Raw genomic sequence first — 267,500 nt, forward strand, 5'->3', positions numbered from 1 at the left:
AGTGCAATGAACCACCAACTAATCCAGCATATGTTTTACGCAGCAGATGGCCTTCCAGCTGCAAACCATCACTGGGAACACCCATACACTCATTGACACACATAAACTGGACAATTTTTGCTTATCCCATTCACCTGTACCACATGTCTTTGGACTTGTGGGGGAAACTGGAGCACTCAGAGTAAACCGACGCGAACGCAGGGAGAACATGCAAACTCCGTACAGAAACAACTATCCCAGTCAAGGCTCGAACTAGCTACCTTCTTGCTGTGAGGCGACAGCACTAACCACTGCGCCATCTCAATACCTTAATGATTATTATTCTGTCCAAATACATTTGGACCCTTAACTAGTGGGAGGCACACATGTTCAAAAGTAATGTGAACTCCTTGCAGAATTTGTAAAAATGTGAAAAAAAAAAAGTTAAATTTTAATATTGTAAAATGCACTTAATTTGGTCCTCATTAAACATGGTACACCGTACAGTAAGTATCTTCCGTTTTTTCTGAAGGGCAGTACTAAATGGTGAGGTTTAAAAGATTGTAGCTGTATTATTTGCGTATTATTTGTGTCCCCTTTAAAATTTGCTCTTGAACAAATGTTGCATGTTGTCCGCGTAATGTTAAACTAAATTTATGGTCCTTTAACAACACAAACACAAATAACTGTGTGACTTTTGCGTAGGCCAGGTGACTTGTAAATGCAAAAAAAAAAAAAAAAAAAAAAAAAAAAAAAAAAAAAGAGAAAAATAGGTTTTGCAAATATTCAGTTTTCAAATTGGAAGAAATTTTGAAGGATGTTAGAAACCTGTAACCACTGACTGTCTTATTTGTTTTTTCTGCTATAGATGTTAATGGTTACAAAAATTCAAACAGTCTTATTCAAACATATCTTCTTTTGTGTTCAGCAGAAGAAAGAAAGTCAAACTGAAAAGTCAGGGGTAAGTAAATGATGACAGAATTTGTCTTTAAGTAAACTATTCTTTTAACTAGATATGTACTGGAAATGCAGCTACTGGTTAAATTCTACCGGATACCTGTGAGATTTTTTACAGTATGTGAGATTCGTTAATGACCAATTTAGAAACAAACTCGACATGATCACAAACATCCTCATATAGAAGACAAAAAGACATTGCAATTAATTGTGACAATGTTTGTCATGATTCAGTGCTGATAAGACCTATAATGACAACCATTCAATTACGTTCCTAACGGCTTATACTGACTTAAAATAATTGTCTATTAGTTAAAAGTATTTACTAACATACTATTAGTAATACATTTATTCTATCTTTGTTAATGTTAGTTAACGTTATTTAAATAACATTTGTTATTTAAAGGTTTGTTCATGCTAACTCACAGTGCATTAATTAATGTAAACAAGCACAACTTTGGATTTTAACAATGCATTAATGTTAAAAAATGCAGAAAAAAAATGAACCATGTTTAATAAGTGCTTTACAAGATTATTCATACTTAATGTTAGTGAATACATTAACTGACATTAACTAATGAACCATTATTATAAAGCACTAACAACATAAGTCACAAACTGTCCATTCCCCCTCCTATCACATGTACAGAAACAGTGTCTCTTTATCATTATTAATCAGATCTGAGAGTAACACAGTCACATGAATTAATTGATTTGGAGATTATCTAGACAGAAAGGCCAATGACGCATAAAGAAAAGAGGCGGTTTGCATAACCATTTCAAATCGATTGAAGCCAAAAAAAAATAAAAAAATAAAAAAATACACAGTTCTTGTCATTATATTTTGTTTTAAAATATGGACCACCATGGTGGTTTGGGGGCCATATACAGCATGCATACAGTAATTAGTATATAGCTATGTTTCTCAATCCTGTTCCTCATGACCCACCACACTGCACATTCTGTATAGATACCCGTCTATCAGATTCAGAACATACATGAAGCTCTTCTAATGAGCTGGTTATAAAAAAAACACCGGTTTTAAATTAGAAAGACTTGCACAATATGCTGATCGGTGGGCTGCGAGTACTGAGATGGAGCAATGCTCCAGCTAAAGGACAGATTTTCTATAAGTATGTGTAATAGTGATGCGCGAATGACGGTTTCTATCCGCGGGTGCTTTGCAGAATGGGAAGATGAGACGCCCAAAATAATGGATAAAGTGCAAGAGTAGCCTACTGTTCAAAGTTTCAGTTAGAGTCATCATCAGAGGAAAATCTGCTATCTTTCTAGGAGAAACAAGATCGCTTAATTCCACGACTACAGTGCCTTACGAGGAGAATTTTGTTCATTCCTAGAACACTCGTTCAGAGCAGCTGGCCATGTTTTGGAGGCGAGGCGGAATCGCCCGAATCTAGGCACAGTAGATGCTATTCTGTTTTTGCAAAGTGCAAAAAAAAAAGGGCCAGGTAAACATAACAAAGCTGCTGTTAAGGCTGACGTGGCACTCTCTGTAAAAGTTAAAATGTCTTATTTTTACTTTCTATTTGAAAATTAAGAAAATGTTGTCTAAAAGACAAACTTTCGTTTTTAGAAAAAAAAAATTTGTTTTTGTCTGAAAACGTATTATTTTACTATCAGAGATGCGCAGATTTTAGCTCACTTAATCTGCTGTTAATATCCATGGTGACCCATCATCATGCCTAAAACAAAGAATTCAATTATTAAATAGTAAAAATCGGCTGGGGGTTGGGTGCGAATATATAAAATGTATATCAGATAAAAGTAAATGTGTGGGTGGATGGTGGATGTATGATTAGTGTGAAGCCGTGGATTTGGGTGTCATTTCGGCTGATCTGTGCATTTATAAAGTGTAAATATCTACACAGATCCATTGCAATACAGTACATCAAGTACATATTATAATAGTTTTGTAATGATGTTACATTTTCATGTGTCTAAACGTGGAGCTGAAGAAAACCTCTGGCTATGCATGGCTAGACCATGCTAAACTTGCATGATAAACAATTCAAGAGTTTTGTAGATAGTTGCCAGCACATTCAGCAGTGTATATAGTGTTTGGTGCACTGCTAAGCATTTCTAGGGTTGCAATCGATGACTTACCTAAGTGATAAGTACCAACTGCCTCAACTTTTTAAGCTCCAAAGCATCAACACTGATTTTCTATATAGATCAAATGACTTTTGTTGACACAAGTGACAACAGAGACTCTTGGTGACAGGTTGTAGGAATGTCCAGAGGCACAGAAAATTAAAATGTCCAACTTTGTGAATAAGAGCAAATTTAAAGACTGTGTAATAGTGCTCGCATATCATTCATTTCATGTACATGTCAGAGAGGAAAAAAAAAAGAGCTGAGAATCTGCAGTGTGAACTCTCAAGTCTGTGAAAGGTGGTGAACCCAACAGTAAAGATGCACTCTGGAGGAACAACAAAGTATAAAAAAAAGTTGAAATAAACAAAAATCTACTGGAGTAGCAGGAAACTTCAAAAGGTCAATCCTCAGTTAACAAAAACCAAAGAAGTCCAAAGAAGTCCAAAGTTCAGAAAGTAAGACCTCCACAGCAGTATTACCACAAAATAGAACAAAACAAAGTATATATCCTAAAGGCATGCAAAAAAAATAATAATAATAAAAAAAAAAACTCATTGCTTGAGAAGACTTACAGGAGGCATTTACAGGACAAGCATGTTTGAAGAACTGAAAACAAATAAAAAAGGTTTTTGAAAATGATATTTTTTTCCTGTGTAAACAACAAAAACACAGCTGTGACATCATATGTGTGTATATTATCAGTTTAGCATTTCATAAAATAACTCAATTTTAATTTTAACAATTTTATTTTAATTTGTCTGTAAACGGATACACTGATCTAATGAATAAACATAAGAAATGGTCAACAGTTGAGTTTATATTTAAAACCATTCAAGATCTATAATATTATTAAATAATCTAATCAGATCATTAATCTAATAGTAATTTTATTTTGCATTGTTTACTGATAGATCATTTACCTGGCTTATGATTTAACTAGGGACGTCCCGATACAACATTTTAACTTCCGATACGATACCGATATTGCAGCCTTCAGTTCGAACCGTTACCGATATAAATCCGATATCAGCACAAGTTATGAAAACTTTACTTTTATCTATTTTGTTGAGTCGAATGTATGAAAGGCTAGATCAAACTGAGAACAAAAGTCAGCAACAGTAAGTATGGAAAAAAACAACCAGTTTATTAACTATTGGTTGCATAAATGTGAACCTTTTACACAAGAATATATAAAAACAATTAAAGAATTAATATTAAGACTCTAAAAATATATCTTAATTGAATAAACAAAAATACATGGTAACACTTTATAATAACTACACACTATAAATCATTTATTAAGCATTAGCAAATAGTGAATTCATTATCTGTTAAGCATTAACTCCACAGTAATAAGCGTTAATAAGCAGTTTATAACTGCAGCTACAAATGCAGTATTCTTGATTTACAAACATATTTAAAATGTGCTTTATAATTATACTTTCATACTTTGTTAATCGTTTATTTTTCATTACTAAATTAAGTATCACATTATTTACAAACCAGTTGTATTTAAGAGTAGTTGAGGGTTTTTAGGATCATTCAGAATGAGTTAGAACATGATAAATAAACTATTGAAATCAGCGTTTATATGTCTTATTATTCATGCATATAATAATGGTTACTTTGTATGTTAATAAATGCTTTATTAACTCAACTTCATGCAGTTTTGTGACCTGATCTAAAATGAGGACTATTCATGCTTTATAACTCCATTACAAATGACAAACAAAGGCTCAGTTAAATTCTAAACCGGAAAAATGACATTATTCATTTCTCTTCATTTAAAGATACACAAATGAAACTGTACTTCAAATGAAAAATAAATCTTTGTAACCTGATCTAAAATAAAATCACTGTAGAGTTTAAACAGTGCATCTTATTATATTATTAAATTATTATATTGTTGTTGTTGTTGTTTTATCCAGTTTTATGTCGTATTTTGACACTCCTGTTATTCAGCAATGTTTAAACTTTACAGTAATTTTATTTTTTTAGAAAAGATTGCAAAGATTATTGTTTACTTGAATCTGAGCCTTTAATTGTCATTTATAAGGGATTTATAAAGCATAAATAGTCCATATAAACGCTGAGGAGGGTGGGTCAACTGATCAGTCAGTCAGTCTACAGTGGCCTCTGGTGGATTTACCTGAGAAGAGCAGGCACTTTTGAGATAAATTTTAAATCTGAAAAAGTGTACACAGCGGTGGATTTGCAAAAACAGATCCACCGCAAAATATATACCTCCTGGGTTTTATTTGGCGCTCTCCAGATATGTATTGGGGTACATTTTCAGGATGAGCCTGGGTTGCATTTATTTTAGTTTTCAGACATTCAAATACACATAACTACAAGCAAAACATAATATTTAAGTTTAATAAAATACACACTGATGTCTGTGGAGACGGTACTATTAATAGTTTTTAATATAACTGGGTGATGTGCTTTATTCATGCAAGATACAGACTGATTTGTTACTAGAATATTTTCTCTAATCCTCTCCCAGACAAACAGTTACTTACTTTCATGCACTTCAAAAGAAAATTATGAATAAACATACAATCATTATTAATTTGTTTAAAAGACAAAATTTGTTCTAACACATATCAGAATATCAGATATTTTACAATATAATTACAACATTTGACAATATTTACAGAAAAGGGCAAAAAGAAACAAAAAACAATATATACATAGATCACTGGGGCTGATGCATCATGTGATAAACTGGAAGCTTTGCCATGAGAACTTTAGAACAAATTGCATTCTAACGGTCAAAATAAAAAAAACATATTTATAAAAAAAGAGAGAGAGAGAGAGACAGAGAGGGCACTGAGCTACATATCATAACAGAGATCATTAATATTATACACCACCATTCCAAATATGGTCAATTAGGGACTTCTATAGTCTTAACTATTGTGTAGATATCAGAGAACAATTTAACAAATTGAATCAATGCTGTGTATGTCACTTTTAGGATAATTGGGGATGCTAATGAAGACTAGAACTATGGGCTATGGCCTGTAATCAGCAAATCATCAACTTAAAATCCTATTAACCAAGTATCAGCTGTGTAACATGAATCTCAGAGGTCCAGCATAATCAAGATCGCAACATTTCCACATGCTCACACTGAATTTAATGGAAAAAAAGTTAACGGAAAAGCACATCTGTGTGCAATGTGTACGATAAATCACCTTTCTCTCTATCAGAGCCACTGACGATGGCTCTCACAGGCCAGTTGCTGGCATCTGCTCTTACATATTAAATGCCCAGGAGTTTAATTAGCATAGGAGCCACCTGGATCTCTCTATGGAGTGAACATCTGAAACAAAAACAAATTCAGGTAGAAAAAACAACCTGTTACTGCCTGCTGCTTTATCACGCCGAGAAAAAAAAAAAAAAAAAAAAAAAACTCGAGAGGGATGGAGAGAGAGATTGAGGTGCACATCTGCTGGAGTTTAATAATACCTTTGTTTTACAGGTCTGTTTGTATGAATGTACACGGCTATAGCATTCTGCACACACTTCATCCTCCTACACACCATGCAAATTAATGGTTTGGATAACAGCAGGGTCTGTTTAGGTAGAGATGTATGAGTGAGTTTGTGCGCAGGAAAGAAGAGTGTCAATGTGTGTGTTCACCCCTGGGCTGTGTGTACTGTCAGCATGCACTTTTAAAAACAACACAGATTTAATTAAACGGAGGAGGAAAAGAATTGGGTCTTGAAACGATTGGCCAGATCTCACAGCCAGATTACTAGTGGCAATGAAAGAATGAATGAATGAATGAATGAATGAATGAATGAATGAATTGGCTCTTGAAACGATTGGCCGAACTACTAGTTGCCCTGAATGAATGAATGAATGAATGAATGTATGAATGAATGAATGAATGGGCTCTTGAAACGATTGGCCAAATTACTAGTGGCCCTGAATGAATGAAAATAAAGAGCTGGGTCTCAAAACATTTGGCCATTTGTAATTAGTAATTGTCTTAAATATTATGAATGGAAATTATATTGGTTATAAATGGAAATTATATTTGTCCTTTGGGTTTGTACTAATAATGTTTTGCCTTCTATTTGTGGCATGCTATAACTAGGGCCAGATGGAATCTGCGGACATTTTTTTCCATTTCTGCGCATAAATTTGTTAAAAATCTGCGGATTTATGCAAAATGGTTATGGTAGTATCACAACTAAAACCTTAATATAAGAAATAAAAAGTAATCATTTTTTAAACTTGTATTAAATGTTTATAATGCAAAGGTAACACTTTATAATAACTACACACTATGAATCATTTATAAGGCATTAGCATCTAGTGAATTCATTATATATTAAGCATTACCTCTACATTAATAAACGTTAGTAAGTGGTTTATAACTGCAGCTACAAATGCTGTATTCTTGACTTAAGCAGATATATAATGTGCTTAATAATTGTATTTTCATACTTAATGATTAATTTTTGATTACTAAATTAATCACATTATTTACAAACCATTTGTATTTGAGTAGTTTTTAGGATAATTCAGAATGAGTTAGTAAAAGATTAATAAACTGTTACAATCAACATTTATATATCTTATTATTCAGACATATACTAATAGTTAACTAATTTGTTAGTAAATGCTTTATTAACTCAATTTCATGCAGTTTTGTGACCTAATCTAAAGTGAGGACTATTCATGCCTTACAAATGACATTTAAAGTCTCAGTATCAAATTTACAATAATCTTTGCAATTTTCTAAAAAGTAAAATTACTGTCAAGTTTAAACATTGCCAAATAACAGGAGTGTCAAAATACGACATAAAACTGGATAAAACAACAACAATATAATAATTTAACAACAAGATGCAATGTGTAAACTCTACAGTGATTTTAGAGAAGGTTGCAGATTTATTTTTCATTTAAATAATGTTTAGAATGTAACTGAGCCTTTGCCATTAATAAGGGATTTATAAAAGCATAAATAGTCCCCACTTTAGATGAGGTGACAAAACTGAAAAGTTGAGTTAAAAGCATTTATTAACATACATAGTAACCATTAATATATGCCTGAATAATAAGACATATAAACGTTGATTTCAATAGTTTATTATTAATAATTTACTAACTCATTCGGAATGATCCCAAAAACCCTCAACTACTCTTGAATACAAATGGCTTGTAAAAAATGCAATGCTTCCTTAAAAAAAAATAAATTAAATCATTAACAAAGTATAAAAGTACAATTATTAAGCACATTTTAAATATGTTTGTAAGTCATAAAAACAAAATTTGTAGCTGCAATTATAACCTTCTTAATGATATTTATTAATGTAGAGCTAATGCTTAACAGGTTATGAATTCACTATTTGCTAATGCTTAGTAAATGATTTATAGTGTGTAGTTATTATAAAGTGTTACCAATATATCTTCTAAAAGACAGAAAATATTACTTTACAAACTGTATTGTAAATCATAAATATTTGCATATTAGTCAATTTCACTGAAATTTGTTTAAAAACTGAATAAATATTAAATTTTACACACGTTTACAAGTAAATAAACAGAATCAATGATGGGTTAAAAATCTGCGGAATTCTGTGTGCGCAGAATCCATGTGAACCTAGTTATAACTAATAAATCCTAATGAAATATGACCCAATACACATTAGAAACTATTAAAATGTACTGGCTTTAATGAGCAAAATTAGATCATTTGTAATGGTGTTAATGGTATTTGTAGCGGAAACCATTAAAATCTATTGAAATGGTTCCTATTGTTTTTTTTTTTTCAATAAACAGCTGAGAGAATATATTCTTCCCAATGAGTAAACGATGAAGCAAACAAATAACATGGACTTAAAGTTAGTGTGTAATATCAGAAAGAAATGAAATAGTTCACAGCCTGTAGTTAGGAAAATGCCATACTGATATACTTCTCTCTCTTTCTGACAGCGCACAAATTGGATAGGTGTTATAGCACATGTGTGTGAAAACACCTTTCTCTGTCTGTCTCTCCCTTTGCTGATAAGTGTTTGGTGTGCGAATTCACTTGTAGTAAGGTGGTATATTCACTGAATCAACAGGAAAAGTGCACTTGTTGAGTGCAAGATGTGTCAAATTTAACCATGCAAGTAATGAGACCATTGGAGAATATGCAGTGGCCACTAAAGCAAAAAAGTACAAAATGTACTTGAATGTGCTTTAGGTTAGGGGTTTGACTGATACCGTGTCTGGGGACCCTCTGAGATCTCAAGGGGGCTCAAGGTAATATGATATGGAAAAGAAGATACACTTCTGGGGTTGTTTTAATAGTTCATTCAAATTCCAAACTGAACGTTCTGTCATTATTTACTCATTTCAAACCTGCTTGACATTATTTCTTCCATTGGAAAATGGAAGCCATTGACAACTATAACAGTTTGTTTTTACTATGGATGTCAGTGTTTACTTTTTTTTAAAAACTTTCTTTTGTGATCGAACGAAAGTATTAAACCTCTTGACAGTTACTACTAGTAAACAATGAGTAAATAAAGATTTTGGGGTGAACTATGTATTTAGGTTACGTAACAAAAATAGTAACATCTTTTCTCCAAAACTCATTGATGCAAGTGAAAATTATTACTGAAATCATAAAATTACATAGTATCCGTGATGTCACCCATAGGTTTCTGAAGAACACAAAAGAAGCTACAAGTAGGCGTGGCCAAAGGTCGCCATTTTGTTTGCGCGTCATTGCACTGACCTGGGGATACCAAACAAGTAAAAAATGGCAGAGCGTGAGTAGAGCTACTAGATGCCTGTTAGATTTTGCTTAGAGAGGATTTTCTTTGCGAAAATGCCTAATATGTCATTCTCTGCGACTTGTTTGTTTTCTGACCACATGTGCTTAGTTACACACTATATCAAAAGTGTTTAGACTTTTAAAAACACTGTTGTAATACATTGAGCCACTAAGCACTGTTCTTATGATGTTTTTCTACAGGAGGAAAATGAAAATCACTTCCAAATACTTATACAATACAATACAAATACAATAGTCTGTGTTGGTATATGCAAGGCTATTGATGAAATTCAAAAACTGCATGAAAACACTTCAGATGACTGTTCTAGAGCCTACGACTAATTAATCTGTCATATTCTGGAGTGCTTCACAGGTCTAAAGAAACATTTAAATGATAAATGATCTTAAATTAAACAAATACATGTATAGATATGGTATACAAGTATATAATTTCACTCACTTGGGAAACAGAGGCCATGTGAACAGTTCGTGACCACAATTAAGTGCACACAGCATGCCATATCATCTAAAAATTGTAAGAAATATTTTTAAAAAGGAACTGACGCTGTAAAGCCACATAAATCAAAACAAAAATATGAAGTACATGCCGAGTTCAGCTGCTAATCAGCCGGAATCAGTTGAGGTGACAAGATGGTGAACAGCAAGACCTAGCTGCCACTCAAGTAGGCACGTCTTTTATTATGCACTTGATATAACTTAATCTAAACAAAATGGATGAGTTATAAAAAAAAAAAAGTCACCCCCCTCACAGTTCTCATAATATTAGCTATATGATCCAAAATCGTTCTTTGTACCAGGCTGTAAACACCTTTTTTTCTGCTGTAAAGTTGGCCATTTTAACAGTGGGGTCAATAGAAATCTGCTCTATTATGGAGCCAGGACTAGTGGAATTTCAATGAATTGCAGTTTCAGTTACTTCTGTATTTGCTTCACAAGCGGGAGGGTGCCACTTGGTAAATGTGTGTAGCGCTCGTTCCTCTCAATAATAAAATAAACAGCAGTTAAGAATGCATTGGATTATAGTGGAGTGGAGTATTGTCAAATACTATAGCAGTATTGTCAAATGATTACGATGCTAATTACACTAAGTACAGCTTGATTATAAAGCATGTTCAAGACTATAAAGAATTGGGTATGCCAGCCTATAGTCCTTTTCTTAGCATGGCACATTGACATTACTGAACAGTATCGCATTTCTCATTGCTGCTGGTTTCTGAATACAACAAAGCAAAATTAGTTTTATCAATACATTAACAAAAAAAGTAACTTTATCTTTTAACTTTAAAATAGATGTTTCTAAAGAAAAAACAATCATGTGGTGTAATGTTTTGGGTGACACGGGCAAAGGAAGCAGTTTTAAGTGCACTGAAAAAATTTATAAGAAAGATTAAAAAAAGTCAACTCAATTTAAAATTAATATTTTTGTCGTTTAATTTAGGAAACATGTTGTATTTACTGTATATTATAATCCTAATATTTTGCATCATTTCTATAAATGAATTTTTAAAAAAAATTATACAGTTGCATTTATATGTTTCATTAAGAAACCTATTCTAGCTAATTAGACCTACAGGTAGAAGAGATCATTTAAAATTACTAATATTTTAACTTTAATATTAAATACTACATTATTAGGTATACACATATGTTATTACTTGTATATACACATAATAAAAATGGTTACAATTACAACAATGAATGCATATAAATTTTAATTTGAGGAAAATTGACATCATACAACTGCTTAAGTAACTGTGAAACTTCAATAAAATCGTCACATTCATATATTTTGATAGTGGCGCAAGTGGCCAAATAGTTTTATGGTTCACTGTGCGTCATGTACCATACATAAACGATGGTAAACAGGTCAATAAGTTAATACTTCTAGTGCACATACCTCAGTCAATGTTTTGGTGAGTGGGCTGCAGTCTGAGCAGCTGAGGCTGTCAGTAATTCCAGCTCCTGAGGGGGTTGTTATGTTAAAGTTTATAGGACCATGCAGCGCTATATTCCCTGCCTGAGACACCACCACAGAGACGGAGGCAGAGATGGAGAGACGGGGGACCAAACCACAGAGCTCATATGCCATTCCAGAGCAATCACACACACACACCGGCGTCTTTACTTTGCATACTAAAACTAATACTACAGCCACCACCTGCAAACACACACACACACACACACACACACACACACACACACACACACACACACACACACACACACACACACACATAGTTAAGGGGCTAAACCAAGGGCTTTAATAGTCTGTGATTGATAAAACATGTCTCGCAGCAGCTTACTCATTGAATGAACCGGAGAGGGAAGGTAATGATACCTCTCAATACCCACTGGAGCTGGCTAAGCCACCCTCTGGGTAACGCTAATGTTTTCCTCTTGTGTTCCCATGGCCTTGCTGAAGCTGTGGAATGTTAAAAATAAGGCCGTTAAAAAGTAGAGAAAGTGCAGGGAGAGGGATGACTTTGTGTTTGTGTTAATGTGTGCTGTGAGAAACAATGTAAAGTAGATATAAAAACCTTTTGTAGCTAGTTTTATCTAGTTATATGCACACACACACACACACACACACACACACACACACACACACACACACACACACACACACACACACACACACACACACACACACACACACACACAGCATACTTGTATATGTGTTGTATGAGTACTCTCCATAGGCATACTGTATTTTAATACTCTAAAAAAGGCTAATTTTATGGTCTTACCCTGGGCATCACGGTGGCGCAGTGGGTAGCATGATCGCCTAACAGCAAGAAGGTCACTGGTTCGAGCCCCGGCTAGGTCAACTGGCATTTCGGTGTGGAGTTTGCATGTTCTCCTTGTGTTCCCCGCATTCGCGTGGCTTTCCTCTGGTTTCCTTCACAGCTCAAATACATGCGCTATAGGTGAATTGGGTAAGCTAAATTAGGCGTAGTGTATGTGTGTGAATGCAAGACTGTATAGGTGTTTTCCAGCATTGGGTTGCGATTGGAAGGGCATCCGCTGTGCAAAACATGTGCTGGATAAGTTGGCGGTTCATTCTGCTGTGGCGACCCCTGATTAATAACGGGACTAAGTCGAAAAAAAAAATAATAAATGAATTTAGGTTGTGATGTCAGGTGACCAAAATTCAAAGTCTAGCCAGAGTCTAATGACAAGGTTATTTTGACGTCCAATAGTGACACCAGTTGATATTAATATTTAGTTGACTTTGGGTGGTGTTGGAAGGTGATAAAAATCCAGCATCTTAAACCAACATCTTATTGACATCAAATACTGATATTTATTCTTCCGGCATGGCAAACAAAATCCAATGTCTGATAGACATGATAGTGGTAACGTCCACAAAACGTCAAGCAATTAGATGTTGATATTTGGTTGATTTTAGGTTGCATTGGAAAGTGACAGAATCCAACTGTCATGATCACCAGCGATCAACTCCTGACAGATCACTTGTGAACTACATGTCTTGTTTAGGAACTACAACTCCCATTAGTCCATGTCACACACACCAGTTGCTGATCACGGCTAATTAGACACACAGCAGAGACTTGTGATCACTGATCAATTAGATTTTTTATGCACCCCACATACACCAGTTTAGCATGTAACACTTGGATGTTGATGTACATTTGGATTTCTCTGTTTTGCCTGTTTGCTTTTGACCTTGGCTTTGCTTATTGTTTGATCCTGTTTGCTGCCTATTTATACCTTTTTTTGACCATGGTTTTGGATTGCCCTTTTTGTACCAGCCACTTATGTTTGTCCCTGTTTGCCTTAAATAAAATATTATTTTATCTACACTTGGATCCTCATCTCCTTGCTTTGATCCTCGCATGCAACTCCAACATCTGTCCAACTTTGGACACTGGTGTTGGGTTTTGAGGTTAACCTGATTTTTTTTCCATCCAAAATGCAACAGTCAACAATGTTGGGGTACAACGTCAATCCGATGTTGTGTTGACGTCCTGTGCAGTTCTGGGGTCTGTTCTTCATACCTTGCTTAAATGATCTAAGATGATTTGGAAGATCCTGGATCTTTTAATCTTGATAACTGATCTCTGGCTAATTTGATTCTTCAAACAAGTTCGCGAATCAGATTAAAATATCTGGATGAACTGACCTGAGATCGCTGCGTGCGTTGTGAAGGACTGATCTATCGACCCTCGAAATCATGATCAGCAATGCAACAATTGACTGACGGTACCAGGTTGACCAGGTTTAAGCAACCAGAACTGTTGCTATGACAACAACTCAGTTTTAAAGATCAGTTTTAAAGAACGATATGATCCTGGATCCTTAATAACCAAATAACCAATAACCAAATCCAGCTAAAGCTGCGATCACACTGGACTTTTCCTCCCATAGACTTCCATTCACACGCACGCAAATGCGTCAGACCGGAAACGTGGGGTCATGCGTCAAGTTTCGCAGGTTGCTGCGATGCAAAGTTCAAGCTTGGTGAACGCTTACCTGCGAAATCGCATCACTTGACTGTGTGAGACCAATCGAGGATAAAAACATGACCACTTTGGACAGAAACTTAAAACATGGAGCAATCGCTAGATTTTTAAAATGTCTGAAAAGCTTGTTTAATCCCGCCCATTTTCTCAGCGCCGCATGACAGAATATCGCATGCTCAAACTCTAATGTGATCACAGCTTAACTGAGTAATCCACATGCGAAGAATGGACGCCTGGGGTGTGTTTCCCAAAACCATTGTTACCCACTAAGGTTGCCAGTTGTCATTACTAGCATAGTTTGTTGATTTGCCGTTTCCCAAATCCATTGCTTTAATGAGCATTTGCAAACTGCGTTGCAAATTTGAGAACTCGCAACTACATGTCTGGAGCTGTAGTTAGAAACATAGTTCCTGGCTATGTTCTATTCCCACTACCCCCCCCCCCCCATATACCCTATTCATTTAGAACATTCTAACATTCATAGTTGGAATGATTAACAATAAAAAAGCATTAAGGTCATGTCTCTTAGGTGTAATTTGCTTTCAAAGTATTTTTACAGTTCAGTTATAGTTTTTACCAAATCTAATTTGATTTTATTTTAAATGAGTGTTTGTGTAAAACAATATAGTTTGCATAAATAAATTATGGGGTTCTTCTCTAAAGTAGTTACTCAACCCAGTTAAGAGCATCATTATGGGCATTTTACGCCATAACTAACTTGAATCTGCGACAGAGAAACCACGGGTTTTGGGAAACACTCGTCATTACATAGTACTTTTCGTAAACAATGCATCGTACTATGATAGTTCAGCTGCGAGTTCTGTTGTTGTTTAGGAAACGCACCCCTGATTGAGTAGCTCTATGGACATCTGGTTGGGTATCTTTTAACAACTGTTTTATGAACACCTACACATCTCCCAGCTACGTGGTCACAACAAAATATAGTTTGTGTCCTTGAATGTATCAGATGGAAAAAAAATGGGAAGAAATGATTCAATGACTCGCCCAGTCATGTAGTTAAATGAATCATTTGATTGACTCTCAGAAAGACTAGTCACCACATGAGACATTTTAGGATGGAAGGTGAATGAAAAGGAAACTCTAGGTTTTTCTGTTTTAGAGTACATTTGCTGAGAAATTTTAACTGTTTTAAAAGACAAGCCTTTTACTTCCATTCTTTGTTTTAGTGACTTACTGTAGGTTGAATTTCGGCTCAAAATTCGGTTCTGATGTTTAAACAGTACAACAATACAGGTTTAGGAAATCTCATTTAATCCTTAGAGCTAATAAAGTGCATAAATAGATCCAGCTTTCATGTTTTATACTGAGACAATTTGCTAGATATGCACATCACCATTAACTCATCCTGATGAACCCGTGTTTAAATGTTTCATGTTGTCTTTGACGTGAATTAGGAGTTCATGAATAGTTAAAAAGGAGTTTATGATGATGTGCTCCTCCACGTAAAATCATGATATAATTATACCTTAACATATCATGAGTTCATGATGATAAAATAAGCATAAACTAATGTGGTAATTAATAAAATATTTAACAAATAATCCTGTACTAACCAATAATTAAGGTAGCCGTTATTCACACATGAACTCATGTGACTTGTAGTTAACGTTAGTTGACGATTAGCTCATGCATTAACTCATCATTAGTTCATAAAAAAGTAATGTTTCCATATTAACATATCATTATTAGTGTACTGCTATTGTAAAGTGTTACTACTAAGTCTTCCCGTTTTGACTCCAACTCAAGCAAAATCTGCTTGCTTCTTGCTAGGTTAAAATGCACATCACACTGCTTCTTCACTGCTTTAGAGGATCTTTTTTCTGTCTGCATCATCTGTCAAAATGATACAAAAGTTTGCATTGCAAATAATAATTTCAGTGTTGCTTCTATTTAGGAAATAATTGGCAATCTTTCTTTTGCAGAGTCAAAATATCAGTCTCCTTCCTTCTAGTCATTTTACGTTCGCTTCGCTATATGCTAGAAAAACTGTCTACCCTGTCTTTGATGTCCAATCCAACTATCTCAAGGTAACACTAACAAAATAAAACATCCTATTATTGATGCTGCAATTATAACTGATCCAGCAGCCCTTTTCTCTGCCTTTTATTCACACAATCACATATTTACACTCACACAAACGTTATCATTTCCCCCCGCGGGACGTGGATTTGATTATCTTCTGAATAGATAATAAGCGCCGAAGATGATTTATAATGTCATTATCGACGAAGGCATTTTTACAGCATCAATATAATCATATTTCATAAAGTCCATTCCTCCACGACAATGAACGTCCAACTTTTCACCAACAATATAAAACGATCAAAACATCCAGAATAATTATTTTCAAAACAATCACCATGCGGAAAGCGAGAGAGAAAGCCTTTTTGCAGAAATGTAATTTGATTTTGCTGGAGGCAGATGAGTCAGAGGCTTTCGGAGCGCAGCAGGAAAAAAGACTGACTGCGAACAGCCTGCAAAAGACATCTCTAATTTTCCGACAGTCATATGACTGGCCATTTTTAACCTGCCTTCACCCTCTCCCGCATTCCCTCATTTGCATACAGGGAAATGATAACCTGGAGATGTTAGACTACAGAAACAACAATATGACGGGTGGTGTTAATTTCTGCCTGGCTATGAAACAGAATTGCGGCATGAAGGGAAATGTGAGAAGTATGAAGGCCGTCTGATCTCAGCAGCAGTTTGCGTACTGTTGCCAAATACCTCAACGGCGGCAGACGGCGCATCGAGACGAGGCTAACAACACTTTCATCAACCCAAACATGCCACTTATGCTGGTTAAACAACCTTAATGGAAAATAGCAAGAGTCTTTCTCCACGTGCCTAGTTGAAGTGGGTATTTGGTGGGCACTTCTTATTGACAATCTCCCTAAAAGGGGAGGGGAGGCAGTAGAAGAAAAAGAAATGACAGGTTGTTGCTTTGGTTTGTTCAACATGACAGTAAATCTGTTGTTAGGCTGGTATTTACATGAGCTGAAGCTAAACAGGTCTTCTGGGTAGAACAGAAACAGCTGCTCTCGTGTGGTGATAAACAAGTACGCATGCTCACCAAATGAACTCAAAGACACTCATTTAAAAGATTCTGGAACATGATAAAGGCAAAAGGTTTTGAAAGCAGGTGTGGAAACTCTTCACAGAAATATTATGCTGTCTGTGGCAAAGACCCATCACATTTTTAAGTCCAAATGAATTCAATGTGGGGAAAGACAATGAGATAGAGTTAGATTTATGTCCTTTTTAAACCCCATGAAAAAGAAATATAATAATAATACAAAAGAATCATTGTAAAATTTAACTAGATATCAGGTAACTGTAGTTTTGGGGAGTCTAGTGTGTTTTATCTATAATGTCTGGCTAAGATTATTTGGTAATGTGATGTACTTACATCTTAAAGCTCCAAAACTGCTCACAAACACATAGGGCCCTATCATACAGTCGGCGCAATAAGGTGCAAGTCAAGCATGACGTAATGTGTTGCTATTTTCAGACCAGCACAACTAATTTTCATGTTTTGCGCCACTTTATTTAAATAGCAAATCTACTAGCACCACATTTAAACTTGTGTGCGCCTAAAAAGGGGTGTGTTAGGGCGTTTATCGTTGGCACGTTGCCATTTTGAGTAACTGAAATAGATTGCGTCTAAAGTCTAGCACAGAGTGTGTTAGTTACTATGCACATTCCGCTGAGGCGACCCCAGATTAATAAAGAGACTAAGCCGAAAAGAAAATGAATGAATAAAACTAAATTTAGAAATAGTTTTGAAACAAATATTTGCACTTAAACAAAATTAATTATGTAGGCTAATGGATGTCTTCAGTGGAGTGCGTACAACACAGTTTCCTTATCCATAGAGTAAAAGAGTAAAAGTAAAGAGAAAGTAAAGAGGCCAAATGGACCATGTGCCATGATGCAAAAGATATTTTTCTGTCATTAAAATAGCAAAAGTGGATTTGGACACTTTAGACTTTGCGCTTTGATCTTTAAAATAGAACACATAAGGGGCACCTTGATCATATAATTTTTTACATTTAGGATTTTAAATCAGGATGATAATGACTATACTAATACTTGCACCAAAGAGACAGCTAAAAAAAAGTTGCTGTACATGTTTATTAGACAGCAGATATGAAGAAGTCACAGAATTTGGCCACGCACACCTGTTTGTATTTAACAGAAAAAAAAGCCTGTTGAGCAAGGTGAATTGGACAAGCTCTGGATTGCAGAGCAAGTTTCAGCTTCTCAAAATAAAATAAATACAGTATAACTTGTTATTGCCTACCTCGGAAAAACGAACTCAGGAAACCCTAAGAACACAGAATACTGTATGTCCTGTGAGAAATGAGATCTTTCCTAGTTCATCCTAATGGTCACGTGACCACGCATTTTTTTAACAGAAAATTATTTAAACATTACAGCATTTATTCAACATTTTTTGTTTTTCCCGTTTTTACAATATTTACCATGCCTAAAGACCTTACAAATATACGTTGCACAATACAAATAAATCAGATTTAAATATGAATTTTATCAAATAAACAACTTTATTGCATTTATGCCTTTAAGATTTTCATGGTAATGTTTCGTCACTTAAACTTTCACAGTTTCATTTAGGGAAACTCCCAATAGTATCTGGATGCAGCCTTTATGATGCTAGCTAAGATTGCATCACTCAGCGATGCAATGTCAGACACAATGCACTCAATGGAGTGAGTGACGTCACTGTGAGAGATAGAGTTAGGGGAGCGCATTAAAAAGCATTGGATGCAGCACAGATTGCACTGCACCAGGTCTGCTTCCAGACCCTTCTCGAAACTCCTAAGATAAAGTTATATCTCTGAACTTTAACTATAAATCTTTATTAAATTAAGTACTTCCCATCTCCTTTATTTGGGTGCAATGACTTCTGGGACTTCTCAAACTAATTTTATGCTCAAGTCTGCATCGATGTGTCCTCGATATCAAGAACTTTCACGCATCCTCTGTTCTTGTGGTTTTTGAGTTTTGGCAGTTGATGATGACGTTACACAGCACGAGGATGCAGGACCGCTGAAGAATGCATAGTGAGAAACAGCAAGTTAGTAAGAGTTGGATGAGCTGGTTCAGGTGTGTCTTATTATGGTTGGAGCTAAACTATGCAGAACAGCGGCCCTCCAGGACTGAGTTTGGGCATCCCTAATATAAACTTTCTCTATTAACACTGAGATTAAAAGTGCGACACATGCAGCAAACAAGCAATCGCACAAGAGTATTAGCAATTCACTTTTCTGATGAATATTAGAGATATCATTATCAGAAATATAACACAGATGAACACTGATTGAGCAAAAGTTTAATAAGGAAACTAAAAGAAAACACTGCAAATGCAGGTTCACAAACAGCTCCATATAGTCATTTTAAACGTTTACAAAAAAAAAAAAAGTAAATGTAAGCATTTAAATGTCAGTTTTATCTTAAAATGGAAGTTTTTAAATGTATAATAAAGGATATTCTATTGTAAGATTTCATTCTGTCAGCCCAATGATGGAATCCAATGAATGGTCAAAGGTTAATAACGTGCAAGCCTTTTAGCGCTTCTGAACAGAATTAGGTTGTGTTAAATTATTCATATTTGTTTTCAAATCTGAATTCAATCCGACTCCAATTTTAAGTGACAATCAAATTTAGACTGTATTTATAATTAGGAATGGGTAACATTTTTCGTTCATGAGTCAATTTAGTGTTTTGATTCATATCTGATCCCATACTTTTTAGTTATACATTCATTAGAGACCCAAAAACCCTACATGTGTACTTGTTTCTCATGAACAGGATCTTGAGAGGATGCAGGATTAACTAATACCCAATTCAAGTTCACACTTAGCTGATGATTGTTGATAAGCTAGTTTGGCATGCTGTCCCGGGAGAGAGCCCCGAGCTCATGAGAGCCTCGAGCCCGGGGCTCCCTCCCGTTGCAGGGCGAGAGGGGAGTTTGAACTCGGGTAGATCTCGAGAACCCCCCTCCCTCCTGCTGCGTGAGGGTTGCTAAGGTGATGCGTTGCTGATAGAATTGAATCGAATTTGGTCCTAATTTGGTTTAGTCAATTTACTTAAGTGTCATGTTTTTGGGAGTGTGGGAGGAAACCGGAGGACCCGGGGAAAACCCACGCAAGCATGGGGAGAACATGAACTCCACGCGAAAATGCTGACCGTTTGGGTAGATGCCCGAACTGGAGGCATTTTGCTGTGAGGCCGCAGTGCTAGCCACTGGGCCGCCGTGCTGCCCTGTAGACAAAGGAGGAGGCGAAGGGGTGGAAGGGGGGATTCTTCAAGACGAAGATGATTAAAGGTAAGGTGTTTGGTTATTTATACTTGGTTAGGAGTAGTCTGATTGGTGGTTTATACATTAGCTTGACTCGGGGCCAGCCGTGTCAATCATAAGCACGTGATCCTCTCGAAATTAGTTTATGAATAAACTTCACTTAGTCCGGTTGCATCCTGCTCACTCTTTCTAAAAGTTTAGTTAATTTTGTCATTTCCATTTAACTTGCTAAAGCAGCAATAACCAGAATACAGTCTCTGAGCTGAACTTCAGACTGCTCCATACTGTCTCATGCAATTCGTTTGGATATCATGAACACAGATCAAGGTAGCACCAACCTCCACATAATCTACTGGATATAAACAATTTCAGGAGAGTTCAAAACGCATCAAAACTTAACACTTTATTTTCCAGATCAAAGTGTATCATGCCAATTACAGAATGAAACTATAAAAGCCAATTCAGAAATAAATGCACAACATCAATTACTCAAAGATAAATCAAAGTAAAATGGGAGTCCAAAGTATACATAAGGTTGAGCTTGAGAGCTCTTCACTACAGGCCGGTCTGGATGCAGACTTGCGACCCTGAAACATTTCACCCTTCTTTTTAAATACCCTATAAGAGCAATGAATGATTAAAGTTACCCAGTGACTTAAGATTTACTCATCTTTTGGAATTTAATCAAAATTTATAAAAGATAGTGAACAAAACCCAGTCACACCTGAGTATTTATCAATTCCAGAGGGGAAAGAAAGTTCAGGAAAGAGGGCAAGAATGTGTCAAAGTCTATCCAGGGCCTTTTCCTTCAGATTCCAAAGTTTTTGTTGTTTATTACATGGCACATTCAAAAATCAAATTAGAAAATCCATCCTTACACTATAAATCAGTGGTTCTCAAACTTTTCAACAAGTACCACCTCAGAAAAAAAATTCTCTCTCCAAATCCCACCAGAATGAAAAGTATTAAGGCCCAATGTGTTTTTTTGCATGCACTTTTTATTTCTCTTTGCTATTTGGGCTTATTAGAATAAAAACCCAAGTATCAACGAAAAACGATGTCCATATATGTGGACTCTTGGTCCGAATTTACATAACACTTTTTAGAAATTTTTAACATGTTTTTACTTTTGATAGTCAAAACAACCCCCACAAAACTCACCCCCACCCCCATTTTGGATGGTTAAATATAGTGTTTGGGACATTTCATATGCTGCAAAACAGTTGGAGGATAGCACTGTATGTCTGTAACACAATATAAAACATTCCAAGTATTTTAAATAGCCACTTAATAGCTAAAATGTGCTGTCCACGTATGTGGCCACTAAGGTTAAAATACAGTAGGGTAGCAGGCCTAATTAAGCAGTTAAAGATCTGCATAGTTCAAAAACGAGGCAGATTAATTCCTATTGTTTTGAATATTTATTGTTATCAGCTACTGTAAACATACATAGTTTGAACATTTACACTGCCCTGTGCTTACAGATAAAAAAATGAAATTAAGATAAATTAAAATCTGCTTCTAAAAGTTAATCAAAAAGAGCACCTATTCATGAAAACCTGGAATGTTCCTTGGAGCTCATAAATATAGGTTCCCCACTACATGTCATCATATTTGTATATAAATATTTTTGATTTTTTTTTTTAAAACAGATGTTGCATGTATATATGACTTATTTGTATATCTTTGAAATCTAGACATTAACTTGTATTTTAAATATATGATTTAGATTTACATATTTAAATTAGCAATTAGATCTGCTTACTGCATGTTAGAGTAGGCTATGCGTGTCAGAAAAGTAAGCGATTAAACTATACCCTTCAACTTTGGGATTTAAAAAGACGAGATACGCCCCACAACATTCGTTACAAATATGGGGAGGAGATTGGCTTCAACTGATAGAATACATAAACATTAGAAAATTCAAAATAAAATAAAATAAAAGGTTTAGCCTATTAAAATCATTTTACTGATCACAACGGTGGTATTGTATGCGTCAAAGTGTTAAAAGTGTGTTCATTACTTTTTACTTTAATTATTCAGCAATTCCTTCACGTACCATTAGTGGTACATGTACCACAGTTTGAGAACCACTGCCATAAATAATTACAATTTATGTAACAAATAAATTATTAGCAACAAAAGACAATACTTTAAGTAAAATAACAAGTATGGGGACTGGGAGTGGCTTTATTGCATTAGATTTATGAATCTCTTAATTACTCAGCTGATTAGTTCAGTTTGGATGTAATCTTTGGAGGCGAGTTTGGCTGCGTCCGAAACCACATACTTATCATACTTCCGCATACTTAACCGCATATTCCTAATCATCAAGAGGCGACACTCAATAGAACGTTCAATTGCAACAGCAGCACTCAGCAACAGCCCCGAATACGAGAGGGTGCTTGCTGCAGAGCCATTTGAGGAGAGCTGAGCTCCAGCGAGGGGGAGCATGAGCTGTCGCTCCTCCTCCTGTAAGCTGTTTTAATGCGTACACCAACCCCACCCCTAACCCTACCCCCAGTGACATCACTCGTAGAAGAAGTGCAAAAAAGGTGGAGCTCAAGCTTAAGCTCCCCCTCGCTGGAGCTCAGCTCTCCTCAAATGGCTCTGCAGCGAGCACCACTTGCCGAATACCACCATTTTGGAGTGAAAGCGGTCGGCCGTCCATTGGATCTTATTGCTGTTGCGATGGTAAGCAGCTGCTTTGTTTTTTTATTTATTTATTTAAAGAGCACATTAAAGCTGAGATACAACCTAAGACGACAATACAACACTTACGATCACAATCATCAGCACTTTTAATAGTTTATTTTAAAGACTTAAAATATGCTTCTGTTCTATTTGAGTTTTCATTTCAAAATGGCCGCCGGGCCATCTAGTGGCTGTTTCTCCAAATCGCAAAAGACTGTCACCTCTTGGTGATTCTATACTCTTTGTCCCATGCACGCTGTGCTATCCTATGAAGCCCCACGAGAGAATTCATGAGTGGGAGTGAAGCGACACAACTGACGCAGGTAGGTAACGTGATAACAAAATGGCTGATGTAGTAGGTCCGAATTCAATGCATACTGCTCAAATTCATACTGTATATAACATACTTTTCTAACAGCCATGTAGTACGTTTAAATTCAAATGCAGTACTCACAGAGTTGTAGGCGGTTTCTGACGCAGCCCCTGAGCATGCAAAATCCTGTCATACGGTGCTGAAAACAAGATGGAATACGGGGCAGGAGTAAACAAGATGATAAGATTTTAAAAAGCTAGCGATTAGTTCATATTTTACATTTTTCACCAAGCTTGAACTTTGTAATGCAGCGAACTGCAAAACTGTTGTTGCTAGAACAAATGTGGCTGTAAGTTAACAAAAATTGTTCATATTATTTATTAAATTTCTCATTAATTTTATTTTATTAACATCTACCTTCACCCCAGCCCTAAACCTATTTGTGACAGTAATGTAAAAACAGATATGGATCTGGAGTTCTCTTTTTTAGTATAGCTGATTAACAACGATAATTATTTATAATGTGTATTAACTGTCCCATTAACTGGATTTTTATTAACTTCTACCTCTATTCAAACCCTAAACCAAATCGTCACAGTAACATAAAAACAGTAGTTATTGAGTATTATTTATGTTATTTATTAAATTACCCACTAAATTGTATTTTTTTAACATCTACCCCTACCCTAACCCTAAACCCATCTGTCACAGTACTGTAAAACTACGAGTTATTTTTTATACAGTGTCATAAAAGTGCCAACCGTGCATTCTATCTTGACTTTACCCTGCAAAACTTGTCGCACTTGCATTTCTGTCTCATTTGTGTGCGCATGAATGGAAGTCTATTGGACTGAAAGTGCAGCGTGACGACAGTTTTACCCAAACATAAAAAATAAAAAACCCTGCTCCTAGCAGGTTAGCCATTTAGCCCAATTTACCATGTGGACAAAAACCCACCTATCTTCTTGAGCTTGACGACATAATTACTAAGCACAAACTTACCTGGGTGAAAGTCTAATCCACCCTCTGGGGAGAAATCGCCTCAGTATTAGAACATATTGAGTTGTGTGTAGAAAGCTGCTAGCACATCATCTAGCAAATGACCTGTATATTATGTGAGTCTTAATACAATCTTAATATCTTAACATCTAACCACAAATTTCAAAGTGTGTTGTGTGTGCATGTTTGCATATTGAGAAAAGAAAATCTGTGAAAACGCTCCTTACAGCATGCTGAATCCAGAATGTTTAAGCATTTTATATTTTAAAACTCCTGTGAGCTCAGCTGTGTTGAATGTAAAAGAGGGGAAGTGATGCTTATCTAACATTTCTGACCATTTGCTTGTGTTGAGGTTTCCAGTGCTGATCCTGATGACCTTCTGCATATTTTATCTGACTCACTCAGGAGCTCAAGAAGCTCTATCTTAACGAGCTGCTGATCTGAATCAGGTGTGTTAAATAAGGGAGACGTGCAGAATGTGGCTAAAAGGATTGAAAAGCACTGTGCCAACATATGACAGGATTCTCGAGTGATCCCATTTCATTAGACGTTTATCCTCTCACATATGTGATGGAAAAAAAGTTTAGTACCTCGCTGGAAAAAGGAATATTTGCAGCATACAGGGCTATAAACATGAAAGCTGACATCACAAGTGACAGATTTAGCATTATATTTGAATCAACTGAACAGCATCATGAGAAAAAAGAGCTGCTCACCAGGAGCATATCATTTCAGCAGTATAATTCACACTATTAAAATGATCAGTGTCTGTTTGTTTTAAATGATGGTTTCGTTTTAGAAAATTTTGAGAATTTTCAACTTAATCTTGCTGCAATTCATAATTTTTTTATTTAGTGGCTAATTAGTAGTAGTATGTACAATCTCATTTGATTATGAATTTGCCCAAATTAGTCACTTGACAGGGCGACGCAGTGGTGCAGTAGGTAGTGCTGTCGACTCACAGCAAGAAGGTCGCTGGTTCGAGCCTAGGCTGGGTCAGTTGGCGTTTCTGTGTGGAGTTTGCATGTTCTCCCTGCTTTCGCGTGGGATTCCTCTGGGTGCTACGGTTGTATGAGTTTGTGTGGATGTTTCCTAGAGATGGGTTGTGGCTGGAAGGGCATGCACTGCGTAAAAACATGCTGGATAAGTTGGCGGTTATTCCTCTGTGGTGATTAATAAAGGGACTAAGCCAAAAAGAAAATGAATGAATGAATTGTCACTTGACAATAAATAAAATAGTTATGGTTTCTTGTGAGATTGAGTTGAAATTTTACAAGCATTGCCAACTAGTTAGTTAGGATTTTAGATTATCACTCCATTATTCCAACATTTACAAAGAAAAAGCAAACTGTTATTACTTATGTTGTCATACACTCCCTGGCCACTTTATTAGGTACATCTGTCAAACTGCAAATTTCTAATTAGCCAATCACATGGCAGACACTCAATGCATTTAGGAATGTAGACATGGTCAAGACAATCTGCTGCAGTTCAAACAGAGCATTAGAATGGGGAAGAAGGCTGATTTTAGTGATCTCTAATGTTTAGAGAGAATGGCCCGAAAAAGAAAAAAAAACATCCAGTGAGCGGCATTTCTGTTGGCGCAAATGCCTTGTTGATGCCAGAAGTCAGAGGAGAATGGCCAGACTGGTTCCAGCTGATAGAAAAACAACAGTAACTCAAATAATCACCCATTATAACCAAGGTATGCAGTAGAGCATCTCTGAAAGCTCAACATGTCGTACCTTGAGACGGAGACGTACAGCAGCAGAAGACCACACTGCATGCTACTCCTGTCAGCTAAGAACAAAAAACTGAGGCTTCAATTTGCACAGGCTCATCAAAATTGGACAATGGAAGAAAATGTTGCCTGGTCTAATGAGTCTCGATTTCTGCTGTGACATTCGGTGGTAGGGTCAGCATTTGGCATCAACAACATGAAAGCATGGATCCATCCTGTCTAGTAGGCTATCAGTGTTTCAGGTTGGTGGTGGTAGTGTAATGATGTGGGAGATATTTTCTTGGCACAATTTTGGCCCATTAGTACCAACTGAGCATTGTGTCAACGCCACAGCCTACCTGAGTATTGTTGCAGACCATGCCCATCTCTTTATGACCACAGTGTACCAATCTTCTGATGGCTACTTCCAGCAGAATAATACCTGTTATAAGGCATGTCACAAATGCATGTCATAAAGCGTGAATCAAATCAGACTGGTTTGTTGAACATGACATGAAGTTCACTGCAATCAAATGGCCTCCACTGTCACCAGAGCTTAATCCAATAAAGCATCTTTGGGATGTGGTGGGACGGGAAATTCACATCAGTTTATGTGCAGCTAACAAATTGGCAGCAACTGCATAATGCTATCATGTCAACATGAAAGACAATCTGAGGAACATTTCCAGTACCTTATTGAATTTATGCTATATGACCACCCATTGTGACTTACACAGCAGCAAAAAACAAACAAACGAACAAACAAACAGTAAAGGTAAAGCGGTATAACAGTCAATAACTGTGGTGCCCTCCATCTAGCAACACCTGATTCCTGAATATTTGTACCCACCTAAATTACCATGAGTGCAGTTCTGACACATTTCCACCGGCATGTTGGGACACAGCAAGCGTTTTCAGTTCATTCATATGGAACTTGAGTGTAAATGGCTATGCGGTGCAGTATGGGATTGAAATCAGCACAGAAAGAGCATTGAGAGTAGCCCGAGAGCATCCGAAATGTTGGGCATTTCTCAACTTCATGCAAATGTCAAGAAAAAAAATGCCGATGTTCACATATGTTTGCGCGACTGGATTATTGAGCTGAAATCACTTACAAGTAGGCTACTATGAGCAAGTATTCCTTCACACTTTCAGTTTACACAAACATTTTGAACCACGTCTGCCTGTGTGTTTATGCATTGATCATTCCTTGTGATAAACATGTAAACATGCTGTCTTCCACATGATTCAAACAAGCATGCTCGGCTATAAATTTGACATGCCCCAAAGCGGTGGCGTTGTAGCGTTGCCAGCAGCACTGAGTACAGATTTGACACAGTAGTGGAAACAAATAGTTACAGTAGCACCTATGAAAATAATGAAAATAAAATAACAGGGGTGACTGAATGGTTCCTACACCACAGCCCCTTGTTGTACAGTAATGGTATACAGACATGACAAAGAAACGATATAAACAGTCATGAGCACTTATACATAGTACACATTAACCCAATGAGGACATTTTGGTGAGTACTTATGCTAAACTGGTTCATGCAGTAAGGATAGAATAATCAGAGGCCGTTCCATGATATTACTCTTCATCAGGAGATGCACAGAGCGCACAATCTTTCTTATAATGAAATGCCTCCAATACTTGTGTTAGTGGCCATGAGTAATTTGATGCCATGGGATCCGTAATGATCACAATAACCTGGCTGGAGATTTTCCAGCCATTAATTCCATTTCTCCTTCTCTTGTAGTAGTGGCAGGAATTCACAGGTCCAGCACTTCCAAAAGAGGTCAAATATATTGAAGTTGGCTCCATCTCCTTCTGATGTACAAGTCATGTTAGTCAAATAGTCCTTGTGGTAGAGATGACCTTTCTTTCCTTAGATCAACTCCAAATTAGAAAAAGTTGGGACAGTTGCACAATGCAAATAAAAAAATGAAAGTAGTAATTTCCAAATTTATGTTGACTTTTTCATCAGGCGGCACTGCATGAACAATGGTCATTCATCTATAAGCGATATTGTCTTATGGACTTAGTACTCCTTTTGCAAACATTTGTCAAGTACCACAATAAATATTAACATCCACAAATGTCAGTTAACACTGTACTGTGCCAAAAGGAAGCCCTATGTTAACAGTGTCCAGAAGCAATGTCAACTTCTCTATGCTCGGAGGCATCTGGGATGGACTATCACACAGTGGAAACATGTACTGTGGTCAGATGAATCAGTATTTTAGGGTTTTTTGGGGGGGAAAAATGGATGCTGTGTGCTCCAGACCAAAGAAGAAAAGTATCATCCAGACTGTTACGAGCAACAAGTCCAAAAGCCAGGGTTGTTCATGGTATAATCTTGTGTCAGAGGTAACTTACACTTCTGTGATGGCACCATTTAATGCTGAAAAGTACATAGAGATTTTGCCTTCTTTTCCATGGATGCCCATGCATATTTCATCAAAGTCCCGGCGGAGAAAAATGATAAAGGTATTTGACTGGCCTGCCTGGAGTGCCGACCTGTCTCCAATAGAGAATGAGTTGCACATTTTGAAGCGCAAAATGTGACAACAAAGACCCTGTGCTGTTGTCTACCTTAAGACTCGTTTGCAGGAAGAATGGGACAGAAGTAAACCGGAAACACTCCATTACAGTTGCTAATAGGGGCAAAAATTACTAAGATTGACTCACTATTAAAAGAGAAGCAGAAAGAAAAGGTATAGCATGCTATTTTTTGGCATCTGTTTCCATGGTGAATCATACTCTGAGTTGACAACATACTAACAAGAGCTGTTTTGGAAACAACATATACTTCAAATAAGCAGGGTTTATGGTTTATGAACCCGAAATTAAGAATTAATGTGAGAATAAGTTAAAGTTGCTTTCTAGAATAAACCCCAGGCCTCTTGTCACTGCTGTCTCAGGCCAATTCCAGCTGGCTGCCACTGGGAAGATGTTCAAATCTAACTGAAATGATTCTGACAGCTCTCTACAATATCCCCGTCTGCCTGCAGTGAAGCATTAATTCCTATCAGCAGCTTCTGAGCATCACACTTTACTTTTGGCAATGCAATGACTGTACTTGTTATGAAAGCTATTATGAGAGCTAAAATGTTTACATAAGACTTGTTGAAAGCATATTGATCTTGAACATTACATGTTGCTTCGAAAATGTAAAAACTTGGAACAAGAACAAATTAACAAGTGTTGCAGTTACAGCAGCATTTTCAGAATATAAGGAAAATCATTTGATTCATCCATTCATTCATTCATTTGATTCATCCATTCATTCATTCATTCTTTCATTCATTCATTCATTCATTCATTCATTCATTCATTCATTCATTCATTCATTCATTCATTCATTCATTCATTCATCTTTTGACTTAGTCCCATTATTAATTAGGGGTTGCCACAGCAGAATGAATTGCCAACATATCCAGCCTATGTTTTACTCTGTTTTAAGAAAAATCATTTGGGGAAAATGTAAAAACACATATACACATTGGCAGTACCAGGCTTGCACCCTCTTTTGTCTTCCAAACTGCCTTAATTCTTTAAGGAAAAGATTCAGCAAGGTGCAACATTTCTCTAACCCTATTTATTGAGACTGAGGCCATGTCCAAACTAATACGTTTTCATTTAATTCACGAGAGGCCACTGTGCACATCTTTTCGCATCTCAAATGTCTCTCGCGAGTCACGACAGCGGCGTGTCGTGTTCTTGTGTGAACCCACCAGAGGCCGCTGTCAACTGACTAAATGACTGAATGATTGACTGGGCGACTGGCCAATCGACCGACCCACCCTCCTCCTTCCCTAAACCCAACCAATTTTACAGAATAAACCGCCCACCCGCTTACTTCCCTAGACCCAACCAACAGTTTACAAAAGCCATCCAGAAAAAGAAAAGCCCTCGTCTGATTTTTACCACTTTTTCTGGAACCGCTTTTCCCCGGACTCGAACCCGGTCATTGTCGTGGTCATCTCCTCACTGCGCCAAGTCCGCCGACGTACGCGACCAGCTAACTGGATCAATAGCGTTTGCTTAAAAAATGAAATGCAGACATACGTACCTCCGGCTACATAATTCGCAGTCTCCAGAATGAGCCTGTGTTGGATAAATGTCAATTTGCACATACTCTAGATTGCTTTTCTTCAAAGGACGCTCTTAATTTGGCATGTCTTCTAGTCTGTATTCTCATTCTATTTTGCAAATCTATACTCCTGTGTTACATGACACAACAACTCATGAATATATTTTTGTAACGTTTTAAAGTAAGAAAGTAAAGTAAATAAATGCAAGGCGGAAATGACCCAGGTCGCTGTGTCCTACATCTTAACACATGCGCACTACAGGAATGAAAGCATTTACAATCGTTTCAATGTGGATGACCAAATTTTTTCAATTGACACAGAGAATTTTAAGATGAAATTTATGCAGATTAATGAAGACATAGTTACATAATGATTCAACAAATTTACCTGTGGTTTTTAAGAGGCTAGGAAGACTTTGATTAGCTGGTTCAGGTGTGTGTGAATAAGGTAAGCTAAACTCCAATGGGTTTCCAAAAGCACAGTTGACGACATCTGGTCTACTCAACTGGCATCTGGTGACTGTGGAAGCCATTTGAATATACAATAATCAACATTTGCAGTGGATCAAAGTGTAAAATTGAAAAAACTTTCATTCAGTATCATATTTGTTCCTTTCTGACAGGATCGGATTACAAAGTGCTTCTATGGTCACGAGCAGGTTATTAATATGAGCTCAAGTAGTTATTTCAAATATAGACAAGATTGCGAGTTCTCTGGACAAAGTGAAACTGCTCGCACTTTTAGACAGGCTCGTAAAACAACAACAGAGCACAGCAGATTTAGTTTTTTTTGGATTTGTGGCTGTTCTTCAAGACGACGACAAGGTTAGTTTGAGCTAGGGTCGACCATGGCTGGTTATTATATGTATATAATATTAAAGTGTAATGTCTCAGCTGTGTATTTAAAACATGGCGGTTCCTTTGTTTTCATTCTGGCTTGGTGCTTGAGCAAATGACGTATCTCTGTAAATCAATAGCGCTCAGCTGTGCACCTAGCTTTGCCTTTTGGTACCCTTGGTACTGCAAAGGGTGCCAAAAAAGTACCGCTCAGTGGAAACGGGCCATTATAGTCAAATCAACTTACATCATTTAAACTGACTAAAAATATAAAGTTAAACTTTGTAAAAAAAAAAAAACACAATAATATTAGTTGAAATAACATGTTTTACAGTGTGCTGAAATTTTGTTAGAAAAACATCCAATTTATACGTAAACAAATACCCCCAAAGCTATTAGTGTACAAAATTATAAAATAAAATAACGACAGCTTCAAAACAAATAAACATAAAAAGTTGCTGTCTGATATATGTCACACCCTCGGCTCGTTCCTGCAGCTCCAATCGCCGCTCTCCCTCACCATCCACCCCTCACCACACTCGTAAACATACCTGATTACTGATTACCTCCACCTGCAATCACCATGCACTACCTCCTTCATAAACTCAACGTCTGCAATCGATGTCAGATACTTCTCAGCGAAATTCTCTCATCCTCTCGTACTCTTCTGTGGATGTCCTTCTTCTCCTGTGGAAACAAACACAACTGCTTAAGGGAAGTGACTAAGCTTTGATGGTGTATTACTGAAGATCTGAAACTTACCATATGAACTGTGTGTGAGATGACTCTTCATCTGCTACACCGCCTACCTACCTATCTCTCAGCATTTGTTGCATTGCAATAACAATATGTCTAATATGAGTAGAGTTCCAGCATTTCAACAAGTGGACACTGACCAGTGACATGAAAGATTCTAGCATGTGACATTTTGCAATTTGTTCGATTTAGAAATACTTCCTTAAAAAAAGACCACATTGAAAACAAATACCATAGTAACTATATTATAACTGTATATGTACTATAGTGGTTTTGGACCACAGCTAGTATAGTAAAGCACTTGATTTAATCTTTTGTGGTAATTCTATACTTTCCTTGGTAATACAACTACAGTATAGTCATATATATTTCTGTAGTTTTCTACAACCATAAAGTATTATACTGCAACACACCAGATTACTGTAGTAAAAGCTAATGCATACTGCAGATAATCAGTTAACTATAGTTAATATCACAGCATTTATTAATAAAGCATTGTCAATATTATAATTTATACAGTAAAATACACGTTACTATAGTACTATAATACACAGTAACACTTTATAATAACTACACACTATGAATCATTTACTAAGCATAAGCATCTAATGAATGTATTATTTGTTAAGCATTAACTCTACATTAATTAACGTTAGTGAGCAGTTTATAACTGCTTTATTCTTGACTTATTAGCGCCTATATAATGTGCTTAATAATTGTATTTTCATACTTTAATGATTTAAAGTATGAAGTTAATGATTTATTTTTTTATTACTAAATTAAGTATTGCATTATTTACAAACCAGTTGTATTTAAGAGTAGTTTAGGGTTTTTAGGATAATTCAGAATGAGTTAGTAAATGATTAATAAACTATTGAAATCAACATTTACATATCTAATTATTCAGACATATACTAATAGTTAACTAATATGTTAATAAATGCTTTATTAACTCAATTTCACACAGGTTTGTGACCTAATCTAAAGTGAGGACTATTTATGCTTAAAAAATCCATTTTAAATGACAGTTAAAGGCTCAGAATCAAATGAACAATAATCCTTGCAATCTTATTTAAAAAAAGTGAAATTAATGTAAAGTTTAAACATTGCTGAATAACAGGAGTGTCAAATTCGACATAAAACTGGATAAAACAACAACAACATGATAATTTAACAATATAATAAGATGCAATGTTTAAACTCTACAGTGATTTTATTTTAGATAAGGTTGCAAAAAATTATTTTTCCTTTGAAGTACAGTTTAATTTGTGTATCTTTAAATGAAGAGGAATGAATAATGTCTTTTTTACTGTTTAGAATTTAACTAAGCCTTAATTTGTCATTTATAAAGGATTTATAAAGCATAAATAGTCCTCACTTTAGATTAGGTCACAAAACTAGATGAAGTTGAGCTAATAAAGCATTTATTAACATACATAGAAAACATTAATATATGCTTGAATAATAAGACATATAAACGTTGATTTCAATAGTTTATTAATCATTTACTAACTCATTCTGAATGATCCTAAAAACCCTCAACTACTCTTAAATACAAATGGTTTGTAAGTAATGCAATACTTAAGTAATGAAAAAAAATCGTTAACAAAGTATGAAAATACAATTATTAAGCATATTTAAAATATGTTTGTAAGTCAAGAATAGAACATTTGTAGCAGCAGTTATAAACTGCTTACTAACATTTAATAATGTTGAGTTAATGCTTAACAGATAATGAATTCACTATTTGCTAATGCTTAATAAATTATTTATAGTGTGTAGTTATTATAAAGTGTTACCTAATACACTATAGTATTTTTTTTTTCATGTGGTACCAAACCGATGCAAAAAAGAAATATTTTTTTTTCCCTATTTCAGAACAAAGAAAACTATTTTCAGGTGCAAAAGCATCTCTTAAATTACAGTACGTACTTGCTTCCATATGATTAGTTTTTTACATTAACTAGCAGCTGAAAAGTTGTACCTAGTAAAGTGGCTAGTAAGCAAATCTGCAGAAAGAATGCTACATTTTCAGCACATCCCATTTTTTATAAATACTAAATATTGCCTGCAATCCTCAGGGCTACTAATAATGTTAGATCATTTATAGAACACCTTTTCTATCCTTTGCACTTTTTTTTTTTTTTTTTTGAAGAATTCAATTTTTAATATATTTCATTGATCTTCCCTGGATTGTTTAAACAGAGAGCTCAGTGTGAGCTTTAATCAAAGTTTTGGCCCATGAAATCTTGGGATTCAATAAGATCATCACAAGAAGCAGAGAAAAATAATACCACCCAGAAACACTGGCGCTTGAAGTTCAGATCAAGGCCTTCGAAACCAAACCCAAACATCACAAATTATCAGGGAAACCACAAGACTGAGTCAGCAAACACTTCAGGTCTGATTACTGACAAATTCCCCCAGCTTCGTTCTGTGCTCCTCACACGTCCTTGATGGATGGCGAATTGCGTTTCTGGAACGTGGCATTGCTGTTAATGAGGAAGGATAGCAGACGTCCGCATGACAGCGCATTCCTGAACGAGCCACATAACTGACGCTTCATGATATTATTTGGTCGGGGGGCTGTCAGGATCCAGAACAAAATAATTATGCACTTGGATCATTAGTCAAGTCAACATCAAAGCGGGAACAAACAAATGTGCCCTTGTATCGGTGGGGATTCGAGCTTAGACAGGAACGGAGGCCCCTCTGGTGCAGTGATGCACAGCAAGCCATGTAGTTGACAAATAGGTTGTAAATAATGTTCTTTTTTGTGAAAACACAATTTTTGACGAAAAATATATATAATTTATGTAGTTTAAAGGTGTTTGAGAAATATTCACGTCTGTTATTAGACTACAGAGCCCTGATGACATGCAGACAAAATAATGAGCACAAACTTAGAATAGTTTTCTTTAAGCTACATATTATGACTTTAATTAAAAATTCATTTTAGAATCTATTTGATTTGAATAACATGCCTGCATGTGTTGAACCTAGGATCTAGGAGGAGCAATGCGGTTTTCGCCCAGGCCATGGTAAACTGGAGCAGCTCTATACCCTCACCAGGATGCTCTAGGGTTTATGGGAGTATGTCCAACCAGTCCACATGTGTTTTGTGTACTTGGGGAAAGGCATTTGACTGTTTCCCTCATGGCATTATGTGGAGGGTGCTGTGGGAGTATGGGATGGAGGCCATGGAGCTCCACTGGAAAAAGGTGGTTTGCCATCTCCAGGTTGGAGAAAAGTCCTTTCCACAGGTGAAGGAGTTCAAGTATCTTGGGGTTTTGTTCACGAGTGAGGAAAAGAAGGAACGTGAGATTGGCAGGCAAGGTAGAGTAGAGTAGAAGTAGAGCCACTGCTCCTCCACATTGAGAGAAGTCAGCTGTGGTGGCTCGGTCATTTGTTTCAGATGGCTCCTGGACTCCTACCTAGGGCATGTCCCACCACGTAGAGGCCTTGGGGAAGACCCTGGACATGCTGGAGATACTATGTCTTTCGGCTGGCCTGGGAACGCCTTGGAATCCCCCTGGAGAAGCTGGGAAAACTGTCTGGGGAGAGGGAAGTCTGGAGTTCTCTCCTAATGCTGTCTTCACACCAGACGCGGAACGCACGGATAAATTGCGCTATTGCGTATAAATAGAGCGTAAAGTTTTGAGTTTATTCGCTTCATTTGCACGTCAAAATCCTTTTCATTCGTGCGTCAAATCTGCTTCATTCGCACATCAAATTCACTTCAGAACAGATGCGGATTCACGTCATGGGCAGGGCTACTTTCTGCCCAGTGACTGTAGCTTTGTTGCGTTGCTAAATGGCTGACATGGATTTTATTGAGAAAATAACTGTTTATGTGCTTTATAAAGGCTTTAAAAACAGCATTGATTTATTTGGAGAAGTGAGTCCACTAGATCCTTTCAGAGGTGCACCCAGCTCTGTGAGCTAATAACCTCCTCCAGATACTTAACCTGGATGATAGAAGCTGTGCTTCTGACTGAGCCAAGCCCAGTATGATGAACTGTTGTTGGTGTGTGCAGGAGGATTTTCCCCCGGGACACCAACAACAGGCACTACGTCATAATCACACCCCCACAAGAGCAAGCTACTGATTGGTTAAAGTGGCGTGAATGTCTGCTGAAGTTTAGATTTTCAAACTCGAGCGTCTCTGTCGAAATGTGTTAAGCGAGTCAATGCTTAATTTGTGTGTATTGTGCCATTCGCAACCATTGAATTATGTTCAGAGCTCCGTATTTTTTATTAGATCAACCATCAGTTCAACTATAGTATAAGTTAACACACACAGGTGTCTAAATAAAATACACAGTTGATCATTTAGGCTTATTAACATATTAGTAAAAACTGTACTGAAACAAAAAAGCAGAAGAAAGAATTCAGCTTTGAAACAGAAGCTTATTTTATCAGCGCGCTTTAATTTTAGACAGTTATTTAGTAACAAAAAAATAAGGGTTAGCCTATAAGAGAGTGTTTATGTCGGAGCGGGATCTGAGCAGTATTGGTTTACTGGTGCCCCCTGCTGGTCTTTCTTGTGTCAGACAATTTTGTGCTGTGCCACGATGTATCGCAGCTCTGTGTGTGGTCACATTCATTCACTTGCGCATTTTCAGTAGCCACATCTGTAAAGGTCACTAACCCTAATTTTTTTTAGCTTTTTTATTTTTTATTTTTTTACTATTCTGTACAATAATTAAATTCTTTGCTGTGACAGTAAAAAATAAGAAAAATAACTCTTAACAATATATAAACAGCATGACAGTGGTTTATCTTCATTGTTGGACACATATCTTCATATAGTGCTATTTATTTCATATGGAATTATAATTTTTATTTTTTCGTGACTGGTTGGATATTTTGAATAAATTAGCCAAATTTTATAATGGTTCCAAAAATAATGTGAAAAATTCAAAGTCAAAAACTTAACAGGTGCACGTTATGATCTACGCAGGGGGGGGGGGGGGGGTTTATGTAATTAGCACAACACTTCCCAAAAAGCATAATTTGAATGGCATCTATGTTTATGTTAGTCTATTTTCATTAACCCAAGGGTTCTATAATCTTTGACCAGGCCGTATCCTGAACAAACTGATGAGTGGAGAGCATGAGACTGATTCCTGAAAGATGCCAGTGACAGATGAGGCTCTGCATTGATCCCATGGGCCAGCCTGAAAACCTGCCAGTGACCAACTCACATCTGCAGCTTCTCCAAGATGGATGTCCAGCACTCTTCAGCCTTTGGCGCCCAGACTGCAGCTCCACACAAAAGGTTTGACCAGAGGAAAAATAGTTGTGCCAACTGAGTCTGGTTTCGCTCTAGATTTTTTTCCTTCACTTTCGTCAATTGATGAAGTTTGTTCTATGCCACTGTCTTTCTTGAATTAGAGACTTATAGAGCTATGGATAAATGTATTTGCTCTTCAGTGTTTGGACCTTCTGCTTTTCATATTGAATTGAATATGGAGTAAGACAAGAGGATATGGGTTTCAGTGACAAAATGTATCACATTGATTAGATTAGATTCAACTTTATTGTCATTACACAATGCAATAAAGTACAATGCAACGAAATGCAGTTTAGGTCTAACCAGCAGCACAATAGCAGCAAGTGCAGGATACAGGTAAAAGTTATAAAGAGCAGTTATAGAAAAACTATGGCGATATTTACAGATGAATGTACTATGAACATTATATACAGGTTGTATTAGCTTTAAACAGAGATACAATACAATACATGAATATATGTACACGTTGCTATTAATAATCAGAAGTGTGCAGATAGATAAACATGATTAGAACTGTATATGAACAGTGGGTGTGTACATAATTACAAATGTCCATGTGCACTGGGTATGTGCAGTTCAAATAAGTGAATCATTGCTATGTTTTTGGAAAAATATGGATAAAAAAATGATTGCCATTTACTAAAATAGCCACCTGTACAATCAGGCCTATACCTGAGGTATTTATTAACACTCATGATTTTCTGTTTAATTTAGAAGAGTTGTAATTTTATGGACTATGTTTGAGATGGTCAGTTTTTAGATTTAGCTCAAAAATGTAATAAAACTTTAATAAAAAAAAAGAAGTCCATCGAAGATAAAGTAATGTTTAACCATTTACTGCATTTTAAATTATCATATCATTGCTAAATATATTAATTTTTGTCATGTGTGACATTGAATAAACACCACATCAACAACCCAGCCACACTAAAATAAGAGATTTTGAATGTGTACATAGCTGAATATCCCATTAATGTGCTGTGATGTTGTTTCTCGTCTTCTGCGTTGATTATTTGCTGTGTTTACGTTTGAAGTGAAAGACGAGATCGCAGTGATGGAGGGTCTCTGTCCATGTATGGAGGTAATGCGTTGGATTGGATTGTGTGTGTGGTCTGGTCGTGAAGGGCTGTCTATAAACTGACAGTGTTTCAGAGACGGTGGCTCTCGTCTGTCTTGCCACAGCACAGCTGCAGAGCGAGGTCAGGCGCTGAATTAAGGCTGCAAACAGATTTTCGATGGATTGTCTGAGATGAGCTGGACTTAAATGGGACTGAAATGGACTTGATGTGAAATTTGGCCCAGCGGTGTTGGGAGTTTTTCTTTCAGGATCGATGTGCAGTGGAATGTAGTCATGTTGGAGAAAAGACTGTGTAGATACATGACATATTAACAAACAGACAGACAGACAGACAGACAAACAAAGAGATAGATAGATAGATAGATAGATAGATAGATAGATAGATAGATAGATAGATAGATAGATAGATAGATAGATAGATAGATAGATAGATAGATAGATAGATAGATAGATAGATAGATAGATAGATAGTTGGAGAAAAGACTGTGTAGATACAAGATATATTAACAAACAGACAGACAGACAGACAAACAAAGAGATAGATAGATAGATAGATAGATAGATAGATAGATAGATAGATAGATAGATAGATAGATAGATAGATAGATAGATAGATAGATAGATAGATAGATAGATAGATAGATAGATAGATAGATAGATGAACGAAAGGACAGATAGACATACAAACAGACAGACAGACAGACAGACAGACAGACAGACAGACAGACAGACAGACAGACAGACAGACAGACAGACAGACAGACAGACAGATAGATAGATAGATAGATAGATAGATAGATAGATAGATAGATAGATAGATAGATAGATAGATAGATAGATAGATAGATAGATAGATAGATAGATAGATAAACGAATGGACAGATAGACAAACAGACAGACAGACAGATAGATAGATAGACACACAGACAGACAGACAGACAGATGATAGATAGATAGATAGATAGATAGATAGATAGATAGATAGATAGATAGATAGATAGATAGATAGATAGATAGATAGATAGATAGATAGATAGATAGATAGATAGATAGATAGATAGATAGATAAACGAAATGACAGACAGACAGACAGACAGACAGACAGACAGACAGACAGACTGACAGATAGATAGATAGCTAGATAGATAGATAGATAGATAGATAGATAGATAGATAGATAGATAGATAGATAGATAGATAGATAGATAGATAGATAGATAGATAGATAGATAGATAGATAGATAGATAGATAGATAGATAGATAGATAGAAAAACAGACAAAAAGAAATAGACAGATAATTTAGCAGAAAGACAAATAAATAAGTTGACAGCAGTCATAAATATTGTTAATCATACTTTATTAAATAATAATAATAACAATAAAAAAGACCTTTTTTTCTTCTGTACAAAGTCTACAAACAACAATATCTGAATGTTCTGACCAGTGCCGGGATCTCCATGTCTTTTGGTGTTGGCCTCCTGTCCCAGACAGACGAGGTAATACTATCACAGCTCTGCAGCAAAGCCCAAACAGGCCAGAGCTCCAAGGCACTTGGAAAAGAGTCAACAGAGTCCAATGAAAAACCGAGCTGAAAACACACAATCTCTCTCCCTCTTTATCGCTGTCTCCCCCAGCAGCTGAACCGTCCGTGTCTCCGTCTGCTAAGACAAGCCCCTCGTCCCGCGCCTGGCTCACCCACAAGTCAACAGGACTCCCAGCGTGGCTCAGGGGAGCGAGAGGCCGGTCTGAGGTACAATAAAGGAATTTTACACACACTGTGTGTCTCTCTCTTCACCTCCAGGTAAAGCATTGTGTGAAGTTCTCACCATTCTCCCAGGCTTGCACCCAAAACCTCATCTTGTTAGTCTTCGTTTTCAGCAGCCCAAAATAAACCACGGAGTAAACAGACAGGTGAAATGTAAGCAAGCAAGCAAGCAAGCGTAAGGCCTGACTCTTCCGAGGCCCCGGTGGCTTTAAAACCCAAGGACTGGTGTTTCAGAATGGCTCTCCTCCAAAACAGTTTGCTTAAGGCTCGATTGTTTGTACATGAAAGTGGCTTGGGGATTTTCCAGCTCCTTCACCGGAGTCTTTTGTTGCTTCAAGAACAGGCTGAAGAGACGAGAAGGAGAGAAACCGAAGATGCTCTCGCTCTCTTTTTCCACTCTCACAATACTCTTTAGCTCAGTGGCTCTGAATCCATAGCAATCCATAGGTTGCGATAAATTAGTCTGAAATTGTCAGCACAGAGTCTGTGCTTAAAATCAAACCGTCAAAAGAACAGAGAAGAAAATAATAAGCGTCACAAAAGACAGTCCTAATACTTCCGTCTAAAAGGATTTGTTTTGAAAGTAATACAGCGTTTTTTTTTTGTCCTCGTCGTCTAATGGTCACAACAAAAACATTATGCTACGAACAGACTTGAACTTAAGTACAAAACATTTATAAACGCTTGTGGATAGTGGCAGAAAAACGGAATGGGATGGAAACTTAAGACACAAGTCTAAAACTAAAAAGGAGGCCGGGATTTCACAAGAGATCTGTCTTCTAGTCCTAGTGCCTCTTCCTCTTTCTTCTAACTTCCATTAAGCATTATTAGATTGTATTTTTCTTTACAAATCTAGAGCAATATACATTTCTTTAGAGTTCTTTTCTTCTTGAAAGGGTTTGGGGGAACGTCACTGGGTTGATATGTGTTGATCAGCGCTCAGCCGTCACCTCTTCAACAGCCCTGGTCAGTCAGAAATCAGCCCTATTGTAGCGTGATGTGAGGTCCATTCACAGTTTTGGATCAGGCCGGCACTAGTTGGCGAGCGGGCAGAGTGTTTTTTCTCAGGCCTCGGAGCAGCAGCGTTGTTGGTTGATCTTCACCTTGTGCTTGATGCCATCGTACAGTTCAAAGTTGTAGTTCTCTAGTGTGGTGGTGCTGCGGGATGACAGGCCGTTGTAGGAGCAGGTGCAGTAGAGCAGGAGTCCTGCACACACTGCACCCAGCAGGACACCCAGTGAACTCATGACGATGATGGTGACCAGGATGGGGTCCAGCGTGTAGAGCCAGGCATTGTCCTTCTCTGAAATACGAGTCACCGGAGGGTCTCGTGAGGGGTTTGGTGTGGTCCAGGCAGGGAATGGATACTCTAGAGGCAAGACATAGAAAAAGATTTAGATTGTGCTGAAATAAAAGTGTTTGTTTTGAACGTACAACAGGGAAAATAAGTATTGAACACGTCATGTTTTTTTTTTCCTGGCAATAATATTTCTAAAGGAGCTGTTGACATTGAACCAGACAAATACAATACAGACATCAAAATAAACTATTAAACAAATTAAATCTTAAACATTAGTTATGTGTAAGAACAATGGAATTACAGGAGAAAGTCCTGAACTACTGACACATTTTCAATACTTTATTAAAAAGTCTTTTTTGGTGATGGCAGACTAAAGACATCTCTCATGTGGAGAATAAAGTCGCATGATTTGCTCAGGTGTGAGTTTTACACAGACTTCAACAGAGTGTAAGAATCTTGATGGTTCTGTGGGTCTTGTCTATTAAATTTGATCTTATTCATTCATTCATTTTCTTGTCGGCTTAGTCCCTTAATCTGGGGTCACCACAGCGGAATGAACCGCCAACTTATCCAGCAAGTTTTTTACGCAGTGGATGCCCTTCCAGCCGCAACCCATCTCTTGGAAACATCCACACACACACTCATACACTATGGACAATTTAGCCTACCCAATTCACCTGTACCGCATGTCTTTGGACTGTGGGGGAAACCGGAGCACCCGGAGGAAACCCACGCGAAGGCAGGGAGATTATGCAAACTCCACACAGAAACACCAACTGAGCCGAGGTTCGAACCAACGACCCAGCGACCTTCTTGCTGTGAGGCAACAGCACTACCTACTGCGACACTGCCTCACCTAAATCTGATCTTTAAGTTGTATTCTCAATTGGACTGAACTCAGGTGATTGGCTGGAAATGTAAATTTCTGATACATATGTGACCTGTATGTGTCTGGCATGTATGTGGCGTATGTTTCTGGCATATATGTGATATGCTTCTGACATAAATGTAAAATGTTTGTTTCTGACATTTATATAACATGTATGTTTCTGGCAAAGGGTTACACTTTATTTTGATGGTCTGTTTGTAGAGTTTAAGTTACATTGCATCTACATGCCTATTAATTCTCTTTAGACTATTATTAGACTGTTACGTTGGGACAGGTATAAGTTGAAGTACTTGCAAAATTTATTGTAGTCAGTTAAATGCCTGTTGAAGGTTTGTTAAATGTCACTATCAACAGATATTAAGCAGACAGTCTACAAATACTCAAATGGACTATCAAAATAAAGTGTTACCAATGTATGTTTCTGGCATATACAGTATGTGGCATGTATGTTTTTGGTATATATGTGGCATGTATGTTTCTGGAATATCTAAAATGCATGTTTCTGGCATATATGTGACATATGTTTCTGGTATATATGTAAAATGTATGTTTCTGGTATATTTGTGAAATGCATGTTTCTGGCGTATACATATGTGAAATGCATGTTTCTGGTATATATGTGAAATGCGTGTTTCTGGCATATATTTGACGTGTGTTTCTGGTACATATGTGACATGTATGTTTTTGGTTTATATGTGACATGTATGTTTTGACAAATATGTGAAATGCAGCCTTCTGGCATATTTGTGACATGAATGTTTTTGGTATATATGTGAAATGTAGGTTTCTGGTATATATGTGACATGCATGTTTCTGGCATCTATGTAAAATGTATATTTCTGGCACATTTGTGACATGTATGTTTCTGGTATATATCTTACATTTATGTTTCTGGTATATATGTGACATGTATGTTTTTGTTTTATGTGAAATGCATGTTTTTGACATATATGTGACATGCATGTTTTTGGCATATATGTGACATGCATGTTTCTGGCATATACAGTATGTGACATGCATGTTTCTAGCATATATGGAAAATGTTGGGTTTCTGGCACATATGTGACATGTATGTTTCTGGCGTATATGTGACATATGTTTCTGGTTTATTTGTGAAATGCATGTTTCTGGCAAATATGTGGCATGTATGTTTCTGGTATATATGTGAAATGCATGTTTCTGGCAAATATGTGTCATGCATGTTTCTGGCAAATATGTGGCATGTATGTTTCTGGTATATATGTGATATGTATGTTTCTGGTATATATGTGACATGTATGTTTCTGGTATATATATGACATGTATGTTTTTGGCATATATGGAACATGTAGGTTTCTGGCATATATGCGAAATGCATGTTTCAGACATATATGTGAAAAATGTTTCTGGCATATATATGACGTAATTTTCTGGCACCTATGTGAAATTAATGTTTGTGGGATACATGTGATAGGTATTTTTCATGTGTGTGCCATGTACAGTCATCAACATGTAAAGTGAATCAAAAATGTTTTTCAAAATTATCCTAGGACCAGAATGGGTGTTTTTCAAAAGTTTTAAGACAACTTTGATGAAAGGTAATGACCATTTCATACACACACACACACACACACACACACACACACACACACACACAAACATACATACACTTTGTAATCTGATCAACAATAACACCATATTCTTTATACTGTACATTGTGTATTAATTTTAATTTGAGTACTGCATTAGACTAAATGGAAATGTTAATTCTATTTACACATTGTTCTTTTGTTAATTTGATTGTCCTTATTTGTCCTTATCTTTTTGGATAAAAGCATCTGCTTAATGATTAAATGTAAACAAAAAAAAAATCACTAGCTTTTATCTCCTTAATCAATTTAATAGATTTTGGTAAAAAAAAAAAATCACAAGTTAATTGACAATAAACTTGATTTTGCTTGGACCACAGCACATAGTTTTATGTTAACAATTTAGATATTTACTTAAACAAAAAAAAAAATCAAATAAATAGTGTGCCAAGCTAGATTTATTTTAAAAGTCTTTCCTAAAATCAGGTCTTAATATCGTCAGAATTGTGTGTTTGCAATGCAGCGGCCACTCATTTTCACCCGCATTTGTGTTTTTGTGCTTTTAGTCTAAAACTCTATCTTTGTTTATTATCAAAACACCCCAGTTTGCATTTGAAGGCTAATGAATAGATTTACCTTGACCAATGCGATCTCTCCCTTTGAATAAACGATTATTCCCAAGGTCTTCAGGTCTTCGCTCTGTTGGAAGACAAACACAACCCAAATGAACCACTCAATGCCCAAGATAAGTTCAGGGTGAATTAAAACAAGCTTTTTTTGTTGGTATATTCCAAGAAAACATGTACACTATTTTAGCATGAGTCAGTAACAGCAGTGTGAGTGCAAAGTGGCCAACATAACAAACACTGCACACCCATGATCACGCAGACTTGTGTGTTTTAGCTATGAAGTCTGTTTTACATCATTAAACACCAATAAAAAGGAGCACAAACCACTTTAGCTGCAGTTTGTAGAAAAATATCACTTTATTGTAACATTCCATACAACATTTCCAAGACCACAAATTTCAACAGGCTAAAATATACCTCATACTGTGTGTATTTAAACAGGCTGAAAATGCTGCGTCGAAAAGAGAAAAGGAAACAGCTTATACAGATGGCAGGGTCACAGCCCTACATTCACAAAGGACCAAAAGAAAAGTGCACATAACCATAAACCTATCAGAACGTGTGTCAAACTGATGCAAATTAAGCATGATGAACATTAAAAATGTATGATTAAATACTTCAATAGACCAAACTGATTTAATCAGCTTTAAATTCTGTAAATAAAACATTTGACCTGTTTTTTTAAAGATAAAAACATATAATGTATACAACCTGGAGTAATTTTTGCACAATAATAATAATAAAAAAATCAGTTTCTCCAGACATTATGCTTTAGACGTCTACCGCCTTGTCTTGTCTGGGTCTCTGAGGAGTGAGAGCATATGCTGTTTTGTGCAGGTACTATCAAAGACAGACTCTTGGCATCACATAGGGCCCTTCTGAGTGCTTTTGCTCATTAATATCTTTCGAGAGACAGCAAGAATGCTTGCGACAGACTTAATAAAATGTAATCTGGTCCATTACCTAATTAGAAATATGAAGCGGTTCAAAGGAAACCTCAAGAAAGCAGCCACAGTAGATTAAAAACATTTCATAGGATCACATGTAATTTTAAGTAACTCATATTTCACTAAGAATTAAATTAATACATAGACTAAGAAAACTAAATAGAGAGTCATGATTGTTAAAAGCTTGATAAAAATTCACACATTTATTATACAGGCATACAAACATCCAGGATTTGAAACATTTATGTCAAATGTAAAGCCCAATGTATACTTCACTTTTTACATGTACGCATGAATTGTGTCTTCAGATTAGTATGCGTATAATTTAGTAACTGTGCACTTTTTAAATCGCACATGCGCATTTAATTTTTAATTTTTTTTGTAGTAATCCTGCTTCAAATTGGAAGGTAGTCAAAGAAAAACAACAATCTACCAGTCAGGGTCAGGTGTACATTAAGACAAATATAAATGGCTATGATGATGAATGACTGTGCAAATAATTAAAAAACTGCAGATCATACCTGTGAGCCCTACATTGCTCCAGCCTGATCTCACGAGGTAACATAACTATTTTACGTTCGTTAGATTAGTAGCTAATTTGTATGAATTCGGAATTTGTACAAATTCAGTAGTATGAAAATGTAAATTTTTATAAAAAATGGCATGGCAACAAACCCCGCCTCTAAACCTAACTGTCATTAAGGGATAAGCAAATCGTACTAAATTGTATGAATGAGATCGTATGAAATATCCACTTAATGATGATGTTATGTTTTGCCGTGAGATTGTATTGATTGCTCCAGGTAACATAGGGGTAATCCTACACCCATTATTAAGATACTTCTACTAAGTTCAGGCTCAAAATTTAATTCTATTTGATTAAAGTTAAAGAATAATTAATTTTTCATTTTAATTTTTGGTTTAATTAACATTAAATATTGTCACGTTAAGCCCCAATGCACAGATTTAAATCAAATCAGAAGTCGCACGAGGAGGAGCATCCTTTCATAACTATGAAGCGTTTTCGGAAGTCCAGCCTGATCTGAAAAAAAAATTTCTAAAGGCGGCGTGTCCCCAAACGTAAATCATACTAAAAAGTATGAAAAAGATTGTTTAAATTAATTTGAATTAACCACTAAATAAAAATAATAACAATACAAACTGTTTTAAAATTGCATTAGCCAGTCATATACCATTACACAAATTGACTGATTCATGGGCAGGGGGACGGAATGGGAAAGAAGGGAATTTGCCCATTTTTATGATCAAGTGTTCTCAAGCCAAAATAAAAATCAAGATAAAATAAAATGAAAGCATAATTCTTTCGAACAGCTCTTGTCATTATTTCAGTTTTGAGATCAAGGGGGCTCCCTGGTGGTTTGGCAGTACTACAGTATGGTTTTAGGGAGAATCGGTTTTGTGTTGCTGCCATCTTTCATGAGATGATAGTGGGATAGAATGTTAAAATACGAGGAATCCTGGGAAAAGAGTTGACAGGTATGCTGTAGGTCAGGAGAGATACTGAAACTTGGGTCAAATGCCTAGATACGCACATGAGGGAAATGAAGTATACTTTAAAAGTTTTTGCATTGGATGTTTGTGTATGCATCAAAAAATGAAGAATACTTTGGGCTAAAGGAATCAAATAGCTGCTGAAGACGAGACAAGACTTGACAATTTTTGACACTAGCATTGATACACGTTCAATTGGGGGGCATAGAAACTCAAAAAATGTGTTGCATATTGCAACTAAAACAAGCGAGTTTTTACAATCTGGGAGTGCTACTGGGATCACTGAAGAAGACTTGAAACTGAAGTGACGTCTCGCATGAAAAGCCGCCGTGTGTCCCAGAACACATTCTACTGTATAAAGGATTAGCCGGGAAAAGAGGAGACAATGCTCCGTTATGAGCCTGCCGGGTCAGGTGGTCTCTCTGGCTGTCTGTGGGGATCTTTCATGTGCTTTTGTGTTTTAAACAAACCCCTTCAGACCCTGGATTTTGCAGAGAAGTTCTAAATTTAGAGCAGGCCTTTTCTTTGATCTCGCCTTCCATCTCCCCACACATTCTTTAGCGAGGAGCAGATAAACGGGCAAGAAAGGGCCAGGCCGTCCGTGATGGGGGATTATTTTCACCTATTGCCAGATGGAGGACATAACAAGATATCAGGATTTACTTTCTCCTTTCATCCCAGTTGCTTTAGATGAAGCCAAAATCTGACGCGCCCGCCTGACAGATGCTTTCAGTAATGGATGAAGCCTCAGACTCTTTATGTGTAAAGAAGAAAATGTTTTGTTGGGGGAATTTCCATCCTGAGCTCTGATGGTGCTTATTTTATGTGTTTGTTTGGCAAAGAGGAGAACACTGAACACTATGTACTTGGACATGACATCTAAGATCATAGCATTTTTTTGAGGTATACAACTAAGTTTCACGTAGCACATGAAGCAAATTCTTAAACTGGGATTTCGAAGTGCATTTTAAAACATTCACCTACATATATAGGATGTTTTGATACACAAAAACAAATCTGCAGCAAGATTGTCATATGCAAATAATGCTATTAAAACAAAACGCTATTGTTCTTTTTATCTACAAAAATAAAAAATAAATAAATAAAACCCTTGACTGATAAAAGGGCAAAAAAGCCTCCTAAATTGCAGATAAGAGATTGAATAGATTTAGTAAGACATCAGCAGGTGTATTGAGTGACACTATAGAGGGTGGACTTGGAGATGGGCTCATGCTAATGTGCCAACTCACTCCCTGAAGCAAAATCAGCTAGCAAAGCACTCCTGCACCGTCTGACATTTGGCAGATTTACAAAGCTTTTCTCTTCTGCTCTTTTACAAGACTATGTGTAATCGAAATCTCAGGGGGAACAACACACAAATACACACACCGCTTTAGTATTGGCTATAAAAATAAAGTCAGTGCATCAGTTCGCTGCATTTGCACTTCGGTTTATCTCAGCTGAGCATGAATACGAAAGGATTAAATAATAAATGAGAACAGTGATCGGCTTGAACTAGCCCAATGCCACTGAAACGTCTTAAGGCCAATGTTGTGTCAGTCAGTCGGCCAATCAGAGAAGTAGGCTGGCTAAGGCAGGGTCATGTGACCTTTGCATATAGGCAGAAAACATACTATATCTCTTTAAACGTACTGTAAGTGCCAAAGCCCCAGTGACTTTCAGAAAAAGAAGAGTTTATATATAGACACATATTGACAGATTCTGGGAAAAGGAAAACAGCCTTCAAAATGCTTTTAAGAAGCTTCATTCAATAGTCAAAGAAGACCAAACAGATTACTGGAACAGACCGAATCCATTGCTCTACTGTACCGAGCTACAAAAGAAAGATAAAAGGACCAGTCCTCATAATGTAAGCACTTTGTAGAGGGTACCAGGAGTTTAACAATTCAGTACATTAACATGGCACTAACCCTTCCCCACATATCCTGACATATCTCCAGCAAGTACTTTTGTCCCAGAGTGTTCATACTTTTGTCTTTTTTAAGCTTCTTGTCAAACTCCTCAAGTGTTCTTGTGTGCACATGAGATGCGGCGCACGTGCAAAGAAAAGTTTCCTGGTTGTTACGTTGCCTCCCTTCTGCCACTGTTTGCAAGCTCTCTTTGGAGTCTGCCAATGCTGCAGAGTTCTCTTGACTGTACAATAGGATTGGTCATGAACAGGAGATTAGAGCTTTTCACAGTTAGGTTCCCATCCACACACAGAGAAAGAGAGAGAGAAAGAGAGAGAAAAGGAGGTCCCTGCAAATCAGGATTTTGGCTGGATGTCCATTCGGCACAGCAGATCTCCTCCTTCCGAGCTCTGGAGCTCCACAACAGAGTCACAGAAAACTTGTCAACACTGGTGCTTATATGTGTTCATGTCTTCTTCGTATCATTCTTAACTTTGAGGGGCACCACACTGGTGTCCTCGAGGGATGAAGGGATTCATCCATGTCTTCTCAGCACTGGGAACAGGGCTCTTGCTTCTCTAACCTAATCGTGAGCATCGGCTCTACCCCAGACCCGGCGAGACCGCCGGTGCCACCGCTGCCTGTATACTGTCCCGTGTATGTGCTCTGGTAGGACACAGAGTGCTGGCTCTTCTTGGCCGCCAGGTGGTAGCGATGGCAACACAACACCATGACCAACGTGATGCAGCCCAGGAGGAAAATGGCTCCACCTCCGGCTATTACGTAATACCAGTAAGTGGGCATGGGCTGCAGGGACACTGTCGTGTCAACAGTGGGGTTGCTCCAGCTAGTTGAGGCTCCCCCTGGTGGAGAGACACAGAAGAGTTGGCTTGGGGTAGAGAGGCATGCAGACTGCATAGCTTCAAGCCATCTTGGATTGTACGTGAATGATTTTGCTCTGATTTGGTGCTGCATACAAACAAAACAAACACAGACACGCAAATGCACATGCACGTCGCCTGTCCGCGGCCCCTTAGCAAGGACACAGATCGAGTTTTACCCTACTAAATCATATTAGGAGTGCAAACATTTGTGTTTTATGGGGTGTGAACAGATGACACATCTCAGATACAGTTCTTCCCTTGAGATGTGCTGATTCTCTGTGGAATCTGTGCTACTTATATATGCAACCTTACTGTGTAAGAAGACATAGGCTGATGTCAGCACCTTTTCTCTTTTATAACATAGTATATTGGTGAGAGTGTGTGCAGAGGTTTTTCTTTCTAGGGGGAAAGTTTTGTGTTCTTTCAGGAATGGATCTGTGCCAACTTCATCTGCCTCAAGCCAAAGTCTTCCATGAACCCAACCCAGCGGTGCATGAAAACTGCTCACCCATCACATGTACACACACACACACATACACATAAACATTCACCAATCACTCTTTCTATTCCCTTCATTTCAAGTTAATCTCGTCTATGCAAAAGCACGCATGTAATCTAGGAATTCTAACTCTTTGGGAAACTGCTATGGGAAAATGAATATTACTTGCACTGGGAATCATTTCCTCTTCAATTAAAAGAAAGGGAGTTAGTTACTAAAGGAATATGTTATCAGTGTGCTTGTGCGCTCCACAATCATTTAAAATGGAGGATTATTCCACTGCAGCTGAATCTCATTGACCGCAATCATACAGCTGTTGGGGAATAAACATATAATATTCATAGCAGCTCAGCAGCTCACACACACCACCAGTGCAATGCTCACAACTTGACAAAAATAATATATTATTATTATTATTATCCCTGGAAAATATTATCAATATGAATATGCCCCAATAATAATAATGATCATAATTATTTAATATTATTTAATGAAAATAATACCAATATTTAGATGTATGTATGTTGAAACCATGACTAAGATCTAAGAACTAAGAATCTTACATAGAATAGGTTATATGCCAACGGAATCTACAGGCCACATTTGATGATGTTTAGCATGACCCAACACTATAACACACAACATGATGTGGGCTACAGATGCATGCTGGGATACAGCCCATGCTTCAAATATATAAATATGTATATATATATATGGCAAAACTGATGGTGGGGACAATAACTGTAATGATGGAAATGGTTTGACATCAAAGCACCAACGTCACTGAACATACAACTGCACACACAAAATCTGGCACAGAATCGGATTCTTTTAAACTTTTGATTTGTGGAATTGGAAACAGACTGTACAGAATCCCAGTGTGCTGCTGGTGTAAAGCTTAAACAAAATACAATGATTATCAAAAGCCCTTCAGGTGATGCAAGCTGCTAGGCAACAAGCAGGAAGCACAAACATTGGCACAGGAAATGACAATATGCCAGAAACTCACCAGTCATTTCAGGAGGGAATGCAGCAAAGGGTTCTGAAACAAGAGAGAGGGGGGGAAGAAAAGATTAAAAAATAAACTGGCACCAATAAAATCTGTTCACATGAATAACATTGCAGATGGAATCCTGACACGCGTGGCTGTGTGTGATTAATATCATACAAATAAATCACTCAGAAGCTCTAAATCCTTTACAAAATTAATTTTTATGCGCTGTAAGTGATATTAACTGCTTCAATAACTTCCAAAATCTTACTCAGGACACATTTTTGACGGTTATCTTTCAGACAGGCAAATCCCTCCATGATATTCATTAAAATCAACTTCAACAACATATAGAAAATTATAACTCCCAGAAAACCTTTAACTCATTACAGAGACATTTTTGAAATGTCTCAACCGAGACACACAGGTTAAGAAGAAAAAAAAAAAAACGAGACAGAAAGAGTGAAGGGGGAAGGATAATGGGATTGGGCTGTGTGTCATTTGGCAAACTGCGCTGCACACACACTCCAGAATGCCAGAAAAACAGAATGCCAGTTCAGAATGTTTGGAACGCAGTCACTTTAAAAGGAAACTCTGCAGAGAGACAGGGGACAGATTTGGCAGCGATTCAGGCACTGGCGCATACACGCCGAACAGCTTTAATTAATAAGAGCAGTCCCAAAGCTCGGGCCCGTGGTGGAAGTGTGTACGTGAGCGACTCAATGTAAGCACGTATGAGAACTCGCATTGATATCTTGATTTAAAACTAATCTTACTTTGCAGATCAGTGTTTAAATATAATAAGTCATACATCCTCAGAGGACAAGCAATGTTTTGCTCTGTAAATAACCTTCGTAATATTGTAAGTGACTGGCCGTGTGGTGCTTTTTTTACATTAATGTCTGTTCTTTGTTTGTGAAAAGCTACACTGTTGAGAGCGCGGCTGCCTGGTTATTCCCTGGCATGGCTCTGGAAAGCTCTGTTTACAAATAAGAGAGGAGAAGGAAAAGAAACTAATGAAACATAGATTGGGATCAGAGCCCACAGGGTGACTGTGGCCTAGTTTTCGGCTTTTGTGTGAGGCGAGTACTTGAAAAACACTTTCCATGTGATTAATTTTTCTTAGGCTTGAGTAGGGTGGGCATGGAAATCCACTGTAATATAGTCAGAATGAATCGATTGGTTTCGTACAACACATTTGATAAAATAAAAACCAATATTCCTAAAAATGTAAATAATAAAACCTAATTGCGTATTTAATATTAGTAGACTTTTGGCCAGCGGAGAAATTAAAATGGTCGTGCCCAACTGAGTCTGGTTCTCTCAAGGTTTTTTTTCTTCACTCCCATCAGGTGAAGTTTTTTTTCCCTCTCCGCTGTCGCCACTGCCTCGCATGGTTCAGGATTGGTAGAGCTACGCATCGATGAATTTGCTCTTCAGTATTTGAACTCTCAGTAATGATTAAATCACACTGAACTGAGCTAAACTGAACTGAACTTAAACACTAAAACCTGAACCACACTGTTCCAGCTACTATGACCATTTATGTGAAGCTGCTTTGACACAATCTACATTGTAAAAGCGCTATACAAATAAAGCTGAATTGAATTGAATTAGTAACTTGATGAGATTCCCGTTTTATTTACAAGTTTTATTTGCATTTGGTGCCTGGCATGTGTTCACTTGGTCCCCAGTGCCAAATTTGGTGGGTAACGGCTGAAAGAGAGAAACAGAGAGAGTTCCAGTTGTTGATACTTACGTGTGCACTGCTCAAGATCAATGCTGGAGCTCATATGGATGTTGTCAATCCGGATGTGTCCTCGACTGCCACGCTCAAAAAATCCTTCGATCACAACCTTCAATTTAAAAACAAACAAAAAAAGGAAATTAAACTTGTATTCTTCTCAAGTCAATCTTTAGCATGGTATAAACTCTCATAGCTTATTAATGTGAATGTACCTGATATTCTTTAGGGGACTGAGGCAGGATGGTGCGACCTTCCCTCCACATGGACCCCTGGTCTCCTTTCAGTGTCCAAAGCAGAGTTTCCTCTTGGTCGTCGTCCCGCAGCAGCACACGAAGACTTTCCTGACCTGCACCCCGAAGCTGGTAGTAGAAGAGCAGACAGACGAGACGCCGTTCGGGTCCCACCGATGGGCTCAATAAACGTGCCCGCTGAGGCTCTGACATGGGACTCGCTTCCACATACAGGAAATTCCCAAAATCTGCAGCAAAAATGAAACAAGTCACAAAGTTAAACATCTTTAGTTCATCAGAGATTCATAACTCAAACCTGAATACACCTAAACAAGTTGACAAAAGTCTTTAGACTAACTAGAAATTACCCTATGTGTTGGAGTTGTTTGGAGATAAACTCTACAGGACATTGTCCCTCCAAGGTGGCACTTACACTAATGCTTTTTTTTTTTTTTTTTTTAAACGCATATGTTCACACCTGTTGTCCACATTATTCTGTCATCTTTGACCCACAAGAATGACCCTGTTTAAAACTGCTCCACAATTTGGTTGTCTAAAGGCCAGCTCATACTGTGAGAATTTTTATAATCCTGAACGATTGTCACATGTCAGACTGCACAAACATAGTTCTTATGTCACACTGTATGATCTCAACCGTCATAATGTCAGATTAAAGATGGACCAAACCAGGAAGAAAACTCTCCTGGAGATTGACTTCATCCATCCACGACACTTTCACTATCTCGCGTTTTGAAATAATTCCTCACACCAAACGTAAACAATCTGTAGCGGCAATTTTGCACACGGTGTGTCTCAATAATAAAACCAGGAAGGAAAAATGTTTTAACATTTCCCCACGTTCATTTCAATTGTCCATGATAAGCATCATAAAATTCAGAGCTCCTATTGGTTCTTGGACATCACAGCTATTGTCACACTGCAGGAAAGTGTCTGAAATTTCAGGAATCTTTTAGGACTTCCCAAATTTGTCTCAGATGACAAAATCGCGGCCAAAATCTCACACTGTGAGCAAAGCTTAAGACAAATTTGGGAAATCCTAAAAGATTCCTGTCATCCTAGGCTAAAATCTGTGGTCTTTGATCATTGATGTAACATGTTCATCAAAAGCCTCCTAATAGTTATTGTGGTCAAATCTTTCCTAAGGGGAGGTTCTGGCAGTGTTAAAAGATTTCAGACACTTCCCTGCAATGTGACTTCAGCTATGACAAGCACTGAACCAATAGGAGTGTCGAATTTGATAACACAATCAGCACAACTTCAAACCACCACAGAAAGAATTTGTTTAATGACCTGCTCCACAATCTGGTTGTCTAAGACACATTTGGGAAATCCCAAAATATTCCTGTCATACTAGGTTAAAATCTGTGGTCTTTGATCGTTGGTTTGACATGTTCACTGATAGCCTCTTAATAGTTTTTGCAATCAAATCTTCCCTCTTATGAAGTTCTGGTAGTGTTAGAAGATTTCAGACACTTCCCATGCACTTTGGCTATGACGAGTGTTAAACCAATAGAAGTGCAGAATTTGATAACACAATCAGCGCAACTTCAAACCACCAAGGAGATATGCCAGGTTTTTTTATATTAAAAATGAATGCTAATGATCGTTTACATTAGTATTATTTCACAACCTGGGTCACAGATGGATGGCATCAAACAATGGATGAGTTTTTATGCATGTTCCTGCACGTCTTGATTGTCATTCAGTCAAACATTATGACAACTGAGATCTCATAGTCGGGCATGGGAATCTTATTCATGTAGTCTGACAAGCTACAATCATAAAGGATTACTAGTGGGAGCTGGGTTTTAGTTTGGAAACGCTGGTATTCTGTTTCAGCACAAACCGACTAAAATGGAAATTTTTGAAAATGGAGGTGCAGCTATCTACAATTGATCTGTGAATTGTTCTCTGATTCATCATGCCCCTCACATTGTACTGTTGGTGAGCGGTAGACTGCAAGTATGCATGATGGCAAAATATGCGCATACCCATTGGGTGTGAATGGTCATATTTTATGCATATTTACTTTAAATATATAATGTTGACACAGTGGCTCAGTAGTTAGCACACAAAGCGTCACAGCAAAAAGGTCGCTGGTTTGAGTCCCTGCTAGATCAGTTGCGATTTCTGAGTGGAGTTTGCATGTTCTCCCCAATGTTCTAGTGGGTTTCCTCCAGGTGCTCTGGTTTCCTCCACAGCCCAAAAACATGCAGTATAGGTGAACTGAATAAACTAAATTGGCCTTAATGTATGTATGTAAATGCTAGAGTGTTTCCCAGAACTGGTTTACAGCTGGAAAGGCATCAGCTGTGTAAAACATATGCTGGATAGGTTGGCTAAGCCAAAGGAAAAATAATGAATGAATGTATAATGTTGATGAAGATTGTTTATCTGCAATGCAATAAAAACGTGTCTGAAAATGCAATAGTTTAAGAGCAGGATTAAATACCCTTTCCCCAAATTAAAACCCTTAAAACTGAGGAGCATCCAACCCTTTTCCTTGCGAACTTAGCTCCAACGACAGTTAAACTAACCTGAACCAGCTAACCAAGTCTTCAGATTCACTTCCAGACAACTTCTAGACAAGTGTGATACAGAAACATGCCCTACTTAGTGAAATCACTGTAAAACAAATCTGAGTTCTCCATTCTGTTTGCCGTTATATTGCATTACTCATTCTGGTAATGCTATGTCTGCTAAGTAATAAATAATTGATGTTTTTTTTTTTTTTTTTTTTTTTTTTAAGTGGAAGTAGAAAAAAGCTCAGACAAAAAAAGCACATCCCCACTGTTTTCAAAGGAAAGAGTCTTCACAACACAATCTGTGTCACATCCCACATGCCATGGACGTCTCAGTGAAATGGAAGAAAAATGATGGAGAGGTAAGGAAGAGCGGAAAATGGCGATCAGCGAGGAGGCTGGGAAACACACTTTGAGTGATCTGACTGGACAGCATGGCACCAGAAATTATCATCATTACCCATGCTGCCTCAGCTATAATATGAATGCTCTCACCTCCTTCAGATGTATGGAGAAATGACATAACCATTTCATTCCATTTGCTCTACTTTGACACATTTTCTAATCCCAACTTCAGCTTTGAAATCAGAGATCAGATAGCTGGTCTTCTTGTATGAGACACCCAAATAGATTATGCATTTAATGAATGCAAAAAAAAACATTTTCTGTTTGATCCTGGGTATATGTATTTTAAAATTAATTACCCTTTTCACGGGGAAAGTTCACCGTAGCTCTGAGAATGTTTAGCTTACTGTAGGCTGAAGCGCTAGTAAGGTAACCAGAGCGCAGGGAAATTACTTCTGGGATTATTGTTATTGAGTGGAATCTTCTAGAGTTAATTAAGCATACTGTGGATTAACCCCTTCTGATCCCCTTTTTTCCATTTCCCAGTTAAAACACGGAGGTATGAAAACTCTGGAATGCTCAATTCTGTTCCAGGGGCCATGGGATCTACACGGCTTACTGTGATGTTGAGATTGTTTTATGGGAGTGAACTGTGCTATAAAGTGAATGAGTTGAGCAGCTCCTGTCCAGGGACGCCGGGAAGCCAGAAACACACTTTACGCAACAAAACCAAAACATGACTGTAGAAGCCTTTTTAAACTTCACAATTGCCAACTTTATCTCACAATGGTGACTTTCTGCTTTTCTTATTTGTGAATTCCTTCCTTTTCTGAGGCAGGAATGGCCTACCACACAAAACATTTACTGTGATATGATGAAATGTTTGTTTTGATTTATAGATTATTAAAAAAACAGTTAACTGGGAAGGTAGCTTTTTGGCCACATGTTATGTTACATCATCTACCAGCTTGGGCTTATGCCAAATTTAGACTGCATGATTTTAGCCCCGATTTTGACTTGCCAACAGGTTTTGAGAAATCGCCAACAAATGTCTAAAATCACAGGCAAATCTGTGCTCGTTCACATGACTAACAATCATACAGTGTGAACTATCAAAGACACAATCTGAGAGAATCACAGATGAGTCGCTGACACCCGTGAGATATTGGGTATGCTAAATATCTGGACCTGTTGGCGAATGTGTTCTGATTGAAAATAATATCGGCGATCACCTATAGCCAATGAGAGAGCGGCATCTACTAGAATGGGTATCTGCAGACCAGCAGGAGGATGGAGGAGAAGTTAAAAGCGCTTTTTTTTTTGGTCCATTTGGACCCAAGAAATGGAGGAAAAACTAGATTGGCAGCAGCACCTGTGTCTGTTTGATGTGTCATTTGAGCAATATCACAACTGGGTTAAAAAAGAAAAAAGCTGAGGAGAAATGGCTGATTTCCTTCAAACCCAGGTGAGCAAAATAAAATATATTTTCTACCTCACTAAAGGCTTCTTTCTCATTATGTAGTTAATAACAAAATATATACTACATTATCTTGTGTATATACCTCTTCCATGTCATTTCTCGCATGTTTGGTTGTGAGATGTAGTTTGCGTACTGAGACAAAGTTGTCGGCGAACCTTCTATTGTAAAGTCATGCAGTGTGAAACTCCCTCTCGCCAATCTTGCAGTGTAAACACAGCAGCGACGAAATGCTACCCCAGCCCAGATAGTCATGTAGTGTGAAAATATCTGTGACATGACTATTTTGAAAATCGAGTAGTCTGAATTCTGCATTAGTAGTCAATTCTTGCCACTAGACCTGAGACTACTGTACTAAATATTTTTGGAAGGAAAAACACAAGGAATGTCATGTGAACATTGTATTCAAACATATTCTCAATCCTCCTAAATATGTAAAATCAAGGTTGCGTACTAAGACGTTTTTGCATTGGGGATCTACATGTTTTGCTTGGAGAAGAATTGTGAAATGACACCCCTGGTGTTAAAGAGAGAGAGGTAAAAGTCTCAGGTTTGGTTCGGGAATGGTTAAAACAGGAGAGGATTCTTTCCTCTTGACTCCTGGAACTCTCTTAAAACCTGACATATGGAAAAGAGCACAAAATTGTTTTAACAGCCTCAAAGGGCAGAGTGCTCTCAAGAACACTGTGAAGCAGCATGTGTGTGTGTGTGTTGGTTTTGGTGGTCTATGAAGACAAAGATTTGCATGAATGACAGGGTATGACCTAGGTATGATAATGCGCAGGTGGTTTATGAAGACATGCAAGTGTCCTTGCAATTCAAATTCAAAACTTTTAAAAATCTTCCATAACATGGTCTTTTGGATTTCAAATCTAGGATTTATGGGAAAGGGGTAAGGTGAGGCTGTATCATAAGTGTATTTTTTACAGTGTAAAATACATTATGCCTATGGTAAGTCCTCATAAAAGATAAAATTTAATATTATTGTGTCTGTGTTGTGCGCAAAATCATTTTGTTTTTTTTTCATGCAGGGTTAATAAAGGTCACCGAAGCTCAGGGATATGAGGAGATGTACAAACTCCCAGAGGAAGAGTGAGGACAGGCTGAGAGAGTGACAGATATTATTCCCAGATTTCAACTATCACATTAATTACACATCAGTAATGAGATGGATGGATGGAAAATGAGAGGTGACCGTGTGTGTGAGGGTCTGGACTGGTAAAGCTGACAAGGACAAAGGAAGGTCTAAAAAGTCTTTTGTTTGGTGCGATCAAGGGAAGTCACACAGTTTATTTTCTCAACAGAGGTCTTCTCAGAGTTCCCTATATTCCCAATGCAAACCCAAATGAATCATTTTGTTTATACTTGCAGAGATCCGTGCAAACATTTGTTAGTTTGTTTTAGGTTATGCGATATCTTTTATTAAGATGGACTTACTATCAGGTCCGTGTGTCAGGTCCAAACTCGGACTGGAGGAACTATACATAGACCACTTCAGATCAGACATGGGGTCGTGGGTCCATCCACACATACTCTGCTCAAAGTCACACAGACCACCCAGAGACGAAAGAGTAGTGGGAGCTGAGGAGAAAACGAGAGAGAAACAGATTATACTAATTTTCCATGACCGCAGACCCTGGTGTAGGTTCTCCCATGTTACTGTCTCATGACATCTATATCCAAATCTATTCAATTGGATTGCTTTTATACAGTAACTGAAAAAAAAAATAGTCACAAAACCACTACTCTACCATATGCCCGCTGAGCTATCATGTGAATATCAGGGGCTTTCATACACAAGGAACATTTTCATTGTTTTTAGAACTACTAGTGGAAGTACAAACTATTGGGAAGTTTGCATTTGCAGGAACTCAGATTCCTAGTGCAGAGTGTAATACAAGCAATAGGCACTAAAATGCTGATTTTAGAAAATAAATGGCACACAAAATACACAGTTTTTTAAGTGTTACAAGATAAACACATAGAACAAGGTAATGTTAGGAGCATTTAGCTGTTGCGTTTGCAACGTTTTCTTTTCTTTTTTTTTTTGGAAAATATATTTTCTGAAAAATATATTTTTTTCTGAGAAAGCCTTATTAATATTTAGGTTTATTTTTAGCCCTCTTATTCGAGATTTCAATTGCACAACTTATATTACACAATACACAACATAAAGACATCACATAGTTTCCATCCTCCATTCTGTAGTTCAGTTGTTAATTTAGTTTAATGAATTCCGAGCAAGCATTTTTTTGTTTTTAAAATATGTACATATATGTTTGTTTATATGTTAGTAAAATTATTAAAATTCAGCTGCTAGACAACATTATTTAAAATAAATTTACATTTTATTTACTTAATCAAATAATACAAGAAATAAATATAGAACAAGAACAAAAATAAGGTCAAAAAACAACAATAAAAAAAGACAAACATTTTGCTATACATTTCTTTTTTGACCTATAGGCAAGGCATCATGCATGGCAGTTGCCAAAGTGAGATATGAGCTATATAGGAGACATATCATGTATGAACATAAAAGGCTTTTGTTTGGGCTATTCTTAGATGTCTATTAGATTTTTAGTGTCAGCCCAGGTTTAGCCTTGTTTCAGCCAAGCTGTCTATATTTAGATGTCTATTAGACTTCTATTAAACACAAAATTGTTTGCTGGATTGCTTGATGTCACTCATTGCCAGCTTATGTTACTTCAGAGTTCCAGCTGGAGCTGGGGATGCAACCAGGAAATTATTCTTGGGGGAAATTAGTTTTCAAGGAACCAGAACATGGTGGCTAGTTGCTTTGACTGATTTCCTATTATTACCTAATGCCCCTGTAATGGGATGTGTTGTGAGAAAGCGCACCAAAATAAATTATTCATTATTTGCTGCGCTGTAGCAAAAACACATGCATTATAATTTAATTACTGTAGTAGTTTACAGGGATGGGTCGTTTCATACATGTATTTCGAATATGTACTGAATTTCAAAAAGGAAATAGTATTTTGTCAATTGCATTTGATAGGGTTGAGGAATATGGCATCATATTTTCTAGCAAAATACCTGTGTCTGGTATTTTTTAAAATACTTTGCAAGAAGTTTAAATCAACTCATCATCTCAAAAACATAGCAAGAACCAGATGCTTTGTTTCCAGTGAAGACTTAGAGAAACTTGTTCATGCTTTTATCAGCAGCAGGGTGAATTACTGTAATGGACTCCTCACTGGCGTTCCCAAAAAGACAGTCAGACAGTTGCAGCTCATCCAGAACGCTGCAGCCAGAATTCTGACCAGAACCAGAAAATCAGAGCACATCACACCAGTCCTCAGGTCTCTACACTGGCTCCCAGTTACATTCAGAATAGATTTTAAAGTATTATTACTTGTCTATAATTCACTAAATGGCCTAGGACCTAAATACATTTCAGATATGCTCACTGAATACAAACCCAACAGATCACTCAGATCATTAGGATCATATAAACTAGAAGTTCCAAGAGTTCAGTCAAAGCAGGGTGAATAAGCTTTTAGCCACTATGCCCCTCGCTGCTGGAATAAGCTTCCAGAAATGATCAGATGTGCTCCAACAATAGGCATGTTCAAATCAAGACTGAAAACACATCTGTTTAGCTGTGCCTTTACTGAATGAGCACTGTGCTGCGTCCGACAGATTGTACTATTATGTTTTTCTCTTCTTCTTTATTCTTTTATATCACATTTTACCCGTTTTTATGTTTTTTTTTACTCATTTTTATTATTTGTTTTTATTTTACTTGTTTCTTTTATTCTTGTTTATGTAAAGCACTTTGAATTGCCACTGTGTATGAAATGTGCTATATAAATAAACTTGCCTTGCCTTGCCTAAATGATGACATCATAGAACATTCCGCATCTGGTTGGTGCTTTTACAGTAGTTTTCTGAACAGAAAATTTATCAGTACTAAATATGGTGATCAGCGGTAGTGTAATAGTGAACAAATTAATCAAAGATTTTTCATGTTCCCTTATTTAAAAGCATTTTTTTATTTATTTAACAAAATACAGTACACAAAAATACAGTATTTTACTTTGATACATGACATGTGGCTGCTGTATATTGTAGTTTATTATAATAAAATATAAATTGATGTTATTTTTTATTTTATTTTAAAAGACATTTCAATTTTTTTTGCCCAATCATTTTCATGAGTACCCATCCATAAGCTGCGTGACATTGGCTTGTTCATTTAATAGCACTAGTGCTAAAATAGTAATACAGAGCTTGACAGAAAAGGAGAGAAGGGTCTTAAATAGAAACACATGCATGAGAGCACATATTAATACCAGGTAGAAATGCTAATTCCTGTCATCTGACCACTTGTGATTACTGAAAACATCTTCCAGTTTTACTGCATATGACAGTTTAACATCTAAGTGCATGCTTATAGTATACAGAATGTGCACAGATTCTCATGTCACTGTAGCAGACAGTTTACCGTCTGCTTGTATATCACTGTATGCACACATACTGCTGCCAGTGCTGTGCTAACATGCAGACACTGACAGACTCCAGCACAGTCTCATCTACATGATGCTCTGTGCCTCAGCATTTAGTGGGCCTCCGTCAGCCATCCATCGAAAAGGCATGCTGCTATGCTAGTTAGCATAATGTTAGCGTTCATGCTGCGAGCCTCTACTCATCAACACATAAGTGTGCACAAATGGAGGGGCGGCAATCTGTTATTAGAGCTCTGGGAAAACCAAGGCTGCAATTACGCAGCGGAGTACTGTAAATACAAGTGGATGTATGATCTACTGAAATGCCTGCTTATATAAACACTAATGAACGAGACGTGCTCTACTAGATGTTCCTATTTAGTCTTTATATACGCATTGATCTGATTGGATATATTGATTTCCACTCTATGAGATCTGAGCTTGCTCATTACAGCAGTATATTCTGCCAGTAAAAGTGGTCTGTTTGATTACCTGGCGTTCTGTGTGCTGTGCTTGTCTCCTCCTGAGCTGGGATAGTTGGCGTTGCAGTGTCAGGAATGGTGGTAGATTCTGAAAGACAAAATAAGTAGAAAATGCAACATTTTAGAAACAAATATGTTAAATAAATAGCCCTACCTCACGAGTAAAGGTAATTGTTTTACTTTTGGATAACTATTTTACTTTAAAACAACTATTGTCAAAGTCTAGATCATATAAATTCATACGATTTCATTCATAATTTATTTTTAAAAGGAAACACAATCAACCCTATCACTTATTGGGAGATGAGCAAATCGTACTAAAATGTACAAATAAAATCATACACATATTTGTCACAACTTATATATTTAGGCCTGTAGCCAGCCTGGTGAAAGGGTTTTTTTTTTTTTTTTAATTATGAACCTTTTTTGTAGTTTAATTATGAAGTTTTAAATAATTTTTAAGCACTATTTTTTGCAGCATTAGCTTGTCAGATAGTCATCAAGCACACTTTTTGATGTACCAAAAACATTTTCTAAAGATTTATAAGAAAAAAAAAATATATATATGATAATAATACTTATTATTCAAATACAAATGTATTACGTCACATATAATCGGGGAAAAAAATGCTGTTCAAATTTTTAATGAAAAACTAGCCTATTTTCATTTATTAGGCAAACACAAACTGATGACCACATTCAACTTTCCTCAGTCACACTGAAGCAACAGCCAAAAGAGGACTTCGATGGTTATTTTTACAATTTATTATGACATAGCAGTCATAATAGGACAAATGAGCTTGTGTATGGAACAAACTCTGGACTTTTATCAGTAAAGGGTAGGTCTTTCGAACCACCCAAACCCCTCTGACTACGGGCCTTATTTTGTATATATGTTACTGGCAATGTGTAAAATCTGGCATTCTATAGAATGTCAAGGAAATGTGTAGAATGCCTAAAATCGAACGTCAAGTGTGAAATGATTGTAACTTTATACATTGCCTAGGCATTCTATAAAATGCAGAGTTGTCGTGCGGCAGAGTATGTAACTGGCCTACTCCCAAGTGGCGCTTGGGTCATTGTTTTTGATTATATCATTTATATTTATAATTATATTATTTTGATTATATCGAAGGACGTGAGTGTTTTGTTTTTAAAAGATGTCTAATGGATGTCTAATAGACGTCTAAACATAGTTGTCTTGGCGAAAACAAAGCAAAATTTGTATTGTCACTTAAAATCTAAAAGAAGTATAGGCCAAAACATGACTAGTCATCACACATATAAGCTACACACAACACATATAAAGTCTATTAGATTTTTACTGACAGCTCAATTTTAGCCTTGTTTTAGCCAAGCTGTCTTCATGTAGATGTCTATTAGACCTCTATCAAACACACAATTGTTTGCTGGGGAATGTTACTGTAAGACAGCATATTGCTGATATGAGGTTCCACTACCACATCACAGACGATATAGTACCAAATACTTTCTCAGTTCTGCTGTCATTGTTTTGTTCTGTAAGAACATCATATGCTTTATTTTGTAATCTTTTGACTTTAAAATAGTTAATGATCAATAAAGGCTTTTGTTGTGCTCTTCTGATACGTTGCCTAAATGATACTTGCCATTCAATATAGTGCCTAGGAATTGTATAGAATGCGTACAATGAAAACAATTATTCCAAGACGACTACTTGGATTTCAAAATCTTTTTAAGATAAGTGGTTGTAAACAAATTATTTTGGATGAGTTTAAACAAACGAATAAATTTTGGATGAATTTAAAAAAAATTAAGTTAAACATTACTAAACTTAATTTGTTTGTTTAAATTCAACCCGTATAAATTGTTTGCGACAATTTTGCAGACATATTTTTTTTTCAGTGTAGGAAAAGTATGCAAAATCTTTACAAAAATGTGATATTTCATATTTTGCCTAAAACCATTAGGCATTCTATACATTTCCTAGGCATTCTACACAATACCAGGATTTCACACATTGCTGGTAACATATAGACCAATTCACTTTTACAGGACAAATTAAATTGAATTGAATAAAGAACAAATTCCAGGATCCAATCACATTTCCATAATTGATCAATGCTTCACTGTCCATCCCATATGCTATACCTATTGTTTTCTATATATGATTTTTGTACCACTTCTGAAGGGTTAGCAAGCGATCCAAACTTACGCACACATTGTATTTAAAAAAAAAAAACTCCTCAAATATGAAATGACAGAATAATCACACATGATCGCACACAGGCATGCATGCACACCAGCATCTGCCCCCCCCCCCCCCCCTCCCCAAAAAAAAAAAAAAAACTGGCCACAACCCCCAGACACACGCAAACCAGACTGAGGCAATTAAAAATGTGCACATGCACACGCTGCATTTACAATAGGGGAAATATTACAAAACCACAACTAGAAAAAAAGGAAAAGAAACTGCAAGCATCTGAGAACGATTTAGTGTGAACTGCTCTAATTGAGAGTGAGAGTATATAGTGTAAATGATAGATTCATCATTACACCTCAGACAACTGCATTTACTGTAACAGTTAATGCTACGATGCCATTAAATGTTAAACCGCTGATGCCACAGCTATTTTCCATGAGTCATGAGACTTCCAAAGTAGTGAAACTCTCTTTAGCTTTACATCTGTGTGTTTCCTCCCCATTTCTCGTCTATAAAGTGATGTCACAAACTCCGATAATAATAACAAAAAACAATAAATAACAAAACTTTCAGTGTGGACGATTTCTGCAGTGCTCTTTCGTGGTTTCTGCGGTGATAATTTGTTATGACAGAAAATGTTAAATCAGCCACTGCATCTCTCTTCGTTCCCTGCGGGGGTTCGAGCGAATGAAGATTTAGAGACAACGAGGCGTAAATGAGTAATGATTGTCAGCTCTTAAAGTCATTAATGTCATTACTCTTAACAATTCCCTGCTTAATTGGCAAATACGTGAGTGGCGTAACACTAATCATGTAGACACTTTAGCACAACATGAAAAGGAGAGGCCTACTGTAATATTAATATGTTATTAATTTCTATAAGCGGGTGCGTACATGAAAGGGATGCACCAGCTGGCTGCCTCTGACATTAAACTCAATTAATTTTCTGCCCTTTACAAATGCAATTAACCTCCCAGCAAGTTCTGGATATCTGAAAGCTCTTTCTCTTGTACTGTAGCACACCTTTCTCTCTTTAGCTTCACGTACATTGACACACTCCTGTCTCAACCGATGTACAGAACTGCTGATCAGTTCTGGGTCAGTAGGGTTTACTTTTATGTTTGGGAATAAGTCTCTTATGCACACCATTGCTGCATTTATTAAATTACAAAGATAGAAAAACAATACTGTAAAATTGGGATTTTTATTTAATATTTTACAGTAAAGTTATGTTCTATTTGAATGTATTTTTAAAATGTAATTTATTCCTGTGATTCAATGTTGAAAAAACAAACAAGCAAGCTGCAATGTAAAGTGTTTAAACCCTTAAGGGCTAGTTCTTAATATCTCACCCTCATATTAAACCCCTGAAAACTTTATCTTCAAAACACAAAAATGCACACTATTGTCTGATCCAAAGCATATAGGCCAACAAAGCCATTCTTACAGTTCTTTTGGAACACACAAGTAGATAGAGCTTTCTATGATTACAGTTGAACCACTGAAGTGACATTAAATGTTTTTTTGGACTTTCTGAACTTTAAACGTCTTGAGAGCAATGCTGTCTATGTAGGATTAGAGAGCTCTCTGATTGTCTCCGTCAGATCTAAAATATCTTAACTTGTGTTCGGAAGATGAACAAAGGTCTTAAGGGATTGGAACCGCATGAGGATGGGTAATTGATAACAAAATTGAAGATTTTAGGTGAACTAATTCTTTAAAATGAATTATACTACCTGACAAGAGTCTTGTTGCCTATCCAAGTTTTAGGAACAACACATAAACAACATGACTTAACTTCTATTTGATCATTTGATATCAGAAGTTTCTTATATGAAAAGCAAAGACCTCTAGATTACATTTATTTTGCCAAAATAAAATATGATTATGCCTTGATTTTTAATTATTACATTAGGACAGTAAGGTCTGACTTTGCTTAGATAAAAAGTCTTGTCATTTAACAGAAATCATTAACAGTATAGAACATTAAGTCATGGTGCAGTGTAGTCAAAAAACTTATTAATAAAGCCATCTGGTATGGCAAAGCAGACGTATTTGCAGGACTCCCAGAGTTCATCAAAATTCTTTGGATTCATTTTCAATGCCTCATCCATCTTACCCCAGACTTATTCAATAATGTTCATGTCTGGTGACTGGGCTGACCAATCCTGGAGCACTTTGACCTTCTTTGCTTTCAGGAAGCTTGATGTGGAGGCTGAAGTATGAGAAGGAGTGCGATCCTGCTGAAGAATTTGCCCTTTCCTGTGGTTTGTAATGTAAAGGGCAGCACAAATGTCTTAATTCCGCAGTCTATTGATGTTAACATCCACTTTGCAGATCTCTCCCACACCCCCATACTGAATGTAACCCCAAACTATTATTTTTCCTTCACCAAACTTGACTGATTTCTGTGATAATCTTGAGTCTGTGTAAGTTCCATTAGGTCTTCTGCAGTATTTGTGATGATTGGGATGCAGTTCAACAGATGGTTCATCTGAAAAATCTACCTTCTGTCATTTTTCTAAATGATCAACTAAAAGTCAAGTTATTATTTGTTGCTTTTACAACTAGAATCGACATAAACTTTTGTCAAGTAGTGCATGTTTATGTGTGTTTTACCAGGACTGATGGCGGTAAAGAAATCAATGTAAGTGAAAGTACATATTAAAATATGTTTAGATACTAAAACATTTTTTTTTAAACTGATGCAACAATTACTAACAGTAAGTTTGACACCTAGCATTCCTCTTCAAGTGATTTTATAATCACCACATATGAAATAAGTTCCTGACTTCTGATACCTGAAGCCCCATCTATAGATCCGAGCAAGACACGGCAATAGATTTCCAATATGCTCCAAAGCCCTACTGACGGAGCCAATTGATCTGTATCCCAGAACTCTCTGGGCGTCGCCTGAGATTTCCTCCACAGCCTGATAACACATTAAGGCCATGAAATGTTTCCAAGTCTCTAAAACAGAGCAGATATTTACAAGCAAACACCCGTTTTTGGGGTTATTCCTCATCACCCTGAAGGATTACTTTGTTTTTAACCTTTATATTCAGTGCACAAAGAAAAGTTAGTCATGCCTCATGGGCTCCGCAGAGCTCTGGCAATCTCTGACTCAGCATTTTTGTAGCAAGACGGAAAAAATGTTCAATTATGTAGAAAGCCTTGGAGTAAATCTGTGCCCCTGGCATGCGGACGGGCTGTTCTGCAGCGCCTGACTGAGATCTTGAGCTTATAAGGAAAAAAAAACGAAGACTGATGTGTGTTTGTTCGACTGTGTGGAGCAACAAACAGAAAACAGGAGTCCAATCGGATCAGCAGGAGTGAAACTGGTCATCAAAAGCTGATGTGAGTGAATGAAAAACAAAGTACACATCCACATTAAACCTAAATTGCAAACATGAAACACACAAACGCTGATGCTTATTCATAGGCAACCTAATTAAACATTTCCAACTTGAAAGACAAGACTTTTGGCCTCCAGAATCCAATAACAAAGGTTTTTTCCAACTAATTAAAGCTTTTGTCTCTGTGTCTTTTGAACACAGAAAGTAACAGAAGGTTTATCGTGTTATCTGTGAGCTAGTAAATTCCCCAAATACAAGTGCTCAGACACACACTTAGTTCAGAAGGGCCTGTTTGCTTGGCCCCTGATAAGGACTTTCCTCTCGAGCTCAGTTACGCCAACAAATCATCTCCAGGTGATAGATATCAAATATACTTCACATGCCTAGAAATACTGAGTGCTGTCCTCAGAGAACTCTGCTTCAAAACAACAGCAGCAATTTCCAAAACTAATCTCTTCAGCCGGCTAGGAGAGTGAATATTTATCACAAACCTTTCAGATGTAAGTATATACAGTTAAAAAATGGAGTTGTAAAGTTATGCACTGCACTTCAAGGGTTGTCAGTTCACAAAATAAAAGCAACTTCAGCCAAAATTAAATCTATAAATCATTTAAAGCGACTTGGATTGAACAGCTTAAGTCGTACAGATATATTGTTTGACTTTATGTGTCTAGTGTGAATAGAAAGGAATCCATCTTATTAATTTAAATAAAACAATCCTCATTTGTGCTCCAAAGAACACATTTCATATGGGTTTAGAACAAGTAAATGATTTTTAGGTAAATGGCTTTTGGGTGAACTATGATTTTGACACTGGCTAAAATGTTATAGTTGGTTGTTCAGCACCAGATAACCAAGCCAGACATTCTAAATGCCTGTCTCGTTAAATATTCATAGACAGTTGTGATGCACATTAAACAATGATGGGAAGCTATTAATTGGAGTGGTTAAGTGACCACCATATCAAGTTTGAGAAGATGTACAGTTGAAGTCAGAATTATTAGCCCCCTTTTGATTTTATTTTATTTTTTTAAATATTTCCTAAATGATTTTTAACAGAGCAAGGAAATTTTCACAGTATGTCTGATAATATTTTTTTTCTTCCGGAGAAAGTCTTATTTGTTTTATTTCAGCTAGAATAAAAGCAGTTATTAATTTTTTTAAAAACATTTTTGGGACAAAATTATTAGCCCCTTTAAGCTATTTTTTTTTTCGATAATCTACAGAACAAACCATCGTTATACAATAACTTGCCTAGTTACCCAAACCTGCCTAGTTCACCTTAAATTAAATTAATTAAATATCACTTTAAGCTGTATAGAAGTGTCTTGAAAAATATCAAGTAAAATAGTATTTACTGTCATCATGTCAAAGATAAAATAAATCAGTTATTAGAAATAAGTTTTTAAAACTATTATGCTTAGAAATGTGCTAAAACAATCTTCTCTCCATTAAACAGAAATTGGTGAAAAAAATAAACAGCACGCTAATAATTCAGGGGGGCTAATAATTCTGACTTCAACTGTATGTGATATGAAAGATTTTTGAGAAATGAAAACTATTACTAGTCAATTTAATTTGAATATTTTAAGAAACAATCCTTAGGAATTTTGTTTAGGGAAATTACTTTATCTCTTAAGTTATTCTTTGTTATTACAGTGACCATCAAGCTGGGTTTCCATCATCCTAAGTTTATGCTCATTTCAAAGTATTGCATGATCAACAAGTGACAGAAATGGCAAATTAATTAAAAATTCTAATTAAAAATGTTGATTCACAAAGCAAAAGTATGCTCGCTTAAGATGGCTTCGGCCTTTTGAGAAAATGGGTAAATGGTAATAATAGGAGATGAAAATGTATTTGTCTAATCTGCTTGGTAATTTATGACGTATTTGTGACGTATGAAATACTGTTTCCGGATCCAAGCCGCTACTGATTTGAATTGAGAAAATATTTGTTTGACCACTTTTTATTTTATTTTACTTTTTATTCACTTTTTTTATTATCACTCATTTTAGTGAATTTTATATAAAATCATAATGTAATCATAATCAGTCTCTGGGCTTGCTTCATCACAAATACCAAACTTTTAACAATTTATAAAAAAAAAAAAAAAAAAAAAAAAAAAATTATATATATATATATATATATATATATATATATATATATATATATATATATATATATATATATATATATATATATATATATGTGATTTGCAATCATTATTTTCAAAAATATTACATCGCTTTGTAAACATTTATAATTACCATTTAATGTCTCCCCATATAGTTTGATATAGCTCTTGGACCAGGAAGCCACTTCACATAACGTAACTCTGACATAGTGAACGTTCCACCAATTTGGCTCTATTATACTTGCCTTGATTACTTAGGGTACTAGGTAATCAGTACTACAGTAATCCATATGATTTAGAATTGTAAACATTGTTTTCTATGAGGTTATGCACACCGGTACCACAATTCGGCGTCTGTTGGCTTTGCTTAGCAATGTATAGAAAACAATGTAAAGATGTATCATGGTGCGGGTGTGTCACCTGCTTAAAGAGGCCATTCACACAAAACAGGGTTTCTATTCCAATGCACATGCTTGAGGGATGTGCATGACCATTACAATCATGTCTTTTGAAGCCCCTCATCAATGCTAGTTGCAATGCATTGGACCAACTAGAAAAATAAAGTTCGTAGACTAACTTTATGGTGACTTGAGTAAAAGCTTTTAAAAAGTTTGAAACAGGTGGCATACAGTAGATAGATAACTACATATATGTTAGCAGGTTTGTTTAGTATGGATTAGTATGCTTTTAGTATGGATTGGTATGTTGTTAGTATGTTTCTAGTATGGATTGGTACATTGCTAGTATGGATTGCTATGTTGTTAGTATGTCCAATGTAAAGGCAATGACAGTTGCTAGGGTGCCGTAAGGGGTTGCTAAAGTGTGGCTAGTAAGTTGAAAGGTCATCAGTGATTTTCATATTGGTAATCTGAGTTAAATTAACCCAACCTTTAGTCTGTATGACAGTCTAGCGTAAAAGTTATGAGGTCATAAAGTTTGGTCCAATATTAGTTCAATGGAACTTTTCCAAATTTTTTGAGTCAGTTTTCTGAATACCATAAGTCGGATCAGTTGGAAAAGATGTAGCAACACGAGTCCGACCAGTTTGAAGGTCTGGAGTAAATTTGGTGTAGCTTGAACGGTTTAGAAGGAGTTGCATGTAGAAATTAGTCTCAGAAGAAGACGGAATAAACATATTACGAATTTTTCAAGCCACTATAATTAGAAGATCTCAGAGACAGGGCAAGCAATGCAAGCTTCTGTTTACAGTAGCAAGTTGGCATAAGAAATGTTTTTAAACTTTAACATGGCAGAGAAAGGGCTTTTTAAAACCATCCCTAAACATAACATCTCACATTTAAAGATGCAAAGATGTGTCCAGTGTAAATAGCCCCTAACAACTTAATGGGAATGCAACTATAGGTAGCTATAGTAGAAAAGCCTAATGTTTTGACCAAATTTTTCTTGTTAAAATTTCCAGTACTGTACTTTAGAAGGACAAAAGCACTGTAATCATATATATTTAAGCAGGGAAGACGTACTGTATGGAAAAAGAGGAGGGGAGGATTGCAGATCAACCTAAATATTTACACTGGGAGGATATGAAGAATGACATGTGGGCTTTGTGGGTAAATGCCTGTGTGCAAACATGGCTTGTGTAGTGGGAATACACTAAATAGAAACATGTGCTCGATATCTTCAAAGAGCCAATTCGGCTAGAAGAGAGGAGCTGTTGTCCTGCAGCTCACATTGGGTTCATCCCGATAGAGAGATAGCAGTGAACGATGGTGAGAGAGACTCGCACTTGGCGCGAGTGTGAGGTTGAGCCAGAGAGCAGAGAAAAGTGATTACGCTCTCCTTGTCAAAAGATGTGAAGAAGAGGAAACAATTTTCCATCCCGTCTCCAGCTGCCTACGCAATAGAGGATCGCTGTGTCCTAAAACAACACCCACTGTTCCCCCATCCACACATCTGAGAGTCATCAGTGAACATCACTCTCTCTGTCAAGTCTGTGACATTACTGTTCACCCAGCTATGGTGTGTTTATGTTAGTACCAAGAGTGGGTAACAGGTACCAGAACTGAGACTTAAATAATGTCATTATTTATATCACACTAGTTTCCTTTTTTCTGGTGAACACAAGGAAAAGATTTTGGTTAATGTCATTATACAGGCACTTGAAAGATAGATTGTATTTTTTCATACTATGAGAGACAGTGTGTACCATTAAGTTGTCTTATATCTTCAACAAAAGGGACACATTTCCATTTTATGGAATAGGTTGAGAGTCAGTAAATGACCACAGAACTTTTATTTTGACTGAGCTATTCCTTTAGGTCATAGGTCTCAAACTGGATTCCTGGAGGGCTGCAGCTCTGTAAAGTTTAGCTCCAACACTAATCAAATACAGCTGATCCAAATAATCAAGGTGTTCAGGACTGCTAGAGACTATTAAACAGGTGTGAGTTGGAGAGGTTTGGAGCTCAACTATGCAGAGCTGTGGCCCTCTAGGAATTAAGTTTGAGACCATTGCTTTAAGTGCATGAGTTTAACTTAACAATCATCTGGGCCCAAGCCAAATTGATATTCAAGTAGTAGCCATAAAAGTACAGCTCGTGTATACATGAATAGGGAAAGCTTGTCAAAATTACAAACCTTTGTTTGAGTCTCCGATACAATCAACAACATTATAATAATTAAACATTTCTTAAGTCAAATTAATGCTGTAACAGCTATTTTTGAAGTTTTGGAGGCTCGACAATGATTACCACCTATTTGTTTTTTTTAATTATTTTTTTTATTAATGAATTGTCCTTCTAGAAAATGGAATACTATAGTAAAATGGTAGTGTTGCTTTAGATCAGACCTGGGCATTTTACGGCCCCCGCACCACATGCGGCTCGCTGGACTTCTTTGATCGGCCTAAGTAAAGTATTTATTTAATTTAAATTCAATCGCAAACAGGGCCTTGCAGTAGGTAGGTCCGATATTGCATTACTTTCACATGAGACATCTTTTGAGTGCTCAGTTTCGTTATTTCAAATGGAGACGTGCGGGATCGGCGTGCAAATAGGAAGGCATGCACATGCCATGTCATGCTCACGTTTTCCAGATGGAGTGAGTTGAAAAAATTAAAACATTTCAGAGTGCCATGAGGAAACCACAAATCATGTGATAGGAACCAACCAGGCAGCTTCACACTTTGCATGGAATCACACAGTAATAAATGTAGACTAATTACCTCAGATTAATGCCTTAAATGCAGATACAGATCCACTCTCGGTGATGATCATTACATCACATATCCACCTCACATTCAACCTGACTTTAGTGCAATTGTTTAGGCTAGAATTCTCTTACTGAACATAAAAAAGAATAAATGAATGAATAAATGATCAATTTATAAAAAAAATAAATAAGGTGAAGCAATTAGACAAACAGTGGCATTTATATGAAGGTGATATTGTGATGCTGATCTTACAAATACTTTAGTTTTTATGAATGTTTATTGAATAGTTTCACAGAATTTTTTCTTTGAAAACAAATGAACTGTATTGGCCCTCTAAAACTCCCAGAGTATAATGTGGCCCACCCGCAAATAACTGCCCACCCCTGCTTTGAATGATACTGCATTTGTATTGGTATGTATCCCATGATGGCTTTCCAACAATATATTTAAATTAGTTTATTAATGGTGATATTTAAATTAAATAAATAAAGCTCCGGTAAATGTAAACTTCTTTCAAAAATCCTTTATTTATAAAAATCTTACATATATCTTATAGCATATTCTTAATTTTGTACCTATTAAACTTCCTCTTTTTAGGTCATTTTAAAAATGTTTTCATACTCATTCTAAACAAGAGATGCCCAAACTAGAGCCCCCGGATCAAAGTTGGCTCATGGTAACCTTTGATTTGGCCCGCCATCCTATGTGAGAAGAGAAGGAGAATGAAGGGAATCCATTCAAGATTGACAATTTAAATTCAAAAGTTTTATTGTTAAAAACTAACTGAAACTAAATGTTTCAATTAAATGGTGTACATGAATCAGATTTTGTTTAAATGTACATACTGTCACCTGACAAAGCAGAGACTTTGGTGAGCAAATCAAGTCAAAGGCAGATTCAGCTAGACTAGTGTATTCAGCATTGAATGTGTTATAAATGTGATTGTTTATGTTTTTATTGCAATAAGTTATCATTTAAGACGTTACACTGCACTAGTTAATACCATTTAAGGTAATGTTTTTTATTTATTGTTTAAAATAATATTAAATAAATTGAGAAATTACCCATAGCAACTTTAATTAAATATAGTTTGGTATATTTACATTTGGCCCACGTCTCTAACATTTGGTTTTTGGTCCTGCATACGAAAAAGGTCTTGTAACCTTGTTCAAATAATCGCTTACTGATTCTTATAATTCTTAGTTAAGCAAGTTGATTTTCAGCTTACAGTACCAATCATATGTAAATCACCGCACTCTACCAGATAAATTTGGTGCTGTGATCAAATTTCTTCAGTACCAAAAAGGTCTGCACTCAATAATTTATTAAATAAATCACAGAAGAAAAGAAAAAAAAAACGAGTGTTTCGGTTGTGTGCCTTCATCAGTGTCACGTTATAGTACTTCCAGTTTTCACAAACCGTCCCGTCCATGTGCCTAAACTGTCTGTAATAAAAACTGAAGTCCTCCTAAATCCCAGAATCTTCACTCGGACCAAGTCTCAAGGGCTGCACTCTCTGTTAAAGGTGTTTCCATTCGCTCCTTCATTTCTGAGCACCCAGCAGAGGTCACTGTCCTCACTCTTTCCACCTCTCGCTCCTCACCCAGGAACCTCTGGCTTGATGAGAGTCCAGCAATGAATAATAGACAAGGGTGTCTGATTGAAATATCTAAAGTCCCTCTGTGTCTTTCACGCTCCTGCTCACACAAGGCCTGTCTGCCACGCCTCTGTTTATTTATTCATCAATTCATTATTCCTTTCCTCGTATCCCTCACTCCACATTTCCTTCCTTCAGGAGAATGATGGGATTTGGGGACACAATCGTAGCTTAGCCACAGCAGAGAATAACTTCAGGAATGCATGACCTTGGTATGTGTGTTTGTACTGTATATAGGAGCAGTATAGAATGCATAATGGTATGTAATTATAGTATGACATACGTAATTGTACAGTCATTACCATCAAATAAACACTGTCAGGGTGATCAAAACCATGACACTGAGTACACGACTCTACATTATCCTGTTTATTTCAATGCAAATAGATGGGTATGGAATATTGATTTGAGTCTAAATTACTTTAGTATGTCATTAAGTCACTTTAATTCTTATAGAGCTTTAAACAATGCAAATTGTGTTGCTTTTTTCAAAGAAGATAATTTGAAATCAGATATTAAAGCCGTAGTTCACCCAAAAAGCTAATTTGCTCGTGATTTACTCGCCCTCAAGTGGTTCCAAACCTAAAAAGACCCACAAAAGCACATATTTAGGAGAAGGCTAAAAATCTGTAACCATTGATGACTTTCATAGTAGGAAAAAACAAATACTATGGAAGACAGTGGTTACAGGTTTTCAGCATCTTTTTTTGTGTTCAACTGAAAAAAGAAACACAAAGGTTTGCAACAAGTAAAGGATGAGAGCGTGTTGCGAGGGAAAAGACGGCTTGCATTCATCATCATCAGGTCTCCTTTTTCATCGCAGATGAGTCAGTGTACTGTTCTACTAACTGAAACTACTAACTGACCAACTGTTCTACTAAATGATATTGGTTTAATACGAATCAGAAGAGTTATCTGGTATGTTAGTACTTAATGAAGACGCAAACCGTCACACAACAATTCTGTTCAATTTAATAAACTGGTTCGAACGATTCACTTAGAAGATCCAGTCAAAACCAAATGACTCATTCATGAATCGCCTGTCATATGATGTAGTGATATCACTACAGACAGAAACAAAAACAATAGCAGGCCAGACGGAGACTTTTGACAACTGCAAGAAATACAACATCAAAAAAAAAAAAAACTTTACTGGCATACACCCGCAGGCCCCCGTCATCAGCTATGATTGACATCAGTTCACGTTCTCCAAGTAAAACAATTAATTTGACCAATCTAAAAAAACGGTTCTTGCTTCTATTGTTGAGGAGGTGCAGCCACTGTCTAACGTTACTGTAGAAGCGACTACATTTCATAATATAGTACGATTTTTTTCTCTTTTGGGAAACGACTTATACATTTTTTAAGGCCACGTGAAGTAATTTATTTAATGTATAAAGCTCGACGATTTATTTTGATTTAAGGATTATCATCTTACTGTTCATTTTGTTATAAAACATTTTTAATAGAGGTTTAAAAGGTTTAAAAAGGTTTATAAAGGTTTAAAAGTTTTTGCCTTACTTTTTTGTACTCTTAGACTTTATTGCAGTCTTTATGTCAATGGACAGGGAATTTACTTAACTAATAACACAAAACATTCAAAAGTAGCAAACACATTACTTCAAACACTGTAATTAATCTGTATATACAGCATATATAGCTCTACATTCAGAAAGTTAAAAAAAATATAATTTTATCCTACATTTTTTTAAGTAAAAAAAAAAAAAAAGTGTAGGTGGTTGTTAAATGCAGAGCTTCTCTATAAAAACAGTGAAAAAACACTCGCAGGTTCTGAACCTAGCCAGGTAAGGAAAAGTAACGCAAAAATAACTCAAGTTTAAAATAACACATTACTATCTATAATAAAATTTTTTTAAAGCAATTAGTTACTTTTCTGGGAGAGTATTGCTTAATATTGAATAACTTTAACAACACTGCTGGCCAATATGATCCTTCTTCCTAAAATTTTGCAATGGTAGTAAGAAGCACTCTTTCCAGTGTAAATGTTGTGCTTGTACAGTAAGATATGAAACAGAGACATAAGTCAATAATACAGCTAGGAGGTCACCATATAAAAACACTAAAATATTAAGCATTTAAGAGTATAATTTAAGAGTATAACTTCTAATATTCTCTCCGTCTATGAAATGCAATATGTGCATGCGTGTATATGAACGAAGAGGTGGCAGATGTGTGTGATTGGTGTAAACATCTCAGTGCAGTGGAGTGAGACTGATGTAGCTCAGTGAATATTTAACATATCTCTGTCTCCTGACGATTCCCCACGGCCCCTCAAAATCCGAACAACAGCAGCCCGGGCCCCTGCATCACTCACCCTCGCGCCACAGCTGCAAACGCCCGCAATTTACAAAAGTACTGTTGGCTTTAGAGCAGTGAATTAGGACAATCTCTCTCATAGCGTAGGTCTGTATGTTTTTTGTTGTCAGACGGCTTCTTTGAGGATCGGCGCTGGTTGTGATCACCGCGGATGTGAACAACAGATGGTAGGAAACGAATCAGCCATGGTTTTGTGCATATTGACGGAAACAAAGAAGTACAAAAGAAAAACAAAAGTGACATGTAAGTATATGTAACCTTGCTGTAGCTGGGGGTGGATTTTACTTTTTAATTATAACTGATGAGTTTGACTGCAAAAACTGGATGGATGAGCCACATTAAAGTTGCCGCCAAGAGCCAATGAACACGAGCATCTGTGCAACTGCACATCATTTAGATTATATATTAATATGAAGTTGCTACAAGCAATTTAAAAAGGCTACAGGCTAAGCTAATTAACTTTGTTACTGAGTGGATGAATTGTGAATACTGTGATTACTTTTTAAAAATTTTAACAGATTTCTGAGTGTTGAGCATCAGTAAAGACATCAGTAGCATCTGTTGGCTTTAAAAGTGGGGAAAACTGGATAATTTTGAGCGTTTGTCAGCTAATTTCATCTTCCGGGTTTAAAATAATTTTTGGGGTGGAATCAAAATTAGTGACAGCGCAAATCTGCTAGTGAAGTGATGAAGTGTCTGTTTGTCTTTATTTATAGCAGAGTTTTCTTATTCTATGAGAAGACTCTGCTTCTTAATTATGCATGAGAGCACGTGCTTTCCGGAAGCAAGACAGACATGCCAAGCTGTAAGACCCAACGACTGGATGAGACCCCACATGGCACAGGTCATATGTGTTTGTTTCCATGATTCACAGGGTTTGTTGCATTTTTTTCACAGTGCTTCTATCAGGGCTGATACAGCAAAGCTGTTGGTTTGCAGCCAGCATTTTTGTTGAGAGAGCTGTATGAGGACTGGAAAATGGCAAGCAATCAGAATGAAGAAGTTCACCGCTTGAGAGGAGTTCAGAGAAAACAGACCTGTGAACTTTGGTTTCGACCACAGTTGTTCCCAAGGGTTTGATTATTGCGGTCGCCGGATTTTCAATTATTTACAATGTTTTCTTACAAGAACATACATTAAATAAGTAACTGGCCAAATACTTATGTGCATTAATGTTAAATATATTTATCTTTAAAAAAGCGGGAATCTACAAAACAGTACTGCTGCTTCGAGATATTTCAAATAAATGGACACACTGGATAATTAAATGGAGCAAAGACACACCACATGCAACTTTATCTTACTTTGTTAAATGAATTTGATAAGAAGTGCTCAACATTTTCATGCTAGAAAACATGTTTTATGAAGGAATGTAACTGATATGCTGCAACAGAACCTTTAAATACGAGATCAATGTAACGAATTTTGACGCTTTCGCCGCCGGAGCTGAAGGCAGACAGCGTTGTCGCCACGGCGGCCAGAGTGACCTTGCACATTCTCACTGCTTTCGGTGTGAATGCACAGTTAGAAAGTTTTTTCAGTTCATTTCCTTGATTCATTTCACAGACTTTAAGAATTTATAAATAAAAGCATAAACATTAAAAAACAGCTGAACAGTAGAAATCTAGGTGTCATTTTAATTCTAACTCATTCATTCATTCATTTTCTATCAGCTTAGTCCCTTATTTATCAGAGGCCGTCACAGCGGAATGAACAGATAATTATTCTGGCATATGTTTTACGCAGTGGATGCTCTTCCTGCCACACCCCAGTACAGGGAAACACCCATGCACTCATTCAAACACACTCATACACTACTACAGTATATGCCAATTTAGTCAATCCAATTCACCTATAGCGCATGTCTTTGGACTGTGGGGCAAACCAGAGCACCCAGAGGAAAACCACGCCAACACAGTGAGAACATGCAAACTCCACACAGAAATGCCAACTGGCCTAGCTGGGACTCGATCTAGCAATCTTCTTGCTGTGAGGGGACAATGCTAACCATTGAGCCACCGTGCTGTCTTAATTCTTTGTTGTATATGGGTGGAATTAGGAAATCCACTAACAGTCAATAGTCAATCGTCTAATAACATTGTAAAGAATGTATTGAAGCTATGTTTAGTTACTCTCATGAAATAGCCACAATAAAAACTTTCGTTATTTTGAATTAAAAAACTAAAACGTGCTAATTTTTCTGTTTTCATTATTAAATCGAAGCAATGCATGAACTTAAAGCTCACACGCACCTCAAACCCATAGGTCTGTATGCTTTTTTGCTGTCAACCGGCTCCTTTGAGGGCTGGTAGTAATCACCGTGGATGTGCATAACAGATGGTAGGAAACGAAACAGCCATGATGCTGTGTGTACAACGCAAGTAACAAAGAAAGTAAGAAAGAAAAATACACACAATTCAAAGTCGCATGGAAGTATACATAACACACGAGCGTGTTTGAGTGTCTGAGGATCTGTACGTGATTAGATTTACTGTGGAGATTAAATGCTGGGGCTGTAGTTTGTGGGGTAGATTGAGCCCCCCGTGTCTCCAACATCTGGTGCGCAGTTGTGCACTGCAGAGCCTCGCCGCACTGTCATCGCATTCCCTCACGCAAACATAACCGTGCGTACACAAACACAATCGACCGTCAGTCCGTTTTTCCACACTCATTAACTCACTGGCTTTGATCCTTCCCAAATGTCTTTCATCCGCTTTGATTATCGTCTCTTTCACTCTCGTTCATTTCTGGCCCACAGGCTCCGTAAACGTGTGCCAGTATCGCACCGAGCACCGCCGATGACACATGAAGCTTTCATCCCGGATTTCATCTTCCGCCTGCAAAAGTGCCACAGACTAACCCTGAGCCAGCACCAGCTCTCCGTCTGACTTTTCATCATGCCTTCTTTCTCCTGCAGTGTTGCCATGCTAATAAACCTGGGCACTGAGCCCCGAGGCTTCCCCTGGCCTCCACCCACATTCTCCTTTCTAGCAACTCTTTTAATGCTCGCTCGCCCCTGGCGCTCCTGCAGACACAGAGCCATGAAGACAGCCCGTCGATTACTGCCCCTCGGCCTGCCGCTTTATAGAGCCCAGGCCAGGTCCAGAGGGAGCAGCCATGTGTCCTTTCGGCTGATCATCATGCTGTGACAGGTAAAAGATTCAGGAGCAGAAGATATGAAGGGCATCGAGGACAGAGAGCAGAGATGCAAGTGACACGGCGACTGCTTTAGCCAGGGGGTGGTGTGTTTATTTTTTAATTAAAACAGATAATTCTGGCGCTAAAATCTGGATGGGTGTGCCAAGTTAAGTTTGCTGCCAACAGCCAATGGATTCACATATTGGTGTGATCGTACATCATTTGCATTATATATTGCTACAGGCAATGTAAACAGCCTTTGGCTAGGTTAATGAACTTTATTACTCAGCAAATTAATTGTTTATCATGATTATTATGAATCTGATGTGTCATGTGAAACGGCATACTGTTAAAAATCTAAGAATAGAGAAAAAAAAGCAAATCCATAGAATCGAAGTCCAATAAAGCTAATGTAATACTCTAAAAAATAAATAAATAAAATAAAGTAAAATAAAATAAAATTAAAAGTAAATAAAATAAAATAAATCAAAATAAAAAATAAATAAAAAATACAATACAATAAAATAATAAAAATACTAAAAATAAAAAATGTAATTAAAATAAAGTTCAATTTAAACAAAACAAAACAAAACAAAACAAAACAAAACAAAACAAAACAAAACAAAACAAAACAAAACAAAACAAAACAAAACAAAAATAAAATGGGTCTTACCTGGCAAGTCACAAGCCAGTATCTCCATTCTCATCCCAATGCCAGCGGGCGACCACCTCTCCGGATACACCCTGATAAACTGGGCCACAATCTCATCAAATCGACGGATCTCTGGGGTGTCGTAGTGTGTGTTACCCTCAAAAATCTGGAGGAACAAAATCGCAAAAACACTTTAGCACAGCTGTGTGATTGAAAGAGCAAAGCTACTGGATATGCTCTATATTTCCGAGTCTCTGACGCATCTCTGCAGCTCAGGTTTTAATTAACACAACTGTGGATGATTTCACTGGAATGTTATCAAAGCTCGCAGCATAATTGAATTCTGCTCTCAGAGTGGGAGATTGGGAATCTAGAAGTGAAATGCTGAGTCGCTGAGACGAGCAGGAAAGAATGAAATGAGTCTGTTAATAATCTGATTCTGGCAAACTGTTCATTACTGTAGCCTTTTCAACGACCCGAGATATTTAAATTTGCACGATTAACTAATTAACCTAATTCAACTCCAGTTACTTTATTTTTAGTTCAGTCCTGCTCAGCTAAAAAAGGCTTTATATATCGCGCTGAAGGTCATCAATGTTCTTTTACTGGTTTAAGGAGGTCTGTTCATGGCCTGTTTGTAGCTGTTGCTATTTTTGATTAAATCAAGAGTTATTGAGAAAGACACATTCTCTGAATGGGTGTATGTATGGACTTTTTTCTCGTCTTTTAATAAGTATTTTTAATTGTAGTATTTACAATTAGTATTGTAAAGTAAGTCCACGCAATTTACATCTAAGCAAACAATGAGATATTGAGAGCAGCAGTTATTGTTTCTGTTCACCAAAAGAATCATGAATTTGGGGTCGAATCAGGACTGGCAAAATAAAAATGTTTGGCTTACAAACCAACAGTAGTGTAAAGTAACAAATTACAAAAACTCAAACTACTGTAATGAAGTAGTTTATCAGAGAAATTGTGATTTATTAATTTATTATTCATGATTTTTTAAATGTGCACTTTTACTTTTTTAGTGCTGTATCAGTACTTTTACTCCACTACTTTCATTCAGCCTGCAGTCACTACTTTACTACCTGTCTATGGGGATTAGAATAATCAGTCCTGTGACTCCTGTTCAATCAAATCCCACATAGAAGATAAATCACATCATAAGAAACTACCCCAAGACATGGGTGATTTATAATTGCAACAAACTGTTTGGAAGCATTAAAAGTGTCCAAGATGTTCAAAATCTTTACACGCAATGACCCAGAGACTGTTTAGATGAATGTCACTGATGAGAAGATGATGGATGTTTACTGTATGATGACCAAAATGTCCTTAAACACCCAGCAGGTACAAGAAGTAAACATCATTTCAGATTTGGCAAACATGGCGTCAGATTTGGCCCCAGGTAGCAGCAGATTTTGGCGCAAATTTGGCATGAAGCTGGCACAGCAGGAATTCATCCGGCTCTGGCATACAGGATGTGGGCCAAACATGGCCCAGATTTGACAGAGGTTGCACCATATTTAAGGTGGCAAACAATACTTGGGCCAGACGACAAATGTATTATTTGGCCCAAATGTAAAAAAAAATATTTGTGGGCCATGTAAGTTTGGCCTGTCTTGACCCACATTTAATATATATATATATATATATATATATATATATATATATATATATATATATATATATATATATATATATATATATATATATATATATATATTTTTTTTTTTTTTTTTTTTTTGAGTAAAGAAATATTTAGAAGTACAAAGTCATTTCCATCTCCCTGTTTGCATCTTCTGATGCCTTCATTTTAATCCAGGAAACAATCACTATTTATAAATCTGTTGTATCCTGTATGTTGCAAAATAACCGAATTTTACCTGCATTACATATAATTGATTAACAAATTATATTATTATTAACCATTACAAACCATTACCATTATTAACGTGCCTAAATCGCAATGCTTCATGAGTTTATCAATTTCATCGCAGTCGTTGCAAACCAAATAATGACAATGACCAAACATGTTCCATAGCTGGCCCAGTTCAGGCCGAGTTATGGGTTATTAACTTGGCTGAGACTAGGCCCATATATGACTTGGTCCAGTCATGTACCGTAATTCACTGCAGCATATGGGCTTTTACTCGCATTACATTTTTGGCAAGTAATTGTACTTTAACTTAAGTAGGATTTTTCAGTACTCTTTTTACCTCTGCAAACCAGTTTCAAAATCAATTTCATACATCAAAGTTAAAATCCCACCTGGTTAGCGTAAGTCAACAGCTTACAACAATTCCGTTTATTGTAAGAATAAGGTTAGTAATGTAAGAGCAGATCATCTTGTAGTAGCTCGAGTCCGATCAAATACAAGAGCATCTACACTGCAAAAAATGTGATCTAAAACATTTTTTTTATTATCTTTAAAGTGGTCAATCAATCAATCAATCAATCAATCAATCAATCAACCAATCAATCAATCAACCAATCAATCAATCAATCAGACAAAAAAAACTTATGATTTTTCTTTAAAGCATTGGTCTTCACCTTTGGGAGATTAGTTTTAGGGTCGATGATGTAGCTCAAGTCTTTTCCATTCAAGCTATGGGCCAGTTTATACTTTCGCACGAAGGCACGATTTTCTGCGCTGGTACTACCATCCACTCCTCGGGCTCCTTGTGTGATGATACCCCGTACTGTTTTGGGGACTCCCAGATCTACCTGCAGCCATTCTTCTCCAGCCACGGGCTGTGTGGGACTGGGGAACCACCCTGAGCGACTGGCCACCAGCCGTGCGGCACCTGTGGCCCCATGGATGTCCCTCATGGAGGAGGCAGAGATCTGGGAATCCGGAAGAAGGCCAGAGAGCATTCCCTGCATCTCGGAGCATGGAGCGTCTGGATGAGGGATAGACAAGCAGATGAGTTATGGTGAAGCAAAGAGGAATTGACATTTTAAGGCTGAAGAGATCAATGTTTCATGTTGTTATGTCATGAGAGAGGCCTTAGGAGTAAATAATAAATAAATACAGCATGTGTGGGTGCAGTTTTTTTTTTTTCATGTATACATCCCCCCTGGAGTGGGTGTTTGTGTGTAGGATTTATTACAGGAAGAATTTCGTGTTCTAGTTTCGCTAGGTTCACCTCAACAGAGTTAAAAGCAAACCCACTCAGCCCAAAACAGCCATTCTCTGGCTCAACCGGCACAAACACAAAAGCTACCAGAAATAAATGATTGATTTTGGCCTATGGCTTAAACACAGAACAAAAAAAGAGGAAAACAGGCTGGGGCATCTGGTTCAAGCCCATCCTAACAATCTCAGCTGAATTACACCCAGAGGTACACCCGCCCACACTCCGACAGAAAGAGCAGTAAAACACGGATCGAGGCTAACGGCACCGACGTGATAGATGGTTTCACGGGCATCTTTATGGGCTCTGCACTGTCGTATATCCCGCGGGCTGAGCATCACTCTTTCGCAGGAAAGACAGGAAGGGCAGCAACACGCCTCACTGAAAGCAGCTTGTTCTGGGCTGGATGCCCAAGGGACAACAGCCCCCGCGGGACTAGAGTAGGTCTAATATGGGGGCCGGTGGCGTGTCCGTGCGTTGTTTGTGTCAGTGCTGAAAAAGACCTCGTCTCTAAAAGCACATTTGTCCTGCTCAGTGTCGACGAAAATAGGAGCGAATCACTGTTTAATAGCGTAATGATGGAGTGTGATGTCTCTGATAACATCAGTGCAAAAGCAGCTCACCTCCTTCATCTGCTGCAGGACATGCTAACAGAATTAGGTGACTGCTATCTCCCCATCTCCATAAATAGCCAAACTCAATCAGGACCCTAAAGAGCTCTGATAAATACACATCTAAGCTCACTTGACAGGGACACAGTAGGCGTCTGGAACGGTATCTGTCACATGCAGCATTTGATAGCCTGCTGGGCTCTAAAGTTCATATGAGATGGAGGAAACTTCTAGATTATATATACTTGGTTTGTGTACTAAGGATGCTCTAATCAGGATTTTTGCAGCCAATACCAAGTAGCGACTCCTTGTCATGGTAATCGACCAATACCAAATACAGATTCTGATCTTTCAAGCTATATAATGCATAAGGCACATTTTCCGTCTAAGTTGACTTAAGTAAAGTTTTTCCTTACCTAAGTATATAAATGAAGAATACTACATATAATCCCTTTAACATGTCTCTTTTAACCATTTAGCGTGGACATGTCATGGTCAGAAGGAGCTTTAGAGAAAATAATAGATATAACAGATTTAAAAATACTCTATTCTTACTTCACTGCTCTATTTATTTAACCTAACCAAAGTAATGCTTAGAACATCACTGTGCCTCTTTCCATCTGTTCTCTTGCTCATTTACTCTTGTCGCCATGATTTGCAGGGTATTTTATCTAATTTCCGGGCATCACTGTGCCGCTATGTCCTAGACGAGCGGAGCTTCCAGGACATGTTGGACACTAGACAGCAGCTCCAAACACTGGTGAGAGAGCATCATTCACGTGAGCTCCGCCAATAAACTGTATAAACAGAGATCGCACCACATCTGTATATATTTTATTTAGCTGTTATGACGCATGCGCATCGATTGCTCAAACTCCGAAACATCATTTACCTCCTTACATGTTGTAGGGCTGCTGATGTATAATATACGGGTGTGGACATGCGACTTCCTCAGCTTGTAAACTCATAAACACACCAGCAATCAGTTTATGAGACCTGTCATATTGGCGAGTACCGATCGAGTCATGAAATGTGATTATCAGTCGATACCGATCTTCGACTAATCGATTGGAGCATTCCTAGTGTGTACCTTGTGTTTCCTACATTGGGCGGATTAAATGTCCCACGTATAGCAATACCTGTAAGTGTTGACCTGGTAGGGTTGTAGGGCTTCTGGTGTATAATATACGAGTGTGGATGTGCGTCTTCCTCTGCTTTTAAACTCATAAACAAACCAGCCATTGTTTCATGACATCGGCTAGATTGGGAGTACCAATTAAGTCTTGAAATGTGTTTTTCGTCTGATACCGATCTTCAGCCGATTGATCGAAGCATCCCTAGTAGTGTGTACCTTGTGTTTTTCCCATTGTAGGGACCAAATGTCCCCACCTGTATAGCAATACCAGTGAGTGTTGACCTTGTGGGGACATTTTGGTGTAAATGAGTAAAAAAAAAAAATTTAAAAATGCTGTCAGTGTTGGGTTTTGGGGTGGAATTGGGATAGAATATACAGTTTGTACTTTAAGTAAATCACTAAGTCTCTGAAGGAAGTCTAGGATGTCCCCATAAAAAGCTGTACAAGTATGTGTCTGTTAGTGTGTTTGCAGGATTTCTTGCAGCCTGAGCAAAGCCGCCAATCATAGACATTTCTGCTTATTTCATAAAAGCAATGGCCAATCAGAAGTAATCAGTTCAAAATAGTCAGCCTCCAAGTTCAAGTTCTGGACAGTCAGGATTCCTTGCAAGTCACATTTTAGCAAGCAATGTGTGGACATAATGTAAATATTACATTCTTTCTGCAGTGCAGAGAGCTTTATTGATTAATGGAACTTTGTATATTGTGATGGACTGAACTATCTTTGTATGAAAGTCTGCTATTGTCTCATTTTACATTTAGTACATCCTTAATGTGAAACACTACATAGTAGTGTTCCCTTAAGGAGTGATGAAACATGGATTGTTTGCAGATTTAAAGAAAGTTTTGTGGTGTGAGGTTTACTGACCCGTGATTTGACAGCCGTAAAGTTCGAAGCGTAAAGCGATTCCATTCTTCCATGACTGAGGTCGGATGCGGACAAACCGAGCCAAGACGGGTTGGGGGATCCGGTTCAGGACCACCTCTGAGGGGTCTGCGTTCGCATGGAAAACCTAAGGACACACATAGAGGGAGGAAGAAAGAGAGAGAGATTTACAGCTATTCAGGAGGTGGTTAGGCTGAGGCCACTCATTCAAAAACAAACTAACCTCACAAACAAGCACAAATCCTCGCAGAGTGAGAGCTTATTTACCGGGGTCAAGTGAGATTGTGACTTTAATTGCAACAAAAATACACACACCACTGAATACACACAGAGACGCCAATGTTCACATCATAAATTCAAACATGAAACGCTGCTTCCTCCAGAATGAGTTAAAGACCACAGACATGAATGAGGGGGTTTTGAAGAATCACTCCATAAGCTTGAACGTTGTCACATAAAGACATAAAACAAGATGCAACCAAATGTTTTTGGGTGTTGTCAATGTTTACATCAATATGTCAGATGGATCACTGGTATTTCAGCAGGCAGTTCCCAGGGTGTTTTAGAAACATGTGCTTTAGCTTTTGCATCTTGGGGTGGCGAGGATGGACAAGATGACAAGCTCTGATAGCAATATCCATCTCTCCTCGTTCCTTGGAGACTCAAGCCTCTGTCATGGTCTTTGTCTCCAGAGAGAGGAAGTGGGAAAGGGGAGAAGGACCAGAAAAGGGCGAGTTCTGCTCCACTGCACACACAGAAACAAAGCCTGGACCCTAAGGACCTGACCCGTCTCCAGATCCAATGACATCCGGGCCAGCTGGTCTGGGTCAGGTCTGTGTACGGCTGGCTTGTGCGGATAGTGAATGAAGAGATTAAAGACGGGTTAGAAAAACTAAAAGCACAGCCTTCTGAAATTTGGTAAATCACCCTAATATATCATGAAATAAAAGCTTGAAACTGTGAACTGAGGACCTGCGATCATTAATCATTGCACATACGGTTGTTTAAAAGCAGTGGAGGCCTCGGGCAATTGTACAAATGTTTCACTTATTTCATCATAACTTAGAGACTACTACAAATCTACCTGTCATTTTTTTGTAATATGTAACGAACATAAGTGCCATTTTTTTTTTAACTATTAAAATATTAAAACTAAGAAATATTTGGACCCCCTTTATATTCAGTGGCCTTAAATATTAAGTTTATACATCAGGAAATGAATGTTCATAATGTACTGTATTGCAAAAAACGTCTGGTGCCTCTGAGGTGACTATGTGCCTTCTGTTTACGTCATGTATTTCTTTAGTTCAGTTTTCCCGCCAGTAGTTCCAACTGTGTCACACCCCTGTTTGTAATCTGTTTAATCATGTCTTGTGCATTTGTACCCCTGAGTTCAGTTTATTCCTTTGTCTGGTATTGTATACCGTATATTGTATGTCCGGTATTTGTCACCACTCCCTGTTGTGAGTGTTGCAGTAAATACGTATTACTGATAATTCCTTGCATTATAAATCCGTACATTTGTGAGTGAGCCTACCCGTGACACTAATTAACTAACTAAATATAAAATATTACATTAACATTAGGGATGCACTGTATTTTTGATAATGGCGGGCAAAGCGAGGCTTCACAAAACACTGAAACAGCTGAAGGAAACATGTCGAAGCTTCGAAAAGTTTCAAAACCCATCTCCACAGTGACACCTAGTAGTCATTTTTATGCACTGCTCTGGAAGCTTCAGCAAAGAAACTGTTGAGGTAAACAAATTAAGGAACTAAATCCCTTGTTGTAGAGTTGAGGTTTCAAGTGAGTTAGTGAAGCGGTGAGAGTTCCTGACTAGCATGGAGAGGTAATGGGTTTGAATCCAGGGTGAAGTTTTGTTTTAACATTGGTCTGACATCCGGATGAACAACTAAATATGTCTTTTGATCATAAAAGTAACATTATTAAATACATCGTCATAATTTCAGAAAATTCGGATTTCGAACTGGGGCCAATTACAGCACATGAAGTCTGCCCACTAAGCTACATGAGATTTTTTTCGACCCAGGTCTCAAAATGCTTCTGAAATAACTGATGCTTTGAATCGCTTAAGTCACGTGACTTGGTGCTTCAAAACACCCTAGTCACGTGACTTCATGCTTTGGTGCAGTGTTTCGAAACACTTGCGCTTCAGAATCTCGACACTGTGTCAAAACATTAATTTCATGCGAGTCATTACTAATTTTAACCGCCGAATATTATTGGCCAATAAAAAAGAAACACGCTGGTTTTAACCTCGCTCTAGCTATAAACATATGCTATAAACAAAGAATGAAGTGGCTTTCACACATGAAGTGAAAAGTACTGTGCTACGAAAGCAATGCAAAAGCCGGATTGTTGCTGCATCGACCAAAAAGCAAAAGAGTTAAATTTACAGAATTAAGTCTTAAGTCTTACAGAATTACATTATATAAAAAAATAATAAAGGGATAAGTCGAAAAGAAAATGAATGATTGAATATTAAAATAATAAATAATCAGAATAAAGTAATTTCGATTTTGGTTTTCGGCCCAGAATTTCTATTTCGATGCATCCCTAATTAACAATACAATGAAACTAATAAAAGTGAACAGAAGCCAAAAACATTTTTCGATTTCAAGCTGATAATTACATGCAATCGGAGCAGTGCAAAAAAGGTGTGGCAAAAACACAAGACAAGCCTTGAGAAAAAGTGTGTGTGAGGAGAGCAAGATGCTTCAGAAGAAAAAGGGAGTGTGTGGAGCTGTTGTCAGTAGGAAGATGCAGACATGCAGCACAGAAAATCTGCTTTTGTTTAATGACCTCATGATGGAGTGTGTAACCTTGCCCTTCACTGCCTGTGAAGTTTTTCATCACAGTGCAGTGTGTGAGAGCCAAGGAGAGTCCATGTGTGTGTGTATGAGACGACTAGGGGCAAGCAGTGTGTAATATATCATTTCTTTAGTGTGTGGGAGAGTCCTATTTCTCACGATTCACTGACACAACCTGACACACACCCAGCACTTCCGAAAAGGTAAATAAAAAAAACTCAGCTACATTAGGAAGTCTGTGAAATATTCCAAAGCTATACATGTGGCAGTGTTATTTTAGTATTATCTATATTCTATTACAGCATTTATGAAGATTTAAATGAAGGTTTAATTAATTTTCCTTATAATAAAGTGATGCAGTTATGTCAGAATGCAGAATAATTACAGTATTTGATGTGGGTTCCCTCAAGATTTTCTTATGATGTTTTTCTAATGGAGATTTCCAATTAATCAGTGAAATAAGGTCTGTGTCTGTCAACGATACTTCAGTGTTTTGTCATACAACTTAAATGTAGTGTTAAGTTTACTCTCAAGTTATTATTACCACAGACATTTGAAAACCCCATTGGTAAATCTTGAGGGAACCCATGGTGATGTCATGTAGTTTTAGTGAGTTTTTATTTTAATTTGTTTTCTTAAAAAACACCTTTGATGAAAGACAGTTTGGACAGAACTGTGAGTAGGTATAGTGTGTCCACAAACATATTGGGGTAATCTAAAGACAACAAGTCTCTTTTTTTAAAATGTACTGATGTTAAAATAGGATCCAAATCCTTCCCATTTTGAGGCTGACCACAACGTGACAGAGGAGTGCGATTTCCCCTCTCAGCGATTGGATTGGCAGCCGCATATTAACATGTCTCCATAGAAACGCGTATAATCATATCAACAAGACAGGATGTGCACTAAGCAACTGCTATTTAAAGATCTGTTTAGCTCTCTGTGATTATCAATTATAAGCAAATGCAATCAAAAATGAGTTTTACAAGTTTAAAAAGTTGTTAAAACAGTGCATGTTTGTAATAAATTACAGCGATTTTACAGTTTTTACTTTATCACCACAGCCGCATGTCAGTACAATTCTAAAAGAAGACACTTCAACCCCAATGTGTGGACATTAATTCAGGTTTATTTTGTACATTAACATAACGATATCCATTCAGCAGTGGATATTAACGTGTATCCTGTCACATTTGCCGTGCAAAAACAGTGCAAAGTTAAATTCTCTGACTTTGCGTGGACTTTGTAACAACATTGTGTGTGACTCATCGTTGCAGAAAGGCTTAACTCTACAACAAATACATCAAATAATCATTGGGAAAGTTCTTACTGTTGTATTTCTCACAAACGTTATGTAAGATCTGCTTCCTTTATGTCTGTCACTGTGCTGTTTATCTGACGCAGCCAGAGATTGAGGCATGTGGGAAGGGTGGGCGGGGAGAACTAGCATTAAAGCAACAGGTAACCAAAACAGCTACATTGTGTTCATTGCAGAAAATTCCAATACTCTGAAAAGTATCAAATAATCTGCTGGGTGTTTTGAGCTGAAACTTTACAGACACATTCTGGAGACATGAAAGACTCATCTTAAATCTTGAAAAAGGTAAAACAGGTAGCCTTAAACACATGTATATAATTCTAATTAACATTTATTTTCGGATTTCTTTTTTAACAGTGTTAGTACTTTATCTTAAACTTACGATATGATGTTTTTATGTCTGTTTTTCATATGATTTTAAAATATTTTTAGTTTTATCAAAAATCAATTGATATTAACACTGATGGATGCATGGATGCATGGTTTATTGAGCAAAGTTGTTCAATTATATGATTATTTAATTAATTATATAAATTAATTTGATTGTAGGGCAACGCAGTACAGGTGAATTGGGTAAGCTAAATAGTCCATAGTATATGATTGTGCATGGATGTTTACCAGAGATGGTTGGAGCTGAAAGGGCATGCGCTACGTTGAATATGTGCTGGATAAGTTGGTGGTTCATTCCACTGTGGCGACCCCGGATTAATAAAGGGACTAAGCCGAAAAGAAAACGAATGAATGAGTTTGATTGTCATGCAATAATGTGCATCTTTTGAACAGCTTCTATGAAACAATAAATATTGTAAAAAGTGCTATACAAACAAACTTGAGTTGAATTAAATAATAATTTCTAATCAATCTTACTATTTTTTTCTGGAAGATGTTAGGCAAAAAAAAAAAAGATTTGCATCGAAGGAACAACTTTAGCCACAGTCTTAGCTATCATTTAGAGCTCAGTAAACACAAACACTGCTGAAACCACAGAATACATTAGCGACCGCTTAGCAACCTCTCAGTCAGTTTTTATCTACCGTTGTCCATGGACTGGGCGGCTCCCTTCCCTGGCCAGTGATTGGCTGACAAATTTAATCCAAACCAGCAGAAAACTAGGGGCTGCGAGTCCCTCATAACAGACGAACAGATGTTTCTCGCATGGGATTTGGGACAGAAGGCCCACTGCTCATTACAGATAAACTTCCAAAAAACACAAAGAGAAGAGTATTAACCATGAAGATGCCAAAATGATCAAAAAGCCCAGAAAAAAGCTAAAAAAGCGTAACAGGATTGAGCAGTCCAATTACTGAGAGGGCGTTAGGGAGCTGGCTGAGATGAAGCTGAAGAATGGTGATTTCCCTCTGGTCCTCTAAGGGAAAGTGAGAGGAATGACAAAAATGACAAAGTCCCAGACTCTGACAGCAGCAGAGATAGGCAGAGATCAAAACGGATTGTGTTAGAAACATCAAACTACACATTTATTGTCCCCCCCACTCCAAAACACACACGCACCTGCTAATGTTTTCTTTGCATCCCTGAGCTACATTGGCCCCTGACTGGTGGTGTTGTGTTGACAGACACACAGGTGCCGGTAATGACAGACTCTCCCACACACCGAAACAGGAGAACTGCTGTCAAGCCTGCTGTCATAGGTCGTCTACTGATACAAGGCCACCCTCACTCCCGTTCCCTCTTTTTTGTGTGTGTGTTTTTTTCTATAATCTCACTCTCTCTCTCACTATGCAGTCTAGGCGTAATCTTTGATTGATGCACTCTCAGCGTGTGCAAGTGCATGCCTGTAGCCAGAGACATAACAAATGGACACTGCCGTCATCGGAAGGTTTATGCTAAATTACGATCATGAATCATGCATTTGCGTGTGTTACTTATATCATGTTCCCTTTCAGCATGGCTGCTAGTGTTTCCTAGCGTGCAGCCTGTGAGGGGATCAGGTATGTGGCATCTGTCAAGGGTGGCAATGATTTTTATACTTAGATGGGAGTCTTGGTGTATCTTTTGTTTGATACATGCACTTTTTTTGCTTTGCAGAGAGGTACACACAGAAAAGCTGAAAGGAAAGCATAATTAAATTATGCAAATATTCATAAACAATATTACACACACTTAGAGGATTGCAGGAAATGTAGAAACTGCAAGAGTAGAACCAGTGCTTCACAAAACACTTAACAAAACTCTTATGCTCATTGGCAGTCAATCAGCAAGTAGTGTTTTTCTTTTTGCTCATTTGAGAAGCAAAAATTTGTCAACAAAACACATATCATCCTCCTTTGCCAACAATAGAAAAAGAGTTAGCACTTGCACCCACTCCAAAAATGACTTTTGCTGCTTTTTTCAAACTACTTATTTAAAATGAGCTGAAAAAAACACAATTTGTATGGTGTTTTTGGGACAACTTAAAAGTTTTATGTTCAGTACACTTATATTCAATTTAATTCATCTTTATATCTTTACTCAAAAAACGACTTTTGCTGCTTGTTCAAACTACTTACTTAAAAGTTAATGTCTTATGTTCAATCCATTTAAATTTGTAAAAATGCTCAAGTTATCTTAATCGAATTGTGCTGGTACAATATGAAGGAATTGTGTGGAATCCAGCATTTTACACTGAATGATGGGTTCCACACAATCGGTTGGTGTTGGGGCAACATGAATGAATCAGGTTAACTTATTTGCTTATTTAATCAAACTTCAGTTGGTTGAATGTAAAACAATTAAATTGTCCCAAAAAAAAAAAAAAAAACCTCAAGAATTGGGTTGTTTCAGCTTATTTTAAATAAGTAGTTTGACCAAACAGCAAGAGTAATTTTTTAGAGTGTAAAGCGCTTTTACAATGTAGATTGTGTCAAAGCAGCTTAACATAGACATTCTAGTGAATTGAAACTGTCGGTCCAGTTTTCAGAGTTCAATTTTCATTGCTGAAAGTCAAAACACTGAAGAACAAATCCATCAAACTAGATCAACAAGTCCTAAACCAAGCAAGCCAGTGGTGACAGTGGTGAGGAACAAAACTTCACCATTTGATGAAAGTGAAGGAAAAAACCATGAGAGAAACCAGACTCGGAGAGAAACCACTCTCCACTCCTCCATGACCACTACAACATCTTCTCAGGATATGGCCTGGTCTAGGATTATGGATACCTCTAGAAGTTCTTTATGGTTGGCATCATCTCTTTACAGGTCACAATCTCTTAAACTTGTAAAAATAAGTTTAAGATAGCTTAATCGTTTTGCGTTGAGACAACATGAACAAATTGTGTGGAATCCAGCATTTTTTACATTTTGTTTACAATCTATTTGTGTTGGAACAACATAAATTAAGTTAAACATTAAATTAAGTTGTCTTAAAAAACTCAAGAATTGTGTTGTTTTAGCTCAATTTAAATAAGTAGTTTGAACAAACAGCAAACATTTTTTTTGAGCGCAGTTCAGCTAAAGAACAAAAAAAAAAATAATAAAAAATCTGAAAACAAAGACAAAACATGGGCATTTTGTAAACGCAATTAAAAACTCACTGCCAATGTCATTTACATTAAACTCAAGACAATGACTCATCATCCCAACAACATCCAAAACTATTACTATAAAAGCAATGCCCTAAAATGCCAATGCAACTAAATGTGCTTTTATTAGTTAAAATATAGTAAAATAAATATAGTATACTATAAAATCAACAGCTTTGGAACTGCACTTAACTGAAAAGATTTTTTAAAAAACAGAAAACCCCACATCCCATGCAAAATCAAGCACGGCTGTACAGCACAGAATAAACTAAAGACAATGTGTTACGCTTGTGGATTGAAGCATGCAGATGGTTTTGAAACCGATCAAAGAAAGATAATAGGCCAAGTGTGTTGAACTCTTAGCTTCTATAACATCAGTAGAAAGAGAGACTATTCTTTCGTCTTTTCATTCTGTGTGAAAGTAAGCACTCATTTCACTTCTTCCTATTTCGCTCTCTCGTCTGTCTTGTGCTCAGACGCTGTACCCACATGTGAAAAATGACTGACATGAGAACAGTGTTTCAAACCTGATGCCAGTTGTTATATGCCAGTGTACTGACAAGATGTCAGCGGGACATGACAGATTTTCTAATGTAATACAAAAGAACAAACTGATCCACATCTTGGGACTTTACTCAATATTTTACTCGCTATTAATGAAACATTAAAGCTGACTTTTGCCTCAATATTATACTAAATTGTTGCTTATTAATGGTTAGTTAGCTAGTCGTTGGGTTTAGGTATTGGGTCGGAAAACAGATCATGCAGAATATTTAGCAAGTACAAGTAAACAGCCATTATTTTGATATAGGCAGGTAAGCCCCTAGTAGTTCAGAGTGAGGTTTAATACTTAAACTAAAGTGTTCACCTATGTTCCATTTTTGTTATCAAATATATGATGAGTTTAAACCTCTAAATGCCTTCTGAAATTTTCTTCTAAAATAAGCATTTTTCCCAGGCTCCTGTATGTGTTCAGTAATATCAAGTTTATTGCAAAGAAGAGTGAAATCTCAGCATAAACAAAGAAGATTGAGAAAAAAATTTCATTTTCGATGGAAATTTCAGACGGAACTTACAGGTTTTTGCATCTGAACTGTTCATACATACACACACACACACACATACGTACATATACATACATATATATATATATATATATATATATATATATCTCAAAGTTGGGTTGGGAGCTGGGTCTATTCTACGCAAGCTATGATGACTTTCACCTTGATATTTTAGCGCGGATGTATACCTGACCGGTGAGCAGTCTAACAAAAAAATGCTCTTCTGAATCAAATCAGCAGGATGCCAGACTTTTACTGCAGCTCGGCATTTTTAGTTTAACTCATGGACATTTCATTCATGCCACCGTGACAAACTGGGGTATTAGACGCAAATAAGGAGTAAGGACTGCTGAGAGTGTTATGGAACTGAATAACGCACTTCAAATGAAAAGAAAAAAAACTTTACGTTTTGCGATGTTGTCTCTTTATATTCGCTGAATACTCCCTTAAAAACGAAGTAGAAATAGAATGAAAATGTTACTACACTCTCAGAAATAAAGGTACGAGAGCTGTCACTGGGGTGGTACCTTTTCAAAAGGTACACATTTGTACTTGAAGGGTCCATATTGATACCTCAGAAGTATATATTATTACCTACAAATTTTAAGAGGAACACTTTTGGACAAATTTAGTACAAATTTGTACCTTTTAAAAAGGTAACACCCCATTGAATTACTCAACAATTAAATGTCTTCTAAAATATGGACCATGGCGCATCATACACTATAAAAGACACAAAACAAAGACTATGAAACATGGTTATTGAGGATACTAATGACGAATGGCTATTTTAAAAGCTTAAAGAATTACTTAAATGATCATACAACGTATTTTAATTTCCATTTTCACACAACTGCTGGCTATTATTCAATCTCTGTTACAAAACAATGGCAATGGAATTAAAAATCATAAAAAAACATTAAAAAAAATGTGTACAGAAAAAAAAAATAAATAAATGCTTTCATATGTCTATTTTCTGTATACGCATATGCACGAAGATCTAATCTGTGACAGAGTAAACAGCCGCAGTGCTGCTGGTCTGTCTAGACACACACACACAGAGACAGATCAATGGGGCGGATGTAGATTAACTGTTATATGAATTATTTAAAAAATTAGTCTGACATTTCAGGAGTAGTTACATTTTAGGGACTCCTTAGAAATCCATCAGTGTATGAAAATGCATACGTGTGTGAATATTGATTGCATTATTCATTACTAGTTGTGGGGGCTCGCCCGGGATCGTAAAATCTACGATATTTAAATTTCTTAGGATCATGGCATGGCTAGTTCTCATTGTTTCGTTTTATGCTTAAAGTAATTTAGTGCATTGCACTAGAGACAGTAAACAGTAAAATTGGGTCCTCAGTAATGGCCAACAAGGCAGGTTACTAGTGAGGGAGATTCCCCCTAAAAATGAACGTGAATTATGCAAACGTCTGGCACAAGGGTGGTCTACTAAAATAATAAAAACCCTCCAAATTGAACCCTTGGGGTGCGAGGACACACACACACTCCTGCAAGATGCTGTCACTTTCAATGTAATATAGAACGAGAAAAGCTTGTCGTTGCATAAAAGTGGACACAGTGCATTAGAACTTGGACAGGGTTACAAAAAGTCACATGGCGGCACCAGGGATCACAGTCGATGAAAGAGGTGCTGCATTCCCCGCTCTGTCCATCCTTATGCCTGCCTGTCTTTTTGTCTTTCGGCCCTTCCATCTCTCACTGCTTTGAATTGGCTAGCTGCCATGCTTTTTTTCCCTCAGACTGATGGGGCCGCTGGGAAATGTGGTCAGCGTTCACAGCTCTGTTTGAGTCATTACTCTCTCTCTCTGCCCTTCCTCTGCTCTCTCCCACACCTCCACGGCCCAGATGAAGATGTTGACAGAGCAGCCGGGCTCCAATTGGCGGCAGGCCAGTGCAGGCTCAGCCTCAGAGGAGGAGGAAACACAGAGAGAGATAGAGCAGAATAGTCCTGTGACAAATTATTTTATAAGTACATATATTCCTTGTAGGCTTTCGATTAATATGAGGTCAAAGAAACCGCATGTAGAATAATTATACACATATTATAAAGTTCAAAAGGCCTGTAGATAAAGTACAACTTGATGTGTCAGGTTTTCCTGATTCATGGTTCGTGTCTAGTATCCTGGCTACTCTTGGTTGTATGCATGGCTGTCAAAGATGGATGTGGTACTCTGTGGAACACAGTGGCCAAATTTGGTGTGTTTGTGCCATTTGGTGTGTTTGTGTCATGAGTTTTAAACACTGGTGACAAATATTAAGCATGAATTAAAAATTTCAAGGGTGTGAGTCTGCAGGTTGTGAAATTGAAAGAAAAGCTCATTCGGTTTAGAATATTATCTTGTGGATTACAATGTCTGGCTAAATCCTGTTCAGATAGAGGGAAAACTGCAGAATGTTGATTTGGTTGCTGCTTTCCTCTTAATTCCCAGTCTGCATGTGAGATTGAGTTGGAGAGATTGGAATGTGGAGGCCCTCCCTCTTCGATTTACCTTCCTACTGTGATACAGGGGGGGGGGAACACTGGAAATTTCTGTTGAAACACTTTCTCCTCTGTGGTTTCATGCACACAAACAACTGTAAGCACTGTGTAGGATGATCAATAGAGTGCTATATGAAGGAGTCCAGAAAAGCTGGAAATAGGTATCTTTAATGTCCGGTATGAAGAGTCAGTGTTTTTTTTAATGGCATTTTTTTCCATCTGTAATAATGTTTGGTTCAAGCTCAAAAACCTTTCATGTTTTATTTGATGACAAAACACGTCGATAACTCCCCACTCAAAAAGCTTTTACTTGACTTAAAAGTGGTTGGTAACAAGTGGCTAAATGGGACTATGGACAAGCATCACGCCAAACACAAAAGCTCTACTTAGCTTACAATTATAGGCAATATATATTTTAGAACAAGTACTAGAAAAATGTTCTTAAACTTTACAAATAAGTGATTTTATATACAATATTCTAGAATGTAGTTTCATTTGTTTACAGCCTAATGGCCTGTTTCCACTGAGTGGTACGGTACGGTAAGGTACGGTATGGTTCGGGTCGGTACAAGTCACCTTTATGAGGCTTGCGTTTCCACTGCCAAAAGGGTATCAATGGTAATCTTTTGGTGGGTGTGGTGTCCGACGGAAAGTTCCAATCGATGTCATTCTTGCTCGAGGAAATGTCACAGTAAAGCTGTTCGGGTCGTTCACATATCATATGAGAAGCACTTCTCACAAAACAGATGCTTTATACACACCGATACTTGTGTATAAATGTTCATCACTAACCTTTCTATGAACATGATTTGATTATAACTGCAGAACAGTGATATAACCTACTGTAATGTCTGCAGTTATATAAAATAAATAAATAAATGCAACATGTATGAACACACACAGACCCTTACAGTCTCTGATATGTTATAAAAATTACAGAAAAACTACACACAGCATACAGTTAGTCCTTATTTGAGTTAAAAAACAACATGCAACAAATAGCCCAGTCAGTGCAAACCTCTCATCTGTATCTTTAATCTTCAACAGCACATGTAACCTCTTGTTAGAAATTAATCCCGCCATTCCGAGTTCATAATAGTCCAAAAGGGGATGATATTAGTTAAACATGGCAGTTTGTTCATGTTTGCTGTAAAAATCATCTGCTCTTTTGATTTTTCCGACTTTGTTTTTTTGTGCGTCACTTTAGCGCTTGTCCATTTCTCAAAGGATCAGATGTCAGAACCACTTCAATGATCATCCGCACGTTATTATCATCAGCTCAATTTGGTTATTTTAAATATAGATGCGCACACGAGCTCTCTCTCGAGAGAAAGTGAAACCTCTCAAGCTTCAGACGGCCTTGTAAACAATTGCGGGGCACAAGGTAGATTCTGCTTTTCTTCTTGGCTTCGTGACTGTTCATAAACACGACGACAATGTTTGTTTGAGCTCGGGTCGACATTGGCTTGTTATTATATGTATATATTATTACGGTGTAATGTCTCGGCTGTGTTTTTAAAAATGGCGCTATATTTGTTTTCATTCCCCTGGCTTGTTGCATGAGCGAATGACGTATCTCTGTATACCAATAGTGTTCAGCTGGGTGTCTTGCTCTGTCTTTTAGTACCCTTTCGAAAGGGTCCCAAAAAAGTGGTACGGTACAGTTCACTTTTTGCTACTTTTTGACAATAAAAACGGCATAAAAATGTACTGAACCATATCATACCGTACCACTCAGTAAAAGCAGGCCATAACTTACGCTTTTTAATTGTGACAATTATCTGTGAATATGATCTTAAAGAGTAAAACATTATCTTCTGCAATAATCGAAGTATGGCTTGCTTGGTTTGGGACTTGTGAGGCTTTCAGCAGTGACATTTACATAAGACTGAACTAAAAAAAAATTAACTTTAACTGTAAAAACTGGAATAAAGCAGGTTCAATTTACTTGATTAAAGCTGTTTCGACACAATCTACATCATAAAAAGTGCTATAGACATAAAGATGAATTGAATTGAATAAGCCGAATGCTAATGAAAAAGCCATTTTTTATTTAAACGTGCATAATTTAGCACTCCTTCTATTTTGGTGACAACATCAACACAGAAATGAAACACAAGTCAAGCTAGAATCTGTATGTACTCTGTAAGTGTAAGACCAGACCATATATTTTATGACCCTCAGAGGTGTAAATGTTTCCTCCAAAAGCACCATTTGTCACAGTGAATGAAAACCACATTTACACGACAGGTAAGCTTGTATTTTTGTTTGAATACATGTGACACGGTCTCCTCGATTCACTGAACACCTTCCACTGTCACGCACGATGGCTTGGCTTCATGCAGCCGACTCGACTCAAAGAGCTTCTATTCTCGAGTCGATGACATCACGAAAGGTTAAACCCTCAGCGGTACACTCCTGAAGAACAGAGGGCTCCTCTTGGGATCTGGCAGCAGTCTTCCATTATCCACGCGCTCCATGTGAAGTCAAGGAATGCGCAGAGATGGACGAATATGTCAGGCTGCCGTTTTGAAGTCTGAGCTGATGTCATCTCCCATGACAGTGCACTCTGTTGCTCTGCTTTGGAAGTTTACATGTTAACACATAAACCATATGCTCTCTTTCTCTATAAAAAACTCCTTGATGGTACTGTTAAACAAGCAAGGAATTTACTAGACTTTTATAATGATCTCAGTCAATGACCTTGCTGCTTTAAATGGTCATGTTGACCTTAGGAGCAGGTGTGGGACATTGCATGAGGGACCAACTCACCAGTGGGAATGGGATTGAGACCTTCTGACCTCTTTGCAATCTAAAACAATATGTTGGTGGAAAAGCATAGCTTGTTCTGCCATTACATTGATGGCTTTATCAGATATGGTTTCAGGAGGAAGAGTGCGGAAACCACACGGTTGTGGGATTGACTGTATATGCATGTGTTTCTATCATTGGTGTGTACTTTTCTATGCTTCCAATGAAAGAGAAGGGAATCTGGAGTTCTGTTCCAAAACACACAGTGCTTTAAAGTCTCCCAATACAAATGGCTCTTCCAAAAGGTATAAATATACTGTTTTTGGATATATCCTAGAAATTCTAAAAGGCACTAAATAATAATTCCCTACATTTAAATAGCACTTTTTTTGGACACTCAAAGTGCTCGTGGGGGAATTACAGTGTAGGAATCTCCTCATCCACCAACAGTGTGCAGCATCCACCTGGATGATGCAACGACAGCCATATTGCAACAGATTGCACACCACACATGTTGATTGGTGGAGAGAAGTTAGAGTGATGCAACCAATAATGATATGGGGATGGTCAGGAGGTCTTGATAGACAGAGGCCAGTAGGCAAATTTGCCCAACCTGCCGGGGTTAAATCCCTACTCTTTTCAAAGGACATCCTGGGATTTTTAACGATCACAGAGAGTCAGGACCCCAGTTTAACATCTCATCTGAAAGACGGCGCTCACTAAGCAGTGTAGAGTCCCATTTACTATACTGGGGCGTTAGGACCTACACAGACCGTGGGTTGAGTATCCACTGCTAGTCTCACTAACATCACTTCCAGCAGCAACCTAGACATGTTTTCTCCTATCCAGGTACTGACAGGGCACAGCCCTGCTTAGCTTCAGTGGGTGACCATGTGAGAGTTGCAGAGAGCTAGCTGCTGGCATATGTGCACTCTAAATAAATGCTGGGTTGTTGTAAGCCAACATTGTATGGGGTTAAACAAATTTAATTTACATTTAATTGAAAAAAAACAAAACAAAAACCTAGCATCAATTTTGTCTTTATTTGATTCAACGATGGGATGCAGCAACCTAGAGTGTGTGTTCTTCACAGAGGTGGCAATCCCAGAATGTAACACAGTAAAAACACTATGGCAAATAAGTCAAGATGTAGAATGCAAACAATACTGGTATATTTTTTATACCAGAAAAAAGTATATTTTTTTCCCCAGAGTTGGGTAGTTGCATTACTCAGCTGTAGTGTTAGTGACTGGGTCAATTTCTGACATTGAAACTATACCACCAACCTGTTTTCACTAAGTAGGACATGTTCCTGTATTAATATCCATGTTGATCCTGGAACAACATCCCAATCAGCATTAAGGGATATGTTTACCGTTAATGTCTATTATTGCCCTCTGATTTTTGGAATAATTTACAGTTATGGTTGGGTTTAGGGGTAGGAAATAGGTAAGGATTATAATTTCGAACAAAAATTATAAACCAGGGTCGCATCATAATTGGCTAAATTATGACGTGCGAAACTATACACTCCACACAACCTATTCAAACAAAACAACCCAGTCATAGGTTTATCTATACTTGAGTCAAAATTGGGTTGTTTTTAACCTAGCATTTACCACAGAAACTACCAGAATTACATAACTATTAGAATAGACATAACAGTCATTCTGACCATCCATATTTGACTGTACTGAATTGAGTTTTTGTCATGTTATATTTACATGGGAAGCTTCTATTGAGATTTTAGAATTTAACTCTGAATTTTTTGGTCTAATTTTAGAGGTTTAATGCATATAAATAAGATCACTTTTGTAATATAATTGTTTTTGAATGTTTGAATGACACATCTGAAGTAAAGTTATGTTTTTGCTCTCAGAGAGTTGTATGCTAGGCAACAGATGAATGCATATTCAAAGGCACTGAAAAAGTAGTGAATGCTGAAACATATGCAATCAGTTATCTGAACTATCTGAAGTAATCTGAACTATTTTGTGTTTTGTCATTTTAATAAAAATACAATGTTAGAAAAAAAATACAAGTCAAGAGTTCACACTTGGCTGATGATTGAATATAAGCTTGTTTGGCATGCTGTACCTGGCTCAAAGGATTCTCGAGCTCAGGTAGATCTCGAGAACTTCCCGGCTTATTTTGTGACTAATGATGAATTGCTTTATGAGGAGAAAATACTGTTGGCTAGGAACTTGACTATGTTGCCAATTTGGTTTAGTCAATTTACTTATGACTCCTGTTTTTGGACAGTGGGAGAAAATCGGTGAACCTGGGGGAACTCCGAACAGAAATGTCAGCTGGCCTACTAAGGATAAGAACCAGTTATGTTCTTGCCGTGAGGCAACAGTGCTGACCACTGGGCTAATGTGCCACCTAATCTTGGAAAAAGTGGGAAGGGGGATTCTTCAAGACGGAGATGACTGTGGTTTAAAGACTGAAGTCACTTAGGGATCATCTGATTGGAGAATCATGCATTAGCTAATGTGGGTCCAGCCATGGTGAATCATAAACAAGTGATCCTCTTGAAATTAGTTTATAAATAAACTTCACTTTGGAAAAGACAGGCTACTATACAGATGTTTCATTTTAACAAAGTTACAAAATCTAAAAATGATCAAAATTACTCTCTCTGAAGTTCTAGTGTTAAAAGAAGATATTTAATGTGCTATTTTTGCATTATAAAGTATATAAAGTTACATCTTAGTTATGATGCTTCCTTATACTGTAGCTGCCTACACACAGGGCACACAGTAAAGTTCTGGATAAGAGCTCTGTGTATGTGTGTGAGATCTTATCAGGTCTGATTTAGCAGCAGCTGAATGAGTGTGCAGAAGGTAATCTAGTCTTGAACTGAAAGAACCGCCACAGCGACTGAGGCAGTTTGAGAAATTAAGCCCAGCTCTGCTGATATCACACTTACACCACACACACACACACACACACACACACACACACACACACACACACACACACACACACACACACACACACACACACACACACACACACAATGAGACTATCAGCCACAAGCCCACAGTGATCTCTTCAGTAGCTCTTCCTGTTTGTCCGTAAACACAAAATCCCCCAGAGACAGAAACACACCTCTAGCACCATCATTTGAAAGCGATGGAAGCTTGATGTTGAGCAATCAACCCAACACATCGCCACACAGCTCCTAAAAATAATAACCTGCTGACTCACAGCCTGTTTCTACATGACGCTCACATTCAAAGTTGTTTACAGTACTGCACATTTACATATTCATTGCACCGCAGACACCCTATTTCCTGTAAATCTACATAACAATGATTGGTGTTATTAAAAAAGGCCATGTCCGAATGCATTTGGTCTGCAGGCATGTTGGTAGATAGCTGCCAATATAAAAATACATTTCTTCCAGGCACATGCATAAATAGTACATTATTTAATAGCACCATTTCTAAATGGACACTGCTCGGTCATGCCTCCCATAGGGCACAAATCTTCCATTCCAGCACAGCGAGACTTCTTAACAAAGCTTAGTCCAACTGAAACCAAAGCCGTAAAAACATGAGCACATTAAGGCCTCAGAGATTTTCAGGAAGATTAAAGCCTGAGGCTTTTCCAGTAGGGGGTCCGGAACGAAAGACCCCAATGCCAGCTGATGGTGCCCAGAGTGGTTTCATTCTCAGTGGCTACTGATGATATTTTACAGCTTCTTCCAAAATCATTGCGCTAACATCAGAGCCTTCACATGTTCCCCTGTTAAGCAATCAACTGCATACAGGATTTCCAGGGGATTTGTTAATAACTGAAGATTAGAAGCATGTTCAGCAAGGGGCGATTAGATTTACACAGACCTTCTCACTCATTTCAGCTCTCTTCTTTTTCTGACCTCCCTTCACTTTGCTTTTGCTCAAGCCTTTAAATCTGTCTGTTCACTCAGATTGTGAGTAATAGAGTCCTGTCTAGCTCGTCCCATCAGTCTGGAGAATGAAGTCACTGCAGAAAAGAGCGTTTATAAAACCCAAGTAAACAACTGAGAGTGAACAAAACACATGCAGGCCAAACTAAACTCATTCACGTGGCTCCTGATGATACTTTGAGGTCTAATGAAGTTCCAATGCAGGGGTGTACAACTCAGTCCTGGAGGGTCAGTATCCTGCATATTTTAGCTCCAACCCCAATTATACCTGAACCAGCTAATCAAGCTTTTTCTAGGTATACTAGAAACTTCCAGGAAGGTGTTTTAAGGAAGTTAAAGCTAATCTATACAGGACACCATCTTTTTCTAGCAAAGACCCATGTTTCGTCTTCACAAGATCTTAATGTATTGTTAGGAGCCACAGGTATTCATTTTGTTTTTCTTGGGAATGTTTTTTGGTTCTCAAAGTGCCAGTAGATGCTTAGGTTTTATGAATGACCAAGGACCATCGTTTCAGTAAGAAATCTTCAAGTTACACTGAAGAAAAATATCGTCATCTACAGCAGTGTTTCTCAACCACGTTCCTGGAGGATCACTAGCACTGCATGTTTTTGATTTCTCCTTTGTCTGTCACACCCATTACAGGTCTTTCAGTCCCTGCTAATGAGCTGATGATCTAAATCAGTTATGTTTGGTTAGGGAGATACAGAAAATGTGCAGAGCTGGTGGTCCTCCAGGAACGTGGGTAAGAAACACTGATCTACAAAATGGTCTGAAGGACAGTAATTGTAATTGACATAAATGTAATAAAGATAGTTCACCCCCCCCCCCCCCCACCCCCAAAAAATTAAAATCTGCTATCATTTACACATCCTCCACTTGTTCCAATCCTGTTTGAGTTTCTGTGTTCTGTTGAACACAAAAGAAGATATTCTGAAACAGTATTTTTGTTATTACTATAGAAGTCAATGGCTGCTTTTTTACAACATTCCCCTGAATATTTTGTTTCGTCTTTAATAGAAGAAAGAAATTCATAAAAATTTAGAATGACTTGAGTGTGAGTAAACAGTAAGAAAACTCTTATTTTTTGGGTGAACTACCCCTTTAAATTCCATATGACGTTTGTAGGCAAACCAAGATTTCAACTGCACCACGGTAAATAACTACTGGATATAATGCTGGTAAAAATAAAATAGCAATATACCTTGCAAAAAATAACAATAAACCTTGTCTTTATTCATTTTCAGAGTTTCACACTAAGAGAGAAAACACCCGTTATCATACCTTGTGGTTCTTGCCGAATCTGTATATCATCCAGTCCTCTCCATTAGTGCTGACCTCCAGCTTAAAGGTGGTGACGAAGTAGGACTTGTGAGTCTCTTTGGAGACTGCACCCTGTGTAGCGATGCCTGTCAGAACCTTCAGGAAGTGCAGGTCCACCTGAGCAATAAAAAAAAAGAAATGCCAGTGTGTTATTAAATCTCTTGTGATAAGGGGTTTTGTTCTAATTACTGTAACAGGACATTTTGTTCTCGTCTTGATCCCTGGGTTTTTAAGCAGGTTCAGCTGTGTAGCCTCAGTGTGACACATCCACAATATTGCAGCACATGAGGGAAAGTGAATTATTAAATAATAAAAGGATTTAAAAAAACTAAATTAGTCAAGATTTCTATAGTGAGATATATTTTGTTATTTTCAATAAAACTATTGTTTTTTTAAGTGTTTTAGATTCAATTGTATTTTAATATTTAAATGCTATAAAAATTAAATTAGTGTGTTAACTGATATCATTTTAATTAATTTATGTAATTTAATAACCATTCATACATAAGATTAATACACACATTTTATAAAAAATAACTCAAGAGGTCTGTGACCACTACACAGTAGTGTGTGTATGTAAATGAGTGTATGGATGTTTGCCAGTGATGGGTTGCAGCTGGAAGGGCATCCGCTGCGTAAAACATATGCTGAATAAGTTCATTCTGCTGTGGTGACCCCAGATTAATAAAGGGACTAAGCCGAAAAGAAAATTAATGAATGAATCAATGTTTGTCAATTAGTTTGAAATAATATTCAACTTGTAGTAACCCAAAGAAACTGCATTGATAATATTTCCACACAAATAGAGTTCTGGATTTCAAAGCTTCTCTCTTTTCCACCAGAGTGTTGACTAATCCTGGTAAATACACTTGATTTTAGCAGTGTTTATTGACTTAAAAAGGTTTTTTTCTCGCTTAACAAAAATACACTAGAATTTGAAGAGGACTTTGAAAGGCAAGTGATGACAATTGCCATCATTGGTTTTCAGTCTAATTTGGAATTGAACAAGACGGAAACCATCATGGTTGAGGGCATGAAAATCCTAAATGGAATGGATATTTCAAGGTGCTATGCTCTGCTAATGGGCATAATATATGCTCTGAATCTAAGCTACCTCAAGGAACTTAAATATACTTGTAAAGTTTTATTGAACTTGTGCAAAAGTATTGCGTCTCAAGACAATTATTTTCTAAAGTCTCTACTTATTTGAGAGTAGATTTTGCCCTTTATGTTGTACTTTATGTTTTGTAGTTTTAAGTCCAGACACTGATCTTTTTGGTTATTTTTCATACTGTTTATACGGAACAGTACAAATTTATGTTTTGTAAAACACTGAAAAACTGTGGTTTAAAATACATAAAAAAATACTGAAAAAAAAACATGTTGTTGTTGAATGTATTTCAACTAAAATGCCTCTAATTGAAAAGGAAAAGGTCATTTGGCTAACATAATAAAGTTTGTTGTCTGAACTTCATTTTGTTAGATTTTGTTGTAACTTAAATATATTGATGCAAACTGGTTGCGTTAATTCTTTTTGTTTGGTCTAAACAACATTTTTTAGAGTGCATACTGCAAATGCTTGAGAGATATTATAATGGTTAGTTAATTGTTACTAATTAATGTACTATTAACAAATTTAAGCTTACTATAAAGTGTTACGCAAAGTAACATAATTGGTAAAACTGAAATTAAAAAGTTTAACTATTAAATAATTTCTAAATCAAGTATTTTGTAAAACAAAAATTATTAATATTTACTGACAGATTTATAAAAACGGAAACAAATGTATTAACCAACAGACTTTATTGTACTTTATTTATTTAAGTTTTAACATTTTTTTTTTTACCTTTTTCAGTTAACACAATGTTTTCATTTAGTTTTTGTTTCCTAAAGTGAGATGTTGAGAGAGTGATAGGATGGAGATAATGGAGCAAGTAGAGGGCGAGATGAGAGCAGAAGAGCTGAAAGATGGATGGGGCTGTGGGAATATGAGGCGTCCCCCTCCTCCCTGCAGATCACGGGGCAGCAGTGAAGGTGTTATCAGAGCCTTAAGATCAATCACCTGAGCTCTGATCAATACTAACCACCTTCATTCAGCTCTCTCTCTCCACACAGATTATCACCCTCGCTCCTCACCCCCCCCCAACCCCCCCCCTCCCCCCCCCCACCATGAAGATGAGGATGAGTGCAGAGAGAGACCAGCATCTCAGCCCACCGCCTACATTGCAGAGACATCTTTAAAGGGATAGTTCACCCAAAAATTAAAATTGTGTCATAATTTGCTCACGTTTTGCTTGTTCCAAACCTGTGTGAGTTTCTGTTCTGTTGAACACAAAATAAGTTATTTTAAAGAAGGCTGTAAACCGGTATTAATTGATTTCCATAGTGACTGTTTTCCTACATTGGAAGTCAATAGTTACAGGTTTCTAAAATTCCTCAAAATATCTTCTTAGTGTTAAGTGAATAAAGAAAGTCATGAAGGGTTGGAACTACTTCAGGGAGAGTAATTAGTAGGTAAATTTACATTTTTGGGTGAACTATTGCTTTAATGCAAGACACTGAGAGTGAACGGTAAAAATAAATAAATAATAATAATATCAACATATTTTCCCAGTTGATTAAATATATTAAAACATATTTTTGTGTTACTTGTTTTCTAAAATGTTATGTTTATATAGGCCTTATTTAATACATAAGCACTTATATGAATATACAGTATTTATTTGTTTCATTTATTTTTTAATAGAAGAGTCAACTTTTTGATGGAGAGGTTTTGTGATACATTCTTTTTTCACTTTTTATAGAATAAAATCCCACAAACTATATAATCAGGCAAATTAGGTATGAGCATTAGTCCGATTTCACTATTAACAGTGCTTTAATTATTTGTAAAGGCTTCTCAACACCGTGTTTCAGCCGAGGTTCAGTAGCCTATGACTGCATTTGTTCTCTTTAGAAGGGAAATACTTAGCTTATATGTAGCTTAGATTTACATGACACAAATCCTACTTTTTAATACATAATATTATTTATTTATTTATTGTTGTGATATTTATTTTCAGTGTAAAATTATTACTTATGCTTAAATAAGTCCAAAAATAAATGGATTATTGTTTGTTTTTTTTGTAATGGTTTTGTGGTGTATTATTGGGTTACGGAGTAGCAGTAAATAACACTGGAGTTTTCATGTGATTTTCTGAACTAGTAGTGTTTTGAAAATAATCATAATAATCATGATAAACGTGAAACCGTGATTATTCCTCAGACTATAATCGCACAATTAAAATCTATAATCGTTGCATCCCTAATGAACACATACTGATACCTTCAGAATATCAACATGAATAGAATGGTGAAGATTGGTGTATGTACAGTGCTCAGCATAATTGAGTGCACCCCATTTAGAAAATGAATATTTGTACCCATTTCTCAGTGAATATAGGCAATGTATTTTGGTGCATTTAAACAAAACAGATTTATTAAACAGACATATTTATTAAAGTAATATTTAGTCAGAAAAAATATTTAGAAATGGAAAGATAATACAATTAAATTCAATCAAAATATAAAAGAAAAATTATAACCTACATTAATCATAACTAAATTTTTACAATTTGTTTAGCTTCTCTTGATTTTTTCTCATTTTAAATTTGTATTTAATATTTTCTATAACATATAAATTAGTACTAGTTATCGTAAGTTATTTTGTTAGATAAGCTCCAGATTCGGCTTCAGTACTGACTAACCTAATGTACATGCACACATATAATATTGTATAGCTTCCTATTAAAAATATGAATTTAAAAGATAGATCTCTGAGGGGTGTGCTGTAAGTACTGCTGAAGTGGAGATTTATGACTCAATGCATGTGAAAACGGCTTTTAAAATATGTACTACATTATCAGTTTATGTCTGCAAATTTCAAAAGTACGACAAAAGAAACACTTTGTGGCGGACTTAGGTGGATGTTTTCTTTACATTGGACAGAAAAAAAAGAAAAGCCCAATAGGCCAAAACCTCATAACTGACTGCTGCATTAAAAAAATAATAAAATTTAGCCTGCAGTGTCTCGCCTTAATCAGGCATTCAGCTCCCGTCCTAAAGGAGGGCTGTTACCCATGATCCTCGGCTCTCCCTGCTCAGCGGGATGTCATCCGAACATGAGCGGGAAAACTGCAGCGTTTGTTATCTGTCAGAGAGACAGGTGTGGCTTTCACACACTGATACGAGCACACGCACACACACTAGTACCTTCTGCAAAGCTGCTTAGGGCCACAGAGAAACACACCTAGACACAAAAATCAATAGAACCCAGGTCTGCTGCTAACTATTTATTCCTAGGAAAGGACCCTCATCAATCAAGTGGCTGTTAGCATCAGAGCGGGCCGTGCATCATAAAGCCCTGCATGCGCCCAGAGACCAGAGAGAGAGAGAGAGAGAGAGAGATGCAGCCTACTGCGTCTGTGAAACCAGTCCCTGATGAATAGTAATAAAGAGAGACAGAGAGAAACAATGGAGGGAAAAAGAGCACACAAGAAAAACTGATGAGATGTTAAAGGGAAGTTCTGGGTTAAACTCTGTTATCAGCATGTGGGGTAATGCTAATTAGCCCAGAACATAGTTTGTCGCGTCGCTCAGTTGAAGAAGAAAAAAAAAAAAAAAAAAAAACTTAATGAAATTGTATTGTTATTTATTATTTATTAAAATAAAAAAATAAAAAAATAATAAAGTAAAAATAAAGAAGTCTGGTTCTGGTCTTAGTGTAACAATTTATTAAAATAAAACAAAAAATAAAATACTAAATAAATAAAAAAAAAAAATATATATATAACAAAATTAAATAAAAGAACATATAAAATAAAAAATAAAATAAAAATAATATTATAAAAATAAAATTAAATAAAAAAGTCCGGTCCTGGTCTTAGTGTAACAATTTATTGAAATAAAATAAAATAAAATAAAATAAAATAAATAAATAAATAAATAAATAAATAGATAGATAGATAGATAGATAGATAGATAGATAGATAGATAGATAGATAGATAGATAGATAGATAGATAGATAGATAGATAGATAGATAGATAGATAGATAGATAGATAGATAGATAGATAGATAGATAGATAAATAAATAAATAAATAAATAAATAAATAATAAATAAAATAAAATGAAATGAAATAAAATTTAAAATAAAATAAAATAAAATAAAACATTTTTACTCTCTGAAATGACATTCCCTATAATCTGGCCTTTTTGTGGATATTTTTAACAGCATTTTTGGGACTTCTGAAAATGGTTGTTACCATGCAAGTACCGTATTACAACTATAAACCTAAAGTAAAAAAAAAAAAAACCCAGTAGTTGTTGGGGGGTGCTGGGCATTTCTACCTATTTCTTCATCGTAAAAAACAACATCATGCCACAAATGCCTTTGACAACAAATCTGAGCTTATATTGCATCAATAGTATTCCTTTAAGTTACAAGTTACATCAACTAATTTACCCTGAAACCCTAGATGAATCAATGAAGATCAATGACACTGCATCTAAAACAGAACGACGCCTCTTTTTCTGAACCCACACACACACACAGAACAGAACGAGGCGAGTTGAGGCGGGGCGTCCAAGTGAAGTATGTTCCTCGGGCATGTTGGCATTTACGACAGCTGTTTGTCAAGATGGATGTCTGGGCCGTGGACTCTGAGAGCAAGCGAGTGATGTCAGGTGTTAACACAACACAACAGCTGTGGGCTCCACAACTCAGCAACATCCTGACACAAATACGACACACCACTTAAAGTAACACCACAAGTAATGAGCCTCGTTTCGAAAGGCCTGGCGCAGCTCCTGACCCCATTGACTTCCTGACACAATCCGAAATCTCAAATCCATCTGGGCCTGGCAAGCTTCTCAAGCACTTTGAGAAAGACGTTTTGACAGAGGGCCTACAGTACACCACCAAGCTGATTTAGCTGGTTATTTAGGTAGGTTTCAGTTTAGCAGGCATCAACACTGGATTAGATAGGGCTTTAGTTGTTATAACTCAAGGTCATTTGCTAAACTGCTTCAGGGCAGGTTATATTTTGGTTTAGATTTACTAATGCTAAAGGTACCAGCATAGGTGTAAAAAGTTGTTTTTTCTGTTGTACCTTTGGTAAACAGTAGCTTTTAGTATCAATTCTCGCTATTATATAATATAAAGGACAGTTCACCCAAAAATGAAAATTCTTTCATCATTTACTCACCCTTTACTTGTTCCAGCAAATGTCTATTTTTCTGCTGAACACAAGCGAGGATGTTCTGAAGAAAGCTAAAACTGTAACCAACGACATCCATGGTACAGTATGTTTTTCTTATTATGGAAGTCAATGTCTACAGGTTTTTATCATTCTTCAAATTATCTCCTTTTCTGTTTAACAGAAGAAACTCAAAGGTTTCTAGCCATTTGTGGGTGAGCAAATAATGTGTACATTTTCATTTTTGAGTGAAATTCCTTCAGCTACTGGCTTATTACCTGCCTATTAAGATTTGAAGTGTTTATTAATATTTATAAAGTATGATCTTATTCTACATCCCTAATCTATCCACCTTATAAGCAGCAAATTAGTAGTTTATTGAACTAAAATTCATATTTAATGGTTTGTTAGTAGCAAGAAATTTACCATAAATTAAATTATGACCAAATGTTATGAAGGAAATTTCCTTGCTTTAAACAAAGATGGTTTATTATAATATTTTTTATATGATAAAAATAATTGTTATATAAATCAATTTTACTAAAATATAATAATAGCTGAACTTATTTAAATACCCCCCTGCAAAAGTTGAATACTGCAAAGTATTTATTAGGTTTTAGTAATAGTAATTGTAAGTTTTTAATACTGTGTTTAACTGGACGATATTCGTGTATGTTTGTCTTTTGGCTTTGCCACGGTTGTCTCAATTGTTCAGAACAGTTTCTGTTATTCAGATAAGTCTCCATGTCCTGCAGATTCCTAATTCTGGATATTTAAACCTTTCCGGCACTGACTGTATGATTTTAAGGTCCATCTTTTTACACTGAGGAAAACTCAAACACAACCGTTAAAATAAATAAATAAAATAAAATAAAAATAAGGCTCTAATGCTCCAGAAGGAAACACGAGGCATTATGGGTACGATCACACCGAACGAGCATTTAAGTTCCAAAAACACGAAGCGCACCACACTGCCTTTTTGACAAGAAAATGGTGCACTTTTTTATGTTGCTATGCAACAACTAATTCAGCTGGGTACTGTGCGAGAGTATTGCTGTTGATATTAATATAGTTTTAATATGTATCAATATTGTAATAATCAAGATTTGTGAGGTCATAAAGCTCCAGATAACTCAAAACAGCAACCACAAGTCTCTGCTCCATCTTCAAAAAACATTGAAGGCACCTCAATGGAAACACCTTTATTGCTTTCATTTGATTGGAGAATGAAACAAATGCAAATTATGTAACATGCTTTTTAGCTTCGAGTTGACTTTTTTCAACTAAAAGTGCACGACGCGCAAGAACAAAAATGCAAGGTGCAGCAGGCAGTTAAAACGTGAGGGCACATAAACCGCGCACAAAATGCTCGCTGCAGTTAGTAAATCATTCAAAAAAAGTGTCTTTCAACACAAAAAGCACGTTCGGTGTGATCGGCCCCTTAGAGCTAGGGGGTGAAAACTTTTGAACAGCATGAAGATGCTTAAAGATTTTTGATTCTGTTGAAATATATATATTTTTACAATTATTGCTGCCCTTCCAAAGCAAGGCAAGATACTTGCATGTTTACTGGAGAACAAATTACAACTTTTCCCTAACCTTCAAACTTTAAAAGTTTCAATAGGTTATTTTAATAACTTGAACTATTTTTCTGTCCAGTGGACTGTTTGTAAAAAATTCTTACCCAGGACTGTACTAAAGTAAATAAAATATAGCATGCAGTTTGTATGATTTTGTCAAAAATATTCACCTTTTCATAAATTCTGGAAACTTTCGCAAACTTTCACATTTATAAAGCACATATTTTTTTATTAGTTGATTGTTTATTAGCTCATATAGATTTCTTTTATCTTAAAGTAAATTTGTAATAAAATATATATTTTTAAAAAAGTAAATCACAGTGTCTTTATTTCAAGGTGTTTGACTGGCTTTTTTGCTACTGACGTCCTGCCTTCATGTTTTCATTTATAGAAAAGTTTACAACTCAAGAAAGTTGATAAGAATCCTACTACTGACAAAGCCTGATTGTACTGATTTGGTTCTGACAGTTTTTAAGTAACCCTGTAACCCTGAGTTTGTTTAGCCATTGTCATGGTACAGGCCCACAAACTTGTTCTTGAAACCTCACCTGGATGTATTCTTTGTTGCTGTCCTCGTTGGGCGTCCAAGCGTTGTCGTCAAAGTTGAGTCGAGCTTGTCTTGGAGACCATCGGCCGTCATAGAAGCTGGACGATGCAGAGATCTGGTCATCGCTGATCTTTCCTGATTCCATGCCAAGATCATTACTGCAGTGGAAATCTGAGGAGCACAGAGAGTTTTCTCATATTATCATTGGGGTATAGGACAGACGTGCAAATATACAGTAATGTTGAAGAGTAACTAAAAGAATGGATACAACCAACTTTAGCAGTTATTTGCTGTTTTAAAATATGCATTTCTAGAATGCTATTGTGGGAAAAAGTTAAAGCAATGATAGAAATTTCAACAAAAAAATAAATAAAAAATAGTCTTGCCCTTGTATTAGTTTAACAAATTCTATATATAAAAAACAATACAATTTATTACAAAAATAAATAAATAAAAATAAAAAATAAATCAAATAAAACAATTTAATTAAAATTATATTTCTCATAATACTGTTTGGTAATTTTGCTTGGTTATAATTTTGAGACAATATTGTTTTAACATTTTAAATATACATTTCAATTTATTTATATTTTATAACATATTTAAAAAAATACATATTTAACTAACTTTTTTGGTTTAAATTGGTTTAAATAAACAATCAAAATAAAAAAATATATATATTTATATATTTTGTTTTATTTTACTAAAATTTATATATATATATATTTGATTATATATAATAAAATTTTATATATTTGTCTGTATTTTATATTAACAACTTTTTAACAAACAACTTTTTTAAATCATTAGCTGTTCATTCTCAAAGCATGAAGTATAAAGACCACTTACTGTCGTTGACCTCCTTGAGAGTCATGTTATAGCGGGCAGAGAAACCATCTTTGGCCACAGCCATGTCCGTATGAAAGGATAGAGAAAGGATTCCAGTGGACGACTGGATTTCAGAAGGGATTTTGGTACCGCAGTGGCGTCCAATCAATGGTCCCACTGCAAAAAAAAAAACACACACACAAACTCATTCTCAGTGGTGGGATGTGCACAGGTTTGATTTTGCTCTCACTGACCATTTATAAGACTTTATGTGGCTAAAACCTATACAACACCACTTCTCTGAATCCTGTCAACAGAGGTGTGTGATTTAGTTTGGTCAGGCTATAATGCTATAGAGAGGCTGCTGTCTCACAGTAATGAATCCATCCTACACACACACACACACACACACACACACACACACACACACACACACACACACACACACACACACACACAGTCCCGGATGGGTGAAATAACCTAGTATCAATCAAGTACATTGATTTTCTTCTCTTTTGGAGAGGGAAGGGCTTTAATACCGCAAGTGCTCTCGAATGCTAGGTTGAAAAAAAATGTCTTTCACATTTGATGGTGTTGACGATCAAACCAAGCAAGTTTTGTTTTTAAAGTATGTTTTTGTTGCATAAACGGGTATTTTTCAACATATTTTCATATTTCATAAACATGTGAATTACATAAAACTGAAATGTATAACATGTAAAGCCTGTGTTTTATGAAAAAAACAGCACAGATATAGGCAATGGATGCCACAATTCTCAATATAATATTGAACCATTCAGTACGACATCCAAGATTCAGTATGTGCTAGTGAATTGCTTTTTTTTTCGGTTTTACGTTTAAATAATTTATGTGCGTTTTGTTTCTCTCCGACTGTTTGTGTGTGCCTGTAAGTCTACGAGCTGAGATGAGGAAACTCCTCCCTGCGAGTAAATATATAATCAATATGCTCCAGAGTTAGGGGGCGCTTAACCATGATCGCACACTTTAACATGGTGAGCAGAGGTGAAGTGAAGCAACAGTACGATGAAGGGTCGGCGTTTTTCAAATCTGCGGTGTTGGGACATTTCTCATTTGCCGTTGAGTATAATGTTGAGAAAGAAAAAACGATGAACAAAAAAATGACTGTGTGCAAGCATCGTTTTACATGTATAGCCTACTCAAACGGAAACATATCCAATCATGACTGCACATCTGCACCGCCATCACCCAGCAATATCACTGTCTGAAGGCAGAATAGCATAGAAGGTAATAAACTCCTCTAAAAAAACAACAATCCTCAAAATGTTGGCAGGCTTATCTTTTTACAGACGAACCTTAAAACACAGGAACAGATGGCTGACCTAAGTGACATTTACATTCTGAATGAAGGATACTGTACTGGAGTACTGTTAAGTTTAATTAAGATGGTTTATTTATGTTTGTTGAAGTACAATTATGTTTATTAGAAATGGTCAATTTATGTTTAATAACTTCACATGTATGTTTATTTTCAAAATGTAAGAATTTATGTGTTCCCCAGTTTGTACATGTGCTACCAGCAGCTGTGAGATTTCAGTGTTAATTTCTTTTTATAATGCAATACACTAGGAACTAGAGCTTACTCACTCTATGCTATTTGAACGGTGCCCAGGCCTGATTCCCAGATCGTTTGAGAGTGCTCTGAATCAGGCTCAGGCGCGGTTCACTTGGCAGGCCCTGGCTAGGTTGAAAAAGGTGTGCCAGAGCGCAGCTCACTTGCGCGGTACACTTGTAGTGTGAGTGCAAAGCACGCCTGAGTCTGAAACTGAAAACGAGACGTGACTTTTAAGGGACCGTTTCATATCGATTTATTAATCATTCTCACTGTTCAATGAACACAAACTGTTGTAGATTATTAAAGACGCAAACCCCTCACTGCGCGACAGCTGCACCTTCAGCAAACTTCATAATTCCTGCAGCAAGATGACTTTATGATAGTTTATGAGCAACAAAAGTGGTGAAATATTTGACTGCGTGTCACTGCATATCAAACAACTTAAACGATGTAACTAAAGAAATCTACACTGTGCTGAGCGAGAGCGTTTCTTACTGAACAGCGCATCATTGATGATGTAAGCGTGCTCAGCTGAGTCTTGTATAGCTGTAAGTGATGTAAGCTGAGTGTATAGTGAGTGGTGGCTGATGGGGGAGACCGGAGGGTGAACAAGGATGTTTCGGCCCAGTTCAGGGCAACTGTGCATAGTGTGAGTACACCCCCAGTGTACTTTTCTTGGCTTTTAAGTAAAATAATTAAGTATTGCAATAAATAATTTTTGCATTTCTCAAGTTAACAGTTTATATATAATCATCACATAACATTAACAAGAATGATTTTATTACAGTAAATTTTGAAAACTCCACTACTAACTGGTGAACCTGATGATCTAGAGCAAGCTGAGTTATTAAACTACACTAAATACCCTGTCATGTTTTAGTCGACACTTATAAAGTGTCTGATTAGATGTGCGTGTTCAGCACCACAACATGAAGCCAATCCCAGAGGCAGAAGGACGAGGGTGGGGGCAGAACGGGGGTCTAGGGGCTGAAGCATTAATAAGACAGCTGGGGAAAAAAAGAGAGTATTCCATAGCGCTCTGTTCCAGACAAGGATTAAATCCTATTGCAGTGTTATTCACGCCCCATTTTCACTTTCCTGATAAAGGTTACCATGGCTGCTGTTACCCCCGTCCTCAGTCTCCTCTGTGGAAGAATACGGGTGCCGTGGCTTTTTGGCCCCGCCTGACGCAGATAAGGCAAAGCAAGGCCCTGGGCTCCGCTTTCATCTGCCAACGCTCAATACCAAAATAGCTCCAGCGGCAGCCGCAGTAACAGCACGACAGCAATGCACACCGGCAGAAACGCTGGCACAGTGGCCGACCGACGGGTGCTGCGTGTCACAGGGTAAGAGCCAACAGCTGTATAGACTGGGAGATCAACCAACCAGATGGCCCATAGTGTGACAGTGAATGCTATGCGGATTAGAAATCATTAAGTGACCAAATTATGTACGGCAGACATGCAACGTACTGATCTCAAAGCAGACAATGAGGTCAGAGAAAAAAAGCAATCCTCTTAAAGTCACGGGTGGTCTGGACTTTGGAAAAGCGCGGTCTAATCCGAATTCTTTGGGATTACGGCATCTCCACTCACCCTGCGGGAGGCCGTCCCACACCTCCAGCCAGTCGTACTTGCACTCGCCCTCCGAACCCTGCAAGGGGTCGTTCTCCAGGTCAAAGGTCAGGAAGGTGAGGGTGACGTCCATGTGAGGCGGGACCACGATGATGAAGGAGCACTCCAGGTTGTGTGGGTATTTGTCAGGAAAACCAGGTGACTCGATCACACCTGAAGGGCTGGTGAAGTTTCTGGAACAGTCGGAGCCTGGAGGAAGAGAAATCAGAAAGTATATGAGGACAACACGCCGAAAAATTCCTTATCTAGTCAAGAGTAACAAGCTTATTTCTAGCCCATAAGTTGTATTGATCTTGTTTTAAGAATAAATTGTAAAAATATTGGGTCCCATGGATTTTTGTTGGGACAACATGAAAGAATTAAGTCAAAAATGTCAGTGGTTCGAACACAAAAGTTGTCCCAAAAAAACATCAGGAATTGTGTTGTTTCAGCTCATTTTAAATAAGAAGTTTGACCAAACATTAAAAAATGCTGTGTTTCACAGAATAGATTTGAGTTGAGACAACATGAAAGAATTTAATTACCATAATAGTTTTTTACAAAGTTCATTGGCTTAAACACAAATCTATTAAGTTGTCCCTAAAAACATCAAGAATTGTGTTGTTTCAGCTCATTAAACAAGTAGTAGTAGTAGTAGTTCAAAAGTAGTAATTCGAAGTAGTTCAAACAAATATAATATCATTTTTTTGAGTCTAGATTGTAAAAAATGCTGGGTTTTACACAATCGATTTGAGTTGGAACAATATAAAAAATTAAACTTAACATAATAGTTTTTACAAATTTAAGTTGATATAACTCAAAACTATTAGGTTGCCCCTTAAAAACATCAAAAATTGTGTTGTTTCAGCTCATTTAAATTAGTAGTTTAAACAAAAATTACTTTAAAAAATGCTGGGTTCCACAGAATCGATTTGAGTAGAGACAACATGAAAGAATGAAGTTAACATAATAGTTTCACAAATGTATGTGGATTGAACACAAAACTATTAAGTTGTCCCTAAAAAAACATCAATATTTGTGTTGTTTCAGTTCATTTAAAATAACAAACAGCAAACATCATTTTTTGAGTGTGTCAGATTAATTTGATTATTTTGTTCATTTATCTTTTTTCGCACTTAGTAAAGCTTAAAGTCACTTATTGTACATGTACATTTAGCTTAGTTACAATCAGAGACATCATTTAAGACCAGTCTGTATTTTAAGACTTAAAATTAAGCCGTAATAATTGGATGTTTTAGCCGTAATTAATCTTGGTGTGTGCATATTTGATCCACAGTAGAGGTGGAATGCGTTTACATCATCTTCCATAGGGGAATCTGTAAAGTAGATTTAGCTGACTAAAATGTTATGAAATTTAGTCGACTAAAAATAGACTAAAGCTAAAATGATTCAGAAGACTAAAATATGACTAAAATTGAATTTTTGTGAAAAGACAAAGACTAAAACTAAATCAAATTTGCAGTCAAAATTAACACTGCCCTAGTGTTTGTGGATGGGAAAGTGTATGGGTGTTTCCCAGAACTGGGTTGCAGGTAGAAGGGCATTCGATGTGTAAAACACATGATAGATAAGTTGGGTCATTCTGCTGCGGCAACTCCCCATGAATAAAGGCAATAAGCTGAAGGAAATGTAAGTTCATTCAATTTTTAATTTGAATAAAAATTTGTGTACATGCATGTCAGATCTTGATTTAATACATACAGTAATCTTGTTTTAAATTTAAATGCTTAAGCTCAAATTAAGACAGATTAATGTATAATTTTCTTACTGCCCTGGCAGATCATTAGTCTCAATTCTTGTCTGTATCTTCTGAAATTCTTCATTTATTTCTTATATTTAGATCGTTATTTATTTATGAATTTTTTTGCAGTAAAGAAACTAAAACGCATGGTTACGTGCAAGACTTGATGCGATTTGTATTGACCAAAATGTCAGCAAGTGGACTTGTTCTGGAGGGGCAAGAGCAAGCACATTACTTGCTTTCTTGTGTCAATCGCACATAGAGAAAGAGACACATTCGGTTAGCTCGCTGAGAAAAACATATTGACGGAAATGAAAACGGGAACATTCATCAAGGCGAAGCTTTAAATCTGTACTGAAAAACCCTTCATCTGCAAAAGTGCTGAATTAGAATGATTTCCCATCCCTGAAGCTGCTGTCAATATTACTTTAGCAGTACAGTCGGAGATGACGCTCAAGAGTTTCTCATACTGCATGTGTGCGCCTGATGAAGGAGAGGTTTTTAGTCTAACAGACACATATAGAGAGTTGGAACAGCACTGAGCGAGTTAAAGTGTCATCTTAGGACATTACGTTATATAATACGCATCTCTGCATAAGCATATTTAATATTTCAGGCTCTTGTAAAGATTAGATTTTAAAATAAGGTTCACTGAATTGACTTTAAAACATCAACAGAAGATAACTATATACCTGCATATTCATCTACATGCTACTCTTAGCAGTGTGGGTTGTGTTGGGATGTTTGCCAACACTAAACTGCTATTAGCTAGGTATTTCAAACTTCTTTTTACCCTAAACAAAGAAAAAAAAAGTACTTTGCCCTGAGAGTACTCATTTCTTTTACTTTAAAGGGAGAGTTCAACCAAAAATGAAAATTCACTCACTATTTACTCTCCCTCAAGTTGTTCCAAACCTTTATGAGTTTCTTTCTTAGTTGTTGAACACTAAAGAATGTATTTTGAAAAAGGCTGAAAACCTGTAACCACTGACCTCCATCGTTGGAAAAACAAATAGCATGGAAGTCATGGACCACAGGTTTCTTTCCAGCTTTTTAAAATGATATTTTGAAATTTTCCAGCTTTCAAAATATCTCATTGTGTGTTTAACAGAAGAAAGTTGAGAAGTAAACAGAGGGAAAATGACTTTAGAATTTTTAGTTTTGGGTGAACTATCCCTTTAATTGTCCAAAAACTGAACATTTGTAATTGAAAATTTCCTATGTTTAATAGTAGAAATAAAAGTGTTATAATGCTTTGCAATAATGATGGAATTTAAATTTGAGGGTGAACTATCCCTTTATGGAGACGAAACTAGAATAAAACTATAGCTTTTTTTTTTACCACAAACCTATATAGTTTTATATTGCTTCTTAGCCTGGATTGGCTTTGTATTAAGAAAGTTAGTGTTGCTCATATGCTAACACATGCACAGTCATGCTTCACCTTCAGATGTGACACATGTCCTACACGCCAGCCTTTGACACAATGCATAGCACGTTCGTGTGTAACGCCACCTCTTCAAAGCAATGCGGAGTCACAGCCATCATACTAATGCACAAAGGCACACACACATACACAAACTTTAACACTCAGTGTTCTTTTCCTTTGCATGGAGCATCTCGGTATGGCTCACTTTAGTATGAATGACACTGGGTACTTTTTAGCACCACCTTAGTTGAGATTGCAAGCAAGCCATACTGTTACTAAAATGTTAAATGTTAACACTTGCCAATTAATGATTGTTTGGAGACGCAGGACACCAAAAGTGCTGGATTTAAATAAGTAGTTTCATTTCATTCAGTTCTAAAGTATCGATACCTACCTATCTTTATGTGCATTTTGGATATGCACATAAAAAATGGTTAATGGAAACGCCAAGATGCCCATCAATTTTGAAAATGTGCATTAAAAATGTATGCACATAACTGAGTAGGATAAACATTTTATTCGATAAGAAAAGAAGCACATAAACTACGATGGAAACACTTTTACTGTAAAAAATCCAGTGTGCGCATTAAAAAAGTCATGTGATTTTGTTTTAAGAGGTCATGTGATGATAAAAGTGTGTGTGAATAGACAAACTAGCAGGCTGAGGACACTGTAAAACATCTGAAATGTTGTTTTGGACATTATAAAATGCCATAACCGTTTCAATATTAGTGTTATTATATTATTAATGACCTCCAGAACTGTTAAGAGAGTCTGTGTTCCGCGTCTCACACCTTTAAACATCACCACGCCTTCATTGCGTAGCGACATTTTCTTCTGAGGCACAAGTCATTTATTAAATAAGGAAAGGATTGACGCAGCTTCTCCCACCACAGCAAATTCATTTTTCATTTTTGATATTTGGAACCAGTAAATCAGAAAGAGACCATTTAGTTTGAGTTTTTGGATGGAAACGCTACATTATTTGCATGTCTTTTATGCAATATTCTAGTTTTAAGCATAAATTTAATTCACATCTCTGGATGGAAACATAGCTACTAAAGTCTTTTCCTACCAAATTGTGGCAATGTGATTGTAGTGATAAATATTTCAAGGTTAATTCTCTGGGGTTTTTATTGTTGTCTTTGCACATTTACAGTGGCAAATAATAAGTTTACCTAAACATAAAAACTGTATTATTGATTAGTCACTCTCCATAAGACTTGGTCATCTTCAGAACACAAGTTTCGATATTTTAGCATCCTCCATAGACAGCTACAGTTACATAAACTTACCATGTGACTTCAGTGGTTCAACAGTAATCTTAAGAAACTCCAAGAACACTTTTGTGCCACAGAAACCAAAAAAATAAATAAATAAAATACAACTGTAAAAACAACTTTGTTTGCCAACGTCTTCTACCTCATATTCTGAGAGAGCTAAAAATATCTTAATTTGCCTTCTTAAGATGAACAAAGATATTAGGGAATTGTCATGGGGATGAGTAATAAACAACTGAAAATTTCATTTTGTGCAAACTAACCTTTTAAGGATTCTACTTCGAATTAATTTTGTAACACAAGTCTGTGCTTTAATTTCCTCTATGCTCTATTTCCACTGAGTAGTACGGTATGGGACGGCTTGGTTCAGTACGCTTTTATGGCCGTTTCCACGGTCAAAAGGTACCAAAAAGCGAACCAAACCATACCACTTTTTGGGTACCCTTTGCAAAGGGTACGTAGCATGCCAAAAGGATACCAAAAAGGAGAGCTAGACGAGCAAGTGGACAGTATTGGTTTACAGGGATACATCACTCGCTCCTGCAGCAAGCCAGGGGAATGAAAACAAAGAAAGCGCCATAAAAAAAAAAGGCTGAGGCATTACACCGTAATAATATATACATATAAAAACGAGCCATAGTCGAACTGACCATGGTACCCTTTTGGCGGTAAAAATGCAAGCCTCATAAAGGTGGCGTGTACCGACTCGTACTGTACTGTACCGCTCATTAGATCATTAAAGCATTGGGCCATTAGAGTTAATTTTAGGAGTTTGAAACTATTTCCCAAAGCAAAATTTCTAGAAACTGCTATTGGTTTGTTTATTACATAATTGGTGGATATGGCTATGAGACTCCAAAATGTTCTCTTATTCAATTTCTCTATTTAACCGAGACCAAACAATCACAAGCAATCACAAAAAAGAAACACAAAAACTGATGAGCTTCATATAACAATATGTCTATAATCCCACTCACTCTGAAGTGACAGTAAACTGCAGTGGAAAATTAAACCATGCCAAAATACAGCAAACCAAGCTGAGCCGAGTCCTGCTGAGCAGAGTCACACACACTGGACAAAAATCCATACATGCCGTCAAACCACAAAATCCCACACAATCCTTGCTATAACCTCAAAGGTTTCTCAGTTTGAGCCATAGGAAGTGACACTTGCATTATTTAAAAACTCAAAGTACAGACAAGAGGGAAAGCAAAAGCGTTTGAGGAGCTGTTGACAGGAGCTGTGAGGGTAACGGATCAGAGAACAAACGTTCAGTGATCTGAGACTCTTAACTCTTCAATAACTATTTCTGCGCTTGCAGAGCAGCTGCAGTGACAAATGTGCTTCGCATAACCTCCAAATCACCAATGCACATTTACCAGGACTGATTTCTTCCTTCACACCTATTATATCCTTACATGACGCTATTTAAAGTAGGGCAGTTTAATGTCTTAGAGCTTCATGCCAGGTCTGTGACCCCAGGTGGACGGGTTTGGACTTGCCCTTGAGACTAATAGACATGCTCGGTCATGCACAAGAGTGAGTCTAAGATTTTAGCCTCAGCGCCGACTGGACGCCCACAGAGAGTGGAGGACGTTGAGGTTTAGAGGTGTAAGGCTACATAAGGCTACAAATTAAACTCCATTATTTGCCCTAGAAGCACTTTTTAGTGCAAAAAATAGCAAATGTGGCATGGAAAAAAGTCCATTTTATAGTTAACAAGGCAAACCTTGAACTCATGTGTGGAGCTCCATTCCAACCAAATACAAATTTAACCCCATGTTCAAACCAATCTATACAAAGTGGGCTCATTTACTGTTTACAGCTATAGATTTCCATTAAGCTATATACAGATTACACAATCACATACTTTTAGAGAGCAAACAGGATCACAGATACATATTAAAACCACTTCAGGACAACAAATAAAAGTATATGTGATTTCTCCTAATTGCAACTAGTGATATTTTAAAAACATTGTATAAATCCTGCAGATTTTATTATTAAAGAGCCCCTATTTTGCATTATAAAAGATCATATTATGGTTTTGGGGGTCTCCAACAATAGGCTGATGTACATGCAAGATCAAAAAACACTTTTATTGTCTTATAATATGCATTTATTTTTACCTAATTATCATAACGACTCCCATATGATTTTTGTGCAAAGCTAATCTGCGGTGATTCATTCAAGACCCAGTTTGTTGTGATGTACTTATCGACGTTGACATGTTCAAGCAAAAGATCCGAACCCAACAACATTTATTTACTCAACTCTGAGTCGACCATTTCATTTGGCTCTTTAATATCTAGATTTTTAGTTTTCAAGTTAGTTATTTCATCAACTTGTTTGTGTTTTAAAATGTGTACATATTTAATAATAAAAAAACAAAATAAAAAAGAAACATTTTTTGATAACAACCTGAAATATAGTAAGCATAAAATAGTAAAGTTTTCTATCCATGAATTCTTCTACAGAGCAAGTTAATTTAAAATCACCAAATTTACTTAGCATTACACTGCCAATAATAAACAGTTCCTAAATTTAGTATCACTGGTGTTCCTTTTTTTCTGATGTCATGAATTGTATTATGGGACCTTAATCTCTGCTTTGTCTAATTTTTATGTACTCTGCAGCTTAACAGGATGACTTTTATTGACATTTTAGTAGTTTGAATCATAGACATTATATAATTAAGTATCTAAAGTAACAGAAAAAAGTACTGGCAGTTTATTACCAGGTTTTTGTAACATAATTTACAGCCCCAACCCAGAAAAAAATATAATTTCTAACTAAAAATGTCAAGAAACGTAACTTTTTCAAAGTGGGCTCATTTACTGTTTACAGCTATAGATTTATATTAATCTATATACAGATTCCAGAATCACACTCTTTTGGGGAGTAAACAGGATCACAGATACATGTCAAAACCAGTAATAAATAAATATTTCTTTTCATTTCTAGATTTTTAATTTAGAAGTTAGACATTTATTTGTGTTTTAAATGTTTATATTTATATTGTATATTAAATGTACATTTATATGTATTTACATCTATATTTATATATATATATACGAAAAAAAGTTAAAAGTTAGACATTAAACGTTGTTATAGGAAAGATCAAAGTCCCACAATGTAATTTAAAAGCATAAATAAATGAAAATAAAAATTAAATTCAAGGCTGTGTTCGAAATCGCATACTTTCATTCTATATAGTACACTAAAAACAGTATTCGTGCGAAGTAATGTAATATGTCCGAATGCATAGTATTTGAAAAACAGTATGCGAGAAGTACCCGGATGACCTACTTCTTCCGGCAAGTTTTTGAAGTACGCATCCGATGTACGCTACGCTATCCCATGATGCCCCATGAGAGAATTCATGAATGGGAGATAAGCGATCCAACTGACATGGGTAGGTCAAGTGATCATGACAAAATGGCGGATGTAATACATCCGAGTTCCATTCATACAACTTTCATTCATACTGTATAGTACACATTATTCTTATGGTCGAGAAGTAAATTTAAATTCAAATGCAGTACCTACTGAGTGGTAGCCGATTTTGGATGCAGCCATAGTTTTAAATTACAAACATGTTTGTCACGCCTGGACTCTCTCAGCAAGGCAAAGGATCGCAGAAGGTATCTAACACGTAGATTTATTGATAAACATGCACATGAAGGACATGTGAAACACAGGCGACTCAGGAACGGCATGGGGTGTTGACAAGGATGACCAAGAGAATACCGGACAACGATTAAACAACACACATGACTATTAATACACATGACATGATGAAACTGATAACACACAGGGCATGAACACAGGTGAAACTGATGAACATAATGAAATTGTGGGAAACAGAACAAAGGAGCACATGGGAAAGGTGAAAACACTGGGGCCTAACATCACCGCTCGCGCCTTTAACAGAAGAGATAAGGAAACAAGTTGGAAAGGCCAATGAGGAGCTTTTTTTGTAAAAGATAAATTTACAATTCTCATTAAAAATACTTTTAAATATTAGCTTTTAAACAACTGCAACTTCATATCTTACTTTTGTAGCTTCAAATCACATAATTGCCCGTTAACAATATGACTTTATCTTATAAACTGCACCCCTGCAGCTCAAAACGACCATTACACTAGCAACATCAAAGTCATACATATGTATATTTGATTTCTAGAAATCTATATACCTGCAATGCATTGTGAGTTATGTGTTTTTATCATTTATTAACCTTCATCATAACAGCTCCCTTATTATTTGTCTATTCTTCGAGGTCAGAAACAGGCTCAGATTGTCCCGCTGACAGCTGAGTTAATCAAATATTTTTAGGGAGTCTAAAATGACAGACATGGGTGCCTGAAGTCCCCTAAATAGGGTGTAGAATGGCCTCTGACCGTGCACCCGCTCAATGAGGACAGCGCACAGGAAATCAGCCTCTCTGTCTGGCACCCTGGCAGCTGAAAAAGAGACGGGTCCCAAAGAGACAGCAGGTCAGGGCTAATGTTACACTAATACAGCACCATACATCTGTTCAAGACCGGTGTGTGTACATGTGCGTGCGTCTGAAAGTGTCCGTCTCGCATCCTTATGTGTTTCCATTAGCACCTGCTCGTACACGTCACCCTTCTGAATGCCGTATTCTGCCTTTGCTTATTGTTTCTCTCATCTGCAATGCTCAGCGATATAAATAACGCATTACATACTGTCTGTGTTGGTGAAACAGCTCTAAAACAATTCCCCAGCACATCCCGACACAATGACAGGGACTGATCCTGCAATCTTATTCCTATATATTTTTAGTTTTTTTTTAAAGCAATTGAGGGGTCTAATCTAAAGCCTTCATGGTGAGTTTTCTCATCACAAACATAGATCATGACACAGTGTAAGGCTTTTTAAAAGCAAATTTAATACCGCAGATGATACTTGTTTAGTTTTAAGCATCAATTTAGCCTCAGATGTTTCTCCTGAATGAAACTGAAGTGCTTTAATATCTACTAAATGTGGGGAGCAATAATCCCGAATTTGATTCAAAATATTTTTACTTTATATAACAGAGCTATTAGAGTAATTCTAGTTAAAAATACAATATAAATAAAAAATAAAATAAAATAAAATAAAATAGATTATTTTCACATATCCAGGTTTCTTAGTAGCTGAAGGCGTCATGGTTGGATAAACAGTGAATCGGAGAGTACAACAAAGAATTATTTTACAATCATATTTGTTCAAAATAATAAGAGAAAAACTCCATGATGGTGTTATCAAGACTTTCAGAAAAACAATAAAATAGTGTAAGACTGATGACGACAGTCAGAGGAGAGAATAACGTCAAATCTACTCTCAACCCAAGAGGCTGCATTAGAAACACCTCACATAAGCGGTAATTAATTTTTTGTAATTTGACGCAAAGATGATATAATACATTCATAAATGCATATAAATGTTCATGCTTTTTAAAAATCAAATCATTAAAAACTTACAAGGATTTAAGAATATGATGACCGTTAAACGTGTCATAACAGTCTTGTGAAAAGGCTCCATAATCCTATATTTTTGAATACAAAAAATGTGACAAACCTAACAAATTTTAAACCTTTTTTACACCCCTTTGTCTAGAAGATACAACTGAAATATGAAATTTATCAAATTGTTTTGTTCATTTATTTTACAACTTAACTTTTTTTTTTTTCTGTATTTATTGTAAATCACTTGAAAATTCTGAGTTTCTCTAGTTTTACCAGATTGACAAGGTGTGAGTTTAAGTAAAATAGTGATATTTCTTTTATTTGATAAAAGTCTGATAAAATTAGAAAATTATGTCATTCAGAGCTTTATTTTATTATTATTATTTTTTCAATCATCAATTACTCAAGTAAATATAATTTCAATTATTTATTGTATTATTGCTCTAATTGATTACAAGAAATATTTACTATAATGTTTGATTTAAATTATTTATTTAATTTATTAATTTGACACATTACAATTATAAGGTTTTATCTGACATTTTTGTCAAAATTTAGTTATTGACATATTCTTATCAAATGACAACTTATTTACATTATGGGGTGTTTCTTATAAGTTGTTTACATTTTAAGACTTTTTATTTAAAAACACAAATGTTTGTTGGAAGGGCATCCGCTGTGCAAAACATATGCTGGAAAAGTTGGCGGTTCATTCCGCTGTGGTGACCCCTGATTAATAAAGGGACTAAGCCAAAAAGAAATTGAATAAGTTTATAAAGTAAAAACAGTTGAAGTCAGAATTAATAGCTCCCCTGTTTTTTTTTCTCCACAATTTCTGTTAAACGTAGAGACAATTTTTTAACTCATTTCTAATAACTGATTTGATTTTATCTTTGCCATGATGACAGTAAACAATATTTTACTAGATATGTTTCAAGACACTTCTATATAGTTTAAAGTGACCTTTAAAGGCTTAACTATGTTAATTAGGTCAACTAGGCAGGTTAGGGTAATTAGGCAAGTTATTGTATAATCATGGTTTGTTCAGTGGACTATTGAAAAAAAATATAAAGCTTGAAGAGGCTATTAATTTTGACCTTAAAATGGCTCTTAAAAAATAAAAACTGCTTTTATTCTAGCCGAAATAAAACAAATAAGACTTTCTCCAGAAGAAAAAAATAATATCAGACATACTGTGAAAATGTCCTTGCTCTGTTAAACATCATTTGGGAAATATTTAATAATAATAAAAAAAACTTGTATTATTGTAATTAATTACATTAAAATTTACTATAATTTACTATAATTTACTATAATTTAAAATTACTTCAATCATTGTCTATTTAATAGCATTTTTTTATATCATTAATAAATGTGTCTATTTTCTTTTTCTTTTGTCATTCCATGTTGTTTTCCTCCATTCTCTTCTACTGTAATCCCAGATAAACAGAGTTGCGTGGAAGCATTACTGGGTCAGATGAGCTGTCAGACAGCCTTTACCCTGCAGTGGTAACATTCTGCATCACTACAGCTTGTTTCAGAGCGTACAGTATATTCCGTTGCAACATACGAGACCCTGCCAGTCCCGCGGTGACCCCTCATACTCATGCCACCTCAGACAGTATGCTAGACCCCTGCTGAGCCGCTACTGCACTGCATGAGTGACCCCGACGCCATCAGCCTTTTTTTGTTGGCTCTCATTAATTCATGTTTGTGAGCATGGTAAAAACAGGCGTCCCACAGAAGGATGGGGAAACTGTTCCCCCGCCCCTCTTCCAGCAGGGGAAAGCCGCGTCTGGGCCGTGCGTGGCTGGATCTGTCTGTGGCCGGAGGGAAATGGGGCGGCTGTTATTAAGGAACGTTGCTGGGTAGAATAGGAATGTTTGTCATGGATGAGTGAATGTGTGCATGAGTGTGCGTGTGTAAGAGAGATTACAGTAATATATATGTTAGGTGTACTGGCATGCAATACGCATATATGAGCTTGCTATGAATATTTATGTGGCAGATTCCTACATTTTAGAATGTCAGGTGCAACTTTATTATTACCTTAGAATTTTGTCCTAAATGTATATGAAATTTGTGAATAAAAACAACAGTTATACAGTAACATATGAAAACTAAAACATTAAAATTAACAGTTTTACCATATTGGGTCCAATAATAAACCCAACGCAATAAGGAGCAAGACATGTTTGACAAAATCTGTTGCTATTTTCAGACCAGCGCAACTCTTATTTTCACGTTTTGCACCAGTTCTTTAAATTTCAAATCAATTTGCGCCAATTTGTGCACTTATGGGTGTGCTGGTCTAAAATAGAGGTGTGTTAAGGCACATCGATGGCGCGTTACTATTTTAAGGAACTGAAGTGGACCGCATCATGGACCAACTAAAAGCTGGTCTAAAGTCCAGCGCAGAGCACGTTAGTTATGTGCCTATGTGGGTTACACGTTGCCTAATACACACAGGATGTACAGCAATACACAAATATCTTAACATATGAAAAAAAAAAATTAAGGATTAAAATATTCCAAAAATTATTATTTTCTACATAAATATAAATATAAAAACCACTGCCTCCATGCCCCCATCTCAGGGGGCGTTTTCAGTTGATTCATGACAATTTTCATTTGTATAATGTTGCTAATATTAGCAGTATTATTTATTATATTCATTTTTATATTTGTTTTAATAAAAGCATGTTTAGATTTGTCCACCTGTCGTGTTTTGGAGACGTTTGCATCACCATATGGGGCATAAAAATAAGATTTGTGTTTGGATATAACTCTCACACTTCATTATTTTTGTTGATTCACTTGCTTGAACTGAATTTAAAAATAGTTTTAAAGCTAATCTGTGTGCTTAACAAACAAAATATGTAGGCTGATGGATGTCTTCAGTTGAGTGCGTACAATACTGTTTCCTTATTCACAAAAGTTAAGGAATAAGATTTAAAGAGAAATAAAAGTAAAGAGGCCGAATGGAGGAGGCTCGTTCATTATCCTTGTGCTGCAGATGGTCTGTTTAACTATTAGTGAAGTATTCAGTGAAGCATTCAGTTTTTCCACCTACAAAGTCCACCATGTAATTGGCAAATGCGCCATGGCACGACACAACTGACTCTTAAAGGGAATGGGAGATGATAATCTGATTGGTTTAATGCACGTTGTGCTAAAAACACACCCATAACTCATTAAGAAGCCTTATTTTTTCTCTGAAACAAGCTGTAGTGATGCAGAATGTTACCACTGCAGGGTAAAGGCTGTCTGACAGCTCATCTGACCCAGTAATGCTTCCACGCAACTCTGTTTATCTGGGATAACAGTAGAAGAGAATGGAGGAAAACAACATGGAATGACAATTTTAAAAAGTCACGTTAACCATTTACCGGAAGTGTATCGGTATGGGAAGAAACACTAACTGTGCATATACACTATAAACAGTTGTTAACAAAAAAAAAAAAACACTTATTTTTTTTTTAATTTTGCTGGGTTTCTAACATAAATATAGCACATTTCTTTCTTTGTCCACTTCTTCTTCTTCTTCTTTATCTTGTTTTTAATGGTGTGGTCTGATTGGTGAATGTCCCAAAGCATCAACACATCAGTAGGGCAGAACCATCCATTAGGCTGTTAATTCTAATAGTAGACAGGGTTCAGTCGCTACACAGCAACACCACTATGGCTGTAGGGCGGTTGTGTTGTGAGCTGTAATTCGCTCTTCTCCAACTCCACCGATGAAGGTCTGATTGGCTGCGAGTTTTTAGATTGTATCCGTGGCAACAGGACCATGTGGCTATGTGCACGGTTGAGTAAACTAAGTGGTTATTATGAATGAGGTTCAGATGTAAGTCACAATGTAAGGTCACTGGGCTTTCCAACACTGAGCGCGGCAACTTAACAACATAATAAAGGCGTCTGATGATGGCCATTTGAAAACTAATGCCTGGTTTGAGGTGTTTTCCCCATGAGCCATGCCTACTTTTGCGCATTTATTCTGCAAGACACAAGTTTCAAACAGCTGAAGAAATAACATATCATTTCGCTCTCAAGGGTGATGGCTGAAATCTCCAAGTGTGGAGGCACAGGCAGATTTTTTTTGGCAGCTCAAGGGTGACAAGATACTGATTTTCTTTGTGTGTGCAGCAGGAGGAGGAGAATTAATGCAATGTTTCCTCCCAGCGGGTCATGCGGCGCGAGGTGGACACACCTTCAGGCTGTGTATTTACCCAAGATCCCTATCGCTGCTAGGGAAAACTGCCCTGACCACGCCAGGACACATCCAGTACTCTCACCACAATAAATAAACAACACTTACACTCCGGGACATGTTTCAGCTTCTGCTGTTTTTTAAAGAATTTTCCTTCTATATTTTTATCCAGTTTCTCTCTTACTAATATATTTGTTGTAAAGTTGTAAATATTGTAAATGCTGTAAAAATCTAAATTACATGTTTCTAAATTCAAGGGCCTATTTGAAGTTATCATAACATAAAGGCAAATATTTAAACATTTCAAAAAATGTGTATGTTCTAAAGCACATTATAAAAAACTTGAAATATGAAATAAAATATTTGAAAAGTGAGTATAAATCAAAATAAGCCTACGTTTAAAGCTAAGACAATACTGTATTAAAAACAGAAAAGTTTATTATTATTATTATTATTATTATTTTTAAGTAGTGTTTCAAAATAGTTCACATTAACATACAGCACATCTACAAAAATGTCCAAAAATGCTGAATTACATATGCCAGGACAGTATGCCATTACTTTATTACTAAATACCTGTAAGGATGTGATGAATAGATGTGTGATGATCATAGATATTTACATTAGATGTCGCCTGCCCTGCTGTTGTCTATTAGAAGGAATGCGTCAATAGACCTGCCATTTTAGTACAGGGTAGCGCTCTTTTGAAATGAATGCGGGACTAAAGCCTGGTTTATATTTTGGCTTCAAGTTACCGGCGTAACCCTCGGCGCATGCAACGCGCGTAGTTGTGCATTTATACTTCTGCGCGCTGTCTCTGTTGGTCTGCATTAACACTTTCGAAACGCTAGTTGGCAGTGAGGTGTAAATGTTCCTCTGTGTCGAGTTTCTTCGCTGCTTTTTTGCTTTTCCTGAACACTTCCGGGATGTACAAGTGGCTCAAACTCACTCGTTTTGAGGCAGGAACCTTCGGACTGCAACAACTTTAACTATGAGGTAATCACAAAACAAAACTTTCCATCCGGAGCTCACGGGACTCCACACTTGTAAACAATCGCTCCATCAGGCTCGCACCATTCATGCGGCTCTCGGTCCCGCCCAGACTCGTCAGCGCTACCATTCCGACCAATCACAGAGCTTTCGCTACGCGTCATTGCGACGTGTAGTTACATTTTTTGAGAGGTGCACTTCAGCGGCCACGGCGAAGGGCTATGCGTCAGCGCCGTAGCATACGCCGGCGTTTGACGGAGAAATATAAGTCAACCTCAAGGTGCAGTGGAGGACTGGGGCCATCAAAAGACAGAGATATACACATATACACATATATCTATGATTGAGAGTTTTCCCGGTGGTCAGTATGCATTTTTTTTTTAAATGACGAAAATTAGAATTTTACATAACTTTTCTACATTCATGGATAAGTGACCGCACGGGCATTGCCGACAAAGAGCATGTGTTTGTGTGCTTGAAAATGTATTATCCTCCCTCTCTGTTGAATTTAATTTAATTTGTGTGCTGACTCCTGAAACACAGCACCTTTCCTGCGTTCACTTCTCATTTTGATGGAGGGAGCGATTCGTTTGAGAATGAATCCCTGTTATGAGCGACAGTCACTTAGCCGACAATAATACACGTTTCTGGCACTGCAGCAGCTTGTTGTCATATTTTATAACATTGTTTGCTTATTTTATTCAACAAAACTAGTATAAGCCAAGAGTTTAGAGTGAGTTGGTGCTCATTTACCTTATGGTGAATGCAGTAGGTGTATTATCATCAATAACATCCTTGCTTAAGCACAAAAGTTCGTAACATACAAAAACGTAAAAAACGAAATCTACCTATGAAATGTTTTGCCTTTGTGCTTTGTTTTCTTTCTTTGCTCATCACTATACCTGTACACAGCACTAAAGCCTAGCAACTTCACATCGGCACACTGTCTTGGCCAGTGCGGTTGAATGACATTTGTCCTGGGAGCACTGTACAAATGTGGCGGTGCTATTGATGCATACTAAGAGTCCTTATGTGATATCTAGTGTATATATCCATGTGTGATGATTAGCTGGCCTATGTGTAATATAACGTGTTTTAAGTATTGATTTTAATATAGGTGAAGTAAATCCACACTTTGCTGAAAAAGTGTTAGCAAACTCTTGAGCAAGCATCAACACTACCATGTACTCCACCATCGTTGTATATCACAGGTGTTAAGGCCACTTCCTGGAGGGCCGCAGCCCTGCACAGTTTAGTTACAACCCTGCTTCGACACACTTACCTGTAGGTTTCAAACAAGCCTGAAGGACTCAAATAGTTTGATCAGGCATGTTTAATTAAGGTTGGAACTAAACTGTGCAGAGCTGCGGCCCTCCAAGAACTTTCTATATCAATATTTGTCTTTAATATCAACATATACTGCACGTCTATCACATAACTAACCTGGGCCTTATTCAACTAAGGTTAAACTAAATTAAATAACTTTGACTAAAACCCTCTAACGGCAAGTTTTCCAGTTGAAGGGCAAAGAGATGAACCTCTCAGCCACAGCAAGAGTGGCAACTCTGATTATTTCAAACCTATATTATATCATATCATTGGCTGATCCTCTATAAAATTGATGATGAGTGGACACGAAAATGCAGAGAATCTCAATGGACAACAGGTTCAACGTTTCTGCTGGATTCACTGTAGCAGTCAATTTAGCACAGAACAGGGTAAGAATCTGTCTCTGCTATACAATACTTTGACATTTTAAGATAAAATGGACTGAACAAATCGTCACAGTTGAATTCTAAGTTTCTATCTGCCTTTTGAATGATTTTGAGATATTCAGCTTCAAAGTTTTTGCATTCCATAAAGCAAACAATATGTGTGTAACAGTTCTATTTTATACATTAACATGACAGAGACCCTAAATGTATTCTACATTTAAATGATTAAAATGATCAATGAAATTGGTGTTGTAACAGTATGTTGATGTTTGAGAAAGATTTTTTTTTGTTTGTTTGTTTTCTATAACATTTATTTAATGATTTAGGATGAATGTTTTTTCTTGTTCAAATTAAGCATTCAAGGCTGTGCTAAATATTTTATCCAGTGCAGGTGATAATTTTAAGTATTAATATGGTAATATTTATTGAATTTTATGCTTTATATGAACTATTGATTTTTATTTATTGAATTATATGCCCCATGAATTGAATGAAGTATTTGCCTCAATATAAAATTTAAAGAATTTAAAAGAAAACAAGCTTAATAAACACTGAAAAATGTTTGGCTGACTATATATATACACAAATAAATATATTTCACATTTAATATATTACATTTTTTAATAACTGTTTCATTTTCAACAATGTCAAATTTAACATTTTATCTAAATGTCAAAACCTGCTTCTAAATTCTCACATTTACACACTTCTTTTCAGATTCAGGTTTTTTCGCAATTTCATGCGGTCCGGCATTATTTAGTCGACACTGATTTTGTGTTTCTTTCTGGTTTTCCCCTCTGTCAACGGAGCAATCCGGCGAAATGACAAAGAAAGCTGATCCTGATTGTGCATTGAAAATGCTGATTGGCTCACACAAAGATCCTTATAGAACCAAGCTAGAGTTCGGCTTTGTAGATAAAACCTTTTTTTATTTTATTAAATAAAAGTTTTAATATGTAAACAACTTAAACAAAAACAACCCATAATGTAAATAAGTTGTGATTTAATAAGAATATGTCAATAACTCAATTTTGACAAAAATGTCAGCTAGAACCTTATAATTCTAAGGTGACGCAATAATATTGGTGTGTAACAGGACCTCAGTACATTTCAAACTCTTGTCTCTACATGCATAATAATTGTCATATGACACCATCTCCTAGAGTCATAAACACACACACTTACTTCTTCAAATTCATCAAAACTCAGTCCAATAAAATCTCTTTGTCTTCGAACGCGCACACATCCACACTCTCCCACACATTTTCACACGCATCCTCGGAGTATAATGAGATCTTGTTAATGCCATGGCAACTGCGAGCTTCCACACACCGACGGATCTCATCATTATTGCTTGTTTATGATTAAAAAAAAAAAAAACCTGCGACCTGCCGTTGTTTCGGCGTTCATCACTGTCTCTGTTCGTACCTCTGTGCCGCGTTAGCCAGGTTGCTATGGAGCTCTCACACTATCAGATCACACTCGGCGCATTGTGTCATCACTTCCTCCGTAAAGCAGGAGGTGTGGGGCCTGAGTTCACGATGGAGTGCTCACTGATGTCTTCCAGCGTCGGGTGTTCACACTAATGACTGAATTTAGCTAGTCCTTTGTCTTGGTGGATCTCATTAGGAAGGTGCATTTATGTTGCGGTCTGTCAGAAGCAACTGTCACTCCTGCCCGAACCCAACTGCACACTGCTAAGGGTGTAAGAAGCATAAAAAATGATACTCAAGTAAAATTACAAATACAGAGATTATTTTACTCAGTTAAAAGTACAAATATCTGGTTGAAAATATACTGTAAGGCATAGATGACTAAAAAACTAACATTATTTTTCGTTATTTATTCATTATTTACTCACCCTGGAGTGGTTTTAAACCTTTATGAGTTTCTTTCTTATGTTGAACACGACAGAAGACACTTTGAAGACTGTTCAAAGTTTGGAAGTTTGGTTGCTGGCACTCATTGACTTCCATAGTAGGAAATAAATAACATGAAAGTCAATGGGTACCAGCATTTTTCCAAATATCTTCTTTTCTGTTCACTTTAAGAATGAAATTTGAAAAGCTAAAGATGAGTAAATAAAGACAGTATTTTAATATTTGGGTAAAATAAAGTAAAATAAAGTTCAATTGTATTTGCCCAAGCAGTCTCACAAAAAAAAAATAATAATAATAATAATAATAATACTGAACTGTTCTAAAAAAATAAATTAATTAATTACAAATTAATTTGTCACACAGATAAACACTTCTCTGGTTAAAAACATCTTTCAAATGTGAAAAACAAAAAATATGAAGCCCTTGATTTGATATTCTTTTATTTTTATTGTCAGTATATAATAAACCCAGGCTTACTGGAGATACATAGCCAGGTTTACATTTCTGGGAACAGCGAAATAAGTAACCGGATTTATGTCTTCTTGCATGACCTCATAATTTCTTTTGCTTGTCCTTTACTCACAAAATTCCACTAGAGGGCGCTATATACACTTCAGCCAACCAGGCCAGGTTGCTGCTGACTGTGCAAAACCTACCCACCTTCCCTAAAACCAACCCATTAGTGTTTTCAAAAGCTTCTTTAGTTTTTGGAAACGTTCTTAGCTGAACTTGAACTCAGTCATCACAGTCAACTCTGTTTCACGTCCAAAGTCTGCTGACGTGTGCTAGCTACTCAGCAAACTGATAACACTGGAAAAGCCGTGCACATGGAGGTGCGCCGTTAGCTTTGGCGCTAAAAGGAACAGAAGCCATCTGCTGGAAGTAGCGTTTAATTTTAAAGACAAAATGCAGCCAGACGTACCTCTGGCTACATAATTCACACTCTCCAGAAATGTAGACAGGGATACATATCCACAATGAGCCTGTGTTGCATATAGTAGTCAATATATAATAAGATTATACATTTAACATTTATTCACTCCTTGTACGATCACTAAGCACAATCTAAATTTGATTTAAAATGGATTGTTGCTTTTTTTCCAACATTTCATAAAAACATCTATTATTAAAGCAATCAATTATTAATAGCATTTTTTTGGTGGTAAAATATTAACTATAGGCTAAATCAAATTGTCATGACAGGATTTCCTTTACACTCAATCTTGTGCATTCTGCCAATATACTTAACAGACAAGTAATGGACATGCACAGCTACTGACAAAATTAAGAGACCACTTGAAAATGCTTAGTTTCTCTGATTTATGATGCACAGTTATGTAAAACTTAAACTATACATACACTGTAAAACCCAAAAGTCAACTTTATCAAATGAAGTGAGTGTAGCTAACTCAAAATTTACTGAAAGCTAATTCTACTCATCTGAAAAGAGTTTTGAACTCAGCGTTGAATGTAATGAGTTAATTAAATACCTCATTACTTCAACTTAAATGGAAATTTTTTAACTCAAATGATTTGTAGCAATCGGTTTCCTCAAAAGGTTTGAGTTGCCTTTACTTATCGGGTTTTACAGTACTCAGTTGGTTTGAGTTCTCTTTATTTATCGAATTTTATTGTGCTCAAATTGCTTCACTTACTCAAATGGATTAAGTTCACAGTACTCATTAGGATTAGTTTTTGAACTTACATGTAAATGGTTTGTTGCAATCGGTTTCCTTAAACAGTTTGAGTTACCTTAACTTATTGGGTTTTACAGTACTCAGTTAAATTTTTTTTTTTTTTCTTGGTTGTTCATTCATTCATTTATTTTCTTGTAGGCTTTTTCCTTTTATTAATCCGGGGTCGCCACAGCGGAATTAACCACCAACTTATCCAGTACGTTTTTATGCAGCGGATGCCCTTCCAGCCACAACCCATCTCTGGGAAACATCCACACACTCATTCATACACACACTCATACACTCTGGACAATTTAGCCTACCTAATTCACCTGTACCACATGTCTTTGGACTGTAGGTGAAACCGGAGCACGCGGAGGAAATCACGTGAACGCAGGGAGAACATGCAAACTCCACACAGGTCAACTGAGCCAAGCCGAGCCAAGGTTTGAACCAGCGACTCAGTGACCTTCTTGCTGTGAGGCGACAGCACTACATACTGTGCCACTGCGTTGCTTCTTGCTTATTCAAACTACTTATTTAAACTAAGCTGAAACAACACAATTATTGATTGTTTTATGTTCAATCCACTTAAATTTGTTACCCTAACCAATTTGTGTTGTGAAAACAATAATGAATTGTGTGGAACCCTGCATTTTTTACAGTGTAATTTAAATTAAACTTTAAATATGAAAACTGCAGTTAATTATTCAGAAATCTGCTCATGTAAAAGCACAAGTAGTCAGCTTGAAATGTAAAGTACAAATCCCCCAAAATAATACTTAAGTACAGTAATCAAGTAGAATTACTCAAGTATTTTACACCCCTGCACACTGCTAACTGATCATTTCCGACCAATGTGCATCTCGAGCTTCATGACAGCTGGTCTGCATGGCTATCCCAGGACACTACAGAAGGGAGCTAAGAGGAAAGGCTATCACACATGTTGTGTTAGTAACCCCAGCTGCCCTGCCCCCTCCAAACACCGGCCTCAAGGGAGGGTAGATCAGGAGTCAATTAAAGAGGCATTCCCGGAATGCTTTCAGAAGGGTGAAAAAGGAACTAGTGATGTCTCCATGCTGTTTATTTTGCCCGCCAGCAGCCGCCTTGATCTGAATTTGCGCTGTTGCATGTCGACCAGGCTCCATGAAGGAGACAGAAATCGCACATCGTGTTTGAAGGCACTAGAGGTCAGATGGTCACACAGAGGGCTTTCACACATACTGTACAATGACAAAATGCAAAACGGCGGGGTGTTTTTTTGGAAGCAATAACATATGCTTATTAAAACAGAACAAATGAATACTGACAACAGAATAAAATATTTTACGCTTTTTGGCCAGATGCACAATAACGTCCAATAATGGAAAAGCAACCTGAATTTCAAACTTGAATACTGGCTTCCTTTTAATTACTGATTGTGATTTTTAAATGGTTACAACAAATAAAATAAAATAAAATAAAATAAAATAAAATAAAATAAAATAAAATAAAATAAAATAAAATAAAATAAAATAAAATAAAATACATGAATTAAAATAAATAAATAAGATACAATAAAAATAAATCCATGAATAAAAATACATAAATAAATTAATAAATTAACAAATAAATATGTAAATAAATACAATAAAAATTAAATAAATACATTAATAAAAAATAAAAATAAAATACAATAAAACAAATTAATAAATAATAATAATAATAAATATATAAATAATTAAATACAATACAATACAATAAAATATAAATAAAATACAGTAAATACAATGAAAATAAATAAATAATAAATAAACTAATTAATTAATTAATTAAATGAAAATAAAAATATAATAAAATACATAAAATAAAATACATGAATAAATAATACAAATAAATAAAATGCAATAAAATATAATATAATATAAATATAATAAAAACAACACCATAAATATTAAAAATACGTAAATAAATAAGCAAATAAAATAAATAAATACAATATAAATAAATAAATAAATAAATAAAACACAAATAAAAATCATACACAAAAATAAATATAAAAATTAATACATAGATAAAAAAATTAAGTAAAAAAATTCAATAAAACAATATAAATTCATAAATAATAAAAAATAAATACGTAAATAAATTAAAAAAATTAAATAAATACAATAAAATAAATAACTAAAAAATAATTAAATACATAAAATACAGTAAATACAATAGAAATAAATTAATTAATTTAAAACAATAAATGAATAAATTAAAATTAAATTTCTTCCTAGCTCATTTATTAAATATGATAAAAATTAAACATCATTATAAGATTTTACATCCAACCTATCTACAGCTGAACTATCTTTACATTAAAACTCAACCAAAGGATTTGTAAAAACCTTTTATACTTATTTTATGTTGTAAAGTCCAGTTTGTTTTCATTTATGCCTTAACTTTTACATTCATATTACAATCCAGTACCCTGTTTCCTACCTCAGTTCAAATTTGAGTTTGAAAGCAATTCGGACTTCCATTATTAGTGGTGCAAATCCCAGCTAGAGACAAACAGCGACCAAATCCCACTAGAAAAAAAAGAGATTATAGAGACCTACAGTATTTGAACCAATAACAGTCTTTCCCTCCAAGCCATAAACCCCATTTGGAACTTGTCATAAATGGCAACCCCTGTCTTCCAGCCCCTGCACTCACCAATGAGAGCCTTTCTCTCCAGTTTCCAAAAGCAAATCTACACCTTTCCAGCAAGTAATAAAAGCGGTGGTTTGCCAGTGACACCACACTGACCAATAGGGACTTTTCCCTCCGATTGACAAAAGCCAATCAACACTTCTCAGGCAGGTGGGATTTAACACATCGCAGTCTATGATTCAAGAATGAGTGGGTAAACAAAGGAAAAGGTGAAGTACGTGTTTCCTGTGCGAAGAGGTGAATTTGTGATCTGTGTTAAGAGAAATCAAGCTTTCCTAACAGGCTCGCTGGACCCACATGAACTCTCCCCACGCTGTAAACGCTGTGTTAGTACAAGAGCAAGAACACAGGGCTCTTGCTTAAAGCACACAGGAGAGATGTGTAAACAGCAGGCGAAGCTTTGGCACCACATTGTTAATGATGCAGTACATCATGCTGAGTAACGCGTGCTTACCTGTCTTATAGATTTCATAGCGCAGCGAAAACCCTGCCCCCTGGTGGGCGTAGTCTGAGACGAACTTGATGTGCAAAACTGGGCCTGAGGATATGATCGCAGGGGGCGCGATGTTACTGCAGTGTCTTCCCAAAAGGTCGGCGCCATCCGAGTTTCCATCCCGGATCTCGATGAAGTCATATCTTTAGAACAGAACAAACAAGGCATGTTTATTAGGAGTGTCAAAGTTAATAGTTTCAACAGTGCATTGAGAATAACAATTTGTTATTGGTCACGGTAGCATACTATGGTGATAGAGGTGAGTAGTATACTACGGCGATACGGCGGTAATTAAAAATGACTAACTCTGGACACATTTCCTTTACTGACAGTAAAGGTGCAGTAGAACCAATTCAAGTTCATCTATGTCACAGCTAAGGGCACACAATAAAAAAACACTCTCTTCCCCTCACTAAGCAGCAGAACAATGCTGAACATGAACATGAAAAAATCTATATATACACCCACCCACCCATCCATCCATCCATCCATCCATCCATCCATCCATCCATCCATCCATCCATCCATCCATCCATCAATCAATCAATCAATCAATCAATAAATATATCCATCCATCCATCCATCTATATATTTATCCATCTACATATCCACCCATCCATCTAAATATTCATCCATCCATTCATATATATGGGAATGGACACAATATCTATCTATCTATCTATCTATCTATCTATCTATCTATCTATCTATCTATCTATCTATCCATCCATCCATCCATCCATCCATCCATCCATCCATCCATCCATCCATCCATCCATCCATCCATCCATCCATCCATCCATCCATCCATCCATCCATCTATCTATCTATCTATCTATCTATCTATCTATCTATCTATCTATCTATCTATCTATCTATCTGTCTATCTATCTATCTGTCTATCTATCTATCCATGCATCTATCCATCTATCTATATAACCATCCATCGATCCTGACATTATAGTGCAAGCCCACTTTGAAGGCAGCCCGTCCATAAAAGTACCTCGCAAACAGGCATTAAAAGGTCTTTGCATTACTGTAAACACAGCAGATGGAGCAGACACACAACACAGTGTGTGTTAAAGGTCCGTCTGTTCTGCCACCTCTACATAATGAGTTTGGTCTTTTCTTGTTATGTTTTTTTTTTCCTCTCCTGTTAACTCTCGAAATGTGATAAGCCTTGCCAGAGAAAATTACAATGGGATTGTGGGTAAAAGGTGTTTGATCTCAATTACCTATGAAACTATGTCAATTATACACAGCTAACAGGTTCTGCCTGTTTACTAAATGGATTCTTCCTTGAAATGCTTTTTAAAATTGACCTGATGGCAGGTACTATAAATAATAATAATAATAAAAGAAATAGAAAAGACAGGTGTACTGTATTATCTGCTTTCTTTTAAAAATGTGAAAGAGTTTCTTTTTTAAAGTAATTGTGGGTCCAGCTGGCAGGCAGCGAGGGTAAAAACACTGCTACTTAGCACAGTGCTGTCGCGTTAATAAGGCTGAGGTTTATGTTTCTGTGCTAGCGGAGGAGTGTGACTCCACACAGCATGCTGTGCCTCATTTAACCACCAATTCAGCAAGCCTGTGGACCCTCAGAACATCTGTACCCTTCAGCGCTAGACAGTCATTGTCTAAAACACTGCTCCAACTCTAGAGATGAGCGCACAGACAGAGAAATCAATGAGCCTTGAGTTGGAGAAACCATGATTTCTGTCCTCTGTCGTATTTATTCAGTGTGCTGTGTGTTCCCAAAAGACAAATACATTGCTCTGTCATACTTTGGGAGACTTAATGGTGTTCTCAGTTATAATTCACTGACATGTCGACTGAAGTCTTACAAGTTTCTCATGAAATTCCTTGAAAAACATTAAAAAAGACACAATTAGAAAGAGTAATTTGGTCAAAAATGATGTGCACCTTTCTTGTGATTGTTTAGCAATACATTAATGATAAAAGTAAGGGGATTATATACAGTATGTGACCCAGGAAAAAATTTACAGGACAATGAACTGGAATTTGATTTAGAATAAGATCAAAAAAATTAACTGAATTCTGATCAATTAAATGTTATTTTATTCCAGTTCATTATCTGTGCAGACCTAATAAACACATTTATATATGTATTGATTCCAAAGCCTATGAAACCTTTAAACTTGAAGACCTCTTAAGAACTTTCCACCTTTCAGTCTGCCTTGAGCATATAGCAACTTAATTCCATCAACTCTGTCTGTTTGTCTTCTATTTGACTGGATTTTGGGTTCACATAATCTGAGACGAGTAAAGAATGATATCTCATGGTGAGCAAAAAGCACCAAACACTCTCCAATCAAACATTTGTACAGCCCTCCTCTAGTGGCTCTGATAACACGTCCCACCTCAGCTCTTGCACTTCTGGCTCTTTCCTCAAAAATGACAGGACCCCCTGTGATAGAGCATGAAAACATAACAGCAAGAGAAGATGAAAGTGAAGAGGAAGCATCTGACAGACGCCAGCAGCTGTCTTTAACCAGCCTTAAACACACAAAAACACTCTCAAAACAATCTTCTGCTGGCATAAAACTAAACCACACAGTTCTGATCTCCTTAGGTCAACTTTTAGGAGCTTTTCAATTCAAATCAGTATTGTTCTAAAAAGTACTCTCACTTTTTTCCCTCAGATTTGTCACAGTTACCAATTAACTCCACACAAAACTGTCCTACAAAAACAGCTTTCACCTAATACTGAGGACACATGCTGTGTGGGACTGTAACAGTCACATGGCTGGCAAACATCAACACAAACATTCGCTTGTATTTACTGCGGATGTGAGGCTAATTCAATTTTCATGGATCTTATTACTGAATGTTGTTACTATGGTGAATCTATTTGGGGTGAGCATGCCAGCATTGAGGACCGGCCCAAAAAATGTGTTCATACTAAATAAATGCCACATTTTTTTTTCGTAGCAAAGACTAATTTTGAGACTTCTCCACTTGTTTTTCCACTAGAAAATTAGGATAAACACCGTATTTAGCACCCTGAGCTTTTTAAATCATGTGTTTGACTTGACCACATCAGAGTAAGGAAGTATCTGCAGATTTACCCCTCCTCCTCCTCCATCAGAGCCGCATGTTAATTGTCTTTCACACGTTGCATCTATGAGGCAGGACTCTCTTTCACACCTGACAAAGCTATCAAGCACCACACGTCCCCTGCAGATTCAGGCATCTGATAGGGTGAACGCACACATTTTTTTTTTTTGCTGACAGTGTTAAAATATTTAGTAATTGACAGCAATAAAGTTTTAGCAAAGCTGTGGGTAACTTTTGCTTGATTCCTGTTTTTTTTTCAGGATCTGGAATGGATCGACTGATCTAAATATGATTAATGCAATGATATTGAGTACTGAATATAACAATATTTCTTGCAAACATTTGCCTAGAGTATATATAATTAAATTAAATTATTTATTTATTTAATGATCTTACAAAAATAGTTACATAAACTAAATATTTAGTAATATTTACTAAATATTTAAATTTTATAAAACATAAAATATTTACATTTCAAAACAGTACAAATGACTAGAAACCTTGCCATATATTCTGATTCTTTTTGGCTGCTGTCATTTTGCTTTCGCCTATACTCCTGCCATTAGTATTTACTTTTAACTGGCACTAGGTTTACTTAGCCAACAGCATAATAGCACCTACTAGGGAGGAAGGTATAAAGATAGCAAGGCCCATTTGATTGATCAGACTTGGATAAACAACTTAATAATGCATTTCATCTCGCACCTTACTGCAATATGGATATTCAAAAACATCTAAATGCCATCCAAAATGCTTCTAAAATGGGAACTTTTTCAGCCTGCTTTGTTTATGCTCAGTTATTTTACTTTAAAGACAATGAAAAAACATATTCTATATAATTTAAATTACTAAAGCTACACACAATAGCCTGAGGAAAATAATTTTAGAAGAAAATTTTAGATGGTACTTTTGCTGATGATTTAAAGGTCAACGTTTTGAGCTTTGGGAAATTATGCCATAAATGGGCAACCAAGTAAGAAACAGTGCAAGTAATTAGAGCAATGAATTACAGATACAATATTGCTGCCCATTCATAATCAAAAAGTAGCCAAACAACGTTGCTTTGCAAAATAACCTAACAACATTACTGTAATTTATGTAAAAAGACAGAATGGACCTCATTACAGTGAAGGAGAAAACAACATACCTCAGTTTTTATTTTTAAAACTGTAGTTGATAAATTACCACAGTATATAAGGGTAATTCAACAATGGGCACTTTTATGTCCTTTGATCTTATATCCAAAAATATATATCATTTTGTTCAAAATCCTCTTTCTTTGTCAAACAATAAAACCTAATTAAAATTTTGTTATTACATTTCTATTATGTATTTTTTCATATTATTCAACCTTCTTTTAGGTGTCAAAATCACTGTTTTCGTCTTGACGCACACGAAGAGTTTTAAATGTCAACAATGAAAATAATCTTTTAAAATATTATTTATCTGGTAACTTTTAATATATCTTAATTAAGCATTGGTAAATCATTTTAATATTTTATAGTTATTAATGTGAGACTATTATCAATATTATTTTTTATACAAAAAATAGCTGTTGCACAGAATCAGTGTCATTTCCACCACAACACTGTAATGTCGCTTTAAAAGGTTTGTGTGAAAGATTATTTAGCAGGTTTCTATGAAAATAAATAGTGGCATCTGAGCACATGTTCAAGATGGAGGGAATTTAAATTTTTATCAACACCGCTTGATAAGGAAATACATTTATTCTACGTCATTTCCAAACATGTTGTACCTTCAAAGATGTTTTTAAAAACCAAACAAAAACTAAGGTAAATAAAAGTGTTTTGTATACAGAAAAGGCTAGTATCGATTCAAAGCTAATCGGTGAAGCTTATTTTCATTTTTTCACAATAAAATTTTTAAATGTCATTTCCACCACTGTCATTTCCATCACCACACACATTTTTGAAAAATATTTAAAAAGTTCTCATCACACATTAAAAGTGTTTTCACAAAGTTCATGTTCTATTTAATATACAAATTCAGTTTATTTATTTTCCAATAAGCTTAACCAAATTAATATAAAATTTTAGAATGTGACAGGTGCACAATTCAGCATATAACTTATTTATTTCATTGACAAATGTATAATTATTATATATTGTGGAAAGATTGGTTAAACTAGATACAAAAAGATTAGGTGGAAATGTGGTGGAAATGACAATTGTTGAATTCACGATGAAAAAAGATGTTTCTCTTCTTATCTAAATTTGTCTTATTACAGATCCTAAAACTAGTCAAATTGTTTAAACTTATGAGGCTATGTTACGTTAATTTTGAACAAATTTTTTTTGCTAAACTTCATAAGGCTAAAAGTGCTGTAGTTGGAGAATGGTTCATATATAGCTTTTTTGTGTACTGCTCAAATACATATAATTTCAGATCAGCAGATATACTCTTACTTAAGATGCCATTTTTTCCCACAGAGAGTTATATATTATATATTAGGTTGATCTGCATTCTTTTAATATGCTCCATATGTCTGGAATGAGCTTCAAGATATACTACATATGAAATCTAGCATATATTGCTATATTAAAAAATTATTTTAAGGAGTGTCAGTTTAGAACAGTCTATGTGTTTTAATAATAGATTATGGTTTACATTATTTTTGTGTGTGTCAATGTGTTGTGACATGTATTTTTTTGTAACTCTGTCCTATGCTGTCTGTCTTTACCAGGACTCCCATACAGAAGAGATATTGTCTCTCAATGGGACATTCCATGTTAAATAAATAAATAAATAAATAAATAACATTGTTTTAAAAGTTGCCCTGTGTTTCATCACATTTGAGATTTTCGACACTTTAGGTTATGTATATATTCCATCCATAAAAAAGAATGAATTTGTGGTGCGAAAGTTGCCAACCAAGTGGCACATGCTATTGAACCATATAAACTTTAAAAAAAGCAATGTTCTTGACTGTGAGCACATGTACTGTGTAAATTGATCCCTACATCATCTGCTGTATTTACAGTAGGTGAATGGATTCAGATGCACCCCAGGCGCAAGTAAGTCTCGCTCATTTGACTGAAAGTAAATAATCACAGGCTTTGCCTAAAAACCTCAATCTTACCCTGTGGAAGAATTAAAAACCTGAAAGTGCCTCTAAAATATTAAGTGCTTGTTTCAGAGCGTTCCCAGACTGTGCTCAGATCAGCCATTTGTTTAGTCGTAAAGCCAAAAAAGGCTATGAAGAGAGAAACAGAGGTTGGCACTGCAATCTGAAATGTGAGAATTCTTGGACAACGTCTACAAAATCTAATAAAGAATTTAAATTGTGTGTTATAATGGAATACTGTGCACTTTGAAAAAATGGTGCTAAATAGCACTAAAAGTGGTTCGTTGGCTCGTGATCATAGGAGAAATGCTTTAAGTGCTATACAACACCTCTGTCAAATGGTGCCATGTAGAACCACAGTTTCTAGGTTGGTTACTCCACTCTCATATGTTTTGCTATGAATGGGAATTTACTACAATGACAAAAGCTCTTTTGAACCACCTTACTGTTATTCTAAGGTCAAAACATATAGTGTGGGCATCGCTATAGCAATGTTTGTATCTGTGATAGTCACAACGCAGGATTAGATTATTTAGTAAAGATAAAAAGATATGATTAAATATTATTATTTTTAAGTTATTTATACAATGATGACCATGCTATTTTACATTTGATTGTTCAATTGCTGTAAGATATGACACAAAACATAAAGCCCTGTTTATTTACTTATTTTTGGTTGTAATTTATTATAATTTATGCAAATCCACTGCATAAAAAATGACTTGATCATCCCAGTAGATTTAAATGAATGAAATATTTCAAAGTAGAGCCAATCATATACACTGTAAAAAATGTTACTTAGATCTAACTTATAAAAAGTGAGGCAAGTGGTTGCATCGGACGTTTTAGGTTGATTCAACTTCCAGCCTTTTTTAAGTATTTTAAACACTAAAACATTGCTTAAAACAAATGCAATAAAATTAAGTTGAGCCAAATAATATTTCTAAAATTACTCAAATCAGATAAACTTACTTTTTTTGTTAAACTTAACTTACTTATACATTGCTATATGTTGACTGTACTCATTTTAATTAAGTATTATGAACTTAATGATCTAAATAAAATTAACCATGCATATGTCATTTAAAACGAATTTAATTGACTTCTGGCTGTAACCTCAGAAAATAAATCGGCGTTTCTATATTGTAAGCACAATATACACTAGTAAACACAGATAAACAGACTTTCCTGTCAATAACAATTAAATAAGAATGGGAAGATGGATTAAAGACCATAACATGTATTCAATATCAATCAATGTTCCTTTTAATAGGGACTACAAAATAGGCCATTAATGTGGCTACACGTACACAATACATAAATAAAAACATTAATAATACCAGATCCTATTGAGAAATCATCCAAGGCAACTCAGTGAGGAGATTTGCATATTTTGATGAAGATTTTGGATGCATAATGTCCAGTCCCACAAAGAGTCTCTAATACATCTTAAATGTATACAGTTTTGATGGATACTTGAAGTCGAGGACATCGGTAAGTCCAAACAGGAGCCATCATGCATTTGACAGGTTTGGCAAACCTCTGACAGTCCTATGATAATCCAAACTGTGTTGGGCTGATGGCAAATTTTTCCCGTGGGCAGCCGCATGCACCTCTGATTCCTCACAACTCTATTGGTACAGACAAAAAGAAACAGGAGTTCAGGTGGTTGCTACCAAACAACATTAAATAGCTAAATACTAAATAGAAAATAACTACAAGTGAAGTTACAAAAGTCCAGTGAGAATGATGCATGGATGAAACACCTTAGTTTATCAGTTAAAAATTACCTTAGTTAAAATTACCTAACTTTTATTTAAAAAATAAAAAAAGGTTATAGAGGTTGTGTAATTACATTATTCCAGGTGTTTTTAGTTATCAAATTTTAAAGAAAACTGTGATTTTACTCAGTGTAACAGTGCATGTCATTGTGGTTTCCTGTCAATCACAGAATTGTTAAAATTTAGGTATTACATTTTTTGTTTATTTTGGCAACTTATAAAGCATAAGAATGTGTATTTAATTTAGATATTAAAACTGTTTGAAAACGGCTATAAGAAAATTATAGAATACAAATTCTATAATTTAATTGTCATCTTCATTTTGCACCAAACTTTGCACGTCATAATACAAATTTTATTAAATAAATAAATAAATACATTGCCATTTTACACATTACATTAAGGTTTACATTAAATTTTTGCTAAAGCTACATTTAATTGACTTTTTCTTCAAATTTAATGTCACTGGCAAATGACAGTTCAGTGATTCAGTGTTATCAGTTAGCTTTATTGAAAGACTGACAGATAATAAGAAACTGCATTAGGATATTTTTATACTGTTTTTACTGTTGCACACATAAAAAAAATCTTCAGATATCAAATGTAAGTTAATTCTATGGAGCCCACTATTGTTTGCAATTTTACCAATGTTTTACTTACCTGCAAATAATTATAGCTGTAATTGTATCTAATGTTTTTCTTACCTGGATGTGAAGTTTGAAGATCCACAGGTAACAAAATCACTTTGGTATCTAAAGACCAAGAACATGCATTTTAGAATGAGGTGCATACAATTTAAATGGTTCTGTAAACATCAGTAGTAAATGTAATTTAAGTTAAAATAAATTGTAAATCTGTAATTTATTCACTATGCAGCATTAAAAAACTTATGGACTAAATCTCTAAAACACAAACTTTAAGTTATACTTTCTCTTACGTTAAACACAAACTACTTAACTGTTGCATACGTTTCTGAATTTAATATCCATCCTTAATGTGCTGCTATAACTTAGGTGAGCTAACTTTAGCTAAGTTAGCGCTAACAAACTGAACCCCCACACCCCGACCGCCCACCAGTGACCTTGTTAATCGGTTCTGCAACGTTAGTTTTACCTACTAAGTGTTTTAAAACTACTTTCACTGTTTTTCTCAATAATATCACTTTTAATCGTTAGTATAAACTAGCGTTGGTTAGCGTTAGCCAACTTAGCTTTCCATGTGAGAGCAGTCTAACTGTTAACATACCTGAGGCTACAGTACAATTTACAAAGCTAAAACCTCACCTGCCTAGCGAAGACAGCAGTTTTGCATGACTTTACAATTATCATTCGGCTAAATTTGCAACTTACCGTGTTAATCAGATCCGCTGCTGGGAGCAGTTAATGTCGACCATTGCAGAAGCTGCGTCTGCCTGCTAAATCCCGGGCAATGAAAAAGGAGTCACGCCAAACTATTAAAATCACGTTTTATGAACACCTGCCCACATCGACAGCTGCTCTAATAAATTGTCTGTGTCAACTCACTTTTATAACATTTATTCTACACAATAACCACGTACAAAAATCTACTCAAATAAATTGCATTAGTTTTATTTAAAATATACAGTTATATAAAAACTGATGTATTTTAAGTAAAGAGGAAGCAAATTTTATTTTTTTGGTATAAAACAAATAAAATTAACTAGATTGCAATTATTTAAAGTAGATAGAACCAACTTTGTGAGTGTAGCACTTTTTACAGTGTATGGTGACATTATGCTCATATCGCAATGAACAGTTTTAAGTTCATTTTTAAATAGTAAGCTATACAAAATTTATATTCATCTAACAAAATAACTTACAATAATGGTTTAAAAACTAGTACACCCAAATGTACAGTTGAAGTCAGAATTATTAGCCCCCGTTTATTTTTTCCCCAATTTCTGTTTGACAGAGAGCAGATTTTTTCAACACATTTCTAAACATAATAGTTTTTATAACTCATTTCTAATAACTGATTTATTTTATCTTTGCCATGATGACAGTAAATAATATTTTACTAGATTTCAAGTCACTCCTATACAGCTTAAAGTGACATTTAAAGGCTTAACTAGGTTAGTTAGGTTAACTAGGCAAGTTAGGGTAATTAGGCAAGTTTTTGTATAATGATGGTTTGTTCCGTAGACTATCGAAAAAATATATAGCTTAAAGGGGCTAATAATTTTGTCCTTCAAATGGTGTTTAAAAAATTCAAACTGCTTTTATTCTAGTCAAAATAAAACAAATAAGACTTTCTCCAGAAGAAAAAATATTATCAGACATACTGTGAAAATTTCAAAACATCATTTGGGAAATATTTAAAAAAGAAAAAAAAAAAATCAAAATGGGGCTAATAGTTCAGACTTCAACTGTATATGTTAAATAGGATAAATGCAAAGTTTAAAAAAAGAAGAAAAATCAATGGAAGCAAAAAAAAAAAAAAATTTAGTTGAAATTTTGTAGGTTGTAATTTTTTTGCAATCTTTTGTTTAAATGTAATTGTATTACCTTTCAATTTCTATATATGCTTGGTGACTAACATATTATCTTAATAAATATATCTGTTTAATAAATCTGGTTTATTTAAATTTACCAAAATAAATTGCCTATATTCACTGAGAAATGGTGAAAAACATTAATTTTCAAAATAGGGTGTACTCAATAATGCTGAGCATTGTGTATCGCAGTAAAACAAAATATTTTTCCAATATCGTGCAGCCTTAGCATAGGGGCTTTGGTGGTAAAAGGTTGAGAACTACATCATCATCAGGAAATATGCAGTATTTTAATGTCATTTTTAAAATGATTTTCTTTCAACTGAAATGGAATATTGAGTAGAGGACAAGCTTTCTTTCTGAGCATCATTCTCTCATAGCAAACTAATGGTAAGAGGGGCATGGCTAAAAATATTGCTATGGAAGCTATCAAGTTAATGTCAACAGAGAAGAACAGCAGAAAGTAAAGATTACCGAAATATGTACCAAATGAAAGTGCCATCTTGAATTTTCTTCTTCAATAAGCATTTTTTCGCAGCCTCTTATATTTATGTTTAGTTATTTCATGTTAAAAGTGAAGAAAATAAACTAATCTTCGCCATAAAAGTGAAATTACTGAATCAAGGCATAAGAGCCTGAGAGAAATGCTAACATTAGAAGAAAATTTCAGATGGCACTCAGAGGTTTTTGCATCTGAATCCTTCATTTTTTTTTCAATGGACTGACTTGGACAGATTTGGAATTCACCTTAAGAATAACAATGTGAGCTAGCAAAATAAACATTATACATTTTTATTTCTTGCGTACCTGCTAAAAATCACTAAAAACAATCAAAAAAACATTTTTGTGTGTGTGTATAAGTCTACCTTATGCTATCATCAGCATATCAATCCTCATCTGTAACTCTAGAAGGCCTATAATTGTCATAATAGATATGCTTGATGAAGTGATTTGTGTGGGAGACCTGTGTGACCCCCTTGAGTCCTGTCCGGCTTCACACCATCTATCGATTCTTCATTAAAGGCGGAAAACGCGCATTGATCAGCAGGACCCCAAGAGAGCCTCACGGAGCCATGATATCATCCACTACCATTGGCCTCGCTCGAGAGGAAATCTAGCTGTGAGGTTAGACGCGTTCATTTGTCAAATCTATCATAAAAAAAAGCCCCACACGATGAGACGGAGCAGGAAATTGCTGTGTGAAATTGTTCCTTTCATAGATGCTCACGTCAGTCATGAGCAACTAAGAGGCTAGTGCGTAGACAGTAGTATCAGTACTGTCCCCTGTGAGGTTAGTGCAGGAACAAAGGCAGCTGGAGACGGTGGGGTGTCCCGGGGTCTGTGATCACAGCTCTGCATGTGGCCAGAGTTGAGGAGTCTAAAAATGCTCTCGGCCAATCGTCAGTTCAAATCGCCTTCATCAAAGAATACAATAGAGACTTTACTGAGCATTGCCGTAGAAGACTCGACTCCCCTCGGTGAAGTGTAAAGTAGAAATCAGTGTTAGGTGAGCATTGAGATTGGAGTATGTAATTCATAGTTTGAATTACTTCTCATTTTTTTAATAGCATTTTTTCATTTACCATAGTTTTAGTGATTTTTTATTTTTCCAATTTTTTTAAAGTCATTAGTTTAAGTTAAAAAATTTACATTTAAACAGTTTAAAATTTAAAACTGAATTCATTTAGTTAAACTGAATGTACTAATTGAGAAGTATTTAGTTGCAAAAATGGGGATTCATTTATTCATTTTCCTTCGTCTCTATTTCAGAGGTCGCCACAGCGGACTGAACCAACTATTCCGGGATTGGTTTTATGCAGCAAAGTACCCAGAATTAGTCATTTATACACAAACTATGGTCAATTTAGTTTATTCAATTCACCTACTGTATGTCTTTGGACTGTGGGGGAAACCGAAGCACCTGGAGAAAACCCATGCATAGGAAGAACATGCAAACTGGCTCAGTTAGGACTCAAACCAGCAACCTTCCTGCTGTGAGGGGACAGTGCTAACCACTGAGCCAAGGTGCCGCCCTAAAATAGTTGTTCTAAAAGTGAAAAAAATCTAGGGTTGGGCGATTAATCGAAAATTAATTAAAATCGACATTCAAAACCTGTAATTAATCTAATTCATTCATTAGTTTTTTTGTCGGCTTTGTCCCTTCATTAATCCGGGGTCGCCACAGCGGAATTAACCGCCAACTTATCCAGCACATTTTTACACAGCGGATGCCCTTCCAGCCACAACCCATCCCTGGGTAACATCCACACACACACATTCATATACTACGGACAATTTAGCCTACCCAATTCACCTGTACTGCAGCACCCGGAGGAAACCCACGCGAATGCAGGGAGAACATGCAAACTCCATATAGAAACGCCAACTGAGCCGAGGATCGAACCAGCGACCCAGCGACTTTCTTGCTGTGAGGCGACAGCACTACCTACTGCGCCACTGCATCGCCATCGATATAATTTTCCAGGTTAATTTTTTCAGTTACTTTCTCTACTGTGTGTGGAGTCACCTGACCCCGCTTTGTTAAGGCTGATTTATACTTATTATATATTTTTTTATACTTACTATATTATTCTTATATTAAGCGCACGCATACGGTCCGGCACAGCCGTCGCATACCCACGCATTTCTCAAAAAATTTTACTACACGTCACAACAATGCTTAGCGGAAGCTGTGTGTCTGGTCAGTTTAGTGGAGGTGACAAGGGTGGGCGTTGCAGAGAGCCGTGTTTTAATTTTAGTTGTTCAACGTTGATGTACAATAAATAATCATAGATAATAGTGTGCGTTTCCTTCAATTTTTTTAAATCAAGTAATGCACCCTACATTCAAAACTGTGAACTATGAGGGCAAAAACAGTGAACTATTAGGGCAAAAACATAAAATAAACAAATAAAATAATAAAATAATGGTTTATTAAGCTTAATCGAGTTAAAATGTTCAATTAATCAAGACTTTAGGCCAAATCACCCCTACAAAAACCTCATATAAGGATATGTCATCTCATATCTTTATAATGATATATACAGTATATATATATGATGATATAGTACCTTTTCTGTAAATTAAATTAGTTAATATTGAAAATATTGAAAGGACTATTTCATTTCAACATTTCAAATGCTCAAATATGTTCTCATTCAGATATTATTTTTCTCACTTTAGGCTGTAGTTCTGGGGAATGTTTAATTAAAAAAGTAAAAAAATATAAAGTGATAATTAATTTTTAATTATATAATTATAAAATGAATGAATGAATGAATGAATGAATGAATGAATGAATGAATGAATGAATGAATGAATGAATGAATGAATGAATGCTATTTCATATATTAAATTTTATTCCCATGTGATAATAGCTTGCAAAAACAGATATGGACATAAAAACATGGACAGGTCTTATGATGTGCGCTCATACCTTAAAATATATCAACAAAACAAATTAGCAAAAATACAACTTAAAATATTTTAAAGAACATTTAGTGAGGTTATTAATCTTTATTCAATCTCCAAAGTAAAATATGGGGTTTGATGGAAAAAACAACAAAACAAACACAAAAAATAATAAATTGGAAAGCCACTGCTATATTGGACCAGGTAAAAGAATCTCTGAAAACTCTATAACTTTAATTTGCCAATTTTCAAGGTAAAATATATAAAGTGCAAACTGTGGATTTCACAGTCAGGAAGCCTCAGGGATGTTATCGCTCTACTGAATTAATAAAATCCCAGGGATGGAGGAGAATGGAATATCTATTCCTTGTGTATTAATATGGTGATTAGATAATATCAAAAACTGGAATACTGTGCCAGAGGGAGGAAAAGAGAGAGTAAAGATAGAGGAAGGGGAAAACGATAAAGATGAAAGAGAGGGATACAGAAAGAGAGAGAGGGAAGCATGACTTCAACCTGCTCAGCCCTTTTTCTATAGCCATGTCATTCAGTCGAGGAGCTTTGCTGATTGCATTACAGATATATCACAATAAATCAACCCATGCTTATTATGTTTATTCCACAATAATCTATTTATAACTTTTAGGAGCGGGACACATATTATGCTATGCCAAGGAGTCAGGGAACAACCCAATGAATTTGAATGAAGCCGCTATGACGAGGGAAACAGTGTATTTCATGTAAGCTCCGAGCTGTACCTGTAAACTTTGACAGATTTACCTTTTTTTACATTGCATCTGGTCCCTGTCACCTACCTGATTTTTCAGAGAGCTCTGGGTTTCATCACATTCTCTGGCAACTGGACAATAAACAGTGTACATCTCATCTCTCTTTTATCTTTTTCTGCTTATCCTTTTCATGACCTACAGTATAATGGCACTGTTCCAAATGCTTTTATAGTTGAGCTACAGACATAAAGTCTGTTCCAAATCGGAAGGCAGAGTAATTAGTGCTCCTTATGAGTGGGGGAAAAAGACCAATAAGGGGTAAAAGACTAATACCTATATACAACACTTCAAATGTCTTTTTTTAGCTAAAGATACAGTTCAGATACAAATGATGTCAATAGAAGTAAAGTAATTAGAATCAATAGAAGTAATTGAATCAATAGGCCTACATTGTCACACCAAGATTCATCCTGTAATTAAAAAAATAAACTCATTCAATCCAATAAACACAACAATTTATTCATAACAAATATTTTGAGTTAGCATGCAGCAATTAACACTGAAACTACCAAAATTGTATAACTACAAGAGCACCTGACAAGAAACTGCGTAACTTACTTTGTCTGGCAAGTGGGGAGCAAGGTTTTTATCAAAGGGAAAACCATTACGTTACACCATGTCCTAACTACACACAATGCTAAAACTCAAGATATAAGCTATATCCTTTCCATGCTAAAAACTATCCAAACTCCACAACAAAAAATTCTATTTAAAAATGGTTCCATTTCTGCGATTTCGCAGCTGAACAACAGCATAAACTATGACAATGATGACCTCAGGTACTGATCATGTGCTTTTTTCAGTTTAAATGTTACCAGTGTCAATTTGAATACCACTTTACTTGACATTTATAGTCATACTGAGAGTGCCAGCAGACGATTTACCTTAGATCTAAAATTAAATAAAATGACTAGCAAACATCAGTCACTTAGCATGTGTACTTTTAATATTAAGCAGGTTTAATGTTTATTAATTGGATTATAAAGCTGTATATAATATAAAGATTATTGCAAAGCTGTTTAGTGCGTCGAACCGTTTTGAGTTTGAGTTTGTGAACAGTTGATCAGTAGTGAGTTTAAATCTCTGCCTGGCATTAAACCCTTGCTGTATATCAAAGTTTGGAAGAGGCCTGTTTCCAAAGTGGCATTTAGTCCTTTTGTTTTGGAAATGCCAGTGTGGCTGAATTATCAACAGTGTTTACTTCACTGTACACCTGCTACACTGTATACTTGTGCAATGAGAAAGAGAGGTGAGTGCGAAACAAAGCAATGCTGAGAAAGGGCTGAGCTTGAGAGGCGAGTCATTTTAATCAGATTCAATGTATGAAGGAAAAGAAAGAGGGGAATAATAAAGTGGGAAATGGAAGGGTAGAGACCAAAACTAAAGGTTATCCATTGTGTTTCTTTTGTACCAGGCTTTAACTAGTTTAAGCTAGTCCTTAGTCAGCTAGCTTGACAATTTTTCTCAGGAGAGTCCCATATTTCAGTTCTGTTAATGTTGTCCTGGCTTATGAAAAAAAAAAAAATGTTTTGCCCCATATTTCCCTTTTCGCAAAACAATCTTAATTGATGAGTGGTAGTTGTGGTGTTCAGTACTGTGAAAATAGCCCAAACAATGGTGGCTAACCATATAATAGTGTGTTTTAAAGTAAATCATATTACTATATTAATTAAGTTGCAGTTAAATTAATTTCTTCTGAATTTAAAACATTATATTACTACACTAATTAAGTTGCAGATAGTAAAGATGTGATCGATTAATCTCTTCTGAATTTAAAACATTATAATATTGTGTATAAAATATTGTGTTCTCTAAAAGTGAATATAGACAAGCCTAAAACATTGTGTACAAAGGATGCTACAAATGACAATATTGTTATGTTTGTGTAATTTTTTTTATTATGTAAAGTAGGGTTGGGCCGACAGATGATGCCATCTTCCATCGCCGATGTCCGACAAACTTCACGATGCTGAGGCGGTATCGCGATCCATCGCCCCGCTCCACATTTATATTGATATAACTTAACAGTCTTTTCATGAGCGGTGTTATATTTTTCATATAGCTGCCGCTTGCACAGCTGACAGTATGGTAAGGATTAAATTAAGGATTTTACAGTACGTGTAGACTCAGTGGCTAACGCTGTTACCTGCAAACCCCATCCCACAGACTTTACAGTAAATGGCTTTAGATATTTTCATAGCGGACTTGAAACAGAAGACATTGTACGGTGCCAAATTGGTCAACATCGCCCAACCCTAATGTAAAGTACTTTTATTTCTTCCAAAATATTTTAGAGTATTTTTTTATTTGCTTAAAATAACAAAAAGTGGCACAATATCTATGTTTTAACTTCTGAAGAGTTAAGAAAGCAATATTTGGTGGCGTTACCCTGATTATAATTTATAACAAAGGAAAACATTTGTTTCTCTCTCCAACTGTCATCCAAAACTCTCCAAATTACTCGTCCTTTCCAACTTTACCAGACGATAATAAAATACTTTTTTTTTTTACAATTTTACTAAAACCCATGCCCAACAGCCCTAATAAATAAAGCCAACAAAACCAGATGCTTTTAATTTTCAAGTGGTCTCTCAACTCCTAACAAGTTATATTTAGCTGTATTATACAATCATGCTTCAGATAGGTGGAGGTAGAGTGAAAATTACAATGAAGAATAGACGCAAAAGGGAGTTGAAGGAGAGATGAGTGGAAAGATGAGGCATCAGGGTGTGGTGTTGCAGACATGCAGACTAAACTTCATGAGGTTAAAGGGGAAACCCAGTAGTCCAGCCAGTTTTGGCCACATGTGCATATAAACATCTGTCAGTTAGGACTGAGAGGCATGCCTGGATATGATCCCTGAGCTGCATAATCATATCTGACAGGGAAAACGCTCCAGGTTAAATAAATTAAGTATGGCACTTAGCTGCTGATGGAGCCAGTTTGATGTCCAGTGGAAAGATACTGAGCTGTTACTACATCGGGATCAACACAGATCAAATAAATAGCCTTCCCACAGTGTCTATACCGCAATATGTGTGAAGGGTGAGCGTTTATGATACATACAGCACTATCGCATTGCACACACAGCATATCAAATGGTATTTTCATCACAAATCATGAAATGTTAACCTAAAAATCTGCTCATGTGGTATTAATCCAGTTTGATAGATTTCAATAAAGGCAAATATTTAATTAACATCACTGAATGATCTTAATTACACTCTCTTATAACTAAATTGTTGAGTTAGACCATGCTGTTGAAAAATGCAGGGTTGAACGTTTGTATAGTCTATATTCATGCATGTGGTGGACTAAGTAACTACGTGTTTTCACTACACTATTGTACTTAGAGATTTTTTTTTAAGTATCTGCACTATTTTTATTGAAACTTTACATCACTACACTATAAAACAAAATGTTATACTTTTTAGTCTGCATTTCCTAAATGAAGCTGACTAAAAAGTCTCCAGTAAACAACTCATAGTGAGTCTCAAGTAAACAACTCAATGATCCAAAATGATTCAAACATAGAGTCTCCAGTAAACAGCTCAATGGTTGAAAGAATCCATTTAGAGTGATGCTGCGTCCCAAATCGCATACTTATGCACTATTTTACGCCATTTTGTAGTATAAATAGTGTAAGTAGTGTGTTCACATTGAAAACTCTCAAAATAATAAGTGCACTTTAATTACCCGGATGATGCACTCATTGAGCCGCTAAAATGAAGTGTGTAATGATGGACACTTCACGCACTCAACGACCGCAGGTTTTCTTACGTAGCGGAAGGGGCGGAGCGATCGGACGCACATGTTGAATAACTTTATTTATTTTGGATGGTGAAAGCAAAATTCACCTATGAGAGTGATTATAGCGCCTCCCGATGGTGAATGCAGCAATACTCACGGCAGGTATTACTTGATAATTCAGTCGTTTATTTCACTGATTTGGCAACAGTCAAACGTCATCAGGGAAACGGTTTGAATTTCCGCTTAGTAAAAATACATAAGTGTGCCATTTGGGACGACACTACATACATATACTATCCTGTTGAGTGTGTAAGTGCATAAGTACATAGTGCATGAGTGCATAGTGTATAGTGTGCCATTTGGGACGCAGCTTGAGTCTCAAGTGAACAACTTACTGATTCAGCTGATTCATTTATAGTGAGTTTTCAGTGAACAAATCACTAATTCAAACGATCCATTCAGAGTAAGTTTCCAGTAAACAACTCGCTTATCCAAGTGATCCATTCATAAAGAGTCTTAAGTGAACAGCTCACTGATTGAAACAATCCATTCAGAGTAACTCTTAAGTAAACAATTTATTGATTTAGCTGATCCGTTCATTGTGAGTTTCCAGTGAACAACTCAATAAATCAAACAATCCATTCAGAGTGAATCTCCAGTAAACAACTCATTGACCCAAAGTTATTCATTCATAGAGGCTCAAGTAAACAACTCATTGATTGAAATGATCCATTCAGAGCGACTATCAAGTAAACAACTTACTGATTCAGCTGATCCATTCATACTGAGTCTCAAGCAAACAACTCACTAATTGAAACAATCCATTCAAAGTGAGTCCCCAGAAAACAACTCACTGATCCAAATGATCCATTCATAAAGAGTCTCCAGTAAACAGCTCACTGATTTTAATGATCCATTCAGAGTGAATCTCAAACAACTTACTGATTCAGCTGATCCATTCATAGTGAGTTTCCAGTAAACAATTTAGTGATTCAGCTGATTCATTCATAGAGCCTCTAGTAAACAGCTCACTAATTCAAATGATCCATTTAGATTGAATCTTTAGTAAACAACACACAGAATTAAAGAATTCATAAAAGAGTAAGTGTCCAGTAAACAATTCACTGAAGTTGGTTAACATTAAATTAAAATTACATAACTTAATAATCATGTATTTTAGCTGCTTTAACACATCATAGATATAAAACTTGAATGTGTAAATTCATTCTTATGTATATGTTAACACATTTTTTTTTAAATCGCATGTCTTTTTTATAGTCCTATTGTATGTTTATATTTATATAATATATATTATTTATATATGGATATATGTTGTGCACATTTAGTTTTTGTAATAAACTAGTGTATTTGCTAGATACTATATGCTTGTATATGCTGTATTGTATAACATTTTGCACACTATATAATAAATAATCATAATGAATAATCAGTATGACACGTTTTGGTAATACAATTTTCCAAAATTAACATTCGTCAATAAGCTATTTTAATACTTAAGTACATTAAAAATCAAGTATTTGTGTACTCTGACTCAAGTAAAATGAAAAATGAGAACTTTCTCATTTTACTAGAGTAAGATTTTATTTTGGAATCTGTACTTTTACTCAAGTGTATTTCATCCAGGTAAATGCACAACTGTTTAACTTCGTCTGCTTAAATCTCGACAACACAACTAAAGGATCCGTTCACTTCACAGAGAGATTGTTGCAACAACTCTTTAGTGTGAATCCAGAGAATCAACAGATATTTGTGTTTAAACATGTTAATGGATAAACCACTTGTTTATTAAAGAAGTGATCGTGTTTACTAGGCATTAACAATTGCAATTGAGTTGGAACGCCAACAGAACTCGATACTCCCAACTTTGTCCTTAATTCATCTGTCTGGCCAGGGGACAAAAACAATAATTGCTAGAAAAACGGCAGGGAACAAGTCAGGGAGTTTAAAGAAACAAGAGAGCAAGAGTGTTGATTTTAGCCAAGAAGAGTCTGGCTTTGTGATAAACAGAAGAGGCTGATATATAATTTGTGCATTTATGAGGCCTACAGATCAGGCGTAACAGTAGCTTACATCAGACTTGGGCACTACAGGCTGTAAATAACCATACTTAACCTTTATGTGCTTTAAATGCTCACAGAGACGCTTCAGAGAGAGATATAAAGATAGAAATCAGGGTCAGGATGGCGTCAACTTAAAATAGCACTTAACATTAAGTGTATAAATTATATTATATATGTTTAAAAACATAAGTATTTAACCTAATGATTATTATAATACTGATACTACTACTACTACTACTACTACTACTACTACTAATAATAATAATAATAATAATAATTTATAGTATATAATCCATTCATTTTCTTTTTGGCTTAGACCCTTTGTTAATTTGGGGTTGCCACAGCGGAATGAACCACCAACTTATCCAGCATATGTTTTACACAGTGAAAGCCCTTCCAGTTGCAACCCATCACTGGGAAACACCCATACATTAATTTACTCATGGGGGGAATATGGGGAAAACTGGATAACCCGGAAGAAACCCACGCTACCCCCTGCACCACAACGCCGCCATTTATAATAACAATTATAAAAAGAATAATAAGAAGAATAAGAATAATAAAGTATTTATATACAGAATACAAAAAAATAATATTTAAAATAATATTTAAAATAATAATAGTAATTTTTAATAATAGCATAATCATATTATATTATTTATAATTAATAAATGATTTAACTAAGTATTTTTAATTATTTTATTATTTTAATAATTCTATTATTATTATAAAATTGTTCAAATAATATTATATATATATATATATATATATATATATATATATATATATATATATATATATATATATATATATATATATTTTTTTTTTTTTTTAAATAATACAAATAATAATTATAACTTTTTAAATATTTTATATTGTTTATTTACATTTACATTTAATTGTAAATAATAAACATTAGATATGTGTAATATATTTAAACATAAATTATATATTAAATAGTATATAATACTTGTAAAAGAAGTATATAAAATATATAATATATTTAAAAACAGTATATAACCTAATAACTATTACGATACAGATAATAATAATAATAATAATAATAATAATATTTATAATAATAATAATAAAGCATTTCAAAAATGTTATATTTAAAATAATATTAATTATATTTAATAATAATATAATTATAATAAAATCATTTAAAATAATATTGAATATATAAAATTATATTTTAAATAAATAAAAAATGTACAAACTGATCATTCATAATCTTTTTTTTATTATTGTTCATTTATATTTATTTGTAAATAATAAATATATTAGATATGTGTAATGGTAACGGAGTGGGTCAGCCTCGGCTGGTTCAGTTGGCATTTCTGTGTAAAGTTTGCATGTTCTTCATGCGTCCTCTTGGGTTTCCTGAGGGTGCTCCGGTTTCTCCCACAATGTAAAGACATGCGGTACAGGTAATTTGGGTAGGCTAAATTGGCCGTAGTGTATGAGTGTGACTGAGTGTGTATGGATGTTTCCCAGAGATGGGTTGCACCTGGAAGGGCATCCACTGCGTTCAACATCTGCTGGATAAGCAGGCATTTCATTCTCCTGTGGTAACCACGGATTTAAGAAAATGAATGAATAAATGAATGAATGATATGAGTAATATATCTAATCAACAACATATACACACAGTATATAATAATAAAATACCATAATACCAAGTTCAATAGTATCAAGAGTACTGTAAAGAGCATCAAATATGAATTTTTCTATATAACACACTTTCAGTAATGTTAAATGTGGAATTGACAGATAAACATATTTAAAATGTATCAGTTTTATATTTTAAAAGTCATTAAACTTTAATTTTCTTAGATTAAAAATCCATTAATCAGTAATTAACCAAATCAAAACACCCAAGCAGCCCCACAAAGAAATAAGCTCGCCACTCACAACATGACAGCAAGTTAAGCAAAGACAAACAATGCTCTTTAAAAATCTTCAAAAGACGTTAAAGTCTAGTCAGAACATTTGTAGCTCAGCAGCAGCAGAAGAAGAAAGTGAAGACAGAAGGTTAGATAAAAAGACACATCTGTTTTAAGTCTTAGATCTGGATGTGTTAACCTGAGAACTACTGGAAAACTGTCCACTTTCCTCTTTTCCAAAAGTGGCAACGTGTCTGATTCAATATGGAGTTCTGTTTACTAATGGACGCTCAACGAAATCCCCAGCGGGAGGAAAGAACGGAATAGGATGTGTGATGTAATGGAACGTGCCGCATCTTCTGTCAATCACAGTGGGGTGGAGGGAGAAACAACAAAAAAAGAGAGACGAAAATAACAACAGTACTACCCCAAACCACCGAGGGGTAAGCAAAGCGCTGGAATGAAACACATATCAGACTTTCCTGTCTCCGTCTTTTGATCTCTTGCTCACTGGAAGTGCTCGGAGAAGACACTTTCAACAAAAGCTTGTGAAAAATTAATGCTCCAATTTCAACAAAGGAATGTCAGAAGCCGTTCCCGCAAATCTCTCTTTAAAAACACTTCTATGTATAATTAATAGAGCCAAAATGGTAATAAATGCCAAAAGGACAAAGGGGCAGCATTGAGTGAGAAGAGTGAGGCAGCTGGCAGGTTTTGACAGGCTTTATGGCTCTGCCGAGAAGGGTTTGTAAAACAAGACTCGTGAATGTCAAAGTCTTGCTAATTCCCCTCAAATTCGTCGCACTTTATGATTTAAAACAAATCCGCCCAGACTGCGAAAGAACACAACTTGAGCTCTGTGTACTCTCATAATCCAGACCACGACTGCATGTATTTCTGCTGTCGTCCAATAGAGGGAGGAGTGGACACAGCTGCCGGTGAAGCACACGCTGCGAGCTCCAGCCTGCACATTTCATGATTCCCAGAAATGTGTGTCAAAGCTTTGTTTATTGGGTATTTAATTAAAGTGAAGAGACTGTGTAATGTCGACGAGAGCCAGGCTCAGCGGGGCATCGCAGGAAGGCTCCGATAATCACTAGGCAAGAAACATCAGCAGTCTTTTCCACATCAACTCATTTTGTTTTTAAAAGAAATCACTACGGATATGGCTCACATTAAGCAGCACACTTAATAGAAGTCTCTTAATAAAAAACAGAAAGAGAGAAGAAGATGAATTGAAAGAAATGCAACACTTTTTGCTTTGATATACTTTCTTTTAGAGCTGTAAAATATTTAAGAATGTTATGACAATGTTATCTCATTTTTATGAGAAATGTTATAGTATGTTAAATTATGTGATATTTAATATGTAATGCAATATACAGTATATATATTTTAAGTCAGAACTATTAGAATTATTAGAATAATTATTTTTTCCCTAATTTCTGTTTAACTAAGAGCGCATTTTTTCAACATATTTCTGAACATAATCGTTTTAATAACTCATTTCCAATAACTGATTTATTTTATCTTTGCAATGATGACAGTACATAATATTTGACTAGATATTTTTCAAGACACTTCTATACAGCTTAAAGTGACATTTAAAGGCTTAACTGGGTTAATTAGGTTAACTAGGCAAGTTAGGGTAGTTAGGCAAGTTATTGTATAACGATGGTTTGTTTATTTACAAATAAATATTGTCAGATCATAACAAAGTATAAATCAATTAGTTGCTTATATATTTAGTTTTTTATGTAAATGTATAATTATTTTTTTATTTAAATGATTTATGACTGGTTTTATGTTCAACGATCGCAATTCTAAAAATGAAACCGTCAGTAAATCAGTAAATATTACCACTACTGACCTAGAATAAACACAATGACAATAAACATTTAATCAACTGACCTGCAGTCAAGCTTTTCCAGCTCAAAGTGTGGGTTGAAGTTTAAGACGATCCGCTGGGATGGTTCGGGCGCTGTGATCACCCATCTGCAATTCTGGTGAGGCGGGTACTCCAGCGGGTAACCAGGTGTAGTGATGTACCCTGCATCACTGGCATCAAAACTCCCACCACACGGTTCTGTGGAGATAAAATGTGAAATACGTGATTTGCCAGCACTGTGAAAAAAAGTTTGACTGCTTCAATCTGTGCAAACTTAATTACATTTTAACTTCAAACCAGTTCATTTGGACGGTCATTTTTCAAACTGACTGAAGTGATTTGGTACAAATTAATCAATATGACACAAATGATTCTGAGCGACTCAAAGGAAATAGCTGACCTCTGCAAGTCAATAAGTGAAGCAGTCACGACTTGACAACTAAAAGCCTCAATTCTGTGTCCCCACGTTCAGCACAAATCAACACAAGCTGGAAATTCAAAGAATCTCCTGTCTCTAGTGTCAAATGTGCCTGTCCAAGCTGTCATCTACCATACAACCGCATTACTATCAAGCAATCTGCAAACATTAAGACACAAGCTTCACCAGTATCTCCACAATAAAGAGTAAAAAAACACTCGATGACAAAGAACTAACTATTTAGTGACAGGAAGTGTGTCTGCATGAGGTCAAAGGTCAACCCAATGGTGCGGAGAACGGCCACAAAGACGCCTTTCTAAGTGGAAAGCGCATAGATAGTGCACTCATTCGCTCTTTCTCCCCTGTCTGTGTTTACCATTCTCTTCCCGAACAAGCCCTCGGCTCCCACAGCTCAAATAATTGATATGGCGCTCATTTATTATTGCTCTGATCGTAGTATTGAGGCACAGCTGTTTAACCTCTGCTAGCACGGTACAATGTCGGCGAGCAATGAACACACATGTTCGAGGAGAGGCGGCGTATGAATGTTTTAACGCGCACAGGCACTGAATGATTTAACTGAGCTTCGAGAAGTAGTCCAAAAAGGTACAGTGTGTTAAAGAATGTTTTTGTCCAGGAAATTATAGTTTGAAGGGTCCAATTATGTTATTTTATTAGATGGAGACAAAAATGGGAAAAATAGTTTATGTAATTAATAAATAATGATGGGGTATTAATTCTTTTCGAATAAATCAATGAACTGGAATAGGCATGGGCTGGTATAAGATTCAGACAGTATGTTAACCCCTGATAAAAACATCACGTTATTGTGATTACTGCTTTAAAATATACACTTTTTAAATGTCTGGGTAAAAAACAAAACCTTTTGTTTCCCTTTTGATCATAATATATTTTATTTTGAGAAACTTTTAAATATTTTGGAGCAGTAAACATGTCAGGCTAAATATTTCAAATGAATCATTCAGACTTCTGCTGTCTTCATTAGTTTCAAAAACATGGATTTTATTGCAATTTAAAACGACATCTCTGGATTTCTTTTGTCCTAAAAACTTAAAACGAAACCTTACATATGCCATATAATATGCTGTATAACAGAAAATTTTGCCAGTTTTAAAACCTTTACTTTTTCAAACCGTGGTATACCTTGAAACTGGTTATCGTCCCATGCCTGGACTGGAGTCAATTATTCTGCTTAAACTATGGTTACTACAACTAAAGTCATTGTCTATATGTACTATTTCACCACATTTCACGTCATTGAATTTTTTATTTAAACCACTGCTGTGTGTACGGATAGTTACTTATACTGTAATTTAGTCATTACCTGCCTGGAACTACTTTAATTTTTATATTTATCAGACAATACCTGCACACCTCAGTATGTCAATCAGCCAATTAGAATGCATTCAACAGCTTAGTCATTTAAAATATATTGGTAACACGTTATAGGTCACAATTGAGGGTATTAACAAACCGTTAACTAACACTACTAGCTTAATATACTACTAATTATCTGTTTATTAATAGTCAGTAAAGTAGAAGTTGGGTTTAGGTTTTGGGTAGGATTAGAGATGTACACTATCTGACAGAAGTCTTCTTGCCTATCCAAATTTTGAGAACAACAAATAACTTGACTTCTAGTTGATCATTTGGTATCAGAAGTGGCTTATATGAAAGGCAAAGGCCTCTATTTTACTTATTTTACTTACGCTTATTTTACCAACATAAAATATGATCATGTCTTGCTTTTTATTTATTTAATTAGGACAGTAAGGTTTGACTTTGCCTAAACAAAAGTCTTGTTATTTAACAGAAAAAATGTACAGTATAGAATATAAAGTCATAATGCAGTGGAAAAATAATTAATATTGTGTATGACTCTCATGATTTTGAACAGCTGCATCCATACATCTCTGCAATGACTCAAATCACTTATTAAAAAAGACATCTGGAATGGCAAAGAAAGCATTCTTGCTGGACTCCCAGAGTTCATCAAGATTCTTTGGATTCATCTTTAATGCCTTCTCCTTCATCTTACCCCAGACATGCTCAATAATGTTGAAGTCTGGTGACTGGGCAGGCCAATCTTGGAGCACCTTGACCTTCTTTGCTTTCAGGAACTTTCATGTGGAGGCTGAAGTATGAGGATCTGCTATCCTGCAGAAGAATTTGCCCTCTTTTGTGATTTGTAGTGTAATGGGCAGCACAAATGTCTTGATTGATACCTCAGGCTATTGATGTTAACATCCACTCTTCAGATCTTAGCAAACCAAAGGAACAACAATTGCTTGTAGATGAAAGCACAATCACCCAAAGCTTGATGAATCAATCCTGTGGTGCCGGATTGTGTGTGGTCCTGCTCATCTGTTACTGTACGCCAGCAGTGGCCAGGCAGGAACGGACACAGGCACGCATTTTGCTGCCGTTACTTGAAATTCACAACAAATACACCGCAACCGACATGCACAGAGCTGATGTTGTAGCGTCACACATAGCGGCCCAGTGGGGACGCTGGGAAGGAGTTCAGAGGAAGTGAAAGCTTTGATTGACAGTTTGAGGTCTGTGGCTGGTTTCCACAGCGCTTTCTGTGAACAATTACAACTCATCTGTATTGCATACTTGATCTCTCACACTCAGTCACCGACTTTTCTCACCGTCAGAAAACAAGATGGATGTGGTGGGATGCGACCTCTTCATACCTTGCGGATTTACGCCGCATGCAAAGCACACTGCAAGTAAACCAGACAAAATGCATCCTAATTCTGAAACAGAGCAGAGCACTCACCTTTGCTCTAACACAGTGACTTGTCAAATATTGAACAGGGCGACGACATGAGGTGTTCGCAACATAACAGAATTTCAAATTCAGAGTTTTTGGAAAGCTATGATGACAAGAGAGGTGTTAGACTGTACTTAACATGATGGACTGGACTTAAAGCCCAGTCATCTTTCGCTTTTTATACAGAACTCACAACAGAAAACATGACCACAGAAAAAAGTGTGTTTATAGTTTTAGAATAAAAACTGATCACATTTTTTTTATTTCCTTTTTCTGTTAAAAAACAAAATAAGTTATTTTAAACAATGTTGGCAACCTATAACCATTGACTTCCATAGTATTTGTTTTTCCCACTATGGTTAACTTCTATAGTATTTGTTTTTCCTACTATGGTTGACATTTCATAGTATTTGTTTTTCCTACTATCGTTAACCTCCATAGTATTTGTTTTTCCTACTATGGTTAACTTCCATAGTATTTGTTTTTGCTACTTTGGTTGACTTCCATAGTATTTGTTTTTCCTACTATGGTTGACTTACATGGTATTTGTTTTTCCAGCTATGGGTGTCAATGGTTAGGTATCTAAAGTTTTTTAAATTATTTACTTTTGTGTTTGGAACCACTTGAGGGTGAGTTAATAGTAATTTGTGTTGTTGATGTATTTGTGTATGACGTGTTTGACAGTTTCTGGTGTGCTGTGGTTTTACTAAAACAGTTTTTAGGATAAAACAATCTCTGTAGACTTTATAACTTTTTCCCATTCAGTGGATGTGTATCATAAAAAGTAACATAAAAAAAAGATTGACTTTGTTGAAAATTGAATTGATTGGCTTGAGCACATCGTTAATGCACAGATTTGATAATGCGTGTAGATTTCAAAGTACAATTAGTTAAAACGACACAATTATTAACTTTTTTGTTCAATCACCTTAAACTTGCAAAAACAATTATGTTAACTTAATCAATTTGTGTTGGGACCAATTAGTGTTGTGTAGATCACCTCAAAACAGTTGTATAGATTAGTGGTTCCCAAAGTGGGGGTCGTGAGACATTAAAGGGAGGGTCGCATGGTGATTTCCAAAATCTAATTAATTGTATTAAACCATTAGAACTACCATATGTTATCCATAACCTACTGAAGCTAAAAATTGTAGCTTATAGTTTCAGCCTTTTGATTTTTTTTTCTATTGGATTGGATTGCAACTCTTGGGTTGATTACATTGTATTAAAGATGCAGCATTAGCATCAAATGCAGCACATTGATTTTATGGCACCAGGTTAAACTTTCTGGCATTGTTATCTTAGTATATGTTTTTTTCTACTTTTCACATCAATGACTACAGGTATCTACATTTTAAAAAAAAAAAATTACTTTTGGGTTTGGAACAACTTGAGGATGAGTAAATAGTGAGTATTTATTTTAGACCTGCACAATATATCTTTTCAGAATCGATATCGCAATGCAATCATTTGCAATAGGCACATCTTGAGTACATGCAATGTTGAGTCTGAATTAAAATCGATCATTTCACAATTGTTTTTTGAGGTATGTGACTGTTTGAGGCTTTTAAATTTGTACCATTTATAACTTTGACAAATTAATAAAGATTCATTTTATTAAATTGTTTATTACCCGTTATTACCTGTTTAATATATAAAATGGTGATGCTAACATTATTTTATGCGATGTTGATGTATTTGTAAATGACATTTTTGACAGTTACTGGTGTTCTGTGCTTTTACTGGAATAGTTTTTAGGATAAAAACTCTGTATTTTCTATAACTCTGTATAGTCTATAACTTTTTCCCAGTCAGTGGGTTTGTATGATAAAACAGTAACAATAAAAAGATTGACTTTGTTGTAAATTTTATTGATTGGATTGAGCACATCGTTAATGCACTGATTGAGCAGATCAAGACCTTCAACACTCCTAAAGTGACAGTGGATAAATTTTAAAAATTTGGTCAGGCAAGGCCGTGTTTGATTTAAATACTGTTGTTATATGTTTGTTGCTATAATTAGCTAACAGTTTATTTCCTGTTGCTTCTTGGTGTGCTTTTGTATCTTGGGTTTCTGTACTATCTACTTGTTAAGTGTGACATCACACGAAGCGGCTTCCAGGTCCAATCATTTTCTTAAACTGTATGAGGAGGCTCATCAAATGTTAATAATAAACATTTACAAAGTGATGTAATACTTTTCGAAAATCACAATCGCAAAATATCCATGCCTAATTTCCGACAGCTAGAAAGTGATTAATTTTTTATAAATTGTGTACATGTGTACAATGTGTACACAATGGTTTTATATAACATTCACTTTAATGCGTGATAGGACTAAAAGTGGTCATAAACGAATATTTTCTCAATTCAAATGACACGTCATGACTTAACAAGCGGATTTCAGAACCTGTAGGTTTTAAACAAGATTGAAGGACTCAATTAGTTTGATCAGGTGGGTTTAATTTGGGTTGGAACTAAACTGTGCAGATCTGCGGCTACAGGTAAGTATGTTGAAGCAGGATTGCAATTACACTATTCAGGGTTGAAGCCCTCTAGGAACTAGGTTTGAAACCCCTAGTATTTATAACAAATGCAAAAACATTGGTTACACTGAAACCCCATTAATGGGAAACATTGTGTTATGACTAAAAAGTGATGCCAAAGATGTGCAAAGAGTTAAACATTAAATTCCCTCCGACATTGCTACACAGACACACACATGCAGATTGTTGTGTTCTTTGCTTGCATCAGATCTCAAGCAGTTTCTAAGTGTCCCACAACAAGACACTCAAGACAGCATGTCAAGCTAAAAATAACCCACGTTTTAAAAACACATCTCAGGGCTCTTGAGTTCAGTTCCATTCTGTTGCACTTCATCCAGCTGTTTTTCAACACCACACCAATGTACACAGATCTCATCCGAACTGGGTTAGGCTAAAACAGGTCAACTATAGTCATTCAGGAAATCTTACTTAGTAGTTGATTTCAAAAAGAAGTATATTTTGCACCAAATGCACTCTTGGCTGTGCCTGAACAATCCCAGCATCATCACTTTCTCATATGTTCAGGGTCGATTCGTTTGTGTATGCAGAAATAAGAGGAGGGTCGACAGGCTGACGGCTCTCATTAGGAGGTGTTTTTCCTCCCTGAGCATTGGTTCTCAACAGAACCGGTCTGACAGTGCAGAGATTCATTTCCGCTCCATTCAGAGAGAGCGACAGATACTGCAGTAGTGTTGTGTTGCTGTGTGTGTGGTGGCCTCATGAATTATTGTGTCTGTACTGCTAAAAGAGTCTATCCATCTACAGGCTCTGCCACATGCTATCACAGCAGTACACAGCCCTGGCGAATGGGCCACAGTAAACATCCGGTTTGTGTATGGGGGGACTTTAGATGCATTTGCCATTCTTGTGAATGATTTGCTATGCACCAAATACAACTGAAAGTTATATGTTGGGGAATGGAAATGCAGGTTACCCAGAAAATAGACTGTAAATACAAAAATGTCTCCGTTTGCTTCCACTGCTCAAAAATGAAACCAAAACATCCCAGGTTTGGCCGCTAATAGCTTTAGAATGATAATGAAGATCATTTTGAAACCAGAGTCATACATTTGTAAGCATGAGAAGCAGTGTTGGGTAAGTTACTTTAAAAAGTAATGAAAGCTTCAGCGAAGGTTCTACCAGGAAGACTAATTCTATGTCATTCTTCATAATATCAATTCAGCCAATAATAATCAAGCGAGCTATATAAATAAGCTGTCTAAACAATTTATTTTGCTGTTCATAGGTGAAGTTCCCTTCATCCCCCATCACCACCAGGTTGGGCCCTGCCTTCATCTTCGGGCAGTATTTGTCAGGTCTTCACGAGACCCGCATCATTGATGGGGCTTATGCCAAAGGACTACACACAAAGGACAGTGACTGAAATAGCAATGTTTTACACTTTCTCAATAAATGGTAAAACGTTTATCCGTCTTTCTGGTAGAAATAGATTACAAATTATTGATTACTACTGGAAATTTGTAGTCTGATTACATTACAGATTACTTAATGTAAAAAGTAATCATTACTAATTACTTTACTTTGAAGTTACTTTTAAAACATAAAAAAATCTACCTTTAAAAATACCAAATAAATCCCAGATCTTTTAATATTCAATGAAAAGCATTACAATGGGTTGATCACAGCAGCTCGACATATTCAAAAGACTTAAAGAGTTCAACCAAAACTTCTCTCATCATTCACTTGTTCCAAGCCTGTTTTTTTGTTTGTTAGTTTTTTAACAAAAGAAGACTAGAAAACTAGATACCTGAAACCATTGACATCCATACTATGAAAAAACACTTCAATGTTTGGCTGTTCTGTGTTCGTCTACAGTAGTTAGTCAACCGAAATGTGTATATTTCATACAAAGCATGAAGCTGATCAGTCAGTTTTTGTTGCGAGACTAGCAGTTTTCAACTAGGGCTCCTGGAAAATGCGAGCACACTCCATATATACTCCATATGCGCATGCAATATGCGCTCCCGATATGCGCGCACATAAAAGATAAGATATGTGAACTGCCCCAAGCATCTATGCTTCTCTTCACATGCAGAAGATCCCTTCACTCTTGTTCATGCACAAAAACCTAATTTAGCCTGTTTTGGCAGAGTTGGGCCGCCATGTTTTTGGGTGCCGTTGTACTCCTTAAAGACTATTCACATTGACGTTGAAAGTTTTTTTTAAGTCAGGACATTAAATACATTTCACAACAATATTTTTGTTGTTACGCACAATAAAATCAAAGTAATGTCTGTATTACCACTTGAAGAAGAAGCAACCGCTCTCGACATTTCAGCTCGCGTTCTTCAGCAATTGAAAAGCACATGCTTATTAACTGACGTTGCAGTAAAAAACGTGATTGAAAGGTATTTTTTTCTTATAAAAACTTTAATTGTAACGCAAGTAACGCAATTACATTGATTTTAGAAACTGTAATCAAATTACACACATTTAAAAAGTAATTAATTACATTACTGCATTCCTCAAAAATGTAATTAGAATACAGTATTGTGTTACTGTGAATCGTGTTACACCCAACTCTGGTAATTAGCATGATTACCAAAGTGAAATAAGATTTTGGAGTTTGGCTCACATCCCATTTATTTATTTATTTTCTTTATGAAATAGGTGGTTTCATGAAGGCAAACACAACCAATCCCTGGTGATCATTATCATTCTAAAGCTATCAGTGGCCATACATGGGATGTATTGGCTTAACTTTTGAGCAGTGGAAGCAAACAGAGACGTGTTGTTTGATAAGACAGTTAAAATAATTTTTAAAAAATTACATAGAAAGTAAGAATAACGAAAACAACATGGACTTAAACATTGCGAATACTACATCCACACCACTAGGTGTCAGTATAAATCAATCAGTGTAATAAGTCAACTGCCTTATTAGAGGTCACAACAATTACTGCAAGCGCTGGCAACTGAACTGCATCAATTGCAACAACAAATGTCTAAGTAAAAACCTTGTGAGTTACATCCCACACTACATCAAACTGTCACGGTGTTCAATAGAAACCAAATCTTCTAATAGAGCTCCTTCGATTGGCAAAATCAAACAAATCAATTGCTTTGATTTTAGGTCAAATCAATAGTATTGTCTATCCTCACAAAGCGTAAGACTCAGCACATGGATGCTCACTGTTCAACACAACCCCAGTCAGCTGGGTCTTCTGCTGAGTACACACAACAACAGCCACAGATCTCATCCTGTCAGAGCTTCCGGTGTCGGTACTTTGTCAATTCGCACAGGCCCGCTCCTCTCCTCTGTTCAGATACGAGTCGTCTCTCCCCGCCTCACTTCCTGCAGGATTGAGGATGCTGCCGGTGGGTAGGCCTGCCGTCGGCCCCCACGCTCCAGGGCCATAAGTAACTGTAAACGGTGCTGAGCAGGTGGGTGGAGGAATGAGAATGGAGCTGCATTATTTATGGGTTTCTTGCTTGTTTTGAATTTCATCCCGATAGCACTGTTTCAGCACTTTTCCAGAGCCTGCCACACGAGAGTGAGTGAACGAATGCCGGCACATTTGCTGGCGCGAATACAAATATCTGACCTTCTTTCAGCTGATTTACAAGCCCATTTTCTGCTGAGGGAGTGCCAATATTACCCATTACACGAGACGGGAAAGAGAAGAAAACAGTGCGGTGAGCAGACATGACAACAAACTGCAGTGATTTACAAAATAGCAGTTGTTGTTGGAGATTAAGAGCATTTACCAGTTCAAATAGACAATACATCGCAAGAACTCTCGAGATACTAATTGTCCCATCGCTCAGACTGAAACTTTGGTTCCTGCTTAAACTCTCCGGTTCTATAGAAAACTCTATCAGAATCTTGTTTCATCCCAATCTGCACTCAGATACACACAATCTGAAGAGAACAGACATGGAATGCATCTCCCTGAACTCATCTGTTAATCTGATATCAAACTCTGAGGACTGTGGAACAACAGAAGTTGCCAGAAGTCCACATCTGCCTTTCATCAGTATCAATAGTCTAAGAGGGCTCAGAGGAGGTGCTGCTGGAAGAAACCTAACGCTACACACACACATACAGAGAGAGAGAGAGAGAGAGAGAGAGAGAGAGAGAAAGAGAGAACGAGAGAGAGAGAGTGAGACTACAAGCAGGTGACTCAAATTAAGAGCTGGATAAACAACTCAAAAGTGAAACTCAGAACCAATCGGCTAGAAAACCAAAGATGTGCATATGGAAAATGAAATAAGCTCAGAGCCACTGAACAGCAGAAAACGAACATGACAAATGGGCTTAGCAGGGATCCGATGAAACTTTAAAGAGATCCCATTCACTCTGTACGCCACGGAAAACAACCAGCGCCAGGAGAGAATTGCTCTCATATTCCCTCGGAAATTCGGCACGACACGCGGCAGTCTCGCTTCCAAAGCAGCTACCCGTGGAGTTTGCCGCGCTAGCTATAGTTTCTCTGGAGCGCGTTGAGGATCTGCAGGTGGTCAGGTGTGTCTGCACAGCTGCACAAGCAGGTAATCAATCGTAGCGTTCCCTCCAGGCACAGGTGGCCAAGGCTTTGCCAACAGCACGCTCTTTTGCACTTGAACCAGTAGGCACACCAAGAAAATATGGAAAAGCATCCGGACACAGCGTTTCTCAGGCTCAAACATGTAGATTTACACGCATCTGCATGTTACCACCACACACTGCTCGACAGCCATAACCGCCGCCACGGGAGAGGAGCTGGAAAATATCAGCAGCTGACTGGCGGAAGTCAATAAGGTTTCTCATTTTCACTGAGCGAGCATCTGCTGATGAATAGCTGATATTTAATAGCAGTGATGAGACACTTAGAGCTCCGGCGCTCTGTCTTATTACATTCTGTCCGCACTAGAACAAGAGGCTTGAGCCCCCCTATCGTCTAGCGTGTGCTTCATCAGCTGCTGAGTCCAGCTCACTTCAGTAGGGCTTCCTGTCCCAGCAGTAGATGGCTAAGCCATTCTCCCGCTCTCAAAAGCATTCATGCGTCTGATTCAGACCGTCTGAAGCTTAACAGGACTAATTAAGGCACTGTTGTTGTGTTGGAGAGATAGCTGGGCTTTTAGAAAGACCCCCGTGGAGAGCTCTCTCTTGGATCAGGTGCAGATCCCAACACAGATCTGTTGAGTCTGGCAGTACTTCCATCGACATTTGGTTGAAAAATTAAGCAAATGCTAGTCCAAAAGGACTTTACTTGTGGAAAAATATGTCAAAAGAGACAAAAAAGTTTAAGAACAAAGCTTAAATTAAACAATGTTCCCCAAAATGACACTTGTGTCTATGTTTATACCCCTTCGGGATTTTCAGTGGAACACAAAGGGACACATTTGGAGGTCTTCACTCACTTTGTTTGTCTGAAGTAAAGATGGAACAGAAGTGAATGGTGACTGAAACTGTCAATCCTAAACCATTTGCCTCCTTTTGTTTTCCACAGAAGGCAGTTTCAAACAAAATTAGCGTGAGTAAATGATGACACAATATTTATATTTGAGAGAACAAATCCCGCTTTAAGTAGTTTATCTCATGTGTTCTGACCGGGAAATGACTCAATTTATATTATTCATGTTATTTCCATAACTACTCAGCATAAGTACTTTAAAAAATATTTAGTAAGGCTGTTTAACTATTTCGTATTGTCATATTTATAGCTATTGGGTGTAGTTCCTTTTGAGATATATAATAAAGACTCTAGAAAAATGAGTTTAAAATAATGATAAACATAAAACTAGTCATACTGTATTGTCACAAAGACGTGTGGACTACCACCACAATAAAAAGGCCCTTTAAAAGTCCCCTTGAAACTGTTTAGCATTAGTTTTCTCTTAAAATTGAAACAAGAAATCACAGGGAATCCGTGAAAAATAACTTATTTTACGCAAGTTTAAAATCGTTTATAAAAGCCACACGTAGCTTCCCACCAGAACTGCGAACATGTGCGACCGTTACTTAGTTTGTTTCTGTTAATAGATGCCTCAGTGTATATTTGGTAAAATTGAGTTATCAGTCAGACAGTGTATAATAAATCCCGCTAGTAAAACTCTCAGCATGAAAATCTGTCTTCCAAAATGAGAATCATCAGCAATTAGTGCAAAAATGTCAAACCAGGTCATTAACATATGAAAATATCAACTTATAGCTTATGTTTAAACGTATGTACCATTTATATAGCCCATTGGCCAAAATGTTTGTTACATTCTGTATCTGCGCTGATCCTCTTCATGATAGTCACTGGAGGTGCTTCATGTGCCCGCGGCTGCACAAATACAGTCGTCAAGACTAAGTAACCATGACACGAGAACACCATGACTGGAAAAACACCGTAAATGATGGGTTACGACTTTGTAGATTAGGAGGTAAATATATATATATATATATATATATATATATATATATATATATATATATATATATATATATATATATATATATATATATATATATATATATATATATCATACGTTTGAGGGTTTAGGTGACAAGTTGCTTAATTTTGGACCCCAATCGTATTGCGGAGGGAATCTACTGCGTAATTTACTCAGGAGTTCATATGTGCGTTTTTGAAGAAAAAAATATATTCTTAAAAACAAAACAAGAAATCATATTACATAGTTATTTAAAATGCAAAACTGGTGTTTGGAAAGCATGTAGTGGAGTACAGTATGAAGCGTAGCGTTTGTGGGTGCTCATGCCGAGCGCGCGTCACCTCCAGCGGGCAGGAGACTGCCAGCGCACGAGATGAGCTTTCACCAAAATCACACTAATACAAACTGGAACTAGAATACGAGAGGCTCGTCCTTTCAGTTTGCTAGTTTACTTCTTCCTCATTTTCCAGCCAGGGTTAATAATAAATGTTAAATGTTGCACATTTTGGCGTTTTTTGTCTGACAGTTAGGTACGAAAATATACCTAGTCAAAATTCAATATAAATGCCTATAATTATGAATAATTTAATACACAGCTTATATGCCTACTACATTGTCACCTAAAAACATAAGCGTGAATTCGAACCTGCACTGACAAATACAACTAAAAAAAGAGAAAATATAAAAAAACAAGAACTTACCCTCCTGTCCATAAACTAATGCCGCACACAAGACAAGTAAAGATCCACAGAGCTTTGCGAATAAATCCATCTTTCCTGGGTGAATGTTCACCCAGCGCGCGTAGAGGAAAAAGCTGAAGTTCTTGTGATGTTCTTTGTAAATGTTCTTCTCCACTGATGTTGTATCCACTTGTGTCTTTGAGTCCGATTACAATATCTTCCGCTTGATTTCTCGGTGTGCTTCAAAATGCTGGATGCGTAAATTCAACCCAGGCTGTTTAACATCTCCGGTTGTATCCTAAACAAAAGCAACGCAAACAAAACAAAAAAGGCTAAACCGCTTTCTCTTTAAAAGCCAGAGTTCAGAGCGAAAACATATTTTGGCTTGATTTCCTCGAGCTACAGCGGCGCGCGAGTGAACGAGGAGTGAGGTGAGCCGCGCGTTCTCTCGCCTTCCAACCCAAGTGACATGGAGCGTTTTCCCGATCTTGTCGCCTCAGAATCCACCACCAAGCGCTCTATATCTCGCATATGAGAAACACTATCAGAGAAAGGCAGCTCGGATGTGGTCTTCCGTACAGTGGGTCCGTGACTGAAGTCTTGGGATAGAGATCCTCCGCGCGCTGTCTCTTTGGCACTGCGCGTCTCTGCGTTTGAGCGCTGAGTCTTGCGCGGCAGCAGCATGTGGATGTAATAGCATTAAGGACGGGCGCAGCTATCGCATTACAGTCAGCACCTCGGCCCGCCTCTCCAGTCTCTGATTAAAGACCAGCCACTAGTCCCGCAGTTACGCTATAAAAAGGCGAGCGAGGGAAACACAAGCGTCCACAGCCACACGGGCTCGTCAAACGCTCGTGGCTGTGCGAAACCACAAGGTGGTTTGGAGAGTTTCTTCAAGGTGGTAGACGATGTAGGCTACACGCTGACAAATAATGAGGTTTAAAAAGTCCTTTTAAAGTCTCATTTAAATATTTAGCGTCTCATTAATGAACAAAGCGACTTTTTTAGATCAAAGTTTTCAAATATTCACAGCACTGTGAAAAAAATTAAGAAGTATTAATTAACAATTATTTAGATTTGGCAGCTTATTAATTGCCTAACTTTTCCAAAACCCTTTAAAATATTAAGAAACTTTTCAGAAAACAAACAAAAAAGGTTTTGTAGAATAAGTTTAGGTCAAAACTACTTTTTGAAAAAAAAAGAAATATTAATAAACAATTAATTAGATTTGGCAACTTATCAATTGCCCAACTATACCAAAACTCTTTAAAAATCTTAAGAAACTTTTCAGAAAACAAAAACAAAGTATTGCAGGATAAACATGTCAAAACTGCTTGACGACATTATAAAATTAAATTATAACCTAATGATATAATTTTATGTTTCACCAACATATTGGTGATATTCTTTGATTGCATTGATTGAAATAAAAAGTATTAAGTTGAGCCTCTAAAAAAATTTAAAACAAATGATCCCTGTGCATCTAAGTAAAATAAAATACTTTTTTACACTTTTAACTACGTAACTTAAGTAATTATGTAATCATATGAATGAAAAAAAAAAGTTTTTATAAGGTTAATCTGTTTGAAAAGAACAAAAACACTGATCTTGACAGCAAATGAAATGTTTCAGAAAACAAAAAAAAAACTATTGTAGAATAAACCGGAAAAAATGCTATATCACTGAACCACATTGGGGGAAACAACAGACTGAAACTGTTGTAATTATGATAATTATGCATAAGCTGCCATTAAGTTTGACCATGTGATCCATGATTGATGTTAGAGAGCTAGCAGTTTTGATGCCCTCCAGTTGACTTTAAGAAGAAAAGTGAAAAAGCTGAGTTGAGCCATACATTAGGTAAGGCGTTGTGCATGGTAATGTGTGGCTGAGGTTGAATTAATGCGAATGTTTCTGACAGAAAGCCAAGGAAAGATCAACAAGGGTACGGGGGTCAAACTCTGTGTAAAAATACAAGAAACCGAACAATCCAATGGTAAACGTTCCATGACGACAGATGTTTGACAGAAACTAAAAACATCTGTTTTTCTTTCCTTCTGACTGATGCACTGTTGAAAATAAACACACACACAGTTAACAAGAACAAAAAAGGAGAAGTTTGTGGTAGGATGTGTGGGTCACTGAGAAAAAGGAGAAGAGAAAACAGATCTTGGGGAGAGAAATGTCCCTTTGGCTCATCCAGGATCCTTTAATTTAGACCCCCTGTGCTGAGAAATATAAAAATGAGAAAGTAAATTACAGCGGGAGGTTTGGTTTAGAAAGAAGGGCTAGAATAAACCACACTGTGCACATCAAAGCTAGCGAAGAACCCAAGCTCTCAGATATGTTCTTGTGCACAGATCTTCTCAGATCCACCCAACGCGGGACCAGCGAGGGCCCCAGTCCGCCACTAACTACAGTGGCTTTAATGACACAGCATTACCCTGCAGATCCCAAAATAAAACTTTACCCTTATCAGGCATCCTGCAGACGCTGTGCACAAGCACGGCACTGTGACAGCAGGCAGCTGGGGAAGCACAGGGAAGTTTTTCTTAGCTTTGATGCCTTGTCAGTTTCAGGTCATGTTATATTGAAGTCAGATGATTAGTCATGTGCTGCGCCATGCCTGAGCTGTTAATTCTGGGAATTGAGGAGAAAGAAAAGTGTAGAACGCACGATTGTTTTTTGCAACACTGGACTTCTTGTCATTATCACCAACCTCTCAATGAAAGGTTTTCATAAAAAAAAGCCACCATGTATTCGCTGCGTATTGTTTTCTGAGGCGCACAGTGACTTGTTGGATGGAAATCCTGTTTTATTTTTATTTGCAAAATATTTTTGCAATACTCCAGTTTAATTCACACGTTTGGATGGAAACATGGCTATAGAAGCCCTCAGTGACAGGTCACCATCTCTTATCTCTCTGATAGACTCCATCTCTCAGCTCTTGAGAACACTGGACTATTTGACCTGGGGACTTGGGCCTGTCAACAGCAATGCTTGATAAAGGTTTGCTCTTTTACACAGTCTTGTGGTGTCACCTATCAGGGATGAGGTCAGAGTTTGGGTATAGTGAGGGCTGGTCTTGGATCAGGGCGAAATAACAGCTTCTCTTTGAAGTGTTGACAGGCCTGGCCTGTGCTGTCCACACACACCTCGACCCACAGCAGACCTGTGATCATCCATCTTACTGGCTAATGCCAGGCTGAGCATGAGGAGATCTCTGCACAACAGTGGAGCCTCTGTGCGGGCTGGTGGGGTTATCCCCACACTCAGCCTCACGGGGGAAGTGTTGAGTGTGTGTGTGTGAGCGGGAAAGAGCTCTGAGGTTTTTGACGGCCATACATGGAGGAAAGTCCCCGCTGCGGTCCCAGCAGTGGCTCTACTTCATCTTCTTACGCCATTTGAGCTTAAGTCCTACTTGAGCCAAACTGCAGCCAAAGCTGACACATCTGCTTGTTTACAGCTACCACTGATGCATGTATGTCTGGAACGAATGGTTGTTGAGGAAACGAAAGTACATTAACGGTTCACAGATATATGGAAAATAAATAAATACAAAACTGTCAAGTGGTGTAATCATCAAGTTAAAAATACAACAAATAAATAAATAGCTAAAATAAATAAATAAATAAATAGCTAAAATAAATAAATACTTAAATAAATAAACAAATAAGACAACTTAACAACTTAAGTCATAACTTAAGTCACAACTGCGTGACTAACATTATAGCATTAAATTATAACCTAATGATATAATGTTATGAATTTTACCAACATCTTGGTGATTTTTTGTTTTTTTGTAACGATTGAAATAACAAGTATTAAGTTAAGTAAAGGCTCCAAAAAAATCAAAACAATTGTCTTCCACACTGTAAAAAAAAATCCTGGTTGGCTTAAATTTTTACGATGAATCAAATTAACCTCATGAGTTCATTGAACTTATGTTAAACTGACTTAAAACAACTTGCGTAACTTATACAATTAAGCTAGAACATGATTAACTTAGTTTAATAAGTTACAATGATCTAAAAACATAAGGACTAATTGATCATATAATGCTTTACAGTGAAGTGTATCCAAGTAAAAATAAGTAAAAATACTTTTAACTTTGTAACTTAAGTAATTATAGAATCATATAAATAAATAAATATATAATTTTTTAAAGATTATTCTGCTTGAAAAGAACAAAAACACTGATTTTGATAGCAATATCCACCATTATCAAAATTTGCATTATTTAAAATATAATTGAATAAAAGGAAATACTCAAAAAAGGAGTGCAAGCATCAAATGTTAAAGGAATGTATTTGCCTGTTTGAGTCAGGAAATACCTAGAATGATCCAATCACAAAAGACGTTTTCTTAAGATGACCCTATTTGACCTGTACAAAATGTGATAATATTACACAAGAATATAACAAGAAGATAATCAAGTAAAGCAAATTCCAAAGTTTGCTTTACTTTAAAAAGTTCTAATTGTCTCAAGATAGGCCATAAGGAACTCATCAGGAGTTTCACAGCATGGAACCATAATGGCTAAACGCTGACTCTTCAGCCATGCTAGATACAAATAGCTGTTGTTTGAACTGATTTGTCTATATAAATCTAATATATTTCACAATCACATTGTTAAGGTATAGAGGTAGCTCAGAAAAGACTGTTAAGAGTTAGACTTGCACAATTCCTCTGTCTGGTAAGAGTCAGCAGTCCTGCAGCTTCATTTTGAACGCTTTAAAAGTCTGACGGAGCTTGCTGATAAAGGCTAAAGTATAACCATACAAGAATTAGAGACTGAAATTCAATCCCCTTTAAGACCTTCTTAAGACTCTACATACATATTACTTTTCAACCAGAAACACTGATGAGATTTTAACTTACAGTATATTTACCAAATAATAATGCAAGAAACTACTCCAAAACTAAAACATTATTCACTGATTAAAAATCAATTAAATCTAGCTAATTCAGCCGGTTGGCGCCTATAGAACTGCAAAAACAATGATGTTACTGCAGTAAACAAATAAGCATGATGGCAAATCTAGTAGCATTTCATTGATTTCATAAAACAACACAGCATCCTAATATTCAGATTCATTTCAGGCAAACGTTAGCATACAACTATACATTGCATAATCAAATTATATAACATATAATGCCTTGCAAAACAGCATTAATTCTTTTAAGGGACTTAAATTTCTCTACATTGATTTATCAACTTTTAATAATTTTTAAGACCCCTTGGACACTCTGATACCTAAGCCATACACCTTCCACACAGGTCAAAAATCTTTCAGTTTTTAGCATCAGAAATGCCTGTGAACAATTACATACCATGCAAGATAAAAGTCAAGAAAGAACAAGTCAATTGTTACTCCCCATGTGTCAAATTCATCCATCCATGCTCATCTGTGGTTGAGTAAACTTTGAGTAAACTAAATGGTTGTGCGCGAAACAGCAAAATGTGGAAAGAGAAGTATACTTGGGCCTGAAGCCAGCCAAAACACTCCTGTAAAAGTCAGATGCCTGAATGAGTTTCTCACTGTCAGTACAGTGAACAGCTCTAGACGTATTGCACAGATTAACACTCAGATCCAATTACCCTTGCTAAGCAAGCCCTGGGGCTAAATAGTGTACCACAGCTGGAATGGGCATCAACTCTCTGCCCACATCAGATCTGAAGTAGAAACACCCAAAGTGAAGAAAACTGCTGATACACTGGTCTGAAGCAGATCTACAGTGGAACCAGAGATAAATCTGTTTACTGTGGATACAAGTATCAAAAGGCTACCAGTGTTTGTTAAGATGAGTAGCAAGTGTGACCCTGGACCACAAAACAAGTCGTAAGAGTCATTTTTTGGGAAATTGGGATTTATACATCATCTGAATGAATACACTTTCCATTGATAAATGATTTGTTAGGATAGAACAACGTTTAGCTGAGATACAACAGTTAGAAATCTGTAATTTGAAGGTGAAAAAAAATATCGATCAATCAATAAATCCATTCATCCATCTATCAATTCATCCATCAGTTCATCTATCTATCTATCTATCTATCTATCTATCTATCTATCTATCTATCTATCTATCTATCTATCTATCTGTCTGTCCCTCCGTCCGTCTGTCCGTCCGTCCATCCGTCCATCCATCTATCTATCAATTTATCTATCCATTCATCCATCTATTCGTCAGTCCACCCATCTATCTATCAAGTCATCTATCTATATCATAAAATTCAGTTTTGATGTATTTACAGTTTAAAATCTACAAAATATCCACATGAAAAATATATTTTGGTGTTCCCACAAATGTCCCAGTGCAAAATAAGGCTGCTTTTGTCATCCAGGATACAAATATGGTATCCACGATCTCTTCCACAATTCCTATGAACTTCCTTTCATCACAATAGTGATGCTTCAAGCGGTTTGAAATGGTTTTTAAGGGTCAGAATCACTGACCGAAACTGTAATGTATTAAGTTTTGTCCAAGCACAATGTGGATAAATTACCAAGCGTAAACATGTCAGCCTGTGAACAGTTGGATGAATTTCACCATTGTGCTACAATAGCAATATGTAAACTTTATATAAAAAGAAAGTGTCATTGGTGAAGAAAGTGAAAATAACTAAAATATAACACTAATATCCACTTACGCCAAGTCTAATAAAGATTGCATTATTCCAAAACAAACTAGATAAATCCTAACCTTTCATTACTCATGTCTCTCTAAATGAGTACAGCAACCACACGCATACAAAAACACACACATATCCTCACTCCCTGATCTCCTCAATAAACTCACCTCTGCACAGAACAACAGTAAATTATTATATCAGCACTACACACACACACACACACACACACACACACACACACACACAGGCAACTCTCTAATGTGGCTCGGCTGAAACATAGCTTTGCCTATTTACCGGGAACAAACACACCCCATCAGCGTGTCCCCATGTTCAGAAGACTCTTTGAGTTATATCTGCTTCTCCGTTTCACCCACTGCCCACACACACATACACATATCCAGTAATCACATCTATCCTCTCTGATCTGCCTGTTTGTGTACAGAAGTTGCGCTGGGTGCAGTAAACCTAAATCTGAACGCCGTAGATCTTATGTCCGGGTGTCTGCAGGAGCGGACTTTTATTCCCCTATTTACTGCTGTGTGTCAGCCGTGTCCGCCTCCAGCGTGATTATCACTGCAGGTTGAAGCGGTGTCCTGGGGTTCATACAGAAGAATAGTGGTGGAGGAAACTGTAGTTCTCATTATCCACAAAGCCATCCAACTCCCACAAGGCCTTTTCGTCTCCATACGCTCACATTCATTTAAAACCAGCCTGGAGAAATACCTACTTACCAGCAGTGTTGGTCCTCCGCTAATAGTGTAACCTGTAAACGAGGGCGGAATTTAATTAGTCTAGGGATTATATAACATGCAATGTTTATGAAGGTGCACAAGTGATGTTATTAATGCTGTTATTTCTTTGATGAGGATTCAGTCCTTTATAGAGTCCTCTAATATGAACTTTGGTGGGAATTATCCAGTGCAGTTCACCTAAGAACCAATAGGGGGCGAGATGAGAGAGATGAAAGCATGGCAGGATCAGGGAACAAACGGGAAGAATTAAAGTCTATTGCTGGAACACTCACATCAAATTAAACGTCTGCATCCGCATTTATGCTGAATCAAGGCATAATCATTTCAGCCGGCTGAATTTCAGTCAACTCATTGTGGACCAGAGGAATATGAGTGAATTATTAAATAACAATATAATATCTGAACCTGATGAATAACGATGACAAATGATATTCAGTCGTCTGTAATTATCTTCACAATAGCTCATTCTGCAGTGCGTCGATGTCTCCTTCGGGATACCGTATTAACGGAGGCCCCTGTATATCAGTAAACACAATTTCCTCTTCTTTGATTTGGGATTTCATTTTTGTAATAACTTGATATACCCCATCTGTCACGCATATGACATAGACTATAGGATATTATTTGTAAGAGCTGTCAAATATCCAGAAATAAGAGAGAACGTTGATCTCTAGGTATTTGTTGGTATCTCTTAATCTTAGCTTTAATTTCGGGCTGTCAAATTAACTTTGATTTATTTAATTAGAAAGAATAATACAATTTTTTTTTATCATGTTTAATGCAGAAAAGACTATACTAACCAATTTTTTTTGATGGCAACTAGCCATTAATCCATTTTGATTAGCCTATATTTATTTTAATTAACTCCAAATGTTGAATATGAACATAAAACCCCCAAAAAACAAGCTAATTTTTGTTTCAGCTCATTTTAATTAAGTAATTTGAACAAACAACAAACGTCAACTAGCTCCAACACACTTACTTAGTTTGTAGTCAGTCTTAAGCTGCTGATTTGCTGTTTGCATGATTTGGGTTAGAGCTCGCCTCTGCAGGACAGACCGAAAGGGAACAGGTTTGGATACGCTTGATTAACTTAATTCCTAAATGAATCAGACAGATGAACAAATCAAATTGCAGTGCTTTACCCAGCAGTAGAAATTAAATCAATTCATTGAAGGCAAACACCTTTATTCCACATGATAAAAGGCAGACACATACTTCTCATGCACGGACTAGTTTTTTATCGTTACAAATAAAATCAAGCACCTAATACAATAAAAAGGAAGAAAAAAAAGGAAGTCTTTTGTTCAAACATTGCACAAATAAACACATTTTCTACTTCACTGCATGTAATGTGATTGAAATGGTCAGTTTCTTAAAAGAATCACAAATACTAAAGTTATGTACAGTTGAAGTCAGAATTATTAGCCCCCTTTGGCTATTTTTTTTCTTTTTTTATATTTTCCAAATGATGTTTAACAGAGCAAAAAATGTTCACAGTATGTCTGATAATGTCAGTATGTCTTTTGTTTTATTTTAGCTAGAATAAAAACAGTTTTTAAATTTTCAAAACCAATTTTAATGTCAAAATTATTAGCCCCTTTAAGCATTTTTTTCTCAATAGTCTACAGAACAAACCATTGTTATAGAATAACTTGACAATACATATTGCCAAAATAATAAATTTAAAAACTTGGTGTCAAGAGTCAAATTCATGTGATTTTTACAAAACAAAAATTGTGGAACTGGTTAACTACAAAATACTAATTAGTTTATTCCTTGAAATTCTATTTTCTTTTGGGGTAATCACTCATTCATTCATTCATTCATTTTCCTTTGGCTTAGTCCCTTATTTATCAGGGGTCACCACAGCGGAATGAACCACCAACAAGTTCAGTATATGTTTTACGCAGTGGATGCACTTCTAGTCACAACCCAGTACTGGAAAACACCCATACTCGCTAACATTCACACATGCACTCATACAGTTCGGCCAATTTAATTAATCCAATTCACATATATAACGCAAGTTTTTGGACTGTGGGGGAAACTGAAGCACCCGGAGGAAACCCACACAAACACGAAAAGAACATGCAAACTTCACAAATAAATGCCAACTGGCCCAGCTGCGACTCAAACCAGGCACCTTCTTGCTGTGAGGTGATAGTGCTAATAATAACTGGTAATTTCTAAATTTAACTGAATGTGTGATTAAGTAGACTGATTAATTGTGAAATTCTGTAATTAATTAGATTATACATTTGCATCACCAAGTATTAACCTGCATTTAAACTTGCAGTAACATGCATCTAAACATTAGCATGCATCTAAATTTAAGTTTCATTTAGACTCTTTCCATTTATTTTAACATACTCTACGTTGCTTGTGCAGGAGAACTCAGTGAGAACTCAACAAACCCATATTACCCTGCTTATAACCGAGGAGAAAAGCAGCTTTGATTTCATTTGTAATCCATGCGTTTTGTTACAGAAATGTTTATACGTCTTGTTTAGGTGCACTTTCTCACAGCCTCCCTAATAATGTTCTGTCAGACCACATACAGTGGAGGAAAAAGGTGCTGTTGACTTGAAACGCACCAAAAGTTGGTAACAACCAAAGAAATCACCATAGGCCATACCCGTCAACCCTCCCGTTTTTCTTGGGTTTTTTCTGTATTTTACAGGTCTATCCTGCTATCCCACAATGATATTTTCTCGTATTTCTCCCATATTTTCAATCTTTTTATAAAAGGGTGGCAATAAACATTAAAGAGCCGATCCTCCCTATACACAACCTAAACCGCCGAGCCACCAGGGGAACCCCCTTGCTTTTAAATTTGAATCTGTTCTGTGCTTTTGCTTTATTTAGGCATAAAAACACTTGGAAATGCGCAATTCCCTTCCTTTTTATTACAGGTACCTTTGGCCCCCCCTATGAAATCCACAGTCATATAGTAATAGAAATTTCCCAAATCAATTCTGTACACGCGATTTGATGAGAAGCAAAAGTATAGGTTTTGCGTGCGTGTTTGCACAGACATATACACATTATTATAAATAATAACATCTAAAGAGGTCGATCTCAGTTGGATTATTTTTTCAAACACAACTAATTTTGTTTTAAACAAGCATATCGTGTACATATCCCTTATTTTCACATCCCAACATTGACAGGCATGACATAGGCTCATTCTGAAAACGTAGCCCTATATACATTTCTGGATATCATGAATGATGTAGCCAGATGAATGAAACCAGATGTCAAGAAACGTTTTGTCTTTAAAACAAACTCTACGAGGAGGTATGATGGCATTCCTTTTACTTACCAGCTGACCACCTACCTCCATATGGATGGCTTTTACGCTGCTACCAGTTTGCCCAGTGGCTCGTCGCATACTTGTGGGATTTGAGATGCAGAGCAGAGTTGACTGTGATGGGTTTGAGTCCAGCATAGAATGGTTCTAGAAATCAGGTGGGACAAAAACAAAAGCCAAAAAGTAAACAACGAAGTAATTAACAGGGTGAAAATGTGGCAAAATCTGAAAACATGCTAAAAGTGAGTTTTTTTTTTTTTTCTAGATTGCTTTTGAAAACACTGTCAGTTGGGTTTAGGGAAGTGGGTGTGCGCTGGTCAATTGGTGCTTTTTAAAACATTAGTGGTTGGATTTAGGGAAGAGGTGGGAGGGGATATTGGTTAGTTGGTCAGTCAGTTAGTCGGTCATTCAACAGCAGCCTCTGGCAGATTTGCGAAAACAAAAACGGTAAGAAGTAACTCCTGGGATGTATTTGGCGCTCTCCAGAATTGTATGTAGGGCTACGTTATCAGAATGAGCCTGGTTTGAAAGAAATCAAGATACACAAAGAATGTTATGTGTGATAAAATGAAATGACGCAGGGAATAAGTATTGAGCACATGAAGAAAGTGAGGTGCAAAAAAGGCAGTGAAAGACCAGACAGCAGCTGAAACCTCTCATTAGTTCTTCAGCAACCCTCTGCCCTCTGTCATTGTAAATACTAGCTTCTCCAACAACTCATTACCAGGATGATGAAGATAAAACCAGGGAGGACATTTCAGCAAAACAATGATTCAAAACAGACACTCTCAAATGGTTTTAGAAAAAGAAAATCAAGCTGTAGAATGGCCCAGCCAATCAACTAACTTGAATCCAATAGAGAATACAAAATATAGATCAGATTTGATAGACGAGACCTGTATGAAACCAATTCTTGGTTCAATTTAATGTCAACAGCTGCTTTAGAAATATTAATCTGAAAAACAAAACAAAAACATGACATGTTCAATACCTTTTGCCCCTACTGTAAGGGTTTACACAAGTAAAACGTTAAAAAATAAAAATAAAAACATTGAAAAGTTGACACACTTAAAATATTTTATATCCTATTTATACCTGTATTTAGTGTTGTCAGCTCATGATCAGGCTCATGAAAACCTGTCTTTGTACCAGGTGTAAAAGACTAGAGAGCCATGAAACTCATATTCACACACAAACTGTAATTGAAACACCTAGAGTAAATGCATCCACTAATGGGTTTCTCCCTCTACCTCAAATACTGGTCACTGATAAGCCTGGGGATCGGAGGTCAGGGTTTCTAACACTGATAAGGCCGTCTCTGGAATCCCACCGAGCTGATTGGGATCTAAGCAAGCAAGGAGGCCAGGGAATGTGAAGGAACACTGATCAAATACGGGGGTCTCCTCCTCCTCACTCTGCTCAGCTTTAAGTTAGGTCTCCTATAGCAATGCTTATCTGCAGCTCAGCATGAATGAGATGTTTGGCCCTCCAACAATATCTTTCCTATTGGGTTTCACTCTAATTACATGTTTGCAACTAGCAGTCCCATCTGTGTCGAGGTCTTTCGCTTGTTTACTGTAAACATCAAGGTCCAGCAAAAGCAGCAGGACGGACAAATAGGTGATTGTCCTCAGCGAAGAACGTCTTCATATCTTATCAGAGGGAGACTACAAAGAACACAATCTGGAGTCATAAAACAGACATCCGATTGTTTGATTGGTAAACGTTAGGATTCCTGTGCATTAGGAAGTGGAACTTATTGGACTCTAAAGACTTTATTGGCTGGAGTTGAGCTGTTCGGACAGAAAAAGCCTTGACAGCAGCAAAGTCTTATTTCACAACATACATCAGTGCAGGAGCCACAGAGTGCTTTGATATCAGCACTTTTGTAATATATTCTTTGAGTTATGAGTATAAATGAGGGGAGTTGATGATTGTGCGTTACTGTTTGAGATTAATATTTGCAGCACTACCCCAGGCCCAGCAAGCTTGCAAATCTGTACTACTTTCCCCTCGTAAGAAGGGTTGCTATCATAAACATTTGATTAATCAGAAGTAAACGTGTAAAACAATGCTGTATAAACGGAGATAGCAATCATGCGATTGCGTAATGAATGGCGTGTCGTGTGACTGTTGGAGTGATGCAGTGAAGACATTTCTGCTGTGTGTTCACTGCGTTTAATTAAAGCGAGTCGCCATTTGGGTAATTAATTTGAGTAATGTACACAAAAATTCACACATCTGCATTTTTCACTTGTTGGGTCATTTTTCTCTGCTCTTATGAGATGCAGTAAAATCAAAAGCAATTGAAACGTGGATTTTTTCCTCGTTCTCTGCTAAAAGCTCTATATGGCTTGTCTGATGATAGACCCCAAAACAGTTTGTCAGTTCCAAGATATACATAAAAATTAAAGCAAATTGAATAATTTTGTAATTCGATTATTTTGGTGTTGCTAAATGTTGACATAGCACTTTTCTTAATTTAATGCACAAATTAACTTTAAGTCAACAGAAAGTACAAAATTTTGCCAAAGTTCCAAAATATACAAATAAATATAGGATTTTGAATGGTTTTTGTTCGTAAACAAGTTACTGACCACTTTATTAGGTATATCTGTCCAACTACTCAAATTTCTAATCATGTGTGGTGCCAGATAGGCTGGTCTGAGTATTTCAGAAGATTGCTGATCTACTGCGATTTTAATGCACAACCATCTCTAGGGTTTACAGAGAATTTTCAGAAAAAAAAGAAAATATGCAGTTAGTGGTGGTGTAATGGTGTGGGGGATATTTTCTTGGCACACTTTGGGCCCATTAGTACCAATCGTGTCAATGCCACAGCCTACTGAGTATTGTCGCTGACCATGTCCATCCATTTATGACCACAGTGTACCCATCTTCTGATGGCTACTTCCAGCAGCGTAACCCGACATGTCATAAAGCATGAATCATCTCAGACTGGTTCCTTGAACATGACAATAAGTTCACAGTACTCCAATGGCCTCCACAGTCACCAGATCTCAATCCAATAAAGCACTTTTGGGATCTGGTTAAACGGGAGATTTACATTATGAATGTGCAGCTAACAAATCTGCAGCAACTGCGTTATGCTATAATTTAATAAAGACCAGAACCTCTGAGGAATACTGGAAACCTTGTTGAATCTATGTCACAAAGGATTAAGGCAGTTCTGAAAGCAAAAGGGGGTCTAACCCGGTACTAAAAAATTTTACCTAATAAAGTGGCCGGTGAGTGTATAAAAACTGCCAAAAACTGGTAGCAACTACTCTTTTATTTGACTTACATTTTATTTTAGGTTATTTTATTTAAATGTTATTTACTTTAAAGATTAAGCTAATTTAAAGCAGCTTTTCAAGCATTCTGTGGAACTGGGATCCTAAACTAAACCCATTGAGAATGCCAATAACAATAAGACAACAGAAGACAGTGCATGATAAAGGGGCACTTAAAGTAATGAATCACTAAACAACACTGTTTAAACTGAGCAGGGTGCAATGGTTCTCGAACAATAAGCAGATTGGAAAAAGAAAGGAAAAAGGAAAAGCTTAATTAGACTTTTAAAAGAAAAGTCTAACTGTTCATCATGGAGTAGGTTTAACATTTTTGGACTTTAAGTAGCGATTGAGGGCTGTGAGACTGAAACTGAAAAACGAGATGATCATAGTTAGTGTGTGTCAGAACACAATTGTGTATGAGATGGTTATGATAAATTATGAGGACTCTGCTGATGTCCCGATTTTTTAAAAAGGCTTATAAATTATACAGAATTTTTATTTTATTTCTTTCAGAAAGTAAAATTGTACACGGTTTCCTATAAAAGGTATGGTTAGGTGTAGGGTTGGGTATGGGCAATAGAAAGGTCATTTTGTACAGTTTAAAAACAATGGAAACCTATGAAATGTCCCCACAATTCACAAAAACAAACCGGTGTTTGTGTGCATGTGTGTGTGGCCCTCAGATTCAATTTAGCATTGGAGTGTCAGTAAGACGGTTCACTGAGCATCTGATATGAGTGACTGATTAACTCGAGCTAATTGATTGAGAAGCGTCACACCGGCGAACTAAGATGGAGACAAGGGGGTCAACATCTGCTGCTTTCCCACAAACCCCCTGCTTTACCTTATCCCATTACCCCTCAAAACACTCTGCCCCAATACCCACACACACACACACACACACAAAAACATCAATGGAAATCCAGCAGTCACTGGAGGTTATGTGGAAAAACTGAAGGAAGGATGAAAACTGAATGATGGCATTAATTTTTAATTAGACATGATTAATTGTTGTTTCTTCTTCTGCTTTTGATCCATTCAAACAGACTGTGATTAATGCGACCCAGTAAGGAAATCACGGCCTCGCTCAAATGAAGAGCTATTGATTATTGGCTTTAGCTAAGCTAACAAAAATTTAACAAAATGACCTTCATCCGTGTGCTGGATTACTCAGTGGAGATTATTAGTCACGCAGGCTGATACTGAGGAGTTCAGAGGTTCTGTTTGAAATAACACAATAAGTGATGGTGGACACAGAGCGAACACTTTAAAAAAACAAACAAGCAAACGCATTTCCAAATCACAAATTTGACAATGCAGATAAACGATGTTAAAAACGTCTCTCAGAAAGTAATTGTAGTGAATTTAAGAAGTCATTTCTTTGATGGGTTGCAGCTGGAAGGGCATCCGCTGGGCAAAACATATGCTGGATAATTTAGCGGTTCATTCCACTGTGGCGACCTCAGATTAATAAAGGCACTAAGCCGAAAAAAAAAAAACAAATGAATGAATAAATAGTCATTTCTCCTCACGTTCACACAATATGTTCACATATATTTGTTGGCACCTAAAAAGTATCTGCATTTTTTTCAAAATCGCAAAGGCTGTGACATGTGCTTTGTGTTTTAGAGTAAAGTACTGCACTGTGTTCTTCCATGATCCCATAATTTGCTGGTGTTGAGAGTGGTTTGGTTTGCAGCAAATGCTTCTTTACACTTTCACAATCTGCATCTGCTTTGAGTTCGGGGTGCTTGCTGTTTTTCTGCACTTGTAAAGAGAACTGCTTAACTTTACATGTTTGAAAATGAACTTAAGACAACCTTAAATATCGGTATTGTAAATAAACAGTGGCAATGTTTGTGTATGTGTGTGTGTGTGTGTGTGTGTGTGTGTGTGTGTGTGTGTGTGTATGTGTGTGATATATCCCTTCACCCTTTTTACCCTTGTGCATTACTCCACCCACATACAGCAACAAGCAGAGGACTACAGTTTTGACACTACAGTTTGACAAATATTGCAGCTGTAGAACAACAATGTACTTTTGAAGCTTTTTTTAACTCGAGAATGTAGTTGTTTAGATTGCAACTATGCAATTTATTTATAAGGATAGTGCCTATTTAAAATAAATAAGGACCACATAATAAGTCCTTAGAAGATAACAATGCAGAATTTCTAACTATAGCTGATCAAATCATTATTAAACAGGTAAGTGACATTCAACGTCAATCATTCCTTTGTTTATGTTGTAGTGCTGTATACCATAGTATCATTTATATCATAGTAATTGTAGTGCATTGAGTATAAAATATTACTCGCGTATTGGGAAATGTGTGTATTTTGTATTGGCCACTCTTTGTATAACCTTGAATTACTTTTTTGGTTGTCCATCTGTTTGTTTCTGCAGACTAGTTCAGTAAAAAATAAGGAAAAAAGAAAGTTTTTCCTTATCGCAAACACAACAGTAATCTGGTAGTGATTGCGCTGCTTTGGCCTTTTTAGGGTTATTTATTGTGATATCCCGATTGCAAAAGAGAAATACTGGGAAATCTCTGTAAACTGATGGCATTTTAAGCTGTTCAGCTTTATCATCTTGAAATGTGAGCAAAATCACCTGTTTTGTTATCACTTAAGACATTACACTGAATCATTCAAATACTAGCTCTAAAGTGATGATGGTGAATGAGCTAGTTTCTGCTGTTCTGACGTCAGCTGCAGATGTGATTGAATGTTGGAAGAAAGTAGTTCCTCATACAAAAGGGTTTTCAGACTCTCCGTATTAGATATTTTATATATATATATATATATATATATATATATATATATATATATATATATATATATATATATATATATATATATATATATATATATATATTATTAAACAGGTAAGTGACATTCAACGTCAATCATTCCTTTGTTTATGTTGTAGTGCTGTATACCATAGTATCATTTATATCATAGTAATTGTAGTGTATTGAGTATAAAATATTACTCGCGTATTGGGAAATGTGTGTATTTTGTATTGGCCACTCTTTGTATAACCTTGAATTACTTTTTTGGTTGTCCATCTGTTTGTTTCTGCAGACTAGTTCAGTAAAAAATAAGGAAAAAAGAAAGTTTTTCCTTATCGCAAACACAACAGTAATCTGGTAGTGATTGCGCTGCTTTGGCCTTTTTAGGGTTATTTATTGTGATATCCCGATTGCAAAAGAGAAATACTGGGAAATCTCTGTAAACTGATGGCATTTTAAGCTGTTCAGCTTTATCATCTTGAAATGTGAGCAAAATCACCTGTTTTGTTATCACTTAAGACATTACACTGAATCATTCAAATACTAGCTCTAAAGTGATGATGGTGAATGAGCTAGTTTCTGCTGTTCTGACGTCAGCTGCAGATGTGATTGAATGTTGGAAGAAAGTAGTTCCTCATACAAAAGGGTTTTCAGACTCTCCGTATTAGATATTTTTTATATATATATATATATATATATATATATATATATATATATATATATATATATATATATATATATATATATATATATATATATATATATATACATATACACGATAATGCCGTCAAACTGTTGTATAAATGCAATATCACACTAGTAGCAGTGCGATATGGCTGTATATCAGCCCTGGTTGGGCACGCCTCCCACCAGGGCTGATACACAGCCATATTGCACTGCAGAGATGGGAAGTAACTAAGTACAAATACTTTGTTACTGTACTTAAGTAGATTTTTCTGGTATCAATACTTTACTCCACCAATTATTTTTCTGACAACTTTTTACTTTTACTCCTTACATTTTTACACAAATATCTGTTCTTTCTTCTCCTTAGATTTTTAAATCAGTCTCGTTACTTTAATTTTCATGTGTTTTGTGGTACGATCTATATTATTTCTTGTCATTGCACAATTGAGTGCCTTTTTGATGCAGTCTGTCTATTTTTTGTTCCTGCGTGCTGCAGTGTGCGACTTTTTCAACCAAGGCTATCACGCACCAAATGTAGGGTAATTTATGAGGATTACTATGAGAAAGGCAAGGATGACTACAGAGGGAGACGGTGAATTTAACATGACTGATGTTGCCCTGTTTACTCGGTTATAAGACACATTTTCCTAGATCAGATCACCGGTAAACAAGAAAGACACATTCCAGTTTCAAAACACGCCATACAAATGCTTAAGGTAAATAGTCTTTTGTCCACTTACGATCATACTGCATGGGATTTCTCTGATCTTTCAATCTAATATAGAGAAAAAAAAAAGTGTTGTGTTTTTTTGTAAAGATTTGTACATTTAGTACTAAAACAATCAAATCAGGGAGACCGGATATTTAACTACCTAATAAAACTAAAATGTGTCATAATAATGGGTACTTTTTACATTTTGAGGCCATACTTTACATTTACTTGAGTACAAAAGTGTAGTCAATACTTTAACTTTTACCAGAGTCGTTTTAAACATGAGAATCTGTATTTCTACTTGAGTAAAGGATGTGTACTTTTGCCATCTCTGTTGTGCTGTGTGTGTGCAACTATATTTATATACATACACAGTTAAAGTCAGAATTATTAGCCTATTCTTTTTCAATATTTCCCAAATGATGTTTAACAGGGCAAGGGAACTTTCACAGTATGTCTGATTATATTTTTTGCTTATGGAGAAAGTCTTATTTGTATCGGCAAGAATAAAAGCGGTTATACATTTTTTAAACACCTTTTTAAATATAAAATTATTAGCCCTTTTTAGCTTTTTTTTTCAATAGTCTACAGAACAAACCATCGTTGTACAATAACTTGCCTAATTAGCCTAGTAAAGTCTTTAATTGTCACTTTAAGCTTATATATATATATATATATATATATATATATATATATATATATATATATATATATATATATATATATATTTGTTTGATATATAATCTACAATCATATATAAAATACAATAAAAAATACATATACAATTCTAAGAAACAGCGTTTTCTCATTTTACAAGCCTAACAGTATTCAGGTACAGTAATTGAATAATAAAAATAAAATTCAATAACATTTATCATTAATAGTAACAAATAGTACAATTTCTTTAGCCTGAATGCTTTTAAAATCATAATACAATCACAGGTTTCAAAATCACATCCAAATGATTAATTATAATACAAGTTTAACATTTTTTATTTTATTTTATTTATTTTTTTTAGTTTAGGTTTATTTGTTTACAGGGTTAATGCACATTAATAAACATTACGGTAAAATGTGCCAGAATTAGCCAAGAATGGGTATTTTTCATCTGTATACCATCATAAACATCAAGATACATTTTAATATGAAAGTATATTTAAGAGTATATATATATATATATATATATATATATATATATATATATATATATATATATATATATATATATATATATATATATATATATATATATAATTTCCTTTTATAATTCATTTTTGCCATTGTTGGCTTTAAAAAGAACATAGTATGGGTATTAAGCAAAGTGTGATGGATCAGAAAGACATGAACAAGCAATACACACTCCCTGCACAACCCTTGAAGAATTACCCACTGGCTCCGCCATAGTCACTTTACACTGAATAGAAGAAGCCTACACACTCAAACTCACCTCACACCACCATTACCCACAACCAACTAGTGTTCGCCTGTCACCGTTCAAACAGGTCTAGGAGGATTTGAACATCAGGCAAGTATATAACCACATACACACACATAGGCAGAGTTTCACAATCACACACAGAGATTCCAATATAATTCCATTTAAATCCTCACTGCTTTTGTGCTCTTTTGCAAAGAAACATAATAGTGACATTATTGGCTAAAGGATCTTTGATGTGTGGACGGAGGGCTCAGTGAATGGATTCACGAACAATCAGTGTGGTGAACAGGGAACCTGGGGAGCTTTTCAATACACGCTTTGATGTCCCTCTATTAGTTTAGAGGGGGATGATAGTGGTTTCCATAGCAATGCTGGGAATGGGGATCACATATTTAAGTTTGACAAAAAACAAACAAACACAAATCTTACAGAAATTATTCATTTAGATAAGCTATAAATAAGATTTTTCCTATTTTACAGCTTACAATGAGGGGTTAAAAAAGGCTTGCTTGCTGTCTATGAAAGCCTTTGGGTTCATTTTTATGTAAAAAATAAAGTTTTTTAAATGGGAAGTTAAAATCGATGTGTACAAGCCACTCTAATATGCTTTAAAAATGTTTAAGGACGAAAGAGTTATTTCATACCATACAAATCAATGTATCATGGAAAGAAACATACTAATTCAAAGTATACAATAACATAGTCAGATGTTGCCTTAAATATAGATACATATATTCTTGATATATATATATATATAATATATATAATAATAGTGTCCTAACTACACATGACGTTGTGCCATGACACACAATAAAGAATATATTTTTCATGTGCAAAAGAACAAGTATTTGAGGTAATTTTTTAACTCAATGTAAAAATCTTGAAAGTTACTCGAGTGAGGGCAAAAAAGTATATTAAAGCAAGTAAATATTGTTACTTTAAGCTTTATACATAAACAAAAAAATTCTAAAAAAAAAAAAAAAAAAGCAGCATGCAGCGATATTTGTGAATACGTCATATGAATCATATTTATTACCATTTGACAGTAACTGAGGAACGAGGCCAAGTTTTGTTCTAAAAATTAACTTAAGTGTAAAATACCAAAACGTGAAAACGTAGCCCTATGTATACATTTCTGGAGATCATGAATTATGTAGCTAGAAGTACGTATGTCTGCATTTCATTTTTAAATAAATGCTACAGGGCGGTATGATGCTGCCCTTTTTCAGCTGATCACTTAGCTCTGTATGAACGACTTTCCCGCTGTTACCAGTTTGCCCAGTGGCTTGTAGCATATGTCGGTGGACTTGATATGCAGAGAGGAGTTGACAGCGATGAAGGGATTCGAGTCCAGCAAAGAAGGGTTCCAGAAATCAGGTAAGACAAAAACAAAAGCCAAAAAATAAAATAAACACCTAAATAACGGTGAGAATGTCGTAAAATCTGAAAACATGGTAATAATCAAGGGGCTTTTCTTTTTCTGGATTGCTTTCCAAAACAATGTTGGTTGGATTTAGGGAAGTGGGTGGGCGCTGGTCAATTGGTGGTTTTTTATAAACTTTCGGTTGGGTTTAGTGAAGGGGGAGGGTTGGATCAGTCGGTTGGTCAGTCAGTCAGTCAGTCAACAGAGGCCTCTGGTAGATTTACGCAAGAAGAGCAAGCGTGAATGGAACTCGCAAGAGAAATTTGAGATCTCTAAAAAGTGTACACAGCAGCCTCTGGCAGATTCGTGAAAACAAATACAGCAAAAAAACTTACCTCCTGGGACGTATTGAGTGCTCTCCAGAAATGTATATAGGGACATGTTTTCAAAATGAGCCTGGGTTGAAAAGAGCACATGTTAAAATATGCTTAAAAAGTTCTAGTCATCCAACAATTTTACACAAATAAATGTAACAGAGTAAAAGTAATTTATTACTACCCAAGTCTGCTCAGTGCAAACCACAACAGTTACTTAGCCTATGTAGATTTAATAATGTTAAATATGTAGTAATTATATTATAACCCTTACCATTTCATTGGGAGTCCAGTGGATGATATCTAAATGAATGGCTGATATTTAAATTTTCTGTTGAGTCGCTTTGTGTTTGGTGCAGACAGAAAAATTACTTGTCTCTGAACTCTTGTTGCATCGCGTGTTATTAGGACACAGTGTAACTGTCTGTTTCCTATTATCCGTCCACAATGCAAACATATCCATTTGATTAGATGTTTACTTTACTGCCATTTTCTTTCTGTGGTCATTTTTGTTTTGCGTTTGTTTTGTTATAGAGAGAATAAAGCAGGTATGGCATGTTTAAAAAAGTCTAGACGACATGGTCTGATAACATTATGACAATTCAATTTTTTTTATAAGAATATAAACCCCACCCACCCCCCTCCCATACACATCCAGTAACAATGTTGTTGCTATTTAACACTGTTAAAGTCTTGGGTTTGATTTGTGTTTTGTAGTGATACATTTAGTTTTTTGTAGTGATAGAAGTAGTTTTCCTTCCAAAATTTAAAGAATGATGTTGTTTCAGCTCATTTTAAATAAGTAGTTCGAACAAACAGCATGCAATTTTTTCTTTGTGTTCTACATTAAGTCAATTAACCCAGTTAACAAAACCAGTCTAAATTAAAGCTGCAAGCAGCAATAAAATGGACCTCACACTCGGGCTCACCGTTACTAAGCTTTAGGAAGACAGAGCACAATGGACAATAATAATTTAAGCTAATAAATATAAACAAAAACTGAGAAAATAACATTTGTTTAACTTTCTTCTGTCAGCAGGTGGCGCTATGACTGTGACACAATATTGGCCTGTAGATGTCTTCAGGAGAGGAATCTCATCGAACCTGTCGATTGTCAGGCAGATTGGACATTATGTGGCTAAGTTATAAGTACTTCCTCCTCCCAGGGGAATCACTGAACTTTCTCAGTCCGCCACAGACAAGCCCTTCGGCGAAACTTTAGATTTTCATAATTTAATTACATAATAATTTCACATCACAAAGGCCTTTGGATTAAACATGGATTCAATCTGATACAATTTCTAGGAAGAGTTTGTTACACTGTAAAACATGTAATTTCCTGTTGCCTGCAGGTGGCGCTATAACTGTAACTGGATATTGGCATGTAAACGTAATAAGGTCAGGACTGTTATCAAAGTTTGAGGTAGATTGAACAATGTATGCCTGAGTTATAACATCTTCCTGTTACGTGGCAAAATATCAAAGTTTGTGAGGCTGCCACAGACATGCCCTTCGACAAAAACTCTAGATCTTCACAATTTAACATCGCCGAGGTCTTTAGATGACAATTCCTAATTTTGCTGTTGATCTTATTAAATCTCTAGGAGGAGTTTGTTAAAATACAATGCCTGAAAATGACAAAAACTATCAAAACTATAAAAATATCTGACTTCCTGTTGGGTTTGAGATTTCGCTCCAGGAAAGGTATTGGGTAGGTATTGGCATGTTTGATGTGTGCGCCAATTTTCGTTTATGTGCATGAAACGCAGCTCGAGGGCCACTCTGTCAAATGTGCATAGGTGGGGCTGTTTTCCAGCATGGTTAGACCCTCAAAATTGCGATTCATTCTAAAGAAGAAGAAGAACTATAGGTGCTCTGTCCCTAATGATTTATTCTCTTATTAGTCAATAATCCAGTTAAAACAGCTCACCGGAAGGGAAGCTAATCAGTGTATAACCAATAGTTACTTCTCACATAAAGCTGCCATATAACTTCAGGAACTTGGAGTGCACATTTTTTATGGTCTTCTTTTTTGATACTTTTATAGTGCTTTGTGCCCTTTTTGAAGCTTTAAAGCCTCAATTCACATTCATCATAACGGAAAAACACGACCAACTACATTTTTGTTCATTCTTTTGTGCTCCACGGATGAAAGTCAGTCATTCGGGACTGGAACGACATGAGGGTGAGTAAAAAATATTGCTGAATTAATCCTTTAATAAGATCAAAACCACCAACCCTTCAATATGCAAACCATAAATAAATACAGTAGTAATCCTTAGTTTTGCAGCCATACCCACAGACAAAAGCTCTGTGTTTGCAGTAAATTTGAAAAAATAAAAAAAGAAGCAAATGCAGGAACTTAGGTATTGTCTGTTGAAAAACACTTTCATGGAAGTGAAAGTACAGCTTATTTTCCATAAGAAAAGGTAGGCAGCAGAGAGGGAGGTACTTGACAGGTAGCTGATCTACCATCTGAAAGAGGTCTGATTTATTTGAAGGAGGGAATGAGAGCTTGATGAGCTCAGGAAACCAACAGCAGACAGTAATTCCCCATCCCGTCTTTGTCTTTTACCCAAGCGTCCGAACAAGCTTCTCGAAATGACACAATAGATTTAATGAAGCGCCTCTGCACACTCTAACTCTATTCTTTTATGGCATAAGCAACGCCACAAGTTTTATAACAGCGCTGTAAAAGGCAGACAAAAGACAAATGGCCATCAGTAAATGACTGCGGTCCTGCGGGCTGTGACTGTAAAGTGGAGGGGGGTCTTGAACAAAGCAGCAGAAGGAGGGGTGCTTACTTTGTTAGGCAAACCCCAAAAAGAATATGACGGCAGCCAAATCCAAGCGTGCCCCCATCCTGCCTCGTCACCCACAAAAGCACACATGTACACACATGGCTTTCCAACTCCATTAGCTTTAATGTGTCCTGATTGGATGGCAAGCCAAAGCTTTTTGGTCAAACATCAGTGTATTTTCCCATCTCTATCTCTCGCTCTCTCAGCTTCATTACTTTCATCAAGACAGAATTCAGTGGAACGGCATCTCCAGGCATCTCTTCTAAAAAGAGTTATCAGAGTGTGAAATAACGGTGCAGATGTCCAAATATTGTGTTTTGACAGTCTTGGAAAATGAGGATTTGGGTTTTGGCATTAACTGGAATTTGAAATAGACTTCTAAAAGAGAATGTTATTGCTACAGACATTGCTTTGGGGACTTATTGGCCTTCTTAGTGGTGTTCAAACTTTATCTAAAGGTTATTATCTAATGTTTCGCTTAATATTCATGAGAATAATAAATGTTCATTAAATGGTGGTGTGTAAATAATCATTAATTCTTAGAATTTTTTTTGATTGACATATATTAAATTAGTTTCATTTGTCTTCGGCTTAGTCCCTTACACAGTGGAGGTCCTTCCAACTGCAACCCAGTACTGGGAAACATCCATACACACATTCACAAACACTACGGCCAATTTAGTTTATTTAATTTACCTATAGCGTATGTCTTTAGACTGGGGAAAACAAGAGCACCCGGAGGAAACCCACGCCAACATGGGGAGAACATGCAAACTCTACACAGAAATGCCAACTCTGAACTCGAACCGGCAAACTTCTTGCTGTGAGGCGACAGTACTGACCACTGAGCCACCGTGTTGCCCATATTTTGTAATATTTTAAAGTATTAAGATGCATTAAATGGGTAAAAGGTGACAGTAAAGACAACTATACACATTTCTGGTTAAATGATTTACTTAAAATAATACTCTTTCGCCCATTATTAAAGAGTTTTACGATACTGATGACTGGAGTAAAGGCTGCTGAAAATTGTTCAATGACATTAATGAAATGAATTAATGTTAAAATGTGAAATAATATACAATACAATTTTAAATTGCAATATTATTTATATTATAAATATTGCAATTTAAAATATATCTATTATATATGCATTTTACAATATGCTTGTTCAAATAAATACTGCTTTGGTGAGTCAGAATTTTTTTAAAACCAAAAAAAAAAAAAAATCTACAGACTCCAAACCGTTCAATGTTCAGTGTGTAAATTAACACTAATCAAGATAGTGTAAAAAAATGTTACGCAAGTAACAGAAACTAAAAGAGAACATGGTTGCATAAACAGTGGTCCTGCACTAAAAATATTATCCACACAAAAACTAAAGGTTTATGAACCTTCTGCATACAGCGATGAATGTTTGCTCCTGTCAACAGGTCTTGATCTTTAGTTTTATTCTATAATAGTGGACTTAATTTAAGAGAGAGTTAAAGAGAGAGTTTAAACAAGAGAGAAAAGTATAAAATGTAAATGCTTGTCTGAGAAAAGTGTAGAAAGGGTGTAGTGAGGGGTTTTACAGCCTTAACAGATCCATAATAATTGTAGAAAAAAATAAAGCTGACTTCTGACTACTAACTGGATTATGCATATTGCACGTTATTGTTACAATTAACTCCTGCGATTAAGGGGGACTTTAATTGTATCTTGGAAAGATACCACATCAACGATTTTTCTCTTCTGCTTACAGTACATACTGCGGGATTCTAGAAAGTGTACATATCCTGCAGGCACAGGATGTCACCAGGACGTCAGTTTGACGTTGTACCCCAATGTCGTGGGGACGTTGGATTTTGTTTAGACATGAAAATAGTGTTAACGTTAGAACCCAACATCAGGCTGACATCAGGGTTCAACGTAAAACCTAAAAATCAACCAAATATCAATGTTTAATTATGTTACACTTTGACATTGTGTGGCTGTCACTACTATAACATCTATCAGATGTTGGATTTTGGACACTTTCCGACTTAACCTAAAATCAGTGTAATTTGAAGTTGTTCTGGACGCCAAAACAACATTGTTGTAATGGAGGGTCTGAAACAGAGGGATCCATTTGCAGTATATTTATTAAAAAGAGTTTAATAACAAATAGCACACGGATGTTAAGCGTGTGCAAACTCACATAAAACACAGTTGTAGTTAGTCGAAGGGCTGGCGGCTGGCAAACACAAAGGGAGTATTCAGGCATGGGTCAAAGGCAGGTGGCGAGGATCAAAGTCAGGAAACAGGCTAGAGTTCAGGGCAGGCGGCAGGCAAGACAGAGTCGAGATACAGTCCAACATAGTCAACGGGAAAGTAGGCAAGGATGAGGAACCGCTCCATAATGTTAGCCAGGGCAGAACAAGACTTCGCACTGAACTGGAGTGAGAGTTTGGCTTATATCTGTGAGTGTGGGTCGTTAGTAGGATGAGACACAGGTGTGTGTGCTTATCAGTTTAAGTGGATGACGTAATGTCTAGAAGTTGGTGATGATGACCTCTGCTGGCCAGCGATGGTAATGACTGGGACCGAGTCGGTGACAATTGTCCTTAGATGCTGGCTAGACATTGAATTTTGATCACCTGACATCATGACCTAAATCTAACCTAATATTTATGTCTTATGATGTTGTGTGCCTGCTAGGTAATGTAAGATTAATTATTATTTATTAAATTTGTAAAATACAAAATAAATCTGTTTCCAAATTAAAATATCTGTATTGTTCTGCTCTCTAGCATATCACGACTAGAAAGAAAAAAGAAAATCAAAACATTAAAGTGATATCTTTTGTTATTTTACTTTCTTTTGTTTCCATGTAGTTTGGCTGTTTAGTTTCTTGTTGTTTAAGGCAATGAGTTTCTAATTTTCAGATAAAGTCAACTATTTGTGTTAAGAGTGTATGGATTTCCAAATACATAGGTCCTTGGAATAGTATTTCTAGATTTCAGCGAGTTCTTAAGACTTCAACAGCCCCTAAAGATACTGAGCACACAGGGTGCCGGGACAAAACAAATAAACAGATTGCCTTTGCTTATTAGTGATCAGAACCACCTCCTTCTAAACACACTCTTACAGTGAGCAGATTAAGCAGCACAAACGCCCACATACTGTACCTCCCACTATATCAACACTACATCACTTTTTACTGTAAAACTAGCGGATCATTTCAATATCAAGCAGTCTGTTGTGACATCTTTAACTTGACTAAAGGCTGATTTATACTTCTTTTAAGCACACATGTATGCTCCAGCTCTTTCGTGTGGTCCTCGCTGTGGCTGTCAGCAACGCTGACATGCACTTCTTAACAAATGTACTTACATGTCGTAACGACACATAGCGCAAGCTCTGTGATTGGTTGTTTTGGTAGCGCTGACAAGTGTGGGCGTGATTGAGCGCCGTGCAAAACCGTTCGAGTGTTTACAAGTGTGAAGTTCGCCATGAAGGAGCTCCATATGGAAAGTTTTGTTTTGTGTTTACCTTATGATTAAAGTTCTCGCCTCTGAATTAGTGAATTTAAGCTACTTGTACATTAAGGTAGCATTCAGAAAAACACCAGTGAAGAAACTCAAAAGAGAGGACAATAAGCACCTTCTGCCAGCAAGCATTTCAGAAGTGTTATTGCAGAGCAACACAAACATCAGCAGATGTATAAATGCACAGCAATGCACTGCGGGTCACACCGATCACTCGACGCAGAAGTATAAATCAGGCTTAATTCATCAAGTGTTCTCCTTTGTCTCAAGATCCCCTGTAATTGCCGAGATACGCAGAAACCCACAAACAAACCAACACGCATTTGTCAATGGCAAAAACAAACTCCTTCTCCCCGACAAGACTGTTTGCGTGTGTGTGCAAATGGCTGTTAATTGACGAGCACCAACCTTTGTTTCATAATTTAAGAGCCTCCGTCATTACTGTGCCATTCTGAGCACAGAGTGCATCCACCCCACAATAAACAAGCAAAATGGGCACCTTGAATAGCCCCGTTTTATCATTCTGACAAGCTGTGCGTGTGCGCGCATGTATTGAGTATTGATGTACATATTTACTGAGTGCTAGCATGTAAATAATTCATAAACTTTAAACAAATGCACATGGAAATCAGGATGACTTTAAGTGTTGAGAATTACAGATTTACACCACAGTCGCCTTTACCTGTTTCCTTGTTTAATGGACAGACCATTTCCCTGTTGTGTAGGATTTGCACCAGATGTGGTGGAACCCATCAGCGGGAAGTGTTTTATCGGTAATCAGGTTGAGAATGTTTGTAAACATATGCCAGACTCTCAGACATGGGCTTTGGATGGTGGAGACCTGCCGATTTGACCCCACCAGGTGAGCATCTGTTTACCTGACAGACACTCTAACAAGTCAATTATAGTCCCGCGAGAGAAAATGTCACGGTGGGACTCATTCCAGACCCAAACCTCACCACGGTGCATCAATATGCACTTGACATTCAGCCTATCTGTCTGAGATCTGGCAAAGAGTGACAAAGAAGCAGCTTCCCTCCAACACTGGTGCGCAATTGATCTGCGGCTAAAGAAGTGCGTCTCAGTAAACAAACGCAAACAAATGATTAAGAAAGAGAAGACTCACAGCCGAGCTCTTTCTTCTTTGGAGAAGATGAAGGAGAGAAATGGAAAGAGAGGAGGATGGAAAAGCGTGGTGAATAGATGCTGCCGACTCTGCCGTTAAGAGGATTTCAGCGGTTGGGAATGAGAGGAGATATTTGAGGAGAATTACCCTGGAATATTAAAGCGTTGACACACTCCCTCAGACTGGAGCTTCCGGGGAACCAACACACACCTTTAAGAGGCTTAACGACTGCTGAACGCCAGCACACATGCTCTCAAACATCTCGCAAGACTGCGTTTTAGTGTCTAGCGAGAGATATGAGGTCTTTTATAGCTGCCCTGATGTGTTATTTTATGTGGCACATACATCCTGGCCAACTGAGACAACATGGAGGGCGAAAGCCAAATCTCTCACTGTGTCATAGAGGGCCTGTTGTCTTTGTGCAGAGCCAAACGCACCCTCGCGCCGCACTTATCTTGATCCAAGGCACGGAGGGGGAAATATTGCGCGTTATTTGTGACAAAAGCCAAAGCTAGCAATAAAAGATGTTTTTCGTGCGGCACCCGCTGCCAAACATGTGTGCCTTGAGTCTTTTGCAGTGCGGCGGGGAGCTTTGAACAACATCAGCTTGTGTTTTGTTATCAATGGCTACATTCATGCTGACTACAGTGCTCTGTGTACTCGGCTACTACTGGTGTGTGTGTGTGACGTAGTGTGTTTGGCTGCTCCAGGGAGGGTAAGCTGTTATGGAAAGTCAGATAAGGCAAGCATAAAAAAGGCCAATTTTCAGCCATGTTTGCCAGGCAGGTCAAGGATGCTGTTTGTTTGCGGTAGAGGTCACCCGTCTGTTGCAGTGTGGACACAGAAACGTGAAACAGAGCCGCCTGTGTCCTCCAGTGTTTGGAAGAGATCTCTTATCTTTCTTGCTTTTGCAATTTGTCCAAGCCCAACTGGATGACAACTTTGTAATAGAAAGCACATTGAATCTATTCTCCCTTTTAAGATGGCATCAGTCTATGCTCGATCTTTGTAAAGCAGCCTTTGAAACCTGAAATCCTGAAACACTATTGCTAATAGGTGCCCAGATCAAACAAACGGTCACATTTGGCAAACTTTTTTTTTTTTCCTGTCAGCAATTTCAAACGACGATCAATCAATCTGTCAGGTTCTTTTGGGTTTTCCGGCAGTCATTACACCATGCGCACACACACACACGCACACAAATGCTGCTGTTCTTTCCCCCTCTCTGGTGATTTGCATTAGCACTCTATTTACAGAACTTCGTAAATAGAAGTCGGTCAGCAATTGAAAAAGTATCTATTATGCATTCATTAGCATTGAGGTGCTGCAGAGACATGAAACTTCCTGTATTTACACATTGTCACTAACTATTTGTAACCAGAATGGCCAAATTATAATGTGAAACATTTTAAACATCGAGGTTACAATGCCCCAGTGTTCCTGAAAATTATTAATATTTATGTATTTTTTCTGCTCAGTTACATTATTCTAGGAGTCAGCTTGATATTGTGATAAATGATGACATCATCTACATCAGTGTTTCTCAACCACGTTTATGGAGGACCACCAGCTCTGCACATTTTCCATATCTCCTTAACCAAACACACCTGATTTAGATAATCAGTTCATCAGCAGAGACTAAAAGACCTGAAATGGATGTGACAAAAAAGACATGCAAAACATGCAGTGGTGGTGGTCCTCCAGGAACATGGTTGAGAAACACTGATCTACACGCATATTAGGCCTGCACAATTAAAGAGCCACTTTTATGGGTTTTTGAAAATGACCTTCAATGCAGTGTGTAACAGCACTAAGTGAATGAAAACATCCAGCTGATGTTTAAATCTGAAAGTGCGTCATGTTTAAAGCTATTGATTCTTTAACAGAATAGTCGACTCAGAGTTAAATTAATGAATCGTGCTGGGTTCAGATGTTTTGCTTGAACCCATTGACGTTGATAGGTACATCCCCAAATATGTAGTATCGGTTCCGGTAAAATGTGAAAACGCTTGTGCTTCAGACACTAGTGGAGTGTGCGTTCACAGCACTGATCATGATGTGATGTGATGAAGATTACTAACAGATGGAGATTTAACTGGGGAATAAACGGTAAAATTTTATTTTTACAGCAATACCACAGTATAGCTAACCTAGTGCTGTGTTTGCTCCTGTCATTTTTCAGATTTTTGATACATTAACCTACCCTGCTTTGCAGGATTCCTTGGTTGTTTACAATTAAAGGAAGGAGCAGCAAAGACTATTATGTATGGGACTTTGTCAGACTTTGACAGGGACTTAGGATACAGTTCATATGAACCAGTTTCTTCTTCCTCCAGATCATAACATGTAAGTGCAATTAAAATTGTTGCCTTGTTCTGTGTAGTTTGCAAAATATGTGTTTAATTTTCTGTTGTAACTCGACGCGTCACAATCACATATCTATTATAGATGCTTGTACTGTGTATCTCAGGTTAAATGTTCATGGAGCTGTTCACACATTGTGTCCAAAACCATGTTGAAAACGCGACGTGTGCTTCTATCTGAACTTGTGATCCTCTGCTGTTTGCCTTTGCTATGGCCACCATCAACTGTTCATAAATGCGCAGCAAGGTCAATTTTCAAAATTGTTAAACTTTTGCCATTAAGTGGATTAATACTGAATGTGTGTCGTTGTTATTACTTTGGGGTTAGGTTTAAGAGTACAGTAATATGCTGGTGTTTAACTGCATTGCTATAGTGCACTCTCACATACTCTCTGGCTGCTATTTCATAGCCGTGGTGGGCGTTTCTCACGCTGAACGCAGTCAACCAATCACAGTCTGTGTCATCAGTTCAATCAGTGCAGATAAGCTTTGCACTAAGCAGAGGTTTGGGAACAAATGAATCGCTGAAGGAATCATTGGAGTCATTGGGATATTCATGGGAGTGATTGGGATAATTAGGTAAAAATAAATGCGATAAGACAGTGAAAGTGTGGCTTTGCATACATATCAGTCTGTTGTTGGAGACAACTAAAACCAAAATATGACCTTTTATAATGCAAAATAGGGGCTGTTTAATCAACTTTAAACTAAAATCGTGAACTAAAAAGGTCTGATTTTTAAATCGCAAGAGCTGTGATTATTTTGATTATTACTATACAAGATATTAAAATGATCTAAATAACTGTTACAGCAGAACCCATGAGCCCATATTTCACTGCAGTGGAGATAAAAAGATAGCTGTAATAAACCCATCACTGCTCTGCTTCTCTCTCTGTTGACCTTTGACCTGCTCTCGTGGTTACTTGCTTTATGTTTTAAGTCTTATTTGTTTTATTTCGGCTAGAATAAAAGCATTTTAAAGAACCATTTAAGGTCAAAATTATTGGCCTCTTTAAGCTATTTTTTATAGACTACAGAACAAACCATCATTTAACCTTCTTAGTTAACCTAACATAACCTGGTTAAGCCTTTAAATGTCACTTTAAGCTGTATAGAAGTGTCTTTAAAAATATCTAGTAAAATATTGTTTACTGTCATCATGGCAAAGTTAAATAAATCAGTTATTAGAAAAGTTATTCAAACTATATTGTTCAGAAAAGTGTTGAAAAATTCTGTGCGTTAAACAGAAATTGAGGGAAAAAAATAAACAGGGTGGCTAATAATTCTGACTTCAACTATATTATTGTATTTAGTTTTTTTTTTTTAATATTGCAATTAGGTTTTTTTACCGATTGTGCAGCTGTAATGCGTTATTTGTTCACCAGTCAACACTCAACAAATATGAAAGCTGTCACTGAGGTGGTATCTTTTCAAAACTACATATTTTTGCCTAAACAGTCCAAGTTGGTTCTTAAAAAGAATAAAAGTGTACCTATTACTAAGGTTGTGACCACCTAAGTAAAGTTTTAGAACATTAATTTCTGTGAGCAAAGCATGAGTACTTGACAACCTAACCAAAAGTTGCGTGCTGTTGCTCAATGCAGTAAATGGCATTGCCAATGAATCAACCTTCAAATGTGTGTGTAATTATATTTATTGATGAAATCTTGTATTTGTACTGTCTGGGTGTGAGAATAGCACATCATAGGTTTGATTTTACAATTTGACCTGTGTTTCTTCTGAAGAACACATTTATTTTCAAGGCTCAGTTTTCCAGGTCAAGGTTATATTAAAAAAAGCAATGCACAGGGAAGGCTAGGTTATATGAGATGTCTTGTAGAAATGTCACGGACTGCTACATAACCATAAGATTAGCCAGACAATCTCTGTTCCCTCTCTTTCCTCAGCGGTAGGCATGAGGCTTATTAAAATGGCGATGAATCTAAGGCTGATTCCTAATACACTTTTTATAATTTGATTGGTGTTGCCATGGTGAACTCTGGACAACCTGGGAGCAATCTTCAAACATAAATTTGCTTTCAGCAATTAAAACTAAACATATTCAAGCAAACAAACACAGACCTATTGAAACACTCTTGCTTCAAGCAACAAAAACACCACAGGCTAACACTCCCCATCTCTTTAATGAACGTCATCGAGGAGGAAGAACGGTGCCAATATTTTTTAAAGGTCTTTTCAATAGTTCCATCTCCTACTGAATGTGATTAGCTGTAATTAGCTTATGCAGATTGCTGTGCGGCTGCATGCAGATGTTTGGATGAGGTTTGGTGCAGCTGAGACTGAGGCGCTGTGTTATTAGATAATAGAATGACCCATCTGGGTCATATTCCTATTTCAACAAGACTTATCATCAAGGTTTAAAATCAGGAGATGATCCTGATGGTGCTCCAGCGTGGGATGATTCTGGATCCATCAGTAAAGAAACTAAACACATTCACCTCCTTGAAGACCTAAATAAAAAACGAGAATGACTGTTTGTTTAGAAATTGCAAGGTTCATTTCGAGGTAGTTTTGGGGTGCTTTTAGATCTGTGGTTGGGTTCATTGGGTCCAGACCAAGGGCAACAAATGATACATTGTTGCATTTTTCTGCCATATTTGGGTGCTTTTCACACCACACTGATTACTTTGGTGCGAACTAGCTGGAAAGAACCAAATTGTAGTCATGTGACAAACTCCACATCACTCATTAGCTAGATGTTATTGAATGTATTTCCTAAAGTGCTTTTCTAACTGTCAAAATTAACATGCAGAAAATGCCAATGAAACTCCCGCAAGTAAACAAACCGGCAGACACAAAACAACGCTTTTTACTATAGAGCGACAACTGTGCAGACTGATTTTATCCCTGGTCATAGTATACTATATAGTTTGTAGACATCACTTTAGACAAGCTGTACATTTCAAGAATGAAGCATAGCTGTGACTGGAAAGCAATGTTTTAATGCTTGCAAACAGCAAAGGCGCATCACAAGTCACTTCAGGAGGAGGCTTGAATTAATTTTGCTAAGCTGCGACATGGTCATCTTTCAAAAATATTACTAACAATCCATCAGGTAATGTTTTTCCCCTTTCTCTCTCTTACTGTTTAAAATTGTTGGTAAAGTGCTGTCAACAAATATTTTTTCTCCACACCCCATAATGCACAGTGCATCAGACTACGGCTGCTGGATTAGTCCAAAAATGCACAGTACTTTTTGCGGTTTGGTCTGTTATAGTTCGGATCATGTTCTCACCACAAACAAACTGCTCCAGGGTTTTTTTGGCCCACATTTGGTGCGCACTCGAGTGCGATTGCTACATTCACACCTGCCCAAATGAACTGCACCAAGAGGGAAAACAAAATCTTGTGCGATTCAACCGAACTAAATAAGGCAGGTGGGAAAAATCCTTTGTAGTCATTGTGTATTATATACTGTACACAAATGAGCAAAAACTGAACAAAAACTTTTCTTAATCAGAATATTTGTTACATTTTCTTTCACATATCATTCTGAGCAAAACTGCTTGTCGTGAGATAAATTATTTTAAATAAAAGTAATATGGTTTTTCTTGCTTCAAGCATACATCTTATGATTGAATCAAGAGTTTACAGTCACATTTACAGTATTTTGCTTGTCTATTTGTATTATTTTTTAGGATATCTGACTGGAATACATGATAAAAATACTAACTGTGTAATGTGACCTTCTCCAGTGTAATAGGTTGCAGAGATCTGGTATAAAGTGAGGGTGCACTCACACTATGCTATTTGAACCATGTCCAGGCGTGTTTCCAGGTTCATTTGACAAGCGTGAAGGCTCCGAATCAGGCCTAGGTGGGGTTCAGTTGGCCGGCCCTGACCTGGTTAGAAGAGGTGTCCTAAAGAATGATTCGGATGGGTTTTGGCACAGTAGGCTTGTAGTGTGAATGCAAGCATTCCTGAGCCCAAAGCTGAAGATCACTTTTTCATGTCAATTTTAAGAGACTGTTTCAAAAGGATTTATTAATCATTTATTAACGCAAACTGTTGTAGTTTAATAAAAATGCAAACCCCTCGCTGCATGTCAGCTGTATCTTCAGCAAACCTCCTAATACATGCAGCATGAGGACTTTCATGCTAATTTATAAACGTCAAAAGTTGCGGATCTGTTCGGCAAAATATTTGGCGGCAAGCTGAACTGCCGCTCTAGGCAAAGGATGATCACGCCGCCCTAAACCCCAATGTGATAACGAAAGTGACCGGTTATGAGAATGAAGTGAGGTGTTGCGGACCTCTATTCTGCCGCCCTATGCGCTGATATAACTGAGGACACGCGGGTGCTGATGGAGGTGTCGCTGACGCCGTCCTTTCTATTCTGTCGCCAATGCGCGAATATAACTGAGGACGCGGGTGGTGAGGGAGGTGTCGCGGACATAATTGAGGATGCGGGTGGTAAGGAAGTTGTCGCGGACGTCACCCTCTGTATACTGCCACCCTAGGCGGCTGCCTAGGTCGCCTCTATGGACACGCCGGCCCTGCCTGCGTGTCACTGCATCTCAACGGATTAAATTGATGTAACTATAAAGCAATGTTCACTGTGTTGAACGAGAGTGTTTCTCTCCCTGTTAAACTGAACAGTTGCATCATCGATGACATATGCATGCTCAGGTTTGGAAGGCAAAATACAGTGTAAGTGTAGGCCATAAGGGAAAAAGGGAGGGGGAACAATATCGCTTTGGCACCTGTATCGCTAAGGCAACTTTACATAGTGTAAGTACACTGTTAAAAATTGTCCCGTTAAAAAACAGTAAAATACTGGCAGCTGCAGTTGCCAGCAATGTACTGTTATTTTACAGTATGTTGCTGTAAAAATACATGGACTACATTGATTTACACAATACTCAAGTGAACTCATTTTGCTCACTGAAAGCAACTGCCTCAACTTGGTCAACTGCTGAATGAGTTTATGAAGTAATGTGCTATATATGCTTAGAAGCATACTTATAATGATAACTTATTTTAGTTAATTAGAAAAGTTCGGTTTAACTCTAATGTCTTATTTTTCACAACAGCACACATACATGTAAATCTGGAATCACCAGAGAGATTCTGACTGCATCAGCCACTAAACAGCCGCTATCTTTAAATGGAGAAACATGCAGAATAACATCAGCAGTTCATTGTTCATCTTTAACTCATACACTAGCTCTTCTGTCCTCCACAACGGTGACACACAGAAGAAATTAGCTTCAGGTTTTACAGTAAAATACTGTTTTTCCTTGATTTAACAGTAATCTACTGGCAGCTGTGGTTGCCAGCAATATACTGTTTTTTTACAGTCTACTTCTGTTGGGTAAATTAACAGTATATTACTGTTAAAATACATTTTTACACTGCGTTTTTACCTCTCACACCTTTAACCCTTTAAACCCCAGAGCCTATACTTCAGTTTTAATTGAAGTGTCCACACTACTGAGTGTTCAAGAAACATGGAGCAAAGCTGAAGTAAATTCATTAATTAACTGACTAATTAAATGATAATTGAGGATTAACAATGAACAAATGAAGAAATACTGAAGGGAAAAAAACAAGAACAGAACATACAAAACTTTAGTCACAGCTTTATAATGAAATAACCTGAAGAACAACAAATGATTAAATCATTTAAATGATCAGCAGATGATTAAACAACTCTACAAACATCATCACCAGCTACTCTTATTACTTAATACATGTATTTTTGTATAACATCTACTAAAGTTCTTCTTGAGAAAAAGTTAAAGTTTTACGTCACCATCATGGAGAACAGAGTTTGCTTTAGTTGGGCTCTTAGCCCTGTCATTTTTAACAGTTATATATCTTGGCTGCTGCAATTGTTAAGAACTTTGTTTAAAAAGCTCCTTTGTTGAGGCAAGCCAGCCAAAAACCTAAATAAGATCTGGTGATGTTCATATTGCTATTAAATGGCAGAGTCTGTTCTCATTTAGTATTATAAATTGTACTGCTCCTATTCAATGTTAAATCTATTGTTTTACATTATATGTATATATATTGAAATGATTTCTGGAAGTTTTTAAGAATATCTTGGACAATAACACTGCTCTATGGTGTAAATCGCACTCAAAGAGACATCAATAATCAGAATATGAACCTCAATAATGGTGACAACAAATTTAACAAAATTAACAGTTTAACTCACAAACAGGCAACTGAAAGTCTAAACATAAACAACAGCAGAATCAAACACAAATAAAGAAAACCGTTAGACCATTATACAACATTTATTTATACCGCAATGCATGCTGGGATATTTGTACAGTGCCACTCCCAGCATGCATTGCAGCATGAAACATTTGAGATGTTACCATTGTTGAGATACAAGGTCAGATTCATGAGGTCTGGGTGTGTATTTGTCATAACTGAACTGTTTTTGTATGTTATTTCTTAACTGTTAAGTAATTTCAGAGGTATCTTTTCTGTTTCCACTTCTCATTAATTAAATTAATACCTGCAACTAAGCATAAAATCTATTGCATGAGGCCCTTCATCCAGATTTATACCAAAACATTTATCAGAACTAATTTCAGATAAATAGATTTCTTCATTTATTGACTTCCCAACCTTATTGCTATAGTACAAACACTTTGTAAACTCTGTATTACAGCAGTTGGAAAGTCTTCTTAAATAAGTTCAAGGTTGAAGAACCCAACTAAATCAGCCCCTCACTCCATTACGGTGACACAAAAAACACCTTAATTTCTGTTGGATCTCAATGAGAATTGTATGGACGTCAAATCAGTCAGTAATAAGTGTGTCTGCTGTTGTTTGTGGAGTTGTTTAATGATCCTCTGCTGAGACTGAAGGTGTTTTATTTTATTTTATTTTATTTTATTTTATTTAATGTTGTAACTCAAGTCACTGTTTGTGTTTCTTGTTTATTTTCTTCAGTAATTGTAATTATTAACAGCATGTGTTCATCAGTGTCTGAATTAACTCATTAGTGTTCATTAAAACTGTCAGGTGAACTATATTAGTTAACTAGTGTATGAAATAGTGAACAAGGACACAAAGCGTGATTTCAAACACAGACTTCAAAACATCGAATCTAAACTCTGTTAGCTCACAGTTTTCTGCAGTTGGTTACTTTCTCGAAAACAAAAATGTTACCCAGAAAGCACTGTTTTTAACAGAATATTACTGTTTTAGTGAAAAAACATTATTTTATCGTAGAATCTGACCGTTTTTTAACAGCAATTTTTTACAGTGTACGCACTAAGATTGTCTTTCAACCTGCCCTTGGTGTCTGGACAGTTTAGGTTTAGAGTCATCATTGTGCCCTTTTGACCTTTCCCAGCACACAGCTTGAAGCAGTGTTTCTCTGTTATTCCTGGCGATTCAGTGAAGCGGCTCTGATAATGGGCCCACTCGGACTTGTACTGGTCCAAACTAGTCACAGCCAAGTGCATTTTATGGCCTCTACAACTCATCACCTGCGGAGGGTTTACTCAGCAAGCTTTAAAATGAGCTACAGCAAACCATGTGGGTAACGACTAAAGCCAACAAGGGTCATTTTGTAAAATGAGAAAAACAGTCCATTTGTATGGGAACTGACCACCACATATGGACGCTCAGAATTGGTGTATATTTGACTGAATTCTCTATTTAGGCATTCAGAAAGGTTCATAGTCCTCAGTCTTTTTTGTTTATTGTTGATACTGTTGTGAATACATTGTAACTGATTCATACAATACATAAAACATAACTTAGTAACAATCCAATGGAACCTTTTAACAAGACTGTTAGGATTGTGTTTGAAGGTCATCATAATCTTAAATCATTAAAAGCTTTTATATTTTGATTTTTTTAATGTACATTTATGTGTATGTACATACAAATGTGTTAAAAATCTTTTTTAACACTTTAGTTGAAGTCAGAATTATTTGCACCCAAGTTTTTATAAAAGATTTTTAACACATTTCTAAACATAATAGTTTAAATAACTAATTTCTGATAATTCATTCATTCATTTTCTTGTCGGCTTAGTCCCTTTATTAATCCGGGGTGGCCACAGCGAAATAAACCGCCAACTTATCCAGCAAGTTTTTACGCACCAGATGCCCTTCCAGCCGCAACCCATTTCTGGGAAACATTCACACACACACACACATACACTACGGACAATTTAGCCTACTCAATTTACCTGTATCGCATGTCTTTGGACTGTGGGGGAAACCGGAGAACCCGGAGGACACCCACGCAAAGGCAGGGAGAACATGCAAACTCCACACAGAAACGCCAACTGAGCCGAGGTTCGAACCAGCGACCCAGCAACCTTCTTGCTGTGAGGCGACAGCACTACCTACTGCACCACTGCCTCGTCATTTCTGATAATTGATTTATTTTATTTTTGCCATGATGACATGATATTGATGAGATGAGATAATATTATCAAGACACTTCTATACAGCTTAAAGTGACATTTAAAGGCTGAACTAGGTAAATTAGGTTAACACGCAGGTTAGGGTAATTAGGCAAGTTTTGTGTAACGATGGTTTGTTCTGTAGACTATCAAAAAAAATTGCTTAAAGAGGCTAATAATTTTGACCATAAAATGTTTCATAAAAAAATTAAAAACTGCTTTTATTCTAGCTGAAATAAAACAAATAAGACTTTCTCCAGAAGAAAAAAATATTATCAGACATACAATGAAAATTTCTTTGCTCTGTTAAACATCAGTTGGAAAATATTTAAATAAGAAAAAAAAAAAAACGAAAGGGGGTAATAATTCTGGCTTCAACAGTATGAATTTTATCATGTTTGCATCAAATTACCAAAAAATTTAATTACCGCTTATGCAAAGTGTTTCTAACACAAAGTATATGGACAGGACAGTAAATTTAACACATCTGACCTTTTTCTAAGTCTTAATAACACCATCATGGAGTTTTTCTTTTATGATATCAACAAGTGGGATTGTAATAATATATATATATATATATATATATATATAATCTGATATGGCACCTCATTTTACCAATCCCCCTTCTCAACCGCCCTCTTCTCCTGTTGCTGTTCACTTTCACTTTCTTCCACTTCTCCTCAAAGTTTTGTCACTAACATCGATCCACTCAATCGAGCAGAGACCACCTCATTCAGGCAATCTGAGACCAATTGATTTGGCGCAGATCAGAGTGCGATTGCTGGATTCACATATGCCAAACAAACCGCGCTAACGGGGGAAACGAGAGATTCCGAAACAAACGTCTTTATATAAAAGCTCCCTAAGATCATTTTTGCACACAATTGACAGAGTCGCAGTCAAACTTTTGTGACAAGGCAGTACAACCATTCTGTACACTGGCCCGAGCATCTGACAAGCTGGCCCCGGGTCAACGAGCAGTCCTTATTGTTGAACCCCGCATTTTATTCTGTCTGTTATTCCTTATTGTGAAGCTCACATTACCTTGGATCCAGTCCATATCTGACTTATTGGGGATCCACCTGGACCTGTACTTTCTCCTCAATGGATGCTCAAATTTGTCAAGCCCTCCAACATTTTATACTGCATTTCTGCCACTTTACATTTGGCTAGGGGAAAACTAGTAACCCTGACTGAGCCTGGTTTCTCCCAAGGCTTGCTAGATGGTGTAGTTTGGGTTCCTTGCCACTGTGGCCTCTGGCTTGCTTGGTTGGGGCTGAAAGAACTGCTCTTTGCTTCGGTTGTTGCCCTTTAGTGGATTGGCTTTCAGCAGTGACAACTGTATTTAACTGAACTAAGTTAAGAATTAAGTTTAATTATACTAGACTTACAGCAGCATTCTACCACTACTCTCCTCCCTTTCTCACATTCCGAAATGTTTCCACAATCTAGAATAAAGTTTTCTTTTTAGTATTACATCTATTTTGAGTTGCATTGACACAACCTAAAATGTAAAAGGGCCATACAAAGAAAGACTTGACTGGACATATGTTGCATACTGTAGTCCGAATGCGGCATTAGCGTTTGCAGATCAGTGTTATATTAGATCAACCAATACATCAATATATATATATATATATATATATATATATATATATATATATATATATATATATATGTAAAAATGTATATAAAACATTTTGTTAAAAGACAGAAACAGCAAAACAATAAAACGATGGCTGCTTTCATTCTCCTTTCCCATAAATTTCCAGACAAAACGAACCATTTCCCCCTCTAGGGTGGCACAGACAGTCTCCATTAGAAAAGCCAACTTTGTCAAGTCGAGTGTGTCTATTCTAGCCCATCCCTGGAAACTCAAATGGGGCAAAGTGATTTGTGTATGTGAGGCTGTGACTGGGCTGAGAGATAAGAGAGACAGCGAGAGAAAGAGCCCTACTCGTCTGCTGACTACAGAGGAGTGAAGTGTCACAGTGCGGCCTGGTTCTCTCAGGACAGGAAATGAGGACGGGAGGGGATCTGAGACATTAACACGCACAGTGCTGATTCACGGCAAATTTCACCGCTGTCTTCCTCCAGTGCTGATAGCGCCACAGAATAAAGCACTTGCCTGGCAGTCTGCAGGGCCCGAGATGGCTGGGTATATGCATTCAGAAAAGTCTGTGCTAAAGAACACAGGGGAAGCAAGCGTCACCTTTTATCTCAGGCATGAAGGCAGAGGAAGAGAAAGTTTAAAATGGTGTTATTCAAATGTAAAAGGCTGAAGTCAAACTTTGTTTATCAATGGTGGAAACTGGAAATCTTCAACATGGACAGTGGGACTGTTTTTTTTTTTTTCAGAGATAAATCCAGTGTCTAGGGCCTGAATAACAGCAGAAGACACAGGTGTGATATAATGTCCACTAGACAACATTTTTAAACAGTTCAACCTGACAAAACATACCCAATATAGCACATCGACTTTCTACAGTCTCTGTCGTGGCGATATTTCTGGCTGATGGATTCTAGTGGATAATGTTCCTTATGGTTAAAACTGAGCTGCACAATATAAGAAACTGTTCAATAGAAATCAATTCAAGTCTGTAATGAAGGTTACCATAAAACTGTAATGCTGTATAATATTTATTTATTAATTTTTGTTCGGCTTAGTCCCTTTATTAATCAGGGGTCACCACAGCATAATGAACCCCTAACTTAACAAGCATATGTTTTACGCAGCAGATCCTCTACCAGCTGTAACCCATCACTGGGAAGCACCCATACACACTCTATTACACAAATACACTACAGCCAATTTAGCTAACCCAATTAACCTACAGCACGTCTTTGGACTTGTGGGGGAAAGCTTTTTGCTGTGAGATGATTGTGCTACCCAATGTGCCACCATGTTGCCCTGTATAATATTACAATTGTAAATATATATTTTCAATTTAAATACATTTTAAAATGTAATTTATTCTGATTGAACCTTTCAGTGGGCATCTTTATGGTTTTCTAAAACTCACACAATTCTTCAGAAATCAAGCTACTCATATATGCCCAATCCTAATTTTATTGTTGTACCCCTACCCCTTTCCCTTGGCCCTTGAAATAGAGTGTGAAGGGAAAAGGCTTCAAAATTTACCCCTAAGAAATGGGACACCACTACAACGCCTGCACACGTCATCCTATGTCATTGCGATCTTTTGTTTCATATGAGATTGACGACTGCTGTAGTTATTCCAGTTGTGTTATCAATTCACTAAATGCATATATTATGTTATCATAATGATATGTGACAATAAGATTGTAACAGTACTGCGCATTTACACAGTGGCCTTATTCATCTATGTAAACACACAAAAACAACATTAACATTATAGCAGACACTGTAAAAAGGCCATTCCCAGCCACTGGACTATTCTGACAGGGTATTTGAGTGTCATCGAGTGACAGAATTTGGGTTTGGTACTACCACAGACTGCAAACTCCATTGTCTCTACAGACAGAAGGATGCCTGAAAGATGCCCACAATTTTATTGTACTATTATTTAAATTAAATATTGATTTGTGAGGGGTGTTGAGAATATTATATAGTAACATTTAACACATTTTACATCACACTAAAATGAAGCTAAAAGTAATGCAACAACACATATAATTAATTAAGGACTGTAAAAATCTAATTCTAAATCCCTGACATTTTAGAGGATATATAAATATCCCAAAAAAAGGACATCTCTAGAAAAAAAGGGTTATAGGTGTAGATTTACCTAACATTTAGTTAATGGGGTATATGCACGCAGACTTTTAATTTTAGCCAGCCAGTCTCATCACTTTCAGTGAACTGTCTTTCCATTATAAAAATCTTCACTGCCTGATAAATTTTCAATATAAAGTGGGTCTCAGATTGGACAAGAAGCACTGCATTGTATTCCATTTCCCCCGCCATGTCTTTAAAATATGACAGTTTATTTTACCCCCAGCATTTTCAATGCTTGCCTGCTGTTCCTGATGATGCTAGCGATTACACAATCTTTCATCTCATTTTACGCTAGAACAAATAAATAAATGCTTAAGTCTATTAAACTGATTGTATTGTAATTACATTACAACATCAATGCTCTTGAAAATAGTCACATTAAGCTTTCCTTGGAAGTTTATCATTGGCTGAAAAACAGTGCTGTGAATATACCCCATTCAGAAAAGCAGCTTGTGGTGGTATAATGTTGGCAATTATAATTATTTATTTCTACTTAAATTCATAATGAATTACAAAAACAAACTTGTAGTGATATTAATCATCATGAATCAGCAACCATCTGCACAAAACATGCCACGTTGGAACAGCAAGCCTTCGCACTCCGAACTTAAGCACGACTTTGTAAATGAAGTAACTCCAGGGTGTGTGTTCAGACATTACAGATGATGAAGCTATCGCTCATTTGGCTGCTAAAGAATAATTCAGTCTCTCAGTAAAGCGATAAAAGTGAAAGGGCCACTCAGGCAAAGAAAACACACTCAAGAAGGAAATCCAATTGAGAAAATTGGCGAGCGAAAAAAAATGTCCGAGGTGAGAGTGAAATAATAAACATGACCCCGTCGTTTATTTTTGCTTTAGACTTCAATTAAGTCTAATTGCATTTCTAATGAGGGTGACATTTTTCAGCCCTAATGAGACTCTGAGAGGTGACGGCCCAGCGCCTCGAGAACTCTCAGTGTGTTTGCTGTTGGAAACCTCATATATCTCTAGTTTCTAAAGGGACTGTGTTGCTCTCTCGCTCTCTCTAAAAGATGTTTGTTTAAAATTCCAAACCTGGAATGTTTCAAGGGCATTAGGGATGGCTTGTAGAGTAACCAAACACTCAGCAACATGGATCAGCCGTCTACGCATTGGTAAAAAGAGAGAGCGAGATTTCCGACATTCTTTAGACTGTGTGAAATAGAGCAAACCGGTGAACGAAGCCGGCATTAGGAGCTAAACTGCTCATAAACGAGGAACCCGAGATGCTGAAATGCAATCTGCAGCCAGGTGATAATCATTTCTCACAGCTCAGGCGTAATTACTCACATCACAGAAGGGCCATGCGATCCAGTTCTCTAAGGAACGCCACACGGGCATTATAACAGAAACATAAGAAACCCAAACCCTGGCTATGGGCTGCTTGGGAGACATACTGAACAGTGAGACATTGCACAGTTCATTCATGACTGGAGAGGAGAGAGACGTCTCAGTGTAAGTAAACTTCTGACAGAGATAATCAGACAAATGACAAATGAGTTATAGTTTCTATGCACAATAAAAAAAATAGCGAAAAATTTTTCTCGCTTGTTCGGTAGAGTGTTGAAACTTGACCACCAAATTTGACATTATTCAGGGATATTTATTTTCTATAGCAAAAAAAGAAGTATAAATGAATGTTTTTTGTGTTTTGTGTTGGTGCTGATTGGGTTACTGGACATTTGGGCATTTACTGGGTGTGTAAGAAGGCATTCACACAAAATTTAGACGTTTGCACGACAACTTTTTCAACTAAACACCTACAATTTTATGTAAACACATATATGTTTTAACATTTTGGGTTCCAAAGGCAAAAATAGTAAATTTACAAACTAGTATTGTGTTCTATTCTATTATAAACAATTAATCTGTATTTATTTAGTGCATTTATCATGTATGGCTATACACTCAAAGGACTTCACAATCATGAGGGTCATGAGGGGGGTCTTTCCACACCACCATCAAAGTGCAGCATCCACTTGGAACAACAGCAGTTTGCAAGAGTTGGCGAAGGTTTGAGATTAAGATTGTACCATGTAAACAGAGATTTTTGATTTATTTTGATCCAATTAAGGTCATAATAGAACTAAACAGAAATCGGATTAAGACATGTGGAGTATGCCGATTTTAGTTGCATTATTGAAGTGCAGTACAGACATTTATACACCTTAATTAAACTCTTACCATTGTGTAGGATTTCTGCTGTGCAGACACCCACATCACAAAATGCTCCCCCCACCCATTCCATTAAAACAATTCCATTAAAACGACAATAAAATGTTTCTGAATTAAAGTGAAATTGCCAAAGTGCAATTAAAGTCGACCAATCAAAAATTAAACACCCAAAATTACATAAAACTCTAGAGGAAACGTGGTGACGCAATGATGTTAATCGAATTACTTGCTATAACATGTAAAATGGGATCATGAAAGAAACATTCAAAGAGCAACTAATGTAAACACCTTAATCATGTTATTGTCTTATTCAGATTAAGGAAAATAATTTGATTACTGATGTCCATGTAAACATAGTCACTGTATGCTCACCACTTTGACATACACTTGACAAAAACAGCAATGTAACAACTATATATGGCCTGTTAATGCACATTTTGAAGTACTGCATGTGAATCGAGTGATGTAAATGTCCAATTTTAAATATAAAATCCCTTAATTGGCAAAACTCAATCACTTCAGGTGGCCTTTTGCAAAAAAAAAAAGTTATTGTGAATAGTGGGAGATGGCAATCAATCTGTTCTCTCCATTATGCTTGTTTACTATTGGTTACTAAGTTTCCAATACTACAGACAGCCACTCTAAAACTTGATGGATATGTAAAAGCCACCTTAAGGTGTGTGGGAATGCAAAGAAATATAAATATATGTTGGTATTACGGCTGCATGACACCGTAAATACGATAAATATTGCAATATTATTATAATTTCAAGATAATTTGAATTTGAATTTGAAAAGAATTTATAATTTTAGATTGATTGGGATAAGTCTGTAGGGGAGTGCTTAGTATATAATAAACGATCTACAAGCACAGATAAATTTAAGAAAGAAAAATATAACAGTGTTTAATATACAGTTTTTTATTGTATTCCAAGGAGTCGAACTGTAGTCATGTATACAGTAATTGAATAATCAAATGTAAAATTATTCTGCATAGTCTTTGTTTTATAAACAATTCAATAAAATTAATCGTTATTAATTTGTCAAGTTACAAATGGTACAACTTTTTATGCCTAAATGCTTTTACATCCCTCACACAGTCTCAGGCCTCAAAAAAAACACCTGAAATGTTATAATCCAGACTCAACATTGCGAATACTCGCAATCCTCTTGTTAAGTGGTGACGTATGTAATACTGTTTCCATCTGCCACTCATTTGAGTTGAGAAATCATTCGTTTATGCTCACTTTTTAGTCATATCACACATTAAAGTTAATTTTATATAAAGCCATATTGTACACAACAATCTCTGGGCTTGCTGCATCATAAATACTAAAATTTTAACAATTTATAAAAAAAATTACTTTCTGTAACTTTCTGGCCATTGGATATTAGGCATGGACATGTATATTGCGATTGTGATTTTCGAAACTATTAAATCGCTTTGTAAACGTCTATAATTACCATTTTACGAGTCTCCCCAATCAGTTGAATAGAGCACTTCGCTTGACGTCACACTTAACAAGCGGATGTGATTATTAACTATTAACATTGCGATATCGATGCTAAAGTGATATATTGAGCTGCTCTAACTGGTACATATACACATCCAGTGTATGTTTTGCACTCTGGCTTGCAGAAAGCCTGTTAGATTTGCATGTGAATTTTTGCCATCTGTGAGGACTTGTGCAAATGATATGATTGCTTAAAAAAGGTGTCAAATGCATTTATGGTCAAAGGCTTGCATGTTAAATTGGGCATGAATTGGAGCAAAGCAATTAAAAGTCTCAAGGGTCTCGAGCACAGTTTTACCTTGACAGATTGTCTCAAAAACAGAGCACGAAAACCTGAACAAACAACAAGATCAGTTTAGTGCATTTTAAATAGAAAAAACTATTCGAAGCAGGACTCTGGAATAGAAAAACATGTTTTGTGTTAACCTGTGTGCTGTTGACATGAAAAATCATGAACATTATGCACCTTTAAAAGTCATAAGCAGCTCCAAAATGAATCTATCATGCTGTCTGAGCTTTTGGCTTGACTAGGGAAAAAAGTGCTTTAAAAGCTTTCTGACTGACTAAACTAAGAGGCTTAATCATTTTTTTACAGTATCAAATCAAATTCACCATTTACAGAAGCCAATGCTGTCACAAAGATCAGTGTGATATTTCAGGCAAGTTATTTGTTCAGAATAAAAGTTATTCATTTGTTCAGAATAAAATATTTATAATTGGTCTTCAACACATTCTTCTACAAAAAAAGTTATACCATTTTAAGATATATAATAATTTGGGTTGCAGAATTTCCATTTAAAAATAAATATCCTGACTTTTTGACATCTCTTCTGCATATCTTAGGACACAGTGATTGTCCTTTCTCAGGAGAAAAATCCGAAAAGCAGGAGAATTAAGCCTAAATCCCCCACTTCCTCTCCATTTAATCTCATTATTGTCTAGGAGAAACAGCAGATATAAAATAGATCTATTCTAGTTTTGTGATTGACTTTAAGAACAATCTCCTGACTGCAGATTTATTTATGAATGACAGGCAAGCGCTTTTAGACAGAAACGTGATCAGAAATTTTTACTCCCAAGTTCAGCAAACTTCTCTGCAAGTTACATTACTGCGACATATGGGCCCTCTCTGGGGATCCCGGATAAACTGTGCTGCGATGCATCCTACTCAGACCTGCTAACTGAAACATACATGTTAACAGCAGGGGAGATGTGTGGCGTAAGTATGAAAGAGTGAGCAGGAGGGAAAGGAACGCCAGCAAGTCTAAGCGCTGCGGTGCTAGGTGTCAAGTTGTTTACATTCCCTCGGACACGGTTCTGCATGTTCTCACCACTTATCTCTCCGAGTCAACAAAAAGACAGAGCGGTCCCGCAGTGTTTTACTTCAACTGTCCAATTGTTTAAAATGACCATTTTACATCTCTGAGCGTGTAAATTAATCTCCCTGAAAGATCTTTTGAGAGATGAGCTTAAAATACATTTCGCTAAATGCCCATTATAGCCAAAATTCACTAATGCGTTTATGAATCCAAAAGGTGCTAGTTTCTCAAATATTTGTGTCTGCAAACAATTTTTAGCTTAAATTCACTGCCATAAACAGCAATGGCCCGTTTCCACTGAGTGTATGATATGGTTTGGTATGCTTTTATGGCTGTTTCCGCTGTCAAAAGGTTCCCCAAAACAAATCATACCATACCATTTTTTGGGTACCCTTTCGGAAGGGTACATAGCACAACAAAAGAGTACCAAAGGCAGAGCAAGACGCGCAGCCCAAACGTTATTGGCTTATAGAGAAACATCACCAGCTCATACAGAGGCATGAAAATGAAAAATATTTTTAAAAACACAGCTTATCTAGCAGAGATTACACCATAAAATATTTACATATAATAACAAGCCATGGTCGACCCGAGCTTAAACAAACCTTGTCATCAACTTGATGAGCAGCCACAAAGCCAAATAGAGCAGAATCTACCTTGTGCTCTGTGGTTATTTTAAAAGGCCGTCTATAGCCCGAACGGTTTTGCTTTCTCACATGAATGAGTCACACGTCTACATTTGAAATAACAAACTTCTTGAGCTGATGATAATAATGTGTGCGTGATTTTTAAAGTGCTTCTGACATCCAACCCTTTCAGAAATGGACAAACGTGAGAATGACGCGTGAAAAACAAAGAGAAGCCGGAAAAAACAAAGGAGCAAATAATTCTTTCAGCAACCTAAAACATGAACAAACTGTCATGTTTAACTTTTATCATCACCTTCTGGAGTATAATGAACTCAGAATAAAGGAATTACTCTCTAACAGAGGTTACCTGTGCTGTTAAAGATTAAAGATACAGATGAGAGGTTTGCACTGACTGTGGGCTACATGTTCCATGTTGTTTTTGAACCCAAATAAGAACTAAATGTATGCTGTGTGTAGCTTTTCTGTAATCGATAACATATCGGAGACTGTAGGCTGTATGTGTTCATATACTTTATCTTGCATTTATTTATTTATTTTATATAATTGCAGACGTTACAGTAGGCTATTTTACATAATTCATTAATCTGCTGTTATAATCACATTATGTTCATAGAAAGGTTAGTAATGAACATTTATACACAATTAGTTATGTGTATAAACCATCTGTTTTGTGAGAAGTGCTTAATTCTCAAATGATATGTGAATGACCCATACAGATTTACTGTAGACATTTCCTCGACCAAGAATGACATTGACTGAAACTTTCTGTATCTTTTTGGCAGTAAAAACGCAAGCCTGATAATGGCGACCCATACCGTACCGTACTGTACCACTCACGCCACAAATGGATATCGGAATACAATAATGACCTGTCTGTTTAGTTTTGCTGAAAGGAATGCCTTTCTATATGCCAAGATATAAACAATTTTAGATTGAGCCAGTTGGGTGTTTACATTAGTGGGAATGAATTATACTGTGCTGAACAAACACCATAAAAAGTTTGGGAGATGTTTAGCATTGTGTATGTGTTAAACACATACAGTGTTCACACTGCTGTTCTCAGCTCATCAGACACACTAAAACTTCATTCAGCCTCAATTATTTTGTATTCCCATTTTCCGCAGAGTGTTCCAACATGAGCTCATCGCACCGCTTCCAATGAGGACTAGAGAGGGCCAGTATTCCTGGACCTCACAGCCGCCAGCAGGCCGGAGAGATGTGACCCACGTTGCTGTGTGGGAGGTTGCCATAGCAACTGTTTGTTACAAGCTGGCAATTGGCGTCAATGATATTCCTAAGGACACCCCGCTAGAAAGCCCCAAACCCCGCTCTGGAAGTGTATCTGTGCGCATTTCAACCGGAGAGGATTTGAATTTACACCCTGTTAACAAGTAGGATAAGACTCTCCAACAGAGCGGATTAATGTGGCGAGTGCGTGAGAGTGGCAGAGACTTGTGCCGTCTGGCTCCCGCACGGCAACATGCCGTCAACGGCATTCGTTACCACAGTGACTCCATCTTCTGCTCTCGCAATGGTTTGGAGTGCACCAAAACGGTGGAAGGCATTTCCCCCATTTATTTATGCATTTAAATATTTATTTATCCCGTTATCACGAGGAACCACAAAACAACACATGTTGGTAATCTGGGCTGTAAATATGTGCGGTGGAAAATCCCTTTTCTGCATTTTCTCACCCAAATAGCTGTGTGAAGAACGTAAGCGATCTTCCAGTGGCGTAAATTGCGGGTTCTCTGAGGGTTGCTCAAGAGCTCTGTATCTGTGAGGAGCAGATCTAAATGGCTTTGCCTTTTCAAATCACTCCGCTTGGACACTTCAGTGGTTTTGGATTAGACTTCAACTTCCCTAATGCAAAACCATTTAAATGCTAGCACATGCCGACGCAGACTATTTACACCGTCACTGGCAGCTGAAGAAATTCCAAGCACTTTTTTTTTCTTTCAAAAGAAAATTTTCTCTTTGGAAATGAATGCCTTTTTGACAGTAATTGTGAGATCCAAGTACAGGAGTATGCAGACAGAACGCTCCCTAGACAGCAGTAACAGGGTGCAAAAACAAAGCAATTAGCTGTAGGCTCCAGTTGGCGTAGCATTGCTCTTGTTGCACCGTTATGCAGAATGAAGCATATAAGATTCTGGCTGTATTATCTTCACAGCTCAAAATGCAGATAAGATCTTTGTCCTGTTTGGGATGGTTTTAAGAGGCAGAAGTTTCCACACTCAAAAACTGTAGCTTTGAGGCTATCCATATTCTCATGTTCTGTAGTTCTCATTTAAAATCTCTTAATAACAAAACAAAACATTTATTGTAATGATATATCATGATATTAGCTTTGTTTCCAATAATGGTGTCGTAAAGTACTGTTGACGGAAATGGGGTCTTTAAATAAAGCATAAACAGAAATGGATTTTTAGGAAAGTGCCTTTTAATATTTACAGTTTTAATCAAACTGTGAGAGTTTTGATAATTGGTTTCAGCAAACAATGGCCATTCACACCAAGAACGATGACTATTTTTGTTATTCATGTACTTTTGAACTATTTTTCTAGTACTATGAATTCAGCATACTATTCTTTTGGAGTGCTAACTAGGGTTGCACGATACTGGAATTCGATACCATTCGCTAACATTTGAGCACATTCTTAAACAGCGCCTATTTGCCATGTGTTCAGCGTGCTCAACAAAAATAAATGTGGCCTTGAAGGTCATCAGTTCACCAAACTCATCGCTGTTTACTGAGTGTAACCACAAATACAAGTATACTGGAGCATTTAAAACCGGGATTCATCAGCGCATCACTCGTATGTTAGCTTATAGACAAACTAGCTGATCGACGTTACTTTGTAACACTCCAGTGTCCCTGTATCTGTGGTTACACTCAGTAAACAAAATAACTTTTAATCTTCTTTTGTGTTCAACAGAAAACAGAAATAAATGATTGGAACAAATAATTGATGGCATTTATGGGTGAACTAACCCTTCAACAGTACAAACTATAGCATTATATGGACAAAATAGTTCTTTCTCTTTTTGTGACAAGGATTTTTGAGGTCATGCAGCAGACACTTCAATATATCAAACTGCTAATTAAATCATTTACCAGGGTCTTCATGACTGTTTCCAGCACATTGTGTCCTTAATTAATTGAGGAAGTAATCTTTTCAACATTTAAAGTCTTTGAGGAAGGGCTTATCTTAGTCACTTTGCAAAGAGCAAAAAAACAGTAACACCCCTCAAAACACAAAAACAGGAAAATGGAGGGATTGGCGGTCCAACAATCAGGAGGTGAAAGAAAGAGGTGAAGAAAAGTGTGAACTAAGTGATTGAGTGAATGAATCAGGCGAGAACAAACCAGATGAGATCAGGCTTGATTTCTGAATACAGGTCAATTTGTTCGTGTTTCTTTGCATTTTGAGTGAACGAAGAAACTTGCCTCTTTGACTCTTTCGCAATCAGCTCGCAAATTCTCTCCAAAATAACATCAGCCTTGATGAAAAGTGCGAGACATGATGACAACATGCTTGGTTTAGTTGCAAGTAGTCACACAGTCATCACACTTCTTCCTCTGAATTAAAGATATACTTCAAAATCACGGACTGCTCACTCACCATTTAAATGAGTTTGTTGTTTGCTAAACGCCGTGTCCTGGGTTTTTTTCCGCAGGCCCAGCCATGACCCTGGGGACGCTTTAGATGAACCTGTATCATAAGACCCCTGGCAGTAAGCCTGACCACAGGAAGTAAAAAGCGCAACAGCCTTTAGCCACTCTTGGAATGTGGGGCAACCACAAGAGACAAAGGGAATATTGTATTCCTGAAAGGCCTAATAGAGAGGGGAAACCAAACTATGCCAGAAATCTCTCTTTCCCAAGCTTTAATTTGTTCTTGCTTTCTGGCCGTTCCTCTGCTCTCTGCACAATATGTTTGGGTCAAGAGTGGGTATGGTGGGGAACCTCAGCCAGAAGGGAAACAGCTGCTCCGGTGTTTGCAAGCACCATTAGACTGATACGAGGACAGGAAATGGAATTTAAACCGGCCAGATGCAACTGTGCTTTAATACGCCCGAGCCATGCATCTTAATACTCTGCCTGTGACCTTCATGGTGAACAGATTTTCAGGGATGCGGTATCAGTGATACTGTACCGGTTTACACTGCTGTGAGCTCTACTGTGGCATCGACTCGCTATCAGGATAGTGGTGTGACTGTGTCCTTCGTATCTGCAGGACTGGGTTTAATTCCAGAGGATATGGGGCACTAAGAAAGAGAAAATGTGGTTAACATTTATGATTTAAAATGACTATTTTAAAATAATAATGATAATAATTACAAAAAGTCAACACTTTAACTTGAAAATACTGACAGATCTCTGTGCCTCTAACTGGCATTTGAGAACGGTGGGTGGGAAGAACCAGCTCATTTTCATTAAAGGCCCAGACAACAAAAGCAGCTACAATGGCCTAGCAGCTCAAATTTCCCAGAGTTAAAAAGGTATAATAAATAATCTGATGGGTATTTTGAGCTGAAACTTAACTGACACATTGTGGGAACACAAAAGACTTATCTTAAATCTTGAAAAAGGATAAAATAAGTGCCCTTTAAAGGGCCATGAAACCCCCTCGTTTCAGCAGGGTGTTTTCACACCTCTACTTTGGAAAAAGCCAGAAAAGTGGGCGTGTCCAGCTCTGTTTAGGGGGGAGTGTCGGAGGAGCAAAAGAGGAAGTGTCTATTTAGCGCTGAGTTTCAGAGTCAAAACACACACACACACACACACACACAGGGGAGAAAGTGACTATAGCCCCTTTCACACATACAGACCTTTCCGGAAAATTGCCGGCAATTTTCCGGAAAGGTTGTATGTGTGAACAGGTCCTTTTTGAAAATACCGGTAAATTCGTTCTGGCTATTTTCCGGAAAGAGAAGTTGTAACATTACAGGCAATTTGCCGGAATGCTGCGCTGTGTGAATGCAGAAGGAAGATTCCCGTAATAAGCGCGTGCACGTCTAGAACGTGCTGACGTGAGACGTCTGCTTTAGCCAATCACAACAGTCAGACGCATTTACGTCCGCGCGGTTTGTGAGGATAAAAGCCTTTGAATATTTTTCCAGACACATTTAGCTGCTAGAAGTTAGTCAGATCACGTTTATATGTTCTTCTTAATGCCAACTGTGTAAATAATCATCGATGAGATGCTTATGATAAGCCGTTGTTTGTTTACGTTCGTGTGCCTGTGAAACAGCCTGTGAGCGCCAGCACACGCACATATTATGAACATCTAGACATGCGAAAGTGATCCTGAGAAAGTTGTTCACAATATTGATCATCCACAGAGTTTGTAATTTAGTCAAATGTTTACAAATACAAGCGCAGCCGTTTAAAGCTCACTTGTGGTGAATGATGTCAGAATTTACCGGTATTTTGGAATGGATGTGTGAATGCTCTTTTTTGGAAAATTTCCGTAACGTCCTCGCCTGTGTGAACAGCACTTTTTTCAATATACCGGTAAAGTCTTTCCGGAAATTTTTCGGATATTTACCGGTATCACTGTGTGAAAGGGGCTTATGTTTACATGGATAACTGTAATCAAATTATTCACCAAATTATTAAATGTTGGACTTTAACTGCAGTTTGTCACTTTCATTCAGGAAATTCATTTGTGCCCCTCGTGACAAACGAGATATTTGATTCGAAGAACTGCTCTAAGCGTGTATTTTTCATGCAATGTTTGATACCGCATGGCGAATGAGAGAAACACTCTGTAACTTAGAAGCACTCGGCAGGTAAGCTGCGTGTGTTATTCCGGTCACAAAATGCGGTGAAAATCCTACATGACGGTAATAGTTTGGTTGTGGTGCTAACATGTTTACACTCAGTGCAATAGTTAGCGATACGAACTAACTGAATAAACAAAGAGCACTGGTCGCTCACTTACCAAATCTGTAGAGACAGGACCATCCACAGCAACTAGAACCGCGTCTTTTTTAAGAGGAGAAGCGAATCCGCATCTCTATTTGCAGAAGAGAAAAGGTATCGGGAAAACAATGTTCCTTAGACACGTAAGTTATTGTTGTCGTTCGTCACGTTGCATACACTGTAATCCACACGTGATTCCAGCTGCACTCTCACAGAGAGAAAATGAAAACAAAACTTCACTTCAGCAAATTAGGAAAGCAACACTGTACGCTTGTTTTGCCAACACAATGTGGCCTCTCTGCCGTGACGACGTCTAAACTGTAACATTAATAAATGTTAATGAAATTGCACAATAGAGCGCGCTTATTGGTTTGAACCAAGTCTTACTCATGCATTAATGCAGCACACTCGGAGACGCAATACAGTACACCCAGGTACAGTCGCCCAGTCTACACGCTGGAATACATGCTATGATCTCATGGCCGTGCCGTCGCTTCAAAAATTAGTTTCAAGTACGAATTTGCTCAAAATACTGCAAAAACTACCAATTTTCACTTTTTAGTGAGATATATGTGTCCTAATAGTGTTTTTAGCAGTGTGGGACACATATACGACTGTCAACAGCTCAAAAAATGTTTTTGAGTTTCGTGACCCTTTAAACTGCACCAACACAAAAAAAAAATTCTTTTTAAATATTAAAAACTGTTTTTATTCTAGCCAAAATAAAAAAATATATATATGAATTTCTTTAGAAGAAAAAACATTATCAGACATACTGTTACAATTTCCTTGCTCTGTTAAACATCATTTGGGAAGTATTATTAAAAAAAAGTAATTAAAATACTAACTAAAATTTATAATTCTGGCTTCAGCTGTATGTAAAATTCCCACCTAAAATCAAAAATAATTGTTTGACTACATTAACAGACACATTTTTGAGTTTATTTTTACAAAACTGTGAAATACAAGCCTACGTAAAATACAAACAACGTAGAAAGTGTTTCACTATTTTGTTAAAAACCTTTTTTTTTCATGGAAAGATTGACAGTGACATGGAAATGATCTAAAGCTTGAAAAATAATTACAGCTAATTGAAAAGATTTGCTAAGCATTTAGATGTTATAACCTTTACTACGTGATGCCAAATCATAACTCATATTTTATGGTCACATCTTGTGACACCATGTCTGGCAATAGGTCATTAACCTCTCTATGATCTGCGCTGCATTCATATTTCAGGTCATCTCAGAGTTTGAATGCGAACAGAACCCATCATTTTTTAAATCCTGGCCCAATGTGCTATATGCACACGGACTTTTAATTTCAGTCAGCTAGCCTCAATGCTTGAGCTGTCTTTCTATTTTAAAATTCCCATGTTTATGGTCTGATTTCTTTAAAAATCGGTGATCTTCACTACCAAATAGATTTATGATATAAAGCGGTTCTCAGACTGGGCAAGAAACACTGCATTAAATTCCATTTTCCCCCGCCACGTCTTTAAATTATGACTTTATTTTACCCCAGTATTTTAATTGAGTTTCTCGCCTGCTGATCCTGACAGCCCTAGCGGTTACACGGTCTTTCATCTTGTTTTACGCTTGAACAACTAAATGGATTCTTAAGTCTATTTAACTGGATGTATTTTAATTAAATTACATCATTGATGCTGTAAAAAAAAAAAAAAAATTATGAAATTGAAATGAGTCACATCAAACTTTCACCGGATGTTTATCATTTTTTTATTTTTTTATTTTTTTTTATGTTTACATGCAAAAATGTGAATTAACTTTATTTTATATTTATATATTTTCAAAATGTATGCACATCTTGGCACTTCCATCAACCATTTTTTATGCGCATATCCAAAATACGCATACAAATAAGTGGATGGAAACGTAGCTAATAGCTGAAAAATACTAGTGAATATACCCCATTTGTTGTAGTGGACCATTTTGTGGTTTTCATTTATTCTAATGAATCACATTGACAATAATAATAATAATAATAACAATACATTAATAATGTTAATAATGTTAATGTTATTATTATTAATAATAATAACAATACATTAAGTAAAGAAACAGATTTTCTGCCATAAAACCCCCGTCCCCCCCAGATAGTTTTTAAAAATGATTTTTGTGAATTTCAGAAACGCCAGACACCATAACAGAAAAAAAAAAATCTTGCAAATGTGTGATATTCAAAATATGATATTTTTTGTGTGTGTGTCAACACCATATGTCGTCAACACCATAACAATTTCTGACTGGCGACAAGCAAATAGATGTGCTAGAAAATCAGCCTGAGAGCATCTTGTACTCTCAATTCATTTGTTCCCTGAAGTGAAGATTTCTAAATATCTGTCACATTATTTGCGGTTAGCACTATTATTTGTATCTGACACAAAAGACACCTATTCTGAGAGCAAATTGAAGAAGCGTGTGAGTGTGCACCAAAAGATGAATGAATACATCCGAAGAACTTCAAAATGATTCCTATGCACATAATCTGTTATTTTGTCAGTTTCGTCGGCTGTTTTGTCACCGTGCTCAAGAATCAGTGTCGAGTCAATGCGACTTGGGTCTTTTGAAAAGAGTATGTATTTACTGGAATCTCACAAAAGACAAATGTAAGGTTTTAAGCACCAGTAACTACAGTACAAAAGCACCACTGGCGACACAGATCATTCAGCTCACAGGCGTGGAAAAGTTAAAATGAGTGTTTTTATGTTGCTGTTAAGCTGTAAAGCTCGAAGAGAGAGACGAGAGGAAACAACTCCAGACTGTCTGTCACAAGCTGTCATAAATCAGATACCCCAGCATGCATTTACACACAGACAAAGAGACAAAAAAACATCCAGACACTTGCTTCCAATTTAAACTACATTTCCACAGGCACATCCAACAGTTCTCTTCAAAATTTTCCTCTTGTGCTGTTTGAGAAGATAACATCTTCAAACCAAAAAACTGCTTGGGTTGCAAATACACCAAAGCTAAGACTTCCCCAAATTGGATAAGGACGAGAAAGAAAGAGATTGTGAGGGAGACTAAGAGACGAACAGAACTTCATATTAAAACAAAGCTTATTACGTCTTTTACATTACGCATAAGCTAATCACCTGTCTTTTTCTTGCTTTGTCAAATTAAATTAGTATCAAATTAATGGCTCGTGTTAAAGAAATGATCCGTAAGCCAGTGAACGTGTGGCACGAATGACAGCACAATAATTTGATCGCACTGTGTCAGAGTCATTCAGCATATCTGTGGGAGACGCTTCTTCTTCAGCATCAAAACAAGCACTCGGACTCTCTCTCTCTCTCTGTCCTGTCAGCCGTGACAGCGCGTGCAGCCACACTAAATGGAAATGTATAATTACTACGGCCTCAAATGCTAATTAAAACTTTGCCTAATAATAATTCTCAATAATTACACATCCCAAATGGATTCTGGGAGCGACGAACGTCTGGGCAATTATGGTGGCGTGCTTTCTGCCTCTGAGAGAAATGGTCCATCCACACACACACACACACAAAGAAGAAAACTCCACTCACAAACCTCAGACAGTCCTTGAACACGATAAATAGAAGGATTTTTGCTTCAGACAGGGGCGTTAAAGCTGAGGAATAATATCATTAGCTTGTAAATCAACACTTCCCGAAAAAGCAAAACCAAAAATATGGCGTGACACAACTAAACCAATCTATTCACTTAGCCAACCAGAAGCTTTCTTTACGTTTGCTCTTTCTAGCACATAGATATATACATTAGATTTCGCCTGGTCTATTGTTGTCTATTGAACAGAATGCGTCAATAGCGCCGCCATCTTGGTACAGAGTAGCGCTCCTTTGAAATGAATGTGGGACCAAGGTACAGTGGAGGACTGTGGCCATCCAAAGCCAGAGATATACACATATATCTATGATCTGGAGTTTTCCTGGATGATAGTATGTAACTTTTTTCTCTATTTACGAAAATTATAATTTTACATCACTTTTCTACATTGATGGATCAGTGACCACACGGGCATTCCTGACAAAAAGCTTTTGTGTGTGTGTACAGAAATGTACTATTCACCCTCCCTGTTAAATTTGATCTAATCATGTCCTGAAACACACCTCGTCTCCTGCTTTCACTTCTTATACTGATGGAGGGAGCGATTCGTTTGTGAATGAATCCCCCAAACGACTCTTTCACTAGCCGACGATAATACAAGTTTCTGGCAGTGCAGCATCTCGTTGTCATATTTCTTTAGCATTGTTTGCTGATTTTATTAAACAAAACTAGCAAAAGCCGAGTGTTAAGTGCGAGTTGGTGCTGCTTTGCCTTATGGTGAATGCAGTAAGTGACTGTTATCAATAACGTTACCTGATTAGCACAAAAGTTCAGAACATACAAAAACAGAAAAAAACTTAATCTTACCAATGAATTGTTCTTCCTTTTGTGCTTTGTTTTCTTTGTTTGCTCGTTACTACACTCGTAGACAGCGCTAAAGTCCAGCATCTTCACGTAATAACACTGTCTTGACTAGTGCGGTTGAATGAATTTTATCCTGGGAGCACTGTACCAATGTGGCGGCGCTATTGACGCATCCTCAGGCTCCCTATGCGATATCTAGTGTATATATCTATGATATTAGCATAGTACTGCAACAAAATAAACAAACAAAAAAGAACACATACCTCGAAATTTCATGATGCTTCACAGGACGACGTGAATACATGTAGACCTTGGGGCTTTATTATTTTACATCTATTTTGAATTTTGCACAATAGGCAAATTATTGTACTGATTGCTATTACTCAAAGCGCATGGCCAGGAAATAGGATGTTTTCAATCACATGGTTCTAATGACATGCAAAAAATCAAATAAAGGGCAGAAAGTAAAAAATACTGGAAGACATAAATCAAAATCTGTATTTTTGTGATTTATACCATATTTCAAAGGAGATATACATTGAAAATAACCACATATGTTGGACATGATTCTATATCATGAAGAGGGCTGAGTTTTCTACCAAACTAAAATATATTTGGCTGTCATTAATGCGGTACTGTATAATTACGTTACATGAAAGTAAATATAGTAAATACTATAGTGTTTGGAAGCATATAGATAATTACTTGAATTAAACTGTCGTAGTAATTATATTGTTGCTGTGGTACAACACAACTGTTGTAATAAACAAATAATGCAAAAGTCTTCAGTTTTTTATGCTATGGTCACAATGCACCACAGTTTACACTGATGTTACAGTTTGTCAGTTTGTGATAGAATTCTATAGCATTTATTAACAAAGAGTTACACACATTATACACTTTGCTATTTGGTTCAGAAACATGTTTATTATAAATTACTATAGTTTTTTTCCACCATGCAGATTCAGTGCATCCGGAAAGTATTCATAGCGCTTCACTTTTTACACATTTTTTTATGTAACAGCCTTATTCCAAAATAGATTTAATTCATTTATTTCCTCAAAATTCTCCACACAATACCTTATAATGACAGTGTAAAAATTATTATTATTTTTCTAATTGTTGCAAATTTATTAAAACTAAAAAACCTGAAAAATCACATGTACATAAGTATTTACAGCCTTTGCCGTGAAGCTCTACATTGAGCTCAGGTACATTCTGTTTCCACTGATCATTCTTGAGATGTTTTAGCAGGTCACTCTGTCTGAGCTCCAGCATTCTTCTGAGGAGAGAGAAGAACCTTACAGAAGAACAACCATCTGTACAGCAATCCACCAATCAGGCCAGTATGGTAAAGTGGCCAGACGAAAGTCACTCCCTAGCTGGAATTTGCCAAAAGGCATCAGAAGGACTCTTGGACCATAAGAAACAAAATTCTGTGGTCTGAAGAGACTAAAATTGAACTAATTGAAGTGAATGCCAGGTGTTACGTTTGGAGAAAGCCAGGCACCACTCATCACCAGGCTAATACCATTCCTACAGTTAAGCAAGGTGGTGGCAGCATCATGCTGTGGGGATGTTTTTCAGCAGCAGGAACTGGAAGACCAGTCAGGATAGAGGGAAAGATGAATGCAGCAATGTACAGAGACACCCTGAGTGAAAACCTGCTTCAGAGTTTTCATGACCTCAGATTAGGGTGACAGTTCTTCTTCCAGCAGGACAGTTTCCCAAAGCACACTGCCAAAATATCAATGGAGTGGCTTCACAACAACGCGGCGAATGTCCTTGAGTGGCCAAGCCAGAGCCCAGACCTAAATCCTGTTGAACATCTTTGGGGAGATCTAAAAATGGCTAAACGCCGTCACTTCCCATCCAACCTGATAGAGTTTGAGAGGTACTGCAAAGAAGAATTGGCAAAAATTCCCAAAGACATGTGTGCCAAGCTTGTGGCATCATATTCAAAAAGACTTCATGTGTCATGAAAACAACCTATTGAAGGTTTGATGACGTGTTACCATCTTTATTATTAATATGGATTATAAATGCATAATAAATCTAATGTGTTTATGTTATGTTTATGTCTTTTTATGTTTATTACTAAATAAGAAAATTAGTTTGATCAATTTATATAGATTATTATAAGATATAATAAATAATGAGATGGGTGTTTTGAGCTGAAACTTTACAGACACATTCTGATAAGTCAAAATACATATCTTAAGTCGGTAAAAAAGGTGCCCTTTAATGCTTTGGATATTTTATATTTAGCCTATTATTAGCAAACTGATTTTCTTGAAGTGAAAATAGAGCTGCATTTTCAGTACTGCTTATTTATAAAAATCTAGATATGAATTGAGGAAGAGTGGCTTACTTGCTGAACAATGGCATAAAACGAGGTGAAAGATTAGTTTTTTTTTTAGTTCCTCTCTCCTTTTTGTGATTCCTAATAGTAAAGTCATTTGGTGCCGCTGGTGGTCTGAAATGGAACACCTTCCACCAAATGCCATTACATACCCTAATGTGTCTTTCTCTCCCAGCATTCCTCTTCAACGAGAGCTCTAATTAATCCTGAGCAGATAATGTGGTGTGCGGCCTTTGTAATTATCACATGAAACTCTTCATTCTCCAATAGCCCGAATTTCATCTGAAATTTAGAAATTGGACCGTAATCACAGATGCATATCACCTCTTCATCTTAATTGATAATTACTGCTGTGTTAATTTGCAGCCATCTATTATCACACGTGCAGGTAGACTTTTTATCAGGGGGTGCTGGGAGATTAAAAAAAAAGCTGAATTTTACCGGAGGATTTGGTGATTCTCCACAGATACGCAGCTAGATGTGTGTTTCAAATGCATATTTATTGAAAATGTGTTATATAAAAGACAACATTTTTGTACATGGTGTTAATGTGATATGTGCACAGATCATTCTGTTTGGTAAAACGTTATATTTGACACGATTATCGCTTATTACGATCAATAATACTTTTATTTATCATGTTACCTGAACTCTGAATGCAGAGAGAGTCTTCAGTACCAAAATACATGAAAAAACCATTAAACATAAATGGAATGATACACATATATAGAATGATTTTTAAAATAAACCCCATTTTTTGAAAGAGGACACATTCATGCACTAGGTGTAGTTTCAGGTGGGATCATTCATTGTAAGCCCAGGAAGACGTGTGGTTCTCATCCTTCCTCTGTGTCAGAGGTGCTTTAGACTCTCCTTTCCTTTTCCTGAAAAACAACCCCTTATTCTTCATCTTCCTCTGTTTATACTACTTCACATATGGGCAGTTATCATGGTTTGTGCATTTTTTTTTTTTTAAAGAATATAATCTTAAGATTTGTTGCAATGCATCTATGTGCTAGAAACAAAAATACTGTAAGAGTAGCATGTTCATTTACATATTGTTCAATGAGTTAATGTTCTACCGTTATACAAATTCAAAACTAAGCGTAAATTTGAGTTCTTCTAATTAAAATGTGGGTATCACTTTATTTTGATGGTCTCTTTAGCATATTTTGTTGAATTAAGTTACATTGTATCTACATGCCAATTAATACTCAATAAATTATAAGTAGACTTTTGTGGTTGGGGTTAGTGCAAGATGACATGTACCTGCAAAGTTTCTTATAATCAGTTAAATGTCTTTTAATGGAGCAGTATCATTAAGCAGACAGTCTAATAATACTCAATGAGAAGTAATTGGCATGTAGTTTTTGTCAACAAAATGTGCACTAGGTACCAAAATAAAGTCTTAACAAAATTTGATGTTAATTTACTCACCTTTACACACTTTTCTTCAGTGTACTATTAAAGAATAGTTTTAAGCTGAAACTGTGATACTTTGTGATTTATAAAATGCAAGATAATGGCTACCAGCATTTTAAAACACAAATAACATTTCAAGTAAAACTAACTTAATAAATGAATAAACTAAATGAAGTGGCTCTTAATGATACCTTGAAATGTTATGAAGCGAAAAAAACTAATCCACATTTTTCTTTAAACAACATAACAAACTCTAATCCACAGCAACTCAATTTCCTACTGTTTCAAATACATGAACGCACTATAGAACTGTTTGCTGAGGTTGTGGATTAAAGCTAATGATGTTATAAATAATGTAAGGTTTCTCTTCATAAGATGTCAAAGTATTGTCAGAACTCGTGTAACAAATTAGTTTTGCCTGTATGTGTGTTTTGACTCTCGAAGAGCTGGTGGTTTGCCTTCATGAGTCACTAAGAATCATAGTTTCAACATTGTACAACATTCTAAATAATTCACCTATATCTTTAAGGGCCAGCTCATCCAAAAATGAAAATTGTGTCATCATTGACTTACAGTTTACTTGTACTCTATGTCTTTCTTCTGTTGAACTCAAAATACTATATTTTGAACAAAGCTAAAAAGCTATAACTATAAAATTTCATAGTATTTGTGTCTCCTACTATATAAGTCAATGGATTTAGGTTTTCAGTTTTCTTCAAAATATTAAGAAAGAACCACATAAGGATGAGCATTAACACTTTACAATAATAGTACATGAATAATAATGTATTAATATATAAACTAAACATTACTTAATTATGAATAATGATGAGTTGATGTATGCGCTAATCAAGAACTAAATTTAACTACAAAATGAGTCACAAGAGGTCATGAGTAAATAATGCTACCTTCATTACTTGTTAGTGCATATTGTTAATTAATGTGTTAAGCTTAATGTGTTAAAGATTAAGCTAAATATAACCAACATGAACTCATAAGCTGTTAATGTATCATTACGTCATGACTTTACTTGAGGGGCACATCACCATTAACTCATCCTTAACTACTCATGAACTTCTGTGTTTAATCTGTTCATGTTGATGCTGACAGAACACTTTTCTATTGTTATTCAGTGTAAACGCACCAGTTGGACGGGAATGAGTTCATGAGTAGTTAGGAATGGGTTAATGATGATGTGCCCCTCCAAGTAAAGTCATGATATAATAATATATTAGCATATCATGAATTCATGATGGTTAAATTAAGCTTAAACTAATGTGGTATTTAATCAATTAAATCACAAACAATCGTGTACTAACAATTAGTTAAGGTAGCCGTTATTCACTCATGAAGTGAATCATGCTGTCGTTAACGATAGTTAATGATTAGCTCATGCATTAACATAATTAGTTTATAGTAAAATAATGCTTAGTTTACATATTAACACATCATTATTCATGTACTGTTATTGTAAAGTGTTATAGGATGAGCAACTAATGAGTAAAATTTCAATTGTAGATGAACTATCTTTTTAAAATGGTTTGAGAGTGAGTAAATTACCAGCAAAAAACGTTCATTGTTAAGTGATCTATCCCTTTAAAGATTTATACACAACCAGACACACATTAGTACACGTTTGACAGTTTGAAATAACAGATGTAATGATTGTGCCGATAAAAGTGATTCTGGAATGGGTTTATATCTGCCAATCATCTGAGAGCCAACATTCATCCTACACAGACACAAGAACATATGGAGGGACCGTCTGAGTTACATATGAATGAAAGCTGCGTCAAAACCCTAAGACGCAGCTTTGGCTATTAAGGAAAAACTGTTAGTAAAAGCATGTAAACACCTGTAGATAATGGTGGCTGTGTTTGGTGTTTGTTCCAGAAACTTCGTACACACAGTGGAAAAGGAATGATTGTGTTAAACAGCTGCCGTCATGGGACTCTTCTGTCTTGGGTCGGAGTGCCGTTGGTCTCCGTAAGCATAGCGCTCTGGGCTGGTGTTTCGGTAGCCGCCGCGGCTCATGGTGTCAAATCGAGGGCCTCTGATGGGTATGGTGGGAGATGGGGGGACATCCTGTCGAAGTGGGCCTCTCTGCTGTGGAAGAGGGTGGTAGAAGCCGGCGTCGCCTTGACGAGGATCCAACGGGCGAGGGTAGGCCTCTCTGGGAGGAGGAGGGTAGCCGGGGTGGTAACCTGACTGGGGGTTTGGGTATTGTGCTGGTTCTCTGTGTGCTGACCACTGCTGCACAGGATACTCATTAGGGTCAGCTGGTGCTCTTCTGCAAGAGAGTGAAAGTGAAGGAAATATAGTTAGGGGAAGGAAGGAGATGGTAACACTGGTCAACTGTTCTAACAACCCATTTATTTTCACTGCCCAATTATTAGTTTTCAGTCACATGACCAGTGCGGAGGCTGGCGGACAAATAAACAATGGGTCATTATGGCATCTATACTGGGATTTCCATTTGAAACGCAGCACAAACCGGTCATTTTCCTTCAGTTTCAAGCTACAAATATTTGGATCACATATCAACAAAGGGTTAAAGTCAAGTTTGCTATGAGTTGACTACAATACTTTTAATTTTTATTTCGATACTGGTGCTAAATCAATACTTTTAAGACAGCACCGGTGCCGAAACGGTCCGTGAATTAATACTTTTGGAGGCTAATGCGCACAGCACCGAACTGACCGTGAAAGCAGAGGGACAGAGTGCCCGAGAGAGCGAATGCACGTGACACCTAGAGCGCGCAGAGAGAGACCTCAGTCATATCTCCGCAGTCAGCCACTGATGGCTGATCTCGCTTCTCTGTGGCATTTTGACATAAACATGCCTGTCTAAATTTAGGGGGGCCAGAGGAGGGTCCAAGCTTGTTGACACGGCATCTGCTTCATGTAGCTGTGTCAGAATCATTGCTTGTAAAATACGCTTTAGAATGGTTATTTGATGAACGCAATCATGGGTGTTAATCTGAAGGGAGTCGCACTCGCTCACCGAATGCAATGTACTATGTGCGTTGTGTGCGTCCGTTCCCTAAGCAACAAGAACAAACGCCTGACATCGCCTGTCTGTACTCCTCAAAGTTGTTTAGAAATAAATGTTTAGAGATGGTGTGACAACGCTTACCTATGTGTGCCTTTGATGCACCCCTTGATGCTTCCTTTGTCCTTATCACAGCACCAGTGGCATCGAAATTAGGCACCGAAATTCATTTGCTGATTTGATCCGGTACATACCGGTTTCGGTACCCAACCCTACTTTTAATCAAGGCAGAGCAATTCATCGAAAATTAATCGGGATAAAAAAGTTAAATAGTGTCACACAAATTAGTGTCTCTAAATTTCTATACATTCATACATCCTCAATGCCAGATTGCAGTAAAATAATGTAAATTGAATTTTGCAGCATGAAACATGATTCATTAAGTTGTTTTTTGTATTATTAAGTGTTTATTTTTTACTATTAAGTACTTTATTCATGTTTTTAAAAGCGCAAAAACATTTTCCACGCAATCCCCACCAATGTCAAGAGCGAGTCTACGGCCTTGATTCATTCACTTCTGCAATTTATACTTTAAATTTCCATTTGAATTGATACTTTAAAATATGCTTTTTATAGATGGGTCATGGATCAATGATCCTAACATTCGACACAAATCCATAAATTTCTCCTATCAGGTTGTTCTTTTTCTGAAGGAATTCTGCACAACCCGGGCATGTTCTATGTTTAGTTAATAATAATAATAATAATATTATTATTATTATTATTATTATTATTACTATTAATAATAATAATAATAATAATAATAATAATAATAATAAATAAATCATATTATTATTTTATTATTAAAAATGTATTTGTATAGCACTTTTCAATAGACCTTACATATGCATGTACATGCACATACTGTACATGCATACATACTCTTACACAATATATACATAAAATGCCTACACTTCACATACTGTTTCATTTATATGCAATTTTAAAAATGTGCCTCTTAACACGCTTTTTAAAAACATGAAAGTTGGGGGATAATTTCACTTTATTCGGGACACAATTCCACATTTTTGGAGCATAGTGCTTTATCTTATTGCACAACAATTATCTGCTTTTGTTTGGCAGTCAGCAGAAGATAATGTTTTGGCCACCAGGGGTGTTCCCGTGATGGTGTGACGACAGGTTAAACCTATCGACTGGAATTTTATTTTGCTTGTTTTCATATCTTATCTGTGTTTCTATTTTTATATTTTTTTCAGTCTCCCCTTTTGTATCTGTTGTTTTTTATGATGTTGTAACTTGAAACATGTTAAGTATACATTTAGCAGGATCAAAGATTTGAGCAACAAAAGAAAAATAAAAAAAAAAGCTGTCAAACCTGCATCTTCAAAAACAAGACTGTGGTTTACATAAACAGACATGATTGGTGTCTAAAGATATATTTCTTCACATTGCTATACTTTATAAACTAAAGTAAAGTACAGTTTTAAGTATTGATAATTTTATTTAGCATGAATGAAACATCAGAGTACAAAGTGAGACAAAAAAAATCCAAATTAGGTTTAACAGAGCAAGAAAATTTGCACAGTATTTTTGGTAATATTTTTTCTTCTGGAGAAAGTCTTATTAGTTACCCTTCGGCTAGTATAAAGGCAGTTTTTAATTTTTTACAAACCATTTTAGGGTCAAAATTATTAGCTCCTTAAAGCATTTTTTTCCCCGACTGTCTACAGAACAAACCATCATTATACAATAACTTACCTAAATATCCTAACCTGCCTAGTTCGCTTACCTAACTAGTTAAGCCTTTAAATGTCACTTTAAGCTGTATAGAAGTGTCTTGAAAAATATCTAGTAAAATATTATTTACTGCCATCTTGGCAAAGATAAAATAAATCAGTTATTAGAAATGAGTTATTAAAACTATTATGTTTAGAAATGTGTTGAAAAAATCTTCTCTCCGTTAAACAGAAATATGGGGAAAAAATAAACAGAGGCTTAATAATTCAGGTGTCGGGGAATAATTCTAACATCAACTGTATATAAACTTAGTTAACCAATTTTCATCAAGCACAAATGAAACTAAAACAAAATGTAAATAAAAACTATATAGGCCAAAAAAAAAAACATTACTACAAATTAAAAAGAAACAAACTAAACAAATCAAAATAAAATAAAATGATTTCTAAATGACTGACTTTCTAATTTAAGTTAAACACTGGTATTGTGTTAATAAACATGAATCCAAACATGTCTGAAAACATGGCAATGTCTTGGCTATTTTATATTTGATATTTTATTTATAAATGACAATTCATACTACTACTACTACTACTACACCTACTACTACTACTAAAATAATAATAATAATAATAATTATAATAATAATAATAATAATAATAATAACAACATAAACATAACAAAAAAAATCTAAATCCAAAGGACGTCATTTTTCCATAATTACAATATATGTACCGTATGTATATGTAGTAGAAGTGTACATATAAAACACATCACTCAAAGTTTGCGGTACACATTTTTTGGGATTATATTTAATGTTAGCTTAGTAACATGCTAGCGTATCACGTGCATCTCCCAAGCTAGTCTTCCATGCTTCTCTGAAGAGCACTATTTGCATTAAGCAAGGGATCATTATCAAGCTGCTACCTATGAAGAGTGCTTCAAAAGTCACTTGAAATTCTCTTTCATGCTACTCATGTAGGCAGCAGAAAAGCAGTCAGCTTATAGAGTGAAAATGACAGACCACGCCACAAAAATATGAATACAAAGATATTTGTAGAAGACAGTTGCCAATGACTTCATTCATTCATCCATCCATCCATCCATCCATCCATCCATCCATCCATCCATTTTTCTTCGGCTTAGTCACTTTATTCATCAGGAACCCAGCCTTTTTGCTTTGAGGCAACAGTTCTAACCACTAAGCCACCTTGCCACACTCACTGACTTTCATAGTAGGAATAAAAATACTCAGAAAGTTAAAATGTTTCTATCATTCTTCAAAATATCTCAAGTTGTGTTTAACAGAAAGAAAAAAAAACCCTCAAACAGGTTTAGATCAAATGATGACACTATTTAATTTTTTAGGTGAACTGTCACTTTAAGGAGCTGGTCTAAGTTATACACTAGCTTAAAGGGTCACGAAACACCAAAACACATTTTTTGAGCTGTTGACAGTCGTATATGTGTCCCACACTGCTAAAAACACTATTAGGACACCTATATTTCACTAAAAAGTGTAAATTGGTTGTTTTTGCGTTATTTCAAGCAAATTCGTACTTCCTGTTTGAAACGAATTTTTGAAGCTGCGTCACGGTCATGACATAATAGCGTTGTATTCCAGCGTGCAGACTGGGCGTCTGTGCCAGAGTGTGCCTTATTACGTCTTACAGTGTGATGCATTAATGCATGAGTAAGGGTTGGTTCAAACCAATCAGCGCGCTCTATTGTGCAACTTCATTAATATTCATTAGTGTCACCGTCTTTACACCACAGAGACGCCACGTTGTGTTGGCAAAACAAGCGTGAAGTGTTGCTTTTACAGTTTGCTGCCATTAAGTTTCGTTTTCATTTTCTCTCTGTGAGAGCTTATCTGGATCACGTGTGGATTACAGTGTACGCGACGCTCGACAACAATAACTTACGTGTCTAAGGAGGATTATTGTTTACCTGAGAGCTGTTCTCATCTGCAAACGCTAAAATCCGGATTCCGGATGTAGTCTTCTCTTCATAAAGACGCGGCTCTAGTTGCTGGTGATTGTCCTGTCTCTACAGATTTGGTAAGTGAGTGACCAGTGCTCTTTGTATATTCAGTTTGTTCGTATCAAATAAGTTAACTATTGCATTGAGTGCAAACATGTTAGCACCGCATTTTGTGACCGGAATAACACACGCGGCTTTCGGACGCTACCTGCCGTGTGCATCTAAGTTTCCGGGAAATGCTGAGTTTTTTTTCTGTCATTCGCCGTGCGGTATCAAACATTGCATGAAAAATACACGCATAGAGCAGACCTTCGAATCAAATATCTCATTTGTCGCGAGGGGCATGAATGAATTCCCTGAATGAAAGAGCCAAACTGCAGTTAAAGTCCAACATTTAATAATTTGGCAAATAATTCGACTACAGATGTCCATGTAGGTTAAACACCATCCCTTTCTCCTGTGTATTTTGACTGAAACTCGCGCGTGCCCAAATAGACACTCCCACACCCTCCCACTTTAGTTTCTCCGACACTCCCCCCTAAACAGAGCTGGACACCCCCACTTTTCTGACTTTTTCCAAAGAAGAGGTGTGAAAACACCCTGCTGAAACGAGGGGGTTTCATGGCCCTTTAAATGCAGCAGGGAAAAGAAGCCTGAGGGTGAACTGATAATGTAATACAGTAACACTTAATCCAGCCGGTGGCATTTTGAGGAGGTTGAGAATGGAGAGAGCGAGTGAGTCTGGTATCCTGATCCTGTGTTACATGTGCTGAGGCAAGCGTGACACATCAAGCACCTGCAACATAAACATTTGAACACGTCTCCGGCACATACAGACAGTTGCGGGACAGGACTGACATGCTCTCGGGTCTCTGGAGAGGCAGACAGTTGGTCGTCTCCGGTTTCCTCACACTGGCTGATTAGGGATTAATCTCTGCTGTAAGGAGAGACACAGCGTGGTAATTCAGCATGGATCGTCTTTCATTGCACAATTCACATTTTTTTCCGGCTCCTGCACTGCTGCATTCTCAATGCAGACTTTTAGAGGCTTTAGCTGCCAGTTTCATTACACCTTCACTAAAATACAGCCAGACAGAAAACGAGAGCAAAGACAGAAGCAGACGATGGTGCAGGATCCTGCATTATAAATGTCTTTCCAGTCATCCAAGGAAAAAAAAAAACCCAAATGACATAGCATAGTCAAAATTATTAGCCCTCCTGATGAATTTAAATGCTTTTAAAGTAAATACTTTCACCCAAGTTCTGTTAAACAGAAAGAAGATCATATTTATTAAAAATTTACAAAAAATGTATAATATAATATAATATAATATAATATAATATAATATAATATAATATAATATAATATAATATAATATGCCTTGTTGATGCCAGAGGAGATTGGCCAGACTGATTCCAGTTGATAGAAAGGCAACAGTAACTCATTTGACTCATTACCACTCATTAACCACATTAACCACTCATTACCGCTGAGGTATGCTGAAGAGCATCTCTGAACGCACAACATGTCCAACCTTAAGGCAGATGGGCTACAGCAAAAGAAGACCACACTGGGTGCCATTTCTATCAGATAAGAACAGGAAACTTAGGCTACAATTCGCACAGGCTCATCCAAAATTGCAGATTGCAAAAAAAATGTTGCCTGGTTGATGAGTCTCAATTTCTGCTGCGACATTCAGATAGTAGGGTCAGAATTTGACATCAACAACATAAAAAGCATGGACAACAATGACAAGGTTAATGATCCACTTCAAATGTTGACTACTGTATGTATGTGTGTGTGTGTGTGTGTGTGTGTATATATATATATATATATATATATATATATATATATATATATATATATATATATATACAGTTGAAGTCAGAATTATTATCCCCCTTTTGATTTATTTATTTTTTTTAAATTTTTTTTATATTTCCCAAACGATGTTTAACAGGACAAGGAAATTTTCAGAGTATGTCTGATAATATGTTTTCTTCTGGAGAAAGTCTGATTTGTTTTATTTCAGCTAGAATAAAAGCAGTTTTACATTTTTTTAAAAACAATTTTGGGACAAAATTATTTGCCCCTTTAAACTATTTTTTATCTCAAAAGTCTACAGAACAAACCATCATTATACAATAACTTGTCTAATTACCCTAACCTGCCTAGTTCACCTTATTAGCCTAGTTAAGCCTTTAAATGTCACTTTAAACTGTACGAAGTGTCTTGAAAAATATCAAGTAAAATATTATTTACTGTCATCATGACAAAGATAAAATAAATCAATTATTAGAAATAGGTTTCTAAAACTATTATGCTTAGAAATGTGCTGAAACAATCTTCCCTCCATTAAACAGAAATTGGGGAAAAAAATAAACAGGGGCGCTAATAAGTCGGGGGGGCTAATAATTCTGACTTTATACTTTTTTATCTTCATCTTTTATAAATATATATCAATACATATGAATATGAATAACTTATTGTAAACATTTTTTGTAACAATATACAATTCATGGGTTAGCTGCCACTTTCAGCAAGGATAACTAAAATGATAAAAAAAGAAATTGATTAACTAAATCAATGAATTAATCTATATTTATAAATAAAATGAAATAAAAGTACTTTAAAAGTACAATTTAAATAGTAGTGTACTATTCTATTTTTTCACATAAAATTATACTTATAAAATATACAGTTATATGATCAGTACTATCCACTGCTTTTGCTCGACAGCCCAACCAGCTTTCTTCCTTATTTTTTTTTTTTTTTTTTGATGAACAAATAAAAAAAGACAAAAGAACACTTTTAATTGATTTCTTCAGTAACATTATAAACTAGTTTACAGTCACCTTTATTCAGCAAGAACGCATTATATGTAATGATCCGCAGGATCGAGCGCTGTTGCTGGACTGCAGAATCAGCTGTCTCTCCTCCTCTTCATTCCTGTCATACCCCAGGCCGGTGTCAGTGACACCCTTGGCATGCCACATGTTTTAAGGAGCCCAGATCGTTGTGTTTGACTTTCCAGACCGTCCCCATTAACTTATTTACGTGTACGACGTGTCTGTGAACAAGCCTCCCATCTGACAGCTCTCGACAGTATCAATTAGCTGCTTCAGCCTGTGTATGCGTTTCACACGTATCGCATTACTGGAGCTGAATGTGGAAAATATCAGTGTAATGCCCTCTACACTCTTAAAATAAAGGTTTTTATTGGCATTGACGATTACATAGAATCTTCACATACCACTTAGAATGTCTTTGTACTATGAAAAGAATGGGTTTCTTTAAGGCAAGACCTTGAAACCAAAAACAATGTAGTCAAAATGTAAAGGCATACTAAGTTACAACTTACAGACTACTAAATAGTTTGGTCTTGTGTCATTGGACTCTATTTAAACAGAACTTTATTCTAATACACGTCAACCAAACATTAACAACAGCCTTTGTCCATGTATAACAGTAGAAAAGAGATGACAGCGCGATTAGTTTACATTGATTAAGTTTCTTTCGACAAGCTGTTAGAGCCCTCAACTCCAATCATCTTACACCCCTCTGAAATATTATCCACAATCCCAGCTCCCAAAACCAAGACCCCCTATCCTCTCCACCACACCACACCACACCACACCACAACAAAACCCCAAAATATTATGCAATTCCGCTGCGATATGCTGGATAAGTTGGTGGTTCATTTCTCTGTGGCGACCCCTTATTAATAAAAGAACTAAGCCGAAAAGAAAACGAATTAATGAATTAATTATAAGTTTTTAAAATGTTATCTACTTTAAAATTCTAAATTCTTGAATTCTAAAATTCTTGTTGAATATTTTCTTGTTTCAAAATTCACATCATTTGTAGAATGAACTGTTGTACGCATACAATCAGGCAATCTAAGTTTGAATACATACAACTGTAAAAACCTTCAGAATACATATATGAATATTACACTGATGAATTGGAGATTTATGGCTCAAGGCAATAATAAAATGTTATTAAAATATTTAAAAAAATATGTATCATAACAGAAATCGATCCCACTTTATATTAAATGGCCTTAACTGATATGTACTTACACAGCAACTAATAGTTCACTACAATGTACTTATTGTGTAAATACATGTATTTACTGTGTACTTATGCTTGATTAAATACATGTATGTATTTACATCTGTAATTAACTTTTGTAATTACATTTGTAAATACACTGTTGACCATACCTTACACCTTAACCCACCCTTAAACCTACCCATGCTACCAAACCTGTCCCTAACCCAACCTCTATCCCAATTCAAAAGCACCACAAGTGTTCTCAAATACATTATAAACACAGTAAGTACATTGTATTTATTTTCTGATGTAAGTACATAGTAGTTAAGGACACTTAATATAAAATGGGACCCAGAAATCTACTGTATCCACTGACACAAATTAATAGGGCAACAAAAGAAACCTTTAGAAGTGTTCTTCTTGGACTTTTGTGCTAGAAATGTATTGTAGGCAAATTATGTACAGATATACACACCTGTAAAAACTTTCAGGGTACATATGAATTCATTCATTCATTTTCCTTCAGCTTAGTCCCTTTATTCATTAGTGGTCATCACAGGGGAATAAACTGCCAACTTACCCACCATGTTTTTTACATTTTATATTTTCATATGTTTTGGGTAAACGTATGATACACACAATTTGAAAATGTGAGATCTACACTGAAAAACAAAAAATTCAAGCAGTACTTTGTTCAATCAATCAATCAATCAATCAATCAAAAAAAAAAAAAAAAAAAAATATATATATATATATATATATATATATATATATATATATATATATATTTCAGTTTAATAGTATTTGTTTTATTTTTTCAAGTGATATATTTTCAGTTCAAAACATATTAAATATAAATGTTTTTGATTAAGAGCTCAACTAAGAATTTTTTGTTTTGACCAATGTAAACGTTTAAGGTTACTCACACAAGCCACTGCATGCAAACAGAAACTCAATTCACCTTATTCTTTGTATGCAAGCGGGCACATTCATGGATAAGCAAACTTTGCTCTCTGCTGAAGACATCCATTAGCCTACATAATAAATTTTGTTTGTAAGTGCAAAGATTTGTTTCAAAACTATTTCTAAATTTAGTTCTAATTTCCAGCAAACTAATAAATGAACAGTAACAATGAAGAGTTATATCCAAATACCCATGCTATGCCCCATATGATCCAAAACCTGACAGGTGGACAAATCTAAGCTTATTTTATTAAAACAAATATAAAAATGCATATAATAAATGATACTGCTAATAATAAAACATTATAGATAAGCAAATTAACTTGAATAAAACTGAAAAAAGCCCCTGGATATGAAAAAGGCAAGGATGTATTGTACTGGTTTTTATATTTATTTAGAAAATAAAATTTTTTTGTAACATTTTATCTTTTAATTCTTTTTCATTTGTCAAGATATTTGTGTATTACTGTACATCCTGCGTATTTTAAGCAATGTGTAAGCAAGGCGCTTTGCTTTCGGCGGGTCTTTTGAATAGTCTATTTTAAATCCTCTAAAAAGCAACGCTCAATGTGCCTTAACAAACCTCTTTTCTTGACTGGAACACCCATGAGTCCCCAAAGTGGTACAAATGGATTTGCTGTTTAAACAACGTGGCTGAAAATGGGAAAATAAAGGTTGTGTTGATCTGAAAATACCAACACGTTGTGGAATCACGTTTTGCACTTTATTGTGCTGGGTGTATGACAGGGTGGCCAGTCTTATTCACTTCCATTCACTTTTAGACGTTAAAAAGAGCTTGTTTTATATTATGTTATTCTGCTTTGTTTGTGTAATCATGCAAACACTTGTTTGTAGAGCAAGTAGTTTGACCGCGGTTTATTATTTCTAGTCATTTTGCCCATAGGCAACTGAATTGAAAGTCCTAAGACAATCGCAATAACGTCAATATGCTTTGTACTTTTATGGACATAAAAAATATTAAGGCAAATTATTTATTTTTCATTGGCTCAAGTGATCACATTTAGATGTAAATCCATTACCCTATTTTTATTTATTTTTTTAAATGGATGAATAGACATTTTATAGGATTTCTTTTTGATTAAAGCTATATCTTCTTGTTTAGAACAAAAAAAAAGAGTATTTAAATTTATTGACTTTTTTTTTTAACAAGACAAATATGCTTTGTACCAGGTTATTTAAAATTGTTCTCATGGAGGTAGAAAATATTGAGGTCACACTTTATTTTGATGGTCTGTTTGTTGAATTCAAGTTAAATTGCATCTACATGCCAACTAATTAAATTATATTACAAGACTGTTAGGTTAGGGTTAGTGTAAGTTGACATGTACTTGCTATGTTATTATAGTCTGTTAAAGACTAATGTCTGTTTAAGGAGCAGTATCAACAGATATTAAGCAGACAGTCTACTAATACTCAACTGAACCATCAAAATAAAGTGTTACCAATAATGTTTAAGGCATTTGTTTTCATTAAGTGATGCAACTTAGATGAGAACATTACCCTATTTTTTAATTGCATGAATTGAAACTTTTTTTCAGTGTACTGACACAAATTGATAGTGCAACAAAAGCAATGTTTACAAGTGTACTGTCGATGCTTTTTGACTGCAAAAAGGGCAAAAATAGCAAAATCTCAAAATTGATAGGTGCATGCAAAAAAAAAAAAAAAAAAAAAAAAAAAAAAAAATATATATATATATATATATATATATATATATATATATATATATATATATATATATATATATATATATATATATATATATATAATGCATAAGCTTTAAGTGCTTACCAAAAAATGAAAATTCTGCATTATTTACTCACCCTCATATGGTTCATAACCTTTGGGTTTTAAAGAAAGTTGGAAGCCTGTAACCTTTGACTTTAAAAGTGGTAAATGAAAATACTATAAAGGTCAATGTCTACCAGTTTTCAACATTCTTTAAAACTCATAAAGTTTAGGATCTTCATGAACGTGTGTGTGAGTGTGCAGACATTTTATTATGGGGGAACTGCCCCTTTAATAATGAAAATATTTGTTTTTCTTTATGTCATCACTGCAAAAACTGAAAGCTTTATTTCTAAGTGTTCTTTCACTGTGGTCTCGCTCCTCATTAAGGAAGGGTTTCCTGAGGACCTTTAGGGCAAGAAAACAGGCATTCCAAAAATCATCAGCATCCTCTTAATCTCTCTGACCACCCATTCAGCAGGACAAACGGGCGTCTGGGTGCATGCGCTCTCCCTCCCTCTGTACTCGCCGGGACGTCACAGTCTCAGATAAGCAATGTGTGTGTGTGTGTGTGTGTGTGTGTGTGTGTTTTTTTGCAAAGTGAAGGCCAAAATCATCATTACTGCTGGAGATTATCAGGTTTAGCTCATGCGGTTGCTGCCTGCACCTGGTTCTGCCAGCTCAAGCCCAGAACATTAACAATTAATTCATTGCTGTTCTCAAACCTGCGCCCTATAGCTATCAAATCAGTTATATTTCTTTTTCCAAATTCAGTTTTATTTTTATCACCAGTTTATTTTTAATTTTCCAGGATACATAGGTAGTCAAGCACATGCCCAAATAATTAAAAAAAATTAAAGTTTAATCCTTTTATTTTTAAAAAATATATTGTTTAAACTAAAGGGAACACTTGGAGTTACATTGTGTTGTTAAAGGTGCTATAAGTTTTTGACTCTTTTAAAGCATGAAAATACCATAATATGTTTGCAGATATTTAAAAAAAACAAACATGCCAAGGGAGCATACTTGTTTATCTGAAAAACAATGATGAAGTCAGATATTCTGCTTTGAAAATGCCAGTTATGTGCCGGAATGGCTGTCTTTGTTTTGGTTCTTTGGTCCAGCCCACTGCCAGTTTAGCCAATTATATGCCAATTAGTTGCCTTGGTGAAAAACAGCATATTTTATTCATTCAGTCAGAAAGGCTCTTAAAGTGTGCATTCTCAACCAAAATGTGACTTCCAGTGGACAGTAGCAGACTCTGAAATGAGACGCAGATTCAGAGCTCCACATGAGGTGGTTATTAATAAGCAAATAATATAAATATTAAAAACGTAAATATTAGGTAAGTAGTTTAAATTTTAACCCCTTGTCCTAACAATGTGCTATGTGATGAGATACGAAGTTTTAAGCAATTGGGTTGTTTGCACCAGACAAAACACGACAGAAATTTAAATACAACCGTTCAGAAGCACAGAATAGTGCCACGAAATATTAAGGTTTTATTATAGTTGATACATATTAAACCTCTTTAACATTATTAAATGTTGATGCTGACACCACTTATATGTGTTGGTTTACACTGAGTCACAGTTTTAAAGTTTAATTTCAAATGGTTTATTTTATTTTCAAGATCTGAGGTAAGCTATCTACTGCTGCTTTCAGGATCATGGTAATACATGTCATGTAAAATGGCTCACATTGTTAGCATTCAACACTGAAAAAAAGCACATGAGGTGTACCTGAGGTGAACATTGTCCGTTTGTTCCGTTTTTCAGCTTCAAGAAATACAAGTAGTTTCTAAAATATACATTATACATCTAAAATATACAGGTGTTGTTTAGGATAAAAAGTCTTTTTAATATGGAAAATATTTATTTTATCGCATTCCGTTGCTTTCATATAGAAAGTTTAAATCAGCCTTTAGGCTCAATAGTCTGGCAAACTCCTGTTGATGTCGTCAAATTCCTAGCTCAACTACTGGGTGTTAAACTTACATACTGCATCCTTAAGTGTTCCCTTTTTTTTCCTTTTGAGCAGTGTATATTGTGACATTATATATATATATGTATATATATATATATATATATATATATATATATATATATATATATATATATATATATTTTTTTTTTTTTTTTTTATGGTCAGTTAAATGACTAAAGAGCAGTATCAACAGATATTAAGCAGACAGTCTACTAATACTCAAATGGACCATCAAAATAAAGTGTTACCAATAATGTTTAAGGCAAATAATTTTTTTTCAATGGGTCAAGTGCTAAAATTCAGATGTGAACATTACCCTAATTTTTTTATTGCATGAATAGAAGCTTTTTTCCAGTGTACTGACACAAATTGTTTCAACAAAAGTTTACAAGTGTACTGTAGATGCTTTTTGACTGTAAAAAGGGCAAAAAGCTCACCAAGGCTGCGTTTATTTAATAAAAAACACAGCACAAATTGTAAAATTGTGAAATGTTATTGCACTATAAAATAACTGTTCAAAAGTATTTTAGAGTTTATTTAATCATTTATTTTAAGTATTATTATAATGATGAATTTTCCGCTACATTAATCTTTAGTCACATCCTTCAGAAATTAGTTTAATATCAGTTATTATTCTTATAACTATTATTATTAATATTATAATTAATGTTGTTATTATTATTAATAGTAATAGCAATAAAATCAATTATGACTGGAGTAATCATTTCATTTGAGATTACACAGAATAAGTAATAAATAAATATTTAATAAATAAGTATTTAACAATTAAGCAAAATCTTTTTTTTTACATTTAATAAATACTGCCTTGATGAACAGAATAATTTTATTGAAATTATTACATAAAATTAATAATAAAAAAACTAACCCCAAACTTTTGACTGGTAGTGTATGTTTTTCTAAAATTAAAAATTAAAACCTGGTGTTTAATTTGATGGGCTGTGATGTACAACACTTTTTTCTCTCTACTAACTAAAATTTTGGTGCAGTGACTCTCAGATTCTCTCTGGAAATAAAGATTGTGTGTTCATATCCTCAAATATTGAGACCAGACGGCGTCATTTACTCACAAATGTATTTACAGTAAATAGAATACAGTATCCTTATTATTTGAGGTCTTAGTCTTTGTGGTATAATATTCACAGAAACTAGCCCACGACACAACTTGATTAAGTGTACAGGACCACTTTTAATTTATTCATACACAATGTAACATATTCTTTAACATTCCGTGCTAATTCTGTTTTTATGACCGGATTCCGTGATTCTGTCCGCTTTTCTGCATTGCGGAAATCACAGGGCCCTATATAGCCAACAGGCTAATGCAAAACACAAAGCCCTCATAGTTAGTGCTTTAATGTGTTGTTGATGTCCTGCAGTTTTGACGAGTCTACTGGGACGGTGGGACACAGGAGGCCTAGAGGGGTGAGGAATGTTCCACTGCAAATATGATCAACAGCTGGAGAAGCCAGAGGAAGCAACACGACTGGAAATCATTATTGGCACTTTTCATGAACAGGGTGCAAAACTGGCCTGAAACACTTCAGTTACTTTTGCGTTCTAAAAAAAAAGGTAAATAAAAAAGGGGTATTTTATCCTTGATAATGTATTGATCATTAGCCTCAGAAGGCTGAAAATGAATATTTACTTGAATATTTTTCTATAAATGAATAAATATATTTTAAAAATAGATAATACATTTGTAAACAAACAAAAAAAAAAGCAAAAAAATAAAAAATACAAATATAAAAAACAAAAACAAAAAAAACATATATACAGCTGTAGTCAGAATTTAACTATTATCCCCCCTGAATTATTAGCCCCCGGTTTATTTGTTTTTTTCCAATTTTTGTTTGATGGAAAGATTTTTTTTTCCAGACGTTTTTAAACATAATAGTTTTAATAACCCATTTCTAATAACTGATTTATTTTATTTTTGCTATGATGACAGTAAATAATATTTTACTAGATAATTTTCAAGACACCTAGAGGCTTAACTAGGTAAATTAGGGTAACTAGGCAGGTTAGGTTAATTAGGCAAGTTATTGTATAACGATGGTTTGTTTTGTAGACTATCGAAAAAAAAAAAAAAAAAAGAAAGCTTAAAGGGGCTAATAATTTTGACCTTAAATGGCTTTTCAACAACTAAAAACTGCTTTTATTCTCACCAAAATAAAAGAAATAAGAGTTTTTCCAGAGGAAAAAATATGATTAGACATACTGTGAAAATGTCCTTGCTCTGTTAAACTAAATTGGGCATATAATCAAATAATAAAAGAATAACATTAAATGGGTGCTAATAATTCTGACTTCAACTGTCTACATATTTTGCCTTTTTACCATTATTGTAATAGGACAGCAGTTAGACAGGAAGAAAGATTTGGGATAGACAGTGGGGTGGTGACAGCATACGGAAAGGTCTGTGAGCCAGGAACCGAATTCGGAATGCCTCAAATGATGCTGTGCTACATTGCAATTTGATATTTGAAAGGACAGTTTACACACAACTGAAAACTCTGTCATCTTTAACATATTTTTACTTGTTCCAAACTTGTCTGAATTTCTTTATTTTGTTGAACACAGCTAGAAACCTTTTACTATTGATGTCCATAGTATTTAGGTTTGCATGATGCTTTAAAACATCTTCTTTAGTCTTCAACAGAATAAAGAAATTTAAAGATCTGGAATCACTTGAGGGAGAGTAAAATAGTGAGTAAATTTTCTTTTTTTGTTTTTCAAACTATCCTTATACTATTCAATTAAAATAACAAGGAAAAGACCAGAATGACATTTTTAAAAGATATTTTAACATTGGGCACCAATATCATAATATATCAATAAATTTGCTTTTTTTCTTCACTTTTCAAGCCCTTGCATCTCCCCTAAAAAAGACATTGATTCTGGGAAACCAGGATGAGGAGGCATGTTATTTGGAACTGGCATGTAGTTTGAGAATCATGATGAAGATAAGAAGTTTAGAAACATTAGGCCAGTTCTTGTCTAAGTATCTCATTGCAGTGAATTCAGCATTTAGTCCGTGAAATCCTGATTTTTCAAACTAAATGTGCTACATTGGTATGTGGCCCACTGAGGCACATTTCCCTTCTGGTTTAAAGTCTCTGTGCAACAGCCTTTGGGGCTTGGTAGGGAATTACAAGACATTCCTGATGCGCAGCTATTTAAATGGTTTTGTGGGCTCAACAGCTGGGAGCAGCTGTTTAAGAAGCCATGACCCTTAGTGAGGGTAGACGGCATATTTGATAACTAGAAATGACTAAATATGAGGCTGAAGGACAGAAGTAGAGCCGTGTTGTGGAAGACAATAGAGACTAGTGATGTCTGTTAAAGACTAGTAATGTTCCTAGAGGGACTAGAGAGTGATGCACTCTGACAGACTAATGATGTCCTATGAGAAACTAGAGAGACTAGTGATGTCCAGTGAGAAGCTAGTGATGTCCTGCGAGGGATTAGAGAGAGACTAGTGATGTCCTGCGAGAGACAAGAGAGACTAGTGATGTCCTGTGAGAGATAAGCAATGTCCTGTGAGGGACTAGAGAGACTAGTGATGCCCTGTGAGAAACTAGTGATGTCCTTTGAGGGACTAGAGTGACCAGTGATGTCCTGTGAGAGACTAGCAGTGTCCTGTAAGGCACTAGAGACACTAGCAATGTCTTGTGATAAACTAGTGATGTTCTGTGAGAAACTAGCGATGTCCTGCGAGACACTAGCGATATCCTGTGAGGGACTAGAGAAACTAGTGATGTCCTGCAAGAGACTAGTGATGTCCTGTGAGCGACTAACAAGACTAGTGATGTGCTCTGAGTGACTAGAGATATCCTGTGAGAGATTAGGGAGACTAGCGATGTCCTGTGAGAAACTAGTGATGTCCTGTGAGGGACTAGAGAGACCAGTAATGTCCTGTGGGACACAAGTGATGTCCTGCGAGACACTAGCAATATCCTGTGAAGGACTAGAGAAACTACTGATGTCCTGCAAGTGACTAGCCATTTCCTGTGAGCAACTAACAAGACTAGTGATGTGCTGTGAGCGACTAGAGATATCCTGTGAGGGATTAGAGAGACTATCGATGTCCTGTGAGAGACTAGCAATGTCCTGTGAGGGACTAGAGAGACTAGCGATGTGTGAGAAACTACTGATGTCCTTTGAGGCGCTAGAGAGACTAGCGATGTCCTCAGAGAGACTAGTGATGTCCTCAGAGAGTAGTGATGTCCTTTTAAGTGCTAGAGAGACTAGCAATGTCCTGTGAGAGACTAGCAATATCCTGTGAAGGACTAGAGAAACTACTGATGTCCTGCAAGTGACTAGCGATTTCCTGTGAGGAACTAACAAGACTAGTGATGTGCTGTGAGCGACTAGAGATATCCTGTGAGGGATTAGAGAGACTATTGATGTCCTGTGAGAGACTAGCAATGTCCTGTGAGGGACTAGAGAGACTAGCGATGTGTGAGAAACTACTGATGTCCTTTGAGGCGCTAGAGAGACTAGCGATGTCCTCAGAGAGACTAGTGATGTCCTCAGAGAGTAGTGATGTCCTTTTAAGTGCTAGAGAGACTAGCAATGTCCTGTGAGAGACTAGCAATGTCATGTGAAGGACTAGAGAAACTACTGATGTCCTGCAAGTGACTAGAGATTTCCTGTGAGCAACTTACAAGACTAGTGATGTGCTGTGAGCGACTAGAGATATCCTGTGAGGGATTAGAGAGACTATCGATGTCCTGTGAGAGACTAGTAATGTCCTGTGAGGTACTAGAGAGACTAGCGATGTGTGAGAAACTACTGATGTCCTTTGAGGCGCTAGAGAGACTAGCGATGTCCTCAGAGAGACTAGTGATGTCCTCAGAGAGTAGTGATGTCCTTTTAAGTGCTAGAGAGACTAGCAATGTCCTGTGAGGGACTAGAGAAACAAGTGATCTTCTGTGAGGGACTAGAGAGACTAGTGATGTCTTTTGAGGTGCTAGAGAGACTAGTGATGTCCTGTGAGAGACTAGTTATGTCTTTGCGGCGCTAGAGACTAGCAATGTCCTGTGAGAAACTAGTAATGTCCTTTGAGAGGCTAGAGAGACTAGCGATGTCTTGTGAGAGACTAGGGATGTCATTTGAGGCGCTAGAAAGACTAGTGATCTCCTGTGAGAAACTAGTGATGTCCTTTGAGGCGCTAGAGAGACTAGTGATTTCCTGTGAAAGACTAGCAATGTCCTGTGAGGGACTAGAGAGAATAGTGATTTCCTGTGAGAGACTAGTGATGTTCTGTGAGGGACGAGAGAGACTAGTGATGTTCTGTAAGAAGCTAGTGAGGTCCTGTGTGGGACTAGAGGGACAAGTAATGTCCTGTGACAAACTAGTGATGTCCTGCAAGAGACTAACAATATCCTGTGATGGAATAGAGAGACTAGCTATGTCCTGTGAGTGATTAACAAGACTAGTGATGTGCTGTGAGAGACTAGGAATATCCTGTTAAGGGCTAGAGAGACTAGCAATGTCCTGTGGGAGACTAAAGGTGTCCTGTGAGGGAGTCAAAAGATTAGCCATGTCCTGTGAGCAACTAACGAGACTAGTTATGTGCTGTGAGAGACTATGGATATTCTGTGAGCGAATCGAGAGACTAGAGATGTCCCGTGAGAAACTAGTGATGTACTGTGAGGGACTAGAGCGACTACCAATGTCCTGTGAGAGACTAGCAATGTCCTGTGAGGGACTAGAGCTACCAGTGATGTCCTGCGAGAGACTAGCTTTATCCTGTTAGAGACTAGAGAGACTAGCAGTATCCTGTAAGGGACTAGAGAGACTAGTGATGTCCTGCAAGAGACTATCGATATCCTGTGAGGGACTAGAGAGATTAGTGATGTCCTGTGAGAGATTAGCGATATCCTGTGAGGGACTAGAGAGACTAGTGGTCTCCTGTGAGAGACTAGAGAGACTAGTGATATCCTGTGAGGGACTAGAGAAAATAGTGATATCCTGTGAGAGACTAGCGATATCCTGTGAGGGACTAGAGAGACTAGTGATGTCCTGTGAGAGACTAGTGGTCTCCTATGAGAGACTAGTGATATCCTGTGAGGAACTAGAGAAACTAGTGATCTTTTGAGAGACTTGCGATATCCTGTGAGGAACTAGAGAGACAAGTGATGTCCTGTGAGAAACTAGTGATGTCCTTTGAGAAACTGATCTGTGAGAGACTAGTGATGCGCTGTAAGTGACTGATGCCCTGTTAGTAGCTAGTGATGTCCTGTTAAAGACTAGTGAAGTTCTGTAAGAGACTAGGGATGTCCTGTTAAAGACTAGTGATGTTCTGTACGAGACTAGGGATGTCCTTTTAAATACTAGTGCTGTTTTGTTAGTGACTAGTGATGTTCTGTGAGGGACAAGGGAGACTAGTGATGATTTGTGAGGGACAACAAGTGATGTGCCTTGAGCAGCAAGTGATGTGCTGTGGCTGCAGATGTGCTGAAGTCGTTCAAACTGCTCTTCCTAGTAATGTTTGACTGCTGTACACTTTTTAAAAAGTAATTTTAGATGTACTATTTATTTATTAAGTACAATTATTGCTGTTCTCTAATTTTTATTGCTGTTTATGAAGGAATAAAAACAGATTCCTAAATGTGCCTTGGTTATTTGGCAAAATAAAATAAAACAAAAACCTGTTCTTTAGGAATAGTAGCCACACATAATATTGCTTCAATTCCGAATCATTTTGTTGGTTCTAACTATCATCTCCAGTCATCATAATTAAATGAATAATATTCATTCTGAAAAAAAAACATTCAGTGGGAAAAAGAAACACTGGAAAATGTAAAGAAAAAATATAGCATCCACTCTGATTAAGCCCCACAGAATAAAAGACAACTCATTAGACAAGGTACCACACACAGTACCTTCAAACATTTCAAGCTTTACAAAGCTACTGTATACATAATGATTATGGCACAGTTCTGTTTTGATAGCCACGTGGATAAACAGTGCAGACTAAATTAGCCCCCTGGGAGACTCCAGCAACGGATACAGCTTGAAAAAAAAGACAACAAGATGATCCTCCTTCACCGAATGAACTATGAAGGGTTTATTAAAAAATCTGCCTCTAGTTCTCCATCACACAGTCAGCAAATGCAGGCAAAATGACTTTCTGGAACTATTTTACCATTACTTTCAGACAGTGATGACAGCCATGTTACACATGGAGACATCTTCACTTTCCCAGGCTCTTCATATCAGCCAGATTCCGAAGCGAGGAAGAGACTGCTGTCTTCATTTAGGCTCCCTAACCACGTTAAGCACTTATGAAACTTGAGGTAACAAAGTTTTCCACCTAAAATGAGATTTCATTACCAAGTCAATGACTCTTTAACGACGGAGAAACCAAAACAGAAGAGCAATATAGGTAAAGTGAGAAATAATGCATGATAAACGCCTCTGTCGTCCACCACCACAACTGGGGAAAAACAGAAGGTGCCATCTGCTCGCTCCTCAGAACTTCATCCTGGAACATCAACTCCAGTGTCTGATTGGTGGATGTTGTCTGCTGAGCGTATGTTGTCTTGTTTTTGGTATTGTCACAGAGGACTGTCTTGTTCTTCTGCCTGTAACGTCCTTCGCTTGAGGAGGTTGGAGTTGAATGTCATTTTTGACACGTTTACACTCAAACCAGTATCATACGCCATGCTTCCAACTGATAATAACAGCAGTTTTTAGGGATCTTATTACAATTGGTCAGTTGCAATGCATTACTGGTTCCATCTAATATGAACATGCAATTAAATGTATCTCTTGTGACCTTTTGAGCTTGGATTTTGTCAAGACCTTTCTTTCTTATTTTGTCACACTCCACATTGCTTTTGCTGGAGCACTCAGTGTGATCCATGAGAACTATTGAATGATGGAATCCATGTTATGAAGCTAACTAGCAAGTGAATGAAAAGTATATAGATGGCAACTGCAATGGTAATTTAGTAAAATGCAGCAAAGAATTGTGTTTTGGGTCACATACAACAGGTTACATAAGAACTATTTTTTTCAACCGATGAATGGAGGTGGTAGCAGGTGGGTACATGAGTGTTTAAACTATGAAAGCAATCTGATCAAATGTCCTCTAGTGGACAAGCTTAAAACATTTTAGACCAAGTATACACGTTTAGTTAATTGAGCTAAAAATACACATTATACACATTTTGCTTGATTGGTTCACAAGGTCAGCAGCTGGCTCTCTGCAACTCTCACATGGTCACCCACTGAAGCTAAAGTCAGTACCTGGAAGGAAGACCACATGGGAAAGTTAGGTTGCTGCTGGAAGTGGTGTTAGTGAGACCAGCAGGGGACACTCAACCTGCGATCTGTGTGGTTCCTAACACCCCAGTATAGTAAAGGGGACTCTAAACTGCTCAGTGAGCGCTGTCTTTTGGATGAGACGTTAAACTGAGGTCCTGAATCTCTGTGGTCATTAAAAACCCAGGATGTCCTTTGAAAAAGAGTAAGGGTTTAACCCCGGCATCCTGGCCAAGTTTGCTCACTGTAGTGTTTCCTCTAGGATTTTTCCAGCGGTGGCGGCAGGTCTTTTACACAAATGTACCAACTACCTATGGCGTTATTTCAATGACAAATTGAGAATTGTCGTGAGAGCAGTATTACAAGTCGAGATGGCATTTACGTAATACGAGCATTTAAATTTTTATACTTGCGCACCGATTTCCTCTGTTCATGCACATACAGTAACTTCTTGCATGGCCTCGAATATACGCTGCTCAAGCACAGATTTTTTTTGCGGTCTCAAATAAACACCAATGAAGTGCAATTTAGTGCCTTTAAGTAAGGAGTATGTCTCCAATATTTATACGATTTGCTAGGAATATTTATGAATTTTTTTCCAATAGACCTACAGAGCAGCATTAATGCAACCTGAAGTAAAGTGAAAATGGCAATAAACTCCAGCAAGATAAAGTCACTGTATTCAGAGCCATAGACCTTTATCTTTTAATAAAATATATTTATTATCTTAACTGAAAGCTACATCGTGTTTGCTGTCTTCACGCACCTTTCAGTCAGTCTATTAGCACGTCACCTTTAAGGGTTAAACAAATAACGCACAGTTCTACTACGGTTACAGAAAAGTTTGCGCCGTTATAATTCACTTTTTAATGCATTTTTGTGCGATTATAACCCACTATTAAAAAACAACAACAACAATGACTGAATGTTTTGAATGAGAAGCTAAAATGTAGCCGTGGTGGGATGAATGTAGCGGAAACCATGCTATGGATTTACTGTGTGGTAGGGAAACATTACAGTTTAATCTAAAGCTAATCTTGGAGGGCTGGTGAAGACAGCCATGAGAATCATCAGGAAAAGGAAATATTAATCCTTACGATCTCTCTATGAGCAATCAGTTCAGGACAAAGCTATTAAAATATTAGCTGACCCCTCGCACAGTTTGTTTTGTGAGTACGAGTTACTGCCTTCTGGTCGACGATACAGGCTACCTGTGTGCAGA

The 267,500-nt window shown here is 36.4% G+C and overlaps 2 protein-coding genes and 3 long non-coding RNA genes across 12 annotated transcripts in view; 1 reads left to right on the top strand and 4 right to left on the bottom strand.

Annotated features, from left to right (window-relative positions):
* The window catches only part of LOC147835264 (uncharacterized), a 49,269-nt gene extending 24,072 nt beyond the window's left edge, over positions 1 to 25,197 (bottom strand). Inside the window, exons 1-5 of one of the 3 annotated variants that reach the window (XR_015499271.1) lie at positions 25,022 to 25,117; positions 23,829 to 23,886; positions 12,157 to 12,275; positions 11,751 to 12,011; positions 10,293 to 10,358 (exon numbers count right to left, since the gene is read on the bottom strand). This is a non-coding gene — a long non-coding RNA (uncharacterized LOC147835264). Of the gene's footprint in view, positions 1 to 10,292; positions 10,359 to 11,750; positions 12,012 to 12,156; positions 12,276 to 23,828; positions 23,887 to 25,021 lie in introns of those variants that run through there. The other 2 variants (XR_015499269.1, XR_015499270.1) reach the window with 2 other exon arrangements.
* Positions 25,198 to 39,869: 14,672 nt separating this feature from the next.
* nrp2b (neuropilin 2b) lies at positions 39,870 to 180,065 on the bottom strand. Of its 3 annotated transcripts, NM_212966.1 has the most exon segments (17): positions 39,870 to 41,605; positions 44,630 to 44,692; positions 51,384 to 51,416; positions 53,125 to 53,221; positions 53,325 to 53,590; positions 59,145 to 59,288; positions 62,672 to 62,749; positions 81,311 to 81,455; positions 83,846 to 84,195; positions 87,044 to 87,188; positions 106,253 to 106,408; positions 114,657 to 114,826; positions 115,505 to 115,660; positions 118,673 to 118,900; positions 142,244 to 142,425; positions 166,566 to 166,740; positions 179,389 to 180,040. In NM_212966.1, coding segments are annotated over 17 exon segments (2,763 nt in total). In that variant the 5' UTR covers positions 179,459 to 180,040; the 3' UTR covers positions 39,870 to 41,300.
* On the top strand, positions 97,522 to 103,787 carry LOC147842298 (uncharacterized). The gene is made up of 3 exons (XR_015499276.1): positions 97,522 to 98,986; positions 99,751 to 101,901; positions 102,353 to 103,787. It is a non-coding gene; the product is annotated as an uncharacterized LOC147842298 (long non-coding RNA).
* Positions 132,193 to 136,767, bottom strand: LOC147842299 (uncharacterized). Its single transcript, XR_015499279.1, has 2 exons — positions 135,280 to 136,767; positions 132,193 to 135,063 (listed from the first exon to the last, which is right to left on the bottom strand). It is a non-coding gene; the product is annotated as an uncharacterized LOC147842299 (long non-coding RNA).
* Positions 180,066 to 241,554: 61,489 nt separating the features above from the next.
* Positions 241,555 to 267,500, bottom strand: part of pard3bb (par-3 family cell polarity regulator beta b) — a 702,275-nt gene continuing 676,329 nt past the window's right edge. For 3 of the 4 annotated variants that reach the window (XM_087267580.1, XM_087267579.1, XM_087267581.1), the window contains one exon: positions 241,555 to 244,785. In XM_087267580.1, coding sequence (XP_087123706.1) covers positions 244,425 to 244,785 — 361 coding nt within the window. In that variant the 3' untranslated portion in view covers positions 241,555 to 244,424. The remainder of the gene's footprint in view (positions 244,786 to 267,500) is intronic. The other variant, XR_015499247.1, reaches the window with a different exon arrangement.

This window comes from Danio rerio, chromosome 9 (assembly GCF_052040795.2).
Source record: "Danio rerio strain M-AB ecotype USA chromosome 9, GRCz13ab, whole genome shotgun sequence".
NCBI lineage: Eukaryota > Metazoa > Chordata > Actinopteri > Cypriniformes > Danionidae > Danio > Danio rerio.

Bases quoted from the DNA above. Each gene is read 5' to 3' on its own strand.
- nrp2b (XM_087266282.1), bottom strand. From the start codon at position 179,458: ATGGATTTATTCGCAAAGCTCTGTGGATCTTTACTTGTCTTGTGTGCG. The intron at 114,827-115,504 runs GTAAGTGGTCTT...TGTGCTCCTCAG, and splicing joins TCTCAAGGAGGTCAACGACA to ATTTCCACTGCAGTAATGAT. The intron at 53,222-53,324 runs GTACATTCACAT...TTTAAATTGAAG, and splicing joins AGTCCCCTAAAGAATATCAG to GTTGTGATCGAAGGATTTTT.